The sequence below is a fragment of the Triticum aestivum genome, chromosome 6A, assembly GCF_018294505.1.
Source record: "Triticum aestivum cultivar Chinese Spring chromosome 6A, IWGSC CS RefSeq v2.1, whole genome shotgun sequence".
NCBI classification, from domain to species: Eukaryota; Viridiplantae; Streptophyta; class Magnoliopsida; order Poales; family Poaceae; genus Triticum; species Triticum aestivum.
In genome coordinates, this window is record NC_057809.1 from 168,076,484 (window position 1) to 168,364,841 (window position 288,358).

Here is a 288,358-nt window from a genome sequence, read left to right on the forward strand (position 1 = left end):
TATATTTCGGATCAATATTAAGAGTGTGCTCAGCGAGTCCTCTCGGTACACCCGGCATGTCAGAAGGCTTCCATGTAAAGATGTCCCAGTTCTCACGGATGAACTCGATGAGCGCGCTTTCCTATTTAGGATCCAAGTTGGCACTGATGCTGAATTGCTTAGACGAATCGCCCGGAGTAAGCTTAGTCTCTGCAGCCGATTTAAACTTCATGGCCGGGTCATGCTCCGTAGTTGGCTTTTTGAGGGAGGTCATATCCGCCAGGTCAATGTTATCTTGATGAAATTTAAGCTCCTTTGCTGCACAGACATACTCGGCATAAGCCGCATCGCCTTCTTCGCATTCCAGGGCCACCTTTCGGCTTCCATGCACAGTGATGGTACCCTTGTAACCCGGCATCTTGAGCTGTAAATAAACATAACACGGCCACGCCATGAACTTGGCATAAGCCGGTCGTCCGAACAAAGTGTGATATGGACTTTTGATTTTTACCACTTCAAAAGTTAACTTTTCTGCCCTAGAATCATGCTCGTCTCCAAAGGCCACCTCTAGCTCAATCTTACCCACAGGATACGCCGACTTATCGGGCACCACTCCATGGAAGACGGTGTTGGAAGTCTTTAAATTCTTGTTAGTTAAGCCCATGCGCCGAAAGGTCTCGTAATAGAGGATGTTGATGCTGCTACCTCCATCCATGAGTACCTTAGTAAATCTATAACCACCAACCTGCGGTGCTAGTACTAGGGCCAGTTGACCTGGATTATCAACCCGGGGAGGGTGATCCTCCCTGCTCCAGACAATAGGCTGTTCCGACCACCTCAAGTAACGAGGGACTGCCGGCTCAACAGAATTCACCGCCCTCCTATGAACTTTCTGATCACGTTTACACAAACTTGTGGTGAACACGTGATACTGCCCACTGTTTAGCTGTTTCGGATGGCTCTGATAACCCGACTGCTGCTACTGCTGACCTCCTTGACCAGACTACTGTTGATTATAACCACCCTGGCTTCCCTGAAAACCGGATCCTGAACCGCCGCCCGGGCAATGAAAGCCGCCGGCTCCTGAGCCGCCGTCTGGGCCTTGATTGCCATCAAACATATTAGAATTCTTGAAAGCCTTCATGATTGCGCAATCCTTCCATAAATGAGTCGCTGGTCGTTCCCGGGTGTCGTGTTTCGGGCAGGGCTCATTGAGTAGTTGCTCAAGAGACGGACCTGACCCGCCAAACTGAGGGGGTGGCTTTCCTTTGCGCTTCTGATTGTTACCCTGTGCATGGCCCACAAATTCCGGGTTACCGTCCGCCTTACGCTTATTACCTCCTTGACTCGCCGGGTTATGCTGCTGACCCTTTCCATTACCATTCTTCTTTCCCTTCCCTGTCTTTTCCTCATCAGTCGCGGGATCCTTGGTACTATCAGAATCGACATACTTGACTAAAGCCACCATCAGCGTCCCCATATCATTGCAATCATGCTTAAGGCGCCCCAGTTTCTGTCTCAGAGGCTCAAAGCGGCAATTCTTCTCCATCATGAGAACTGCTAAGCCGGCATCCATCTTGTCAGACGAATGTATTATATCTTTGACCCGGTGCACCCAATGAGTCGTAGATTCACCTTCCTCCTGCTTACAATTTGTCAGGTCCACAATCGACATAGACTTCTTGCAAGTGTCCTTGAAGTTCTGGATGAAACGGGCCTTTACCTCCGCCCATGAACTAATGGAATTGGGTGGCAAACCCTTCAACCAACAACGGGCCGTTCCGTCCAACATCATGGTGAAGTATTTAGCCATCGCTTCATCACTAACCTCCAGCAGCTCCATGGCCATCTCATAACTTTCAATCACGCCCCAGGTTGTAAATCGGCCGTATAATTCGGCACCTTTCGAGGTCCCTTGAAATACTTGGGCAGACGCACATTACGTAGAGCCGGTACTAGACAAGGAACTCCTCCGATTCTAGTAGCAACACCCGCCTCAGCGAAAGCCGTTGGGTAAGCCAGTGAGTCCTGTTGGGCTGCTAGCCGAGCCGCTAGCTGAGCCATTCGCTCGTCCTCCTGACGTATCCGATCCTGAACCGGGTTATACCTGCCGGGCTGGTTCCGGCGCTGAGCGCTACTTGACAAGGCTTCTGACTCCATGTGTCTACTGTAACTCGGGCTCTGGTTTTGATGAGGTGGAGCTAACCAGGGCGGAGGAGTTGAGTGAATCTTGTCCCAGCTGTAGGAGTAGGTATCTTGCTGAGCCAGGGCTGTTTGGACAAGTTCCCTGATCCTCCGGGTTTCCACCGCTGTCGGATCATCACCATCTACTGGGAGAGCCGCCAAACGTGCTGATGCTGCGATTAAGTTCTCCATGGGGTTGGAGAAGTGACCCTGTGGTATTGGTACGTAATGGGGCGGTGCCATATTACCGTGAAGAGGCGCCGTCACCGGAGGCTGGACTGGGCCTCCCGCTCCGGATGTCATAAACTGATTTTCACCTGGCGGGTTACTTGGGCCGGCCCCGGGTGTAGCAAAGAGATTTTGAGGATCATAAAGCTGAGGTAAACGGGACTGAGTTTTCTGATGTCTCCTCCTCATTACCTCATTAGATGCGTTCAAGCTCAACGTGAGCTGAAAGGCCTCTGCCTGAAGTTGCTACGCCCGTACGTCCAAAGTCGCCCGCTCTTTGGCTAATCTAGTATCTTCAGCTGCTAAGGTTTCCTTGGCCCGGGCGATCTCATCACGAACCTGTGCCACCTCTGCCTCATGCTCAGATTGGTTCACAGGGACGACTGTAACAGTTAACAAGGCCGTGAGTTTATCCATGAGATCCATCAACACCTGAGCCGGTGAGCGCACAGGGCCTTCTGCCCCGGGTGCTCCTAACCCGGACTTCATCGCTGCTGAGGCCGTAGAATTTTGGCCGGGTTGAGTACCAGCCATGAAGACTCCTGCCCAGTTTGGCGACTCTGAGGGGTCCGGAATAGTGCTGCCATCGGAATAGCCCCCAAGCACACCATCTTGAACTTGATACAGTGAATCTGTTGAGCCGGCAGACGAATCACCGTCAGAGAGGACGGCCGGCTCACCATCACCTTCAGATCCTTCAGAAAGTTCACCTCCGTGGATGCAACCCACAAAGGCAAGCTTCACAACGGGTTGAGCTCGGGCGGGTTTCGCATGCTGAGCCGTTTCGACGAGGTCGGTACAGCTGTCCGGCTCAGGGCCCGGCTCACCAATCTGGCCGATGAAGACGTGAGTTCCGCCAAAGGGGACCCAGTACCCATACTCAATTGAGCCGGCGTCGGGGCCCCAGCCTTCATCGTCGATGTAGATCTTGCCGCGACGACTCTTGGTCATCCGGCCAACCGCGTATCCCTTGAGCCCTTCGAAGCTGCCCTTCAAGAACTCAAATCCACCGTGCGTTGGCCCCACGGTGGGCGCCAACTGTCATGGAATTGTCACGGCAGATGTCCTCTTGCAAGGACTTAGTCATGGAGCCATCGTAACTAGGAAGCTTAAAGGGGTTAATCGGGACAAGGACACGCGAGGTTTATACTAGTTCATCCCCTTACGGTGAAGGAAGGCCTACGTCTAGTTGGGTTGGAATTGCTTGAGGTTTCGATGATCAGGGAGCAAGATACGCTATGCCTGGCTCTCGATCAGTTGTTTCTTGCCCTAAGCCGCCAGCGGGTCGTCCTCTTATATACACGGGTCGACGCCCTACGGCTTACAGAGTCCTGGCCGACTCATAAACAGTGTCCGGCTCGGTGACTAGTTACTTCTACCTTACAATACAAGTCACGTTCTCATGGCGATTTATCACCATGGGCCATAAATCACCTGTGGGCCTTTAGACCTTTTACTGAACCGCCATCTTCATGTCTTGGTCTTGGGATTCAGATGGGCTTCTCTTTGTGTAACCCGGCCCCTCCTGGGCGGCTTACATAAATAGTTATATCCCCAACAGGAAGCTTATGCGCAGCACACTTGACAGATGATCAGCTATGATGTTTTCTGCACGGGTTGCATGCTCTGTTTGCAATCCATCAAAGCGCTCCTCCAATCTTCTCACTTCCTCAATGTATGCCTCCATCAATGTACTTTGGTAATCCTTGTTGACTTGTCTCACCACAAGCTGTGGATCTCCTCGAATGATTAGCTTCTTGATTCCCAATTTGGCAGCAATCCTGAGCCCGCGAAGGAGCCCTCATACTCTGTGGTATTGTTGGTCGCCTCTTCCTGGGCAAAGTGCATCTGGACGAAGTACTTCAAGTGCTCCCTGGAGGGGGCAATGAGAAGCACGCCAACCCCTACACCTTGTAGGGAAAAGGCTCCATCGAAATATATGATCCATTCCTGGGGCGCTTCCTTGCTGGGGATAACTATTTCCAGCACTTCCTCATCAGGGGTTGGCGTACATTCTGCAATAAACTCTGCTAATGCCCTGCTCTGAATTGTTGATGTGCTCTCAAACTTTGGGCCAAGGCTAGATAACTCCAAAGCCCACTCCACTATTCTGCCGGAAGCCTCGGGATTTCGAAGTATCCTCTGCAACGGGAAGCGAGTGACAACCGTAATCTCATGGGCTTGGAAGTAGTGGCTCAGTTTCCTTGAGGCCATGATGAGACCAAAGATCAACTTCTGCACGCTAGAGTACCTCAACCTAGCTCCCTGTAGTAGGGAACTAACGAAGTACACTGGGCGCTGCACCACTTTCTTCTCTGTCATGACCTTGGGGTCGCCCTCGTCAGCGTGCCCAGTTCTTCCCTGATCCATGCCTGGCTCTCCTGGTCCTTGCTCACTTTCTGCTTCTTCCACTTCCCACTATGCCACCAAGGCCGCACTAACCACTTGATTGGTTGGCACCAAGTATAGCACCAATGGCTCTTGCGGTTTGGGGGAAACCAAGGTGGGCACAGAGGATAAGTAGGCCTTCAACTCTTGCAAAGCTGCATCTGCTTCTGGGGTCTACTTCATGGGTCCTGCCTTCTTCAGGATTTTGAAGGATGGTAGGGCGAACTGAGCAGACTTGGAGATGAATCTGCTTAGCACGACAATGCACCCTGTCAAACGCCTCACATCCTTGACTGTCATGGGCGCTTGAATCTGCTCTATAGCTTTGATCTTGTCTGGGATGGCCTTGATCCCCCGATGGGACACAAAGACCCCAAGTAGCTTGCCAGAGGGAACGCTAAACACACACTTCTCCGGGTTGAGCTTCATGTTGATCTTATGCAGGGTGCATTGTCGGATGAACTGCTGCCTCTCCATGGGGATTTGCTAACCATGTCGGATACAACACTCCTCTGAATTGCTAACCATGTCAGGTTGAGCCACTGGATTTGCTTACCATGTCGGATGCAACACTCCTCTTGCCAGAGGGAATGCTAAACACACACTTCTCTGGTTTGGTAAGAGGAGTTCATTGCAGCAGTTCATTGCCTCAAGCTTCTTGATTTCCTCTACAATGAACTACTGCCTCTCCAAGGCGTGCTTCCGAACTTTCTGCTTGACAGTTCGGGCGTGTGGGCAGACAGCCAGTAGGTGGTCTCAATTACCTCCCTGGGAACACATGGGATATTAGATGGTTGCCAGGCAAACACATTGACATTTGCCCGCAGGAAGGTAACGAGCGCGCTTTCCTATTTGTCATCAAGGGTGGCGTTGATAGTGGAAGTACCATCAATGCCAGCCAGCCCTGCCGGGATCTTCTTCACTTCTGTGGTAGCAACCTTGGATCTCTTGCTGTTGGAACTCTCCGGCAAGTCATCAATAGGCGCATCATGCTCCGAAGAGGTACGCTTCCCGGATTCCTTGTCAGCATCCCTGCTATCCTTTTTCCTTCCTCTGTTCTCCTTGGCTGGAACTGTTGTTGCCGCTGCCTCTGTTGTGGCGGCGTCCTGGTACATCTTATCCACACAAATAATTTCATCCTTCTCATCTGACGGGATAGAAATGACTCCTATTGGCGCGGGCATCTTCAAGGTGTTGTAGGCATAGTGGGATGCCGTCATGAATTTAGCCAAGGATAGGCGTCCAAGGATCCCATTGTACAGCAGGGGGAGGTCCACCACATCAAACACAATCTTCTCAGTCCGATAGTTCATTTCTCCCCCAAATGCCATTGGCAATGTGATCTTTCCCTTAGGATGACTCCTGCCAGGGTTAACTCCTTGAAACGTGCCCGTGACCTTTAGCTCTTCCTTTGCTATCTGAAGTTTGCTGATGACCTTTGGGGAAATTAGATTTAACCTGGCCCCACCGTCAACCAACATCTTTATGGCCTTGAGGTTGCGAATTGTTGGAGGGAACAACAATGGTAAACATCCTACCGCAGTGGTACAGTCAGGATGATCCTCTTCGTCAAAGATGATGGGCGTGCATGACCATTTGAGTGGTTTCCGAGCCTCTGGTGCTGGTTCCACATCATTAACCTCACGCGCCCACCGTTTGAGTTGCCGGTGAGAGGGGTGCAGAGATGCACCCCCGTCAATGCACAAGGCGTCAGTGGGCTTCTGGAACTCCTGCTCGCTGGTTTCCTCTTCATCCCCTCCATCACTCTCATCATTGCAAGTTTCCTTCTCTCGACCCCTGGCGGGGTTTCCTTGATTTCAAAAGGGTTTGCCGGGGCAATTTGCTTCACCGCCCCGGCCCTTACAGCCAGCAGCATCCTGACATTTTTCCTTATCACGCTTCTCATACTCTACTCTCTACCTATTGACGAGCTGCTCGACCTGATAACACTCTTGAAGGTCATGGCCCTTGGTCCGATGAATCCTGCAATACGGCCCATCGCCTTCCCCAGCCTTCTCGACAGCAGTGGCCTCCCGGTAGTGAGTGCACATGGCAACCTCCTTGTCGGGAGCTTTGGCTTGAGCCTTCTTGCCGTTACAAGGTGAGCCTGATCCTTCGATAAATCATCACTGTCTTATCCTTGCACCTCTTGTTGCGCTTCTTGCTCTTCTTATGACTAGCGGATTCGTCGTCGTCCTTTGACTCGACGTTGGCGCAATCCTATTCTCCTGGGAGTTTCCTTCCCTCCTCTATCCGAGCATGCTTGTCCACCAAAGTGTAAAGCTCCTTCATAGTTTTGGGCAACCACACGTTCATCTTGGAACGAATCATGTGGTTGCGCACATTGGACTGGGAGGCAGCTATCACAACTGTTGGATGGATATTTGGGATGTTCCTGTGGACTCTATTGAATCTCTGCAAGTACTTCCGGAGAGTCTCTCCTTCTTATTGCTGAAGCAGTTGCAAGTCGCTAGGGCACCTTGGTTCTTGATGGCCGCCAGTGAAGGCGCCAATGAACTCATGGTATAGATCAACCCATGATGAAATGGAGTTCTCCGGCAGGTGCATCAGCCAAGACCTCACATTGGACTTGAGTGCCAAAGGGAAGTAGTTGGCGAATACCTTCTCATCTCTTCCCCCGACATCTTGAACAACGATGGTGTAGATGCTCAGAAACTCTGCCAGGTTTAGCCTTCCATCATACTTCTCGGGTATCTCTGGCTTGAACATGCGGACGGACGGCCAACAAACTTGCCGTAGCTCACGAGTGAAGGCAGGGCACCCAACCTTGAAAGGTAGGCACCTGCCAACCTCAAGCGCAGGCACGTCAACGTCGGGTCCGTCGCACCCATGGGCCCAACGGGGGTCATCGCGGCGCTGCTGAATGATGAAGCGTGCGTCTTCCCTCCGCCTGTCCTCCGGGGCTTGCCATTGGCCTAGACGTGCTTGAGGGTCAGAGCAGGCCATCGAGACATCGTCAGGCTCTTGATTCTGCCTTGTTTGCGCTAGTTGTCATGGTGGGGACTGCACCATGAGGGTGGCCCCTTCCGTACGGCCAGCAGCACGAGCCGTCATCGTCGCTTGGGGAGTCCATGGTGGGCCAGCTCGCTGTGAGCCCCAGCCTCGGCGAAACTGAGCAGACTCTAGATAGTGTCATGCCACTCGTCCATCTACTCGGCCGCTGGCAGCAACCTCAGTAGTAGCTGGGCCCATGCCATGGTCTCAGTAGCAGTGCTTGGCATGGGTGGTGATGATGTGGGCCGCACCATCGCTCGGCTCCTGATGGTGCCAGCGGCGACAGCGCCACGTCCTTTCTATTGCGAAACGGCCTTCTGGATGGCATGGTGACATGGTGAAGGCGTTTGAGGGCCAGTGGCTCCGTTGGGTGCAACGACCTGGTTGACTCGCATCGGGGGAGGCGCACGCACCGCGGTCGCTCCCGTGAAGGGGGTGGCCGGAGGGCGGCGATCCACCCCAGACCAAGCGCCACCACTAGGGAAGGGGTGCAGATGGAACAACCCCTTCACCCGTACCTTGCGGAGCATGGCCATCGGCATGCTACTGATGCTGCTCTCCTCCGGTGCCTCCTGCTCCCGCTCCGACCATGGGGGAGGTGGTGACGGTGCCGCCTGCTCCGACCACATCCCCTGCAGCGTCCATGTCCTCGCGTGCCTCTGTATCCCCCATAGCATTGGAGGCTGTGGGCGGCGGAGCCTTCGAGGAGGACGGGTGAGCCGAAGCACCGGATTTCTTCTTGGGCGCCATACTCGATGGCGCCATCGAAGAAGAAGATGGCGATGAAGATGACGCGTTGCTCACACTTTCAGGTTCGCGCAAATACTCCACCTACCTGGCGTGCCAAAGATGTCACGGGAAACCACAGCTACCTATGGGACCAAGGGTCCCTTGCTAGTTCGGCAGGGGGGATGTCACGTTGCACAAAGAGCAGAAGAGCGCGGGGCAGCACGACAGAGATCACACGAGCAATTTTACCCAAGTTTGGGCCACCGTGAGGCGTAAAACCCTACTCCTGCTTTGGTGGATTATGGTGGAAAAATGTGGTGGTCGTAGTGCATTTTCCTAGTAGGGTTGCCTCGGGGCGAAACAGCTACGAGCTTATGAAATGTGAGGGCATGGATTCACTAATCCAGTGTCCAACCCCCTCTAAGGTTGCCTCGGGCCTCCTTTTATAGGTTAAGGGGTCACCACAGTGGCATATCAGTCATTATGCATTGATAAGATAGCAACCAGTGCTATCATACCTAACTCTACAAGCTGACAGAGCGCATTAAATGTGTCGCCCGACATCACATCGTCGTCTGCCCTGCAAGCCTTGCCGGGCAGTTTTGCCAGCTTCGTGCCTGCTCGCTTGACACGTCACGAGATGGGTGTCATCTATGGATATTCCCTATATAAAGAGGCCACCATGTGGCAGATGGCTACCACTTAGTCACTTTGTGGCTTGACACCGCACTGATAGGCGACGTGCGTCGTGGTGAAGTGATTTGGTGAGGTGGGTGCGTCTCCGTGAGCCCGGCAGGCCTTTCCGAGGCGTCTCTTCTTCCGGGGGTAACCCCGTCCTTGCCGGGCTCACCTGCCCGGCAAGGGAGGATTTTCTGCTGGTGGTTTCTTGCTTCTCTGGCTTGGTCTTGGTCCTCTTGATCTACATGTTGGCCTTCCAACAATCTTGATTTCTTATACATCGGCCTGTCCTTGGTGTTGTATACTTGCTCCCGTGCCTGTGCACAGTCAGGGCAACGGACCCAGGGTTTGTTGCACAGACAGCCCTGAACCTGGGTATATCTTGTGTCCCCACTCTCTCATGCCTGATCTCGCCTTTGGAACCCACCGACGTCCATCGGCCCTGACCACTCTAGATTATCCCTCCCATGGCATCTGCCATGAGAACACCACGACAGTTGACGCCCACCATGGAGCCATACAAGGCATTGGCCAGAGTCTGTTTCGGACGAGACCCTTCACTCCCTCCGGATAGCACATCGCACACTGCCTCGTATGCATGCCTAGTGCGTCCGACTGCATTGGCAACTACGCAGCGGTTGGCATGGATGTTGCCTACCCTGCAGCCGGCTCCGCCGCCCCCTTCGGCGAGCTGCGTGTGTTCGTCATGCTCATCCCCGGAGAGTACCCTGGCAAGGTGCTCACCTTCTCCGACCCGCTACCATCCGACAGCGTTGACTGATACATCCATTTTGCATCATGTTTTCCTATTGTTATATAATTTTTTATGCATAATAATGCTTTTTGGAGTATTTCTAGTGCCTTTTCTCTCATAATGTACAAGGTTTACACAAAGAGGGAGGATGCCGGCAGCTGGAATTTTGGACCTGGAAGAGTTATGTCAGAGTTACATATTCTGCACATCTCCAAATGAGCTGGAAAGTTACGGAGAATTATTTTGCAATATATAAAAAGTACTGGAGCAAATAACTGCCGGAGGAGTGATACGTCTCCAACGTATCAATAATTTTTGATTGTTCCATGCTATTATATTATCTATTTTGGATGTTTTATATGCATTAATATGCTATTTTATATTATTTTGGGACTAAATTATTAACCTAGATCCTAGTGTCAGTTTCTGTTTTTTTCCTTGTTTTTGAGTTTTACAGAAAAGGAATATCAAATGGAGTCCAAACGGAATAAAACTTTATGATGATTTTTCTTGGACCAGAAGACACCCAGCAAATTTGGAGAGGGGGCCAGAAGAGTCCCTAGGGCTCCACAAGCCCTCAGGCGCGCCCTTGGGGGGGCTGGCTTGTGGGCCCCATGGGACTCCTCCAACCCTAATCTTTGGCCTATAAATTCCCAAATATTCCCAAAAGACCAGAAGCGTCCACCAAAACACTTTTCCGCCGATGGAACCTTCTGTTCCCATGAGATCCCATCTTGGGGTATTTTTCGGCACCCTGCCTGTGGCACCCTAGCTCAGAGAAACCGGAACGCCCCGTATTTCAGCCCAGAGATCGAGGTGAAGTCTTCTAGAATACGACACTACTTAGAATAGAACAAACCAGCTCTCTGTTACAACACGAATATGAATACAAGGTCTCTAATATTACAATGAATAACATCGACACGGCGACGCTACGCCAACCACAATTGCTCTATGCAAGCAGCATAACAACTCGAGGCAGCAAAACCTCTACTGGCAGTGGAACAACGAGCGACGATGATGGACTCTAATCCACAGGGACTCTGGCTGGAACGTTTATCCTAGCTCACGAACACAGGAACCACAACAAACAAGCAAGCAATCCAGGAACGACTTGCAAACTCGCATGACATGCCAGGTCAGTACATTGAATGTACTTGCAATCTCACAATAAACCAAAAGTGTAGTCAAGACAGACAACAACATGGTATTAGCAGGTTAAAGCAATCATGAGCATGACACTAATAGAACAACGTGGCCTGCACAAACTGAACATGATACAACTAGAACAAGCATAGCATGAACATATGAACATGATGATACTACATGCAACAGGTTAACATGATCATGCACCAGGTTACTATTATTCGGTGGTTACCTCGTAACCATCTCATGCATCAACTTACCAACTTCGGTATCCATGATACCACTGTGATCATCTCGCGATCACATAAAAATTAACCAACTACGGTATCCACGATACCTCCGTGATCCTCTCTTGATCACAACCAATCTCTTACTCATCATCGAACTGGGGTTGTATTAAGCAAGTTATTATTATTGTTGGCTCATAGTGTCACCGACTACGAACTGTGCCCATATCCGCAAGCGCGGCTATCGATAGATTTAACACACTCTCTGCAGAGGTAGCGCACTTTACCCACACGACGGAACCCATGGCCTCGCACTCCCATACGTGTGGACCAACGGCGTTCCGACAAAACTGATCTACCGCCATGACAATCTCCTGGCCACTCCGACCAACTCCCCTCTGGGATAAGTCATGTGTGGCCCTGTACCTACCAAAGCCATCAACGGCCACTGTCGTGGCAAAACTTAAACGGTCCCAACCGGGGACATGGTACCATAACAGCAACAACGGGCACACAAGGCTTATGTCCTCCGACCTGATCAGGGTAGCGCGCGCCCATAACCTTCCCACGTTAGAGGCACCAGCGAGAGACATGACAATAGACCCAGTTAGGTCCTTCCCATAAAAGGCAAATGTGGTTGCATTGGTCGGCTCAATTTCAGTGGCACCATAACTCAGCCAATAGTTGTTCAAGTTCATTATTATCCGCTTAAACTTAAATGCAAGAAGCTGAGCCATATAAAAATAACATGAGGCAACAATAGTACATGAGCATGATATAATCATAATCATGGAGGTGCAACATAATCATCGAGCATAACCACAATGAAGCATTAAACCAAATGAGCATGGCATACTAACGAGCATAATCATATCACTACAAATGGGAATAGCATTACTACTAGCATCATGAATAAATATCATGCAAGAACTGTCACAGCCCTAGAATTTGTTTGTCATTAGTTGCATTAAGGCATTCATGCATCATGTTTAAAGTTCATGAAACTTGAACTGGGGATGACAAACCCTAGCACTAAATAAAATGCAATTAGGATCAAAATAAAAATATTTTCAATAAACCCAGAATGCCCTTTAGGAAAGTTCATTATTTTTGTTAAAGGTGAAAACCCCTGCCAACAATGATGCACATATTTCTAGGCCATTCTGGATTTTTGAATTAAATCCTATTGTATTTGACCTTGGGCATTTAAATACTATAAATAATTTAAATGTTCAAATAAATGTTGGAAATTGTTAAGGGTCACTGAAATAATTCAGAAAGCACCCATAATTGTTTCCAGGATTTTATAAAATGATTTGATATTTTTAAATCAAATCAAAACAAACTACAGAAAATAGAAAAACAGAATTAAATAGAAATAAGAGAGAGAGAGAGCAGAAGATCTACCTGGCGCCTACCTGTGCGGCCTGCTGCAGAAGCCGGCCCAGCCCACCAGGGGCTCCCCTCCTGTCGTCTTCCCCATGCCAGTAGGCAGCGCGCGTGGCCGACGGGCGCCGATGCTGCCTCGGCCACCTCCTGCTTGCCGCTCTCCTTCCTCGACGCTCTGGACGCCTTCCCCGAGCGCCACGCACCTCCCTGCCTCTCTCCCTCACTCTCCCGCGCTCTCACCCCCTTCCCTGGATCTCTCCCTCTCTCACCCGAGAGTCGCCGCCGATGTCGCTCGCAACCACCGCGGCCACAGCCACTTCCTCGCTCCCTCTCTGCGTACCCGAGCTCAGCCCGGACCCCAAGCCCCTCTACGTCGACCCACCGAAGCCCGGATGCCCCAAGATGATGCTGCGGCGCTTCTTCCCGACCACGGCCGCCGGATGCCGCCGTCCGATTCATCCTCTCCGCCATCTCCCCGAGCACGCCGACCTGCTCTTCGAACTCACTGTGAGCTCCTACGCCTCCCCTCTCTCTTCCCCGCCACGATTGCGCCCTGTAGCCTCAATCCCACCGGAGCCGGAGCTTGCTTGCCGCCGGCCATGTCGCCGCCGTAGCCACCGTTAGCTAGAGCTGCAACCGAGCACGCGGTCGTGCTCAGTGCAACCCCAGGAGGTCGTAACACCCCTCTTTGCCTCCTGTCGTGCTCCTTAACCCCGAAACCCGGTTCACCCGAACGCCAGCGCCGCCGCGAGCTCCATTCTGGCGAACCCCGGCCACCCCCGCACCTCCCGTTGGTCCCCCTAGATGCGCACGGGCACGGGCTACCTCCTGGTGCCCTTGGCGCGTCGATCCGTCGCCTCTGGCGTAACTCCGGCGAGCCACCGCCGCTCTGGGTCGTCGCCGTCGTCCAACCGCCGGCGAATCCGACGTGGCCGGTCATTAGGGCCTAACCACCCCGCTAACCCAGGCCTAGGGCCACTGACAGGTGGGCCCTACCGTTTAATTAACCTGGCTAACAATTTAGTTAAGTTAATTAAACTCTGTTAAATCACTGTGCAGCTGACATGTGGGTCCCACAGGTCAGATTTGACCTGGACAACGCCGTTGACTTGCTGACGTCACTGTGAAGTCATGCTGACGCAGTAATAGGTTTTCTGGATTTATTTTTATTCAGGAATTTCAGAAAATAGCTAAAACTTCAATAAATCATAGAAAATTAACCGTAACTCCCAATTAAATAATTTATATATGAAAAATTATCAGAAAAATTCAAGGAATCCATCTGTACCATTTTCATGCATGTTTGAACAATGTTTGTCCTCTGTTTTGGACAAAACAATTAAAGGGCATTTAAATAATCATATATGGAGTTGGAATTTGAATCTTGGATTCAAACCAACTTCATTTAACCTGTTGCTAGTTGCATTAGCTCAAACACATTCATATTGCCATGTCATGAGCATGCATCATATTGTGCATTGCATTGATTGTATTTCTTCTTTGTTGCCGGTATCTGTTCCCTCCCGGTAGACGATGTTCCGACGTTGTGATCGTTGACACTGATGAAGACTCAATGTTATCTTCAGAAGTGCCAGGCAAGCAAAACCCCCTTGTTCATTCCGATAAATTCCCACTCTCTCGCTCCTGCTCTCTTTTACTGCATTAGGACAACACCGATTCATCTGTTACTTGTTGCGGTAGCTGAACCCCTTTATCCTTTGCATGACCTGTCATTCACAGTAAATAGATGAAACCCACTAGCATGAGTAGGAGTTGTTTGAGCCCTGTTGTGCCTACTCAATCATGTTTGTTTGTCATGCCTGCTATTGCTTAGAGTTGTGTCAGGTCTGATTCATCCGGGATGAATCAGAGGTGTATGAACATGTCCTACTGTGTGTGAGCTAAGTGTGTGAATACGATTTGGTAAAGGTAGCGGTGAGAGGCCATGTAGGAGTACATGGTGGGTTGTCTCATTGCAGCCATCCTCATGAACTGAGTTCTGTGTTTGTGATCCATGATTCAGCTACTACCACGCATTGGGCCCGAAACCAATGGACCCTCTCGACTTCTTAATCACCCTTGTCCTCTGTCCAGGAGTTGCAAGTAGTTTCTGGTGTTTGTAGTATGCTGGAGGCCGTGTGCAGCGCTGACCGTAGGGGTGGGCTGTGATGCGGTAGGCACGTGGCACGGTGTACCGGGCGCCCGTTTGGTGTCTCGGGAACCCTGTTCACATCGTTTGGGGCTGTGAGCGAAACTCCGGCCGGATCTCCTCATGGATGGAACCCGAATAGGCGATAAACCTGGACTAAAGACTTGAGTGTTTAGGTAGGCCGTGGACGACACCCACGTTGGGCTTCCGCTTGAAGGTTGCCGAGTACATGTCGTGTAAACGGCGGTAAGTGGTGAGAGCGTGTGTGAAGAAGTACACCCCTGCAGGGTTAACATCATCTATTCGAATAGCCGTGTCCGCGGAAAAGGACTTCTGGGTTGCTTATATCAGTTCATAGACAAGTGAAAGTGGATACTCTAAAATACGCAAGATAAGCGTGAGTGCTATGGATGGCGTTCTCGTAGGGAGACGGGAGCGGATCCATAGTGGTGTATTGATATGGTGAATATGTGGGCTCGTGTGCGCCACCTCATAAGAGTTACATTGCAGTCATAGTTCAGGATAGCCACCGAGTCAAAGCTGGCTTGCTGCAGTTAAACCCCACCATCCCCTTTGTTGATAATGATGCATATGTAGATAGTTCTGATGTAAGTCTTGCTGGGTACATTTGTACTCACGTTTGCCTATTTTATGTTTTTGCAGAGAGACTTCGGTCTCGCTAGTAGTTCCGCATGGACTTCGACGTTTAGCTTGTTACCTCAGCTACGATCTTGTGCCCTCGGCAGGATCTGGTAGATAGTCAGGCTTTCAAGCCTTTTTCATTTATAGATGTCTGTACTCAGACATGATAGCTTCCGCTTGTGCTTTGACTTGTATGCTCTGAATGTTGGGTCATGAGACTCGTGTTTGTAATATCTCGCTCCTCGGAGCCTATTGAGTAAATACTTGAGTCGTAGAGTCATGTTGTGATGCCATGTTGTGTTTGCACATATCGAGCATATTGTGTGTATGTTATTGAAATGCTTGGTATGTGTGGGATCTGACTATCTAGTTGTTTATCTTTAGTAGCCTCTCTTACCGGGAAATGTCTCCTAGTGCTTCCACCAAGCCATGGTAGCTTGCTACTGCTCCGGAACACTTAGGCTGGCCGGCATGTGTCCTTCTTCGTTCCTGTGTCTGTCCCTCGGGGAAATGTCACGCGATGAATACCGGAGTCCTATTAGCCCGCTACAGCCCGGTTCACCGGAGTCCTGCTAGCCCAGTGCTACAGCCTGGATTCACTCGCTGATGACCGACACGTTCGATGCTGGGTCATGGATGCCTGTCCCTGTAAGTTTGTGCCACTTTGGGTTTACGACTAGCCATGTCAGCTCGGGCTCCTTATCATATGGATGCTAGCGACACTGTCATATACGTGTGCCAAAAGGCGCAAACGGTCCCGGGCAAAGGTAAGGCGACACCCGTGGGAATACCGTGCATGAGGCCGCAAAGTGATATGAGGTGTTACATGCTAGATCGATGTGGCATTGAGTCGGGGTCCTGACAGCGTTGGTATCAGAGCTTGACTGCTTGTAGGATTACCAAGCCAAACTGGTCGAAGTTGAGTCTAGAAATTCTTTAGTTATATAAGGGAATTGATTATGGGATGGAACGTAAGGCTCTTTTTACTCCTTATACCTTATGCCTTCTGATCTGAGTCATCTTATCTTTTCTACGGGGTTAAGGAACTAGGCTTTCTCCTCTTTCTATCAGGATCACGTGTTACTAATCCGTAGACTTATAGAATTGTTGGACTTAAGCCTCGTTTCAGTTCCTACTACTTCTGTATGTTAACTGATGATCTCGAAACCTTGATGTTGTGCTTCTGAGTGGTTATGCCACCATTTTTGTGATTGTCTCAAATCTTTTTTGAGCATTTATAGCCGTTATGTTGTCCGAGTCATCCCAGGTTTCTAAATAGTCTGATGCATTTGCAAAATCCTTTCCCTCTGGTTTTGATGTTCCTTTATGCCAGCTCAATCACACTAATTGTTGAGTTGAGGTATTTTATTGCCTTGACATTTATGTTGGAGTTACTATTATGACCCTAGGTGTTTAGGGAGTCACCTAGTAATCTAGCAATGTTTAGTGTTCTCAGTGTGAAGATTCTGGCCTTTATTATCGAAAGCATCCTGTGATGCCATTTAGCTAGTAGGCATTCTATTCCTGGGTTTTGAACCCGAGATTCACTCTACTTACCTCATCTTGATAGTGTTTGCTAGTTCCTTTAGGATATTAGTAACCTTTGCGATAGTTCTCGAGGTTCGTGGTACATCCTTCTTCCAATTACCATGAACCATTCTTGGCAGGAGTTCTTCTGAACCAAAAGATGACAACAAGAGTGCTCTCGATGAGTTCTCCATGCTATATTGTGACTCTGCCAGCTCAACCTTTCTGCATGGGTTATCCGGAAGAATTATGTTGAACCTGGTTCGACAAACTAATCTATGCATCCACAACTCAGAAAGTTATATGTTCCTTTGAGTTGTCCCTCTTTAGTTATCTACTGACCTTCATCTATCAATTGATAGTCAAGAGTATGCATGCGTTCGTTTATCGATGCCTATTACTCTTGTGGTCCGTCAAGCCATTCTATCGCGGAATGACTAGGAGAAACAAACTCCGGTACCTCTTCCCTATCCAGGATTGGGTCAAAGAAGTTGTCCTCCGCAGATCAAATTGCTAATCCTGCTTTTGCTCTGTTCTACCCTGAAGTATTACCGTCTTTATGCCAGGATTTTCATGAGAATTGCACCGGCTCTTGTGAATTCTTGATGTAGTGATACTTCTCGCCATCATTATTCATCCCTCGGTTCAGTGTTGTCGCAACCGGAATGCCGACAAGTGAATCGTGAGAGGTGAATTCAATACTCCTAGCAACCTTGTTGCTCGGTAGTTAATGGACAATAATTTCATTCTTAGCGTGTTGGTTTTTGAATCATCCTTCTAAGACTGATCGTGCTACCTAGTCCTTATTTGCTGGTGCACTCTTTGATCAATGAGTTAGGATTTTGGCAATCCCTGGCTCTTTTGATCATATCGTCTTGCCCTGAAAAGCAAGATTGTTCTCGAGCTTAGTAACATACCGGTGGTTCGTGACTTTCCAAATGTCTTCTTGGAAGTGTTACCGGGTTGTTTCTGACTGTTATGTTGAGCTCGTGATCAAGTTGGTTTCTTGTGAACCACCCTTTCTCCAAGAATCTGTGTTGGATATCCCCGAGCTAGTTGGTTAAGCTAGACAACAACTTGGAGAATTGGAAGATAAAAGCTTGCCTAACTTAGTTCGTTCCAAAGGGACATTCTTGTGTAGTGTGTGTTGAAGAAAGATGATATCTTCATCGATTGGTCCCTGTGATCAGTTGCTGGACCTATTGTCTTATCAATCCTTTGATTTGAGTGTGGGCTATCGTCAAATCAAATCAGTACCAACGATGCTCGTAATGTTGTCTTATTCGTGGTTGATCCCTCGAGCATACACCATTACATCTTTGGTCTGACCAATGCTATCACCGTGTTCACTTAACTATGGAATTCCTTTTAAAAGGAAACCTAGAGGAATTGTTGTTGAGCCCATTGACAACATCCTTATCTCCTCCATGATTTTGTTGAACATTAAGCTAGTGTTGGAAACTTTTGAAAGCATTTGTTCATGCTAGCTCATGAAGCATATGTTTGGATGAAGGTAGTGACTTCCTTTAATTCATGTGCATCTGATGCAAGTTGCCGCCGTGGATTCGAGAAAGTCAATGTTGCTTTCTTTGGAATCATTCCAAATCAGTCATGCACACGTGCGAAGAATTCTGTGGTATGGAGGCTTGCAACCTTCATTCCATATGTGTCCCGAGCACACCAAGCCACTGATTGATTTGTTCAAGGAGAAGGAGTTCCTTCATAAGAGCTAATCCGGACTTATGTAAGGACTTCGATATCCTCGATGATGGTTCCCAACCTGAACTCGGTAGTGTTGTATTGTAAGACTACCACGTGGTCATGCTTGTCTAGGACATCATGTTCACACGTGTGTAGCAGAACCAGCTCATGTTTTGGAGTTTGCTATCGTAGTTCATTTCCCGAGAATCTCGCAACGTTATCCCGTCGAATTGTGTTGCAAACTTTCATTTTTCTTCCTAGACTCGATGAGTCTGGAATATCCTGACACCAACCAGATCTGAATCTCAGGCAGATATGATGGTTGGAACATTTTCCAAGAACTATAATATTGGTCCCTCGATAACCGGTAAGGTGGATGTCGTGGCCAACACACCCAGCCGGAAGACCCATTATTATAGTATCTTGATTGAGGAAGTTGGCCACCTCCCCATAGGGATTTCGTAGGATTTACTCCCTAGCTGCCCCTATGGATTTCTGAGATCCCGAAGTCCGACCTTTTTACTTGATGTTCTAGATATCAAACCATATCTATGAATGGGTTACACTAGCACATCAAGGAGAACATTAGAAGCGGAGTGCTAAATGTCTCTCGGTCGATCATCCAGATTTTATTTCCTTGGCCTCGCCAAGGGTGAAATCTGAGAAAGTGTTATCCCCCCCTTGCATCTGCATCGTCCGTCAGTATTCATCGTGGTAGTACGTTGTGTTGTCAGCACCCTTGACACAGATGTTGATAAAACCTTGATGATTGCGGAAATGCTCAAGTTCTTGAGAGCACGTACAAGCGCTACGTGTTACCATCGGCTCTAACTGGGATTCCTCTCAGTTTCCTCGGCAATGCTATGACCTTTTCAAACAGTGAATTCACTCTCTATTGTTGGGTTCTTCCCCCAGTTACCAGAATCATTCCCAGCATTTGCATTCTGTTCCCAGCTTGCACCGCCAATGTGCCATTCTACCATGGGTCTCTTCCATTTCCGGTGGTAAGCAAATTCATCCATTGCGTTGTCTTCAACAAGGTAATCCACATCATCCAAGTCCGAGTATGCCATTCTACCGACCCCCTCCAAACGATCGCTCGAGAATTGCCTTAGGCTGGTTTAAAGAGTTTCAATGATCTCTGAATCAAAGGTAATTCTTTTTGCCACTTAAGGGGATATATCTTCGAGTCACCTTCCCTAAGGTGCATCATTATGGTGTCATGTCAACTTAACTCCTCGCTACATTGACAACCGTTCACCACCCTCTTAGGTGAGGAATTGTTGTCTACCTAGTGAACCCTCGTCATCTGTTCCACTCCATTCCGCTAGAGGTGTGCTTTGTCTCTCAGCTCGAGAGATGTTGCTATGTCTCATTCCGAGAGTTAATCCTGAGTTGTTCGACCTTCGAGAAGAACAATTCTTTTAGGGTCTTTCCTTTCCCCTCATTGTCATGATAGTTGGAGTTCTCAAGGCAAGACTTCGAGACAATGATGGTGAACGAATCAACGTTCAATTGAAGTGCAACCTGGATCCTGAAGATCGTGCTAGTTTGCGTTTCCCCTTCACCTTACCCTACACTTGAATCTCGGGACGAGATTTTTGTTTAGTGGGGGTGAGTTGTCACAGCCCTAGAATTTGTTTGTCATTAGTTGCATTAAGGCATTCATGCATCATGTTTAAAGTTCATGAAACTTGAACTGGGGATGACAAACCCTAGCACTAAATAAAATGCAATTAGGATCAAAATAAAAATATTTTCAATAAACCCAGAATGCCCTTTAGGAAAGTTCATTATTTTTGTTAAAGGTGGAAACCCCTGCCAACAATGATGCACATATTTCTAGGCCATTCTGGATTTTTGAATTAAATCCTATTGTATTTGACCTTGGGCATTTAAATACTATAAATAATTTAAATGTTCAAATAAATGTTGGAAATTGTTAAGGGTCACTGAAATAATTTAGAAAGCACCCATAATTGTTTCCAGGATTTTATAAAATGATTTGATATTTTTAAATCAAATCAAAACAAACTACAGAAAATAGAAAAACAGAATTAAATAGAAATAAGAGAGAGAGAGCAGAAGATCTACCTGGCGCCTACCTGTGCGGCCTGCTGCAGAAGCCGGCCCAGCCCACCAGGGGCTCCCCTCCTGTCGTCTTCCCCGCGCCAGTAGGCAGCGCGCGTGGCCGACGGGCGCCAACGCTGCCTCGGCCACCTCCTGCTTGCCGCTCTCCTTCCTCGACGCTCTGGACGCCTTCCCCGAGCGCCACGCACCTCCCTGCCTCTCTCCCTCACTCTCCCGCGTTCTCACCCCCTTCCCTGGATCTCTCCCTCTCTCACCCGAGAGTCGCCGCCGACGTCGCTCGCAACCACCGCGGCCACAGCCACTTCCTCGCTCCCTCTCTGCGTACCCGAGCTCAGCCCGGACCCCAAGCCCCTCTACGTCGACCCACCGAAGCCCGGATGCCCCAAGACGATGCCGCGGCGCTTCTTCCCGACCACGGCCGCCGGATGCCGCGGTCCGATTCATCCTCTCCGCCATCTCCCCGAGCACGCCGACCTGCTCTTCGAACTCACTGTGAGCTCCTACGCCTCCCCTCTCTCTTCCCCGCCTCGATTGCGCCCTGTAGCCTCGATCCCACCGGAGCCGGAGCTTGCTTGCCGCCGGCCATGTCGCCGCAGTAGCCACCGTTAGCTAGAGCTGCAACCGAGCACGCGGTCGTGCTCAGTGCAACCCCAGGAGGTCGTAACACCCCTCTTTGCCTCCTGTCGTGCTCCCTAACCCCGAAACCCAGTTCACCCGAACGCCGGCGCCGCCGCGAGCTCCATTCCGGCGAACCCCGGCCACCCCCGCACCTCCCCTTGGTCCCCCTAGATGCGCACGGGCACGGGCTACCTCCTGGTGCCCTTGGCGCGTCGATCCGTCGCCTCTGGCGTAACTCCGGCGAGCTACCGCCGCTCTGGGTCGTCGCCGTCGTCCAACCGCCGGCGAATCCGACGTGGCCGGTCATTAGGGCCTAACCACCCCGCTAACCCAGGCCTAGGGCCACTGACAGGTGGGCCCTACCGTTTAATTAACCCGGCTAACAATTTAGTTAAGTTAATTAAACTCTGTTAAATCACTGTGCAGCTGACATGTGGGTCCCACAGGTCAGATTTGACCTGGACAACACCGTTGACTTGCTGACATCACTGTGAAGTCATGCTGACGCAGTAATAGGTTTTCTGGATTTATTTTTATTCAGGAATTTCAGAAAATAGCTAAAACTTCAATAAATCATAGAAAATTAACCGTAACTCCAAATTAAATAATTTATATATGAAAAATTATCAGAAAAATTCAAGGAATCCATCTGTACCATTTTCATGCATGTTCGAACAATGTTTGTCCTCTGTTTTGGACAAAACAATTAAAGGGCATTTAAATAATCATATATGGAGTTGGAATTTGAATCTTGGATTCAAACCAACTTCATTTAACCTGTTGCTAGTTGCATTAGCTCAAACACATTCATATTGCCATGTCATGAGCATGCATCATATTGTGCATTGCATTGATTGTATTTCTTCTTTGTTGCCGGTATCTGTTCCCTCCCGGTAGACGATGTTCCGACGTTGTGATCGTTGACACTGATGAAGACTCAATGTTATCTTCAGAAGTGTCAGGCAAGCAAAACCCCCTTGTTCATTCCGATAAAATCCCACTCTCTCACTCCTGCTCTCTTTTACTGCATTAGGACAACACCGATTCATCTGTTACTTGCTGCGGTAGCTGAACCCCTTTATCCTTTGCATGACCTGTCATTCACAGTAAATAGATGAAACCCACTAGCATGAGTAGGAGTTGTTTGAGCCCTGTTGTGCCTACTCAATCATGTTTGTTTGTCATGCCTGCTATTGCTTAGAGTTGTGTCAGGTCTGATTCATCCGGGATGAATCAGAGGTGTATGAACATGTCCTACTGTGTGTGAGCTAAGTGTGTGAATACGATTTGGTAAAGGTAGCGGTGAGAGGCCATGTAGGAGTACATGGTGGGTTGTCTCATTGCATCCGTCCTCAGGAACTGAGTTCTGTGTTTGTGATCCATGATTCAGCTACTACCACGCATTGGGCCCGAAACCAATGGACCCTCTCGACTTCTTAATCACCCTTGTCCTCTGTCCAGGAGTTGCAAGTAGTTTCTGGTGTTTGTAGTATGCTGGAGGCCGTGCGCAGCGCTGACCATAGGGGTGGGCTGTGATGCGGTAGGCACGTGGCACAGTGTACCGGGCGCCCGTTTGGTGTCTCGGGAACCCTGTTCACATCGTTTGGGGCTGTGAGCGAAACTCCGGCCGGATCTCCTCATGGATGGAACCCGAATAGGCGATAAACCTGGACTAGAGACTTGAGTGTTTAGGCAGGCCGTGGCCGACACCCACGTTGGGCTTCCGCTTGAAGGTTGCCGAGTACATGTCGTGTAAACGGCGGTAAGTGGTGAGAGCGTGTGTGAAGAAGTACACCCCTGCAGGGTTAACATCATCTATTCGAATAGCCGTGTCCGCGGAAAAGGACTTCTGGGTTGCTTATATCAGTTCATAGACAAGTGAAAGTGGATACTCTAAAATACGCAAGATAAGCGTGAGTGCTATGGATGGCGTTCTCGTAGGGAGACGGGAGCGGATCCATAGTGGTGTATTGATATGGTGAATATGTGGGCTCGTGTGCGCCACCTCATAAGAGTTACATTGCAGTCATAGTTCAGGATAGCCACCGAGTCAAAGCTGGCTTGCTGCAGTTAAACCCCACCATCCCCTTTGTTGATAATGATGCATATGTGGATAGTTCTGATGTAAGTCTTGCTGGGTACATTTGTACTCACGTTTGCCTATTTTATGTTTTTGCAGAGAGACTTCGGTCTCGCTAGTAGTTCCGCGTGGACTTCGACGTTTAGCTTGTTACCTCAGCTACGATCTTGTGCCCTCGACAGGATCTGGTAGATAGTCAGGCTTTCAAGCCTTTTTCATTTATAGATGTCTGTACTCAGACATGATAGCTTCTGCTTGTGCTTTGACTTGTATGCTCTGAATGTTGGGTCATGAGACTCGTGTTTGTAATATCTCGCTCCTCGGAGCCTATTGAGTAAATACTTGAGTCGTAGAGTCATGTTGAGATGCCATGTTGTGTTTGCACATATCGAGCATATTGTGTGTATGTTATTGAAATGCTTGGTATGTGTGGGATCTGACTATCTAGTTGTTTATCTTTAGTAGCCTCTCTTACCGGGAAATGTCTCCTAGTGCTTCCACCGAGCCATGGTAGCTTGCTACTGCTCCGAAACACTTAGGCTGGCCGGCATGTGTCCTTCTTCGTTCCCGTGTCTGTCCCCTCGGGGAAATGTCACGCGATGAATACCGGAGTCCTGTTAGCCCGCTACAGCCCGGTTCACCGGAGTCCTGCTAGCCCAGTGCTACAGCCTGGATTCACTCGCTGATGACCGACACGTTCGATGCTGGGTCATGGATGCCTGTCCCTGTAAGTTTGTGCCACTTTGGGTTTACGACTAGCCATGTCAGCCCGGGCTCCTTATCATATGGATGCTAGCGACACTGTCAGATACGTGTGCCAAAAGGCGCAAACGGTCTCGGGCAAAGGTAAGGCGACACCCGTGGGAATACCATGCGTGAGGCCGCAAAGTGATATGAGGTGTTACATGCTAGATCGATGTGGCATTGAGTCGGGGTCCTGACAAGAACATAGCAAGAACACTACAAAGTAAGCATGTAACCAACTAGATGCAAAGTAACATGCATAGCAACGGTACTTGATAAGAGACAGTAAACATGCATCAGGCAAAACATCACTACTACCAACATGTACTGCTACTACCAAGCATAACATGTGAACATGATACTAGCAAGTAGTACAAGATAACAGGATGCATCGGGACATAGCATGAAGGTGAATATGAAACCACGAGCATAACCGAAACAACGACAACAGTAGCAAACAAGCAAACAGATAACTGACAAACTTTTATTAAATATTCAAGTAGAAACCATAGCTACTGCATGACTATCATGCAAGTGGCTATTGTGGCTTGCCTCGGGGTGACGAAGACTCCAGGAAGAAATGCAGTGAAGCCGCGGAACGAAACACCGGACGGTCCTCTCTTGAAGGGGCCTGATTAGGATCAAGGGAAAAATGGTCATTTTCACTGTGGACCACCTAGTGAAAATGGCACCAACAGAAAGATCTTGACGAGATGAAGAAATGAGCGTTGGTGTTACGGTCGCGAAGTTATGAGGTGTAGAAGTTCATAGACTAATCTGTGATAAAATCCTCACACACAGGTCCCTAGCGGCTGGAACAGATAGCGCCTTCGGGCAGATTACATTTTCTGAAAAGGGAAACATATCTCTAGCCGCAAAAGATGAGAATACGCTTTCCTAGAGGGAAAACGCATATTCGTAAAAGAGGAAGGAAATACGCTTTCATATACCAAAAACGTATTTCAGGAAAACGTTTCACTTATCCGAGTGGATAAGGTGGTGGCTCACATATGGGTGGGGTCCGTTGGAGAGGGGGGTCCGCTGGCAAGGCGTCGTCTTCCTCCTCCCCACACTCTTGTTCGTTCCCGAGTGGAACAAAATGGAAGCAGAGGAGGGAAACGGCCAAGGGGCCGGCTAGCTCCGGTGATCCCTGGCCCGGCCGAGGGCACCGGTGGGACCGTGGGGCTACGCCGCACCCGTTCAGAGGAATGGCGGCCGCCGAGGAGGAGTGTAGGGTGCGGAGATGGGAGGCAACCGAGAGCTTCAGGCGGCGGCGCTGGCCTTGGGGATGCGTGACCTAGGGTGCTTCGGCGAGGGGTGAGGGGTTGGGGTGCCTTAGTGGGACGAGGGGGATCTAGTGGAGGCCTTGGGAGGAGGAGGGGGCTCGGGATGGCCGGAATCCAGCCGAGGCGACCATGGCGAACAAAGGCGAGCTTCTGCGAGATGTGGTGACCCTGGTGATCAAATGATGTGAGGGAGGAGTGGGTGAGCTGCGGAACACCTCGGAGCACTCTTAAATAGGCACGGGGAGGACTCTAGAGCATCACGGGCGAGCTCATGATAAGCTCTAATGGAGGACAGTGGCTGGGCACAGCATGGGCATGGAGTTAGCGACGCATTTATGGCGAAATAGGAGGGTTCCTGAGAACGGGGTGACTGAGTCGATCACAGGGAAGCAACAGGACATGGTTGGAGGTCGAGACGACGGGAACAACGCCGAGGTCTTGCGAGAGCGCGAGTTTGGCTGGTCATGACCCATGGTCACCGCGTGCACTGGTGCAAGCGGCATGCTCTGGCCGGGAAGATCATGTCTAGTAGATAGCCCGTAGTGTCCTTAGTCAAAGCAAAGAAACAAATCAGTCTAGGGGCAAATATGAGATTTGGAGGAGGAGCCAAAACATTTTGGCAGCAAGGTGTTTGTGCTACGGGGAGACAATCACAGAATGAGATATACTCGGGGCTTTGGCATGGTGTGATCACACACTAAGATTATCACCTCTACAAATTTTTAGCTCATTAGGAGGAAGGTACATGGTACTTGCTGTTGCAGGTCCCAAAATGTCCAGATTAGGGAATGATGAAGGGGCACTCATATACATGATTGGATTGAGATGAAAATGCTCATGGCCCGATGATTTGATGATATGAAGATGCCCAAAAAGTTTCATGCCATTTGGACATGCCAAAATAGCACTTGCTTCACAAAGCTTCTCTTTGGACAGAATTTTGGAAAAATCGCATGGGGAAAATAGAGTAATGGATTGATCTAAACCTTGGTGGAGGGTGTTTATACGGATGTGAGAATGTCCTCTAAAAGTTTCACCTTAAATGAAGCAAGATAAAATATAGTTGTTTCGCCAACTGAAAATCTGACCATAAACTAAGATTTGGAGCTGGGCTCACATAGATTAGTTACATGAGCTCATATTTTTTGAGAGTCATTATTTGATCATATGGAGGAACTTGCGAAATTTCAATGCATTTGGATATTCCTAGCTTGCACTTCCTTCACAAAGGCTTCCCTTAGACAGGAACTTTGAAAATTTGCTCACGAATATTTACTATGCAAATTGAGTTGAATTTTGGCATGGGAAATCATATGGACAGGAAAAGATGTCCAAAAAGTTTGGAGTCCATTGAGCAAAGATAAATAGCACTTCCTTCACAAATTGTCATTTAGGGAAGAATAGGAAAAGAATTATTGGAGGATGATTATTGAACATGGCAATGAAAAGTTTTTCCATATTTGAGCGAGATAGGACCCAAAAAAATTATGAGAATTATTTGGGAATTTTGGGAGTAACAGAAATATAGGTTGCTTCACAACCTAGGGCAAAAATGAGTATTCATTTAATAGAAAAGGAATATTCCCTATAAAAAGAATACTGGATTAGGTCAAGGATGAAAATTACATGAGCTTGGGATTATGAGGAGGATGAAAAGCCACAATAAAACCTAGGAAGGCATGATCTTCCCAAGTTTCAGAACCACATTGCCACGGAAAAACAAATCAAATCAATAAATCTAAGAAAGTCATCAGAAAAAGAAAAGGGCAAAATCCATAGTGTTACCAACCTTCCGCCCTTAAAGAAATCTCGTCCTCGAGATTTGGTTTCTGAGGGATAAATAATTATTCCGACTTGAAGAAACCGTTTCCAACTTGGGTTTCTCCTATTTTCCCTCATATAATGTTCCCACTGAATTGGATCTGACTGACTGCCTTGATCTGGGGTGGTTTGCTTCACTGTATCTGACATTCTATCGGGACTTACCTCATATGTGCATGTTCATACTAATTGAGATTTTTCCTTCATGTCTGCTGGCTGAGCTGGGGTCCGAAAGATTATCATTGCTGACATATGTGTCCTTCTCGATATTAATATCCTTGCTAGAGATGTTATTCTTGTATCGAGTACCGAGAATATTCCACGGTGTGAGGAACACATCTTCCCATGGAACAAAGAATCTTTTCTATCCAGGCATCAGGTTCCTCGAATGCATGCATTCTGGGTTGAAAGCACTGACGTGAATCATACCTGTTCTTCTAAAGATTCTGACATCTTGCAGGAGTATCTGACTTATCTTGACTGGCTTCACAGCCTTGAGTATCCAATTTGTACCAAAGTTTTGACTATTGCTTGACGTGATTGATAGAAAAATGCACCATCTCCTGATGATACCATTTGCAGACTTGACTGGCGGTGATCTCGGCAAAGAATCTCGCTCACGGCAGGCTATTCTTTAATTGATTCCCATATGCGAGTGGTAGCAATCCTCAAAGTATGTTATCTCACACTGATTCTTCGTTTTGCCGGTATTCTCATGTGGATAGTAGGTTGTGCGATACTCAATGTTGGGGATATCGCTTATCGGGAACTTATCTGTTGACCCATGATAAAGGGTAAATCAGCTAGTTTATCGGCATATCAGCCGATTTATCGCCATATCGGCCGATTTATCTTATCAGTCTAACAGCGGTAAGCGATAAATCGGCCGATTTATCGGCATATCGGAAGATATCTTGAACAGTGGCGGTACTTTAGCACGGTTACTGAGGTCAATATGTTGACCTATCCCTTGGGTCGGACTTGACAGACTCGGGTAGTCAATGCTGATAGTTCTGAGCATACTGTGGCTGAGCTAGTTGCCTTGCTATGAGGTCCTTACAACAATGGAGTAGACCCCTTAGGCGTATCTTCACTTGGTAATTGATATGAAATATCAGACTGTCTTGGGCATACATATCACATTTTTCACAAAATAACCGACATACATGTAATCTCGGTCTTGCTCCTTCATTATTATTTTCTTCATCTGGATCTTTAACTGAAAGAGCTAGGCCTTATGTATCCTTGATTATTTTGCGACCCTGAGTTTTGTCATGGGAAATACCTTGCAATCATACTTTGTTCTTATTCATGTCTCTAGTCTCGGTATATTTATCCGGCTCACATGTGCTTATACAGATCTCATTATTGTTGCTGACTATGTCGGCCAGTGATAGAATTAGTAACATAACCTTGTCGGTTGTGCTGGGCTGATCTCGATAATTACTGCCAAGATGGTGTGTCAATGTTGTTTTTCTTGAACACTTGTTGATTCTTGCATTACCCACTGGTTTTCCTGTCACAACCGGTTTTCCGGGTATAAATTTCCAGAAAATGGCCGTTGTGCTCACCAGCCCCAGGATTACTATTAGTTGATGAGGCACCAACTTGATACAAAAAATTCCAAGCAAAAAAATAAATAATATGTAGTACAAGACCATTCGAGCCTGTGAGTACAACAATTGGTTTCTAGTGGTCGATGGCAGAAGCGGTTTGTGAATCATCAGTGTCTATGGGACTCCATTTCCCACAGGAACAGCTGACCAGGATAACTCCTATCTTCGCGAGGCTGCTATCACCGTTGCTTAGGTTCTGGGGCTGTCATCACAACGCTCCTCTCCAAGCAAGCAATCTGGCCAAGACAATAGCCAGGGACAAGCCAGTGAGTACTTTTGAATGTACTCGCAAACATTATGAACACGGGTATAATATAGCAAATGATAATCATGCTCTAAAAATATTCTATAATCATAACGTCTGTCATGAAAATAAAATCCCGATGCATGCAAGCAGGTTATTTATATGCAACAGGAATATGTAATGACAGAATAGTAAATAAAATGCACCGATCGGATGTCTGAAGCGACGTCTCGAAAGGATAGTAAAAGTGAGCATGCCTCAATCGGGCGTCTTAGCGACACCACATAAAGGGCTTATAAGGTAAATAAATAACAAGCATGCCACAGTCGGGAGTCTCATCGACACCACATAAAGGGCTTATGAAGTAAATAATATAACAAGCATGCCACAGTCGGGCGTCTGAGCGACACCACATAAAGGGCTTGTAAGTAAATGAAATAACGAACCTGCCACAGTCGGGCGTCTGAGCGACGCCACATAAAGGGCTTATACAAAAATGAAATAACAAACATGCCACAGTCGGGCGTCTGAGCGACGCCACCTAAAGGGCTTATATATAAACATAATCATAGTGAATATCCAGGAGGTGGTACCGTCCCAGCGATATTCATTATTTCAAACAATGCAAACGATTAGTCCACAATGATAATAATCATAACCATCATATATCACAAGTCATAATCAATATTCGGGTTTAGTAGTTTCTCCTCCGAAGATCGACACTAAGACCGACACTTGACCCATCCCAGACTGTAGTCCTTAACCATGGACACGGCTATTCGAATAGGTTTAATCTCTGCAGAGGGTGTACTCTTTACCCACGAGTAACGGATTCCTGTAGTCCATCGGAACTAATTCCGTCTACGGCCTTTTAGTTGACAACACGCCTGACTTGCACACACCAGCTTAACTTTACTTGTGTCAGGAATCACCCGCGACACTTGTTAAGCAAAACTCTAAGTGGGGAGGCTACAACCTCGCGTAGCATGGGATCAAACTTATATCGCGCGCTCTAAGGGGTGCCCCCCTCTCGGTCCCAACCGGAAACACCCATGCCCCCGGACCAGGTGGCATGCCTACCGGCTACAACCGGTATCTTCCACCATGGCCTCTCTGTACGGTGTGTGCCAAGACAAGGGTTAACAACTTACTGAACCGTACCCTACCTGCGGCAGGGACAAGTGGTAGTACAAACACCTATGGGGGTTACCGGAACAAGACTCGATCTACGGTCGACTCAGGAGGTTTATGAATTCCCTGCATGACATGTATAACAAATATATTTCAACCAACAAAATCACCACCCATTATACCTTACTATGCCATACCGGACATAACCGTCCCGATGGAGACCGGCGACAAGCTCACGCCTACCCAAGGCAGAGGCTTTCCCGTGTTCCTTTCCGTCATGCATGCATCGCACATGAGGATGATTACCATCACATGTATATTCATTTCCAACAGCATGGAAATCACTAATATGCATTCATGCAAATGATCGTATCACCACATAAAATAACGAGTTCTCCGAAATGAGGTGGTGCTATAATCGTGTCAACTAACACACCAGAAATATTATGCCAGGGTTCAGAATGCTTGCCTTCAAGGTGTGGAGAGGTGGGGGTGCTCTCCAAAACTTTTGAAAGTTTTCTTCCTCTCTCCAAAATCCTATTTTAAATAAATTTGAATTAACACACATTTTCAAAACAGCACAAAAAAAGTTGGCTGAATTTTTTTTAAAAAAATCTTAAAATAAACTAGACAGAATTTGAGAGATGTAGGAAAAAGAATCAATTCATTTGGAGTTATATTTAAAAAGTTATAGCCAGTCAAAGTTGTGGTCAAAATCTATTTAAAAAAAAATAAACAGAAAAAGAAAAACGTTTCGATTACTGACCACGTCAAAGGCGTATTCTGGAAACGTGCCTCCACTTGTCCAGCGTGGACCGTGCGTGGGTCACTGACAATGGGCCCGCCTGGCCCACTGGTCAGGTTTGACCACTCTCTCCTCCCTCCTCTTCCTTTGTCCGAGCCGATGCGGGGCTCCGGCGATGCTCGCCGGCGAACGGCGGCACCGTTCAAGAAACCGAGGCCATCTGCGGGCTCAGGGGGTCGAGGTGCTCACTCCGGTGGTCGCTTTGGTCTCTGGGGTGGACGGAGCTGCCGGCGGTGAGCTCCGCAGCGGACGGTGGCCGTCGGGGAGAGTGAGTTTGGGGCAACGGTGGCTTTCCGTCGCAGCTGGGGGTCTAAGCGGCTCCGCAAGATGGAGTGGAGTTGTTTGGTGGCGTTGGGAGGGCCGGGGAGGCTCTGGTTGTGCCGAACGGAGCCGGGAGGTGGCGGTGGCTGAACTGGTCGGAGTCGGGGAAGATGGCCCCTTCCTCTTCAATTGGCGGCAACGGGGGCACTAGGAGGACGGTGTGAGGCTGCCCGAGTGCTTGGAGGAGCTCGGGGCTCTTTTTATAGGCGATCCGAGGCGGTGGCCGTGAACGGAGTTCTCCGGCGAAGGTTACGGCGGCGCAGAGCTTGGTCGGGGAGGTTTAGGGAGTTGGACATCAACGTGGAGTTCCACCGGTTCCGTTTTGGCGCTAAACGAGCTTGCATTTGGAGCCCTGGGTGGATTCGACGGAACGGGGCGGCGCGGGCCCGTCGGCGGCAGAGGGCGCGCCCTGTGCCTGCCAGGCCACGGCGACGGTGCTGCGGGGTGCGCTGGCGTGCATGAGGCCACGCCGAGCGCAGGGGAGCGTTGGGCGGCGCCGAACGGCGTTGCGAGCTGGCGCTGTCTCCTGTTGGCTGCCACAGGTGGCTTTGCCACCGCAGAAGCTGCCAACTCCGGCGATGCTCGCCGCCACCGACATCTGTGCCCATCCAAGGAGGCGTGCGGTGCTCTGGCCAGGGAGGAGAGGCCGTGCGCAACGCGCCAGGGCGCACAGTTGATCGATGACAAGTCTCTGACGAAGAAACGACACTGTAAAACTCTGAAACACTGAATTTTTCTGAAAGTCTACAGAAACAGTGCCGGCCAAGTGTTCAACAAAATGATTTTGGCATGTGGAGAACTTTCCTTGAGCTGAATTTTGGTGGGGTGGCCTCTCATTGCACCTGGAGGCTACCTGAATTTTGGTAGAATTTTTGGAGAAGAGAAGATATGAATTTCACCACATTTGACAAATCTGGTCCAAACTTGCAGAGGCGGAAACTTGAAAATTTTGAAAAGAAGAAGAGTGGATCTTGATGGTTCTAGGTTGTGGGTGCTAAGGACTATCCAGAGGAGTTGGTTTGAGATCAAAACTCAAAGGAAATTAGGTACTTGTTTTGCAAATCACCTAGGCTTAAAATAATTGACAGAATTGTTTTGGGGAATAGAATAAATGAAAAAAAAAAAAAAAATGGGTTGGACTTGTTGGAACAGAATGAAAATGAGGTTGATTCACTCAAAAACTTCAAATAACATCATTGGGTTTTTGCATAAAGTTGAATCATAAGCTACTACCAACATCCCATAATTTTGGTGGAGGCTAGAAAGAAATATTTAAATGGGTTGTAGTGCAAAATTGCACTCTGGACCAGAGAAGAAAAATTGATGCAGAGCTCAAAATATTACATGAATAAAAGATATTTTTGCAAAAAGTGATTTAAAAACATCACATGACATCTCCAAATTTTGGTTGGAACTTTAAGTGAATTTATCAAATGGTTGTAGTTCAAATATGGCCATGTAACCTTGGAAAACCATTTTCAAGAAAATAAAGATCAGGCAAATTAATTATGTAATTAGTTCTACTAATAAAAGAAGAGTTTTTCTTGAGAGATTAAACAAGTCCAATAACATATTTTGCAAAGTTTTTTCATTTTGGGGGAAAAACTCCATAATAACAAGGGAGAAAAAGGTTCAAAAATAAAAAGGGAGCCCAGAAAATAAAAGTTTTAATTTCATGGCAAAATTTTAATTTATTAAAACAAGGTCAAAATTTTGGGGTGTCACAACACTACCCCCCTTAAGAAAAATCTCGTCCTCGAGATTTGCTAAGGATTGTTTTTGAAAAACAAATACTCCACGCTTACGTGTTTTTGCAAGCAGGGTATGTGTTCGAGCGGTTATGAGTCTGCTGTCGTGGTGCTGTGTGAAATCAAATAATCCACGTCGTGAGAAGGTGTACGATGCAGCAACTCAGGGAAAAGAAATCTCACTCCAGGATTTTTCGCGAGGGAAATCGGTTAACTTAAAGGAGCATAAACCACAACAAAAACTAGACACATTAGTAGAAGCCAAATAATTGACTCGTCGCACAAGCTCAGGGTATCACGCATAACTTACAACACATAAATAAATGTTGCAATAATGAACACAACAGCAACATCTAAAATGGAAACGGTAACTGGACGGGGTCCCGAGAAAACGTCTCTGGTACTGGGACACACTCCTCTTCTATCGGGGATAGCGAATTGATCAACCGATGAACGCGTCTCTCCTGGTCGGGCCTTAGTGATCTGCCGATGGCGATCTGAGGATTTAAATCTGCGAGGCTCTGGAGATAACCCATCACACGTTGGGTTGAACGTTCTTGAGCGATGGCGTACTGGACAAGGTTGGCCAGGACTGGGTCTCTCTCAATTCGTCCACCGGGAAAAGATGTTACTTCTCCGGGTGCTGCACGGCTCGGAAAGTAATAATACCCTCGTTCGCTGGCATAGGGTACCGTGAATCGAAGGCGAGCAAGCGCTTCCTATGCAGCAGCTTCTATGGCCATATGCGGGGTCGGCATAGATTTCCCTACGAAGGAGACCTCCATTGGGTCTTGGTTTGAGTTTACGGGAGGGATGTGCACTGCTGCCCAATATCTCAAGGTGGAAGGGGTGATCCTTGATTTGAACAGCTCGTACTAGGGTGGCTGGGTAGCGCCCATGGTACTGCAGGTAAAATCCCACAATATCTTGACAAAACTACCCGGGGTTGCATCTGGAGTTCTCAGATAAATACTAGGGCTCGGCATGGCAAGAAATGGTTGTGAGGATGGTGCACAAGATGAGGGGTGCTTGGCAAGGTCACGCGGTGGCCTTTTTATAGCACCGGAGCTGGGTCGTCTTACCGTGGTGAAAGGTAATGAAATTTCCAGCTCTGCTCCAAGGGTCGGGGTCGAAGCCACAGATACACACATTTCACTAAAGTGACGTGTTACTGTGGGGGTTGTCGGGGTGGTTTTGGTAGCTGTGCCAGGAAAATATGCAACTGTGTGCTGACATACCCATGCAAGGTTACTATTTAAAACAGAGGCATGACGGCAGGCTGCGTTTATATACATGGTCACACGATTACAAAGCGAGGATACACTGGGACTCGACACTACTCGAGTGACTTAGTATACCTCGTTCATATCCAAGCGGGTGTGCCTTACGGATGTCGAGGCTTCTCCATCGGCTTCGTCGTCGGGGTTAGCTAGAGGGTGTGGAGGAACTGCAGGGTCGGGGTAGCGATGATGACCATCGCGGGGATTGTTGGCCACAATCCCGTTGGAGTGTGCTCCCAAGAGGCGACGAAGCACTTCTGGGTCATCAAAGCACCTTGGCCGACGGCTGGGGCAGATCTCAGGGACTCGATCGGGTGTCCAAACAGCACGACTGGGTTGTCGACGTTGGGCTCGTTCTCTTCTCTTGCCGGGGCTCGACGAACCAGCTCTCCACGAGCTGCGGTTAGATCAATGGTGATTTGATCGAACAGTTCCTCTAGTGCACCTACATAGCGCACTAGATGCAACAATGCAGGACCTGTCTCGTGATCTCCGTTGGCAACTTGGGGTGGCCTACCATACCCTTCACGTCTTTGGTAGTAGTGGAACGAGAGACAGTTAACTCTGGGCGACAAGTGCCGAAAATGAACTATAGCCTCTCGAGCAGCTAGTTGGATGGCTTGTGGCTCAAAGGAAGTTGTCCTTCCGGTGAACCTGTAGGGGCGCTCGGGTGCTAGACCCCTACTGTAGATGTGTACAGTGGCCCAGATTGTCGGCTCTCACCGCTCATGGGTCCTTGGTACACAACATATTCCGGGGGCTCTTCTAACGCATAGGCACGACAGGTGAGGTTTGCGAGTATGGTCACAAAGCCTCCAAGGTTGGTTGTTGTGGTCTCATTGTGCACGACGGGGCCAGGCATTAAGGCTCGGTTTTGGGTAGCGGCTGTGCTGTGCTGAGTTGGGGCTAGCGTGCCCTTTTTATAGGAAAAAGGGGACGGAGTCTTCCTTCACACGCTTGCGGATGAGACGCCTTGGGTGCTGGTCACTGGTGCGTGATCGACAGGCTAGGTTGATAGGTTCGGCACCGACTGCAAAAAGTGTCGGGGTCACTGTGTGGCTATCTTGCATGAGAAGCTTGGCTGGGGTTTGGTTATGGCCTGGTGGGCTGGTTTACCTAGGTTTTTCGACCCGGCTAGATAGGATTAGCCAATGGTCAGCCTGGCTCTGATACCAAGTCTGTCACGACCGGTTTTCTGGGTATAAATTTCCAGAAAATGGCCGTTGTGCTCACCAGCCCTAGGATTACTGTTAGCTGATGAGGCACCAACTTGATACAAAAAATTCCAAGCAAAAAATACATAATATGTAGTACAAGACCATTCGGGCCTGTGAGTACAACAATTGGTTTCTAGTGGTCGATGGTGGAAGCGGTTTGTGAATCATCAGTGTCTATGGGACTCCATTTCCCACAGGAACAGCTAACCAGGATAACTCCTATCTTCGTGAGGCTGCTATCACCGTTGGTTAGGTTCCGGGGCTGTCATCGCAACGCTCCTCTCCAAGCAAGAAATATGGCCAAGACAATAGCCAGGGACAAGCCAGTGAGTACTTTTGAATGTACTCGCAAACATTATGAACACGGGTATAATATAGCAAACGATAATCATGCTCTGAAAATATTCTATAATCATAACGTCCGTCATGAAAATAAAATCCCGATGCATGCAAGCAGGTTATTTATATGCAACAGGAATATGTAATGACAAAATAGTAATTAAAATGCACCGATCGGATGTCTGAAGCGACGTCTCGAAAGGATAGTAAAAGTGAGCATGCCTCAATCGGGCGTCTTAGCGACACCACATAAAGGGCTTATAAGGTAAATAAATAACAAGCATGCCACAGTCGGGCGTCTCAGCGACACCACATAAAGGGCTTATGAAGTAAATGAAATAACAAGCATGCCACAATCGGGCGTCTGAGCGACACCACATAAAGGGCCTGTAAGTAAATGAAATAACGAACCTGCCACAGTCGGGCGTCTGAGCGACGCCACATAAAGGGCTTATACAAAAATGAAATAACAAACATGCCACAGTCGGGCGTCTGAGCGACGCCACCTAAAGGGCTTATATATAAACATAATCATAGTGAATATCCAGGAGGTGGTACCGTCCCAGGGATATTCATTATTTGAAACAATGCAAACGGTTAGTCCATAATGATAATAATCATAACCATCATAAATCACAAGTCATAATCAATATTCAGGTTTAGTAGTTTCTCCTCTGAAGACTGACACTTGACCCATCCCAGACTGTAGTCCTTAACCATGGACACGGCTATTCGAATAGGTTTAATATCTCTTCAGAGGGTGTACTCTTTACCCATGAGTAACGGTTTTCTTTAGTTCATCGAAACTAATTCCGTCTACGGTCTTTTAGTTGAAAACACGCCTGACTTGCACACACCAGCTTAACTTTACTCGTGTCTGGAATCACCCATGACACCTGTTAAGCAAAACTCTAAGTGGGGAGGCTACAACCTCGCGTAGCATGGGATCAAATTTATATCGCGCGCTCTAAGGGGTGCCCCCCTCTCGGTCCCGACCAGAAACACCCATGCCCCCGGACCAGGTGGCATGCCTACCGGCTACAACCGGTATCTTCCACCATGGCCTCTCTGCATGGTGTGTGCTTGAAAGGGGTTGACAACTTACTGAACTGTACCCTACCTGCGACAGGGACAAGTGGTAGTACAAAACAAGCATGGGGCTTACTGGAACAAGACTCGATCTACGGTCGACTCAGGAGGTTTATGAATTCCCTGCATGACATGTATAACAAATATATTTCAACCAACAAAATCACCACCCATTATACCTTACTATGCCATACCGGACATAACCGTCCCGACGGAGACCGGCGACAAGCTCACGCCTACCCAAGGCAGAGGCTTTCCCGGGTTCCTTTCCGGCATGCATGCAAGGCACATGAGGATGATTACCATCACATGTATATTCATTTCCAACAGCAAGGAAATCACTAATATGCATTCATGCAAATGATCGTATCACCACATAAAATAACGAGTTCTCCGAAATGAGGTGGTGCTATAATCGTATCAACTAACACACCAGAAATATTACGCCAGGGTTCAGAATGCTTGCCTTCAAGGTGTGGAGAGGTGGGGGTGCTCTCCAAAACTTTTGAAAGTTTTCTTCCTCTCTCCAAAATCCTATTTTAAATAAATTTGAATTAACACACATTTTCAAAACAACACAAAAAAAGTTGTCTGAATTTTTTTTTTAAATCTTAAAATAAACTAGACAGAATTTGAGAGATGTGGGAAAAAGAATCAATTCATTTGGAGTTATATTTAAAAAGTTATAGCCAATCAAAGTTGTGGTCAAAATCTGTTTAAAAAAATAAACAAAAAAAGAAAAACATTTCGATTGCTGACCGCGTTGAAGGCGTATTCTGGAAACGCGCCTCCACTTGTCCAGCGTGGACCGTGTGTGGGTCACTGACAGTGGGCCCGCTTGGCCCACTGGTCAGGTTTGACCAGTCTCTCCTCCCTCCTCTTCCTTTGTCCGAGCCGATGCGGGGCTCCGGCGATGCTCGCCGGCGAACGGAGGCACCGTTCAAGAAACCGAGGCCATTTTCGGGCTCAGGGGGTCGAGGTGGTCACTCCGGTGGTTGCTTGGGTCTCTGGGGTGGACGGAGCTGCCGGCGACGAGCTCCGCGGCAGACGGTGGCCGTCGGGAAGAGTGAGTTTGGGGCAACGGTGGCTTTCCGTCGCAGCTGGGGGTCTAAGTGGCTCCGCAAGATGGAGTGGAGTCGTTTGGTGGCGTTGGGAGGGCCGGGGAGGCTCTGGTTGTGCCGAACATAGCCGGGAGGCGGCGGTGGCCGAACTGGTCGGATTTGGGGAAGATGGCCCCTTCCTCTTCAATTGGCGGCAACGGGGGCACTAGGAGGACGGTGTGAGGCTGCCCGAGTGCTTGGAGGAGCTCGGGGCTCTTTTTATAGGCAATCTGAGGCGGTGGCCGTGAACGGAGTTCTCCGGCGAAGGTTACGGTGGCGCATAGCTTGGTCAGGGAGGTTTAGGGAGTTGGACGTCAATGTGGAGTTCCACCGGTTCCGTTTTGGCGCTAAACGAGCTTGGATTTGGAGCCCTGGGTGGATTCGACGGAACGGGGCGGCACGGGCCCATCGGCGGCAGAGGGCGCGCCCTGTGCCTGCCGGGCCACGTCGACGGTGCTGCGGGGTGTGCTGGCGTGCATGAGGCCACGCGGAGGGCACGGGAGTGTTGGGCGGCGCCGAACGGCATTGCGAGCTGGCGATGTCTCCTGTTGGCCGCCACGGGTGGCTTTGCCACCGCAGAAGCTGCCAACTCCGGTGATGCTCGCCGCCACCGACACCTGTGCCCGTCCAAGGAGGTGTGCGGTGCTCTGGCCAGGGAGGAGAGGCCGTGCGCAACACGCCAGGGCGCACAGTTGATCGATGACAAGTCTTTGACGAAGAAACGACACTGTAAAACTCTGAAACACTAAATTTTTCTGAAAGTCTACAGAAACAGTGCCGGCCAAGTGGAGAACTTTCCTTGAGCTGAATTTTGGTGGGGTGGCCTCTCATTGCACCTGGAGGCTGCCTGAATTTTGGTAGAATTTTTGGAGAAGAGAAGATATGAATTTCACCAAATTTGACAAATCTGGACCAAACTTGCAGAGGCGAAAACTTGAAAATTTTGAAAAGAAGAAGAGTGGATCTTGATGGTTCTAGGTTGTGGGTGCTAAGGACTATCCAGAGGAGTTGGTTTGAGATCAAAACTCAAAGGAAATTAGGTACTTGCTTTGCAAATCACCTAGGCTTAAAATAATTGACAGAATTGTTTTGGGGAATAGAATAAATGAAATAAAATCCAAAAATGGGTTGGACTTGTTGGAACAGAATGAAAATGAGGTTGATTCACTCAAAAACTTCAAATAACATCATTGGGTTTTTGCATAAAGTTGAATCATAAGCTACTACCAACATCCCATAATTTTGGTGGAGGCTAGAAAGAAATATTAAAATGGGTTGTAGTGCAAAATTGCACTCTAGACCAGAGAAGAACAATTGATGCAGAGCTCAAAATATTACATGAATAAAAGATATTTTTGCATAAAAGTGATTTAAAAACATCACATGACATTCCAAATTTTGGTTGGAACTTTAAGTGAATTTATCAAATTGTTGTAGTTCAAATATGGCCATGTAACCTTGGAAAACCATTTTTCAAGAAAATAAAGATCAAGCAAATTAATTATGTAATTAGTTCTACTAATAAAAGAAGAGTTTTTCTTGAGAGGTTAAACAAGTCCAATAACATATTTTGCAAAGTTTTTTCATTTTGGGGGAAAAACTCCGTAATAACAAGGGAGAAAAAGGTTCAAAAATAAAAAGGGAGCCCAGAAAATAAAAGTTTTAATTTCCTCGCAAAATTTTAATTTATTAAAACAAGGTCAAAATTTTGGTGTGTCACATTTCCTCCACTTGCATATCAAGTGTGGTTATCAGATGCATACCATGAATTCTCCCTTGTGCGAGGAACTTGCATGAACTTGGCAGCATACTCATTGTATGAACAAATATCTGATTCCAAAGGCATCCTTGGTTCTGACTGATTCTTGTTTCTGACCCAACTATTTCAGATCTGACACTTGGAAAACATTACCATACGCTGACAATTCATTGTTTAGTACCTTGTACCAGTGTCGTACTGAAAAAGATTGGGCAGATTGCGTTGGAAGCCACCGGGATATCGTGCTCCGAAGGACTGGATGGCTTGTGCCCGAAGCTTTTAGCGGATATCTTGCTAAGGACGGCTGGGTAGCGTACCTCATAAGCTCTCCCTAAAAGGCTTTCTAGGGAAGACTCGGAACCTTATGCCAGAAGCTTGTGCAGTATCTTACTGAAGAAGACTGAATATCTTGCATGGGAAATCATTCATACCTTACTGATGCAGACTGGGAATCTTGTCTTGTACACTGCTGACAGATTTTGGAGAAAGACTCGACTGATTTTCTTTCTGAACTAAATAATATATATATTCTTGTCATTCCGGCTACTGATCACTTGTCTGAGAAGAATTGTCTGACCATCCTTCTTACTGAATTCATTGCATATCCAGACTCACTTTGGGGTGTCGCATGAGTTAAATCTGACTCATGGGAGAATTAATCATCATGTACGGACCAAACCTCTGACTTGAAATGCAGGTTGGACTTGGATCAAATTTTGTTCTTCTGCTTGTTTAATCATTGCTGCCATAAAGATGTATCTCTGATGGGTACTTGTTACTGAATGTCTGAGCAGAATATACTTTATTTGGTTCGGAGTCTGCAATATAATGCTACCAGCTGAAAATCTCATTGGTTATAACTGAGTTCCTTGGTGTATAGCTGTATCTGTCACATCTTCTTTTGATCCAGTGTCGGTTGATGCGCAACTTTCCATAAGGGGGTAACACAGAAGATTCAAAACAAAGAAGCACGAGAAAATGATCAATTGCAACAAAGCACACAACAAACAAGCTACAAAACTACTCCAGACAGGCACACACACAAGCAGGATACTACAACAAATGCACATGCAGTACATGAAGGACGACACCCCTATGCTTGAGAAAACGCTCGGTAATTGACGAAGAAGCTAATGGAGTAGCAAGCAGAACTGTTGACTCCGAAACTCTGGATGGACAAGGCAGAGGGGTTGGAGAAGCTGGCGGAGATTGAGGTAGGGAAGCACCAAGCAATCTCCTGGCTCGAATGGCGTCTCGGACTAATTCAGAAATAAGAAGACACTCGGCCGTCAAGTAACAGGACATGGCGAGGATAGTGGGGTCTTCTTGGGGGTTGACAGATGGAAACTTGATCCGCTTAGGATTATTGACGATGGTGGGATAGTACTGATAAGCATGGTTCTCTTGCACCATGCTCTCTTGATGGAGAAGGCCGGTGATTCCTGCCATTGCGGAAAGCTGAACGACACACTCAGGAGTAGCGCCGTAACCACCGTGGAAACTATAGGTGCGCTTACCAACAGGAATTGGGGCTGACAGATGGACATGAGCGTCATATTCCAGAATTCTTCCTCCGGCAGAAAACTGGAATACTTGGTAATGGGGTGGATCTCCACGGGGATAAATGCTATGCTACATGTCACCAAGGAGGGTGGCAAAGCTGAGAGATATGCAGGAGTGGGATTGAACGCAATAGGAACAACACCGAGAGCTCTGGGGAGGGCATTGAACTCGTGGAAGCTGACCGCCATCTACGCACGAAACAAGGGTTAGGGGTAACCGAAATACGACTATATGCAGCAAACAAATGCAACAACCAAATGCAGCAAGCAAGGGCAATAACCAGACCCTATACTACCATGTTCTAACGTTCTAGTTGACTAGGATGCTCTATAGCTAGACCTGCTCTGATACCAAGCATGTGGCACCCCAGCTCAGAGAAACCGGAACACCCCGTATTCCATCCCAGAGATCGAGGTGAAGTCTTCTAGAATATGGCACTGCTTAGAATAGAACAAACCAGCTCTCCATTACAACACGAATATGATTACAAGGTCTCCGGTATTACAATGAATAACATCGGCACGGTGACGCTACGCCAACCACAGTTGCTCTATGCAAGCAGCATAACAACTCGAGGCAGCGAAACGTCTACTGGTAGTGAAACAACGAGCGATGATGATGGACTCAAATTCGCAGGGACAATGGCTGGAACGTTTATCCTAGCTAGCAAACACAGGAACCACACCAAACAAGCAAGCAATCCAGGAACGACCTGCAAACTGGATGACATGCCAGGTCAGTACATTGAATATACTTGCAAGCTCACAATAATCCAAAAGCAGTCAAGACAGATGACAACAACATGGCATTAGTAGGTTAAAGCAATCATGAGCATGACACTAACAGAACAACGTGTGCACGAACTGAACATGATACAACTAGAACAAGCATAGCATGAACATATGAACATGATGATACTACATGCAATAGGTTAACATGATCATGCACCAACTTACTCTTATTCGGCGGTTACCTCGTAACCATCTCATGCATCAACTTACCAACTTCGGTATCCATGATACCACTATGATCATCTCGCAATCACATAAAGATTAACCAACTTCGGTATCCACGATACCTCGGTGATCCTCTCTTGATCACAACCAATCTCTTACTAATCATCGAACCGTGGTTGCTATTAAGCAAGTTATTCTTATTGTTGGCTCATAATGTGGCCGACTACGAAGTGGGCCCATATTAGCGGGCACGACTATCGATAGATTTAACACACACTCTGTAGAGGTAGGGCACTTTACCCACACCACAGAACCCATGGCCTCGCACTCCCATACGTGTGGACCAACGGCGTTCCGAAAAAACTGATCTACTGCCATGACACTCTCCCGGCCACTCCGACCAACTCCCCTCTGGGATAAGTCATGGGTGGCCCCGTGCCTACCAAAGGCATCAATGGCCGCCGTCGTGGAAAAACTTAAACGGTCACAAATGGGGACATGGTACCATAACAACAACAACGGGCACACAAGGCTTATGTCCGCCTACCTGATCAGGGTAGCGCGCGCCCATAACCTTCCCTCGTTGGAGGCACCGGTGAGAGACATGACAATAGACCTAGTTAGGTCCTTCCCATAAAAGGCAAATGTGGTTGCACTGGTCATCTCAATTTCAGTGGCACCATGACTCAGCAAACAATTGTTCAAGTTCATTATTATCCGCTTAAACTTGAATGCAAGAAGCTGAGCCATATAAAAATAACACGAGGCAACTATAGTACATGAGAAGGATATCATCATAAGCATGGAGGTGCAACATAATCAGCGAGCATAACCAAAATGAAGCATTAAACCAAATGAGCATGGCATACTGACGAGCATAATCATATCACTACACATGAGCATAGCATGTCTACTAGCATCATGAATAAATACCATGCAAGAACATAGCAAGAACACTACCAAGTAAGCATGTAACCAACTGGATTCAAAGTAACATGCATAGCAACGGTACTTGATAACAGATGGTAAACATGCATCAAGCAGAACATCACTACTGCCAGGATGTACTGCTATTACCAAGGATAACATGTGAACATGATACTAGCAAGTAGTACAAGATAACAGGATGCATCAAAACATAGCATGAAGGTGAACATGAAACCACGAGCGTAACCGAAACAATGACAACAATAGCAAACAAGCAGATAGATAACTGGCAAACTTTTATTAAGTATTCAAGTAGAAACCATGGCTACTTCATGATGATGTCTACTACACAACCTTCTTCTTGTAGACGTTGTTGGGCCTCCAAGTGTAGAGGTTTGTAGGACAGTAGCAAATTTCCCTCAAGTGGATGACCTAAGGTTTATCAATCCATGGGAGGCATAGGATGAAGATGGTCTCTCTCAAACAACCCTGCAACCGAATAACAAAGAGTCTCTTGTGTTCCCAACACACCCAATACAATGGTAAATTGTATAGGTGCACTAGTTCGGCGAAGAGATGGTGATACAAGTGCAATATGGATGGTAGATAAAGGTTTTTGTAATATGAAAATATAAAAACACCAAGGTAATTAATGATAAAAGTGAGCATAAATGGTATTGCAATGCGTTGAAACAAGGCCTAGGGTTCATAATTTCACTAGTGCAAGTTCTCTCAACAATAATAACATAAATGGAAACATGCAATAAAGAGTCACTCCAAAGTCACTAATAGCAGAGAACAAACGAAGAGATTATTCTAGGGTACGAAACCACCTCAAAGTTATTCTTTCTGATCGATCTATTTACGAGTCTGTAGTAAAATAACACGAAGCTATTATTTCCGTTCGATCTATCCTATAGTTCGTACTAGAATAACACCTTAAGCAAAAAATCAACCAAAACCCTAATTTCACCTAGATACTCCGATGTCACCTCAAGTATCCGTGGGTACGATTATACGATATGCATCACACAATCTCAAATTCATCTATTCAACCAACACAAAGAACTTCAAAGAGTGCCCCAAAGTTTCTACCGTAGAGTCAAGACAAAAATGTGTGCCAAGCCCTATGCGTAAGTTCACAAGGTCACGGAACTCACAAGTTGATCACCAAGACATACATCAAGTGGATCACGTGAATATCCCATTGTCACCACAGATAAGCACATGCAAGACATACATCAAGTGTTCTCAAATCCTTAAAGACTCAATCCGATAAGATAACTTCAAAGGGAAAACTCAATCCATTACAAGAGAGTAGAGGGGGAGAAACATCATAAGATCCAACTATAATAGCAAAGCTCGCGATACATCAAGATCGTGCCGAATCAAGAACACGAGAGAGAGAGAGAGAGAGAGAGAGAGATCAAACACATAGCTACTGGTACATACCCTCATCCCTGAGGGTGAACTACTCCCTCCTTGTCATGGAGAGCGTCAGGATGATGAAGATGGCCACCGATGATGGATCCCCCCTCCGGTAGGGTGCCGGAACGGGGTCCCGATTGGTTTTTGGTGGCTACAAAGGCTTGCGGCGGAGAAACTCCTGATCTAGGTTATTTTCTGGAAGTTTGGGGATATATAAGAGGTGTTTGTGTCGGGAACAAGTTAGGGGGGTCCACGAGGCAGGGGGCGCGCCCAGGGGGTAGGGCACGCCCCCACCCTCGTCGTGGCCTCGGAACTCTTCTGGTCCATCTCCGATGCTCCGTGGGCTTCATCTGGTCCAAAAATGATCTCCGTAAATTTTCAGGTCAATTAGACTCCGTTTGATATTCCTTTTCTACGATACTCAAAAACAAGGAAAAAACAGAAACTGGCACTGGGCTCTAGGTTAATAGGTTAGTCCCAAAAATCATATAAAATAGCATATAAATTCATATAAAACATCCTAGATGGATAATATAATAGCATGGAACAATCAAAAATTATAGATACATTGGAGACATATCAAGCATCCCCAAGCTTAATTCCTGCTCGTCCTCGAGTAGGTAAATGATAAAAACAGAATTTTTTTATGTGGAATGCTACCTAACATAATTTCAATGTGATTTTCTTTATTATGGCATGAATTTTCAGATCCGAAAGATTCAAGACAAAAGTTTAATATTGACATAAGAATAATAATACTTCAAGCATACTAACCAAGCAATTATGTCTTCTCAAAATAACATAGCCAAAGAAAGCTCATCCCTGCAAAACCATATAGTTTGGCCATGCTTCATTTCCATCACACAAAATGCTCCCATCATGCACAGCCCCGATGACAAGCCAAGCAATTGTTTCATACTTAGCCTTTTCAAACTTTTTCAACTTTCATGCAATATATGAGCGCGAGCCATGGACATAGCACTATAGGTGAAATAGAATGGTGGTTGTGGAGAGGACAAAAAGGAGGAAGATAGTCTCACATCAACTAGGCGTATCAATGGGCTATGGAGATTACCATCGATAGATATCAATGTGAGTGAGTAGGGATTGCCATGCAACGGATGCACTAGAGCTATAATTGTATGAAAGCTCAACAAAAGTAACTAAGTGGGTGTGCATCCAACTTCCTTGCTCGCGAGGACCTAGGGCAATTTGAGGAAGCCCATCATTGGAATATACAAGCCAAGTTCAATAATGAAAAATTCCCACTAGTATATGAAAGTGACAACATAAGAAACTCCCTATCATGAAGATCATGGTGCTACTTTGAAGAACAAGTGTGGTAAAAGGATAGTAACATTTCACCTTCTCTCTTTTTCTCTCATTTATTTATTTACTTATTCATTTCAGCCTTCTCTTATTTATGGCCTATTTTTTCGTCCGGAGTCTCATCCCGACTTGTGGTGGAATCATAGTCTCCATCATACTTTCCTCAAATGGGACAATGTTCTAATAATCAAGATCATCACACTTTTATTTACTTACAACTCAAGAATTAGAACTCGATACCTAGAATAAAATATGACTCTATGTGAATGCCTTCGACGGTGTATCAGGATGTGCAATGAATCAAGAGTGTCATGTATGAAAAATTATGAATGGTGGCCATGCCATGAATACGATGTCAACTACATGATCATGCAAATCAATTTGACTATGATGAAGCGTGTCATAATAAACGGAATGATGGAAATGCCATAATAGGTAGGTATGGTGGCTATTTTGAGGAAGGTAAATGATGGGTTTATGGAACTGGCGAAAGTTGCGCGGCACAAGAGAGGCTAGTAAAGGTGGAAGTTTGAGAGTGCGTATAATCCATGGACTCAACATTACTCATAAAGAACTCAAATACTTATTGCAAAAATCTACAAGTCATCAAAACCAAGAACTACGTGCATGCTCCTAGGGGGATAGATTGGTAGGAAAAGATCATCGCTCGTCCTTGACCACCACTCATAAGGAAGGCAATCAAAGAACACCTCATGCTTCAAATTTGTCACACAATGGTTACCATAAGTGCATGCTACGGGACTTGCAAACCTCAACACAAGTATTTATCAATTTCACAATTACTCAACTAGCATGACTCTAATATTACCATCTTTATATCTCAAAACAATTATCAAGTATTAAACTATTCAATGCACTCTATATGAAAGTTTTTATTATACCCATCTTGAATACCCATCATATTAGGACTAATTTTATAACCAAAGAAAATTACCATGCTTTTCTAAAAGACTCTTAAAATAATATAAGTGAAGCATGAGAGATCAATAATTTCTATAAAATAAAACCACCACCATGCTCTAAAAGATATAAGTGAAGCACTAGAGCAAACGACAAACTACTCCAAAAGATATAAGTGAAGATCAATGAGTAGTTGAATAATTATGCAAGACTCTCTAACATTTAAGAATTTCAGATCTTGGTATTTTATTCAAACAACAAGCAAAACAAAAGAAAATAAAATGACGCTCCAAGAAAAACACATATCATGTTGTGAATAAAAATATAGCCTCCAGTAATGTTACCGATGGACGAAGACGAAAGAGGGGATGCCATCCGGGTCATCCCCAAGCTTAGGCTCTTGGTTTGTAACATCCCAAATTTTCAATCTGGAATGTTATACATTAGACCATCATTTCATATCATATTTTATTGCATTTTTGGCTTGATCCTAGCAATTCTATGCAACTCAAGGACCCACAGAGAGAGTTGGGAATTTCGTTATTTTCATATTTGAGTTTTTCTTAAATTTTGAAAAGAGGATCGTTTGATTTTAATTATTTTCTCTTCGAATATTTCTTTTATAAAAATAAAATAGAGAGGATAAAATGACTTCCTCAAAATAAAGAAATGTTGTAGATTTAATATTAAAATCAAATAAGAATTTTATTTGGAGTTTTATCGCTATAATATTTGAATTTGGAAAATATGCAGTTTTCAAAATTGCATTAGAGTCCCAAATAAATGTTCACCTTGTCCGGTAGATTTTTAGAGGACGGGGAAAATTTATTTCAGGATTTTTGGAGTTCGTTTAGTATTTCTTTTCTTCGTTTTTCTGCGCTGATTTTTTTTTAAAAGTGAACCGACTTAGCCGGGCCGTACCCGACCCGGACTCGTCCGGCCGGCCTCTTATAAGGCCCGCCCGGGACCCCCCAGCCCAGCCGAACCCTAGCCCTGCCGCCCGAGCCACCGCTGTAGCCCGAGCCGCCGCCGCTGCCGCCCGCCGCTGCCACGTGCCACCGCCGCCCGCTAGCCCCGCGCTGCCGCCGTGTGCCGCCGCCGGAACCCGTCGCCGCCACCCCGCCCGACGCCCGCCGGAGTTCCCGCCGCCCTCGCCGGATCTCGTCGAGGTAGCCGTCGCCGGTTTTCTCAAAAAAACCGACCGGTTTTTAAAAAAACCCTAGATCTATTTTTTCAGATCTGGTTTGGTTTTTATTTCGGTTTAGTTATTTAGCGGACATTCTTTCATACATTCGTTTTAACGAACATTTTTCACTGTTTAGCCGCAGACAACGAACGTTCGTTCGCTAGCCTGTTCGTCAGTTTTTCTTTTTCCAAGGTTTTCCGTGATTATTTTCGATCGCGATTTCTGATCCGATTTTCGTTTTAGTTTATCTTTTCGCTCGTTTATCAGAATCAGGTGATTCAAGCGCCTAGAGTTTCATCTCGAATCCCTCTTTCTGTTTATCAACTTAAACAAGTTTTTTCTACTGTAAAATTTGACTTGAGTCCAGATTAGTAATCGAAGCCTGTTTCTTTCGTAGTTTGAGTTTCGTTGCTTCGTTTGAGTGGATTCGTTTTGCAAACCGGAGTTCTTAAGTTAAACTTTCTGGTTAGATCTTCTTATTTGAGATTTACCCGTGCATCTTTGCTTGATTTCTTATTGTATGCTTGTTTGATTGTGATAGAGTACCTGGAGTGCGAAGCGTGCTACTACGAGTCTCTAGGTTTCACGGATCATCAGCAAGGCAAGTAACACTTTGATTATACCTCTTTACTACCCAGTTTTATTGCATTAGATCAATCCTCAAATAATTGCATGATTAGGATCTGATTAAATTGTCGGTTTGGGAAGTAGATGAGGTAGTACCTATTCACCTGTTTATTATCAAACCTATGGGAGTTACTTCTACGTTGCTTATATTGCTATGCTATGCTCGTAGACGTGGTTTGGGTTTGAGTGTATTCATGACAGATGTGAGTATTGTTAATTAATGGTTAACTTAAGGTGGCAAATTTAATACACATCTGGGTGGATTGAGGCACCTGGGGAACCCAGTATTTCCCGTATCTTTGGAAATCCCGGGGTACCGTGTGATTCTCCTATGGACTGCCACCCAGGCTCAAAGGGATCATAAGATTATTCATGCTAGAAACTTCCATGTGCAGCCACATGCCATTATGGGCTCTGGCATAGTTGAACAAGTTGTGGGAAATCTTTCCATGATGGGCTAGCAGATGTAGGGGATTGTAGGTGTACCGGCCTATCTATCGGTTAAGGGGACCTCTTCGGAGAGACTGTGTCTCGGCCATCCGTTTCTCAAACATCATGTAGTGCGAGAAATCCAACAGAGGAGATCGAGTCTTGTGGGGAAAAGTGCGCAAACCTATGCAGAGTGTACAAACTAATCATGGTTAGCCGTGTCCTCGGTTATGGACATCTTGACTATCTAGTTATTGGATTATCATGTGGATCTCATCACTCTTAATATAATTTGATTGGGTTTTAATGATGATGCTTAATTGGGACTGAGTTGGGTGAACCTTCTCAATGTTTAACAACCACAATGATAGTTAAATAAAATTTAATCCTTTGTTGTAGGGAAAAATTGGCTTTCTGCGAAACATATTAACCATACAACCTCCACCAGCCAAATATGCATGTAGTGATAGCCTTATTCCGTTCATTACTTCCTTGTGTTACATTGCTAGCATATTCCATGTGCTGACCCGTTTTCGGGCTGCAACGTTCATGTTGTAGACTTTTCAGACAACGAGTAAGGTGCCCTAGGTCATGGTCTTTCACTCAGTGATGCCGTTGGAGTTGATGGACTCACTTTATCTTCCAAGTCTTCCGCTGTTATCGTATTAGATGGCCTTAACCATATTTATTGTAATAAGTTCTCTTTCGAGACATTTGATGTAATAAGTGTGTGGTTGCTACTCTGTTATAAATCCTCAAATACTATGCGTGTCAGTATTACCGATCCAGGGATGACACTGATGCACAGAGATCAGACTATTTGAGGTCTAGTCGCTACAAGATGGTATCAGAGCACACGCTGACTGTAGGACACGACAATTAATCTAAAGCCCTAGATCACTACTCTCTTCTCATTTCTAACTCCTCTCCATTTTCTACTCTTTAGGATGGCGGAAACAAGGAACAAGTTTGCACAACCGGATGAAGACACACCTTTTGGACGCCACTTGAAGGAAGTCACTAGGTACCTGAATATCGGAATACCAAGCTTCACCAGGACTTACAACGCCACTTTACCAGAAGAGGAGCGCTGGATGATTCAAGTTAAAGTTCTAGCAAGGACATTTACGCCAGTCACTGAGCCCATAGAGTTTTCCTTTGATGCACCAACCTGGAGTCTAAGAAAGAGTATGGCAGCCCACATCACCATGGGACGCATTGGAGAAGTTTACCACAAGGATCTCAAGGATACTACCTACCAGATTTGTGGGCGCCGAGATGAGCAATGGGAGATGATCAGCACTAGGAAGGATAGATCCAGTGTAGCTTTCATCTAGGAGTTAGACCAGCACATTCGTCGCCAGGAGAACGAGATATGCGCAGGCATGATAGATCTGAAGAAGGCGATGACCAGGATCACGGAGCTTTAAGAAGAACTCAAGTCTACACACGATGGATACGAGGAGGAAATGACGATACTAGTGGAGATGAATGATGATCTGACAAGGAAGCTAGGAGTATTCATGGGAGACCCTGCACCAGGAGGAGAAGATGATGATTCTACTTGCCCGTAGAACTACATCATCATCGACGACACTGATTTGGACCCCGACGATAGCAATGATGACTATGTTTGTGAAGCTGGAGGGGATATTATGGAGTCTTCCACCGATCAATTTTTCTAGTCGACCACTATATCAGTAGTAGTATTCCCCCATGTATATAGATTAGTCCGAGCACTTTGTAACGATAGTTAGACCGATTGTATGCCCTTGTTTGAATTGATTGAAGTGATATGATTGTGTTTGTCTCATGTGCATATGGGTAGTGTTTTCTCACTAGACCTCATTCTATTCTATTCTCTTCCCTCTAAACCCTCAAATGCCTCCGAGACATGACCCCGGATTTACCTTTCCACCGGAGCTCCCTCAGTTGATCCAGCAGCAGAATGCCCTGATGCAGTTGTTAGTTCAGAACCAAGGCAACAGCAACAATAACAACAACAACCCACCACCACCCCCAGTTGACAACTTAACCCGTTTCCTGAGGTTGCAGCCACCGGTGTTTTCCAACAGCACCGAGCCGATAGTTGTAGATGATTGGCTCCGCAGGATTGGAAGGGAGTTAACCACTGCAGGATATACAGATGCTGAGAACGTGCGTTTTGCCGCGCACCAATTGGATGGACCAGCAGCCTCATGGTGGGAGAATTACACAGTCACTTTTCCTATAGCCAATGTTACATGGGACCAGTTCCAGCACGCCTTTCGCACTGCCCATGTATCAGCAGGAGCTATGGCCATGAAGAAGCGTGAGTTTCGCAACTTATGCCAAGGAGGACGCACCGTTGGCCTGTATGTGGATGACTTTAGTAAGCTAGCATGTGATGCCCCAACTGACGTCGCTATAGATGCAACAAAGCAGGAGAAGTTTCTGGAAGGACTGAATGATGAGCTGGGCATGCAGTTGATGGTGGCAAATTTCAATAACTACCAGGAGTTGGTAGATAGAGCTCTCATGATTGAAGGGAAGCAACAGCAGATTGACAACCGCAAGAGGAAGTATGGACAAGGGAAGTATAATTCTGGAGCTCAGCAGAGACCCCATTTTACCCCAAACTCGGGAGGACTTGTCCATAACCATGGAGGCCACACTCACAATGGAGGAAGTTCACAGAACCGTAGTAGGTCCAAGAATGGGAATGGTAATGGAGGAAGCAACGGACAGAACCGTTCCAACCCAGCAACACCCGCCAAGAAAGATCTAAGCCATGTTACTTTCTACAAGTGTCAGAAGACTGGACATTACGCCAATGAATGTCCTGAAGCTAAGAATGGAAACGGCAATGGAAGTTCTGGAAATAAGCCCAACCCTTTCAACAGGGGCCAAGTGAACCACGTTAACGTGGAGGAGGTTGAAGCCCAGCCACATGCAGTAATAGGTAAGTTTTTGGTTAAGTCATTTACTGTAGTCGTTCTTTTTATACTGGTGCATCGCATTCATACATATCAAGGGGATTTGTGGATGAGTATAAACTGCCCACCAAATTTCTTAGTACACCTATTTTAGTGAGCTCGCCAGGAGCAGAGTATATGGCAAGCCAAGGATGTTTTTAGATGCCATTGACCATAGGTAGGCATGTTTTCCCCTCAGACTTGATAATTTTGGAGTCGCAAGGTTTGGATGTGATTCTGGGTATGGATTGGCTATCGATGTATGGAGGAAACATCGATTGCGCCAGTAAGACGATTTTGCTCACCACACCAGAAGGAAGAAGGATCAAGTATGTATCCCGGCATGTGCCGAATAGGACGCAAGTAAATTCCTTATCAGGAGTTGTACAGGAGGAAGTACCAGTGGTGAAGGATTTCCCGGATGTATTTCCAGAAGAGTTGCCAGGCATGCCACCGGATAGAGACATGGAGTTTTTGATTGAGCTTTTGCCAGGCACATGGCCTATATCTAAGAGACCGTACATGATGCCCGCACAGGATTTAGAGGAAATTAAGAAGCAGATTAAGGACTTACTGGATAAATGTTATATTCGCCCAAGTACGTCACCTTGGGGATCCTTAGTGCTTCTAGTGGAGAAGAAGGATGGATCGTTGAGGATGGTTGTTGATTATCGTGGATTGAATGAACTAACGATCAAGAACAAGTACCCACTGCCGATGATCAATGATTTATTTGATCAGCTGCAAGGAGCTAAGGTGTTTTCCAAGATCGATCTGCGATCAGGGTACCACCAGCTGAAGATTCAAGATCAAGATATACCTAAGACAGCTTTTACCATGATGTATGGGCTATATGAGTATGCCGTTATGCCATTTGGCCTGACTAATGCACCTGCCTATTTCATGAACATGATGAACTAGGTGTTTATGGAGTTTTTGGATAAGTTCGTTGTGGTTTTCATTGGTGATATTTTGGTCTACTCGAAGAATGAAGAGGAGCACAAGGAGCATTTGCATTTAGTACTTGGGAAGCTCAGAGAACATCAGCTATAGGCCAAGTTCAGCAAGTGTGAGTTTTGGTTGAAGGAAGTTGGATTCCTTGGACATGGTATATCCCGAGAAGGAATAGCAGTAGACCCTACCAAAGTGGTCACTGTGACAAATTGGGAGGCACCAACATCAGTTGGAGAGATTCGGAGTTTTCTTGGACTCATAGGATACTACCGGAGGTTCATTGAGAATTTCTCGAAGATTGCAAATCCTATGATGGAGTTGTTAAAGAAGGACATCAAGTATAAATGGACTGTGGAATGTGAGACCAGTTTTCAGGAGTTGAAGAAACGCTTGGTTACATCACTATTGTTGATTCTGCCAGATCAACACAAGGATTATGAAGTGTATTGCGACACTTCTTGTCAAGGGCTTGGAGCCATGCTTGTGCAGGAAGGAAGAGTTGTTTCATATGCCTCACGACAGCTTAAACCCCATGAGTTAAATTATGCTACGCATGATTTGGAGTTAGTAGCCGTAGTGCATGCGTCGAAGACTTGGAGAAATTTTCTCATCGGAAACCATTGTGAGGTATACGCGAATCACAAGAGTTTGAAGTATATCTTCACGCAGAAGGAGTTGAATCTCAGGTAGAGGAGATGGTTGGAACTCATTAAGGATTATGATATGAAGTTGCACTATCATCCTGGAAAGGCTAACGCAGTAGCCGATGCGTTGAGCCACAAGAGTCATGTCAATACACTCATGACCGGAGAGTTACCCAAGGAGTTAGCAGAGGATCTTCGCGAGCTATGTTTGGAGATAGTTCCAAGAGGCTATGTAGCAGCATTGGAGATTCAGTCTACTTTGATGGATAAGATCAGAGAAGCTCAGAAGATGGACAAGGAGATTGCCGAGATAAAGGAAAGGATGAGCAAAGGAAAGGCTAAAGGATTTCGTGAGGATGAGCATGATACCTTATGGTTTGAGGACCGCGTTTATGTGCCAAATGATCAGGAGATCAGGATGCTGATTTTGCATGAGGCCCATGATTCGCCATATTCGATTCACCCAGGAAATACTAAAATGTACCTGGATTTGAAGGATAGTTTCTGGTGGACCAGAATGAAGAAGGATATTGCGGAGTATGTAGCAGTTTGTGATGTTTGTCAGAGAGTGAAGGCAGAGCATTAGAAGCCAGCAGGATTGCTACAATCATTGCTGATACCCGAATGGAAGTGGGACAAGTTAGGTATGAATTTTATCACAGGATTGCCCAGGACTCATTCAGGCTATGACTCGATATGGGTTGAAGTCGATCCTTTGACGAAAGTAGCTCATTCCATCCCAGTGAAGACCACTTACACCAGTGCTAAGTTGGCAAAGATATACATGACCAGAATCATATGTTTGCATGGAGTTCTGAGGACCATTGTATCAGACAGAGGAACCCAGTTTACCACAAAATTTTGGAATCAGTTGCATGAAACTTTGGGAACCAGGCTAGAGTTCAGTACAGCTTTTCACCTGCAGATAGATGGACAGACTGAGAGAGTCAATCAGATTTTAGAGGACATGTTGAGAGCTTGTGCACTAGACGCAGATTTCTCTTACAACAACAGCTATCAAGCTAGTTTGAAGATGACCCCTTTCGAAGCATTGTATGGAAGGAGGTGCAGGACACCGTTGTTGTGGGAGGAAGTTGGAGACCGACAGTTGTTTGGACTAGATTTGATTAAAGAGTCTAAAGAGAAGGTTAAGCTGATTCGTGATAGACTCAAGGTAGCCCAGTCCAGGCAGAAGAGTTATGTGGATTCTAAACACAAGGAGACAATTTACGAAGTCGAAGACAGAGTGTATATTCGTGTATCACCACTCCGAGGAGTGAAGCGTTTTGGAGTTAAGGGAAAGTTAGCACCATGTTTTGTGGGACCATAAAAAGTTTTGGAATGTATGGGAGAAGTTGCTTACAAGTTTAAATTGCCTGAAGGATTGTCAGGAGTTCATGATGTGTTCCACGTTTCTCAGTTGAAGAAGTGCCACGCAGAGATGGCTGATATCCCTCTGAGAGATACAGTGCCGCTGAAAGCGATTCAGTTAGATAGCGATTTGACCTACGAGGAGAAGCCAGTCAAGATTCTCGAGTTTGCCAGCCGAGTTACACGCAGCAAAGTTATCATGTTTTGCAAGGTTCAGTGGAGTCACCATACCGAAGATGAAGCCACCTGGGAACGAGAGGAAGACCTACGAAAGGATTACCCTCACCTATTTTCTAGCCAACCCGAATTTCGAGGGCGAGATTCATCTTAAGGGGGGTAGGTTTGTAACATCCCAAATTTTCAATTTGGAATGTTATACATTAGATCATCATTGCATATCATATTTTATTGCATTTTTGGCTTGATCCTAGAAATTCTATGCAACTCAAGGACCCATAGAGAGAGTTGGGAATTTCGTTATTTTCATATTTGCGTTTTTCTCAAATTGTGAAAAGAGGATCGTTTGATTTTAATTATTTTCTCTTCGAATATTTCTTTTATAAAAATAAAAGAGAGAGGATAAAATTACATCCTCAAAATAAAGAAATATTAAAGATTTAATATTAAAATCAAATAAGGATTTTATTCAGAGTTTTATCGCTATTTTATTTGAATTAGGAAAAATATGCGTTTTTCAAAATTGCATTAGAGTCCCAAATAAATGTTCACCTTGTCCGGTAGATTTTTAGAGGACGGAGAAAATTTATTTCAGGATTTTTGGAGTCCGTTTATTATTTCTTTTCTTTGTTTTTCTGCGTGGAATTGTTTTAAAAAAAGTGAACCGACTTAGCCGGGCCGTACCCGACCCGGACTCGTCCAGCCAGCCTCTTATATGGCCCACCCGGGACCCCCCAGCCTAGCCGAGCCCTAGCCCCGCCGCCCGAGCCGCCACCGCTGCCCGAGCCGCCGCCCGCTAGCCCCGCGCCGCCGCCCCGCCCGACGCCCGCTGGAGCGCGCCACTGCCGCCGGAGTTGCCGCCGCCCTTGCCGAGTCTTGTCGAGGTAGTCGCCGCCAGTTTTCTCGAAAAAAACCGATCGGTTTTTTTAGAAAAAACCATAGATCTGTTTTTTTCAGATCCCGTTCGGTTTTTTCCAGTTTAGTTATTTAGAGGACGTTGTTCCATACGTTCATTTTAACGAACTTTTTTCATCGTTTAGCCGCAGATAGAGAACGTTCGTTCGTTAGCCTGTTCGTCAGTTTTTCTTTTTCCAGTGTTTTCCGCGATTATTTTCGATCGCAATTTCTGATCCAATTTTCATTTTAGTTTACATTTTCGTCTTGAAGCCCTCTTTCTGTTTAATCAACTTAAACAATTTTTTGCTACTGTAAAATTTGACTTCAGTCCAGATTAGTAATCGAAGCCTGTTTCTTTCGCAGTTTGAGTTCCGTTGCTTCGTTTGATTTGATTCTTTTTGCAAACCGGAGTTCTTAAGTTGAACTTTCTGGTTAGATCTTCTTATTTGAGTTTTACCCGTGCATCTGTGCTTGATTTCTTATTGTATGCCTTTTTGATTGCGATATAGTACCCGGAGTGCGAAGCGTGCTACTACGAGTCTCTAGGTTTCACGTATCATCAGCAAGGCAAGTAACACTTTGATCATACCTCTTTACTACCCAATTTTATTGCATTAGATCAATACTCAAACAATTGCATGATTAGGATCTGATTAAATTGAGGGTTTGGGAAGTAGATGAGGTAGTACCTATTCACCTGTTCATTATCAAACCTATGGGAGTTACTTCTATGTTGCTTATATTGCTATGCTATGCTCGTAGACGTGGTTTGGGTTTGAGTGTATTCATGATAGATGTGAGTATTGTTAATTAATGGTTAACTTAAGGTGGCAACTTTAATACACATCTGGGTGGATTGAGGCACCTGGGGAACCCAGTGTTGCCTGTATTTTTGGAAATCCCGGGGTACCGTGTGATTCTCCTATGGAGTGCCACACAGGCTCAAAGGGATCATATGATTATTCATGCTAGAAACTTTCGTGTGCAGCCACATGCCATTATGGGCTCTGGCATAGTTGAGTAAGTTGTGGGAAACCTTTCCATGATGGGCTAGCAGATGTAGGGGATTGTAGGTGTACCGGCCTATCTATCGGTTAAGGGGACCTCTTCGGAAAAACTGTGTCTCGGTCATCCGTTTCTCAAACATCATGTAGTGCGAGAAATCCAACGAAGGAGATCGAGTCTTGTGGGGAAAAGTGCGCAAACCTATGCAGAGTGTACAAACTAATCATGGTTAGCCGTGTCCTTGGTTATGGACATCTTGAGTATCTAGTTCTTGGATTATGATGTGGATCTCATCACTCTTAATATAATTTGATTGGGTTTTAATGATGATGCTTAATTGGTATTGAGTTGGGTGAACCTTCTCAATGTTTAACAACCACCATGATAGTTAAATAAAATTTAATCCTTTGTTGTAGGGAAAATTGGCTTTCCGCAAAACATATTAACCATACAGCCTCCACCAGCCAAATATTCGTGTAGTGATAGCATTATTCTGTTCATTACTCTCTTGTGTTACATTGTCAGCATATTCCATGTGCTGACCCGTTTTCGGGCTGCAACGTTCATGTTGCAGACTTTTTAGACGACGAGTAAGGTGCCTTAGTTCATGGTCTTTCACTCAGTGATGTCGTTGGAGTTGATGGACTCACTTTATCTTCCAAGCCTTCCGTTGTTATCGTATTAGATGGCCTTAAGCCATATTTATTATAATAAGTTCTCTTTTGAGACATTCGATGTAATAAGTGTGTGATTGCTACTCTGTTATAAATCCTCAAGTACAGTGCGTGTCAGCATTACCGATCCAGGGATGACACTGATGCACAGAGATCAGACTATTTGAGGTCTGGTCATTACATGGTTGTCCTTGAATATTTATTTGGGGTGCCTCAGGCATCCCCAAGCTTAGGCTCTTGTCATTCCTTATTCCATAGTTCATCGAATCTTCACCTGAAACTTGAAAACTTCACAACACAAAACTTAAAAGAAAACTCGTAAGCTCCGTTAGTATAAGAAGATAAATCACCACCAAGGTACTGTTATGAACTCATTCTAAATTCATATTGCTGTAATATCTAATGTATTCCAACTTATCTATGGTTCATACCCTCTGATACTACTTATAGATTCATCAAAATAAGTAAACAACACATAGAAAACAGAATCTGTCAAAAACAGAACAGTTTGTAGCAATCTGGAGGTTTTGAATACTTTTGTAACTCCAAAATTTCTGAAAAAATAGTACGACCAGGATAAAAGTATATTGATCTACTGTAGGTGGAATTGATATTTTATCGCTCTTTGGTAAAAAATGATAATTATTTTCGTGAGCGCATACTTTATGTTTTTATCATCAAGATCAAACAACAATCACCCAAGAAGATCCTAAAGGCTCTACTTGGCACTTTATTAAAACAAAAGCTATAAAACATGATTACTACAGTATCTTAATCATGTGAACACACAAAACAGTAGGTAAATGTGTTGGGTTGTCTCCCAACAAGCGCTTTTCTTTAATTCCTTTCTAGCTAGGCATGATAATTTCAATGATGCTCACATAAAAGATAAGAATTGAAACATAACGGGAGCATCATGAAGTGTATGAAAATCACATTTCAGTCTAACCCACTTGCTATACATAGGGATTTTGTGAGCAAACAACTTGTGGGAACAAGAATCAACTTGCATAGGAAGGTAAAACAAGGATAACTTCAAGATTTTCAACACATACAGAGGAAACTTGATATTATTACAATTCCTACAAGCACATATTCCTCTCTCATAATAATTTTCAGTAGCATCATGAATGAATTCAATAATATGAGTATCACATAAAGCATTATTTTCATGATCTACAAGCATAGAATTTCTATTACTCTCCACATAAGCAAATTTCTTCTCATGAATAGTAGTGGGAGCAAACTCAACAAAATAACTATCATGTGAGGCATAATCCAATTGAAAATTAAAATCAAGATGACAAGTTTCTTGTTATCATTATTCTTTATAGCATACATGTCATCACAATAATCATCATAGATAGCAACTTTGTTCTCATAATCAATTGGAACCTCTTCTGAAATAGTGGATTCATCACTAAATAAAGTCATGACCTCTCCGAAACCACTTTCATCAACATAATCATCATAAAAAGGAGGCATGCTATCATCATAATAAATTTGCTCATCAAAACTCGGGGGACTAAAAATATCATCTTCATCAAACATATCATCCCAAGCTTGTGGCTTTGCATATCATTAGCATCATGGATATTCAAAGAATTCATACTAACAACATTGCAATCATGCTCATCATCCAAAGATTTAGTGCCAAACATTTTAATACATTCTTCTTCTAACACTTTGGCACAATTATTGGAATCCTTATTTTCATGAAAGACATTAAAAAGGTGAAGCATACGAGGCAACCTTAATTCCATTTTTTTGTAGATTTCTTTTATAGACTAAACTAGTGATAAAACAAGTAACAGATTCGATTGCAAGATCTAAAGATATACCTTCAAGCGCTAACCTCCCCGGCAATGACGCCAGAAAAGAGCTTGATGTCTACTACACAACCTTCTTCTTGTAGACGTTGTTGGGCCTCCAAGTGCAGAGGTTTGTAGGACAGTAGCAAATTTCCCTCAAGTGGATGACCTAAGGTTTATCAATCCGTGGGAGGCATAGGATGAAGATGGTCCCTCTCAAACAACCCTGCAACCAAATAACAAAGAGTCTCTTGTGTCCCCAATACACCCAATACAATGGTAAATTGTATAGGTGCACTAGTTCGGCGAAGAGATGGTGGTACAAGTGCAATATGGATGGTAGATAAAGGTTTTTGTAATCTAAAAATATAAAAATGGCAAGGTAACTAAAGATAAAAGTGAGCATAAGCTGTATGCAATGCATTGAAACAAGGCCTAGGGTTCATACTTTCACTAGTGCAAGTTCTCTCAACATTAATAACATAATTGGATCATATAACAATCCCTGAACATGCAAAAAAGAGTCACTCCAAAGTCACTAGTAGCGGAGAACGAAATAAGAGATTATTGTAGGGTACGAAACCACCTCAAAGTTATTCTTTCGGATGAATCTATTATAGAGTCCGTAGTAAAATAATATGAAGCTATTCTTTTCGTTCGATCTATCCTGGAGTTCGTTCTAGAATAACACCTTAAGACACAACTCAACTAAAACCCTAATGCGTGGGTATGATTATACGATATGCATCACACAATCTAAGATCCATCTATTCAACCAACACAAAGAACTTCAAAGAGTTCCCCAAAGTTTCTACCGGAGAGTCCAGACGAAAACGTGTGCGGACCCCTATGCATAAGTTCACGAGGTCACGGAACACGCAAGTTGATCACCAAAACATATATCATGTGGATCACGTGAATATCCCATTGTCACCACAGATACGCACATGCAAGACATACATCAAGTGTTCTCAAATCCTTAAAGACTCAATCTGATAAGATAACTTCAAAGGGAAAACTCAATCCATTACAAGAGAGTAGAGGGGGAGAGACATCATAAGATCCAACTATAATAGCAAAGCTCGCGATACATCAAGATCGTGTCGAATCAAGAACACGAGAGAGAGAGAGGGATCAAACACGTAGCTACTGGTACATACCCTCAGTCCGGAGGGTGAACTACTCCCTCCTCGTCATGGAGAGCGTCGGGATGATGAAGATGGCCACCGATGATGGATCCCCCCTCCGGTAGGGTGCCGGAATGGGGTCTCGATTGGTTTTGGGTGGCTACAGAGGCTTGCGACGATAGAACTCCCGATTAAGGTTATTTTCTGGAAGTTTGGGGATATATAAGAGGCGTTGGCGTTGGGAACATGTCAGGGGGGTCCACGAGGCGGCCATGGTGCAGGGGGTGCGCCCAGGGGGGTAGGGCGCTCCCCCCACCCTCGTGGTGGCCCCGGGACTCTTCTGGTCAATCATTGATGCTCCATGGGCTTCTTCTGGTCCAAAAATGATTTTCGTAAATTTTCAGCTCAATTGGACTCTGTTTAATATTCCTTTTCCGCGATACTAAAAAACAAGGAAAAAACATAAACTGGCACTGGGCTCTATGTTAATAGGTTAGTCCCAAAAATCATATAAAATAGCATATAAATGCATAAAGACATCCTAGATACATTGGAGACGTATCAAGCATCCCCAAGCTTAATTCCTGCTGGTCCTCGAGTAGGTAAATGATAAAAATGGAATTTTGGATGTGGAATGCTACCTAACATAATTTTAATGTAATTTTCTTTATTGTGGCATGAATGTTCAGATCAGAAAGATTCAAGACAAAAGTTTAATCTTGACATAAGAATAATAATACTTCAAGCATACTAACCAAGCAATTATGTCTTCCCAAAATAACATACCCAAAGAAAGCTCATCCCTACAAAACAATATAGTCTGGCCATGCTTCATTTCCTTTACACAAAATGCTCCCATCATGCACAGACCCAATGACAAGCCAGGAAATTGTTTCATACTTATCCTTTTCAAACTTTTTCAACTTTCACGCAATATATGAGCGCGAGCCATGGATATAGCACTATAGGTGGAATATAATGGTGGCTGTGGAGAAGACTAAAAGGAGGAAGATAGTCTGACATCAACTAGGCATATCAATGGGCTATGGAGATGGCCATCAATAGATATCAATGTGAGTGAGTAGGGATTTCCATGCAACGGATTGATACGTCTCCAGCGTATCTATAATTTTTGATTGCTCCATGCTATATTATCTACTGTTTTGGACTATATTGGGCTTTATTTTCCACTTTTATATTATTTTTGGGACTAACCTATTAACCGGAGGCCCAGCCCAGAATTGCTGTTTTTTTGCCTATTTCAGTGTTTCGAAGAAACGGAATATCAAACGGAGTCCAAACGGAATGAAACCTTCCGGAATGTGATTTTCTCACCGAACGTGATCCAGGAGACTTGGACCCTACGCCAAGGCATCAGAGAGGCAGTCACGAGGGTGGGGGGCACCCCCCTAGGGCGCTCCCCCTGCCTTGTGCGCCCCTCAAAGCTCCACCGACGTACTTCTTCCTCCTATATATACGTACGTACCCCCAAACGATCAGAACAGGAGCCAAAAACCTAATTCCACCGCCGCAACTTTCTATATCCACGAGATCCCATCTTGGGGCATGTTCCGGAGCTCCGCCGGAAGAGGGCCGTCATCATGGAGGGCTTTGACATCATCATAGCCTCTCCGATGAAGTGTGAGTAGTTTACCTCAGACCTTCGGGTCCATAGTTAGTAGCTAGATGGCTTCTTATCTCTTTTTGGATCTCAATACAAAGTTCTCCCCCTCTCTCGTGTAGATCTATTCGATGTAATCTTCTTTTTGCGGTGTGTTTGTTGAGATCGATGAATTGTGGGTTTATGATCAAGTCTATCTATGAATAATATTTGAATCTTCTCTAAATTATTTTATGTATGATTGGTTATCTTTGCAAGTCTTTGAATTATCCGTTTGGTTTGGCCGACTAGATTGGTAGTTCTTGCCATGGGAGAAGTGCTTAGCTTTGGGTTCGATCTTGCGGTGTCCTTTCCCAGTGACAGAAGGGGAAGTAAGGCACGTATTGCATCGTTTCCATCGAGGATAACAAGATGGGGTTTATTTCATATTGCATGAATTTATCTCTCTACATCATTTCATCTTGCTTAAAGCGTTACTCTATTTTTAACTTAATACTCTAGATGCATGCTGGATAGCGGTCGATGAGTGGAGTAATAGTAGTAGATGCAGAATCATTTCGGTCTACTTGTCACGGACGTGATGCCTATATACATGATCATGCCTAGATATTCTCATAACTATCCTCAATTCTGTCAATTGCAAAACAGTAAGTTGTTCACCCACCGTAGAATACTTATCCTCTTGAGAGAAGCCACTAGTGAAACCTATGGCCCCCGGGTCTATTCTCATCATATCAATCTCCATCACTTTAATCTTTCTGTGCTTTTTACTTTGCCTTTACTTTTCACTTTGCATCTTTATACCAAAAATACCAAAAATATTATATCTATCAGATCTCACTCTCATAAGTGACCGTGAAGGGATAGACAACCCTAATCGTGTTGGTTGTGAGTAGCTATCGTTTTGTGCAGGTATGAGGGACTTGAGCGTGGCCTCCTACTGGATTGATACCTTGGTTCTCAAAAACCGAGGGAAATTCTTACGCTACTCTGCTGCATCATCCCACTAGTAGAAAACAGACCATTAGCACCGGTTCGTAAGGGCCTTTAGTGCCAGTTATGGAACCGGCACTAAAGTTTCGGCACTAAAGCCCCCCCCCCCTTTTGTACCGGTTCAGCACGAACCGGTGCTAAAGGGGATCCACGTGGCATGAGCTAGCTCCGGGGGCCGGGAGCCCTTTAGTACCGGTTGGTAACACCAACCGGTACTAAATGGTTGTGGGGTTTTTGGTTTTATGATTTCTTTTTCATTTAATTTTGTGTTTTCCATTTTAATTCTTTTTCGTTTGCTAGTATTTTACGGTACTACACACTGTACATGTTATGCATATATATATATATATATATATAGAATTTCTAGTAGAACCAATCATATATATATATCATCAATGTCTCACAAACCACCATATTAATTTACACATACACACATGTATAGCTATATACAATTTCTCCTACATATGCATGTTGACTTCGGAGCCAGTGGCATTAGCCAAAGTGGTGCCTTCAGAGCATGATGACAATTGGAAGTGGTTCATGGGGGCGGTAGCGGGTAATAGTATTCTCCCTTCGGATTTATGACCTGGTCGAGCAAAGATCCCGCTATTTCCTCTTGAAGTGCTTCTACGCGCTCCGTTGGTAGGAGCTTGTCCCGCACCTCTTTGAACTGTTAAGAAGGAGATCAATATGCATGTGTATTAGTTGTGTGACTAGATATCGATAATGGTGTAAAAATTGTGAATAGTGTTCTGACAAGCGTACCCATTCCTGTCTTTGAGATCTGCTCCTTTCTGACGCCATCATGCGAATGTTCTCGCAAACGCAGAATGCACACAGATCAGTCCCCTGCGCCTGCTTCAGGGCCTTTATTACGAGAATGGAATTTAATTTGATCAGATAATAATTAATCAAGCATGATAATTAAAGAGATGGCAGCTAGCTAGCTAGCTAGTACTACTTAATTACTTACCTTGGATCGAAACCATTTCAGCTTTGGTTTCCATTCGCCTTCCGTGACGCTGATGAACCTTGCCCAAGCCCTGCCCGCCGACAAAGAAAATGAATAAAGGGGTTATTAAATAGTTCATATCATGAAATTAATGACGAACTAAATAGGCCGAGATATATAGTTAATAATGATTGAAATTACCTGTTGACTATCCCAAACAAGATGTTATAGTCACTATTTGCTTTGAGTAGCGAGTCCAGTATTTCAACTGTTCCGGCGTCAACTTTAATGATACACAAGATCCAGTGAAATCTGCATGCACACACGTTTGCATGTCTTAATTAAGCGGGCATATGTAAGCAAAAACATGTAGCTAGCTAGTAGGCAAAAACAGAGAATTTGTAGTACAAGAAAGTGTGACTCACTGGAAGTTGTAAGGAAGTAGTATATCTTCATTGTATTTGAGGCGCTTCAAGAACTCTAGCATGCTGTCCTCTACCTCTTTTTCTTGATGCTTGTTCATTTTCCATGTGTATTCATTAACGGTGTTTGGGTCAATGAACCCAATGCCATAGCGTCCACCTTTTCTCATTTCATACATCTTCATCCTGCATAATACCACAGAAAAGAATATAGTGAGGATAATTACAGGTAATGATTGATCAAAAGGATCACTACAGCTAGCTTGAGACTTAAATTACAGAAAGAAATCACTTACAGACAATAGCAACTGACGATAGATTTGTCGAGTGCGTCTTGATTGTATAACTGAAACAGTTCAGGATACTCAACGGCCACAGCTTTCTCATGGTAGTAATCATCCTTCTTGACATTCACCATGAGGGACTCTCGATTGGATCTCTTGGTAATGTCCATGTACCATTGATGCAATTCATACATTCTCGTTGGGAGCTTGTTGACATCTTCTGGCTCGACCAAAGGTTGGCCCCGGACATATTTCCGTTTTATTTCCTCCTCTGTAATCCCAGGCATGTCCTCGATCTCGAGGAGTTGTCCAACAGTGATCTTGAGTTCTTCAGCCTGCATTATATGCTCCTGGGTTATTACCACATCACCCACCTCGGGAACGTAAACTGTTTGGCCACAATAATATTGGGCGCGCGTACTGTCACGTGTTGTTGGCGGCACAACAAGCGGGGGGGATCGATTGCGCCGCCTGTTTTCCCAGCTGGGCAACGGTTTTCCCGCATTTTTTGACAGCTGCTTGTTGTTTGCTCGAGCTCGAGCTCGCCTCCTTCTGTAGACGTCGTCGATGTAACTTCCTGATGTGGCGCTCATAGTCTGAGTCAACAGGCTTAGGATCTGGTGGTTGAGCCATACGAATGAAGTGGTCAACTACTTCCACAGGCACTTTCTCCCTTGGCGGCGGTGGCGGTTTCGGTCCAAAATGGGCGTCGACTTCTGACTGCACTATGGCATTGGTTTGCTCCTCGGTCCTGTCGTAAGCCCTCACAGGAAGAGGAGTAGTGAGGTTTGGACCATATTTATATCGCTTGCCTCCGCCTGTACTTCCTGTACTATGACCTCGACTCGTACCGCTACGCACCATAGCTGCGGGGTATCTCTTCTGCGACTGCTGAGGCGGCGGAGACGGCTGACGGGGCTGAGTTGGACGAGGAGGAGTGGCCTGAAGCTGTGCCAGACTTGCAGTGGCCTGAGGTTGTGCCGGACTTGGAGGAGTGGACGTCTGACGCTGTGTCGGACTTGGAGGAGGAGTGGCCTGACACTTTGCCGGACTTGGAGGAGGAGGAGTGGCCTCACGCGTTGGTGGACTTGGAGGAGCGGGAGTCTGCTGACTCGGTGGCGGACTTCGACGAGGAGTCGGGTGACGCGGTGTCGATGGCCTTCGAAAGATGATGCAATCCTTTCTCCATAGGATGACACGATGTATGGCCTCTCCCATTGTGTGCTCGTCGTCACCTCCAGGAATGTCAAGCTGTAGCTCCGAATATGGGTCTACCACCTCATCAACCAAGACACGAGCATAGCCCGCTGGAATCGGGTTGCAATGGAAGGTTGCCTCGGGGGAATTTGAAAAAGCAACGGCGTCCGCCACCTTCATGGATATGTTCTTCATTTTGAAGTGTAGCTCGCAGTTAGTGTTCTCCGTGATGTCATCCACGGGGTATCTATCCAGCACTACTGCGTCGCCCGGGGTGGAACCCACGCTGCTTCTCGGCATGGATGGGGCGGTGGTATCCAATGCTGGATCATCCGCTAGCTGCTGCAGATGCTGAGACCCCCTTTGCTGGCTAAGTGAGTCGATCTGCTCCTGCTGCCGCTGGAATTTAGCTGCCAATTCCGCTTGACTTGCTTCTAGGCCTTGAAGGCGTTCATAGTCCCGCTTCCTCTGCTCCTCCTCCATCTTCCTCTTCTTCTCCTCCGCAATCTTCTTTCTCGCACGGGTTCTGTAGTCGGCGTTCCAGTCCGAAAACCCCTCATACCACGGAAGAGCGCCCTTGCCTCGTGTTCTTCCCGGGTGTTCAGGATTTCCCAAGGCACGCGTAAGCTCGTCGTTCTCTCTGTTGGGCTGGAACACCCCCGATCGAGCCTCTTCTATTGCAACAAGTAGCGCATCGCCGGCTCCGTTCAGACATGCCTTCGTCGAAACATTGCCTGTCTTCGGGTCCAACTCCCCCCCATGCGCATAGAACCAAGTCCTGCACCTGGGGGGCCAGCTCTTAGTAACCGGAGTGACACCTGCATCCTCCATCTCTTTCTCAGACTTATCCCACTTAGGCATTGCCACCGCGTAGCCACCTGGCCCCAGCTTATGGAACTTATCCTTTTTTCGGCATTCTTCTTGTTTATTCTCGACCGTTCCTTAGCTAATTCTGAATCCTTGAATTTCACGAAATCGTCCCAATGAGCACTTTGATTCTCTAGTATCCCCTCGAATACTGGAGTCTTCCTTCCTCCCTTGACGTACTTCTCCCACGTCATTCTCTTGTGGTTCTTGAATGCAACCGCCATCTTCCTAAAAGCAGCGTCCTTGACTTTCCGCACATCTGCTTGTGTGAAATTATCTGGTAGGGTGAAATGTTCCATGAGAGTATCCCAAAGCAGATTTTTTTGATTCTCGTCGACAAAAGTAACATCTGGACGTGGATTTGCTGGCTTTCTCCATTCTTGAAGGGAGATCGGGAGTTGGTCCTTCACAAGAACTCCGCACTGACGAACGAACTTGTCTGCAATCTTCTTAGGCGCTAATGGTTCGCCATTAGGTTTGAATGCCTCGATATTGTACTTTTTGTTCGGGCCTCGTTTTGTCCTTTTGCCTGAAGATTTGCTCGATCCAGATGGCTGAAAGAAGAAAGATCGATTCGTTAATATATCTTCAACTCATTTAAAACATGCGATGATCACCAGATTCCTGCTTATATAAATATATATACCTCGCCGGTGTTTGTTGTTTCAGGATCAACATGTTCTTCGTCGTAGTTCATGACTTCATCTTCTCGGTCGTCGCGATCGAATATCATATCACCCTCTCCGGTGTTGTTTAGAAATTCGGAGCCGTCAAAATCTTCTTCATTCTGATCATCATCTGGCCCGCGTATGATATCGAACATGGTCTGTTCTCTCTCTCTGTTGGTATTGTCCGCCATAGCTTTTATTTAACTATGCCAAAAGAAATATAAAACAATTTAGTATAATCTCGAATAATAGATATAATCTCGAATACATCGTCTCGAATAATAGATATAATATTGAATACATCACTAGCTAGCTAGCTAGCAAGCTAATAAAGATCGAATACTACAGAGTAATCTAGGCCACTCGCGGTTCCTGAGGTGCGGGCGGTGGACACCCAAAGAGAAGGAACCATCACTGGATCATAGCTCGGGTGATCTCCCCAAAGAACCTGCCAGGTATTGGAGAACCTGACGTCCATAGCAGCCATGTAGCGATGGACGTGCTCGTCCTCCTCCCTGACACGGCGACGTACCACCTCCGGCGGGGCCGGCTCCCTCCGCACCGAAAGTGGCCCACGCGAATGCCACCAAAGGAGATGAGGGTCGACGACGGGACCCGGGGCCGGGTTCCTCATCAAGCGTCGCGCCCCTGAAGGTAGCACCTCCCAGTGCCAGCCCGGCGGAGCCCAGTCCCGGACATGGGTCCTCTGAAGCAGGACGTCGTCGCGGACGTGTCGACGGCGAGGATGCGGGCCGGGCATCGTCGACAACAAAATACTATATGCCGCAAAAGTAAAGTAACATTTTTTAAATGATGGATTGTGATGATTTCATATATGCAAATTCTAAATTTTATAACTAAAAATATAAGAAACTAAAAAAACATCGATCATCGTCTAACAATTTGAAATTAATCTAATTCATCTAGCTAGCTAAAACTAACATTTCCAAAATTTCTAACATTTCTATATAACTAACATTTCTATAACATTTGACATTATATATATTATAACTAACATTTCTACATACTATTTGACATTAATCTAATCTAATTAATTAATTCATCTAAAACTTTGTATGAAAAACAGAAAAACAGAAAAAACTAAAAGCTAAAAACAGAAAAATTGTGTGTGTGTGCGCGTCTAGTGTGTGTGTAGTGTGTGTGTGTGTGTGTGTGTGTGTGTGCATGTAGTGTGTGTGTGCGCGCGCGCGTGTGTGTGCGCTACGGTCGGCGCCGGCGCCGGCGCCGGTGTGCGCTACGATCGATAGGAGGGAGGAGAGGGGCCGGGGGAGGGGCTCACAGCGCGCGCGGGCAAGGTCGAGGCGACGGCGACGGCGAGGCGAGGTCGATCCAAAGGCGACGGCGACGGCGAAGCGAGGGGATCGGCGACCGGGACGGCGACGGGGTGCCGCGGAGTCGACGGGGACGACGCGACGAGGACGGGGGCGTCGCGGAGTCGAGTTGACGGCGCGATGGGGGCAGCGACGGTGCGGGACGGGGCGGCGGCAGAGAGAAGTGGGAGATGAGAAACTAAAAATTTTCGAAGTGTTTCTTATATAGGGGACACCTTTAGTACCGGTTGGAGCCACCAACCGGTACTAAAGGCCTGTTTTGGCCAGGCCAAGCGGGGGGAAGCACCCCCCTTTAGTACCGGTTCCTGGCTCCAACCGGTACTAAAGGCCCCCCCTTTAGTACCGGTTGGTTCCACGACCCGGTACTAAAGGGGGTGCGCTGCCAGGCGAGGGGCGCAGAAGTTTAGTCCCACCTCGCTAGCCGAAGGGCGCTCACACCTGCTTATAAGCCCCGCCACCGCTGCTGTCTCGAGCTCCTCTCTAAAGCAGGCCTTCTGGGCCTACCTCTGCTACTCTGCCCCGTGGGGCCTATTGGGCTTGCGGGCCTGCATCCTGGCCCAACAACAGGTTGGGTTTCTAGTCGTATGCAGGCCGCTGTTGCCCGGTAGGTGGGCTTTTTTCATTTAGTTTTTTCTTTTCTGCTTTATTTATTTTGTTTTATTTATTTTTAGTTGTTTTTTGCTGTATTTAGAGTTTCTTTGTGAATATTTTTGATAGTTTTTAGAAACTTTCAGTTAGTGCCGGTAGTTTTTAAATTTGAATAGTTTAAATTTTGAATTATTTGAAATTTGTGTGAATCACTAGTTTGTGAATAACTTAACTTTAAAAATACATTTTCCAGTGATTCTTTTTTCTTATGTTTAATATTAGTGTGTTTTATCATTATATTCAATTTGGTAATGCTTAAGTTATTTAAAAATGAAATGCCTTTGTAACGGATGAGTTTTCGTCCGAAACCCTGATACTTCGAAACAGATTGTCCATTTTGTACACGAAGTGCATCCAGTTTTTGCGGTAACTCTCTCTACTTTTTTGCACATGCTATGTGGGTGAAATTATGATACCATGCCAACTTTCATCCTTTTCTGAGTTCATTTGAAATGCTTTTCAATTTCAGGGTCATTTAGCTGAAAAAATCAATAAATGCATGAAAGAATTTGCTTGCACATAAAATTTCTTCGCGTTTCAAATGCCAAAACACATAACTAGCTACCCTAACTATTACATAGATTCCCTCCTGGGTGTGAAACACAGAAGAAAGTGATGATAGTTAAGCCAATCACATCCCAGATCTTTGGGTGTGAAACTTTTTCTTCGTGTGTGTCCCTTTGCGTCGTAGCCATGGAAAATCTTCATCATTTAACGGGATGCTCGGGTCAATATTCACTGTGAATGGAGCAATTTCATCAAACTTTTCATAATCTTCTGACTTGTCTGTCTTGTCATCCACTCCCACGATGTTTCTCTTCCCAGAAAGAACTATGTGCCGCTTTGACTCATCGTACGATGCATTCGCTTCCTTATCTTTTTTTTCTTGGCTTGGTAGACATGTCCTTCACATAGAAAACCTTTGCCACATCATTGGCTAGGACGAATGGTTCGTCTGCATACGCAAGATTGTTGAGATCCACTGTTGTCATTCCGTACTGTGGGTCTTCCGTTACCCCGCCTCGTGTCATATTGACCCATTTGCACCGAAACAAAGGGACCTTCAAACCACGTCGATAGTCAAGTTCCCATATGTCCTGTATATAACCATAATATGTTTCCTTTCCCGTCTTGGTTTCTGCATCAAAGCGGACACCACTGTTTTGGTTGGTGCTCTTCTTATCTTGGGCGATCGTGTAAAATGTATTACCATTTATCTCGTACCCTTTGAATGTCATTATATTCGAAGATGGTAACTGGGACAGCAAGTACAGGTCATCTTCAATAGAGGTGTCATGCATGGTACGTGCTTGCAACCAGCTGGCGAAACTCCTGGTTTGTTCACGTGTAATCCAGTCATCAGACCGCTCCGGGTGTTTGGAGCGTAGCAAATTCTTGTGTTCATCCATATACGGAGCCACCAAGGCGGAATTCTGTAGAACTGTGTAGTGTGCTTCAGTGAGAGAATGTCCGTCCATACATATTATTTGTTCCCCTCCTAGCGTGCCTTTTCCATCCAGTCTGCCCTTATGCCGCGATTCAGGAACACCAATCGGCTTAAGGTCAGGAATAAAGTCAATACAAAACTCAATGACCTCCTCATTTTGACGGCCCTTGGAGATGCTTCCTTCTGGCCTAGCACGGTTATGAACATATTTCTTTAAGACTCCCATGAACCTCTCAAAGGGGAACATATTGTGTAGAAATACAGGACCCAAAACGTTAATCTCTTCGCATAGGTGAACTAGGACGTGCGTCATGATGTTGAAGAAGGATGGTGGGAACACCAACTCGAAACTGACAAGACATTGCACCAAATCATTCTGTAACCTTGGTATGATTTCTGGATCGATTACCTTCTGAGAGATTGCATTGAGAAATGCACATAGCTTCACAATGGCTAATCGAACGTTTTCCGGTAGAAGCCCCCTCAATGCAACCGGAAGCAGTTGCGTCATAATCACGTGGCAGTCATGAGACTTTAGGTTCTGGAACTTTTTCTCTGCCATGTTTATTATTCCCTTTATATTCGACGAGAAGCCAGACGGTACCTTAATACTGAGCAGGCATTCAAAGAAGATTTCCTTCTCTTCTTTGGTAAGAGCGTAGCTTGCATGACCCTGATGTATGCCGTCTTTTCCGTGCATACGTTGCTGGTCCTCCCGTGCCTCAGGTGTATCTTTTGTCTTCCCATACACGCCCAAGAAGCCAAGCAGGGTCACACAAAGATTCTTCGTCACGTGCATCACGTCGATTGCGGAGCGGACCTCGAGGTCTTTCCAATAGGGCAGGTCCCAAAATATAGATTTCTTCTTCCACATGGGTGCGCGTCCGTCAGCGTCATTCGGAACAGGTTGTCCACCAGGACCCTTTCCAAAGACCACCTTCAAATCCTTGACCATATCATGTACATCAGCACCAGTACGGTGGCGAGGCTTCGTCCGGTGATCCGCCTCACCTTTGAAATGCTTGCCTTTCTTTCTTACGGGATGCCTGCTCGGAAGAAATCGACGATGTCCCAGGTACACATTCTTATTAGCCAAATATATACTGTCAGTACCGTCCAAACAGTGCGTGCATGCGCGGTATCCCTTGTTTGTCTGTCCTGAAAGGTTACTGAGAGCAGGCCAATCATTGATGGTCACGAACAGCAACGCCTTTAGGTCAAATTCTTCCCCCATGTGCTCATCCCACGCACGTACACCTGTTCCATTCCACAGTTGTAAGAGTTCTTCAACTAATGGCCTTAGGTACACATCAATGTCGTTGCCGGGTTGCTTAGGGCCTTGGATGAGCACTGGCATCATAATGAACTTCCGCTTCATGCACAACCAAGGAGGAAGGTTATACAAACATAGAGTCACAGGCCAGGTGCTATGGTTGCTGCTCTGCTCCCCAAAAGGATTAATGCCATCTGCGCTTAGACCAAACCATACGCTCCTTGCGTCATCTGCAAACTCCTTCCCGTACTTTCTTTCGATTTTTCTCCACTGCGACCCGTCAGCGGGTACTCTCAACTTTCCGTCTTTCTTACGGTCTTCTCTGTGCCATCGCATCGCCTTGGCATGCTCTTTGTTTTGGAACAAACGTTTCAACCGTGGTATTATAGGAGCATACCACATCACCTTGGCAGGAATCTTCTTCCTGGGGCGCCGGCCCTCGACATCACCAGGGTCATCGCGGCAGATCTTATAGCGCAATGCACCACATACCGGGCAAGCGTTCAAATCCTCGTACTCACCGCGGTAGAGGATGCAATCATTAGGGCATGCATGTATCTTCTGCACCTCTAACCCTAGAGGGCAGACAACCTTCTTTGCTTCGTACGTACTCTCGGGCAATTCGTTGTCCTTTGGAAGCATATCCTTTATCATTACCAGCAACTTTCCAAATCCCTTGTCAGATACACCATTCTCTGCCTTCCATTGCAGCAATTCCAGTGTGGTGCCCAGCTTTTTCTTGTCACCTACGCAATTCGGGTACAACAATTTTTTGTGATCCTCTAACATGCGCTGCAACTTCTTCTTCTCCAAATCACTTGCGCAGTTTCTCTTTGCATCGGCAATGGCCCGACCTAGATCATCAACGGGCTCATCTGATGCCTCTTCTTCAGCTTCTTCCCGCATTGCCGGCTCAGCTTCTTCCCGCATTACCGGCTCAGCTTCTTCCCCCATTGTTGTATCATCGTATTCAGGGAACCCATGGCCAGGATAGCTGTCGTCGTCCTCTTCTTCTTCATTGTCTTCCATCATAACCCCTCTTTCTCCGTGCTTGGTCCAAACATTATAATGGGGCATGAAACCGGTCTTAAACAGGTGGACGTGAATGGTTCTTGACGTAGAGTAATTGTGACCATTCTTACAGCGAGCACATGGACAAGGCATAAAACCATCCGCCCGCTTGTTTGCCTCAGCCGCAAGCAGAAAAGTACGCACACCCTCAACGAACTGGGGAGAGCATCGGTCATCGTACATCCATTGCCGGCTCATCTTCATTACACAACACCGAATAGACCAAATTAATACAAGTTCATACATAAAGTTCATACAACACTTAAATGCAACAAACAAATAACTCTCTAGCTAAAGCATTTAAATGCAACAACAAATACGATCAAGATCGCAACTAAGGTAACAATGGATCCAACAGCATAATGATACCAAGCCTCACTATCGATGGCATATTTTCTAATCTTTCTAATCTTCAAGCGCATTTTCTCCATCTTGATCTTGTGATCATCGACGACATCGGCAACATGCAACTCCAATTCCATCTTCTCCCCCTCAATTCTTTTCAATTTTTCTTTCAAGTACTCGTTTTCTCTTTCAACTAAATTTAACCTCTCGGCAATAGGGTCGGTTGGAATTTCCGGTTCAGATACCTCCTAGAAAAAATTTCTATGTCAACTTGATGGGCATAATTTGTCATAAACACGAAATGCAACTAGTTTTAAAAGAGAATATACATACCACATCCGAATCATAACAAGGACTAGGGCCGACGGGGACGGATATCAAAACCATGGCACTATATGTATAACAAACAACGTACGGGTAAGATAATTATACGAGTAACTATATATCCAAATCACACAAACATCAATTTTTATATAAAATTTCATGAACAAGAGGCTCACCACAAGGTGGTGCCGGCGACGGGACGGTGCGGGCGATCGACGGTGGCTACGATGGAGATTTAGAAGGCACTAAGTAAACCACACCTACATATGCAAACTAAGTGTTATTTTTGACCTCAAATTGCATATAAATCAAATACTAGCACATATATATATATATATATATCCTCCCAAATTACTAAACTCACAAATTAATCACTATATAAACCAATGCAAGAGCTAATCTAGCAATGAGAGATGAAAGGACAAAGTTGCTAACCTTTGTGATCATTTGAATGGATGAGGGCCTTCAAATCTTGACAAATTTTGGGCAAATTTTGTGATGAACTCGAGAGGAAGAAGGGAAGAACAGAGGAGAGGGCCGGAGAGGGGAAAGGGGGAAGAACAGAGTGCTGGTGGACGAAGGGTTTATATAGGACGACCTTTAGTACCGGTTCGTGGCACGAACCGGTACTAAAGGTGCTGGAGGGGCCCCACTCTGGCAACATCCTGCCACCACTCTCATTAGTACCGGTTCGTGGCACGAACCGGTGCTAAAGGTTCGCCACGAACCGGTACTAATGAAAGCAGCCCGGCTATCCGTTGGAACCGGCACTAATGTGTACATTAGTGCCGGCTCAAATACAAACCGGCACTAATGTGCTTCACGTTTGACCATTTTTCTACTAGTGTCCCTTCCTCTTCGGGGAAATCCAACGCAAGCTCAAGAGGTAGCACGGATGCACTAGAGCTATACGTGTATGAAAGATCAACAAAAGTAACTAAGTGAGTGTGCATCCAAATTGCTTGATCACGAAGAGCTAGGGCAATTTCAGGAAGCCCATCATTGGAATATACAAGCCAAGTTCTGTAATGAAAAATTCCCACTACTATATGAAAGTGACAACATAAGAAACTCTCTATCATGAAGATCATGGTGCTACTTTGAAGCACAAGTGTGGAAAAAGGATAGTAACATTGCCCCTTCTCTCTTTTTCTCTTATTTATTTATTTATTTTGTTTGGACCTTCTCTTTGGGCAGAATTTTGGAAAAGTTGCACAGGGCAAACGGAGTAATGTATTGAGCCAAACCTTGGTGGAGGGTGTTGATACGGACGTGAGAATGTCGTCGAAATTTTTTAGCTTAAATGAAGCAAGATAAAATATAGTTTCTTCACAAACTGAAAATCTGACCAGAAACTAAGATTTGGAGCTGGGCTCACATAGATTAGTTACATGAGCTCATATTTTGTGGAGAGTCATTATTTGATCATATGGAGGAACTTGCAAAATTTCAACGAATTTGGATATTCCTAGCTTGCACTTCCTTCACAAAGGCCTCCCTCAGACAGGAACTTTGAAAATTTGCTCAGGAATATTTACTATGCAAATTGAGTTGAATTTTGGCATGGGGAAATGATATGGACAGGAAAATATGTCCAAAAAGTTTGGAGTCAATCGAGCAAAGATAAATAGCACTTCCTTCACAAAGTTCAATTTAGGGTAGAATAGGAAAATAATTATTGGAGGATGATTTTTAAATATGGCAATGAAAAGTTTTGCCATATTTGAGCGAGATAGGACCCAAAAAATTTATGAGAATTATCTGGGAATTTTGGGAGTGACAGAAATATAGGTTGCTTCACAACCTAGGGCGCAAAGGATTATTCCTTTAATAGAAAAGGAATATTCCCTAGAAAAAGAATATTGGATTAGGTCAAGGATGAAAATGACATGAGCTTGGGATGACGAGGAGGATTACAAACCACTATAAAACCTAGGAAGGCATGATCTTCCCAAGTTTCAGAACCACATAGCCACAGAAAAACAAATCAAATCAATAAATCCAAGAAAATCATCAGAAAAAGAAAAGGGCAAAATAATGAGTGTTACACTGCTGGAGGGGGATTCGACCATGGAGGACTTCTACATCAACTCTATTGCCCATCTGATGAAGTGTTAGTAGTTTAGCACAGACCTACGGGTCCATAGCTAGTAGCTAGATGGCTCCTTCTCTCTCAATACCATGTTCTCCTCGATGTTCTTGGAGATCTATCCGATGTAATATTTTTTGCGGTGTGTGTCAAGATCTGATGAATTGTGGATTTATGATCAGTTTATCCATGAATATTATTTGAATCTTCTCTGAATTCTTATATGCATGATTTGATATCTTTGTATTTCTCTTCGAATTATCGGTTTGGTTTGTCCAACTAGATTGGTTCTTCTTGCAATGAGACAGGTGCTTAGTTTTGGGTTCAATCTTGCAGTGTCCTCACCTAGTGAAAAAGTAGGGGTAGCGAGGCATGTATTGTATTGTTGCCACCAATGGTAAAAAGATGGGGTTTTCTTCATATTGGTTGAGTTTATCATCTACATCATGTCATCTTACTTAAGGCGTTACTCCATTCTTATGAACTTAATACTCTAGATGCATGCTGGATAGCGGTCGATGTGTGGACTAATAGTAGTAGATGCAGGTAGGAGTCGATCTACTTGACACGGGCATGATGCCTATATTCATAATCATTGCCTTGGATATCGTCATTACTTTGCGATTTTCTATCAACGACAGTAATTTGTTCACCCACCATATTATTTCCCTTCAAGAGAGAAGCATTTAGTGAAACCTATGGCCCCTAGGTCTATTTTTCATTATATATTTTCATATCTATAAACCAAAAAACCCAAAAATACCTCGCTGCAATTTATTTGTTTTCACTTTGTTTTACGTTTAATAGTCTTTTCTATCTATCTCTATCATATCTCATCCTTGCAAGTGACCATGAAGGGATTGATGACCCCTTTATCGCGTTGGGTGCAAGTGTTTAATTGTTTGTGCAGGTGCATAGATTGGAGACTTGCGTGTATCTCCTACTGGATTGATACCACTACAATAGAAGACACATCCATGACATTTTGGGCCGAATGATTTTTTTCTGTCATGCTTATGAACTTCTGTGACGATAATTGTGACAAAACCCGGTATCATCATAGATGTGGTGGGATCCTACTTCTATGACAAAAAATCATGACAAAAAATGGGCTTTTCGCCCTGGGCAAGCCGGAGACGCAGCTGCATGACATTCTTTTGGCCGTCAATGATGTAAAAACTCGTGGTAGAAGCGAGGGCGAGGAAAATATCGGGGAGTTCCCGGTTACAGTGGGTGGTCGAGGGCCGAGCGATGCCTTTTTCTCTCGTACACGTATGCGTGTGGGTGCGAGGCGTTGGGCTCTAACTTATCCCGAGCGATTGCACTGCAGGCTACGCGTTACTGAACCAGAGCGATCGATCGATCCCTTGCTGTTAACTGAAGCCGAGTGATTCCTTCGCTACTGCTGCTAACTGAAGCTGATCGAACATTGCTGAACAGTGAGCGTTGTTGGGGGGTTTGGATGAACAATTCCCGATGGGGGGTTGGATGAACAGGACCCCGTGGTATTAGAGGTCGTTGCCACTGGATGAACAGTAGCCTGTGGAGGGTTGGATGAACAGGACGACCCTGTGGAGGGTTGGTTGAACAGTAGCCAGTGGAGGGTTGGATGAACAGTATACGGTGGAGGGGTGGTTGAACAGGACCCCGTGGAGAGGCTAGTTGAATGGTAGCCTGTGGAGGAGTGCGCGGTGGAGGCTGGATGAACAGGAGCATGTGGATGAACAGTCGCAGGTGGAGGCTGGAGGAGGTCGACGGTGGATGAACAGTAGCCCGTGGAGGCAGTCGACGGTGGAGATGAACAGTAGCCCGTGGAGTCCCGTTTTGCAGTACGCCACACCCCTCCCGATGAACAGGACCACCATTTTGACCGTAGCGCTCCAACACAAGTGTGTTTCCTCCGTTTTGCGGTACACCACACCCCTCCCAATCAACAGGACCCCGTTTCCACCATAGGAGGTCCGTTTCCTCCCTTTTGCGGTACGCTAGACCCCTCCCGATGAACAGGATCCTGTTTCGACCATGGCTGGTCGAACACAAGGCCGTTTCCTCCGTTCTGTGGTACGCCCGACCACGTTTCCATTGGCTGTTTCGTCCAAGCCGGTTGGCGCCCAATGAACAACACGTGTTCCGTTGCCTCCCGATGAACACGGCGCATTCTGTTGCCTCCCCATGAACACGACGACGGCGCAACTTCTCCGTTCTGAACCAGCCATGTACACGAGCCCTGGCCGTATGTATGCGCGAGTAGGCGTTCGAGACCCTAGCCGTATGTACATACGTGATCATATTTTCTTTATTGCACCCTGGCCGCTATACGTACGTGTACATGCTACGTGCGTGCCTCTACTACGACACGTGCGCGCCTCTACATCGACCAGTATGTACATACACAATCGCGACCAGAATGACAACGCTACGTACGCATTGACCAGGTGGGTCCCGACTGTCAGGCACTTCCTTGCGTACGAAGATGTAGCTGGTGGGTCCCAGCAGTCAGGGGGTGAATCATTATTTTTTTGCCCGTAATATGGATGCACTTCCTTGCATGCGAAGATGTAGCTGGTGGGTCCCAACAGTCAGGGGGAAACGTTTTTTTCACGAAATACAGTGGCCCGTCTGGTTGGTCCGTGCTGTCAGGTGCAGGAATCTTTATTTTGCGCGTAATAAGGAGGAATTTCCTTGTGTGCAGCCGTGGACCCAGCTATCAGCCTATTCACGTACAGTCCACATCCGATGGATGTTGTTCGTTGACCACGTTGACCACGGCATGCCGAGAGCACCAGGAAGGGAATGACATGAAGCCGGGGAAGACTCAGTGGTGGTTGCCCATGCGATGGGGAGTACGAGGGTTTACTGGTCCGGCTGCCATCCCCGGAAAATAATAGGAGGTGTGGGTGAGTAGAGGAATGGCCTTGCCAGCAATGGAGTAGAACGGGGCTGTGGCGGCCTGTGCGGCAGCACAGCCGGCCACGGGAGGCGGGAGCAGGCAGTCCCACCAATGCTGGTTTGGGCGGCTGAAGCAAGACCAGAGGTTGAAGAAGCACTACGACTGTTGGATGGGCATCATACGGTCTCTGCAGCTAGAATCATTTATATTGACTAAGTTCACAAAGCCCTTGGTACGCGTCAACTAAGTAGGCCCACAGGTCAGCCTCCAAAATGATGCGCCCCAGATGTCAGGGGGAGGAATCATTTTTTGGGCGGTTGAAGCTAGAATATCCGAGATTGAAAAAGAAGCACGACATCCGTTGGATGGACATCCAATGGCCACTGCTGCTAGAACCGTGTGTTGACTATAAGTTGACAAAGCCTTGCATACGCGTCAACTTACTTTTTTTAGGGGACGCGTCAACTTAGTAGGCCCACAAGTGTGTGGCAGAGAACTTATAGCCCATTTGCGATTTGCAAGAATGTACTACCCATTTTTGAATTCTAATGGAATTTACTACAGCCCATTTACAGTTTTTTAAAAGTACAACCCATTTTCTAGCTAGGACAACGATTAATAATTTCAACCAACCGTTCAAAATAGAATTCAATAAAATTTCCCACATTTTGATGGGATCCGAAATATTTTTATCCTGAAATTTCTAGTTAGATTAAATACAATTTCAATATAAATTTGTATTACATAAAAATTCCAACGAAACAATGCGCACGCAACAATTAATGAAATTAAAATTTTCAAAATCCAAAAAAACTATAAACTAATTACGTGTTTGGTGCATTTTTTATAGTTACTTCCAGTTTTTATAATGCCATCCCATTTATTATTTCTTAAATCCCATTTCCTTGTTAAGCCTAATGCATCCCCCTTGGAAAGATTTGCAGCCCAGCGGGGCGGAGAATAACAAATTGACCTTGCCTGGGTATTCCTAAAAGAAAAGTATAACTGGGCTAGCCATTTTCAGCTTGAAAAAAATTAATATCTGGGCTAGCTATCTGGCCTGGGCTAGACGAGCCATAGCCCGCCCAGTTAATCCCCTACTCTCCTCTGAACAACAACGAAAACATTGCTCAAGAAAATCTCTGTAGTGCTCACACCTCAAAAACACAAAATACTGCTCGAGCTACTTGGTCCCAGCTGTCGGCCGCTCCTTGTGCCATTATCTCGTTTATTGACTACATAGGTTGACAATGGTGTGGGACCATGATGTCAGAAAACTAGGAGGAAGCAAAAAGAATATTATAGTTGTATATAATAAGGAGGCACTTGCGTATGTGTGGCTATGGCCCTGATGGGTCCCCACTGTCATCCTCTCCAAGTAAAGTCATCTCCTCATTCGTCATGTCCATTGACCATGTTGACAACGCGAGACGGCGGCGCCACGGCGAGCGCAAAAGCTCGAAGGACAACGGAGAGGGCCTCGCGGGCCCTATGGATGGTCTGATAGAGTGCCCGCTGCTCATTCGGGAAGCCAGGATCATAGGGCATTATCGTTCGCTTGTTCACCGATGGTCGTTGAGGAGACGGAGGTTGCAGCACATGTCCTCCTGCGTTGTAGCTCTTCTGCAATTAGGGCGCCGAAGTGCGGCCGTGCCTGCTCTATGGTGAACACGGCATGAACTGGCTTGGACAGTGGCGCCGACTCCTGGTCAGAAGCTACGTCCATCGTCTGATTGTTGACGCTCAGCTCTGCGAGCTCGCTGGCAAGCCAGCATGTCCGGCTGCTGGACGGACCCGTTGCCAAGCACGAGTCTGACTGTCGTGGCCCACACATACCGCCTCCCTCGCCCGCCCCACTTCCCGGTGTAGGCGATTGCTCCGCCTTCAAATGACACGAGTGTCATCCGTTCATCCATCTGCCGCCCACATTAATGATACGCAGTTGCCGACGCGGCTACTCTGGCACCACACGTCCGGCCCTCCGCCGCCCACCATTGCTATATAAACTGTTGTGTCGGCCATAGCCACAGTAATCCGCCTTCGTTCTCTTTCTCCTGTCCACACCACTACTGCCCACCATGGCTTCCTCGCGCTCCAGCGCTCTTCAGGATGGGCGGACGATGGACCACAAGGAGATGGCAGCCATTCCTGCCGACTAGCTGGCTGGCAAGCAGCCGGAGGACGACGACGTCCCATTGGATAACACGGTAGTCGACGATCCGGCGCCAGCCCCCTCCTCCATGCCATCCTTGCCGGTGCATTGCACCATTACCATCGGCGAGGCCCGTGCCCAATACATGGACACGGTGAGGCAGAAGCATGAGGAGCAGTTCCGGGAGGCGCATGCCAATGCCGCCTACAACCATCATCTCCTCCAGGAGCACCTACAGGCGAAGGAGCAGATCACCGCGGAGCGGGCAGAGCAGGAGGCGCTGCTCGACTCATACCGCTCCGCCTGTGAGGGCCGCTTCGAGTGCTGGCAATACCGCATGCGGGTGGAGGAGGCTATAGCCGCCTACAAAGAGGGCAATGAAGCGGGCGAGGCGCTGTTTGGCGAGACCGAGGACGAGGCATAGGACAATACCGGCTCGGACGAGTCCTCGCTCTGCTAGCGTCGACGAGGCCCTACTCCGCCGAGGCCCCGCAGCGCCAACAACGAGGAAGAAGACACCGCAGGCTCCGCCGAGGCCCCACCCCGCCGGCACCAAGGTGGAGGACCTCGTCGACTTCGGTGAGGCCCTACTCCGCCGAGGCCCCGCCCCGCCAACAACGAGGCAGAGGACACCGCCGGTTCACCCGAGGCCCCACCCTATCGGCAACGAGGGGGAGGATTTCCCCCGCTCCGCCGAGGTGCTGCCCCGCCAGGAACGAGATAGAGGACATAGTCGGCCTCGTCAAGGCCCCGCCCCGCTGCCAACGAGGCCGCGCCACACAGAATACGACGAAAAGTAGAACACGGTAGGTCGCCACCGCTCGGGTCCAAGTAAGGTCGTCGTTGCTACCCTCCGATTGAAGCCAAGTGCTACCTCTTGAGCATGCGTTGGTTTTCCCTTGCAGAGGAAAGGGTGATGCAGCAAAGTAGTGTAAGTATTTCCCTCAGTTTTTGAGAACCAAGGTATCAATCCAGTAGTAGACAACACACAAGTCACCTAGTACCTACACAAACAATCAAGAACCTCGCAACCAACGCGATAAAGGGGTTGTCAATCCCTTCACGGTCACTTGCGAAAGTGAGACCTGATAGAGATAATAAGATAAATAATTTTGGTATTTTTTGTATAGATTGGAAAATAAAGATTGCAAAATAGTAGACAAGATACGATAATAAAAGAGATGCAATATAATAAGAAAGAGATACGGGGGCCATAGGTTTTACTAGTGGCTTCTCTCATGATAGCATGTATTACGGTGGGTGAACAAATTACTGCCGAGCAATTGATAGAAAAGTGCATAGTTATGAAGATATCTAAGGCAATGATCATGAATATAGGCATCATGTTCGTGTCAAGTAGATTGGAACGATTCTACATCTACTACTATTACTCCACACATCGACCGCTATCCAGCATGCATCTATAGTATTAAGTTCATAAGAACAGAGTAACACATTAAGCAAGCTGACATGATGTAGAGGGATAAACTCACGCAATACTATGGACCCGAAGGTCTGTGCTAAACTACTCACGCTTCATCGGAGGGGCTATGGTGTTTATGTAGAAGCCCTCCGTGATCTATTCCCCCTCCGGTAGATCGCCGAAAAAGGCCCCAAGATGGGATCTCACGGGCATAGAAGGTTGCGGCGGTGGAAAAGTGGTTGCGTGGCTCCCCTGATGTTTCTAGGGTATAAGGGTATATATAAGTGAAACAAGTACATCGGTGGAGCTCTATGGGGCCCACGAGGATGGGGGGCACGCCTACCCCCTGGGCGTGCCCTCCTATCTCGTGGCCGCCTCACGGAGTTCCAGACTTCCACTCCAAGTCTCCTGGTTTGCTTTCGGTCCTAGAAAGAACATCGCAAAGGTTTCATTCCGTTTGGTATTCCTTTTCTGCGAAACACCGAAATAGGCAAAAAAAGAAAAACTGGCATTGGGCCTCCGGTTAATAGGTTAGTCCCAAAAATAATATAAAAGAGCATATTAAAGCCCATTAAACATCCAAAATAGATAATATAATAGCATGGAACAATCAAAAAATATAGATACCTTGGAGACGTATCAAGCATCCCCAAGCTTAATTCCTACTCCTCCTCGAGTAGGTAAATGATAAAAACCGAATTTTTGATGTGGAATGCTACCTAACATATTTATCAATGTAATTTTATTTATTGTGTCATGAATGTTCTGATCCAAAAGATTCAAGAGAAAAGTTTATTGACATAAAAATAATAATACTTTAGGCATATTAACAAAGTAATTATGCCCTCTCAAAATAACATGGCCCAAGAAAGCTCGTCCCTACAAAATCATATTGTTTGTTCATGCTCCATCTTCATCACACAAAATACTCAAATCATGCACAATCCCGATGACAAGCCAAGCAATTGTTTCATACTCCAGTAATCTCAAACCTTTTCAACTTTCACGCAATACATGAGCGCGAGCCATGGACATAGCACTATAGGTGGAACAGAGTGGTGATTGTGGGGAGGACAAAAGGAGGAAGATGGTTTCACATCAACTAGGCATATCGATGGGCTATGGAGATTCCCTTCAATAGACGTCAATCTGAGTGAGTAGGGATTGCCATGCAACGGATGCACTAGAGCTATAAACGTATGAAAGCTCAACAAAAGAAACTAAGTGGGTGTGCATCCAACTTGCTTGCTCATGAAGACCTAGGGCATTTGAGGAAGCCCATCATCGGAATATACAAGCCAAGTTCTATAATGAAAATTTCCCACTTGTATATGAAAGTGACAAAGTAAGAGACTCTCTATCATGAAGATCATGGTGCTACTTTGAAGCACAAGTGTGGAAAAACGATAGTAGCATTGTCCCTTCTCTCTTTTTCTCTTTTTTTTCGTTTCTCCTTTTTTGGGCCTTCTTTTTTTATTTGGCCTTTCTCTTGTTTTTATTTCCTCACATGGGACAATGCTCTAATAATGATGATCATGATACTTCTATTTATTTACAACTCAAAGATTACAACTCGATACTTAGAACAAAAATATGACTCTATATGCGTGCCTCCGGTAGTGTATCGGGATGTGCAATGAATCAAGAGTGACATGTATGAAAAATTATGAATGGTGGCTTTGTCACAAATGCGATGTCAACTACATGATGATGCAAGGCAATATGACAATGATGGAGCGTGTCATAATAAATGGAACGGTGGAAAGTTGCATGGCAATATATCTCGGAATGGCTATGGAAATGCCATAATAGGTAGGTATGGTGGTTGTTTTGAGGAAGGTAAATGGTGGGTTTATGGTACAGGCGAAAGTTGCGTTGTACTAGAGCGGCTAGCAATGGTCGAAGGGTGAGAGTGCGTATAAAGGGTGAGAGTGCGTATAATCCATGGACTCAACATTAGTCATAAAGAACTCACATACTTATTACAAAAATCTACAAGTCATCAAAAACCAAGCACTACGCACATGCTCCTAGGGGGACAGATTGGTAGGAAAAGACCATCACTCGTCCCCAACTGCCACTCATAAGGAAGACAATCAAAGAAATACCTCATGCTTCAAATTTGTTACACAAGGGTTACCATACGTGCATGCTACGGGACTTGCAAACCTCAACACATGTATTTATGAAATTCACAACTACTCAACTAGCATGACTCTAATATCACCATCCTCATGTCTCAAAACAATAATCAAATATCAAACTTCTCCTACTATTCAACACACTTTATATGAAAGTTTTTATTATACCCATCTTGGATGCCCATCTCATATTAGGACTAATTTTATAACCAAAGCAAATTACCATGATGTTCTAAAAGACTCTCAAAATAATATATGTGAAGCTTGAGAGATCAATAATTTCTATAAAATAAAACCACCACCGTGCTCTAAAAATATATAAGTGAAGCACTAGAGCAAAATTGTATAGCTCAAAAGATATAAGTGAAGCACATAGAGTATTCTAATAAATTCCGATTCATGTGTGTCTCTCGCAAAAGGTGTGTACATCAAGGATGATGGTGGTAAATTAAAAATCAAAGACTCAAATCATACAAGACGCTCCAAGCAAAAAACATATGATGTGGTGAATAAAAATATACCCTCAAGTAAAGTTACCGATAGATGAAGACGAAAGAGGGGATGCCTTCCGGGGCATCCCCAAGCTTAGGCTTTTGGTTGTCCTTGAATTTTACCCTGGGGTGCCTTGGGGATCCCCAAGCTTAGGCTCTTGCCACTCCTTGTTCCAAAATCCATCAAATCTTTACCCAAAAACTTGAAAACTTCACAACACAAAACTCAACAGAAAATCTCATGAGCTCCGTTAGTATAAGAAAATAAACCACCACTTTAAGGTACTGTAATTAACTCATTCTTTATTTATATTGATGTTAAACCTACCGTTTTCCAACTTCTCTATGGTTCATACCCCCCGATACCAGCCATAGATGCATCAAAATAAGCAAAAAACACGCGAAAAACAGAATCTGTCAAAAACAGAACAGTCTGTAGCAATCTGTAGGTTTCGAATACTTCTGTAACTCCAAAATTTCTGAAAAACTAGTATGACCAGTAAAATTTGTATATTGATCTACTGAATTTGGAATTGGTATTTTATCGCTCTCTAGTAAAAAATGAAAATTATTTTCGTGAGCGCATACTTTCTGTTTTTATCAGCAAGAGCAAACAACAATCACCCAAGAAGATTCTAAAGGCTTTACTAGGCACAAACACTAATTAAAACATAAAAAACTCAATCATAACATAGACTAGATGAATTATTTATTACTAAACAGGAATAAAAAGCAAAGAACAAAAATAAAATTGGGTTGCCTCCCAACAAGCGCTATCGTTTAACGCCCCTAGCTAGGCATCTATAATTTTAATGATGCTCACATGAAAGGTAGAAATTGAAACACAAAGGGAGCATCATGAAGCATATGAAAATCACATCTAAGTTTAACATACTTCCTATGCATATGCATTATATAAGCAAACAAATTATCAAGACAAGCAAAAACTAGCATATGCAAGGAAGGAGAAAGAAACAATAACAATCTCAACATAACGAGAGGTAATTTAGTGACACGAAAATTTCTACAACCATATTTTCCTCTCTCAAAATAATTACATGTAGTATCATAATCAAATTAAACAATATATCTATCACATCAAATTTCTCTTCATGATCGACATGCATGCAAAGTTGACACTCTTACAAAATAGTGGGATTATAATAAAATAAAGTCATGACCTCTCCATACCCACTTTTATCAAAAACTTCATAACATTGAACGTTATCCAAATATGTGGGATCTAAAGTTGACAATCTTCCAAACCCACTTTCAATATTATTGCAAACCTTATTATCAATCTCATATTCATCATGGGGCTTAAATAAATTTTCAAGATCATAAGAAGAATCACCCGAATCATGATCATTGCAACAAATAGTAGTCATAGCAAAACTAGCATCCCCAAGCTTGAGGTTTTGCATATCATTAACACAATTTACATTAAGAGAATTTATAATAACATCATTGCAATCATGCTTTTCATTCAAGGAACTATCGTGAATCACTTTATAATTTTTGTCTTTCAACACTTCATCACAATTTTCAGATTCACGAATTTCAAGAAAAACCTCATAAATATAATCTAGTGCACTCAAATCACTAGCAATTGGTTCATCATAATTGGATCTTCTAAAAAGATTAGCAGGAGGATGAGGATCCATAACAATAGATATTTAGCAAGCGAAGATGCAAGCTAATAGAAGGCGCATGGTAACACGAGCAAACAGAAGGACGAACGGAAGAAGGGCGAAGGAAAGGCAATGGTTTTCGAAAATCATTTTAGAAGTGGGGGAGGAAAACGAGAGGCGAATGACAAATAATGTAGTGCGAGGGAGAAGATTTTATGATGGGTACTTGGTGTGTCTTGACTTGGCGTAGATCTCCCCGACAACGGCGCTAGAAATCCTTCTTGCTACCTCTTGAGCATGTGTTGGTTTTCCCTTGAAGAGGAAAGGGTGATGCAGCAAAGTAGCGTAAGTATTTCCCTCAGTTTTCGAGAACCAAGGTATCAATCCAGTAGGAGACAACACACAAGTCACCTAGTACATGCACAAACAATCAAGAACCTCGCAACCAACACGATAAAGGGGTTGTCAATCCCTTCACGGTCACTTGTGAAAGTGAGATCTGATAGAGATAATAAGATAAATATTTTTGGTATTTTTTTGTATAGATTGGTAAATAAAGATTGCAAAATAGTAAATGAGCTGCGATAATAAAAGAGATGCAATATAATAAGCGGGGGCCATAGGTTTCACTAGTGGCTTCTCTCATGATAGCATGTATTACGGTGGGTGAATAAATTACTGGCGAGCAATTGATAGAAAAGTGCATAGTTATGAAGATATCTAAGGCAATGATCATGAACATAGGCATCATGTCTGTGTCAAGTAGATCGAAACGATTCTGTATCTACAAATATTACTCCACACATCCACCGCTATCCAGCGTGCATCTAGAGTATTAAGTTCATAAGAACAGAGTAACGCATTAAGGAAGATGACATGATGTAGAGGGATAAACTCAAGAAATATGATATAAACTCCTTATTTTTATCCTCGATGGCAACAATACAATACGTGCCTTGCTGCCCCTACTGTCACTGGGAAAGGACACCACAAGATTGAACCCAAAGCTAAGCACTTCTCCCATTGCACGAAAGATCAATCTAGTAGGCCAAACTAAACCGATAATTCGAAGAGACTTGAAAAGATATCAAATCATGCATATAAGAATTAAGAGAAGAACCAAATAATATACATAGATAATCAAGTTCATAAACCCACAATTCATCGGATCTCGGCAAACACACCGCAAAAGAGTATTACATCAAATAGATCTCCAAGAACATCGAGGAGAACTTCATATTGAAGATCAAAGAGAGAGAAGAAGCCATCTAGCTAATAACTATGGACCTGAAGGTCTGTGGTAAACTACTCATGCTTCATCAAAGAGGCTATGGTGTTGATGTAGAATCCCTCCATGATCGATTCCCCCTCTGGCAGATCACCGGAAAAGGCCCCAAGATGGGATCTCATGGGTACAGAAGATTGCGGCAGTGGAAAAGTGGTTTCGTGGCTCCCCTGATGTTTCTTGGGTATAAGGGTATATATAGGTGAAAGAAGTATGTCGGTGGAGCTCCGTGGGGCCCACGAGGGTGGGGGGAGCGCCCTCCTATCTCGTGGTCGCCTCACGGAGTTCTAGACTTCCACTCCAAGTCTCCTGGTTTTCTTTCGGTCCAAGAAAGATCATCGCAAAGGTTTCATTCAGTTTGGGTTCCATTTGTATTCCTTTTCTGTGAAACACTAAAATAGGCAAAAGAATAGAAATTGGCACTGGGCCTCCGGTTAATAGGTTTGTCCCAAAAATAATATAAAGAGCATATTAAAGCCCATTAAACATCCAAAATAGATAATATAATAGCATGGAACAATCAAAAATTATAGATACGTTGGAGACGTATCACCAAGCTAGGCGGGTTGACCATTGATGGCCGATTAGCTTCTTGGCGGTGATGTGGAGTCAGAGAGCTATGTTGCAGAAGGACACTACTTCAGTTACTTAACTGCTGGTGCAGTTGGGTCACTGACACGTGGACCCAACAGGCATCTGGGCCACATGTCAGTTACACAACTACACCTGCAGTTAAGTCACTAAAGCTCAGTCCACTGGAGAATAAGCTTCTATTCGGCTCAGCCGGACACAGGTTGGTAGATTTGGTTAATTAATTATACCTCCAGTGCACCCCTTTTTAGTTGAAGAATGTATGAAATGTAATGAAATCCGGCATGTTTATATGAAATCCAACCATGTATGAATGAATTTAGTTCGATTAGTTTGAATTCTTGTATCACTGGTATTGGATGAACATGCAAAACAATACGTACTAGGATTATTCCCAGGGTGATCACCTCATTTGCAACAGTTTCACATGTACTCTGTCCGGTCCTTTTTAGTCTGTATACAAGTTTTGTCTGCAGTCAAAGTATCTCTACTTTGACCACTCTTTTAGCAAAAAGTATGAACATTCACAATGTCAATCAACTGACTTGAAATAAATCTAATATGGGAAGTAAAAAGGAACAAAGGGAGTACAAAGAGTTTGAGCTGCTTTTTAGCATTCCTGTACATTGCAATCAAACACATAGGCCTAGCAGTTCATAGAGGACATTCAAAACAATCGATGATTATGCATCTCAGCGATTCACAGTTCTGAGCCAATATTTACTTCACAACTAAACAATAAAGAAAAATTGATCGATGCTGCTGATAGCAAAGGGCGTCCCATTCGAAAATATCAAACACATCTCTTCTTGCTAACATCAATGAGCAAAATTGGGCAAGGTTGTCCCATTCCAAAATGCCAAATGCGTGTTGTTTTGCGTACATCACTGAGCAAACTTTGACAAGGTTTTACCATTCCAAAATATCAAATGCCTACGATTGTGGAATGGGTAGGGTTTTCCATCAGTTCGGACATTGACATGGCACCTCGTACTAAATAAACTAGCTATTCTTTTTGTGTAGTTCCACCAAAATCAACCAAATTCGCGTGTATCTTGTATGATTTCGCCTTTATATGTTGCAACGCCTTGAACATATCGGCACCTCCTTTCTTGTGGTGGAAATGAATGATTCAATGTATTCATGAACATTTTGTGCAGTTCCTATTTAAATCAAGCTGAGCACCCCTGTTTGCACAAATACAAAATAAGTGATTAGTATAAAGCAAACTGTACTATGAATTGACAGTTTAAACAGGCACCAACATGGTCCATGTAGAGCACACGTTAAAAAAATGGAACTCATCAGAAAGAATCCTAGAACAACATTGTACTTGCACATCACAGCAAAAAAGATGGAGATCTGTCAGTCCTTCTGAGTTGAAGTTAGTTTGGTCTTGTGGGGAGTAACGTAACCGTCCTTCAACTGCTCCTTCTGATGAAAATATAGACAGGGCTTCTTCATCCTGGCATAATCGGAACTAGTCACTTCACGTACTCCATATTCTTCTTCCGAGGAGGATGATCCTGTTGTGCAAAGACAAGAGGACAACTAAATGCCAGTATCCGTGTTTGCTCAAAAAAAAGGAAAGGAACTATTTAAAACAGCACAGATGAAGCACTTCTCAAGGACAATACCACTTTCTCATGACATTATCTAAACAGTAGCACAACACCAATAGAGATGACAAAGCTCAATCATATGGATGAAATCCGTGGGGAGTAACAACCTTTGTTAGGAGGCTTATTGTGTAGAGCATATAGATCAAGCACTTCTCCGGAACCATCTGTTGTTATCTACTGTGGTTGCCATGCTTACTATATACTCCTCAATTAGTTTGATGTTTCCAACATCTTCTTGTGCAGTTCCACTAAAATATATGGTATCTTCAAAGAAGATCCTTATTTGCACAACTAGAGATAATTACATATTACATTAAGAGTGGCATCAAATCAGTGGAAAAACAATTGCTCGTTCTAGCCATAGCAATAAATTAAGATGCAAAACTATATCATTACTTGTGTCATCATAGTTTCAGTGCTTCATTACAGCACCGGGAGTTGATTTTTGTTTTTCTTCTGCTAGTTCTTCCCCTTCATCACTTAGTTCAATAACAGACAAGCTCCACCTTCAATGTAAGATTTGGCATGTCAATTAGGGAGCACAATTATTGGACTAAATAACGACATTAATTTTCTGTTGAAAGTGACAAAATACAGGTCAAAAGTTGTGCAATATCCTTATCTTACCTCAATGGGATATTACGATGCACATATAGATTGGAAGTCGTGTCTCCATTTGTGAAGTTCACTAAAATCAAGCAATGTTACTGTACAAGTAGCACAATATATGAAAGCACACTGCACAATCATGTGAAAGAAGGCTAGTACTGACCTCTCATGACGCGGAATTCAAATAACTCAGAAGAAGAAGATTTGAACCATATTTGCCAACAGAGATAGGAAGTAAGATCTCCTCTTGTGCAGTTCCACTAAGATCAAGCAATCAGGCAACGATGTCGGTGTGACATTTTGGTTAAACTGCACAAAACACTCTTAAAACAAAAGTGTTTTGTGTAGTGCAACAAAAGATCACAATAACAACAAGGTGAAGTAGATAACCCTGTTTACACAGAGTTACAAAGGAAACAACAAGTGGTCAATAATGGTGGATGATACAGAAGCCAACAAAAAGAAACATCTAACTTATCTAATTGGGAAAGAAAGCAAGACAATAGCATCTCTCAAACGGTGGCATCGATTCATATTAACAGAGAGATTATATTAACAATAAAATTTGTTAAACATGTAATTTGCTTTTAACTATGGCATTGCATCAATTTTCCAGCGGCATTATTAGAGGGTGTTTGTTTACAGGGACTTTTTGGTGTAGGGACTAAAAAAGTCAATTTCAGTCCCATCTAAACCAAACATGAGGAACTTTTAAGGACTAAAAGTGGGCATTTGGGACTAAAGAAAGAAGACCCCGAGGGAGAGTCTTTTTGGGACTTTTTCCAACAGTTGCCCCTGCCCCGCATCGCACCTTATCTCTATTAGTTCATTACTAGGGGTAACATGGTCTTTTAGAATGTCATTTAATGATCTCTAGTCCATGTATAGTCCTTGGAACCAAGCAGGTAGAGACTAGGGACTTTTTAGTCGGAACTAAAAAAGTACTAGGACTTTTTAACCAAACAGGGCCTTAGATTAACAACAGCTAAAGAGTTGCATGTGACAATGGACTCACCATCACCATGTGCATCTACCGATGTATGAAGGGGTGATGCACAATCTGTTGCAACAAAGAACAAACAACCAATGAGCTTATTTGTGTTGGTCCCAGTTTTGTTATCTTTAGACACCTTTCCCTATGTGAGTGCAACAAATCTAGTCCTACTGAAACTCTACAGCCTTTTCCCCCAAAACAAAAAGATCAGTTCTTTACAGATGTGCGTACTACGTTTGTCATTGTTTTGCCTTTTCGACCAACATAGGTGCTGGATAGCCAGTATGTACTAGTACTTTTCCCCCTTCCTTTCCTCTTTGAACCACGTCCTAGATTCATGCTATACAACTTTCCCCACAACTTTCCCCCTTCCTTTCCTCTTTGAACCACGTCCTAGATTCATGCTATACAACTTTCCCCACTACTTTCCACCCTTCCTTTCCTTTTTGAACCACATCCTGGATTCATGTGATACAACTTTCGCCACTAATTCCCCCCATTCCTTTCCTCTTTGAACCACATCCTAGATTCATGCTATACAACTTTCCCCACTACTTTCCTGTTTGATCCAACACCAAGGTTCGAGTGCAGAAGCGGAAAAAGCCCACATGCAGCTAGAGCAGTGCATGTGGAATTAAGTAAATTATACCTTAAGGTTCTTGGGGTGTGGTTCGGTGGGCGACCAGAGGCCATTCTGTCCACACTATGTATGGTAGTGAGGAAGAAGGGGTCGGAGGCCCTCCCGCGCCGCCACTGGGTGAAAGAGAACAGCTGCGCCGGTAGTGGATTCCCTCCCTTGCCGACAGCGATAGTGTTAAGCCTCCTTCCCTTCCCGACAGACGGATCCTGTCGGCTCTTTGACCAGCAGTGAGGGGGAGAGAGAGAGGCCAATGAAGTCTTGTTTAGATCTGGAGAGGGTGAGAGAGTGTGAAGAGAGCAACTACAAGCGTTAAGGCTCCAGCGTGTATATATATAGTGGAGAGAGAGTGTTAAGAGTGCAAACCCTACAAAACAAGAAAGAAATCGAACAAAAACAAAATTATGCTGAAGTGTGGTTATTGAACCCGAGACCTCTAGTTTGATGAGCGAACAGGCTAACCAGCTACACCACCCTCACGTTATGTTTAACGAGAGGAAAGTAACCTTTTATATATTCCTGCATTCGTGTGACAAGCATGTCGTGTTTTTTTTTGCGTGGGAGTCATCAGGATTTAAATCATAATCATGTCATGTGGCTTTGGTGGTAAGGTCTTTTGGGATTTAAAGAAGTGTTGGTCGTACAGAAATAATGCAGCCTTAGTCACCTTACCTCTCTCCACGTAGTACGTTGGGTCCCACAAGTCATAGGGTGAAACAAACAAATTAATAAGAAAAATATTAGTACGCAAAATACAAATTAATATAATTTTTTACATGCATGAACATTTTGTTAGTTCATTCTATGGTCAAAATTTGACACGAAATACAATGGGGACCAATAAACCAGGACGGAGGTAGGGGTTGTTTGGATTGTGACAATATTTGCCATACATTGCCATATGATTTTTGCCACACTTGCCTTAGTTGAGTTGCTCAAATTGTTAGCCACACTTTGGCTTGCCTAAGGGAATCTTGCCACACTTTTTGTGTTTATGACATGTGGGGTTCACTGCTCATAAAAAATATTATTTTCTTAGGTGTGGCCAGAACCAAACACCTACCTAACTTGGTCAAATTTGCCTAAGGTGAGGTGTGGCAAAATGTGGCAAGGTGTGGCTAGGAACCAAACAGCCCCATAGTACGCGAAGTTTGCCATCGGAAGCGAGCCGATCTGGCTCTCCTGAGCTAGCAAAGTTTTTCTAGCCCACCCAAGCTAGCTGGCCCACAAAAGCTAACATATTTTAACAGTTCCAAATGCCTAACCTTGCCCGTCTAGGCTATAAACTGTTCTTGCTAAGGATCCAAACGCTCCCTAAGTAACTCGCACGATATTCCTATTCTATGAACCTGTGTGTGCGTGTGCGTGTGCGTTTAACATCATGTGTGTGTTAGAGAGAGCGACACATTGACCTACCCCTAAAGAGAGATGGTGTGTAGTGTACGATTTAGCTGTGAGAGTCGGTGCACCCTCTTGTTTCCGGGCGCCCGGTTGGGACAAGCGGACAACTGCCATGCCCGCTCCTGACCAACCTGGCCCACCCAAAGCCCCTCCATCGCCCGCACGCGCTTCCCTCCCGAAACGGTCAATGCCGCTCCAAAGAATAGGTGTCGCATTCATGCCCGGGCAGAGCAGATGCGACCTCTCATTGGCGCCTGTGTTGAAGAGAGAAGTGGATTCAAGAGTGATGGTTGCTTCGTCCGTCCAACTTACTGCAAGGTCTATGTGATTTGACGGCTCATTGGTCATTATTACTGAGGTGGTAGGACTACCGGATGTCCCACGCTTTCGGCGAAAGGAGGTACTACTAGATTTCAATTTTCTCCATTCTTACAGCGGAGTGATGACCCACAAGTATAGGGGATCTATTGTAGTCCTTTTGATAAGTAAGAGTGTCGAACCCAACGAGGAACATAAGAAAATGATAAGTAGTTTTCAGTAAAGTATTCTCTGCAAGCACTGAAATTATCGGTAACAGATAGTTTTGTGATAAGGTAATTTGTAACGGGCAACAAGTAATAAAAGTAAGTAAGGTGCAGCAAGATGTCCCAATCCTTTTTGTATCAAAGGACAAGCCTGGACAAACTCTTATATAAAGGAAAACGCCTCCGAGGACACATGGGAATTATCATCAAGTTAGTTTTCATCATGCTCATATGATTCACGTTCGTTACTTTGATAATTTGATATGTGGGTGGACTGGTACTTGGGTACTGCCCTTACTTGGACAAGCATCCCACTTATTATTAACCCCTCTTGAAAGCATCTGCAACTTCAAAAGAAGTATTAAGGTAAACCTAACATAGGATGAAACATGTGGATCCGAATCAGCCCCTCACGAAGCAACGCATAAACTAGGGTTTAAGCTTCTGTCACTCTAGCAACCCATCATCTACTTATTACTTCCCAATGCCTTCCCCTAGGCCCAAAAAATGGTTAAGTGTCATGTAGTCGACGTTCACATAACACCACTAGAGGAGAGACAACATACATCTCATCAAAATATCGAACGAATACCAAATTCACATGACTACTAATAGCAAGACTTCTGCCATGTCCTCAGGAACAAACGTAACTACTCACAAAGCATATTCATGTTCATAATCAGAGGGGTATTAATATGCATATAGGATCTGAATGTCACACCCTAGCTAGTTCATAATCAGAGGGGTATTAATATGCATATGGTGCTGGTGAAGATGTTGATGGAGATTGACCCCCTCACGATGAGAGGATCGATGGTGATGACGATGGTGATGATTTCCCCCTCCCAGAGGGATGCTTCCCCGGCAGAACAGCTCCGCCGGAGCCCTGGATTGGTTCCACCAAGGTTCCGCCTCATGGCGGTGGCGTTTCATCCCGAAAGCTTGCTTATGATTTTTTCCAGGGAGAAAGACTTCATATAGAAAAATATAGGCACCGGAGGCCTGCCAGGGGGCCCATGAGACAAGGGGCATGCCCAGGGGGGTAGGGCGCGCCCCCACCCTCGTGGATGGTCGGTGGCCCCCCTCTGGTGCTTTCTTTGTCCAATATTTTATATGTATTCCAAAAATGACTTCTGTGGAGTTTCAGGACTTTTGGAGTTGTGCAGAATAGGTCTCTAATATTTGCTCCTTGTCCAGCCCAGAATTCCAACTACCGACATTCTCCCTCTTTGTGCGGACCTTATAAAATAAGAGAGAAAAGTCATAAGTATTGTGACATAATGTGCAATAACAGCCCATAATGCAATAAATATCGATATAAAAGCATGATGCAAAATGGACGTATCAACTCCCCCAAGCTTAGACCTCACTTGTCCTCAAGCGGAAGCCGATATTGAAAAATATGTCCACATGTTTAGAGATAGAGGTGTCGATAAAATAAAATACGGACATGAGGGCATCATGATCATTCTTATAACAACAACATATATATTGTCATATGATTTCTTATGCTAAAGTAACTATTTATTCACGATGTCAAGTATGAATCGAAAACTTCATTTAAAACTAACAAACTATAATCTCAGTCTTAGAAGTAATTGCAATTTATCATAACATCGGAAAGAGTCAATATAAGAGCTTTTGAGCAAGTCCGCATACTCAACTATCGTTTAGTCTTTCACAATTGCTAACACTCACACAATACTTATGGGTATGAAGCTTTAATTGTACACAGAGAAAGATAGGGGCTTATAGTTTTGCCTCCCAACCTTTTACCTCAAGGGTAATGTCAACAATAATAGTTTATGAAAACCCACATCCAATTAGCTATATATATTAGGATCTTTCCAACACGCAGTGCTTGCCAAAGGATAAAATTTAAAAAGGAAAGGTGAAAATCACCATGACTCTTGTATAAAGTATAGGACAAAAATAAAATATAGGCCCTTCGTAGAGGGAAGCAGAGGTTGTCATGTGTTTTATGGTTGGATGCACGAAATCTTAATGCAAAAGAACATAATTTTATATTGCCACTTGTGATATGGACCTTTATTATGCAGTCTGTCGCTTTTATTTCTTCCACATCACAAGATTGTATAAAGCTTATTTTCTCCACACTAATAGATCATACATATTTAGAGAGCATTTTTTATTGCTTGCAACAATGACAACTTACTTTAAGGATCTTACTCAATCCATAGGTAGATATTGTGTACTCTCATGGCAAAACTGGGTTTAAGGATATTTGGAAGCACAAGTAGTATCTCCACTTGGTGCAAAGAATTTGGCTAGCATATGGGGGAAAGGCAAGCTCAACATGTTGGATGATCCATGACAATATAATTTATTTCAGATATAAGAAAACATAACCCATTACGTTGTCTTCCTTGTCCAACATCAACTTTTTAGCATGTCATATTTTAATGAGTTCTCACAATCATAAAATATGTCCAAGATAGTATATTTATATGTGAAAACCTCTCTTTATTTATTACTTCCTATTAATTGCAACAATGACCAAAACTATGTTTGACAACTCTCAACAACTTTTATTCATCATACTCTTTATATGTAAAGTCATTACTCTCCATAAGATCAATATGATCTCTTTATTTCTTCTTATTCCTACTTTTATTCCCTCAAGATCATAGCAAGATAGCAAAGCCCTCGACTCGAAACTAATCTTTATTATATAGCTCATAGACTCGATTACATAGAAGGATCATAAAGCAAAACTCCAAACTAGATCATACTAAAACTTTATTATACTACATCAAGATATTACCAAAAGGATCGGACTAAGAAAACGGTAAAGATAAAAGTGTGATGCTGATACGATACCGGGGAACTCCCCCAAGCTTGGAAGTTGCCAAGGGGAGTGCCCATACCCGATACTCAATTCTCCTTTGGTGGTAGTGATGATGGAGTTGTTGATGATGTAGGCTTGCCCTCCATATTCCAAGGCATAGGCTCACCATCATAGAAGGATGATCGCGTCTCCGGGATCCTCAAATCTGCAGCAAAACTCATCCTCTTGAATCTATATTCATACTCACAATTTTGGTTTTGCAGGCCATAGATCTGGGCTTGGAGGTGCTCGATTTTCTCGTGAAGCTTGAGGATGGTCTCCCCAATGTTCCTGGCGTCTAGCTTGTGGTTGTTGGTGAACTCAGCGATCATCATGTGGTTGGCGTCGGGTCCGCCTTTCTCCATCCCCTGGCACTTGAAAACTTGTTGCTCCATTGGTTCGAGTCTTGTATCCATGCTTCCGGTCCTCCTTGGTCCCTCAACATCACGGATGTGCAGCACCCCCTTACGCAACTCAATGGTTTGAGGGTGTTGCAGCACCTCCGCGAGGTAGGGGTTGATGACCCTCTCAACTGGTCCTTAGGGGCGCTTGAAGACGTCATGGTGATCTAGATCTGTCAGCAAAACAACTCGAAACAAAACAGGAGATATTTGCGTGGTACGGTGGTCCAAACCTTTGGGAGATTATATAATTAATTTTTACCAACTAAAAGAAGTATCATGCACGAAAACGGAGTCCGGAGGATACATGACGTGCCGATGAGGCAGGGGGCGTGCCCAGGGGGTAGGGCGCGCCCTCCACCCTCGTGGACGCCTCTTGTCCTTTCCGGATTGCTTCTTATTTTACTATTTTCTTAAACATTCCAAAATGGAGAAAAATTGCTATTAGAACTGTTTTGGAGTCGGTTTACTTACCATACCACATACCTCTTCCTTTTCGGAGGCTGAAATATTCTGGAAGGTGTCCCTTATATACTCCTCCGGGTTTACAGTTTCAATAACATTAGTTTCAAGATTTATAGGATTACCTAAGATATAATGTTTGATTCTTTTACCATTCACCACCCTCGGATTTGTGCCTTCAAAGTTGTTGATTTTTATGGCACCGGAACGATAGACCTCCTCGATAACGTTAGGACCTTCCCATTTAGAGAGGAGTTTTCCTGCAAAAAATCTTAAACGAGAGTTGTATAACAATACATAATCACCTACATTAAACTCCCGTTTTTGTATCCTTTTGTCATGCCATGTTTTAAATTTTTCTTTAAACAGTTTGGCATTTTCATAGGCCTGGGTTCTCCACTCATCAAGTGAGCTAATGTCAAATAGTCTCCTCTCACCAGCAAGTTTGAAGTCATAGTTGAGGTCTTTAATGGCCCAATATGCCTTATGTTCTAGTTCAAGAGGTAAGTGACATGCTTTTCCATAAACCATTTTATATGAAGACATACCCATAGAATTTTTATATGCAGTTCTATAGGCCCATAATGCATCGTCAAGTTTCTTGGACCAATTCTTTCTAGATCTATTAACAGTTTGTTGCAAAATTAATTTAAGCTCTCTATTACTTAGTTCTACGTGACCACTAGACTGTGGATGATATGGAGATGCAATTATGTGAATAACATCATACTTAGAAAGCATCTTACGAAATGCACCATGAATAAAATGTGAACCACCATCAGTCATTAAGTATCTAGGGACTCTAAACCTCAGAAAAATAAATTCTTTAAGCATCTTAATAGAGGTGTTATGATCAGCACTACTAGTTGGAATAGCTTCTAGCCACTTAGTAACGTAATCAATAGCAACTAAATTATGTGTATACCCATTAGAGGAAGGAAACGGTCCCATATAATCAAAGCCCCAAACATCAAATGGTTCAATAACAAGTGAATAATTCATATGCATTTCTTGACGTCTACTAATGTTATCAATTCTTTGACATTCATCACAAGACAAGACAAACTTACGGGCATCCTTGAAGAGAGTAGCCCAATAAAACCCGGTTTGCAATACCTTATGTGCAGTTCTATCTCCCGCATGGTGTCCTCCGTAAGCCTCAGAGTGACACTTGCGTAAGATCTGTTCCTGTTCATGCTCAGGCACACAACGTCTAATAATACGATCTACTCCTTCTTTATAAAGGTGTGGGTCATCCTACAAGTAATGTCTTAAATCATAGGAAAACCTTTTCTTTTGCTGGTATGTGAAACTAGTTGGTATAAATTTAGCAACAATGTAATTGGCATAATCAGCATACCATGGAGCAGTATGGGAAGCATTTATGACCGCTAATTGTTCATCAGGAAAGCTATCATCTATAGGTAGTGGGTCATCAAGAACATTCTCTAACCTAGACAAGTTGTCTGCAACGGGGTTCTCAGCTCCTTTTCTATCAATAATATGCAAATCAAATTCTTATAGTAGGAGAACCCATCTGATAAGTCTAGGTTTAGCATCTTTATTTTCCATAAGGTATTTAATCGTAGCATGATCAGTGTGAAAAGTAGCTTTAGAATCAACAATATAAGGTCTGAACTTATCACAAGCAAATACAACTGCTATAAATTCTTTTTCAGTAGTAGCATAATTTCTCTGGGCATTGTCTAGAGTTTTACTAGAATATTGGATAACATTTAATTTCTTATCAACTCTTTGTCCTAAAACAGCACCTACAGCATAATCACTAGCGTCACACATAATTTCAAAGGGTAAATTCCAATCAGGTGGCTGAACAATGGGTGCGGAAATCAAAGCTTTCTTAAGTATTTCAAATGCTTCTACACAATCATCATGAAAGACAAAAGGAACATCTTTTTGTAAGAGATTAGTCAAAGGCCTGGAAATTTTTGAGCAGTCTTCAATGAAGCTCCTATAAAATCAGCATGACCAATGGAACTTCTTATACCTTTAATGTCCTTAGGACACGTCATCTTTTCAATAGCATCAACTTTAGCTTTATCAACTTCAATACCTCTTTCAGAAATTTTATGCCCCAAGACAATGCCTTCATTAACCATGAAGTGGAACTTCTCCCAATTCAAGACAAGATTAGTTTTTTCACATATCTGCAAAACTCGATCAAGGTTGCTTAAGCAATCATCAAAAGAAGTTTCATATATAGAAAAATCATCCATGAATACCTCAACAATCTTTTCACAAAAGCCATAGAATATAGCAGTCATACATCTTTGAAAGGTAGCAGGTGCATTACATAAACCAAAAGTCATACGTCTATAAGCAAAGGTACCGAAAGGCCAAGCAAAAGTGGTATTTTCCTGATCCTCTTTCAACACAGGTATTTGAGAGAAACCAGAATAACCATCTAGAAAGCAAAAATGTGTATGTTTGGATAATCTTTCTAGCATTTGATCAATAAAAGGTAAAGGGTAACGATCCTTTTTAGTAGCTTTATTTAGTTTGCAGAAATCAATTACCATTCTATAACCAGTAACAATTCTTTGTGGGATCAATTCATCTTTATCATTAGGAACAACAGTAATGCCTCCCTTCTTTGGGACACAATAGACATGACTTACCCACTGACTATCAGCAACGTGATAAATTATACCTGCCTCCACAAGCTTTAGTATTTCTTTTCTTACCACTTCTTTCATCTTAGGATTTAACCGTCGTTGGTGACCAACAACTGGTTTAGCATCTTTCTCTAATTTTATTTTGTGCTGGCATAGAGTGGGACTAATGCTCTTAAGATCATCAAGAGTATATCCAATAGCAGCACTGTGCTTCTTTAGAGTTTTAAATAATTTCTCTTCTTCCTGCTCTGAACGGTTAGCACTAGTAATAACAGGATATATCTTCTTTTCATCGAGATAAGCATATTTAAGAGTATCAAGCAATGGTTTAAGCTCAAACACGAGATCACCCTTGGGTGGAGGAGGATCCCCTAGAATTTCAACAGGCAAGTTGTGTTTCAAATTAGGTCCCTGTTTAAAGAATACTTCATCTATTTCCCTTCTTTCATTCATAAACAGATCATTTTCATGGTCTAGAAAATATTGTTCTAAAGGATCATTAGGAGGCATGGCAATAGAAGCAAGACGAATAATTTCATCTTTAATAGGAAATTCTTTATCATGGGGTTGTCTACGAAATTTAGCAAAATTAAAATTGTGAGACATATCCCCTAAACCAACAGAAATAATATCCTTTTTTCAGTCTATCTTAGCATTAACAATATTCAAGAAGGGTCTACCAAATATAATGGGACAAAAGTCATCTTGTGGGGAACCAAGAACAAGAAAATCAGCAGGATATTTAACTTTCCCACACAAGACTTCATCATCTCTAACAATCCCAACCAGTGAAATAGTATCTCTATTGGCAAACTTAATTGTAACATCAATATCTTCTAACTCAGTAGGTGGAATATCATGCATAATTTATTCATATAAAGAATGAGGTATTGCACTCGCACTAGCACCCATATCACATAAGCCATGATAGCAATGATCTCCTATTTTAACAGAAATAACAGGCATGCCTACAACAGGTCTATGTTTATACCGGGTCTAGCAATTCTAGCAGCTTCATCACAAAAGTAAATAACATGCCCATCAATATTATCGGACAAGAGATCTGTAACCATAGAAATACTAGGTCCAACTTTAATTTGCTCAGGGGGTGTAGGTGTTATAGTATTACTCTTACGAACCACAATTGAAACTTTAGCATGATCCTTTATTCTAACAGGGAAAGGTGATTTCCCAATATAAGCGGTAGGAACAATAGGATCAACATTAGAAGTGATAGTCTTTTCTTCAACTTTAGTAGGTTAAACTACTTTTACTTCAATGGCAGGATGATATTTAAGTCACTTCTCCTTAGGGAGATCAACATGAGTAGCAAATGATTCACAGAAAGAAGCTACTATCTCAGAGTCAAGTCCATATTTAGTGCTAAATTCACGAAAAGCATCGGTATCCATAAAAGATTTAACACAATCAAACTTAGGTGTTATACCTGGCTCCTTACCTTCTTCGAGTTCCCAATCTTCAAAGTTGCATTTAGTTCTTTCCAATAAATCCCATTTGAATCCAATAGTCTTCATCATAAAAGATCCAGTACAAGAAGTATTGAGCATACAGCGATTATTGAGAGAAAGCCGAGCATAATTTTTTTGAATAATAACTTCTCTTGAGAGCACATGATTGGGGCATGAATATAACATTGACTTAAGCCTCCCCCAAGCTTGAGCGATGATTGCTCCTTCACGAGGCCAATAATTATATATATAATTATGATCACGATGAACCACATACATGGGATAAAACTTCTGATGAAATTCCAATTTCAATCGGTTGCAGTTCCATGATCCAATATCATCACATAGCCTAAACCATGTCAATGACTTTCCCTTCAAAGATAAAGGGAAGACCTTCTTCATGATAACATCCTCGGGCATACCTGCAAGCTTAAATAATCCACAAACTTCAGTGATACATCTCCGTCGTATCTATAATTTTTTATTGTTCCATGCCAATATTCTACAACTTTCATATACTTTTGGCAACTTCTTATACTGTTTTTGGGACTAACATATTGATCCAGTGCCCAGTGCCAGTTCATGTTTATTGCATGTTTTTTGTTTCACAAAATATCCATATCAAACGGAATCCAAACGGGATAAAAACTGACGGAGATTTTTTATGAATATATATGATTTTTGGGAATAAAAATCCACGCGAGATGGTGCCCGAGGGAGGCACGAGGTAGGGGGGCGCCCCCTGACCCTCGTGGCCACCCCGTAAGGTGGTTGATGCCCTTCTTTCGCCGCAAGAAAGCTAATGTCCGGATAGAGATCGTGTTAAAATTTCAGCCCAATCGGAGTTACGGATCTCCAGGAATATAAGAAACGGTGAAAGGGTAGAATCTGGGAACGCAGAAACAGAGGGAGACAGAGAGACAGATCCAATCTCGGATGGGCTCTCACCCCTCCCATGCCACGGAAACCAAGGACCAGAGGGGAAACCCTTCTCCCATCAAGGGAGGAGGTCAAGGAAGAAGAAGAAGGAGGGGGGCTCTTTCCCCCTCGCTTCCGGTGGCACTGGAGTGCCACCGGGGGCCATCATCATCACCGCAATCTTCACCACCATCATCAACAACTCTTCCCCCCTCTATGCAGCGGTGTAACTGTGACACCCTCGATTTGACCGTACACTAATCATACACGCAAATGTGTACGATCAAGGTCAAGGACTCACGGGAAGATATCACAACACAACTCTAGACACAAATTAAAATAATACAAGCTTTATATTACAAGCCAGGGGCCTCGAGGGATAGAATACATAAGCTCGAATACACAAGAGTCAGTGGAAGCAACAATATCTGAGTACAGACATGAGTTAAACAAGTTTGCCTTAAGAAGGCTAGCACAAAAGCAACATCGATCGAAAAGGAAAGGCCTCCTGCCTGGGAGCCTCCTAAATACTCCAAGTCGTCAGCGGTCGTCACATAGTAGTAGGCACCCTCGGGGTAGTAGTAGTCATCAGTGGCGTCGTCTGGCTCCTGGGATCCATCATCTGGTCGCAACAATCGGGTATGGGGGAAAAGAAGTAGCAAAGCAACCATGAGTACTCATCCAAAGTACTCGCAAGACTTACATCAGATCTAAACTAAGTATGCAACTGTATCAAAGGAATGGGTTCTATGTGTGGACTGGGCTGCAGAAATGCCAGAATAGAGAGAAGGCCTAGTCCTATCGAAGACTAGCATCTTCTGGAAACCACCATCTTGCAGCAACAGGAGGGAGTAGAGTAGCATAAAGTAAAGTAGTAGTAGTGTTATCAACCTCGGCCAGAGATCCTTTCTCGACTCCCTGCGAGAAAGCAATCCCAGAGCCATACTATCCAAGTGTCATCACAATCCAATTCTCATCACCATCCATTTCTAGTTGTATCGATCGGGATACAACTCCAAGTGTCCGTTACCGTAGGACTGGTTATCGATAGATGTTTTCTTCCCTGCAGGGGTGCACCAACTTACCCACCACGCTCGATTAACTCTGGCTGGACACACTTTCCTGGGTCATGCCCGGCCTCGGCCAAACAATACGCCACAACCCGACCTAGGCTTAATAGAGAGGCCAGCACGCCGGACTAAACCTATGCCCCCAGGGGTCATGGGCCATCTCCCCGGGAACTCCTACACGTTGCGAGGGCGGACGGAAGCAGAACTAGCCCCCTTAATACAAGAGCAGGCTTACGTTCCAATCCGGCATGCCCCGCTCAGTCGCTGACGTCTATTAAGCTTCGACTGATGTATACGACGCAGAACGCCCATACTATGCCCACGTGATGGTTAGTGCTATCAGGCCAGAGGCCCCTCGGATCAAATATCCAAATCGTAGTGGATTAGGAACACGCGGTAACGAGCAGACACTCGCGATCGATGTGACCCCGTCGCCCCGTCTCGAGTACTTGCGGCAAGGGCTAGGAATGCCCGGCCACGCCTCGTAAGTATCTCGCAGGCACCTTCCAGGTCAAGCCGACTCCACATCACTCACAATTATGCTCGCACGGGTACCCCTCAGGGTCGACCCGTCTTTAGTAACAGTGGTAAAGTCCAAGTATCCGTGTGTCCAAACATCAAGGGGAAAACCCAAGGAATCACCCTCGGTGAATTCCACTCGATGTAATCATCAAGGTGAATGTAAGAGGAATCACCCCCGAGGTTCACACTTGAGGGGTTGCACGACAGAGTCGTATCGGAAGTGGTTAAGGCGGAATCAGCCTCGATGAGCACGACCGAATAACTACTCTACAGAGATCTCATCAGGAGTGATGTATGAGGTTCCACCCTCGGCACTCGATGGTAACTCTGCAGAGTCGAGCAACAAAGGGGCGTGATGTGACATGAGGTGTCGAGGCCTGGTCTTCGATCCGGTTGATCGGGTCTTCTAATAATCGAGCGGGGTAGTCGGGTCAAGTGGGGGGTCACTGATGGGTCTCTAACCAACCTATACTAAGCAGTTTAGGATAAGCAGGTAGGTAACAATAGCAGGTTACAATAAACAGCCTATGCAGCAGAATAGGAGCAAACAATAACAGTAGCAAAATCTAATGCAAGCATGAGAGAATGGAATGGGCGATATCGGGATGATCAAAGGGGGGGCTTGCCTGGTTGCTCTGGCAAGGAGGGGTCGTCGTCGACGTAGCCGATCACAGGGGCATCAGCAGCGGTCTCGGGGTCTACCGGAGAGAAAAGGGGAAGAAACAGTAAATACACGCAAACATATGCATAACAAGACAATAAGCGGTGCTACAGGTGTTCTAACGTGGCACTAGGCGATACTGACGAAGGGGGAAACATCCGGGAAAGTTTTACCGGTTCCGGATGTCTGTGAGACAGATGAACCGGAGGGGAAAATTTCAACGTTCGTTATGCTAGGGACATGTGATAAACGAACGGAGGGCGTATTCGGATTCGCCTCGTCGTTCTAAGCAACTTTCATGTACAAAGTTTTTCCATCCGAGCTATTGTTTATTTTATATTAATTTTAAAATATTTAAATCATTTTTAGAATTTATTTAATTATTTAAAATGAACATTATCCAGAACAGTGCATGCTGACATCAGCATGACATCCCCATGACGCCAACAGTCAACGTTGACCGTTGACCTGGTCAACCTGACGTGTGGGCCCCGTGGGACCCACCTGTCATTCTCTATTTAGGTTAATTAGGGTTAGGTTAATTAATTACTATTTAAATAAACTAACAGGTTAATTAGATAAATTAAATAGGATTAATTAACTTAATTAATTCATTAGTTAATTCATTAGTTAATTAATTAATTATTTTAAATATTATTTATTTATTTTCAAATTTTACTTTAAAAAACGTTCCAGGGGCTGGGCCCCACATGTCATAGGGCCTAGGGGCCAATCGGGCGCGGCTTGCGGGCGTGGGTGTGGGTGCCCGCCCGAACACATGGGCAAGGCCGTGGCCGGCGATGGCCACCAGGGCGCGACGGGGCACCGGCAGCCAGCGAGGTCGGGGGGGGGGGGGGGGCAGCACCGGCGAGCGGTGGGGCCGGGCCGTCCATAGGGAAGGGGCCCGGGCGCGGCCATGGCCAGGCAAGCGCGGCGGGAAGGTGGCGAACAGGCGTGGCCTGGGCGTCGCGGGTGGAGCAGTGGGGGGGCGGCGACGGCAGTGGGGGGCTACAGGTGCGGGCGCCCGTGGAGGGGCGAACCCGGGCGCAGGGGAGGCCATGGCCTCGACAAGGCAGCAGGGGCATCGGCGCGGCGTGGCCTAGGGCCTGGCACGCGCGGCCAGCCGCGGGAGCTGCGGCAGGTGAGTGGGGCGCGTGGGCGTGCACAGCGACGGGCATAGCGAAGGCAGGGCGACAAGCACGGCGGGGTGGCCGCGGACATGTGTGTGCACGAGCAGGGCCCCGGCAGGGCACGAACGGCGCGGCCAGGGTGCGAGCGTGGCGGCGGACAGGTGTGGACCGGCGCGGGCTTGTTGGGCGACGGGGAAAAGGCGGGCGCTCACGAGGGGAACGTAGGGCACAGGGCCGTGGGCTCGGGGAAGTTCGGGGTGGCCGGCGATGGAGAGACGGGGAGGCGAGGTGACTCGGAGCGGATCCGGCGAGTGGCGTCCGACGACGAGGTCGGGGCGGGGAGGCCCTTCCGGATCCAGGAATAGGGAGGAGGATGGGGCTGCGAGAAGGACGACAATGACGGGGCAGCGCCAGGCGGCGTCGGCGAGGTAGCGCCGGCGTGGTGGCACCAGGAAGGGCAGCGGCGGGGTCACGGGATCGGGCGATCTCCTCGATCCCAATCGGGAGGAACAGAGGAGGGGTGGGGAGTGGGGGATCAAGGGGAGTGGGGAGGGAGTTGCCCAGATATTTTAGGGCGTGGGAGGATAAGGGAGAGGGAGAGGTGGGCCTGGTGGGCCGACCAGCTGGGTGGGCCGGTAGGCTGAGGCCCAGGTGGGCAAAGGGGGAGGGGTTGTGGCCCCTCTTCTTTTGCTTTTGCAATTTCTTTTATTCTTTTCAGTTTTTTTACTATTAATTATTTATTATGGGCTAACAAATGAACTTTGTTAAATGTGCCACTTATCAAATAAATACTAGACAGTATTATAAGGCAGCACACGAAGTTTTATTTTATTTTGAAAAGGTTATATATTTATTTAAATCCAAATGGTCGATTTAATTATTGCTAACCAAAAATCAATTACAGGGGCTTTTTGGGAATTCATAAGAGGTTGGCTCCAACATGACAAATATCCAGGGATTATTTGCCACTCCTTGAACATTTTTATTTGCATGTTTGACAAATTTGAAATTGGGCTTAAATTTGAATTTGAATTTGTGTTATGCCTCGGATCATATGAGGATTAGTAACAGTAAGAGTGATGACCTGGCATCATTAGCATGAGATTACTATAGCTTAATTATCCAGGCGTCACAACTCTCCTCCACTACAATAAATCTCGTCCCGAGATTTAAGGGGTGTAGTAGGGGGAAAGACTCCAAAAGGACGGGGCTCAACACAAGATAGGTACCTAGGGGCTATCTCGCGACATGGCATAGAGGCATCTCTTGAGTTGTAATTCAAGAAAGTCATTGAGAGCAAGGTAAGGAGGTGCAATAAGAAGCTTCACCCGGGTAGACAACCGTTCGATGTCTGAAACAGAGTGCGAAAGGGCTTAGAGCATCGTGAATAGATCATATCTCGGAAGGTGGCTCGTGACATTATATGAAGCCAAGTGTAAAGAATATTTCGGCATCAAGGTTGTACAGGAGAGTCAGGTTTCGATCCTATGGAACTGTGGTTTCTGGGCCCACCATGAGGGTTAAAGGAAGGAAAGGTGCTATTCATTTTGAACGGTCATGATAGCAAGGCATGTCAGAGGGTAGCCTGCCAGTTATGTCGGCAACAATCGTTGGTACCAAGGGCGAGGGACGAAGAGAACCATTCTCCTGCTCGTTGAACGAGGCGGACCAATAGGCAAAGTTCTCGTCCATCGGTGGCTACTAGAAAGTCGTCCACAATAGTAACAGGGTCTTACTGACAGTTTGTACACCGAGGTGTTTACATAAGCAGGGAAATATTTCTGCTTATATCATATAGATCACCAGAAAGGTCAAACAAACCAATGGAAAGGAAAATGTGATCATCAGGTTAAGTAGAACAATGGAAAGGAAAAATGTGTTTAAACACATATTTCAGGGGTATATCCTTCCCAAGGACAAGCAGAGCATGATATCCATGACAGGATAGAAGTATAGAACCATTTAGGTAAGGGGAAGAAAATTCCTGACATTACCCATACAACGGTGTTTGGATAATTGATAAAGAAAATTTAGTATCGTGCTTCAAATGTTCTCATTGGAGATCGGATCACCACAGACATGCTTCGAGATAGCATTGACATGGTTTCAAGCAAAGGTCAGACTTTGGATACACCAAGGATCCATCGGAAACAACTTAGAAAATAAGTCATACAATTTTAGTAGGGAAAAGATAAGAGTGTGGCCGACGGGCTCAACCACAATCCATCGACATGCCAAAAAGGATGTATTTCCAAAATTATATGAACAAGTTTGTGTTGGGGAAGGCAAGAATGTTGTCGATGATAACATAAATCATCGAGGGGAAGGATTGTATTTCTCCTCATTAATTTGATTGATATCCTAGAAAAGCTCAAAATGTTGATGATGATCACGACACATTTGTCGAGAGATTTCATGAAGATGTAATCGATCGGCGATGACATCCAGTCAAAGGAATGATGAAGCGAAAGGTTATTGGAACCATGGGTAGACACAAGCTCGAAATCAAGCTTGTTGTTTGAGGTGAAATGATAAGATGAGGAAGATCGACGTAAGCTTAGCTCATCGTCGAAAGTTGTGCTGTGGGAAGAAGGACCGGATAGCACAGTTAAAATTAGCTTGATAATGATATAGCCGATCAGGCTAGGAATGATGTGATGGAGTATCATTCCAATGAGAATTCACAAGAGGTAGTGCAATGACACAATATCCTCGAGATAACAGGGGGCAATACTCGAGGTAGATCAAAATAGAGGTTGGACAGATGAAATGATATGCATAAGACAAGTATTTTAACTTGTCCGGGAAATGGGATCAAGGAGAAAATATGGTCGGAACCACGATTGCAAAGATTCAATTTACAGATGCAAGAAGAGCTTATACCAAGGTAACATTTGATTATAAGAGAAGCTTCTATGTTAAGATCTACATCGTGTTTATGGGCATGAACACAAAGTTCAAGGTCGACTCCCACTTCTTCAATGCATAACCACTCATTTACTTCTCGCTTTTGACGAAGTTGTATTGTAGAAATTTTTTATCCGGCGTAACACCAGTAGAGTATGACCCATAGAAATTTTCGAGTTCACACAAATTAGGGAAAGCATTAGTTCAACCCATTGGGGCATCTTAGGAACATTTGCAAAAACTTCAGAGGTAATTAACTCAAGCTCGGAAACAGAGGATGGTAGTAAAAGTAGGGGATACAATTTACCAAAGGCATTATGTATCATGGAAGAATTCACAAGGTGATTAGTATGAAGGACACTGTCGGATGGTAGTCCAACAAAGGATCTGATGACCCATAACAGAGCTGATGTGGGTATCGGTACCTAATCAGACGAAGAAAGAATGCAAGGAGATGAGATTATAGAAACAACCGACTAATTCAAAGTTTAATTAACAAAGGAATTAGGATTTCCAAAATGAAGGATCAGAAGAAGACGCTTTGATCAAATTATGGGTAAGTTGAATAGAATTAGAACGACAATCAATTAAGGTTTGGTTTGCCAAGAACCAGCTCATGTCCGGAGTGATGTCTGAGCCGGAAAGATCGTCTAAAAGGATCAACTGATGATTGCACGCATTCGCTCACCTGTTGAAACAATAGGAGCAAAATGACGGTGTCAAAGGATACTAATGAATATTGCTAGACATAGGAGAAGCATCCAAAATGTAAGCAGGCAAGTAATTGTCGAGCAATAGTTTGAAGAGAATTCTCGGAAGATTGAATAGTATTTCCGAGAATCTTATGAATCATACAAACAACTAGGGATGAACGGATACTCGATAAGTGTGAGGAATTATCCGTAGGGGTATTCATGTGGTAAATAACTGCAAGGAAGTAAGCTCAAAGGATTCTCGGGGCAACGGAGAGTATTTTAGGGCATCTTGTAACAACAAGAGCAACAAGGAATAATTGTATGAAAGACAATGTAGGTAATTACCCATAAGGATTTAATGGAGGTAGGGATCGTAACGGCAGAGGGCACAATGGTCTCGGGAAAACATCAAAGAGTATTTCAGAGTCTTCTGGTGCACCCAGTAATCATCTGGGGTGAGGGGCTCCCCGGGAGAACGTATTTACGAGAACCTAGAGTTAGAGTTAACAAAATCATTTAACCCGAATAGAAGAGAGGTTAGAGTCCCAGAGTATAGACAAGGAATAAAAGATCCTAATACCACCCAATGTCGACGTGGGACGTAAGACACGCAGCCATGTTAGTAAAAGTTTTTCAGTGACTAGACTCAACTTCGGCCAAAGAGTTGGAAAGGGGGCTACCTACAGGCAGTTGGCTCTGATACCAACTTGTGACGCCCTCGATTCAATCGTACACTAATCATGCACGCAAATGTGTACGATCAAGGTCAAGGACTCACGAGAAGATATCACAACACAACTCTAGACACAAATTAAAATAATACAAGCTTTATATTACAATCCAGGGGCCTCAAGGGATAGAATAGATAAGCTCGAATACACAAGAGTCAGCGGAAGAAACAATATCTGAGTATAGACATGAGTTAAACAAGTTTGCCTTAAGAAGGCTAGCACAAAAGCAACATCGATCGAAAAGGCAAGGCCTCCTTCCTGGGAGCCTCCTAACTACTCCAAGTTGTCAGCGGTCGTCACATAGTAGTAGGCACCCTCGGGGTAGCAGTAGTCATTAGTGGCGTCGTCTGGCTCCTGGGATCCATCATCTGGTCGCAACAATCGGTTATGGGGGAAAAGAAGTAGCAAAGCAACTGTGAGTACTCATCCAAAGTACTCGCAAGACTTACATCAGATCTAAACTAAGCATGCTACTGTATCAAAGGAATGGGTTGTATGTGTGGACTGGGCTGCAGAAATGCCAGAATAGAGAGAAGGCCTAGTCCCATCGAAGACTAGCATCTTCTGGAAACCACCATCTTGCAGCAACAGGAGGGAGTAGAGTAGCATAAAGTAAAGTAGTAGTAGTGTTATCAACCTCGGCCAGAGATCCTTTCTCGACTCCCTGCGAGAAAGCAATCCCAGAGCCATACTATCCAAGTGTCATCACAATCCAATTCTCATCACCATCCAGTTCTAGTTGTATCGATCGGGATACAACTCCAAGTGTCTGTTACCGTAGGACTGGCTATCGATAGATGTTTTCTTCCCTGCAGGGGTGCACCAACTTACCCACCACGCTCGATTAACTCCGGCCGGACACACTTTCCTGGGTCATGCCCGGCCTCGGCCAAACAATACGCCGCAACCCGACCTAGGCTTAATAGAGAGGCCAGCACGCCGGACTAAACCTATGCCCCCAGGGGTCATGGGCCATCTCCCCGGGAACTCCTTCACGTTGCGAGGGCGGCCGGAAGCATAACTAGCCCCCTTAATACAAGAGCAGGCTTACGTTCCAATCCGGCGTGCGCCGCTCAGTCGCTGACGTCTATTAAGCTTCGGTTGATGTATACGACGCAGAACGCCCATACTACGCCCACGTGATGGTTAGTGCTATCAGGCCAGAGGCCCCTCGGATCAAATATCCAAATCATAGTGGATTAGGAACGTGCGGTAACGAGCAGAGACTCACGATCGATGTGACCCCGTTGCCCCATCTCGAGTACTTGCGGCAAGGGCTAAGAATGCCCGGCCACGCCTCGTAAGTATCTCGCGGGCACCTTCTAGGTCAACCCAACTCCACATCACTCGCAATTATGCTCGCGCGGGTACACCTCAGGGTCGACCCGTCTTTAGTAACAGCGGTAAAGTCCAAGTATTCGTGTGTCCAAACATCAAGGGGAAAACCCAAGGAATGACCCTCGATGAATTCCACTCGATGTAATCATCAAGGTGAACGTAAGAGGAATCACCCCCAAGGTTCACACTTGAGGGGTTGCACGAAAGAGTCATATTGGAAGTGGTTAAGGTGGAATCACCCTCGATGACCACGACCGAATAACTACTCTACAGAGATCTCATCAGGAGTGATGTATGAGGTTCCACCCTCGGCACTCGATGGTAACTCTGCAGAGTCGAGCAACAAAGGGGCATGATGTGACGTGAGGTGTCGAGGCCTGGTCTTCGATCCCGTTGATCGGTCTTCTGATAATACAGCGGGGCATTTGGGTCAAGTGGGGGGTCACTGATGGGTCTCTAACCAACCTATACTAAGCAGTTTAGGATAAGCAGGTAGGTAACAATAGGGTTACAATAAACAGGCTATGCAGCAGAATAGGAGCAAACAATAACAGTAGCAAAATCTAATGCAAGCATGAGAGAATGGAATGGGCGATATCGGGATGATCAAAGGGGGGCTTGCCTGGTTGCTCTGGCAAGGAGGGGTCATCGCTGACGTAGCCGATCACAGGGGCATCAGCAGCGGTCTCGGGGTCTACCAGAGAGAAAAGGGGGAAGAAACAGTAAATACACGCAAACATATGCATAACAAGACAATAAGTGGTGCTACAGGTGTTCTAACGCGGCACTAGGCGATACTGACGAAGGGGGAAACATCCGGGAAAGTTTTCCCGGTTCCGGACGTCTATGAGACAGATGAACCAGAGGGGAAAAGTTCAACGTTTGTTATGCTAGGGACGTGTGATAGACGAACGGAGGGCGTATTCGGATTCGCCTCGTCGTTCTCACCAACTTTCATGTACAAAGTTTTTCCTTCCGAGCTACGATTTATTTTATATTAATTTTAAAAGATTTAAATCATTTTTAGAATTTATTTAATTATTTAAAATCAACATTATCCAGAACAGTGTGTGCCCCGTGGGACCCACCTGTCATTCTCTGTTTAGGTTAATTAGGGTTAGGTTAATTAATTACTATTTAAACAAACTAACAGGTTAATTAGATTAATTAAATAGGATTAATTAACTTAATCAATTCATTAGTTAATTAATTAATTATTTTAAATATTATTTGTTTATTTTTAAATTTTACTTTAAAAAATGTTCCTGCGGCTGGGCCCCACATGTCATAGGGCCTAGGGGCCAATCGGGCGCGGCTCGCGGGCGTGGGCGTGGGCGCCCGCCCGAACTCACGGGCGAGGCCGTGGCCGGTGATGGCCACCAGTGCGCGATGGGGCGCCGACAGCTGGCCAGCACCGGCGAGCGGTGGGGCCGGGCCGGCCACAGGGAAGGGGCCCGGACACGGCCATCGCCAGGCAAGCGCGGCGGGAAGGGAGCGAACAGGCGTGGCCTGGGCGTCGCGGGCGGAGCAGTGGGGGGCGGCGACGGCAGTGGGGGGCTACGGGTGCAGGGGAGGCCATGGCCTCGACGAGGCAGCAGGGGCACCGGCGCGGCACGGCCTAGGGCCTGGCGCGCGCGGCCAGCCGCGGGAGCTGCGGCAGGTGAGCGGGGCGCATGGGCGCGCACAGCGACGGGCATAGCGAAGGCAGGGCGGCAAGCACGGTGGGGTGGCCGCGGGCATGTGCGTGCGCGAGCAAGGCCCCAACAGGGCACGAACGGCGCAGCCAGGGTGCGAGCGCGGCGGCGGACAGGTGTGGACCGGCGCGGGCTTGTTGGGCGATGGGGAAAAGGGGGCGCTCACGAGGGGAACGTAGGGCACATGGCCGTGGGCTCGGGGAAGTTCGGGGTGGCCGGCGATGGAGATACGGGGAGGCGAGGCGACGCGGAGCGGCTCCGGCGAGCGGCATCCGACAACGAGGTCGGAGCGGGGAGGCCCTTCAGGATCTAGGAATGGGGAGGAGGATGGGGCCACGAGAAGGACGACAGCGATGGGGCAGCACCAGGCGGCGTCGGCCAGGTAGCGCCGGCGTGGTGGCGCCGGGAAGGGCAGCGGCGGGGTCGCGGGATCGGGCGATCTCCTCGATCCCGATCGGGAGGAACAGAGGAGGGGTGGGGAGTGGGGGATCGAGGTGAGTGGGGAGGGAGTTGCCTAGATATTTTAGGGCGTGGGAGTATAAGGGAGAGGGAGAGGTGGGCCTGGTGGGCCGACCAGCTGGGTGGGCCGGTAGGCTGAGGCCCAGGTGGGCAAAGGGGGGAGGGGTTGTGGTCCCTCTTCTTTTGCTTTTGCAATTTCTTTTATTCTTTTCAGTTTTTTTACTGTTAATTATTTATTTGGGCTAACAAATGAGCTTTGTTAAATGTGCCACTTATCAAATAAATACTAGACAGTATTATAAGGCAGCACACGGAGTTTTAGTTTATTTTGAAAAGGTTAGATATTTATTTAAATCGAAACGGTCGATTTAATTGTTGCTAACCAAAAATCAATTCCAGGGGCATTTTGGGAATTCAGAAGAGGTTGGCTCCAACATGACAAATATCCAGGGATTATTTGCCACACCTTGAACATTTTTATTTGCATGTTTGACAAATTTCAAAATTGGGCTTAAATTTGAATTTGAATTTGACCTATGCCTCGGATCATATGAGGATTAGTAACAGTAAGAGTGATGACCTGGCATCATTCGCATGAGATTACTGTAGCTTAATTATCCGGGCGTCACAGTAACCCCTCTTTTACCCGCTGTAATCTCTACTTAAACATGGTGCTCAACGCTATATATTATTTCCCAATGATGTATGGCTATCCTATGATGTTTGAGTAGATCCGTTTTGTCCTATGGGCTAATTGATGATCGTGATTGGTTTGAGTTGCATGTTTTATTATTGGTGTTGTCCTATGGTGCTTTCCGTGTCGCGCAAGCGTGAGGGATTCCCGCTGTAGGGTTTGCAATATGTTCATGATTTGCTTATGGTGGGTGGCGTGAGTGACAGAAGCACATACCCGAGTAAGTAGGTTGTTTGCGTATGGGATAAAGAGGACTTGATACTTTAATGCTATGGTTGGGTTTTACCTTAATGATCTTTAGTAGTTGCGGATGCTTGCTAGAGTTCTAACCATAAGTGCATATGATCCAAGTAGAGAAAGTATGTTAGCTTACGCCTCTCCCTCATATAAAATTGCAATAATGATTACCGGTCTAGTTATCGATTGCCTAGGGACAAATAACTTTATCGTAAAAAAAGCTCTTTACTAAAACTATCTTAGTTGTGTCTTTATCTAAACAGCCCCTACCTTTTATTTATGTACTCTTTATTATCTTGCAAACTATCCAAAAACACCTACAAAGTACTTTTAGTTTCATACTTGTTCTAGGTAAAGCGAACATCAAGCGTGCGTAAAGTTGTATCGGTGGTCGATGGAACTTGAGGGAATATTTGTTCTGCCTTTAGCTCCTCGTTGGGTTCGACACTCTTACTTATCGAAAACTATTGCGATCCCCTATACTTGTGGGTTATCAAGACCTTTTTTTGGCGCCATTGCCAGGGAGCAATAGCGTGGGGTGAATATTCTCGTGTGTGCTTGTTTGCTTTATCACTAAGTAATTTTTATTTGTTGTTCTTAGTTGTTCTTTATCTTTAGTTATAGATATGGAACACGAAATACCAAAAAAATTACGTGTACTTTCTGCTCATGGAGATGGGGAACCTCCTAAAACCCTCGATGCTAGTTATGTGAAAGATATTATGTACTACTTTAATAATCCGGAGAAAACCCCATTCAATTATGTAATGGGAGTAACGTTGGATCAACGTGAATACTTTAGGGATTACCGCTTGACACAAAAAGGGAAACTATTATGGGATCAAATTCATATATTAAACTGGTATGCTGGGCAACTATGCTTGAGATATGATTATACTTGTTGATCTAGGATGAAGGCTCCACACCTTCCCTTTTTATGTGAATTTAATGATAATAAAACCTTAGCTTCTTATGCTAATGGTATATATGATTACTATGATGTGGAACAAATAGAATTTGTTGCTTTTAAGGGTGCTTATGAAATTGAATCTTTGTTTGAAAAGTATGAAGCTTTCGATGATGATGTTTATAGGCCTAAAAATTTGGCTATATTGAAATATTGCTATGATAATTATGAATATAATTCCTATATTAATGCGCTTATTGAGAAAGTCTTCGCTGTCCAAGAAGATACTAATATTTTGCAGGAGTCTATGGAAGAAGAAATTGATGAAACTGTGAGCTCATTGGATGAAAAAGATGAGGAGGAGAGTGAAGAACCAAAGGAGGAAGAGCGGATTGATCACCCGTGCCCACCTTCTAATGGGAGTAACTCTTCAACTCATACATTGTTTAATTTTCCTTCATGCTTACCGAAGGATGAATGCTATGATTCTTTTGAACTATCCCTTTTTGATGATGCTTGCTACACTTGTGGCCAAGATGCCAATATGAATTATGCGTTCCTTATGTTAAACATGAAATTGTTGCTATTGCACCCACACATGATAGTCCTATTATCTTTTTAAATTCTCCCAACTACACTATATCGGAGAAGTTTACCCTTATTAAGGATTATATATATTGATGGGTTGCGTTTTACTATTACACATGATGATTTTGATAGATATAATATGCATGTGCTTGCTGCTCCTACTTGCAATTATTATGAGAGAGGAACTACATATCCACCTCTCTATGTTTCCAACACGATAAAATTGCAAGAAATAGTTTATACTATGCATTGGCCTTTACTATGTGTGCATGAATTGTTCTTTTATGACATGCCGATGCATAGGAAGAGAGTTAGACTTCGCTGTTGCATGATATATGTTACTTTGTGCTCACTACTAAATTAAAAAACATTGTTAATTAAAATTGGCTTTGATATACCTTGGGATCCGGGTGGATTCATTACTTGAGCACTATATGCCTAGCTTAATGGCTTTAAAGAAAGCGCTGCCAGGGAGACAACCTAGAAGTTTTAGAGAGTCATTTACTTCTGTTGAGTGCTTTTATATAGTTTAAAAACAACAAAAATAAAGAGGGGAACCCGAAACTTTTCAAAAAGAGAAGCGAATGTGAGAAAGACAAGCAATGTTGAAGTGTGAGCTAGCCTTGAACTTTGTTCATGCACATGAAAACTTTGTGAATCTTGATTACAGAAACTTTTCAACAAAAATAATTACCCCCTTGTAAAATTCCATTGTATTATAAAAATAATGTGCCAAGGTTTGCCTTTAGGATGTTCACATTTGCTTGATGGTTTGTACGGTGCAGGACAGAAACTTTGGCTGTAGTGTGCGATTTTACATTTTTTACTGGAGCGTCAAACAGTTCGGATTCCTTTGAAATGTCTTTCTATGCAAATTGTTTATTTTTCCTAATTTTGGCAGCATTTTTCAAGTATCAGAAGCATGGTGAATGTTGAGATTATTATAGACTGTTCTATTTTAGATAGATTCTGTTTTTGATGCATAGTTTGCTTATTTTGATGAAACTATCGGTTCATATCAGTGGATTAAGCCATGAAAAAGTTATACTAGAATAGACACAATGCAAAAACAAAATATGAATTGGTTTGCAACAGTACTTAGAGTAGTGATTTGCTTTATTATACTAACGAATCTTACCGAGTTTTCTGTTGATGTTTTGTGTGGATAAAGTGTTCGATGATCGAGAAGGTCTAGATGTGAGAAGAAGGAAGAGAGGCAAGAGCTCAAGCTTGGGGATGCCCGAGGCACCCCAAGTAAATATTCAAGGAGACTCAAGCGTCTAAGCTTGGGGATGCCCCGGAAGGCATCCCTTCTTTCTTCAACAAGTATCGGTATGTTTTCGGATTCGTTTCGTTCATGCGATATGTGCAATCTTGGAGTGTCTTTTGCATTTAGTTTTCACTTTTCTTTTATACACCATGCTGGTATGAGGTAGTCCTTGGTTGATTTAGATAATGCTCATTGCACTTCACTTATATCTTTTGAGTATGGCTTTATAGAATGCGTCATGTACTTCACTTATACCATTTGAACTTTGGATTGCCTGTTTCTCTTTACATAGAAAACCGCCATTTGTAGAATGCTCTTTTGCTTCACTTATATTTGTTAGAGCGTGGGCATATCTTTTGAAGAAAGAATTAAACTCTCTTGCTTCACTTATATCTATTTAGAGAGATGACAGGAACTGGTCATTCACATGGTTAGTCATAAAATCCTACATAAAACTTGTAGATCACTGAATATGATATGTTTGATTCCTTGCAATAGTTTTGCGATATAAATATGGTGATATTAGAGTCATGCTAGTGGGTAGTTGTGGATTGTAGAAATACTTGTGTTGAAGTTTATGATTCCCGTAGCATGCATGTATGGTGAACCGTTATGTAACGAAGTCAGAGCATGAGGTATTTATTGATTGTCTTCCTTATGTGTGGTGGTCGGGGACGAGCGATGGTCTTTTCCTACCAATCTATCCCCCTAGGGGCATGCGTAGTAGTACTTTGCTTCGAGGGCTAATAAACTTTTGCAATAAGTATGTGAGTTCTTTATGACTAATGTTGAGTCCATGGATTATACGCACACTCACCCTTCCACCATTGCTAGCCTCTCTACTACGGCGCAACTTTCGCCGGTACCTTAAACCCACCATATACCTTCCTCAAAACAGCCACCATACCTACCTATCATGGCATTTCCATAGCCATTCCAAGATATATTGCCATGCAACTTCCATCATCATCATCATATACATGACTTGAGCATTCATTGTCATATTGCTTTGCATGATCCTTAGATAGCTAGCATGATGTTTTCATGGCTTGTCTGTTTTTTGATGTCATTGCTACGCTAGATCATTGCACATCCCTGGTACACCGCCGGAGGCATTCATATAGAGTCATATCTTTGTTCAAGATATCGAGTTGTAATATTGAATTGTAAGTAAATAAAAGTGTGATGATCATCATTATTAGAACATTGCCCCAGTGAGGAAAGGATGATGGAGACTATGATTCCCCCACAAGTCGGGATGAGACACCGGATGAAAAAAAGAAAAAAAGAGAAAGGCAAAAAAAAAGAAGGCCCAAAAAATGAGAGAAAAATAGAGAAGGGGCAATGTTACTATCCTTTTACCGCACTTCTTCTTCAAAGTAGCACGATGTTCTTCATATAGAGAGTCTCTTGAGTTATCACTTTCATATACTAGTGGGAATTTTTATTATAGAACTTGGCTTGTATATTCCGATGATGGGCTTCCTCAAATGCCCGAGGTCTTCACGAGCAAGCAAGTTGGATGCACACCCACTTAGTTTTCTGTCTGAGCTTTCATACACTTATAGCTCTTAGTGCATCCGTTGCATGGCAATCCCTACTCACTCACATTGATATCTATTGATGGGCATCTCCATAGCCCGTTGATACGCCTAGTTGATGTGAGATTATCTTCTCCTTTTTGTCTTCTCCACAACCACCATTCTATTCCACCTATAGTGCTATATCCATGGCTCACGCTCATGTATTGCATGAGGGTTGAAAATGCTGAAGCGCGTTAAAAAGTATGAACCAATTGATCGGCTTGTCATCAGGGTTGTGCATGATGTGAATATTTTGTGTGGTGAAGATGGAGCATAGCCAGACTATATGATTTTGTAGGGATAACTTTCTTTGGCCTTGTTATTTTCAAAAGACATGATTGCTTTATTAGTGGGCTTTAAGTATTATTGTTTTTATGTCAAATGATAGACTATTGCTTTGAATCACTCGTATCTTAATATTCATGCCATAATTAGATATGTGATCAAGATTATGCTAGGTAGCATTCCACATAAAAAATTATCTTTTTTATCATTTACCTACTCAAGGACGAGCAGGAATTAAGCTTGGGTATGCTGATGCGTCTCCATCATATCTATAATTTTTTATTGTTCCATGTCAATATTCTACAACTTTCATATACTTTTGGCAACTTTTTATACTGTTTTTGGGACAAACATATCGATCCAGTGCCCAGTGCTAGTTCATGTTTGTTGCATGTTTTTTGTTTCACAGAATATCCATATCAAAAGGAGTCCAAATGGGATAAAAACCGACGAAGATTTTTTTGGAATATATATGATTTTTGGGAATAAAAATCCACGCGAGACGGTGCCCGAGGGAGGCACGAGGCAGAGGGGCGCGCCCCTGACCCTCGTGGCCACCCCGTAAGGCGGTTCATTCCCTTCTTTCGCCGCAAGAAAGCTAATATCCGGATAGAGATCGCGTTAAAATTTCAGCCCAATCAGAGTTACGGATCTTCAGGAATATAAGAAACGGTGAAAGGGTAGAATCTGGGAACGCAGAAACAGAGAGAGACAGAGAGACAGATCCAATCTCGGAGGGGCTCTCGCCCCTCCCATGCCATGGAGACCACGTACCAAAGGAGAAACCCTTCTCCCATCTAGGGAGGAGATCAAGGAAGAAGAAGAAGGAGGGGGCTCTCTCCCCCTCGCTTTCGGTGGCACCAGAGTGCCACCGGGGGCCATCATCATCACCGCAATCTTCACTACCATCATCGCCAACTCTTCCCCCCTCTATGCAGCGGTATAACCCCTCTTTTACCCACTGTAATATATAATTAAACATGGTGCTCAACGCTATATATTATTTCCCAATGATGTATGGCTATCCTATGATGTTTGAGTAGATCTGTTTTGTCCTATGGGTTAATTGATGATCGTGATTGGTTTGAGTTGCATGTTTTATTATTGGTGTTGTCCTATGGTGCTATCCGTGTCGCGCAAGCGTGAGGGATTCCATCTGTAGGGTTTGCAATATGTTCATGATTTGCTTATGGTGGGTGGCGTGAGTGACGGAAGCACATACCCGAGTAAATAGGTTGTTTGCGTATGGGATAAAGAGGACTTGATACTTTAATGCTATGGTTGGGTTTTACCTTAATGATCTTTAGTAGTTGCGGATGCTTGCTAGAGTTCCAATCATAAGTGCATATGATCCAAGTAGAGAAAGTATGTTAGCTTATGCCTCTCCCTCATATAAAATTGCAATAATGATTATCGGTCTAGTTATCGATTGCCTAGGGACAAATAACTTTCTCGTAACAAAAAGCTCTTTACTAAAACTAACTTAGTTGTTTCTTTATCTAACCTGCCCCTACCTTTTATTTACGTACTATTTATTATCTTTCAAACCTATCCAAAAACACCTACAAAGTACTTTTAGTTTCATACTTGTTCTAGGTAAAGCGAACATCAAGCATGCGTAAAGTTGTATCGGTGGTCGATATAACTTGAGGGAATATTTGTTCTCCCTTTAGCTCCTCGTTGGGTTCGACACTCTTACTTATCGAAAACTGTTGCGATCCCCTATAGTTGTGGGTTATCATTCATCCACATAGATTAGGTGCAAGTCGGGATGCAATGTTCCATCTCCTGTAAAAGGATTAGCTAGCAGTTTCTCTATCATACCCGAAGGATCAAAGTAAACATTTTCAGTAGGTTTAGTAGGTTGACGAGAAACTCTTTGCTCTAATGGTCGGGGTGAAGATACCCCGAACAAGCCCCTCAAAGGATTACTTTCCATAGTAACAAGCGCTTGTAAATTTCAGCACACTATATAATTTTTTCCTTACCAAATTCCACCTACCAAAGGCACTTCACACCCCGGCAACGGCGCCACAAAAGAGTCTTGATGACCCACAAGTATAGGGGATCTATCGTAGTCCTTTTGATAAGTAAGAGTGTCGAACCCAACGAGGAGCAGAAGGAAATGATAAGCTGTTTTCAGTAAAGTATTCTCTACAAGCACTGAAATTATCGGTAACAGATAGTTTTGTGATAAGGTAATTTGTAACGGGCAACAAGTAATAAAATTAAGTAAGGTTCAGCAAGATGGCCCAATCCTTTTTGTATCAAAGGACAAGCCTGGGCAAACTCTTATATAAAGGAAAACGCTCCCGAGAACACATGGGAATTATCGTCAAGCTAGTTTTCATCACGCTCATATAATTCGCGTTCGGTACTTTGATAATTTGATATGTGGGTGGACCAATGCTTGGGTACTGCCCTTACTTGGACAAGCATCCCACTTATGATTAACCCCTCTTGCAAGCATCCACAACTACAAAAGAAGTATTAAGGTAAACCTAACCATAACACGAAACATGTGGATCAAAATCAGCCCCTTACAAAGCAATGCATAAACTAAGGTTTAAGCTTCTGTCACTCTAGCAACCCATCATCTACTTATTACTTCCCAATACCTTCCCCTAGGCCCAAACAATGGTGAAGTGTCAGGTAGTCGACATTCACATGACACCACTAGAGGAGAGACAACATACATCTCATCAAAATATCGAACGAATACCAAATTCACATGACTACATATAGCAAGACTTCTCCCATGTCCTCGGGAACAAATGTAACTACTCACAAATCATATTCATGTTCATAATCAGAGGGGTATTAATATGCATAAAGGATCTGAACATATGATCTTCCACCAAATAAACCAACTAGCATCAACTACAAGGAGTAATCAACACTACTAGCAACCCACATGTACCAATCTGAGGTTTTGAGACAAAGATTGGATACAAGAGAAGAACTAGCGTTTGAGATGAGATGGTGCCGCTGAAGATGTTGATGGAGATTGACCCCCTCCCGATGAGAGGATCGATGGTGATGACGATGGTGATGATTTCCCCCTCCTAGAGGGATGCTTCCCCGGCAGAATAGCTCCGCTGGAGCCCTAGATTGGTTCCGCCATCGTTCTGCTTCGTGGTGGCGGTGTTTCGTCCATGATTTTTCCAGGGCGAAAGACTTCATATAGCAAAAGATGGGAACCGGAGGCCTACCAGGGGGCCCACGAGACAGGGGGCACTCCCAGGGGGGTAGGGCGCGCCCCCACCCTTGTGGATGGTGGGTGGCCCCCCTTTGGTGCTTTGTTCACCCAATATTTTTTATATATTCCATGGAGTTTCAGTACTTTTGGAGTTGTGCAGAATAGGTCTCTAATATTTGTTCCTTCTCTATCCCAGAATTCCAGTTGCCGGCATCCTCCCTCTTCGTGTGAACCTTATAAAATAAGATAGAAAAGGCATAAGTATTGTGACATAATGTGTAATAACAGCCCATAATGCAATAAATATCGATATAAAAGCATGATGCAAAATGGACGTAGCATGGTGGAGTGCGAGAGCAGTGAAAACACGCAGGCTCAGTGATTACATGGCCCACCTCACATTATCACCATATTTTCTGGACACCGTGCGACACCTAACTCTTTACATAGTACTCCCTTCGTTCCTAAATACTATAAGTCTTTTTAGACATTTCAAATGGAATATAACATACATATGTATGTAGGCATATTTTAGAGTGTAGATTCACTCATTTTACTCCGCATGTAGTCACTTGGTGGTACCTCTATAAAGACTTATATTTGAGAACGGAGGGAGTACTAGTATAGTACGTACTATAATTTATCAGCGAGATAAATTTGTACAATGCTATGAAGCTTCTAACTTCCACCATTCTCTATGTTTGACCGAGGAAGCAGCCTCATTTCACTCCTCATTGAATATCCATCCACTACTACCTCCGCGAATAAATAAAAATCCGCTTCTACCTCGATAGCATGGTTAATAATATAGCCATGTCAATCACGACGTAGAAATATCATTCACTGATACAATAGGGCTGGATCTAAGGTTGGTGATTTTTTTTACTTTGTCTCTTTCTCTTTTTGTCTCAGTTACTCATTTTACATAGGAGGACGTGTAGAGGATGGTTATTCCTTTCGATGGGACTTCTTCATGGGGTTTAAGACTAAGGCTGGTCATAGTGGGGAGTAACTTAGACTAGTAACATGCTTTTGTTACTAGTCCATGTTACTACCTTCATAATGGGTAGTAACATATAGATGGTAACATACAAACCTTCATTAATTGAGACATAGACTCATTTTACCTCGGGGTGTGTTATGTTGCAGTAACATATTATGTTACCACAAGCATCTCTTCCCTCATTCACTCCATGCCACATAAGCAAATTTTTCTCGGGATGTGTCGTGTTACTACATAAGTTACTCCCACTACGACTAGCCTAAGTAGCTCTGAATTATGCCTGCTGCCCACCACTTTGAATCGTGCCATCTATCATAGGGAGTAGTCCCATTGCAACAATGAGGTCCACTAGGTCTAGCACGTCCTAAAAGGATCGAGAAGAGGTATCTAGAGGGGGGTGAATAGACTCTTAACAAGAAAAAGTTGCAGTTTTTATTTTCTTCAACTTAAGGTAGAGTTTTAGCACAAGTTTAAACATTCACAATACATATCAAGCAATCATAACAAGAGCATATGAGCAGCAGAAAGTAAAGCATGCAATTTGCAAGAACATAAAGGGATGGGATTGGAGTGTGCAAACGCAGTTGGAGACACGGAGATTTTTGGCGTGGTTCCAATAGGTGGTGCTATCGTACATCCACGTTGATGGAAACTTCAACCCACGAAGGGTAATGGTTGCGCGAGTCCACGGAGGGCTCCACCCACGAAGGGTCCAGAAAGAAGCGACCTTGTTTATCCCACCATGGCCATCGCCCATGAAGGACTTGCCTCACTAGGGTATATCTTCACGAAGTAGGCGATCTCCTTGCCCGTACAAACTTCTTGGTTCAACTCCACAATCTTGACGGAGGCTCCCAAGTGACACCTAACCAATCTAGGAGACACGACTCTCCATAAGGTAATAGACGGTGTGTTGATGATGAACTCCTTTCTTTTGTGCTTCAAATGATAGTCTCCCCTACACTCAACTCTCTCTCACTGATTTGGATTTGGTGGAAAGATGATTTGAGTGGAAAGCAACTTGGAGATGGCTAGAGACCAAGGTTTATGTGGTTGGAGTGGAATATCTTGATCTCAACACAAGTGTAGGTGGTTCTCTCTCAGAAAAGGTATGATGGAAGTGTAGGCATGTTCTAATGGCTCTCTCTACGAATGAAGAGTGGGTGGCGGGGTATATATAGCCTCCACAGAAAAACTAACTGTTACACACGAATCACCAAACTCGGTCGGACCAAATCAGAAAACTCGGTCAGACCGATTTAGTTCATAATGTGACCGTTAGGCTTTTCGGTGGGACCGACATGATCAACTCGGTGGGACCGATGTGCTAGGGTTAGGGTAAAACCTCATCTCGGTTTGACTGATTACACAAACTCGGTGGGACCGATTTGGGTAATAAGCGAAACAGAGAGTTGGTCAAGCAAACTCGGTGCGACCGATTGCATATCTCGGTGTGACCAAGATTATTGCATTAGGCAACAAAGAGTTTGCAAGCCCATCTAGGTGAGACCGATATCCCATCGGTGTGACCGAATTGATTAGGGTTTGTGGCAATGGCTCTGTCAAGAGAACTTAGTGGCGTCGGATGGAAAATTTCGGTGGGGCCGAGTTTGACTTTTCGTTTGGGACATATGTGGATATGAGAAAGTGGTTGAGGGATTTGGAGCATATCACTAAGCACTTTGAGCAAGCAAGCCATTAAGCAACACCTCATCCCCTTTTAACAGTATTGGCTTTCCTATGGAGTCAATCTGATCTTGGATCATTAAAAGAAAAATGTAGAGTCTTGAGCTTTAGAGCTTGAGCCAATCTTTTGGCCTTAGCATTTTGAAGGGGTTCCACATCTTCTTGTCCATGCCACTCCATCTGTTGAACTTATTTGAAATATAGTAGATGAAAACATTAGTCCAACAAGAGATATGTTGACATTAATTACCAAAACCACCCAGGGAGCACTTGTGCTTTCAATCTCCCCCTTTTTGGTAATTGACGACAACATACATCAAAGCTTTAGATAAAGATATAGAGAATAACAAGTAAAGCTTTGGAAAGACATATAACATGCATGGACTCCCCGTACATGTATGCAATCATGTCAATATGGAAAGTAAGAGCATGTGAATGCATAAGCATGACAGAGCAAGCAATGTGTTACATGTATCTTAGCTATATGCATTAGAGCAAATGATGTGAATATATGAAGTTGTAACTTCATGCTCATGATTCCTTCTTGCAAACAATATGTACATCAGCAAGAAATCTTCATGCACATGAGTGTGATGCATATACTTACCTTGTGGTCTCGAGTTGGCTTAGGAAGAGATGAACCTGAGTAAACAAGGTTAGATAACACAGAAACATCTACTGGACAGAGCAAACGAAAGAACCATAAGAGTACCAAGACCGGGATGACATGTAGAGAGTGAGTACTAGGTACTCTATAGGTAGACATGTCCCCAAAGGATAAAGATATGCAATGAATTTCAAGGATTTCCTTCCCTAGTAGTCTTTCTCCCTCTAAATCTTGTATTGGATAATGGGAGAATATAGGGAAACATAATCAGAGTAAAACAGATCATAAACATAAACATAACATAGACATGTATTTCCCCTCTTAAAGACATGTGACTTCTCTCCTCTTGAACACCAAGCATTTGGGGCCTTTGATGTGATTACCTCTCTCTCCCTTTTTTTCTCTCCCCCTTTTGAAGAGAATAAGCTTTGATGTGATCTCTCTCCCCCTTTGACATCAATTTCCAAGAAGGGATCTTCCGGAGTGTGAGTAAAAATAGGTTTGGTCCTTGAGTCACAGAGCAAAGCAGCATATAGATTGTGGTGCTGGTAGATGAAAAGAATCATCGAGTGGAGCTGGAAAAAAAGTGCAGGAACAAGTGGCAAATTGTTTTCTCTATGGTGAAATGAGTGACACCGAGTTATATTTTTCGGTTGCACCGAAATGGTTTGGCGCGACCGAAAGAAACGAATCGGTATGACTGAGTTCCAGACAGAGAGAACATTTGTCACCTCAGCTCACTAGGCAAATAAGATCTGACAAAGATCTGCAAGGAATTAACTGAAGGATTTGCAATGAATTAGATGTTGGGAATGTAGAACAAAAACAAAGAAGAAGAAAAGAAATCTAGATGAAGGGAAATAAATATGCAAGAAAACATAGAAACACTAGGGAACTTCATCTAGAATTGGTCGGCGATAGAGTCACCTATGTTAGAGTATATTGACTGAGGAATCAAGTGAGAACACTTGATCGTAGGTCATACTCATAATTTAAGCTCAAAATGGGGTTACCATTTATCGTTTAATCTTTTGATGTATTCACATCTTGTTGAGTTGCTTTGACCCATGACTCGGGGTAAAGCTTCTCTAACATACCTTGGGTGGTGGTGTTGAACGTGATCATGTAGTTGAACTTGTGTGGGTTGCTAAAGGTTGATGTAGCTCATCAAGAGATGGGAGCACCACTTGTAATTGGAGTTCATCTACCTACATGAGTTAGTCTTGCAAGGAAGAGCACTTGTGTATCCAAAATGACAATCATGAAATTTGATATAGAATTTGTCAAAGGATATGCTGAAGGATTTCATGCTCCCTTTTCTTCAACGCCCATGGAGTAGAGACTTGGTGATGTAGAGATTCCTCAAGATGTGAGTGAGTTGCAATCTCATGGATTTAGATTCATCCAAGTACCTACAAGGGTTAGATAGCATGCAAGGGTGCAAATATATCCAAGACATGTGATTATCATCATGAGAGAAATGTCAAGGATTAGTCATAGGCTCATGCCTTGCATGCATCCAAATGGAGTTCCTACTCCATGTTTGAAGCATCAGTTCACCTCTCAACCGGTAAAAAACTTTCTCATCAAGTGGTTTGCTGAAGATATCCGCCAATTTCTTATCGGTACGAACATGCTTAAGATCAATGTCTCCTTTAGCAACATGATCTCGAATGAAATGATGACGAACTTCAATATGCTTAGTTCCAGAATGTTGCACGGGGTTGTGAGAAATCTTAATGGAACTTTCATTGTCACAGAGCAAAGGAACATGTTTCACATATATCCCATAATCTTTAAGAGTTTGGGTCATCCAAAGTAATTGAGCACAACATGAACCAGCGACAATGTATTCCGCTTCGGCGGTGGATAAGGATACCGAGTTATGTTTCTTGGAAGACCAAGACACAAGAGATCTACCAAGAAATTGACAAGTACCCGAAGTGGACTTTCTATCAACCTTGTCTCCGACATAGTCCGAATCGGAGTAGCCAACAAGATCAAAAGAAGACCTCTTAGGATACCAAATGCCAAAATTTGGTGTATGTATTAAGTATCTCACAATCATTTTCACAGCCTTAAGATGACATTCTTTGGGGGGCACTTGATATCGTGCACACATGCACACACTTAGCATGATATCAGGATGGGAGGCACATAGATATAACAGTGAACCAATCATAGAGCGATAAACCTTTTGGTCAACTGGTTTGCCATCCTTGGTCAAGTCAAGATGTCCAGTAGTAGGAATGGGAGTTTTCATACCTTTGCTTTCTTGCATGTTGAACTTCTTGAATAAGTCCTTCGTGTACTTTGTTTGAGAAACAAATGTACCTTCCTTAGTTTGTTTGATTTGCAAACCAAGAAAGAATTTGAGTTCACTCATCATTGATATCTCAAACTTCTCCGAAATAAGCTTTCCAAACTTCTCACTAAAATGAGGGTTAGTTGAACCAAATATTATATCATCAACATAAATTTGGCACACAAATAATTCACCATTAACCCTTTTAGTAAAAAGAGTAGAATCTATTTTTCCAATTTCAAAGCCTTTTTCAATAAGGAACTTGGTCAACCATTTATACCAAGCTCTAGGAGCTTGTTTAAGACCATAAAGAGCTTTGTGAAGTTTGTAAACATGATTAGGTTTCTTAGGATTGACAAAGCCGGGAGGTTGCTTAACATAAACTTCCTCCTCAATTTCACCATTTAAGAAAGCACTTTTAATATCCATTTGGTACAAGGTGATATCATGGTGATTAGCATAGGCAAGTAAGATGCGGATGGACTCAAGTCTAGCAACGGGGGCATATGTCTCACCATAGTCCATACCTTCGACTTGAGTGTAGCCTTGGGAGACGAGACGTGCTTTGTTGCGAACCACTTGTCCATCTTCATCTTGCTTGTTGCGAAACACCCATTTGGTACCGATGATGTTGTGGTTGTTGTCGGGCTTCTCGACCAATGTACACACATGGTTTCTCTCAAATTTTTGTACTCCTTCATGCATGGCATTTATCTAATCCGGATCTTCCAATTCTACTTCAACCTTCATAGGTTCAATGCTAGAGATGAATGAATAATGTTCACAAAAATTAGCTAAACGAGATTTAGAGCGAGTGATTCTCCCGGTTTGGATATCATTGTAGATTTGCTCGACGGGATGGTCTCTAGCGACTCTCGCTCGAACTCGTGAGTGCTTTTGTTTTGTTTGGGATGAAACATCTTCTTTGTCATCTTGTCCTTCTTCTTATACTTCTTCATTGTTGACGTTGTCATTTCCTTGTCATGGTGGAGAAGGAGGTTGACGAGGTTCATCTTGGTGTACTTCCTCGTTTTCTTCGTCTTGGTGTGTCCCACTTGTGGATGCTTCTGTATCAACTCTTGGTTCACCTTGTCGTGAGGTAGATGCTTCCACTTGGATGGACGAGGTACTCTCCTTCATCTCCGTTGGATGAATCTTGCGAATAGACAAGTCTTAGATTGCTTCCGAAGGATCTTTATCTCCTACATCAATTGGAAATTGCTCTACTTGCGAGCCGTTAGATTCATCAAACTTCACATCTACCGTCTCTTCAACCTTTCGGGTGAAATTGTTGTAGACACGGTAAGTGTGAGAGTTTGATCCATAACCAAGTAGGAAACCTTCATGAGATTTAGGGGCAAATTTACAACAACGATGCTTATCAAGAATGTAGCACTTTGAGCCGAATACTCGAAAGTATCCAACTTGGGGTTTGGTACCGGTGAGGAGCTCGTATGCCGTCTTGCCGAGTAGATTGTGAATATATAAGCGATTTGTTGCATGACAAGCTATCTCAACCACTTCCGCCCTAAAGTGTTTTGGAGTCTTGTACTCATCAAGCATCGTTCTTGCCATCTCAATAAGAGTTCGGTTCTTCCTCTCAACAACCCCATTTTGTTGAGGCGTGTACGTAGCCGAGAACTCATGTGAAATCCCTTCTTCGTCAAGAAAGGTATCCACATTTGCGTTCTTGAACTCTGTTCCGTTGTCGCTCCAAACCTTCTTAATCTTCACTTAAAATTGATTTTGGGCCTTCCTAGCGAAGTTTTTAAAGATCTTTTGGACCTACTTTTTATCAGCAAGAAAGAACACCCACATAAATCTTGAAAAATCATCGACTATGACTAGACCAAATGAGTCACCACCAAGACTCTTGTAGGCATTGGGACCAAAGAGATCCATGTGAAGTAGCTCGAGCGGTCTTCTCATGGTCATGATGTTCTTCACGGGGTGGCTTCCTCCAACTTGTTTTCCTGCTTGACAAGCACTACAAAGTCTATCCTTGTCAAATATGACATCGTTTACTCCAATGATATGCTCACCTTTAATAAGCTTATCAAGATTTCGCATGCCCACATGATCTAACCTTCTATGCCACAGCCAACCTTTCAAGGATTTAGCAATTAGGCAAGTTCTAGGTTGAGCCTTTCTAGTGAAATCAATAATATATAGATCACCTCTACGTGTACCTGTAAAGACCATTTTATGATTATCTCTATGAAACACTTGGCAATCTACTTCAGTAAATAGGACATTGAAACCAAAGTCAGCAAGTCTAGATATGGAAAGTAAATTTAGCCAAGAGATTCAACGAGCATAACATTTGGTATAGAGCTATCATGTGAGATGTCCACCTTACCAAGGCTAACCACCTTACCCTTTGAGTTATCACCAAAAGTGACATACTTTCGAGGGTCGTTGTTTTCAGCAAGCTCATGAAACATATCCTTGTCTCCGGTCATATGATCGGTACATCCACTATCAAGGACCCATTCCTTTCCTCCAGCCATGTAGCTGCGAAGATTAGCCATAAGACCAAAGTGTCTCATAGACTCATCGAGATCAAGGTCACTATCATCATCCTCATCATAGTATCCATGTTCATCATCATCTTGTGATGGATCAATTCCTCGAGAGGGTAATTCATTAGATAAATGGTCATCACAAAAGTCATCTTTATGAATCCTAATGGCTTCGAAGATGATATTGCTAATGATTTCAACATCTCCTTTGGCACTCGTAAGATTAGTAAGCTCAAATAGACAATCACCAAATTTGGGATCATTGGAACTCATCTTACTCAAGGCAATAGACTTATGAAGGATCTCATCTAAGTTTTTCAAGGAATAGTTTGGAAATCGTTCCTCAAGGAATCTCCATATGGTGTAGGCACAATCAAGAGCAGGCAAGCTAGCAAGCAAGTTTCTAGGCAAAACCACTAGTGATTAAATCGACAGTTCTAAGATTATGGATCATGTCAATAGACTCATCAAGGGTAGGATGCAAAGGATCAACATGAGGTGCACAAGGGCTAGTAATGTACTTGTTCAAATGATATCATTGAAAATCTCAAGCATCTCAATTTTCCACTCATGGAAGTACTCTCCATCAAGAATAGGCACTCTACGTCTAAGACTCCCCAATGTAGACTCATCCATCTTCCTCCAATGGTGTTTAAACCAAAGCAATGAAGACCAACGCTCTAATACCAATTGAAAGAATCGTGAAGAGGTGTCTAGAGGGGGGTGAATAGACTCTTAACAAAAAAGTTGCAGTTTTTATTTTCTTCAAGTTAAGGTAGAGTTTTAGCACAAGTTTAAACATTCACAATACATATCAAGCAAGCATGACAAGAGTATATGAGCAGCGGAAAGTAAAGCGTGCAATTTGAAAGAATGTAAAGATTTGGGATTGGAGTGTGCAAACGCAGTTGGAGACACAGAGATTTTTGGCATGGGTCCGATAGGTGGTGCTATCGTACATCCATGTTGATGGAGACTTCAACCCATGAATGGTAACGGTTGCGTGAGTCCATGGAGGGATCCACCCACGAAGGGTCCACGAAGAAGCAACCTTGTCTATCCCACCATGGCCATCACCCATGAAGGACTTGCCTCACTATTGTAGATCTTCACGAAGTAGGCGATATCCTTGCCCGTACAAACTTCTTGGTTCAACTCCACAATCTTGATGGAGGCTCCCAAGTGACACGTAACCAATCTAGGAGACACCACTCTCCAAAAGGTAATAGATGGTGTGTTGATGATCAACTCCTTGCTTTTGTGCTTCAAATGATAGTCTCCCCAACACTCAACTCTCTCCCACTGATTTGGATTTGGTGGAAAGATGATTTGAGTGGAAAGCAACTTGGAGATGGCTAGAGATCAAGATTTATGTGGTTGGAGTGGAATATCTTGATCTCAACACAAGTGTAGGTGGTTCTCTCTCAGAAAATGTATGATGGAAGTGTAGGCATGTTCTGATGGCTCTCCCTACGAATGAAGAGTGGGTGGAGGGGTATATATATAGCCTCCACACAAAAACTAATCATTACACACAAATCACCAAACTCGGTGGGACCGAATCAGAAAACTCGGTTAGACCGATTCAGTTCATAATATGACCGTTAGGCTTTTCCGTGGGACTGACATGATCAACTCGGTGGGACCCACATGATAGGGTTAGGGTAAAACCTCATCTCGGTTTGACCGATTACACAAACTCGGTGGGACTGATTTGGGTAATAAGAGAAACAGGGATTTGGTCAAGCAAACTCGGTGGGACCGATTGCATATCTCGGTGAGACCGAGATTATTGCAATAGGCAATAGAGAGTTTGCAAGCCCATCTCGGGGAGACCAAGATCCCACCAGTGTGACCGAATTGATTAGGGTTTGTGTCAATGGCTATGTCAAGAGAACTCAGTGGCGCCGGATGGAAAATTTCGGTGGGGCTAAGTTTGACTTTTGGTTTGCGACATATGCGGATATGAGAAAGTGGTTGAGGGCTTTGGAGCATATCACTAAGCACTTTGAGCAAGCAAGCCTTTAAGAAAGACCTCATCCCCTTTTAATAATATTGGCTTTCCTATGGACTCAATGTGATCTTGGATCACCAAAAGCAAAATGTAGAGTCTTGAGCTTTAGAGCTTGAGCCAACCTTTTGTCCTTAGCATTTTCAAGGGGTTCCACATCTTCTTTTCCACGCTACTCCATCTGTTGAACTTGTCTGAAATATACTAGATACAAACATTAGGCCAACAAGAGATATGTTGACATTAATTACCAAAACCACCCAGGGAGCACTTGTGCTTTCACGTCCTGTAAGAAGAGACTGTCACGCAAAACATACATCTTGTTGCCTTCATCCTTGTACAGTACGTACCACTGGTACGTACTACTGGTACTACTACTACTCGTTCTCCTATAAACCTTGCACTTGGCATCTCCAAAATATTAACCTTGCGATTGGCTCTTCGCCTCTTCGGGAAGACGAGCAATAATGGTACTGCAGTATATATCATTCTGGCTATATGAGACCGAATGAATTGATGCATGTCCACCATGTGCGAGGGAGAGTGCATACTATTAAGTCTGTTTCAATATTGACTACATATGGAGCACATTGAGTGAATCTACACACTAAAATACGTCTATATACATCAGTGTTTGGAGTATGTCCTAGTAGTTCATATTTAAATCTACTAAAGGACATATATTCCAAACAATATGATAATCTCTCTAACGAAGGTAGGGACGAGGAGTAAACGGAGGTAGTAGTAAAATTTTCTCATCGTCCTGCGAGCTACCGCGCGCGTGGGCGGGGAAGCGGGTCTAAGGCGTAGTAAGCAAGCTTCACCTCGTCCTGCGAGCCACCGCGCCCATCGGCGGGGGAGACGCCATACTAAGCAAGCTTCTCCTCGTTCCACAAGTTGACGGGACACATCAAAAGTAATACGAACAGAGCATCCCGAGTGTATAGAGCATTGCCTCTAAGGTAGGCCCCACATGGTTTGCCTCTTTTTTAACATAACGCGTCAAGTCGCAATTTGTTGGTTCACCCGTGGTAGACGATCCTCCATCAAGTGGACAACCAGTACACATGTCAAATTACCACGTGGGCTGCCTTTTCGTACAGAAATGAGCTCCACCGTGTACCCGCGCGGGTGTGGTTGGGAAAAAGACGGGAGTACGTGCACCGTGTGTGCACCTCTTCTCTTCGTGCATGTCCCCCACCTACGTGGGTGTGTGTGAGAGAGATACAAACCTAGACAGATGGCGTGTGCATTCGTGAGTGTTTTTTGTTTGGGGGTGATTTCGTGAATGTATTTGTGGGAATATGTGTCGATGACATCTCAAACAAAAAATTGGCTCATGCAATGTGTGTGAAATAGAAGCCTATCGATATCATATATAGAGGGCGCGATCCACGAGAAGAGAGGGAGGGGTCATAAATATCGATAGAGTCGAAGAGAGGATCAAGTGGGTGGGTGCGAGATCGATGAAGAGAGCCATCAAAATTGTGTGTGTGCAAGTCAAAGATATAGGGGGACTAACCTACCGGAACATCGGAGGGCATAGGGAAAGTTTGTGTGTGGCAGGGAGACATTACTAGAGTGCTCGATGTATTGGTGTGTGGGGGGAGGATGGAGGAGGCAGAGGCCTAAACTAGAGAGGTAGAACGACTCGTATATGTGTTGAGAAGGAGAGACCCAACTATGTCTTGAGGGAGATCATTCGACATCCATACATGACTGAAGGACGGGAAATAGGTTGGACAGAGAGAGAGACAGGAGAGAGAGAGGGGGGGAGAGGGGTCACTACAAAAAAAGACACATCCGTGACATTTTGGGCCGAACGAATTTTTTTCTGTCATACTTATGACACTTCTATGACGATAATTGTGACAAAACCCGGTATCATCATAGATGTGGTGGGGTCCTACTTCTATGACAAAAAATCATCACAGAAAATGGGCTTTTCGTCTTGGGCGGGCCGGAGAAGCAGCTGCATGACATTCTATGGGCCGTCCATGACGGAAAAAACCGTGGTAGAAGCCAGGGCACGGAAAACTGCGAGGAGTCCCCAGTTACGGTGGGTGGTCGGGGGCCAAGCGATGTGCGTTTCTCTCGTACGTACGCGCGTGTGTGCGAGGCATTGGGCTCTAGGTGAACCCGAGGGAGGTCTTGGGCTCTAACTAAACCCGAGCGATTGCACTACAGGCTACACGTTACTCAACCCGCCCGATCGATCGATGGCTGTTAACTGAACCCGATCGAGCGATTCCTTCGCTACTACTGCTAACTGAAGCCGATCGATGCTGCCTCTGGATGAACAGTGAGCGTTGCTGGGGGGGGTTGGATGAACAGTTCCCGGTGGGGGTGGATGAACAGGACCCCGTGGTGTTGCCTCTGGATGAACAGGACCCCGATCGATCGAGCCGGTTGGGGCTGGATGAACAGGACCCCGTGGAGGGCAGGATGAACAGGACCACCCCGTGGAGGGCAGGATGAACAGTAGACGGTGGAGGCCTGGATGAACAGTAGCCCGTGGAGGGGTGGTTGAACAGGAGCCCGTGGAGAGGGCTGGTTGAACAGTAGCCGGTGGAGTAGCGCGCGGTGGAGGCTGGATGAACAGGAGCCCGTGGATGAACAGTCGCAGGTGGAGGCTGGAGGAGGTCGACGGTGGATGAACAGTAGCCCGTGGAGGCTGGAGGGGGTCGACGGTGGAGATGAACAGTATCCCGTGGAGTCCCGTTTTGCGGTACGCCACACCCCTCCCGATGAACAGGACCCCCGTTTCGACCGTAGCGCTCCAACACAAGTCCGTTTCCTCCGTTTTGCGGTACGCCACACCCCTCCCGATCAACAGGACCCCCGTTTCGACCGTAGGAGGTCCGTTTCCTCCGTTTTGCGGTACGCCAGACCCCTCCCGATGAACAGGATCCCGTTTCGAACGTGGCCGGTCGAACACAAGGCCGTTTCCTCCGTTCTGCGGTACGCCAGGCCTCGTTTCCATCGGCTGTTCCGTCCAAGCCCTCCCAATGAACACGACGACGCATTCCGTTCCGACCCAGCCGGTTGGCTCCCCGTGAACACGACGACGACGCTGTTTTCCGTTCCGACCAAGCCATGTACACAAGCCCTGGCCGTACGTACGCGCGAGTAGGCGTTCGAGACCCCGCCCGTATGTACGTACGTGGCCGTATTTTCTTTCTTGCACACTGGCCGCTGTACGTACGTGTACATGCTACGTGCGCGCCTCTACTACGACACGTGCGCGCCTCTACATCGACCAGTATGTACGTACACGTTCGCGACCAGAATGACAATGCTACGTACGCTTCGACCAGGTGGGTCCCGACTGTCAGGCACTTCCTTGCGTGCGAAGATGTAGCTGGTGGGTCCCAGCAGTCAGGGGGCGAATCATTTTTTTTGCCCGGACGCACTTCCTTGCGTGCGAAGATGTAGCTGGTGGGTCCCAGCAGTCAGGGGGAAACGTTTTTTTCGTGAAATACGGTGGCCCGTCCGGTGGGTCCCCGCTGTCAGGTGGAGGAATAATTATTTTGCGCGTAATAAGGAGGCACTTCCTTGCTGCGGCCGTGGACCCAGCTGTCAGCCTCTCCACGTACAGTCCACGTCCGATGGAAGCCGTTCCTTGACCATGTTGACCACGCCGCGCCGAGAGCACCAGGGCGGTGGACGACGGCGAGGCCTAGGAAGGGGACGACGCGGAGCCGGGGAAGACGCGGCAGTGGAAGCCAGCGCGGAGAGGAGTGCGAGGGTTCACTGGTTCGGCTGCGGTGTGAGGCTGCCATCGCCGCAGGGCCTGGCCAGCGGTGGGAATAGTAGGGGGCGGTGAGGCCTCCGCGGCAGCACAGCCGGCCACGGGAGGCAGGAGCATGCGGCACGACCGGCGCTGCTTTGGGCGGCTGGAGCAAGAAGACCAGAGGTTGAAGAAGCACTACGGCCGTTGGATGGACATCGTACGGTCACTGGAGCTAGAATCGTTCATATTGACTAAGTTGACAAAGCAATCCGTCCCCGTCAACTTAGTAGGCCCACAAGTCAGCCTCTCACCAAGGTGGGTCCCAACTAGCGGGGGGAGTATTCATTTTTTTGTGCGTAATAAGGAGGCACCTCCGGTGGGTCCGAGCTGACAGCGGGGGGAACGTTTTTTCGCGAAATACGTTGGCCCATCCGGTGGGTCCCAGCAGTCAGGGGGGAACATTTTTTTCGCCAAATACGGTGGCCCGTCCGGTGGGTCCCTGCTGTCAGGTGGAGGAATAATTATTTTCCGCGTAATAAGGAGGCACTTCCTTGCGGCTGCCGTGGACCCAGCTGTCAGCCTCTCCACGTACAGTACTCTTCCGATGGAAGTCGTTCCTTGACCACGTTGACCACGCCGCGCCGAGAGCACCAGGGCGGTGGACGACGGCGAGGCCTAGGAAGGGGATGACGCGGAGCCGAGGAAGACGCGGCAGTGGATGCCCACGCGGAGAGGAGTACGAGGGTTCACTGGTTCGCTGCGGTGTGAGGCTGCCGTCGCCGCAGAATAACAGGGGGTGTGGGTGAGTAGAGGGATGGCCTGGCCAGCGGTGGGAGTAGTAGGGGGCGGTGAGGCCTCCGCCGCATCGCAGCCGGCCACGGGAGGCAGGAGCACGAGGCACGACCGGCGCTGGTTTGGGCGGCTGGAGCAAGAAGACCAGAGGTTGAAGAAGCACTACGGCCGTTGGATGGACATCGTACGGTCATTGGAGCTAGAATCATGCATATTGACTAAGTTGACAAAGCCCTCCGTCCCCGTCAACTTAGTAGGCCCACAAGTCAGCCTGCACTATACTGGGTCCCAGCTAGCAGGGGGAGTATTCATTTTTTGTGCGTAATAAGGAGGCACTTCCTTGCGTGCGAAGATATAGCTGGTGGGTCCAAGCTGTCAGCGGCGGTAACTTTTTTTCGCGAAATACAGAGGCCCTTTCGGTGGGTCCCAGATGTCAGGTGGAGGAATCATTATTTTGCGCGTAATAAGGAGGCATTTCCTTGCGTGCGGCCGTGGACCCAGCTGTCAGCCTCTCCACGTACAGTCCACTTCAGATGCATGTCGGTCGTTGACCACGTTGACCAGGCCGCGCCGAGAGCACCAGGGCGGTGGACGACGGCGAGGCCTAGGAAGGGAACGACACGGAGGCAGGGAAGACTCGGCAGTTGTTTCCCACGCGGAGGGGAGTACGACTGTACGAGGGTTTACTGGTTCGTCTGCCGTCGCCGGAGAATAACAGCAGGTGTGGGTGAGTAGAGGGATGGCTAGGCCAGCGATGGGAGTACGGTGGGGGGGTGAGGCCTGCGCGGCAGCACAGCCGGCCGCGGGAGGAGAGAGCAGGCAGTCCCGCCGGCGCTTGTTTGAGCGGCTGGAGCAGGAAGAGCAGAGATTGAAGAAGCACGACGGCCGTTGGATGGACATCCAACAGTCACTGCTTGTGCGTCAACCTTTTTTTAGGAAAGCCTCAAATCTGTGGAAAACATCATACAACCCATCTGCCATTATTTCTAATAATTTACAGCCCATTTGCTAATTCTTAAGGTTTTTTTGGAGCCCATATTCTTTTTGTTAGCATTACAGCCCATATTGTGGCCACGGTTAAAAAATTATACGAAATTTTGCATATTTCGGTGCGGTCCGAACTGTTTTTAATCCCGAAATTTCGAGTCACATTCAAACTGATTTTAAAAATAAATGTATATCAATATAAAATCCAACAAATTGTCCACGCATAAAAATCAATGCAATTTAAAATCTCGAAATGAAAAAAAGAAATTTGAAACTAATTGCCGGTTTGATGTGTTTTAAAAATGTACAGCCCATTTCTCATTACTGATAGGCCATTTTCTCGGCCAGCCGAATGAAGCTCTCCTCGTCTTGAAAGATTTGCAGCCCAACAGGCCTGACAAAGCGACTTACTTGGCAAATCACAAAAAAACTGGCTGTGGCCGTGGACCCAGCTGCGGCCGTGGACCCAGCTGTCAGCCTCTCCACGTACAGTACTCTTCCGATGGAAGTCGGTCGTTGACCACATTGACCACGCCGCGCCGAGAGCACCAAGGCGGTGGACGACGGCGAGGCCTAGGAAGGGGACGACGCGGAGCCGGGGAAGACGCGGCAGTGGATGCCCACGCGGAGAGGAGTACGAGGGTTCACTGGTTCGGCTGCGGTGTGAGGCTGCCGTCGCCGCAGAATAACAGGGGGTGTGGGTGAGTAGAGGGATGGCCTGGCCAGCGGTGGGAGTAGTAGGGGGCGGTGAGGCCTCCGCGGCATCACAGCCGGCCACGGGAGGCAGGAGCACGCGGCACGACCGGCGCTGGTTTGGGCGGCTGGAGCAAGAAGACCAGAGGTTGAAGAAGCACTACTGCCGTTGGATGAACATCGTACGGTAACTGGAGCTAGAATCGTTCATATTGACTAAGTTGACAAAGCCCTCCGTCCCCGTCAACTTGGTAGGCCCACAAGTCAGCCTCCCACGATGCTGGGTTCCAGCTGGCAGGGGGAGTATTCATTTTTTTGTGCGTAATAAGGAGGCACTTCCTTGCGTGCGAAGATAGCTGGTGGGTCCGACCTGTCAGCGGGGGGCACGTTTTTTTCGCGAAATACAGAGGCCCTTCCGGTGGGTCCCAGATGTCAGGTGGAGGAATCAAAGACTTGAGAAGGCGTACAGAACAAGCTAGTGTACCAGTAAAGAGACGTTGCTGAGTTTTAGAAAAAAGAGAGACGTGCTCCTGTAGCTGGTTCGAATCCAAACCTAGACTATGACTATATATGGTGCTATGCTACTCTGCAAGTAATGAAACTGACATATCCAACGTTCGCTTCTCCTCTTCTCTACTTACTCTGCCTAGCATCAGAAGCTCTGGCCGCAGCAACCATGTCCGCTGGCTGCTCGTCCACCTGCTCTTCAGCAGGCAACAACCAAATATGCGCCAAGTCGCCACCCGTACCATCGCCTGTGGGTCTCATCACACCCCCGCCGGCACGCGCACCGCAGCCGGTTGCTCATCGCAACCCGCTGCCGTTGGTGTGGTGCCACTGCTGCAAATCACGCAGAGTCATCCGTCGCGTCTCAACCACAATCCTCAACCCTGGCCGAGTCTTCTACAAATGCCCGAATCATGGGGTAATAATATGTTTAAGTGTTGTTCTGCTGCTTTCAGTTGCTGATTTTTTTAATAGTTTGGTTGATGATCTTCCAATTTGATTCGTGCAGAAAAGGGAAGATTCGTGTGATTTGTATTTCTGGGAAGTTGCTGATGTGGGGGAGTGCAACTACGCTGATTATTTGGTTAGCCGAGGAATCCCAATACCAGCAGGTTGGGGTGTTGGACAAGTAACTGAAGGAACGGCAGAAGAGGAAGATGCAGAGCAGAAGGTTAAAGATGCAGTTCCTCTGATCATGGCCAAGCAACAGCTGCTGAACGGCCTTGACAGCAATGAGGAGATGAAAGAGCTTGTGAAGATAATGGGCAAAATCGATGTGCTCTGTAGGATGATTGTCTCTTTATTTGCAGTGTATGTAGCACTCGTGATGTATTCAGTGGCTATGACATGAGCACTTTGCTGAAACTAGTAATGAATGAAACCTGTGTAGCAGGCTGGGCGTAGTGTTGTGAACATCTAATGATTTCTATTAACGGAAATCAGGGGGTATCCCCTTTTGCTCATAAATAAATAAATAGCAGAGGCCCTTTTGGTAATAAATAAATAAATTAGCAGAGGACCTGTCGGGTCAGCTTTGTTCTCATTCGAAGACGTCGAGCAAATTGCAGTCCAACAGCAAACTATGTCATCAAATTCAAGTTTCACAGCCAAATATGAGTACAACTAAACAACAATGTCATCATGTTTTAGTCGTCATACAATCACCAAACACAAATCAGCATACATAACAAGTGATGTTCTCACAGGAAAATACTAAACAACATGTTCATCAGGTTTCAGTTGTCATAGCAAACACAATTTCACATAGTAGATAAAAAACGTCTTCTGACAGGCAAATACGACAAAAGCAATGTAATCATCATCCGCAGCAGCAGCGTCAACATCTTCGCCATGTGTATCAGTCTGAATCGTAATTCCCCACGGTGTCATCTTCTTCTTCGTCCTCAACGTCCTCGAACGTTGGCTTCTTCTTGATCAACTCTTGTATGTCCACAGCACGACAGGCAATCTTTTCGCCGGCGTCATTGACGTGATGGTTCTCAAAGATATTAGGAACATCTGTGTTATCTTGTACATCAGGAGCAGTGTAAGCATCATCTTGTTGTGCAACTTCATTAAACGAATTCCTCTGCTCAAACCTTTGCACTACTCTCCAGTCATCGCTACGTGCAAATGTGTCTTCCAAGAAAAATATCTGTGTTGCTTGATTTGCCAAAATAAAAGGCTCGTTGGTCTGGTACGCCGCCTTGACATTGATGGATTTGAAATAATCATCAGCTCTGGGTTTTGCGATCCTGGAAAACAGGTTATACCAACGACAGCACAACAGAACCACACACCGATGATCCTCGAAACTGGAGATATACTGCAACTGAACAATGTCTGTTATGTTAGCATACATTTCAGTTGTCTCTTTGTCATACGTATCCGTGCTCATGATGGCACTGTTTTGTGTCTTCCTGCCTTCGTCTCGTGCAAGGGTGTTGTAGCGCACATCTCCAACAACGCAAGATTCATAATGTCTTACCCGAGTATCAGGACCCATTGCTAGTGAGTAAAGGGCATCATCAACTGCCTGCCCATCCTCCCGCATCTTCTTAACCTATGGTTAGAAAATAGACAAGCTGATCATCTTATGTACTCAATATATTAAAAAAACTGACAGTGCAATTCAAAAGCTTACATGGCTCTTGAACCATTTCGCAAATCCTGCCATAACCAGTTTGTCAATGTTTCTTGGATTTTGCGGCAGTAACTCCTTTTTGTAGATGCTGCACAACATAGTGATCGCGTCAAACATCTAAATATATAAGAATGTGCTGCAAGTTTAGTAGATTACGATGTATAAGCTGCAGTACTTAGCACTTACTTGATATAAGGTAGTATCTCAGGACAGTTATTCAACACATACCAAACCATTTTGTCCAAATCTTTAGGTTTGTCCTCTTGTCGACTCTTCCCTGTAACTCGAACAGAATAATCGAAAACATTGAGCCCGGGATTGTCTTCATCCACGTCTTTGCTAAGCTGATCAGCTGTTTCAATGTATTTTGAGCAGAATGTCAACGCTTCTGTAGCAATGTAGGCCTCTGCAATGGAACCCTCGGGTCTAGCTCTGTTCCTAACATAGCCCTTGAAAGTGCCTAGCCGCCTTTCAATAGGGTACATCCAGCCATACTGTACTGGACCTCTAAGTAGTGCCTCATCAGGTAGATGAACAGCCAAATGCACCATCACATCAAAGAAGGCTGGAGGATATATCTTCTCAAGGTCGCATAGGATAGTTGGTATCTTGTCTCTAAGACGCTCCAAAGCATCTATCCTGATATTTCTACTGCAGAGTTCCCTGAAGAATTGTCCCAACTCTGCAACTGCTCTGTATAAGTCAGGGCGGCCCAATCCTCTAAGGATAACAGGTAAAACCCTTTGAAGTAGGACGTGGCAGTCATGAGTTTTCAACCCTTGTACCTTGTCTCCATCTGCACTGACTCTCCTTTCAGGGTTGGAAGCAAATCCATGTGGGAATCTCACACGTGACAGGACCTTGCAGAATTCTTTTCTTTTTACCTTGTCCAAGACGTACACAGCTGGTGCCATATCCCGTGGTTTACCTTCATCTTGCACCTGCAAATCCTGTCTGATACCCAGGTGTGTCAAATCAATCCTAGATTTTAAGGTATCTTTCGTCTTGCCTTCAATATTAAGAAGTGTGCCGATAATGCTGTCACATATATTTTTCTCGATGTGCATCACATCAAGATTATGCCGCAGATCCAAATCTTTCCAATACTCCAAGTCCCACAAAGTGGACCTGCGGGTAAACAATAATCTCTCTTCTGCCCTGCCACGCTTCCTTTTCCCGCTACCATTATCAGGATGGTTTCCTGGTGTAATATGCCTGACCTTCTCTAATTCCACTTGCAACTCATCGGCGGTGAGCCTCTTTGGCGCATCACGGTTTTCATGCTTTGCATTGAACACATGTCTTCGGTATTTTCTAGGATGCGGCTTGTCCTTGGCAAGGAAACGGCGGTGTCCAATGTAACAGATCTTGCTAAGTATTGCGTATGACAGCGGATTCCTGTCACAGCGAACACATGCATTGTAACCATGTGTCGTTCGCCCTGACATAGTGCCCAAAGCCGGATAATCATGGATGCACCAAATTATAACAGCACGCAGAAAGAAATCAGCTGGTGGGCTGCTATATAGGTCTCGAGTGAGAACACCCCTCCATAGCTGTTGAAGTTCCTCCACAAGAGGCTCCATGAACAAATCAAAATCCTTTCCAGGACTTTTTGGACCTGGGATGAGCAAGGCCATCATGTAGTTTGATTCTTTGGTGCAGACATTTGGAGGCATGTTGTAAGGGATAACAAGCACTGGCCACATGCTATATGTGGCGCTCTGGTGGCCAAATGGGTTAAATCCATCTGAAGCTAAGCCAAGTCTAATGTTTCTCGGGTCAGCAGCAAACTTTTCGTGCTTCTGATTGAAGCTTTTCCACTCACTACCATGTGATGGATGGCTCATTACATTCTGATCTCTGTACTCCTGGTTCCTAGAATGCCACAGTACATCCTCTCTTGTTTCAGCATCATGAAACAACCTCTGCAATCTTGGTGTAATTGGAAAATGTCTCAGAACATTATGAGGAATCCTCTTCACAACATCACCATCTTTCCATCTTGATGATTTGCATTTCGGGCATTCACTTAAGTTGGCATAATCCTTCCGGAACAGAACACAATTATTCTTACAAACATGGATCATATCATATCCAATTCCAACTGCACGAAGGAAATTCTTCATTTTACTGTAGGTGTGTGGCAGCTCAGACGCATCTGGGAAAGCTTTGCGGAAAGCAGCCAACATCGCATCGAATGATTTGTTGGTCATCCGCTCAGATGTCTTCACCTGAAGAAAGGTGACCATAGCTGAGAATACTGACAGCTTATTTCCTGGGGTGACAGCCACGTTGCATTGTTCCAACATGCGGGCCCACTGTTTTTCTTCTGCAGGTGAAAGTTCACGGAATGCACGAGCATTTCGTAGCATTGTTTCAATGTTGGTCAAACTCACTGGCTCCGCCACCACCACCTCCTCCTCCTCCTCTTCCACCTGAGCATCAGGCAGATCAAGATGGTGATCTGCTGCTTCCACGTAGTCAATAACATTGACGTTCACAGCTTCACCATGATGAACCCACCTAGTATATGTGACCGACATCCCATACAAGTGTAGATGATTTTGCACAGTTGACTGGGGTCTTGTAACTGAATTCATACAACTGCTACACGGGCAGAGCACATCTGATTTCGGACCACCGTACTCAGCTCTGATAAAGTTCATGAAGTTTTCAACCCCCTCGACATATGCAGCGGAGAATCTTCGAGCATAAGTTATCCAAGTCATGTCCATATGTTAGAAATACAAATTAGTTCTACTAGATATTACAGGAAAAACATATATGCTTTTTTATGAAGTCCATAAGAAAATACCTAGGTCGATGTCTAAAGCTATGGCAAGATATTTGGATGAGCAGATCTAAGTAACGAAATATATGTAAAGCTAATTCAGCAAACAGATTTGAGTGCTAAATTATGGCAGGCTGTTTCAGCAGTTAATGAGGCCGAACACACAGCCATCGAACTATCGAAGGCCATCGTAGCAACAAAGATCGAGTATAAAACGGTGTAGAGCTATTTCACCTAACAGATTGGCTACTAGACCATGGCAATCTACATCACAATAAATATATGGCAGTATATTTTAGCAACTAATCGGCCTTGGCATGCCATCTTAGCTAAGCAGATTGAGTGCAGAACAGGGCAAGGAAGCTTCTTAAGAAGAGCATATTGACTGTAAACTACTTCGGCAAACAGTGAGATTAACAGCATCTATCAGCTAACATTCAGTGCTACACTGACATGCACGGGGACTTAGTCTAGAATGCGCGTACCGTGAGACAAGCTGACCGCCGTGCGTCTCCACATGAACGTCGCCAGCGGTGGCAGCGCTGACCGCCGTGCGCTTCCACAAGAATGTCGCCAGCGGTCGCGGCGCAGCTAGAGGACGGCAGTCAACGAGAGCGTATTGTGGGAGCGAGAGGATCCCCGTGCGTCCCCTCGATGAACCGTGGCGCCGACGTATCGGCATGGCGGGGAGGGTAGATTTGGCAGAGCGAATGGAGTGGAGGGGGATGTGGGGAGGGGGGTTTGGGGAATATTATTGGCTAGTTGGCCGAAGGGCGGTTGAATCTAGGATTTGGGGTGGATTTTTGTGTGGGGGAGGATTTTCGCACGGTGGGCGGGGGGTGTTTGGCACATGGTCGGTTTCTCCAAGTGCAGTCCCACATGTCAGTGAAGAGGCAAGCTGAAGCGCGTTCTGTTTGCGTGAGCCGTGTGCAGGACCGAACGTGTGTGGGGTGCAATGCGACCGAGACAGGGGTGCTCTGAGTGTACCACCTTTTTTCCTTTTAAACTAGGTGCTTCACCCCCTCAAAAAAAATTGTTGCTTCACGCGATCCATCGATACTACTACCAGTAATTCGGTAATCCCGACTAAAACGGCGAGGCCGAGTCTTTTCCCGCGCGATATGCTGGGAGGTTGGCTTAGTTGAGTAATGCTACACCTACGTAGTCCCAGTTACGTAATTAACATAATGTGAAACATGTGAGCTGTTGATTTTATATTGGGGGGAGGGAGGGGCCCACCACCATGAAAATCAGGGGAGGATAGAGAGAGGCAATTTACGTTAACCCTTTCGTAGGTTCCCGTAGATGTAGAAAAATGTGAAATGCGTGAATGTGCATTTGCAGATAAGGCCTTCCCTCGTTCATCCTTTTCTCCCACAAGATCTTGATCTTCCGTGCAACGCATGGACATTTTGCTAGTACTCCTACAATATACTATATTATTGTGAAAGTTCACATACATCAGCCGAGATTAATGCAAACACGGCAGATTTTCATTACATTTCAAACTTTTATAGGACAGAAAAATAAAAGAAACCCGACCTTAAACCTATTCTACGGCGGCGACCGATGTCCTCCATCTGCGATCTCCATGTATGGGGGCAGGGTTCAAGACCCATGAAGTGAAGGTGCGGTCTCCAGGGAGGAAAAGTAGAACACGGGTGACGGACCGGCCAGTTGGCACACCATGCCCTGCCGCCTCCCATGCCCTACTCATGCTCGGAGGAGTCCCCGACCTCGGGGGTGCCGGACGTTGGACGGCGGCAAGTAGGATGCATGGTTGACGGTGCTCCCGTCGGCCGCTAGTGTGGCAACCGCTTGTGCGGCTACTTAAGCGAGGGCGGCGACCTCGAGCTCCATCCCCGAAGACAAGCTCTCCCGTAGAGCGTTCGCGCTTGCGGTCATGGCAGATGTGGTGCCAAGTAGGAGGATGATGCGCTATGGTGTGGAGGTTAGCGGGGCATTGCTGCTTTAAGTAGCACATTCCGGTGAGGCCAAGCATCCTGGTGCGTCATTAAGTCACCGGTGTTGGTTCCTCGGGCACCGATCCTCTTAACAACGGCATACGGATGGACGACATGAATGCCGGCAGCTGGCGCCGGCTGGGAACACACCGCGTGACGGTGCGAGGGACGAGGGTTTTTGGTGTGCAAGGTAGTCAGCTGCGGTCGTCGCAACATTGGTGATGCCCTTTGCTCACATGCGATCGACGCATGTCATTGAAAAAGCAAGACGACCCGGCATGGTCTCAGGTCCTGAGGATGCAGTTGGTCACGCTACACCACTCTGCGGACGCGTCTCGGCGCCCCGTGCATCCTCGAAGAGCCGGGTGTTGGGGTGTGTTTGGATTGTGGCCAAAGTGCACCTTACCAAAATTTTGGTCATGACCCAAAGATTGGTCTTTGTTTGGATGGTCACCATTTTTTTGGAGGTTTTGGTCATTACCCAAATATGGATGGTTGCCATTTTTTTGGCATGCCAATGAACTCTGGCCAACTCTAGTTCATTTTTCTTGCCGATGTCGGCCATATCATGGGCAACTAGAACCTCAACCAAAATTTTGGCTACCCAATGATTTGATGGGGCAACCATGGGCACAAACCAAACATACTGTTGGTCGTGCCACAACACTAACGCCACCCTCGGCACACTGAAACCGACCGTGTCTAGCGACGATGAGCATGTCGCTCACCGCGGTCGCCGTGTCCAGAGGCGATGCTGGAGCTGTGCCACGTTGTTGGCCCCCACGACCCACATGAATGGTTGCCGGTGGTGACGAGGTCATGGGCCAGCTCCTCCATTGGACTAGTTTGCACTATGTCGTCCCGACAGATGTGCCCCACATGTCGGTTTCCCTGTTTTCCTGGCCATATTCGAGCGTCAGTGCTCCGTGTTGTGCATTAGGCCTTTTACTATGTAGGCCAAGTGAGACAACTTATTGTTTATTTGAGCCTTTCAAGTATAATCATGTGGCATTTGCTTATTTCTCATTCCTCTCCAACCCTCTTCTCCATCGATCATGTCGCCCTCCAGTCGAGTCCATCCTCCCGCATTCCTCATTTGAATGTTCTGCCGAGTATCATTCGCATGTGGGCCTAGACCATGCTTGAATTTCCAATGTTTATTTGTAATTTGTCTGACATGCATACAAACAAACGGTTCATTTGAAGTTTCACTTTGCCTCCACTACGTGTCGCTTCACATCTTAGTTTTGACATCCCATTTGGTTCATGCCCCAACACATGTTGACGAGATCGATTGATGTTCAGAGATCAATTGCGTGTCGTGCAAGGAGATAAAGGTTTGGTCTGTTTCTATGATAGAAATGACCCGCGGGGGGGGGGGGTCTGTGGGGATCAGAGGGAGTATATTGTACGTTCATAAGCGAAACGAACGTATTGTACCACCCTAGTCCTCTTTCAATCGATCTCCGGACCATGAGATGAAATCAAGAGAGAACGAGTGGGGGCATGTGTGATACCTAAGGCGGATTCAAAATTTTGAACCGGTGATCATAGCATCCGCAAATCATATATAAAGGGTATTCAATGTTCGTTTCGTTTTTGAACGTACAATATACTCCCTCCTATCCTTTCTAGTTTACATATAAGTTTTATGTGTAGTCAAAGTATCTCTACTTTGATAAAAAAAAGTATCAACATTCAACAACGCCCAATCAATATTGTTAGATTCGTACGTACTCCTAGATTTGTACTCGAGATGGTTTCCAATTTGTTTTCAACCACGTGAATGTGCTTGTTCTCGCGCATGCTCTTCCTACTAGGATTTCGCCACGTATAGCCAGTCCAATAGTAACTTTTTTTAAGCTCCCTGTCCAATAGTACTAGTGGAGTACTGACAACATCTGTACTAGAGTATGCAGTGCTGATAGTTGTACTCCCTCCTTGCATTTATATAGGGCCTATGTGGAGGAGAGAGATGTGAAAAAGTAAGGGGAGTGAGCTCTCATGCAAGAGCCTAGCTATATACGCATTCCTAGTTAAATACGTACAATAAATATGAAGAAAGAGATGGAGAGGATATGGAAAAAAGTACTAATACAATAGCCAACCTTATAATTTTTTTGCAGGAAATAGCCATCCTTATAGCCCACACTATTGTATGAGTGCATATAATAGATGATGGCTATAGATGACATGGCAGTTCCTTATAGCCATCGACTGGCTATATTATTAACCATGCTCTAATGCGTTTTTCAAAACCGCATTTGACTATTGACAAGATTAATAGTACATCAGATGTATAATGTGAAAATTATGTCATTGGAAGCTCCTTTCACATGCGTATCCCTGCCTTACCCTCCCTTTCGGTCACTTAATAGTGGACCCCATGCTTTCTAGGCCCCGCATGTCAGTTACTCAATGGGTTCGGCCATGTCAGGGGATCCTCATCCATAGTATACTCCCTCTGTTTTTATTTCCTCCGAATAAAATGACGCGGGCAGGGAAGGGGGAGGGATGTCGGTTTTCTCTCAACTGTGGTCCCACAAGCGAGCGAAAACGCAAGACAAAGCGCATTCCATTCGGTGAGCGACATGGACGGTCCAGCATGCTGGGCTGCAACGCGAACGCGACAAGAGCGATGTAAAGTCAAAACCGATTGACCGGTCGTCACCGGAACCACTATTCACACCAGAACCTTCGCTGCTCGGCCTACGCCAGCCACTGGCCTAAAACCACACCTAATCTCCAGCCCCTTCCCCAACCTTTCGATCCCCTAGCCCGCATCAAGCATCCCCTAGTTCACCGGAAAGCCATGGTGCGCCGCAAAGATCACGTACTACAAGATGCTGGCGCTGGAGCGCCACGCAGAAATCATGGCGGCGGTCGGCGCCAGAGACCTCTGTTCCCAAGCTCGCTTTGCGGTGGACCAATCCCCGAGTTCTCTAGAGACAAGCTACAAGGAGGAGGAAGCCGATCCAATGTTCATGGCGGAGGTCGCGGCGCAGAAGGCCCCCGATGGGTATGAGACAATGGACATCGACTTCGTGCCAGCGTCCGAGTCCCCCATGGTGCAGGCGGACCAGCGGTTCAACCTGGCAATACTAAAGAGGACCGGGAGGCAGAGGCTCAACTCGACGAGGAGCACGCGCATGCCGCTACCATCGAGGCTCTCCTGCAGGCGGAACCAGATGTCATGGATGTGAACCAGGCGGCGGAGGCTCAACTTGAGGCGGAGCGTGCAGATGCCGCTACCGTCGAGGCCCTCCTGCAGGTGGAACCGGATGTCCTGGACTTGAACCGGGCTGCGGAGGCTCGACTCGACGTGGAGCGCATGGATGCCGCTGCCATCGAGGCCCTCCCGCAGGAGGAACCGGACGTCCTCGAATTGAACCAGGCGGTGCTCTCGTCCTCGCAGAGCGCCCGCACGCTCCGCGTGAATGAGTAGCTAGAGGCCAAGGACAACCACGGTGCGGAGACACACGTCGACAGCTATGGCTGATTCGCGCCGGCAGCCAAAGACGACGAGGCTGTCTCGTTCCGCGAGTAGTGATAGTTTTTCTTTATGTTGTTGTTTTTATGGATCTTTTGCTGTGTAGTAAAAACATATATTGTTATGCAAGTCGCCGGGCTTGGGTCAGTCTACCATTTCAAGCGGTTGGATGAATATCCTACGTCTCCTAAGCCTTCTTCCTCACCTCTTCTTCTTCCCCAACAGACCACCGCACGGGCCGTATGGATACTCCCCAACATGTGGTTGGATAAACATACTCTATGAATGAAAATTATGTGTCAACGGTAAGATGGCTGAGTTTGGTTTGTTCACATGCGACAGCATGTGTCAGTGAGGGTGTGTTCCCTTGGTTGGGTTTGCGGCGTGCAGGAGCGACTGTGCATGTGAGGGTGCGGTGCGACCACGGCGTGCAGGAGCGACCGTGTGAGGTTGCGGTGGGACCGCGACAGTCGTGCACAAGTGTCCCTCCTTTTCATTTTGAAAACTTTAGGCAAGCTTGGCAAAAATGTGTGGCGAAGTATGGCAATGCAAGTCCTAGACCCAAATAGGATAAGTACATAGTACTACGTACTAGGAGTACTAGTGTTAAAAAAGAAAGGTGGGGTTTTCCTTCGCGGGATTAATCGATACAAATCCTTGTTTCACGTGTCAATTAGTGTGTGTTTTTTTCTCCAAAGCCCAAAGAGCTAACCATCTCACTCCTCACCGTCCAGATTAGTGCGGTGAGATGGTTTCTCGAAGAAGACGTTGGAGAAGCAGAGTCAGCCAAGAGTGAAATGATGGTTGCTTCGTCCGTGCTTTGTGATTTGACGCCTCACTTCTTTGTGATTTGTGATAGAAGGGACAAGGGAGTAGACTCTATCCTCTATACTATACATGCGTCCAAGCACGGGAGAAAGAGGAGAGACGTTGCATTTTTCTATTCCTTCAATCAATCAATCAATCAGGGAGCTTCGGTTCCATCCTTTTGGCTTTGGCAACACCGTCCACAATGGTTCCCACGATGCCAAAAGCTATTTTCACATTTGGCTACACATTATGGATGCCCTTAACTGTACCACTTGGTTTTGCTCCTGTGTGCTATCTATACAAATCTCAACTATATTGATCTAAAAAAATATAGAATCAAGATTAGTAAAAAGGAGGTGATATTGCCGCGCGGATGGCGGGGGAGGTTTCTTATTTTTAGGGGATGTTGTCCTGGCGGTTTGGTAACATGAGGTCCCACGTGTCAGTGCTTTACCAAGCCGATCCGCTTCCCACATGAGGCATAACAACGGCAGAAGCAACACGTGGTTAACTTGAAGAAGATGAGGGAGAAGCGGATTCAGCTACGAGTGAAATGATGGTTGCTTCGTCCCTCCAACTTCTTTTTTTAGCATTATTACTTTGTCCCTCCAACTTAACTTCGGGAAAGGTGCAACTTTGTGATTTGATGCCTCATTGCTCATTACTACGCCGGCGCCATGACTGGGTGCTTCACCCCGGCTGCTCTGCACTGTATTCGATATGGCACGTGGAACCGGTAGCTTAATGCCCCACATGTCGGCGAAAGGGGCTAGAAGATTTATGAAAGCGAGTGCTCCACTCTTACTATGGAGGAGTACACGACACGACGACCCAGTGAACTGTCGCTTGTACTGTAAATAGTACTATAGTTTTTCTGTTTCGCACAATCCATCGATACAAACCCGATTAAACAGGAAAGGGCGGGATTTTTTCCGTGCGGTATATGATACTGGCCATACATTTCAAAGGCAATTTTAATGTATGCAAACTGAATAATTAAGTAACAATATGATATCTAGTAAAACTAAAAACACATAAGATTTATTGTGTTAGAGTGTAGTAGTAGTAGTGCTGTATTGCATATTTGTTAGATGTAACATGCAAGAACATGTAGAGATGTAGTTTTGGAGGGCCTACAGAGAGAAAAGCTTAATACGTTCACCGAACATCAGAATAAGCTGATTATCGTCACTATATATGTTTTGCGGTGATTATACGGTCACCTGCTCATGGTTTAGCATCGGATTACACTCTATTGACCAGCCAAATAGTCTGCGTGGACCATGTTGACTAGTTAAATTGACCATGTTCCTTGTGGGTCCCACTTGTCAGTTCGCATAGGGAAAGGTCAGATAAACACAAATTTACGCAGGCGTGACAAGACTCCACCCCGTGCGCGGGAATCACCTAGTTGTGTATGTGTCTGTCAGGGCCTGATGTGTGCGCATGCACGTGTAGGTTGAGCACTTGAGCGTGATAGTGTGTGTTGGTCATGTGGTGTACTGGTGTGTGCATGCATGCATGCGTGTGTGCGTGTGAGTGTGAGTGTTGCGTGTGTGGCTGCGTGTCTACGTGTGAGTGTTGCATGCGTGCGTGGGTGCATGTGTTTGTGTGAGTGTTGCATGCATGCAATTCATGTGCATGCGTGCGTGTGTGTATAATCACCACACTAGCTCCTGTGTGTTAAAACAGACGGATCAACATACCAATACAAGGCCTCCTTGTCCGTTGTGCCCGTGCTCATGACTTCGAACCACCGTCCAATATTTTTTTGTCGTTTGTTTTCATTCTTACTAGCAAGATCCCGTGCGTTTCACATAACATCAAGATGCATTTGTATGACTAGTTTATCTTGTGAGAGAAAAGGATGAACGAGGGAACGCCTTATTTGCAAATGTGGAGAGGTGTGTGGGTACCTTTTTGCAAAATTGTCATAGTTTCTTTCCTATCCGTCAGATATAAATCAGACGGCCTATATTGCAGGATGGCAGGCACACCATCATCACCAACTCTGTTTTTTATAAGAGTGTATTTTATCCCTACTCTTATAAAAAGCATAGTCGGTGATGATCGTCTGCCTGCCATCCTGCAATATAGGCCGTCCGATCTATATCTGACGGATAGGAATGAAACTATGGCAATTTTGCAAAAAGATACCCACACCCCTCTCCACACTTGCAAATAAGGCCTTCCCTTGTTCATCCTTTTCTCCCACAATATAAACTACGCATACAAATGCATCTTGATGTTCCGTGCAACGCATGGGTATCTTGCTAGTATTTTATAAGAGTGTAGATGTAGAGTAGATACAAGCCGACAGGTGGGCCCGATGGTAGTGAGATAATGTGATGCAACACTAGAGGTGCCACGTGGAGCATTTAACTGGTCAACTAGTCATGTCTTGAGCAAATACGGAGTTGTACGGTGAGCCCATGACTGTATAATAACCACAAAACATAAATGGTGACCGTAATGAGTGGATTTTGAAGTACAATGTACGTATCATGCTTTTGCTTCAAATACAATGATCGTCACTATATATATCATGATAGAAAGATGAAACATGCGTGACTGTGCTGGGGGCTTACTTTTAGAGGACCTGGAGATAGTTTGTGTGAGTACGTGAAATGGGCTGAGAGGGGGGTATGCGATGGAGAGAGAGATGCTCTTCGTTTCTCTTTATTATGACTAACTTTATATATAGCATAAAAATATATAAAATTCATAGTGTGGAATAAATATCATTGTGGGCACCATGCAATGCAAGCGTTCATACTCCTCCATATAACTTTGTAATGTTGTATATATGTAGAAATTCTAAAACATTTTTTGGCCACACTTATTCAAAAGGAATGTTGTATGCGAAATAAACTTGAAGAGAGGGCTTTTTAGATCAATGGGGTACATGATGTAACATGTGTGAATGTGTAGTTGATGCATTTGGCAGGGCCTAGAGAGGTATGTGTGTGTATTACGTATTTGAGAGAGGCATGGATAGAGGGGCCGGCAGGGGGGCGTGGGAGAGATAGCACGAGAAATGAGAGTGGTCTCGAGAGAGAGAGATGGATATGACGTCACGGCGAGAGATTCCCTTGAGTGTGTATATGCAAGGGGGGAGTGGATAGAGTGTAACACCCCATATGTGAAACTTCCAAATTTGGCAATGTATCCAACCTTGTCATGTCCATACCATGTGGTTTTCCTCTTTGTGGGTTTCATTTTGGGTTTGCTTTGTTTCCCATTGCTTTGTCTTGTCATTACTTGTCATCCTTCTCTATGCCATCTTACGTTGCATCTTGGTCATATCAAGTATAGCTTTGTGCTTGCCATGCTGCGTTTGGTCATTCATGTTGTTGCCATGAGCATCATGTGCATTACCTTTGTCACCCTCTCAAACCATTGCACCATCACTTCTCCTTCCTTCCCCTTTTCTTCCATTCTTTGCAAGTGCCACTTTGCCTCCACCATAAATGTTCATCTTTTCGCCAATATTCTAACACGATATACCTAGCCTCTCTGTCAAATTTCATCTCAATTGAATTTGTTTTGGTTAGGGTTTAAAATGGTTCAAGTTTGAATTTAATTCAAAATTGAATTATTTTACTTCCTTTAAAAATCTCCAAACCACTTTTATTAAATAGAGTACATTTTCAGGATCATGAGAATATTTTTATATTTCTCTAGCTCCTCTCCTTTTTTTCCCGCTCTTTCTTTTTGTATTTCTGTCTGAAGAAATGGAAAAGAAAGCAGCAGCAGCAGTGCAACCCAGCAGGAGCCGCCTACCTGGGCCTCGGCCTCCCAGGCCGGCCCAGCCAACCCCCGCGCGCCAGCAGGCCGCGCGCACCCGCCAGTCCGCTCAGCCACCCGCACCTTTCCCTCGCTTGAGCCTACCCACGCTAGCCCCTCGCCACGTGGTCGCTTCGGCCCCACCTGCTAGTGCCCCCCTGTGGCACCGCACCCACCTTTCCCTTTCCTCTCGCCGTCGCCATGGGGACCACGAGCACGAAAGCACCGTCGCACCGCCTCGTCGCCCTAGCCCCTTTTATGCCAGCGCCTCGTACCCTAGGTTTCCCATCTTTCCCTCTTCCACCCTTGCCGCCGCCAGCCTCTTCCTTCCCCTGCTTCTTCTTCTTCTTCTTCACCAAGCAGGAGCTCGGCTTCGTCGCCGGCAGGCCTCCAGGGAGTTGCAGCTGCCTCCGTTGGGTGAATCATTTTCCCCGACGTCGTATTCGTTGACTCCGACCACTATGGCGCCGCAGGACATCAAGATGTTGTCGCCTGCACCCTCGTCTTCCTCCCCTGATTCCTCTGCTTCGCGGATCCGAGGACACCGTCCCGATCGGCGCGTCCCCATGCCCTCTCCTCTGCTTCCCGGACAAGTCCGTCATCACCAGCAAATCCACGGTGATGCTCTGCTCCCCTCACGCCCTCCTCCTTGTCGTATGCTTCCGCTAGGTGTCGATCTCCACAAGCACAACACCGACCACCATGGCTACGCACGCGAGCTGTGGATGCTGCACTCCCGCAGCTCCTTCTCTTGCATGCACAACGTCTTGCGCAGCACCCACAACCACTTGCCCCTCGCCTCGTCGCTCGGGCATTTACCTGTCTCGTTTGCATCTTCTCGGCATTGATCTGCTCATGCGAAGCCCGGGGCCACCATGCTCTGTCGTAGAAGTGGTCGCGACACCCCCTCTGTGTCTCTCTATGCACCGTTGCATGCGCGCCCTTTGCACACACGCGCCTGTAGCCCCGCATGCACTTGCACCCGCGCGCGCACGCTGCCTGCCTTGCCCCGCGCGCGCACGCTGCCTGCCTTGCCCCGCGCGCGCACGCTGCCTGCCTTGCCCCGCGCTCGCACACTTCGCCATTGTAGCTGCAGCCTCGCCGTGCGGCCGAGACATGCTCGTGCTCAAGCTCGTTCTCGAGCCCATGCTGCACCCACGCACACACGCACCTTCACTCCAGCAGCTGCTCCGCTTGCACCCGGTGCACCTGCACCCAAAACCGCACCCCCGCTCGTGTTTTGCTGCACCTACAGCCGCCACTTTGCTTGTCGTCGTTCCTGGAAAGTTGCTGGGCATTCATGGAGTTTCCAAAACCGGGTGTTTGCCTGTTCAAAATGGTCTATGGCCCTCTAGTAATCACGAACACTCAGTTAGGCCAGCTTCAGCGCTCTCCTCCTCTATGATGTAGCTCGTGGGATCAAGTCCCAGCCGGCCCCATTTTTTGCTTTGTGTTTATGTTATTTTTGCACTCATCCACCGGCCCAAATCTCCTCCTGGGCCGCTGCACTGTGTTTCAATCCGGCCCACGCATGTTTTTTTTACTTCTATGGTTTTAGTATTTTTCAAGTGCATTGCATATTTACAGAAATGCCACTCTTTTGTTTTGTTCATAACTGATTATGCATGCACTCAAATTGTACAAACTTTATATGTAAAGTGCTTAGAATTTTGTGTAGATTAATTATATCCAACTTTCATGCATGTTAAAAATGTATAAAAGGTTGTTTGTGTAATTTTGCCCATATGCCATGATAAAATGCTTTATTTCATAACTAAATAACCGTAACTCAGTTTTTATTAAACTTTATATGTAAATGGGGTAGAAAAATGTCTAGTTTAACTTGGTGGCATCACTTTGCATGTTTAACAACCCTAAAATTGTGTTTAGGGCAGAACAGTACCAAACCTAAAATATGCACATGGGGTTTTACCAGAATTGTTGTTTTGTTGTTCCGGCCTCAATTAAACTTGCCTAGATAGATAGTTTCATTATGCTTCACCTCTTGCCATGCTAACAACATTTAATATTGTTGGGTACATAAACAAGATCCAACTAAATAAGTCACGTGGTGTTTCGTCAATATGCAACGGAGTTGCATATTGTGCTCCACTTAGTTTGTAGGATTGTTTGTGCACTTTGTCATGCCATGCCCCATTAAACCGGACATGCATCATACTTGATTGTGCATCATGTCATGCTTATGTGATGGTTGTTTACCATGTTTGTTTGCTTCTTTCCGGTGTTGCTTCTTCGGGTTGGTTCTGATAACGTCGTGTTGTGAGGATTCGTTCGACTATGTCCATTTGTCTTCTTCATGGACTCGTTCTTCTTTCTTGCGGGATCTCAGGCAAGATGACCATACCCTCGAAATCACTTCTACCTTTGCTTGCTAGTTGCTCGCTCTTTTGCTATGCCTATGCTGCGATACCTACCACTTGCTTATCATGCCTCCCATATTGTTGAACCAAGCCTCTAACCCACCTTGTCCTAGCAAACCGTTGTTTGGCTATGTTACCGCTTTGCTCAGCCGCTCTTATAGCGTTGTTAGTTGCAGGTGAAGATGAAGTTTGTTCCTTGTTGGAACATGGAGATGTTGTTCCTTGTTGGAACATGATATTTGTTGGGATATCATCATATATCTTATTTAATTAATGCATCTATATACTTGGTAAAGGGTGGAAGGCTCGGCCTTTTGCCTAGTGTTTTGTTCCACTCTTGCCGCCCTAGTTTCCATCATATCGGTGTTATGTTCCCGGATTTTGCGTTCCTTACGCGGTTGGGTTATAATGGGAACCCCTTGACAGTTCGCCTTGAATAAAACTCCTCCAGCAATGCCCAACCTTGGTTTTACCATTTGCCACCTAGCCTCTTTTTCTCTTGGGTTTCCGGAGCCCAAGGGTCATCTTATTTAAACCCCCCCTGGGCCAGTGCTCCTTTGAGTGTTGGTCCGAACTAGGCAGCCTGCGGGGCCACCTCGGGGAAACTCGAGGGTTGGTTTTACTCGTAGCTTGACCTATCTGAGTGTGCCTTGAGAACGAGATATGTGCAGCTCCTATCGGGATTTGTCGGCACATTCGGGCGGTGTTGCTGGACTTGTTTTACCATTGTCAAAATGTCTTGTAACCGGGATTCTGAGCCTGATCGGAATATCTTGGGAGAAGGAATATCCTTCGTTGACCATGAGAGCTTGTGATGGGCTAAGTTGGGACACCCCTGCAGGGATTTGAACTTTCGAAAGCCGTGCCCGCGGTTATGGGCAGATAGGAATTAGTTAATGTCTGGTTGTAGAAAACCTGAAGTTGACCTTAATTAAAATGCATCAACCACGTGTGTAACCGTGATGGTCTCTTCTCGGCGGAGTTCGGGAAGTGAACACGGTGTTGGAGTTATGCTTGACGTAGGTTGTTCTAGGATCACTTCTTTATCATAGTTTCTCGACCGTGCTTTTGCCTTCTCTTCTCGCTCTCTTTTGCGTATGTTAGCCACCAAATATGCTAGTCACTTGCTGCAGCTCCACATCATACCTTGCCTTACCTATAAGCTTAAATAGTCTTGATCGCGAGGATGTGAGATTGCTGAGTTCTCGTGGATCACAGATACTTCCAAAACCAGTTTCAGGTACCGACGATTATTGTGCAGGTGTCGCAACCAAGCTCAAGGAGGAGCTTGTTGCAGATCGTGTTCGTAGTCTTGTTTCGTTTCTAGTTGATCAGTAGTTGAGCCCAGTTGGGGTCGATCGGGGACCTTGTCGCATTTGGGGTTGTTCTTTATTTTGGTTCCGTAGTCGGACCTTGATTGTATTTGGATGTTGTAATGCTTTAATCATTGTATTGTGTGACGTGGCGATTGTAAGCCAACTATGTATCTCTTTTCCTTATGTATTACATGGGTTGTGTGAAGATTACCTCACTTGCGACATTGCTTTCAATGCGGTTATGCCTCTAAGTCATGCTTCGACACGTGGAAGATATAGCCGCATCGAGGGCGTTACAAGTTGGTAATCAGAGCCTTCCCCGACCTTAGGAGCCCCCCTGCTTGATCGAATCATTGGCGTTGTTGAGTCTGGAAAAATGTTTTAAGTCTTTTAGGAATTATATATCGGAGAGTTAGGAATTCTTGTTACTCCCCAGTCCCTTCGTCGCTCTGGTGAGGCATCCTGATGTAGAGTTTTGACTCTTCTCTTTTCAAATTTCACTAATTCTTTTTAGGATCAGGCGGGTATTTCCGGCTTATTCTGCGAGCCAATCCTTGTTTGTTTTGAGTTGTCGTATTCGAGTTTCTTCAATGTCAAGTGTTGATTCCATACCCTTTCTAAGCGGTGTTCTCATATTTCTTTGAGAATACTAATCGAGATTGTCTTGTCAATCCTTTTCAACCGGCGTGTTTCTCTTCAAGTGGATCCGATCTTTTTCAACATCCGCAAGATCAATAATTAGTTCTTCACGGTGTTCTTTTCTTCCATCCTAGGTTGCCTTTGTTTTCCCGCCCTCCCACCCTTATTTCTTCAAGGACGCAGGTTTCTTATTCAAGTATTCTTTTATTGATGAGAAGTCTCGTCATTCTTTTCCATCAACATTCTTACCCGGTGGTTCTCTTGAAGATGCTCTACTAGTTCATTATTCTTCATTCTCTTTTCTTCTCCAGTGGTCTTAATTCAAGCCTTGTCGATCATATCCTTTTCCTCGCTTCAAATACCTTCTCATGCCGGTTCTCCTCTTTTCCATCCATTTCTCGCTATTCAATTATTCCGAAGTGCTCAAGATATCTTGAAGATTTGCGTTTCCACTTTGCATTCGTTCAAGCACTTTCGAGGATGTTATCTCATTCAAGCCTTTTATCCAACCGGTGCTATCTCTGTTTCGAGTTATCGTTCTATGGTGTTTCTTTTGAGTGGGCCCTAACCCACAGGTCTTTTTCCAGGATCTTACCTGACTCTTCTATTTTTCCCGGAGCTATCCTCAAATTTCATTTCGAAGTTTGACGTAAGAATGAATTGTCATCAGTCAAATGTCTTCTCCAAGATCTGTTAAATCCTTTTCATCTTTGGCTCAACCTTTCTAATTTTCATCCCGGAGTATCTCAACAATTCATGGTGGTGTTTCTCGTCGTCTTTCTCAGACTTTGAAGACTGAAGAAGATTTCCTCTTAAATCCTTATCCTTTCTATTGAAGATTCGTGATTCTAGCTTGCCGCCATCCTCTCATAATTGTTTTTCATTTGTGAGAGTTCTTTTCGCCTATTTGGAGCAATTCAAGAGTCTTCTCAGTTTGATTATCCGGAGTCCATCAATTCAGGTTTATTCATTCTCAACCATCAGCTATCTTTCTCTAAATCTTACCGGTGCACCATTCAAGTTTTTCTCTAATCAGCTCCTGATCTCTTCGTTCTCATGGATCTAAATTCACTCAAGTATCTTCGTCTCATCTTCTAATTCTTTCTGGTGAATTGTGCTTGCTACCTCCATTTCAAATTCTTACGGTGGTTCGTTCAAGATTCTTTTCCATGGTTGTCATATTAATTCATTCGTTCTTTCCAATCCTACCGGTTGTTCATTGAAGACCTTCTCAAGTTTACGCTATATCTCTCTTAATCCTTTCTACGAGAATAAGTAATACGTCAAATCCGTTGATTGTCATCAATTTAATTGGTGAAGGTTAAGCATAATGTAATTCTTATTCTTGTTTCATCCTTATGTTAATCTTTTCTTCCGGAGTTTGTTCACGATGATTAAATTCTTGGTTTCAAGTGCTCGTCTTTCTTTCTCGGAGTTCCAAGCTCTAATTATCACGGAGATCCATCTAAATCATTACAAGGTTTCACCTTGTGTTTCCAACTTCTCTTTATTTTCGTTATTCTTTTTGTTTACTGGAGTTCTTCATGAAGGTTCTACATGATGGTTCATCAAGGATTTATATTCCTTCTCGAAGTGTTCATCGAGATTCTTTTCTAAGGAGCTCAAGCATTCTTCATCTTGCATCCAGAGTGCAATTCTTTCTACCTTATCATTGGAGGTGGTATTATGTCATTCTTGATAATTTGAGTTCATGTTTCATGATTCACATGTTGTTAAGAGTGAGGTGTCTTAAATCCATCAATCTCGTCATTGGAGTTATCTTGGGTTATATTTCACCTAAAGCTTTCCCTAGGGATTGTTGCTAGTTATGGTGCGTATAAATGACCCAAGTTCTTCATTTATCCTCCCGGTGAAATAAGTTCCTCGTCTCCTTGTTCATATCAATCCAGGCTTTTTCCATGAGTGGCAGAATTTCACCTCAGCTTTGAGATGTTCTCCATAAGCCCACTACAACCTTTTTCTTTTCGTTGCTGGTTTTTTTCCATCAACTCCGTTCGACCTTTCTCTTCAAGATGCTTTCAAGCTCATTCGAGGTAGAAGATATTGTTTTCTCGTCCATTCATTCCATTCCATCCTCTCAGTTCTTTCGGAGGCATTGTGATGTTGCTCTCTTCAACCCATCTTCTTGTTCTGTCAGATCATGTTCTTTCCTTTGCTTAGCCATTTAACCAGAGTGTTGTGCTCTTTTTGCTCAAGTTCTTTTCATTTTATCAAGTTTTTGCCTTCTGTTTCAACTGGAGTGCTACCCAAATTATATCATCTTTATTTCTTCTCTATCTTGGTCTAACCGGAGTGCTATCCGAATTTATTCTTCTTCGGTCCTCTTTCCTAACGGAGTGTCTCACCTTGTTCATCTTATTTGTATTCTTTTCTCGAAGAGGCTTAACCTTTTCAAGGTTCATTGGTTTCACTCGTTTGTACACGAAGCAATTTAGTTTTACCTCTTCTCTTCCTCCTCCGTTTTTCTCCGGTGCCAGCCTTAGATCTCGGGATGAGATCATCTTGTAGTGGTGGAGAGTTGTAACACCCCATATGTAAAACTTCCAAATTTGGCAATGTATCCAACCTTGTCATGTCCATACCATGTGGTTTTCCTCTTTGTGTGTTTCATTTTGGGTTTGCTTTGTTTCCCATTGCTTTGTGTTGTCATTACTTGTCATCCTTCCCTATGCCATCTTATGTTGCATCTTGGTCATATCAAGTATAGCTTTGTGCTTGCCATGTTGCATTTGGTCATTCATGTTGTTGGCATGAGCATCATGTGCATTACCCTTGTCACCCTCTCAAACCATTGCACCATCACTTCTCCTTCCTTCCCCTTTTCTTCCATTCTTTGCAAGTGCCACTTTGCCTCCACCATAAATGTTCATCTTTTCACCAATATTCCAACACCATATACCTAGCCTCTCTGTCAAATTTCATCTCAATTGAATTTGTTTTGGTTAGGGTTTAAAATGGTTCAAGTTTGAATTTAATTCAAACTAGCATTATTTTACTTCCTTTAAAAATCTCCAAACCACTTTTATTAAAATAGAGTACATTTTCAGGATCATGAGAATATTTTTATATTTCTCTATATCCTCTCCTTTTTCCCCCGCTCTTTCTTTTTGTATTTCTGTCTGAAGAAATGGAAAAGAAAGCAGCAGCAGCAGTGCAACCCAGCAGCAACCGCCTACCTAGGCCTCGCCCTCCCAGGCCGGCCCAGCCAACCCCCGCGTGCCAGCAGGCCGCGCGCACCCGCCAGCCCGCTCAGCCACCCGCACCTTTCCCTCTCGTGCTATTCTCACCCGTGCCTGAGCCTACCCCCGCTAGCCACTCGCCACGTGGTCGCTTCGGCCCCACCTGTCAGCGCCCCCCTGTGGAACCGCACCAACCTTTCCATTTCCTCTCGCCGTCGCCATGGGGACCGCGAGCACGAGAGCACCGTCGCGCCGTCCCGTCGCCCTAACCCCTTTTAAGCCAGCGCCTCGTACCCTAGGTTTCCCTTCTTTCCCTCTTCGACCCTTGCCACCGCCCGCCTCTTCCTTCCCCATCTTCTTCTTCTTCTTCTTCTTCTTCACCAAGCAGGAGCTCGGCTTCGTCACCGGCAGGCCTCCAGGGAGTTGCAGCCGCCTCCGTCGGGTGAATCGTCTTCCTTGACGTCGTCTTCATCGACTCCGACCACTACGGCGCCGCGGGACGTCAAGATGTTGTCGCCTGCACCCTCGTCTTCCTCCCCTGCTTCCTCTGGTTCGCGGATCCGAGGACACCGTCCCGATCGGCGCGTCCCCATGCCATCTCCTCTGCTTCCCGGACAAGTCCGTCATCATCAGCAAACCCACGGTGATGCTCTGCTCCCCTCACGCCCTCCTGCTTGTCGTACGCTTCCGCTAGGTGCCGATCTCCACAAGCACAGCTTCGACCACCATGGCTACACACGCGAGCTGTGGATGCTGCACTCCCGCAGCTCCTTCTCTTGCATGCACAACGTCTTGCGCAGCACCCACAACCACTCGCCCCTCGCCACGTCGCTCGGGCCTTTACCTGTCTCGTTCGCATCTTCTCAGCATTGATCTGCTCACGCGAAGCCCACGGCCACCATGCTCTGTCGTAGAAGTGGTCGCGGCACCCCCTCTGTGTCTCTCTATGCACCATTGCATGCGCGCCCTTTGCACGCACGCGCCCGTAGCCCCGCATGCACTTGCACCCGCGCGCGCATGCTGCCTGCCTTGCCCCGCGCTCGCGCGCTTCGCCATTGTAGCTGCAGCCTCGCCGTGCGGCCGAGACATGCTTGTGCTCAAGCTCATTCTCGAGCCCATGCTGCACCCACGCACACACGCACCTTCACTCCAGCAGCTGCTCCGCTTGCACCCGCCGCACCTGCACCCAAAACCGCACCCCCGCTCGTGTTCTGCTGCACCTATAGCCGCCACTTTGCTTGTCGTCGTCGCCGGCAAGTTGCTGGGCATTCATGGAGTTTCCAAAATCGGGGGTTTGCCTGTTCAAAATGGTCTATGGCCCTCTAGTAATCATGAACACTCAGTTAGGCCAGCTGGTCAGCGCTCTCCTCCTCTATGATGTAGCTCGTGGGATCAAGTCCCAGCCGGCCCCATTTTTTGCTTTGTGTTTATGTTATTTTTGCACTCATCCGCCGGCCCAAATCTCCTCCTGGGCCGCTGCACTGTGTTTCAATCCGGCCCACGCATGTTTTTTTTACTTCTCTGGTTTTAGTATTTTTCAAGTGCATTGCATATTTACATAAATGCCACTCTTTTGTTTTGTTCATAACTAATTATGCATGCACTCAAATTATACAAACTTTATATGTAAAGTGCTTAGAATTTTGTGTAGATTAATTATATCCAACTTTCATGCATGTCAAAAATGTTTAAAAGGTTATTTGTGTAATTTTGCCCACATGCCATGATAAAATGCTTTATTTCATAACTAAATAACCGTAACTCCGTTTTTTTAAACTTTATATGTAAATGGGGTAGGAAATGTCTAGTTTAACATGGTGGCATCACTTTGCATGTTTAACAATCCTAAAATTGTGTTTAGGGCAGAACAGTACCAAACCTAAAATATGCATATGGGGTTTTACTGGAATTGTTGTTTTGTTGTTCCCGCCTCATTTAAACTTGCCTAGATAGATAGTTTCATTATGCTTCACCTCTTGCCATGCTAGCAACATTTAATATTGTTGGGTACATAAACAAGATCGAACTAAATGAGTCACGTGGTGTTTCATCAATATGCAACGGAATTGCATATTGTGCTCCACTTAATTTGTAGGATTGTTTGTGCACTTTGCCATGCCATGCCTCATTAAACCGGACATGCATCATACTTGATTGTGCATCATGGCATGCTTATGTGATGGTTGTTTACCATGTTTGTTTGCTTCTTTCCGGTGTTGCTTCTTCGGGTTGGTTCTGATAACGTCGTGTTGTGAGGATTCGTTCGACTACGTCCGTTTGTCTTCTTCATGGACTCATTCTTCTTTCTTGCGGGATCTCAGGCAAGATGACCATACCCTCAAAATCACTTCTATCTTTGCTTGCTAGTTGCTCGCTCTTTTGCTATGCCTATGCTGCGATACCTACCACTTGCTTATCATGCCTCCCATATTGTTGAACAAAGCCTCTAACCCACCTTGTCCTAGCAAACCGCTGTTTGGCTATGCTACCGCTTTGCTCAGCCCCTCTGATAGCGTTGTTAGTTGCAAGTGAAGATGAAGTTTGTTCCTTGTTGGAAAATGGAGATGTTGTTCCTTGTTGGAACATGTTTACTTGTTGGGATATCACAATATCTCTTATTTAATTAATGCATCTATATACTTGTTAAAGGGTGGAAGGCTTGGCCTTATGCTTGGTGTTTTATTCCACTCTTGCCGCCCTTGTTTCCGTCATATCGGTGTTATGTTCCCGGATTTTGCGTTCCTTACGTGGTTGGGTTATAATGGGAACCCCTTGACAGTTCGCCTTGAATAAAACTCCTCCAGCATGGCACAACATTGGTTTTACCATTCGCCACCTAGCCTTTTCTTTCCCTTGGGTTCTGCAGACTCAAGGGTCATCTTTATTAAACCCCCGGGCCAGTGCTCCTCTGAGTGTTGGTCCAACCTGTCAGCTGCCGGTGGCCACCAGGGGCAACTCTGGGCTGGCCTACCAGAACCTTGGAAAATCCAGTGTGCCCTGAGAACAAGATATGTGTAGCTCCTATCGGGATTTGTCGGCACATTCGGGTCGCTTTGCTGGAATTGTTTTACCATTGTCGAGATGTCTTGTAACCGGGATGCCGAGTCTGATCGGAATGTCTTGGGAGAAGGAATATCCTTCATTGACCGTGAGAGCTTGTGAGGGGCTAAGTTGGGACACCCCTGCAGGGATTTGAACTTTCGAAAGCCGTGCCCGCGGTTATGGCAGATGGGAATTTGTTAATGTCCAGTTATAGAAAACCTGAAGTTGACCTTAATTAAAATGCATCAACCGTGTGTGTAACCATGATGGTCTCTTCTCGGCGGAGTCCGGGAAGTGAACACGGTGTTGGAGTTATGCTTGACGTAGGTTGTTCTAGGATCACTTCTTGATCATAGTTTCTCAACCATGCTTTTGCCTTCTCTTCTCGCTCTCTTTTGCATATGTTAGACAACAAATATGCTAGTCACTTGCTGCAGCTCCACATCATACCTTGCCTTACCTATAAGCTTAAATAGTCTTGATTGTGAGGGTGTGAGATTGCTGATTTCCCGTGGCTCACAGATACTTCCAAAACCAGTTTCAGGTGCCGACGATTATCGTGCAGGTGTCGCAACCGAGCTCAAGGAGGAGCTTGTTGAAGATCGTGTTCATAGTCTTGTTTCGTTTCCAGTTGATCAGTAGCGGAGCCCAGTTGGGGTCGATCGGGGACCTTGTTGCATTTGGAGTTGTTCTTTATTTTGGTTGCGTAGTCGGACCTTGATTGTATTTGGATGTTGTAATGCTTTAATCATTGTATTATGTGACGTGGCGATTGTAAGCCAACTATGTATCTCTTTTCATTATGTATTACATGGGTTGTGTGAAGATTACCTCACTTGCGACATTGCTTTCAATGCGGTTATGCCTCTTAGTCGTGCTTCGACACGTGGGAGATATAGCCGCATCGAGGGTGTTACATAGAGGCACCAGGAGAATATATTTTTTGTGTGTGGTGTCTGTGTTGGTATGTGTGGGTGTGAGAAGATAAAGAGACGTGGGGGCAGAGGGTGTGTCACTGCGTGAGGTCCGGTATATCGAGGTGAGGCCCTTCGTTTGGTTCTGTCCTGCGCCACATTGGTTGGCCCGTGACACATTTAGGGAGACCCATGGATGACTAGTCGTACAAGACAAAGATATCATAATTGTGAAGGACTCTATGTCCACTAACAAAGCCGGCTAGGATTTGTAACCCTAGGTTCTCGGACTAAGGTAACCCCTTTATCTCTGATATTACTATTCATCCAACCTAACTTTAAGGGGCATCCTACAGAATGCTCTGCTAGAATCATAATCGTCGATTAGGAAGAGAGGTGTGAGACAATGCGTGAGAGACATGCCTAAAGATAATGTGCGTACAAGAGACACGTAGGCAGGTCTATGTATATAGAAAGGGTCGATGGGGATTGTGCGTGTGTATGCTTGCGAGAGGAAGAGTGCTTGTGATAAAGGTTAGTCAAAATAGTCGTAAATGGTTACGAGAGGGAGGAGGGTTATATCGAGAGCATTTGTGCGAGAAAGACACCTCAGGACGGAGTGTGTGAGCATGTGTGAGAGACCACCGATGGAGAGTGAAACTACACGTACAAGACTGTTGTACACATCGATTAAAGATATAAATTGTATCCAAATATTAGGATGGGATCATGATACTTGCAATTCGCGTAAGGAATGGTCATTGATCCATCAGACATTTAGATTCTATCGAATTTGAGCATGTCTATGTTATTATTTGACACAATTGATCCACATAGTTAGTTTTTTGAACTCCAGACAATGCATCGCGTTAGCAATCGAATATAAACGTGAGTATAGTTCATGTTGTGTGTGTAAAGCACATTATACATACGGAAGTTACAGAGTGAACATTTTAAATAGCTACCTATGAACTAGCATACATTTGAATTCAACTTAAGGTGGTTTTAAAAAATCGAATTCAACATGAAGTCCATTCAATTATTTAAATTTGATATCATGGCATTTGTAAATCATACCTAAATTCTGGGGGCACCAATATTTGCTCTAATTTTGTACATAATAGCATATGTAGTCGTGTACAAAATAGATTCTAATTTAGCTCCTCCATTCCAAAATAATCGTAGTTATAGGATTTTCAAGTGTCAAAATTTCAAAAAGAAACGGATAATTTAATGTGGTTTTCAAACATACAAGGTCAAATTTAACGTTGTCTATTTAGGTCAATCCTCAAAGTTCAAGAGTACTCTAAACGTGAATGCTTGTGTTTCAAAATTTCAAAAACGAAGCACCAAAAGAGCCTCTACTTGCCCGAAACCGCGTGAGACCAATGTTTGGTAGTACAAGGAAATTACTTTTCTAATAACTCTGACCCGTGAAACCTACCGGCCCAACATCCAATGGTCTAAACCGGGGTAGGTTTGTAGCTTCATATAGATGCCACACAACCGCCTCCAAAAAACATTCATACACAATGGCCGCCTAAGCACACATGCGCGCGGCCGAAATCGCTCCCGCCCACTATTTGGGACACCTGGGATTACCATCCTACCCTCGACCCGCAGTAGGTCCGAAATTTAAGAGGGGGGCAAAGTTTGTTCTTTCCCCAAATTTCAAACAAGCGCGTCCCATCTTCTGTTCAAAAAAGCCAAAAACAAGCGTGTCCCAGACCGAAACATGGTTCTCCCCCTCCCCCCGCCCACCTGTCCGATTCCCCATTCGTACTCCATGGGCGCAAATACTACCTCTCCACCAGCCGCGAAACCCGGGCGTCCTCTGTCTGCCACCCCATTCCACCCATCAACTACCGTCCTCCTCCATCACGCCAGAGTCGATACCCCGACGTCGTCGTCCACCGCAACCTCAACTGCAACACCCTCCACGACTAGTAGTTTAAGCCGAGGTCGAGCCGTCCGTACCCGAGCCAGTTCAACCATGCCATCTTGCGCCTCACCGCTGCTGCTCCAACTTCGCCACCCTCCACCGCATTGGAGTGTTCCTGCTACGCCGTCCTTCGCCGCCTCGGATCTGCTTCCCCTCCGCCGACATACGGCCACGGCAACACAGTCAACAATTTGGCCATGGGTTCGTCCAAGCCTGCACCCTCCAGAACATCGGTTTCCCCGGCAAAAAGATGAAGATCGGGGTGACATGTGGAGGCGACCACACCGGCAACCGAAAATGGTACTCCTATTCCCTTATTCGTGCAAATCTTACGTGTCTGCTTGCACGGCATTCATTCCACAAAAGACACTAGTTGACCGCTTCTTCTTGGTACTAGATGTTCCTAGTAACTCGCGATGCACAAGGTTTCTCCTCATATACTATTTCACCTTAGCTAGAGGTCCGTCGCCCCCTGAATTTCAATTCCTGGTCAGTTGATTCCCAATTAACGGAAGCATTCCCCGGCGTAACAGGCGCTAGTCCGCCTATTATGCCTGGGAAGCAGCGCCTCGGTGTTTATCTTAGGTCCGTGTGGGGCCTAGAGCTACTAGCGCCTGATCTGGAGGTCGGCCAAGATTAAAGGGATGGCCTGGGGGCGCTACCAAGCACAGCGGTGGTGTGAGGTCGAGGGGAGGGCGGGGCGGCGAAAGGAGGGGTCTGGGCCAGTGGTCGCTGGCGGTTTGAGAAAGATCGTCAACTATGACTGGCGGGAGGTGGACGAAGGCCATCTGCCCGTTCCTTATAGATCAGACGGTTCATTAAAAAATCGACTGACCTATTTATTTTCAGTCGACTGTTATCTTGATATGACCACATGTGGTGCTGTGCTGGAGGAGTACCTGCATTTCCTGTGCTCATATATTACAAAATCATATGGAGTAGAGTCTAATTTTGTTTTCCATGCAATGTTGTAGAGCTATCATATGTCTCCTGTCATTTATTTTTTAGCCACCTGGTATCTGCTACTTTTACAGTGCACTAGTTCTTCACACACTTCACCCATACTCTCACTATTGTGTTTTTATGCAAGGGTATTTCAGAGTCTGCCTCGAGAGAAGCAGAAAAGAAAAGAGAGGAGTTTTTTCAGCTTTCTACGCGGGTAAGAACGGCACGTTACAACGGTATAAAGGGTGCAGTGTCAGCAGATAGAGACAGTAATCATAGCTCTGGAGTTGATGACCTCGCTCGCAATGAACCACCATCCCAGGTGCTTGCTTTAACTTCGCGGTGTCATATGTGGTTGCATGTTCCATATGGTGTCTAGCTTGTATTCGAAAGGCCGAAGTCGGTCTTTATTAAGATAAGGAAGATATTTTTTACATGAACCACCATCCCGTGAGCACCAGAAGACAAATAGCTAGTCAGGGCACTAGCCAAGCCAGCGACAAGCCCAGCAAAGAGAGGCATCACCTGGAAGCCAACTAAAAAGCCGCGATGGTGGCGAAGCAGCCCACCTCCCACCAGGCTCTCAGGTCCTAGATGATCATTCTCACCACTCCAACCGGATGTCTAGCTTGTATTGCTTCCAATTTGGTTAAATTGCATCTGCTTAGCTTACACATTATACCTTTGAATATGACATGCCTTTCTGTTTTTGGTACATACTAGTACATCTGTGTATTAACCATGTTCTTACATCAAACTAATGTTCTTGTGTATCCCTCATCAATCACTTATGATGAGGCAGTCAGGCAAGTGGATTACTCCTCATTTAAAGAATGCAGCGTCAGCCTCCCGACATGATTCTCAAGAAACAGCAAGGCTAGATGAAGATAGTGAACGTAGCTCTGTAGTTGATTACCGCATTTCCCCTACACTAGCATCGCAGGTGCTTGCTCTAACTTGGCAGCGTGATATGTGGTTGCATGTTGCATATGGTGTCTAGATTGTAATTCTTCCAATCTGGTTAAACTGCATGTGCTATTCTGCTTAGCTTATACATTATACCTATTAATGTGACATGCCTTCCTGTATTTAGTACATAGTACATCTGTCTATTAAGCATGTCCTCACATAAAACTATTGTTTTTTGTATCCCACATAAATCAATATGACGAGACACCTTCAGTATATGCAGTGTGATATTAGTTGCATCTTTGATATGATTTATAGCATGCGCTGCTTCTAATTTGTTGAAATGCCATTTATGATGGGACACTTTTAACTTGGCAGAGTCATATTGGTTGCATCTTTCACGTGGTGTCTAGCTTGCATTGCTTCTTATTTGGTGAAATGGTTTCTGCTTAGTTTACACAAACAGTTGTGAATATGCCATGCCGTCCTGTTTTTCGTATTATTCCATCCTGGAATCATGTGTTTGCCTTACATCAAAGTAGTGATTGTCAGTATCATGCACGAATGAGTTCTGAAGAGTGAATTTTATTGCTTTTTCTTGTCGGTTTTACTTGACAATTCAAAATCAATAAAGCGGAAGGAAGTTAGCAAGGCAGCGGATGAAGGTGCTCCTTCCAAATGGAGGGCCTCTACAGATTCTACTCCTCCATCCCCCCAAGATGATTTCCAAGACAACACATGCATAGACACTCAACGTAGCTGTGTTGGTGATGAGCACGTCTGCCCTAGTGCACCATCACAGGTGCTCCCTCTAACTTGGCACTGTTATATGTAGTTGCATGTTATGTATGATGTCTAGCTTGTATTGCTTATAATTTTGTTGAATTTCATCTACTTACTTTACAAAACTTGTGACTAAGACACGTGTTCCTGTTTCTAGAACATATAATATATGTCTATCACACCATGTTCTTACATCGAAGTACATTTGTTCTGAAGAACTAAATTGTTATTCATTTTTCTTGTCGGCTTGACTTAACATGGCACAGAGAAAGAGGAAGCAAGATAGAAGGACAGGGAAAGGGAAGCGGAACAATCCTGCAGATTCTGCTGGTACTGATGGTGCAATAGAAGGTCAAAGTCCAGCGGAAAATTGTACCGATAGGGTATCCCATGCTACATGAGCTGCATAACAAGCCAAACAGAAACAAATAGCTACCACCAAACAAGAAGAGACAACTCTAGTTGTTGCAACACCTTCCATAGTACCACCAGCTGCACGATTACTCATTCGTCAACTCAGCTAGCAGCACTTTCCCAAGCTCCCTTGCCACCTGACACTAGTTCTGAAGCACTCTTGACACAAGATGAGTTGTCAAGATCACATGAACTTTGTGAGCTTCAACAGCAAGAGGGTAGTTGCTGGAGTCAAGTTACAGTTGCATGCTTCTTCATATGTAGTCTCACAGTTTGATGTACACTAACACTTCCTATGTTTGTTGTTGGACTAGCACCTAGGCGCAAGAGGAAACAAACATCAGGGATAATGCTCGATAGGTTAGCTAAATCTGGAGGAGGAAGAATGTAGATCCGTTTTGAGGCAGGTTTAAAAAGGCCACGTGATGCTATAGAGTCAGCCAAGTTAGTATCAGAGGCAGCGGTTGCTGTTAGGTGTCATGTACGTATCCTCCCAACATGGATTCAGTATAGGAATGACAAAGATGAAACCTAGTTCAACACATTCCTCGACCATTTATCTGTAAGTATGGTTATGTATGGAAACTAGTAATATCATATTGCTCTGTCCAATACTTTCTAGGTTGCTGATAATGAGACTCCCATAATTTTCAACAGATGAGGTTCAAGTTGGATAGCCAAGATGATGCAACCAGACAAGCTTGCACCCATGTTTTCAAGTCTATTCCACGACACGGTACAACTTGAGGAAAACTCATTTTGAAGGCAAGGCTAACAGTGAACTTTCCCAAACATCTCCAGTGGAAAATATATCTGATGAAGACTGGAGAGGCCTCGTTAAACACCGGTCCGATCCGAATTATTAGGTACATTATATATATGTGATCAGATCACATGTTGAAGTCCTATTTACGCATGTGCCACACAAATCTATCTTCTTGTAGGTGAACTCTTCAAAGAACAAGGCCAACCATACGAAAGTGAAATTCCGACAGACGACAGGATCTCATAGCTATATTGCACACCGCGAGGCTCTTGTAATTAGCTGTTGTTTCACTATTTTTGATGTACCATATTATCAGATCTATATTAACTTGTTCCAAATGCAGAGGAAAGCCCGCAAGGACCAAAAAGTACCTGAACCAAATGATGTCGAAATCTTCAAGGACTATCACACGAGCAAGAAGAAGGGCATGACTACACCAGTCAAAGCCGCTGTTGTAAGTCCTTAATCCTCATGCCTTTTAACCACTACTTACTCTAACTTGTGCCTTGAACTGCATGGTTTGCAGCCAATGTCTATTACTCTTTTCAAATTTATACACAATTGTCTTAGCGTATCGTGGCACCTTACAAGGTTTAAAAGAGAGGAGTGGTGTTCCTTTGAACTTGACCTGTAATCTAGTTCCATGCTGGACTTGCCCACACAACGTTACAATTGCCTGTTTGTCTCTTCTCAGTTGTTTTGTGATATGAATGATGTCATGCTATGATTACCATATTATAAACTTTGTCTCTTTATCCTTAGCCCTCAATACAATGTGAAGAAATAGACAATACATTAGCAATGGTACATGGACATATGTTTGGAACCTAGTTTTATTATGTACTATGCAATAAAATACAACTATTATTTTACATGGGTTCTCCAGAATAAGTTCTGTATATAGACCAAAGCTATTTTGTTTGGTTTTGCGGCCTCCTTAATATCTTCTGTTCTGGTTCTACTAATGTAAAACCACAACTTTCTAGCAAGCTATGGAAAAAATGGTGGAACCGCCACCTTCTGAAGGTGGCGAGGCAACTATAACCGCAATGTCAGCTCTTGCTGCAGTGTGTCAGTACATGTCCACTAACAGTGCCAAAAGCACGTTCCTGCATAATATTGGCTTGGTTGTTAAGGCAATCTCGTCCAAACTGCCTCATGATCAAGATATGCAAGCTCAAAGCAATGTTGTATCTGCGCTCCAGACACAAGTCCATTCCCTAACAGAGACCATTTGTGAAACAAGGAGAGACATTGTTCGATGTTGTCAAGATATGCATGGTTTCGAAACCAGACTATTAGACATTTGCTATGTTGTTCAGGGGCCTAGGAGAATTGAAGGTGAAGGTTATGGTGCTCCATTGGACAATATAGCATGAAAAGGTAATATTCATGTCAAATGAACTGAGCTTCTGAACTTGTGGTGGTGCATTTATCTGCTAGAATGTTAACTTTTATGCCAAACTTCCTTTTGTTTTATAGTTGTCATTTGTTTTGGTACGATACAAAATTTGTTCTTAACGTGCAGCCACCGGCTGAAGAAAACAGCAAGCCATTTTTGTATAGTGTAGGGTGTTCCCTATATTTTCACTGGTGGCGAACTTTGATGCCCACCGGCTGTAGTTAACATGGGCCTCCTATGGGCCGTAGAAACAATGGGCCTTCTAAGGGCCGTAGAAACAATGGGCCTTCTATGTGGCATAGAAACAATGGGCCTTATATGGTCCGTAGACACAATGGGAGTTCTATGGGCCGTATCATCAATGGGCCTTCTACGGGCTTATGATCGGTTGGCCAAACATGGCCGTAAATGGGCCGACCATAACGGGTCGTCGTTAATCGGCTGTATTCTGATGACACTATGAAAATGCCCAACGTATTAATGGGCCACAAATGGGATGACTGTAACCATGGGCTGAATTTGGCCCACAAGCAGAAAATGACAGTAACGGGCCGTAAGTAAACGAATGTGGAAATGAGCCCAAGAATAAATGGGCCCCGAGAAGGCCGAAAGATAACATGGGCTGGAAACGGCCCAACGGAATAATGGGCCGTTAACGGGTATAAAGTGATACACTGTTCATTACGGGCCAGTTTCACCATGTGCCGTTAATGGGTATAAAGTGATACACTGTTCATTACGGGCCAGTTTTACCACGGGCCGTTAATGGGTCGAGAGTAATAAGGGCCTCATACGGGCCAAAAGACATCATGGGCCATACATGGGCCGGAAGTTAAAACGGGCTTGAATTATAGTGGACAACCTAGATGACGCTACTGGGCCTAATTCGGATAGGCCATAAACGGGCCCTGGGTTAGCGGATTGTAAATGGGCTATATGCGAACAGGCCTTTAACAGGCTTGCCGTGGGCCGGCCCGCCACCTTTTGACCAAGTCAAATGGGCCGGCCTTTTCACAGGAATGGGCCTCTATTGGATCGTGCCACATGTCGATGTATCATAGGCGCTTTGGGTCCAATGACTGGATGACATATGTCCCAACGGTGAGCCGACACGTGTTTCCTCCAGCCAATGATGATTTTACACGTGGAAAATCCCCATTGGTCGGGGCTGTTAACGGGTTATCGGATCCAAAACCGGACCCGATAGCTTAACGGCGTTCCGTTACGGTGGATGCCACGTGTCGGTCACCCTTGACGAAAGCACTTCTGTGATGCGCGATTTATCGTCATGGAAGTGGACACTTCCGTGATGATAATTTTGGTAATGTCATGGAACACTTCTATGACAACACATGTATGACTATCTAGATTTTGTCATAAATTTTCCATGGATGTACATGCATGACAGAAAACATGACCTACTATGACAAACACGTATCATCACAGAAGTGTATTTTTTTTGTAGTGGGTAGAGTGTTGGATGGGTGATGGAGTTGCTTCTCGAAGATGGTGGGAGAAGTCTACTAGACAAACTAAGGGTAGAACTGCAATATTATCAATAAGAGCGGAGATGTATTTCTATGTGTGCCTGTGCGTGATAGATGTGTCGGGATGCATGCATGGATGATGAAGGGGAACCATGTGTTTGGTAAGCAAACCTAACTAGATCGGTAGATTAATTGTTTTTTGTCGGAGGAAGGGAGAGACATAACTAATGAGGTAGATCGATCGACGCGTGGGGCAAACCGAGTTATAAGGACCTAGATAGCTATATGTATAGCGGGAGATCAGTCGGTGTACATCCATTTGTTAGAGGCAAAGAAGGCCCGGCGAGATGGATAGACAGAGAGAATGGAGCCAGGAGGTGGTGCGAGATGCCGAGCTACTATCTAGATAGGGGGAGGAGTGTGCGATTGTGAGATTGATGAAAAGAGGGGTGAGAGTTTACACGTGTGTGGGACTGTATGAGAGACACGATGCATGGACACAGAAAGGAGGAGATGGAAGGTGCGTGTGTATGTTGTAGGCAGACATCGTTGGAGAGGTTTATCGATCTGTGTGTATCAGAAAGGAGTTGTGGATACTGTGGGGCAACGACCTAAAAGAAGAATGTGCGCGATGGATAGAATGCTGAGGGATGGGGAGGGCGAGGAGGGCGTGTGCATGCATGAGTGAAAGTTAGTGCTAGCTACAAAGGTTAGAGGATTGTGTGGGTGAAAGAGACTAACAAAGATGATAATTTGATATGAAAGTGGATTCATATATTTGAATAGGATATCATAGTGTTATAAACATATGTATGCATGAATATAGCGGTGATACGCGTGCTATGGTTTTGCACATGTTATACCATAACGTGATAATGCGTGCCGTTTCCAACTCACAGCTAAATGTCGAACAATCTAAACCATACTATACATCGAAGAATCTCACATTTTATTTGAATTTGTGATAATGTGTGGCGTTTGCAGCTTACAACTAAATATCGAACAATCTAAACAATACTATATATCAAACAATCACACATTTTATTTGAATTTGTGGTAATGTGTGGCATTTGCAACTCACATATAAATACTTGTAGGAGTAGGGGCGGGGCACCATACATTATGTGATAAACACATTATACATATGAGACATGGTTTAGATTATGAAGATCTAGATAGAGCTTGAAATGGACTGTGATTTGAAATCAACAGAAAGTGGATTCAAAAAATAGAGTTCGAGTTCATATAGTACACATAGTTCATATCTAACTCGACAGTAATCATGTGGTGTGCTGTGAACATCATACACATACGATGGTTTAACTTGACAATAATGATGATTGTAAATCTTATTAAAATAGAGAAATGAATTCAAATGGTTTGACGCCACAACAATCATTATTGCAGATCTTATTCAAATAGAGAAATGAATTCAAATTTAGTTCATATTAAAGCGGTAGTATATACATTTGGAATGCACTAAAACGTTCACTTGAGTAGCAGGTTGCATGCATTATACACGTAGCGAAATATTTTAACTCAACATAACATGATTCAAAGATTTGAATGGCATTTGTAGTGCGAATTGATTTGGTACATTACACGGGACTAGACTCTCTTGTGTGGTGCGAATTGGTTTCTTTTTTTTCGTCGACGGAAGTGCGAATTGATTTGGTACAGTACACATTAGGCTTGTCTGAAAATTTCAACCCGCGCCTTGTTACCCCGACATATTTAAGATACTTCTTTGTCTCGTTGTGCTCCGAAAACTCCCTCCATCTCAACCTGCGCCTTGTTAACCCAATATTACAACACGCGCGAAAACTCCCACCTCCTACGAAATCCCGACACGCGAAATGCCCGTGATACCCCTGAACCGAAAGAACCTCCTAGCACAAATCGGTGGGGGTACTTCCGTAACTTACTCCACATTTTGGACAAGCGGGTCCCTAAGCCATGGTTCCGCACTCCCATCCCATCAGCCATCGCACACCGAGGCCGCAAAAATCCATGAAGCCCCACACCCTCCTCCATCTGCCACTCATCCGGAGCCTCTTCCCTGATGACGTCGTCCACAACAACACCTCGACGTCCCTCATCCACGGTACCAGATGAGGATCCATCGTCGATATCGTTGTCCCACCGGTTCAGCCACCCCGTCCTCCACCTCCAAGGAGCTGCCCCGACATTCCCTCGTATTTCACGCCACCTCCATTCCCACACTCCCGTCTTCACCTGCACCATCGAAAGAGCAACATCATCATCGTTTCCTTGGATAAAGCTGAGGCCTAATCGGCGCCAGCAAAGAGGTTGTACACTAATCGCCGCATTTTCTTCTAGATTCGATCTCACGGTGTTGCCGACGCTCGGTCCCGAGCTGACATGGCGCAGCTCCATCCACAACAGTGTCGCCGGCCACTTCCTCCACGACGTCGCTCCCTCGGCTGCGACGTCCACATCAGTAGGAGTTGCTGCTGCTTTAGCTCTTGCTCACTCTGCTACTCTGCTCTTGCTCTCGGTCCCCTGCCTGGTCTGCTCTTGCTATTTCTCTTGCTCTTGCTCTTGCTCACGCTGCTGCTCTTGCTCTTGCTCGTGATGCTGCTCTGATTTGGCTAAACTTCAGTCGACTGAATCGACTTTTGGGTCAGTCGATTTTCAGGGGGTAGGGGGGCTCACTGGAGTTAATGAAGAACCAGCCGCAGCTGGGAGGGGGGCTCGCTGAAGTTTAGGGTGGGGGCGGTGGTCGCCGGCGGTGGTGGGGCGGTGGCGTGGGGATTGCCGGAGAAAAAGCTCGGCACAGGGGAGCATAGAGGGATGGCCGGGGCGGCAGCGGACCGACGGTGGCGAGTGATTTCAGGGCGGGCGGGGCGGCACACCGCCTGCCGCGGGCTGTGGGGGGCGGCGGTTTGGCCGGTGGTGTCAGTCGACTTATGCTGCTACACGACCAGCTGCCCCGGCTCTCGCACGCGCTGCTGCTACTGCTTTTCTACTAATAGTGCGTTCAGTTTCGACAGTAAAATTCAGTTTCGATAGTTAAGTTAAGTTTCGACAGTTAAATTCAGTTTCGACAGTTAAGTTTAGAGATGAGCGGCTGATGTACTTTACATCTAGCACTTTGTGGTTATGTATTTTACGTCATCTATTGGAGATGCTATTAGAATTCCACTCAGGTTAACGTTGTCTCTCTTGTCCTGCTTCAGCCTCGGCGTCGTACAACTCACCATAGCTGCTCCAACGACAAAACCCTCCATCACAGCGGAGCAGTACCCCGGGCTCCATCTCCAGACTCGTAAGATCTTCTTCCCCTCCTCCGACAGCCAAGTTAGCCGGAGCATCCTGACCGACCAACCCAATCACGCTAAGATCGACATGGTTTCGCCAAAGAAGTTGTACACTTGTTGCATCTCTTTTTTACTCTACATTTTATATATATTGTCCACTGAGCACACGTAGTAACATGAAATATGATTATTTTCTCCTACTATATGACAAGCGGTGAGGTACCAGGCAACTTAGCTATCTGTGATGGACTATCTTGAACGCCATAATTATTTATCTCTACGCGTTCGAGCTGTGCATTTGTCGATGGGCCTGGGAGTTGAGCTAGTAGAGTAGTGGCCTGGGTCCAAAGTAGTAGAAGTAGCACAAAAGCATTTTTTGAGTGTAGGCTTTGCCTTGCTCAACCCTGCCTACTAGAATTGCCAGTGCTTGAAAGGAGAAGTGAAGGAAAAACATAGGAATTGGAAAGTTTCCTATGGTACTACTATTCATGCATTTGGTTCAAAGGAATGGAGCAAAGGAAAAGTGTAGGATTTGTTCCTTTGGTGTCTATTTGAAAGAAAAACCATAGGAATTTTAATATCCACTTGTCCTCCTTTTCAAATTCCTATTCATGAAGCACAAGACTAAGAGATAGTAGCATAATAGCATTATAACCGTACATTTTCTTGTGAGTTGACTTAATCTCACCATGCTTCTTTGCATCATGTGATCTTCCAATTCTTGTGAACTAAACAACCAAATTGGCAGAAATCCTGTGTTTTTAAATTATCTGTTTTGCATGTGCATTCCTATCCTATTACTGTGTATTTACTATCCATGTGTTGTTAGAATCCTCCTATTCAAACGAGCCCTTACATAATTACTTCTCTTATAGATAGTTTTCAGAGAAAACCTTGTGTGGTTTGTCCCACTCCTGCTGCGTCGTCGTCCACCCCAGCTCAGCTGCTCCAATGATAGAAGGGTCCAGCACAACAGGGATCCGGCCTCCAGACTGTCTTTCGCCGCCTCAGATCTTCTTCCTCGCCGCGGATAGCCATGACAACTGCATTACCATCATCAACCGAGTACATGACCTCGAGGACTACATGGGTCCGCAAGAGAGGTCGCACTCTTTCATGTCTGCTTATGTTATGCATCCCTTAATATTACATGCTACTTTATCGTCCTATTCACCGATTAGACTCTCAGTCAGCTCCAAACTAATGGTCAAAATTGAGTTTTTAAATGGTTGTGGGGTACATATCGAGGCCACAATCAATAGTATCTATCTACTATCTGGTTAATCTCCGGTGTCTACTATGAGTTTCATGTTGGGTGGGAAACAAATAGTAAAGAAGCCATTATCTTTATTTTTTAACTAAAGACATTATCTGCCTGCTATAATTGGTTTTGGGTCTATCCACAGGTTGCTACCATCACTCTAGATTTCTGCATGCACTCCTTACATAACCTCACTATGTTTTATTCCTATGCATGTCAGTTATTGTACAAAATGGAACTGAACATGTAGAGAAAAAGAGACGAGCCTTGCGTGGGAATAAAATTTCGTGCAGACGTCGCTCCATGGTAGGTGCAAAGGCAGCCCCCCACCACCCATTTCGGATTGTAATCGAGAGGAAGATATCTGTTCTGTGGGGGATTCAGAAGGAGAAGACCACTCCTATTTACCCCTTGAGGTCTTCACTCTAACTTGGCATGCTGATGTTGGTTATATCATGCATATGGTGCCTTGCATTGCTTACTTTATACATCAAATATGTCATCTGCTTAGTTTAGACATGCTTTATGTGAATGCCATCTATTTACTTTATTCATCATTTATGTGAATTATGCAATTCCATCTTGTTTAGCCAGGAATCATATATGTGAATTTTGCAATGCCATCCTGCTTAGCCAGTCATCTTATATGTGAATTATATCAGGCCATCCTTTTTTTCGTTACGTATTACATTTGTCAACAGTGTTAGTACATTCAACTACTCTTCATGTGCATCAGCCATTTGACACGGTGATGGAAAATTCTGGAGTGAAAACAAGGCCTTCGGAGCAGACTATGCTATCTGATGAAGTGCATATCTCGCTAGTTACGGATAGCTCCTCAGAGGAGGACTCAGAAACAGATGACTAGTCCTATCCCCCCCCGAGGTGTATGCTCTAACTTGGCAGGGTTATGTTGCTCATATCGTGCGTATAGTGTCTTGCATTGCTATGTCATTTGATTAGTTTAGACATGCTTTGTGTGAATGCCACCTGTTTAGTGTCTAATTACCATATATGTGAATTCTGCATTGCCATCTTGTTGCAACACATTATATATGTGAATTATGCAATGATATCTTGTTGCAAAGGCATTATATTTGTGAATTATGCAATGCCATGCTATTTGGCCAATCATCATGTATGTGAATTATATCATGCTATCAATTTTTTGTCGACAACGTTTGTATATTCAGCTACTCTTCTTGTGCATCAGGCATTTAAAGCGGTGATGGAAGTATCTGGAGTTAAAACAAGGTATTCAGAGCAGACAATGCTACCTGCTGAAGCAGACATCTTGATGGTTACAGAGTGTTCCTCAGAGGAGGATTCAGAGACTGATGACCACTCCTATTTCCCCTTGAGGTCTATAGTCAAACTTTGCAGGGTTATATTACCCATGGCATCCATGTTGTCTTGCATTGCTTAGTTTTTACATCATATATGGATTGCCATCTGCTTACTTGAGTACTATATAAATCATATATTTGAATTATATCATGCCATCATGTTTACATACACATCATCTATCTGAATTATGGCATGGCAAACCATTTAATAAAGACATCATATAGTTATATCATCTCATCATGTTTAGTGTTTACAGTCATCATATTCTGAATTATGTCATTCTATCCGTGAATTATATCATGCTATCATGTTTCCATAGGTGACATGTATGTGAATTATGGCATGCCAACCTATTTAATAAAAACATTAGATAGTTATATCATGTCATCCTGTTTACATAGTCATCATATTTTGAACTGTGTCTTTCCATCTTTTTTAGTTAGCCATCATAATGTGAAATTGTGTCATGCTATCCTATTTAGTTAGCCATCATATATGTGAAATCGTGTCATGCTATCCCGTTTGGTTAGACATCATAAATGTGAATTATTTCATGCCCTATTTTATTCCCCACTATCCATTGCACCTTTCTATCATACAATGTCTATACATTCAATTACTTTTCTTGTTTGCCAGCCATTTGAATTGGAGAGGGCGATGGCAGTATCTAAGGGAGTAACAACACAGTCTTCAGAAAAGATAGTGCTACTAGTTGATGCAGATAGAACCATGGTTTTACTTTCCCAAGAACCAGCCCCAACACACATAACCCATACTCCCGCAGATTGTACCCCTACCCAGTTGGACAGAGAACCAGCAACACCCCTTCTAACCCCAACCCCAGCAGATAGTAACCCAGTTGCAGTTGACACAACACCGTCTCCAGCATAGATCACCCAAACACGAGAAGTTAGTAAGGGAACTACAGTGCCCAAAGCACGAGACCACCACTCCGAATCCCAACTCAACGCTTAAAGGAGAAGAGGAATTATTCTCAGGTCAGGTTCTGTAGCTATGGTTCACACTCCTTTGCTCTTGCATCACTGTATTTACTCATACCAACTATTTTCAAATTTGAAGGATGGAATTGAAACTCCAATGGCGCAATAGGTATGTTTTAAACCTATTTCTTTAACTGGTTTGTTATTGTAACTTGCTCTATGTTGATTTCAGTTTCAATTGAATAAACAGTTATGTTCTCATGTCATGCACATTATAAGTGTTGTCATTGCTCTATAGTTTCCCACACTAATATTCTGTCTATTATGCTTTGTCTTGAACAAATATTATTTGAACTGTGTCTCTATCTTGATTTGGCAACAAAAACTAGAATGATATAGACCATAAAGTGACCATCGTACATAGATATATATTTGTTTCATGCTGTTATCCTGTCCACTTTACTACTGAACTGATTTACCAAAATGAGTTTCATCTACAACATGGTAAACCTATGATGTGTTTCTCTTTTATAATGCGGACAAAATATTGGAGAACAGTACCCCATTATGCAATGGTAAAGTAAGTAATGCAGATAAGTTTCAAGATAGTAAGACATCCATGCCGGTCTCCAAGAAAGCTGATAAAAATTATCTTGACGATAGTGAGAGAACCCAAAAGTCATGTCTTGATGTAGTCCTTGAGTTATTGGCCACTAATGCTGGCACAAGCTCTTTGAACTCGCTGCCTGAATCAGTTCGTCTTCTTGAGTCTCAACTTCAAGTTGAAAGACATCGATTAGATGTGCTGCAACAGGAAGCTGATGGACTGAGGAAGTCCCTGCAGAATTCAGATGCATAATTTTTGGTGCAACAACAAGTGCTGGAGAATTTAAGTGCCAAACAAGAGAAAGTTAATAAGCCTGCTAAGCATCTTGCCAGCATTATTAGTACCCTGTATATTGTTTCTTGAGCTCTTCTGAAGTGGTTTCAGTTCTGGACTTGTTTTGCTGCGGCGTTTATTTGCACTGGTCGCCATCTTTGACAACCAGTGTATATGATATGCTGCTTTGTTCCCTATATTTGCACTGGTGGCGAACTTTGATGCCTGGTGGATGTAATATGTGTAATAGCTGTGATAGCCTAGCGTAAGTTGCTTGCTTATTTATTTCCTTGTTGTCTTGTTTATTTGTTTGCTTGTAGCCAGTGTAGTTCTTTTTCCGCGGTTTGCTAGTGGCCGCAATAACCTATTTTTTAAAAACTAGGCCACAATAACCATGGGCTACATATTTACTGTAGTTACTAGGGGCCTCCTACGGGCCGTAGAAACAATGGGCCTTCACGGGCCGTAGCCTCGATGGGCCTTCTATGGGCCGTATGATCGATAGGCCAAACATGGGCCAATAACAAACCGTGTTATGGGCTATATACGGGCTAGATTTGGACGTCCGTTCATGGGCTGACAATAATGGGTCGTCATTAATCGGCCATTTTTTATGATGCTATGAAAACGGCTTAATGGATTAACGGGCCGCAAATGGGCCGACTGTAACCACAGGTTGAATTTGGCCCACAAGCGGAAAAGGCCAGTAACGGGCCATAAGTAACTGAATGCTGGAAATGAGCCCAAGAATAAATGGGCCCTGAGAAGGCCGAAAGATAACACAGGTTGGAAATGGCCCAATGGAATGATGGGTCGTTGATCGGTATAAAGCGGTACACTTTTCATTGCGGGCCAGATTCACCACGGGCCATTAATGGGCCAAGAGTTACAAATGGCCTCGCATGGGCCAAAAGACATCATGGGCCATACATGGGTCGGAAGTTACAACGGGCTGGAATCATATTGGACGGCCCAGATGAAGCTACTAGGCTTAATTCCGATAGGACGTAACGGGCCGTGAGTTAGCAGGCCGTAAATGGTCTATATATGAACAAGCCGTTAACAGGCTTACCGTGGGCCGGCCCGTTACCTTCCGACCAAGTCAAATGGGCCGGTCTTTTCACCAGAATGGCCTCTATTGGGCCGTGCCACATGTTGACATATCATAGGCACCTCCTGTCCAATTAACGAATGACATCTACCCAACAGTGAGCCAACACGTGTTTCCTCTGGCCAATGAGAATTTTACATGTGGAAAATCCTCATTGGTCCAGTCTGTTAGCGGGTTATTGGATGCAAAACCGGACCCAACGACCCATTACGGTGGATTCCATGTGTCGGTCACCCTTGACGAAAGCACTTCCATGACACATGATTTATCATCATGGAAGTGGACACTTCCATGATGATAATTTTGGTAATCTCATGGAACACTTCTACGACAGCACAGGTATGACTGTCTTGATTCTGTCATGAAATTGTCATGGATGTACATGCTTGACAGAAAACGTGACCTACTGGGACTGTTGGGGAACGTAGTAATTTCAAAAAATTTCCTACGCACACGCAAGATCATGGTGATGCATAGCAACGAGAAAGGAGAGTGTTGTCCACGTACCCTCGTAGACCGAAAGCGGAAGCATTAGCACAACGCGGTTGATGTAGTCGTACGTCTTCACGGCCCGACCGATCAAGCACCGAAACTACGACACCTCCGAGTTCTAGCACACGTTCAGCTCGATGACGATCCCCGGACTCCGATCTAGCAAAGTGTTGGGGAAGAGTTCCGTGAGCACAACGGCGTGGTGACGATCTTGATGTTCTACCGTCGCAGGGCTTCGCCTAAGCACCGCTACAATATTATCGAGGATTATGGTGGAAGGGGGCACCGCACACGGCTAAGAGATCCAAGGGATCAATTGTTGTATCTATTGGGTGCCCCCTTGCCCCCGTATATAAAGGAGCAAGGGGGGAGGCGGCCAGCCTAGGAGGAGGGCGCGCCAAGGGGGGAGTCCTACTCCCACCGGGAGTATGACTCCTCCTTCCCTTGTTGGAGTTGGAGAGAAGGAAAGAGGGGGAGAGGAACAAGGAAAAGGGGGCTGCACCCCTTGTCCAATTCGGACCAGAGGGGGGGCGCGCGCCTCCTTCCTTTTGGCCTCTCTCCTCTATTCCCGTATGGCCCAATAAGGCCCATATATTCCCCGGCGAATTCCCGTAACTCTCCGGTACTCCAGAAAATATCCGAATCACTCGGAACCTTTCCGATGTCCGAATATAGTCGTCCAATATATCGATCTTTACGTCTCGACCATTTCGAGACTCCTCGTCATGTGCCCGATCTCATCCGGGACTCCGAACTCCTTTGGTACATCAAAACTCATAAACTCATAATATAATTGTCATCGAAACCTTAAGCGTGCGGACCCTACGGGTTCGAGAACAATGTAGACATGACCGAGACACATCTCCGGTCAATAACCAATAGTGGAACCTGGATGCTTATATTGGCTCCCACATATTCTACGAAGATGTTTATCGGTCAGACCGCATAACAACATATGTTGTTCCCTTTGTCATCGGTATGTTACTTGCCCGAGATTCGATCGTCGGTATCTCAATACCTAGTTCAATCTCGTTACCGGCAAGTCTCTTTACTCGTTCTGTAATACATCATCCCGCAACTAACTCATTAGTTGCAATGCTTGAAAGGCTTAAGTGATGTGCATTACCGAGAGGGCCCAGAGATACCTCTACGACAATCGGAGTGACAAATCCTAATCTCGAAATATGCCAACCCAACATGTACCTTCGGAGACACCTGTAGAGCTCATTTATAATCACCCAGTTACGTTGTGACATTTGGTAGCAGACAAAGTGTTCCTCCGGTAAAGGGAGTCGCATAATCTCATAGTCATAGGAACATGTATAAGTCATGAAGAAAGCAATAGCAACAAACTAAATGATCAAGTGCTAAGCTAATGGAATGGGTCAAGTCAATCACATCATTCTCTAATGATGTGATCCCATTAATCAAATGACTACTCATGTCTATGGCTAGGAAACTTAACCATCTTTGATTCAACGAGCTAGTCAAGTAGAGGCATACTAGTGACACTCTGTTTGTCTATGTATTCACACATGTATTATGTTCCCGGTTAATACAATTCTAGCACGAATAATAAACATTTATCATGAAATAAGGAAATAAATAATAACTTTATTATTGCCTCTAGGGTATATTTCCTTCAGGGACATACACGTATCATCACGAAAGTGTCTTTTTTTTGTAGTGTACCTTGGTTCTCAAAACTGAGGGAAATACTTATCTCTACTTTGCCGCATCGCCCTTTCCCATTCCATGGAAAAACCAACACAATCTCAAGAAGTAGCAGGAAGAATTTCTGGCGCCGTTGCCGGGGAGGTTCTACATCAAGCCTACCAAGTACCTATCATAAACTCTCATCCCTTGCATTACATTATTTGCCGTTTTCCTCTCGTCCCCCCACTTCTAAAACGTTTTCAGAAAATACAAAAAGATTTGCCTTTCTCTATTTGCCCTTATGTCCTACTTGGCTCGTTTGCTTGTTTGCTTGGTATAATTGTGTGTTTATTGAAAGTCAGAAACAAAAAGGTTTATGGATCCAATTAAAGTTTTGTACTTGGATCATCTTCGATCCATATGTGCCCGTGCTGAAACCCCAACTAGTTTAGTTGAGGGAAAATCTTTAGATGAGCATGCTCATTTTGTGCATCACTGTTTGTCTAAAAAAGGGAGACTCTTATGGCATCAAATAAATCGTTTGCTATGTTATGCTTGGAATCTTTCTGAACTTTGTGTTTTTACTTGTTGCTCTAAGAACCCTAAAAAACACCTTCCCTACCTATGTGAGTTTAATGATAATGAAATCTTATCTTCTTATGAAAAGGGTGTTCATAGTTACTATGATATCAAACAAATTGAAGAATTTGTTGCTTTTAAGAGTGCTTATGAAGTTTCTTCTTTTATTGAAAAGTATGATATTACTCTCTACAAATATGACAATTGTGTACTAAAATATTGCTATGTAAACTATGCTCCTAATGCATATTAAGGAATTTATTGAGAGAATGACCGTTGCTTTAGAAGAAAATAATGATGTGCATGATCTATAGATAATTATGATTGTATTGATTTGATTGAAATATCCCTTGATGGACATGATGCTTGCTATTTTTATGGCCATGATGCCAATATTAATGTTTAGGGAGATGAATTTGCTATAGTTCCTTATGTTAAACATGAGATTATTGCTATTGCACCCATACTTGCTAGTTCCTGGAATCAAAAGCATGATTGCAATGATATTATTATAAATTCTAGTAATGTCGATTGTGCTAATAATATGCAAAACCCCAAGCTTGTGGATGCTAGTTTTGCTATGCCCGCTAGTTATTGCAATGATCATGATTGGGGTGATGATGATTCTTATGATCATGAAAATTTATTTAAGCCTCATGATGAATATGTTTGCTATAATATTGAAAATGAGTTTGGAAGAGTGTCAACTTTAGGAAGTAATGATCCCACTACTTTGGAGATTGATAAATCTTATGAATTTTTTGATAAAAGTGGGTTCGGAGAGGTCATGACTTTATTTGATGATAATCCCACTATTTTGGAAGAGTGTCAACTTTTCCTGCATGTGGATCATGTTGAGAACACTTTATGTTATATCTATATTGTTGAATTTTATTATGATCCTACATGTAATTATTATGAGAGAGGGAAATATGGTGGTAGAAATTTTTATGTTACTAAATTACCTGTCTTCATGTTGAGATTGCTATTGTTTCTTTCTTCTTCCTTGCATATGCTAGTTTTTCTTGTCTTGAATTTGTTTGCTTATAAAATGTGTATGCATATTAATTATGTTAGACTTAAACTTGTTTTTCACATGCTACATGATGCTCTCTTCGTGTTTCATTGCTATCTTTCATGCGAGCATTATTAAATTTATCAATGCCTAGCTAAAAGGCTTTAAAGAAAAGCGCTTGTTGGGAGATAACCCAATATTTTTATTTTCTGATTTTATGAAATTACTTATTACCACCTCTGTAGTAATTGTGTTTTTGTGTTTTAATTGGTGTTTGAGCCAAGTAAGACCTTTGGGATGGCTTACGGTGATAGTTGATTTGATATTGTTGAAAAATAGAAACTTTTGCACCTAGTAAAATAATTTTCAAAAATCACAGAGCCATGATTTTGATCTGAATTTTTTTACACAAGATTGATATACAAAATTTTCTGGTTGTCCTAATTTTTCAGAATATTTGGAGTTACATAAGTATCTGAAGTTTCCATATTGCCACAGACTATTCTATTTTTGATAGATTCTGTTTTCTATGTGTTGTTTGCTTATTTTAATGAATCTATGGGTAGTATTGGGGGGTATCATGGATAAGTTCGAATGCAATAGATATAAAACCAATATAAATAAATAATTACTTCACAACAGTTCCAAAAAGTGGTGATTTATTTTCTTATACTAATGGATCTCATGAGTTTTCTGTTGAGTCTTGTGTTGTGAAGTTTTCAAGTTTTGGGTAAAGATTTGATGGACTATGGAATAAGGAGTGGCAAGAGCCTAAGCTTGGGGATGCCCATGGCACCCCATGGTAATATTCAAGGACAACCAAGCATCTAAGCTTGGGGACGCCCTGGATGGCATCCCCTCTTTCGTTTTCATGTATCGGTAAATTTACTTGAGGCTATATTTTTATTCACCACATGATATTAGTTTTGCTTGGAGCGTCTTGTATGATATGAGTATTTGATTTTTAGTTTTCCACAATCATCCTTGTTGTACACAGCGTTTGAGAGGGACACACATGAATCATGAATTTATTAGAATACTCTATGTGCTTCACTTATATCTTTTGAGCTAGGCAATTTGCTCTAGTGCTTCACTTATATCTTTTTAGAACACGGTGGTGGCTTTATTTTATAGAAATTGTTGAACTCGCATGCTTCACTTATATTATTTTGAGAGTCTCTCTAAACAGTATGGTAATTAGTTTAGGTTATGAATTTAGTCCTAATATGATGGGCATCCAAGATGGGTATAATAAAAACTTTCATATAAAGAGCATTAAATACTATGAGAAGTTTGATTCCATATGATTGTTTTGATATATAAAGATGGTGATATTAGATTCATGCTAATGAGTAATTGTGGATTTGTAGAAATACTTGTGTTCAAGTTTCTGATTCCCGTAGCATGCACGTATGGTGAACCATTATGTGATGATGTCCGAGCATGATTTATTTATTGATTATCTTCCTTATGAGTGGCGTTTGCGGATGAGCGATGGTCTTTTCCTACCAATCTATCCCCCTAGGAGCATGCATGCAGTACATTGTTTCGATAGCTAATAAATTTTTGCAATAAGTATGTGAGTTCTTTATGACTAATGTTGAGTCCATGGATTATATGCACTCTCACCGTTCTACCATTGCTAACCTCTCTAGTACCATGCAACTTTCACCGGTGCATTAAACCCACCATATACCATTTCTCAAAACAGCCACCATACCTACCTATTATGGCATTTCCATAGCCATTCCGAGATATATTGCCATGCAACTTCCACCGTTCCGTTTATTATGACACGCTTCATCACTGTCATATTGCTTTGCATGATCATGTACTTGGCATAGTATTTGTGGCAAGGCCACCGTTAATTTTTTTATACATGTCACTCTTGATCATTGCACATCTCGGTACACCGCCGGAGGCATTCATTCAAAGTCATATCCCTGTTCTAGTATCGAGTTGTAATTCTTGAGTTGTAAGTAAATAAAAGTGTGACGATCATCATTATTAGAGCATTGTCCCATGTGAGGAAAGGATGATGGAAGCTATGATTCCCTCACAAGTTTGGATGAGTCTTAGGACTTTACAAAAAATAAAAGAGGCCAGAAGAAGCCCACCAAAAAAATAAAAAAATGAGGGAAAAGAGAGAAAGGGCAATGCTACTATCCCTTTTCCACACTTGTGCTTCAAAGTAGCACCATGATCTTCGTGATAGAGAGTCTCCTATGTTGTCACTTTCATATACTAGTGGGATTTTTTCATTATAGAACTTGGCTTGTATATTCCAATGATGGGCTTCCTCAAATTTCCCTAGGTCTTCGTGAGAAAGCGAATTGGATGCACACCCACTTAGTTTGTTTTGAGCTTTCATAAACTTATATCTCTAGTGCGTCCTTTGCATAGCAATCCCTACTCACTTACATTGATATCTACTGATGGGCATCTCCACAGCCCATTAATACACCTAGTTGATGTGAGACTATCTCCTTCTTTTGGTCTTCTCCATAACCACCATATTCTATTCCACCTATAGTGCTATATCCATGGCTCACGCTCATGTATTGCGTGAAAGTTGAAAACGTTTAAGAACATCAAAAGTATGAAACAATAGTTTGGCTTGTCATTGGGGTTGTGCATGATTTAATACTTTGTGTGATGACGATGGAGCATAGCCAGACTATATGATTTTGTAGGGATAACTTTCTTTGGCTATGTTATTTTGAGAAGACACAATTGGTTTATTAGTATGCTTGAAGTATTATTGTTTTTATGTCAATATTAAAATTTTGCGTTGAATCTTACGGATCTGAATATTCATGTGCCACAATAAACAAAATTACATGGATAAATATGTTAGGTAGCATTCCACATCAAAAATTCAGTTTTTATCATTTACCAACTCGAGGACGAGTAGGAATTAAGCTTGGGGATGCTTGATACGTCTCCAACGTATCTATAATTTTTGATTGTTCGATGCTTTTATATTATCTACTTTGGATGTTTTATATACATTATTATTCTATTTTATATTATTTTTGGCACTAACTTATTAACCTATAGCACAATGCCAGTTTCTGTTTTTTCCTTGTTATTGAGTTTTACACAAAAGGAATATCAAACGGAGTCCAAACAGAATAAACCTTTAGTATGATTTTTCTTGGACCCGAAGACACCCAGCAAACTTGGAGAGGGGGCCAGAAGAGCCCCAAGGGCTCCATAAGCCCTCAGGGTGCGCCCTAGGGGGCGCTCCTGGCTTGTGGGCCCCATAGAACTCCTCCAACCCTAACCTTTCGCCTATAAATTCCCAAATATTCCCAAACGACCAAAAGCATCCACCAAAATACTTTTTGTAATGCCCCGAGACCGATGTGCCAACTGTCGCCCAGTTATGCGCTGTTGTTGCCTTGTCATTGCTTGCGTGTGTAACATCCCAAAATTCTAAATTTTGGAATGTTATATTAAATAGATAGATTGGATTGTTTGTTTGATTGTTGTGTGATTGATTGACTGAAAGTGAGTGAAATTCGAACTTTTTGAAAGTTAAATGAGAGGGAATAAAAGGACTTTCCCAAACTTTCATCTTTGCTGTCTGATCCCCATGAATTCAAATTCTTTTCACCACAAAAACCCTGGAGAGAAGATGACATGACTTCTTCCATTTATTTAAATGACAATGGGTGTTGAAAATATTTGAATTTCATTTGAAAGTATTTCCAATTCTGAAACTTTATGCAACTCAATGATTTTCATGAGAGATGATAAAATGACTTCTTCAAAAATATGAAATATGAGTTGGGAGTTTCAAAGAACTCAAATTTAAAATCCAGTTGAAATTATTTTTCAATTTGGGTTATTTGAGTTTCATTCAAATTATTTTTCTCCAAAAGTAAAATATATGGAAAATAGGGTAACATGATTCCCTACATTAGAAAATTGGAGAGAAATAAATTTGAATTAATTTTGGTATTTTTTAAAATGATTTTTATTGGAATTTAATAGGGTTCTAGCACTCTTTGAATTATTTGAATTTGTGTGGATTTTATTTAACTCTAGAAAAATGTTCATCTTGAAGAAAAAAAAATTCTGAAAATTCTGATATATTATATGCCTGGGTTATTTTATTTTTATTCGGATTTATTTCATTTTGAAGTGTCTGTAAAAAAACTTTCCCCGTGCCAGGCCGAGCCAACTGGGCCGAAGCCCAGCCAACCGGCCCAGCCCAGCGCCACGCCCCACTTGTCCCCGAGCTCGGGCGGACTCCCACCGCCGCACGCCACCGACTCCGCCTCAGCTATGCCGCCGCCTTACCCCGCCCCCTTGTCCACGCCTCGCCTCCCCCTTAAATATCGGAGCCCCGGGCCCCATTTCCCTTCTCCTCCCCATCTCGCACACGCCGCCATCATCGCCGTGTCACGACCGGTTTTCCAATAAAAATGTTTATTGAGAAACCAATCTTTTGAGTCCAGTATAAGGAAAATCCTCCTTACCGGTAGACAAATTCTTGATACAATAAGCCAGTAGCATAAAATATATTACAGGGTCGAGCTACGGTTGCTCAACCAAATTATTACAAGCACGCCAATAATTATACATAATGGCGGACATGACACAGTGGTGTGGAGGCATACTACTGACTCGAGGATAGGGTGGTGGTGGAAAAACACAGCGGGGAGTGAGATACATGACTCTAAAACTGGCATCTCATCGAGCGTCGAGGTGAGGCTCGATGAATTTATTTGGTAGTGGAAGCGGATATAATACAGTGACCAAATCCAGGGTCGCACGAGACTGACTGGGATTCCTCTAGGCGTCGGACTCGCTATCAAATTTTTCATCCATGAGATCGCCTTCGTCAGCATCTGGCCAAATCAACAAGCCAAGTGAGTACTTTGAAAGTACTCGCAAGACAGTTCGGACCTAAGATATAACAAATTCATGCATGGATGAGTCATAATTAATTTTTAATAGTGGCACATTAATTCATAAAAACAAGACAGGTAAAAAGGGGGTCGGCGGTAGTCCGCTCGAAAACCCAACAAAATAACTGTAAACCCAATCGGGTGTCTGAAGCGACACCTCGATAGGAGGATGAATAAATAAAGCACGCCGCAGTCGGGCGTCTAGGCGACACCACATAAAGGGCTTTAAAAGAAATGCCACAGTCGGGCGTCTAAGCGACGCCACATTAAGGGCTTTAAAAGAAATGCCACAGTCGGACATCTCAGCGACATCACAGAAAGGGCTTTTATTGAAAGTAAATAATAACAATGCCTCAGTCGGACGTTTGAGCGACATCCCAGAAAGGGCTTTTATTGAAAGTAAATAATAACAATGCCACAGTCGGACGTCTGAGCAACATCACAGAAAGGGCTTTTATTCACAAGTAAATAATACTCATAATAAATATTCAATTCATGAGAATAAACGGGTTAGTCCATCCACATGAATAAACATTTAACCAGACTTAGCACTCATGTGATTCACCGGAGTCTCTGTCATCAAAACTGACATTTGGTCAGGATAAGATAATACCGAACTTGGACATGGAATAGATGATTCAAAGGAATATATGACTCTGCAGAGTTTGTACAAAATTTTTCCCACAGCCAACGGATTTCCGTAGTCACGAAGGACTAGTTCCGTTTACGGTATTTCGGAAGAAAACACAGCTAACCAGTACACACCCATCCTACCTCTCGATGCTAGGAATCACCCTAGACATCGTCCAAGAAAAACTTTTGAGATGGGGAGATCACAATCTTGAATAGCATGGGATCAAATTTATATACGCGCGCTCTAAGGGGTGCCCCCCTCTCGGTCCCAACCGGAAACACCCATGCCCCCTGACTGGATGACTGGCTTTAATCCAGGGCCATGGAACCATCATCACGGCCTCTCCTTTTTGGTGTGTACCAGGAAAGCGGTTTACAACTTACTAAGCCATATTCCTTGCGGAAAACATGTGGTAGTACAGGGAAGGAAGAATGGAAGGAACTGGAATGATACGGGTTGACACTGAAGTCATATAGCCTGGCATAAGACTGGCATGCTACAACACTGCCATCTTACCCATCCTCATGCCAACACATGGCCATGCATACTCACATCCATCCACTCATGGATTTTCGAAACTCACTTTCCTCATCATTGCTTGTAACATGACATTCCTCGGTATGTTCATCAACATGCCATAAACTACTTAATGCAAACATGCCAAAACAATCATCATATCAAAAGTTCAAACATGCTTGCCTGGTTCAGAGTAGTCGGAGCCTAGCTCGGTGAAGTTCGCGGTCCCGTCACCTCCTTCGGTATCTATGGTATAAAGAAAATATACGCGCTATCGTGAATACCGTGAGGTGCACAAAAATTATTCCAATATTTTTCGAATAAATATGATAAAAACTAGACAAAATTTTGAAGAGGATAGAAAAAGAATCATTCAAAAATTCCTTTCTGTTAAAAAGTTATAAGGGTTTTAGTCCAGGGACTCATCTGTAATGAAACAGAAAGTTCCCAGGGCTAGCTTACAAAAACAAAAAAACGACTCGAATAAGAATGTGCCGGCCCAGCGGGAAAGCGCATTTGGCAAAAAACGTTTTCAGAAAACGTTTCGCTTAGAAGGGATAGAGAGGCTGACAGGGGGGTCCCGCCCGTCAGGTTTGAATATTGAAACGGGCGGCAGAGTTCGACGGTGCTCGAGAGCCGCGGTGGTCGTCGGTGGCGATCCACGGTGAGGCAGGGAGATCAGAGAGTACCTCCATGTTCAGGGTGCCATTCCGCGTCGGTTGGTGGTGGTGGTGGTCGCCGGCGAGTACCACGTCGACGGCGAGCCTTGCTCCGGCGGACGGCGGTTCGGGTGGTCGAGGGCCTCGTTGGAGAGAGTTGCGAAGGCCAAATTGACGCTGGGGTTAGCTTACTGGGTGCTAGAGGAGGCTATAGACGAGGTTTGGGCGCCGGGGACGGCCTCACCGGAGCGAATCGAGCTGGTGGCCGAAGCGGATCGGGGCGGCTGGAGTTGGGGGAGGAGACCTCCTCGAGGTCCTCCTAGTGGCCTGGCGGGGCTTTGGTGAGGTGTAGTGGTGGTGCGTGCTCGAGGGTGAGCTCGGGAGCCCTTTTTATAGGCGGTCCGAGGCGGTGGCCGAGAACGGGGTTCTCCGGCGAAGTTTACGGCGGCGCAGGGTATTGGTCGGGGAGGTTTAGGGGTTGAGCGCCATCGTGGGGGTTCACTGGGTCCGTTTAGGTGCTAAACGATCCAGGATTGGGTGCTTTGGGCGAGCTCGACGGAACGGGGCGGCGCGGGCCCGTCGGTGGCAGGGAGCACGTTCCGTGCTTGCCGGGCCACGGCGACGGTGCCACGGGCGTGCGCTAGAATGCATGAGCCACGCGTAGAGCTAGGGAGCAAAGGGCGGCGCGGAACGGCGTTATGCCGCCGTTTTGCTACTTGTCGGCCTCTACGGTGGTTCGGCCGCTGCAAGACACGCCGGCGCGGGCGGCTCAGGGCGCCACCGACGCCAAGAAGACGCCAAGCGCTCGTGCGGGGTGCTGGCCAGGGAGAAGGGGCCGCGTGCAACGCGCCAAGCGCACTGTGGACAGGTGACCGATCACTGACGAAGAAACAACGCTGCATCTCTAAATTTTCTGAATTTTTCTGAAAGTCTACGGAAACAGTGCCGGCCAAGTGTTCGACGAAATGATTTTGGCATGAGGGAGGCTCTTCTTGAGCTTATTTTTGGTGGAGTGGCCTCTCATTGCACCAGGAGGATGCCTGAATTTTTGTGGAATTTTTGGAGAAGTGTAGATATGAATTTCACCAATTTTGGCAAATCTAGTTCAAACTTGCAGTGAGTGAAATTTGAAATTTTTGAAAAGAAGAAGAGTGGATCAAGCTGGTTCTAGGTTGTGGGTACTAAAGACAATCCAGGGAAGTTGGTTTGTGATAACAACTCAATGGCAATGTGGTACTTGCTTTGAAAATCACTTAAGCTCAAAATAATTGGCAGAAATGATTTGAGAGATAAAATAATTGAAATAAAATCCAAAACTTGTTTGGACTTGTTGAGACAGAGAATTTAGATTGTTCAAAGGTGGAGGGATGGATTTTGAGAAGATTTACTATAGGAGACATGGTAAAACCATGGGTGGTTTCAAGATAAGAAAAACCTAAAAATTCATAGAGTTCTTTTTATAAGAAAAAGAATAATTTCCAAAAATATATTTTGAGAAGGGAACCATCAGAGAAAGAGTTTTAAATGATCAAACACCATAGTTTGAAGAGGATACAAAAATAAAATTCCTTGCCAAAGAAGTTTTTAAGAGAAAGGTTTCCTGAAAGAAATTTTAAATGGCCTCTTTTCAAAAACCAACAAAGTTTTTGCTGAAAAACCAAATAAAAAATCTTGGAGTGTCACACGCCGCCTACGCCACCGCACTCCACCAGCGCCGTCGCCGACGCTCGCACCTCGCTGTAGCCCCGCGCCACCGCTGCCGTTGTCGCGCCACGCCGGAGATCCGCCGCAACCACCGCCTCATCCCGCTCGCCGGAGAGTGCCGCCGCCGCCGCCGGTTTCCCTCACCTGAATCGGTAAAACATGATGTCGGTGTAAAAACCGGCGGATCTTGGGTAGGGGGTCCCGAACTGTGCGTCTAGGCCGGATGGTAACAGGAGACAAGGGACACGATGTTTTTTACCCAGGTTCGGGCCCTCTCGATGGAGGTAATACCCTACTCCTGCTTGATTAATATTGATGATATGGGTAGTACAAGAGTAGATCTACCACGAGATCAAGGAGGCTAAACCCTAGAAGCTAGCCTATGGTATGATTGTTGTGTGTGGAGTTGATTGCCTACGGACTACAACCCTCCGGTTTATATAGGCACCGGATAGGGTTAGGGTTACATAGAGTGGTTTACAATGGTAGGAGATCTTGAATATCCGCATTGCCAAGCTTGCCTTCCACGCCAAGGAAAGTCCCATCCAAACACGGGACGAAGTCTTCAATCTTGTATCTTCATAGTCCAGGAGTCCGGCTGAAGGTATAGTCCGGCTACCCGAACACCCCCTAATCCAGGACTCCCTCAGTAGCCCCTGAACCAGGCTTCAATGACGACGAGTCCGGCGCACAAATTGTCTTCGGCATTGCAAGGCGGGTTCCTCCTCCAAGTCCTTCATAGAAGATTATAAACACCAAGAGTAGTGTCCAGTTCTCCAAAATAAGTTTCCACATATTGCCATAGAGAGAATAATATTAACACAAATCAAATCTGCTGACGTATTCCGCAGTGTGTCATCACACTACGGCCAAGTTCTTTACTCGAATCGTTTTTACTCTTCCACCTCAGCATGTTTTGCGAGGCGGCTTCCTTGGCACGTCTTTTCAAAGAAGAGATCGTGTGCCCTTTTTACGGGATTCTCATCAATACAAACGTGGGTAACCCTAACCGCGCCATTTACCACGGCGCTTGGGAGGCAAGCGAGTTTTATTAGGCAGGTGGGGACGCATAACCGCATCCGCCCATACAAGGGGATAAGGATCCACCCTTTTTACCTACGCCTTCTTCCTCCCCTGCCTATCCATCTCCTGCGCACCCGAGCTCCAGCGCCCAAGCCCGCACTTCCCACCTCGACCTTCTCCAGCGATGTCCGGAGCGGGAGGCAAGTGGAAGGTCTCCTCCGTTATGGAGGGCGACGTCAAAAAGCTTAGGAAGGCCGGCTATTTGTCCGAAGACATCGCGCACCGGCTTCCCGAGAAGGGGCAGCACCTCCCCACCCCAAGGCCCCACGAGAGGGTAGTATCCCTTCCCCACTTCCTCCGTGGACTGGGTTTTCCACTTCACCCATTCGTCCGGGGGCTCATGTTCTACTACAGCCTGGATTTCCACGATCTGGCTCCGAACTTCATCCTCAACATCTTGGCGTTTATCGTCGTGTGCGAGGCTTTCCTCCGCATCCGCCCCCATTTCGGCCTCTGGCTCAAGACCTTCAACGTCAAGCCCAAGGTGGTGTGCGGCAGCCAGGCGGAGTGCGGAGGAGCCATGGCGGGCAAGATTGCCAACGTCCTGTGGTTCGAGGGCTCCTTTGTAGAGACCCTAAAGGGGTGGCAAGCCGGGTGGTTTTACATCACCGAGCCACATGATTCGAAATGGATCGGAGCCCCAGAGTTCCGATCCGGACCCCCCACGCGGCTCATGTCCTGGAAAGAGACAGGCCTATCGTGGGGTAACGAGGAAGAGGTGACTGGACTGAAGACATGCATCCAGTCCCTGGTAAACAAGCCAATCAGGCTTGTAAATGTAGTCCAGGTCATGCTCGTTCGCCGAATCCTCCCGTGTTAACAACGGGACTTTACTCTGTGGGAGTTCGACCCGGCACAACACCGAACCCTTAACAGGCTCTTTGACACGACGTATGAAGACGTCTGGAAGGCGCTAATCAAAGGTGCCAGGGCTCCCGCATCCGCTCCCGAGGACCGCGGATACAGCTCGCAGCGTCATGCTAGCGAGGTAAGCTATCTTCACCTTTTACAGGATATTCAGCTTTTTTTATAGTTTAACTCTATGCGGGATCTAAACTCCCTTACCTTTGACAGGCTTGGCGGGCGATATCCGGACCGATTAACTGTCCGGCTCCTCTGCCCGAAGACCCATCCCCGGCTCTACTAGTGAAGCTGCTGGCTCCGGCGCCTTATGTGGTGCCGGAAAAGAAGGCCAAGAAGAAGAAGACCACAGGGACTCGAAAGAGTGCCCGTAACATGGTGGGGTCGGACTCGTCATCCGACGAGTCCAAGACGCACTCCTCCCGTGGAGACGAGGAGGAGGAAGAAGAAACCTCTCCCCCTCCAGCTAGGGGAGGAAAGAAGAGGAAGGCCGCCCCAGTAGAGGGGGCCGAAGGGTCCAAGAAGAGGAAAACCCCTCCGCCAGACTACGCCCTTGACGCGGACGAGGACAAAGAGGAGTGGCCGGACAGTGCCAGGCGTCCAGCGAAATCGTAAGTATTCGGATACCAAAGTAACTCATGATATTCCTTTTGTTGCACAGCTTTCCCTAATGTCAAATATAATCATGCAGCCCGCCCCGGGTCGAACTCAATGAGTCATCGAGCGGCTCCCTGGATTCATCGGACGTGAACTCAGTTCCGCCCACTGTCTCCCCCCGCGCTGCGGATGACGCCGAAGCGGCGTCGCAACGAGCTCTAGGGCAGGAGGAGGTGGTCCTGGAGGAGCCGTAAGGCGACCTCCCGGACTCCAGGAGTAAAGGGGACAAGACCCCCCACGGCTCCAAGTCCGGCTTTATGCCGGACACCGCGCTGGAATCTTCAACAGTTCCGGACTGTGGTAGGCAAACACCTTCCAGGAGGAGCAAGTCTTCTGAGCCGGCGGCCTCTGTCCAACCGGAGGTGTCGGACAATCTGCTGGAGGTGCTTGACGGCGCCTCCATCGACGAGGAGCACCGTACTATTATGAGTACGGTGATCCAGAAGGTTCAGTCCGCCAAGGGCGGACTGACTGAAGCATGCGCTAGCCTTCTAACAGGCTTCGAGGTAAGTAAAAATATATAAAAATAGTACCGCATAGACAGTAGCCCCTGATGCTCTATTTGGCGTTCGGAAAGAAAAGCCGAATAGAGGATCTAGTAAATTTCGCAGAAGTCTAACAATAAATAGTCAATATGCATGTGCAGGCTTCGCTGCTATCCACCGCCGCACCGACTGCGGAGGTGGGTGTCCTGAAACAGGACCTCGAGCGGACCGAGCAAGAGCTCGGCCTTGCCAAGCGGCAGCTCAAGGAAAAAGAAGGTAGGAAATACCTTACAGAAAAAGTGCCTATAGAGAGGCTTGATTGCAAAAAATAACAGAATTGCACTGCTTATTTATAGGGGCCACGACTGAGGTGGCAACCCTCAAACAGGCGCTGTCTGAGGCCGAAAAGAAAACGGCCGCGGAGCGCACCGAGCGAGAGAAACTTGGGGCTCAGGTCGGCGAGGTACAGCAAGAGCTTCGGGCTCTCATGAAAAAATATGAGAGTTTGGAGCTTGAGTCAAAGACCCAAGGGTCCGAGCTCGCGGCGGCCCTTGAGACTGCCAAGTCTGCCAAGGCCGAAGCCCAAAAGGCCCTCCAAGAGTTGGAGGAGATGAAGAAGATAGCAGCGGGTAAGGCATTCTTTATGCAAAGCAGAAATATAAAAGTAAACTACTTGTTACTTACGCGAATCCGGTGTTCTCCAGGGGCATTCGCAGATCTTCCCCGCAGCGTATCCGATGCCGCCGCATTCTATCGAGCTGAAGAGGGCAGCTCGACGGAGAAGGTGTTCTGGTCTCAGTATGCTGAGGCCGGACACCCTGTGCCCTTGAGCGACCAGCTGAAACAGCTGGTCGAGCTCCACAAGGCGGCCGAATAGGCCATGAAGGGCTTCATAGTTTGGCTGTGGCCCGGAGAAGCCCTGCCTGGGAGCTACTTCGGGCTGGTGCAGCAGCTGGTGGAGGCCTGTCCAAGGCTCGAGGTCATCAAGCGCTCCGTCTCCATCGAAGGTGCCCGTCGGGCCCTTGCCCGTGCAAAGGTGCACTGGGGTAAGCTGGACGGTGAGAAGCTTGTGAAGGACGGGCCGCCGCCGGGGAAGGAGCATCGCAAGCCCGAGAACTACTATAAGGATGTTCTTCCGGGTGCCCGCCTTGTGGCGGATGAATGTACCAAGGATGTAATTTTTGAATGAACTCGCTCGTGTTTATCCTGTGCGCTGAAAACTTGTTCATATGCGCTAAGCAATGCTTATTGAATTTAAAATATTATTTTCTATGCGGCCGTTTATCAAAAATTTAGAGATGGCCAGTCGTCGGCTTCTGCCCCCATGCCACTAGTGCTGGGGTGTTCGGGATATACCTGAGCGCTCTTTTTCCCATGGTTGGGTCCTTCGAGGGAGGCGCTCAGCACAACGAACCAGGCAATCGGACTATAATGCTTGAACACTCTCACTTAGCCATAGAACTTTATAATTTTAAATTTCAGCGAAGCCCCTAGTTCGTAAGACCGAGTTCGGGGCGCTATCCACGCCTTGGCCGGGGTTATCCAGCTCCTCGCTTGAAGCGGCATAAGCCTTTAGGGACTCGAAAAGCCTCTCGAACAACGACCGGTCTCTCTCTTCATCATGACAGTCAGTTTTAGCTTTCTCCATTGAGGTGCTTAACCCAGCTCAACCGGGGCGCAGTGGTTCTCCTAGTGCTACCTTAGCCGATAGAGCGAAACGTAAGGCACCAAAACATAGGAGCCAGGCAAACCCAACTATTGACCCAAATCATGATTCGGAGCCGATGCATATAGTGCTATAAGTTCGGGGTGCCGCACTTGTGAAAGTGTACGGACTTCTCACACCATATTAAAGGGTACTGAAGCCCCTGGCGTACTTGCCGTACCATAGTGTACGGGTGCAACATGTCATTAATGAACATATATAAAAGAGAGTAATGCAAAAAATAGACAAAAAGCTATGCATTGTTTATAGAGAGGCTATTTATCAAAGCCGAACGATACAAATAGTGCGGTAAGCAAAAGATATTTGACTATTCAGTATGTCCTGACCAGGGGCAGGCCGCGGAATTCTATTTAAAACAGGTATACTGCTCGTAATAGAGACCACCTGGGAGTTCCATAATGCGGCATGGCTTGTCTACCTCCCTGGATCTTGCATCGTTTGTGCGGCAGTCGAATTGCCGAACAGGTCGTCCGAAGTATGGAGTCCTGAAAGTAAGACAAAATTAAAAAAAGAATCCGACAGCCCCTAGTACGTTTTAAGCCGTATTTTGGGCATGCCGTTATTGTGCCCCTTCCCATGTGCCCAAGGTATTTCAAGGGCGTAGTTATGTACGCGAGGTACTAGTTTCGCTATGTCGCGAAAGATGGGGTTGGGGCCGCATTGCTACGCTTGCTCAGAGTGTGCTAGGCGGTCCTGCCGTGGGTTACTCCGGGCGCGCTTGGCAGTGTCTAGTTTTTTAATGGCCGGACTGGAGAATTGCCTGAGAAGGCTACTTTGTACCTCCGTTGCATGAGCCGCTGTATGCTCCTCCATACGGAGGGAGCGTTTGGTGTTTCCGTTGACCGTAATTACTCCTCGAGGGCCTGGCATCTTGAGCTTGAGATATGCGTAGTGCGGCACTGCATTGAATTTTGCGAATGCGGTTCGTCCGAGCAGGGCGTGGTAGCCACTGGGAAACATGACTATATTTAATATTAACTCTTCGCTTCGGAAATTGTCCGGGGATCTGAAGACCACGTCAACTGTTAATGAGCCTGTACAGTTGGCTTCTACACCTAGTATAATGCCTTTAAAGGTCGTTCTTGTGGGCTTAATCCTTGAGGGATCTATGCCCATTTTTCGCACTGTATCCTGATAAAGCAGGTTCAGGCTACTGCCGCCGTCCATGAGGACTCTTGTGAGATGAAATCCGTCGACGATTGGGTCGAGAACCAATGCGGCGAAGCTGCCATGATGGATGCTAGTGGGATGGTCCCTTCGATCAAAAGTGATCGGGCAGGAGGACCATAGGTTGAATTTTGGGGCGACTGGCTCTATCGCGTATACGTCCCGTTGCGCACGCTTCCGCTCCCGCTTGGGAATGTGGGTTCCGTATATCATATTCACCGTCTGCACTTGTGGGGGAAAGCCCTTCTGTCCATTGTTGTTTGGCGGCTTGGGCTCCTCGTCGTCGTTGTGCAGCCCCTTGTCTCTGTTTTCGGCCCTTAACTTGCCTGCCTGCTTGAACACCCAACAATCCCTGTTAGTGTGATTGGCTGGCCTTTCGGGGGTGCCATGTATCTGGCACAAGCGATCGAGTATTCGGTCCAAACTGGACGGGACCTGAGTATTCTTTTTGAATGGCTTTTTCCGCTGACCGGATTTATAGCCTTTGAATCCGGCATTGACTGTTGTGTCTTCATTGTTGTCGCTGTTAACGCGGCGTTTTTGCTTATTCCGACGTGTCCTGCCACTTTTGTCCTTGGTATCCGAATTACCAGGGTTCTTTGATAAGTTGTTACTGCGAACTAGCCAGCTGTCTTCTCCCGCGCAAAAGCGGGTCAAGAGTGTCGTGAGGGCTGCCATGGATTTCAGCTTTTCCTGTCCCAGGTGCCGGGCAAGCCACTCGTCGCGGATGTTATGCTTGAAGGCTGCTAGGGCCTCTGTGCCCGGACAGTCGACTATCTGGTTTTTCTTTGTTAGGAACCATGTCCAGAATTGTCTAGCCGATTCTTCTGGCTGCTGAATTATGTGGCTTAAGTCGTCGGCATCCGGCGGTCGCACGTAAGTGCCCTGGAAGTTGTCGAGGAATGCGGCTTCCAGGTCCTCCCAAGAACCGATTGAGTCTGCTGACAAGCTGTTAAGCCAATGACGGGCCGGTCCTTTAAGTTTGAGCGGGAGGTATTTGATGGCGTGTAGATCATCGCCGCGTGCCATGTGGATGTGAAGGAGATAATCCTCGATCCATACCGCCGGATCTGTTGTGCCATCATATGATTCGATGTTTACGGGTTTGAAACCCTCTGGGATTTTATGATCCATTACTTCATTCTTGAAGCATAGCGGGTGTGCAGCGCCTCTGTACTGGGCTATATCACGACGCAACTCGGAAGAGCTATGTCTGTTGTGTTCGGCCCGGCCGGATTTGTTGTATCCGGAGTGAAGATCATTGTCACATGCCGTAGGGCGTCTACACGATCCGTAGATCGATCTTGTTTGTCTTGTCTTATCCTCCAGTATGTCTTGCAGGTCGAGCGCATTTTCCCGTGCCTTAGTTGAGCAGCGTCGGGGCATGGCTTGGGTGGAGGGCCGAGAGGCCTCTCTATCACGGCCGCGAGGTGGCCAGTCTGCCATGTCATGCGCTGGTGATGTAGGTGCTTCCTCCTCTGATCAGGGTAGCGGCCTGCGCTTCGGGTAACTCTTGGAGGGGCGTTCGAGTTCCTACTCTTTGGCCGCAAGGACTTCAGTCCATCTGTCAGCTAGCAAATCTTGGGCAGATCTAAGCTGTTGCTGCTTTTTCTTGAGGCTGCTTGCCGTGGCTAAAAGCCTGTGTTTAAAACACTATTGTTCGGCGGGGTCTGATGGTATGACGAATTCGTCGTCATCGAGGCTTGCCTCGTCTTCGGAGGGAGGCGTATAGTTATCATCCTCGACCTCTCGGTCTGCCGCTCTCTCATGAGGGCTGGCTTCTCCATCTTCCTGTGCCGAATCTTGCTGAGGTGGGTGTTCTTCGGCGCTATCCGGGGTAGTATTATCTCCCATGCCAGAATCACCATTTTTGTTTTGGCGGGATTTAGAGCGGCGCCGCTGACACCGGCGCTTTGGCTGTTTCTTGGGGGCGTCATCCCCCACTGTTCCATCGCCATCTCCATCTTTTGGAGTATCCACCATATATATGTCATATGACGAGGTGGCCTTCCAGCGCCCTACAGGTGCTGGTTCCTGTTCGTCTCCTACATCGTCGTCCATGCCGTCGATGTCTTCGGAGCTGAAGTCAAGCATGTCGGTTAGATCGTCGACAATGGCTACAAAGTGGGTGCTGGGTGGGTTTTGAATTTCCACATCGTCCGTATTCCACCCTCGCTGACCGTAGTTCGGCCAGGACTCTCCTGATAAAGAGAGAGACTTTAGAGAATTTAGGATGTCGCCGAAGGGCAAGTGCTGAAAGATGTCCGCGGCGGTGAACTCCATTATCGGCGCCCAATCGGATTCGATCGGCAGGGGCGCGGGGGGCTCAGAGTTCGGAGAGGAATCCGGCTCCTCGGAGTCACGGGCCATGCGGAGTGCGGGGCTGGAGTTCGGCTCGATCACCACTGAGATCACAGCCCCTAAGGCAGCGTCCAACCGCAGATCCTCGGTCGGCGTAGTAGGCTCCGAATCAATGGTCGAAACCGATGCATGCGCGGCCTCCAAGGCGCTGTTCGGCGGCAGAGCTATATCATGCCCATCGAGACAGTGCGGCGCGCTTGGCTATGGCTCGAATCCGTCGAAGATCAAGTCTCCGCGGATGTCAGCCGTGTAGTTTAAGCTTCCAAACCTGACTTGATGGCCAGGGCGTAGCTTTCGATCTGCTCCGGGTGGCCGAGCGAATTGGCCCACAGAGCGAAGCCGCCGAAGACGAAGATCTGTCCGGGGAGAAAAGTCTCACCCCGAACCATATCGTTGTTGATGATCAAAGGAGCCATCGGGCCTAAAGGCGACGACACAGAGGAACTCTCAATGAAAGCACCAATGTCAGTGTCAAAACCGGTGGATCTCGGGTAGGGGGTCCCGAACTGTGCGTCTAGGCCGGATGGTAACAGGAGACAAGGACACGATGTTTTTTACCCAGGTTCGGGCCCTCTCGATGGAGGTAATACCCTACTCCTGCTTGATTAATATTGATGATATGGGTAGTACAAGAGTAGATCTACCACGAGATCAAGGAGGCTAAACCCTGGAAGCTAGCCTATGGTATGATTGTTGTGTATGGAGTTGATTGCCTACGGACTACAACCCTCCGGTTTATATAGGCACCGGATAGGGTTAGGGTTACATAGAGTCGGTTACAATGGTAGGAGATCTTGAATATCCGCATCGCCAAGCTTGCCTTCCACGCCAAGGAAAGTCCCATCCGGACACGGGACGAAGTCTTCAATCTTGTATCTTCATAGTCCAGGAGTCCGGTTGAAGGTATAGTCCGGCTACCCGAACAGCCCCTAATCCAGGACTCCCTCACACGAGAAAAAAACCGCCCGGTTTTTATTTATTTAAAGTTCGGTTTCTGTTTCATTAGATCTGTTTATTTATTTTTGGTTTTATTAAATAGCGAACATTCGTTTGTTTAGATCGGTAGGGAACGATTTTCGTTCTTTAGGGTATGTTAGCGAGCGTTCGCTCGATACATTTTTTCTTTTTCTTTTTAATTTCGGCCAGGGACCCATCTATGAATATTTTCTTTACAGATCAGCCCCTGGTTTTCAAATGACTATTACTTTTTGCTCATTAGTCGGAATTAGATAAAACCAACGCCCACTTCTTTTTTTAGATCTCCTCTATCCAGATAAACAACTTAAACCTGTTTTTGAAAAGTTTAAAATTTGAATTAGATCAGATTTGTATTCGAACTTCGTTTGATCATAACTTGAGTTTCGTAGCTCCGTTTGAGGTGATTCTTTTTGCAAATCGAAGCTCTTGACCTAAACTTTCTGATAAGGCCAAATTCACATAATTTTGGTACTGTTAGAAAAAGTTTTATGTTGCAAGAATTATTAGCTTGGTTTTTGAAGTTTTTCGAATTGTCTTCTTCGATCTTTCTGATATTTTGAGTGATTGCTTACGTGTGGTTACTATTGCTTCCTTACGATAGATTGACCGGAGTGTGACGAGTAGATTTATCAAGAGTTTTTGAGTGCGAATCATCTTCATCAACATTGGAGGCAAGTTCACACTTTCATCATATCCCCTTTCATACCCAGTTTTATTGCATTAGATCAATCCTCAAACATTGCATTATTAGGATCTAATTAAATTGTGGGATGGGAAGTAGATGAGGTAGTACCTATTACCTGATTATTATCAAACCCTTGGGAGTTACTATTACGTTGTGCTTACATTGCCATGCTATGCTCGTAGACGTGGATTGGGTTTTGAGAGTATTCATGACAAATGTGAGATTGTCAATTAATGGTTTACTTAAGGTGGCAACTTAAACACACATCTGGGTGGATTGAGGTACCTAGGTATTCCAGGATTGCCTGTCTAGGAACCTGGGTACACCAGGATTGCCTGTTTTTTTTGGACCGCCACCCAGGCTCAAAGGGATCATGAGATTATTCATACTAGAAACTTCCATGTGCAGCCACAAGCTACTATGGGATCTAGCATAGTTGACTAAGTCATGCGAACTCTTACAGTGGTAGACTAGCAGATGTAGGGGAAAGTAGGTGTAACGGTCTACCCATCGTAAGGTGCTAGCGCTTCTGAAAGACTATGTCTCGGTCATCCGTTTCTCAAAACACCATGTAGTGCGTGAAATCCAATGGAGGAGATCGAGTCTTGTGGGGAAAAGTGCGCAAACCTCTGCAGAGTGTATAAACTAATCATGGTTAGCCATGTCCCCAGTTATGGACATCTTGATTATCTAGTACCTGGATTATCATGTGAATCTCATCATGTTACTTTAAATTAAGTTTGTTGGGTTTTAATAATGATGCTTAATTGGGATTGAGAATGCTGTCAACCATTCTCAATGTTTAACAACCACCATGATAGTTAAATAAAATTTATTCCTTTGTAGTAGGGAGAAATTGGCTTTTCCCAAAAACCTTATAACCATAGAGCTTTTCCACCAGCCATATATGCATATAGTGATAGCCATTGTTAATCATTCTCTATGGTGTGAATTTGCCAGTACATTCAATGTACTGACCCTTTGTGGCTGCAACGTCTCATGTTGCAGGATTATCTTACGACGAGTAAGTGATACATTAGGGTTATGATTTCTACACTCAACTTTGCCATTGGTGTTGATGGGAATCCACAACCTTGTTACTTCCGCTATTTGGATTGAGGTAATAGTAATTACGTTACTTTTACATGTGATTTACCTCTGTTATAAATCCTCGAGTACTGTGTGTGTCAGCATACCGATCCAGGGATGACACTTAAGCACAGAGACTTGATCCATTCGGGTCGGGTCGCTACAAGATGGTATCAGAGCACATGTTGACTGTAGGACGTGACCCTAGAAACTGGCGAGCCCATAGCAAAGATTTTTCTCTACAACTTTCCCTTTCAAAAAGATCTTTTATCTCTCTTCTCTTCTGAGCTTATTCAAATATTCCCTTTTAGTGAGACTATACCCCTTTCCCCTTCTGACCACTTGAAGATTCGATTGATGAGACCACTCCAAGAAGTACAAGATATCGGACAACTAAGACCATTCAGAATGAAGACGATTTTACCGTATATCTGAATAATGGTAACTACAATGGTTGAAGACCGAAGACAAGTAGAATTTAAAGGCTCTGAAGAATTTCCAGATTTGTATGACCTAGGAAGGCTACCCTTATGGAACTTGGCAGACTATGGAAGTTGTCAATACTCGAGATCAAGGTGTATCGGAGAAAGACACAGCATGGAGAGTTAAAAACTCAAAGTTCTATCAAGGAAAACCCTAAGGCAAGAGATATCAACTATGGAATGATAGCTCATGGGAATGACAAGAGCAGAAACACGGTTATCCGTGATGTCATCACCCGCTGATGCTATTGTCACCGTGCTGAGTTATGGATGCATTTCTTCAGAATGGATTTGATGGAAGAAGGCTGATGGAGCAGCTATTAGTAAGATGAAGTTTTAACCTTAGCCGGTGTATCAACAGAATCTGGAGTAGTACGTCAAGAAGTTAGGATGGAGCTACAAGAAGCCATATTTTGACAAGGAGCATTTCGTGAAGAACTCAGGAACCAAAAGCTGAAAGTAGCCAAGCTGGAGGAGCTACAACCTCGAGATACTGGAGATTTGTCAGGAACTGAAGGACAGTATGACCCTGGCTTATGCCAAGAGTGTTGAAACCCCGAAGTTTGGAATGCAACTCCAGAATATTAAAGGACGTCACGAGAGACTTCGCGTCAACAGAGTTTATCTGGCAAAAGAACTGGAGAAAGACAAGCATGATCGGAAGAAGCCATTGGAGGCATGAACAAGGCTTGAAGAGTTTGGAGACGTTGAAGATTTATTGACCTTTAGAGGACCAAACCCCTGTTATATACCTACGTTAGATGCGATGTTTGTGAGCTGCCATTTGTTTGATGTTTTTCCTGACGGCCACAAATAAAATTTGTCTTTTCAAAACTTTTGTTTGTATTGTTTGTATCCCTCTCTATCTCTCTTATCTCACCCCAAATGCATGGACCCAATAGAGGATGAATGAAGATGAGCTTATATTTCCCTGGACCGATAAGTCAATTGGAGACGGACCAATGGATTCAGAACATGGAGGATCACATGGAGAATAACCCTATAGTTGGACATGATATGACCCATCATGCTCTTCAGTGCTTTGAAAGAGGTGCTGCTACTTGGTGGAGAATGTACCAAACCATCAATGGATGGTAAGGAGTAACCACTTGGAGAGAATTAAGTTGACTCTGCCAAAGTCTCGGCTTGTGTCCCAGAAGTTGAAGCCTTATGGAAAGATATGAAGAAACCTTGTGCATGCAAGATTTTTGGAGAAATCGGACACACCCATAAAGAACACAAGGATGAATGCCTGATTGTGAAGGAAGTCACCTAGTTGAAGAATGCCCAACCAGGCAGATTACTTGTTTCTTGTGTGAAGGGATTACCCACTATCCTTCTCAGTGTCACATTTACCCCATGGTACAATGAACCATCCAACAGAAGAAAGAAGTAATGAAAGGAGCCCTCATGGAAATTTTAGAAGAACCCGTGATGAAAGAAGATGTGGAGGACACACCTAAAGAAGACCCGAGTAAACCCTGCACTAAGTCTTGCTATTCATGTGGAGAAGAAGGACACATCTCCCAGAATTGTTTGAATGGGGATCTAGTAGAATTCCTGACGGAGGAAGTAGAATATGACCGACAAGAAACAGAATCCATGATTGACATGAAAAGGTCCAGGAAGAGAAGCAGATTGGATTCCAGGAAGTACCTGAGTCATATCACCTGTTACAGGTGCAAGGAGTCAGGGCACTACCTCAACAGTTGCCCAAAAAGAAAACCTCGAGACTTGTCAGAAGTAATATGTTTTAGTTGTAATGGAGCAGGGCACTTTGCTAGAGAATGCCCCAAGGAGAAGGAAACTTGTGCTAGATAGTTGAGTTTGCAACAATAAAAATGGAGTAGTAGAAGTGAGAACATTTTCCTTTATATTGAGGTGTTGAGTTGAGGCATGTAATGGAAAAATAGGAGATTGTAAAAATTGAGAATCAATGAAGTTAGCAGTGTTGGTACTGATTTGGATTTTATGAGTTACTCTATGAGGAAAGATGTTGACCATTTTCGAGGATATGAGAAATATGGTCTATGGAATATTGGAGCATTTTAAGGGTGGTAGTACCCTGTAAGAACCCTTAACCCCTGGAAAAGGTAAGGATATTCCACTGAGTGGATTTCGGACAAAATGAATACGAGTTTTGTCTCGATAAGGGTGATACCCCAAGAGTGTGTGGGATGAAGTTGGAGACCGCCAGTTGCTGGACCAAATGTGATCAAGGAGTCAGAAGAGAATGTTAAGTTGATTCGAGATAGACTGAAGGTAGCTCAGTCCAGGCAGAAGAGTTATGCAGACTAAAAAAACGCAAAGAGGTAGTCTATGAAATTGGAGACAGAGCATGTCTTCACGTGTTCCTCTGCGAGTAGTTAAACAATTTGGAGTTAAGGGAAAGTTAGCCCCAATATTTGTAGGACCATACCGACTCTTGGAGCGTATGGGAGAAGTGGCCAACAAGTTGGAGTTACCCGAAGGACTGTCAGGAGTTAATGATCTGTTTTATGTTTCCTGGTTGAAGAAGTGCCATGCAGAGATGGCCAATATTCCCCTGTAAGGACGCTTGACCCTGGAAATGATAATGATGTTCCATGAAGTGGAATATGGACTTCATAAGTATAAGCTTTATCTCGGTATGAGGGATATCCCACGAGGATGAAGAGATGGATTACTATTGGATATAAAGGAGGTATGATGTTGGAAATATGGACCAATGGAAACTCCATGATGAGTCTGAGTAATCATGTATGAGTTTGGTATGAATAGAAGGAAGGAAGACAGTATAATTGGATGGATTTAAGAATACTAGGAAGTTGAAATTTGGAATAATGATCAATTGCCCGATGATAAGTTCAAGGACTACAAGTGATGAGATGGGCCATAACCCACAGGCCCCAAGACCTGCCAAGAAGCAAGAACATCCTTGCTGAAGGAAAAACCTTGGAAGAGGATATACCTTTGTCGACAGACGATTTTATAGGGGTTTACGCAAAACCTAAGAGTTGTGAAGGAACGATAGATGTTTGTTTGGTTTGCAGAATCAATGGATTTATCTGAACCTTCGTTCGTCGACAAGAGAAATTCCGCAATACTTGTGAGGATGACCGAGTGTTAGAATGCGAGATTCACTAAAGCATATACATGGTAATGATTTGGGTGCGGGATGGATTGACCACCATACCGACTTACTCTTATTATTCGCCTTGCTATATGGGATGGTAAATCTGAGTGACTTACCTATAGTAGAGAGACGACGATCACAACCCTGTTCAAACCTTAGAATGGTATAGCAAGTTTCCCTTGTACATGGCAGCTTTTGCCAACCATAGGTTATACGGTGAGAATCAACCCAGACCCATTTCCTGCAGGAGAAACCATAAATTTTTTAACCACCATGAGATATCGATTAGTTGTTTAGTACTGGTGCCAGACCCGTCAGGTAAGAAGACCCAGTCTCGGAGTAACCTTACCAGGAGGAAAGGACAGAAGAATTGAGGAAAAGGTTATGCCACTACCGGAAGAGCTCACAGAAGGAATTATCTCGAGAATCTGAGAAGACCGACACTATTAACAAAATGGATGAAGTATATGAGTTCTGATGGAACCGTAACGATGCTTTTAAGGGTGGTAGCACCCCAGACCCCAGAGACGATTGATGAAATTTTGAAGAGACCCCAAACACTAACCTTTTCTTTCTAGCCTATCCGAATCTCGAGGACAAGATTCCTTTTAAGGGTGGTAGGTTTGTAATATCCCAACATTCTAAATTTTGGAATGTTATATTAAATAGATAGATTGGATTGTTTGTTTCATTGTTGTGTGATTGATTGACTGAAAGTGAGTGAAATTCGAACTTTTTGAAAGTTAAATGAGAGGGAATAAAAGGACTTTCCCAAACTTTAATCTTTGCTTTCTGATCCCCATTAATTCAAATTCTTTTCACCACAAAAACCCTAGAGAGAAGATGACATGACTTCTTCCATTTATTTAAATGACAAGGGGTGTTGAAAATATTTGAATTTCATTTGAAAGTATTTCCAATTCTGAAACTTTATGCAACTCAATGATTTTCACGAGAGAAGATAAAATGACTTCTTCAAACATATGAAATATGAGTTGGGAGTTTCAAAGAACTCAAATTTAAAATCCATTTGAAATTATTTTTCAATTTGGGTTATTTGAGTTTTATTCAAATTATTTTTCTCCAAAAATAAAATATATGGAAAATAGGGTAATATGATTCCCTACATCAGAAAATTGGAGAGAAATAAATTTGAATTAATTTTGGTATTTTTTAAAATGATTTTTATTGGAATTTAATAGGGTTTTAGCACTCTTTGAATTATTTGAATTTGTGTTGATTTTATTTGACTCTAGAAAAATGTTTATCGTGAAGAAATTTTTTTTTCTGAAAATTCTGATATATTATATGCCTGGGTTATTTTATTTTTATTCGGATTTATTTCATTTTGAAGTGTCTATCAAAAAAAAACTTTCCCCGTGCCAGGCCGAGCCAACTGGGCCGAAGCCCAGCCAGCCAGCCCAGCCCAGCGCCGCGCCCCGCTCGTCCCCGAGCTCGGGCGGACTCCCGCCGCCGCACGCCACCAACTCCGCCTCGGCTACGCCGCCGCCGCCACCTTACCCCGCCCCCTTCTCCACGCATCGCCTCCCCCTTAAATACCGGAGCCCCGGGCCCCATTTCCCTTCTCCTCCCCATCTCGCACACGCCGCCGTCATCGCTGCCCGCGCTGCCGCACTCCGCCAGCGCCGCCGCCTCGCGCCGCCGCCGACGCTCGCACCTCGCCGTACCCCCGCGCCACCGCTGCCGTTGTCGCGCCATGTCGGAGATCCGCCGCAACCGCCGCCTCGCCCCGCTCGCCAGAGAATGCCGCCGCCGCCGGTTTCCCTCACCCGAACCGGTAAAACCCGAGAAAAAAAACCGCCCGGTTTTTATTTACTTAAAGTTCGGTTTCTGTTTCTTTAGATCTGTTTATTTATTTTTGGTTTTATTGAATAGCGAACATCCGTTCGTTTAGATCGGTAGCGAACTATTTTCGTTCTTTAGGTTCTATTAGCGAGCGTTCGCTCGATAGATTTTTTTGTTTTTCTTTTTAATTTCGTCCAGGGACCCATCTGTGAATATTTTCTTTACAAATCAGCCACTGGTTTTCAAACGACTATAACTTTTTGCTCGTTAGTCGGAATTAGATAAAACCAACGCCCACTTCTTTGTTTTGATCTCCTCTATCCAGATAAACAACTTAAACCTGTTTTTGAAAAGTTTAAAATTTGAATTAGATCAGATTTGTGTTCAAACTTCATTTGATCATAACTTGAGTTTCGTAGCTCCGTTTGAGTTGATTCTTTTTGCAAATCGAAGCTCTTGACCTAAACTTTTTGATAAGGCCAAATTCACATAATTTTGGTACTGTTAGAAAAAGTTTTATGTTGCAAGAATTATTTGCTTGGTTTTTGATGTTTTTCGAATTGTCTTCTTCGATCTTTCTGATATTTTGAGTGATTGCTTATGTGTGGTTACTATTGCTTGCTTACGATAGATTGACCGGAGTGTGACTAGTAGATCTATCAAGAATTTTTGAGTGCGAATCATCTTCATCAACATTGCATGCAAGTTCACACTTTGATCATATCCCCTTTCATACCCAGTTTTATTGCATTAGATCAATCCTCAAACTTTGCATGATTAGGATCTAATTAAATTGTGGGATGGGAAGTAGATGAGGTAGTACCTATTACCTGTTTATTATCAAACCCTTGGGATTTACTATTACGTTATGCTTACATTGCCATGCTATGCTCGTAGATGTGGATTGGGTTTTGAGAGTATTCATGACAGATGTGAGATTGTAAATTGATGGTTTACTTAAGGTGGCAACTTAAACACACATCTGGGTGGATTGAGGTACCTGGGTATTCCAGGATTGCCTGTCTAGGCACCTGGGTAGACCAGGATTGCCTGTTTTTCTAGACCGCCACCCAGGCTCAGAGGGATCATGAGATTATTCATACTAGAAACTTCCGTGTGCAGCCATAAGCTACTATGGGCTCTAGCATAGTTGACTAAGTCGTGCGAACTCTTACAGTGGTAGACTAGCAGATGTAGGGGAAAGTAGCTGTAACGGTCTACCCATCGTAAGGTGCTAGCGCTTCTGAAAGACTATGTCTCAGTCATCCGTTTCTCAACACACCATGTAGTGCGAGAAATCCAACGGAGGAGATCGAGTCTTGTGGGGAAAAGTGCGCAAACCTCTGCAGAGTGTATAAACTAATCATGGTTAGCTGTGTCCCCGATTATGGACATCTTGAGTATCTAGTACCTGGATTATCAGGTGAATCTCATCATGTTACTTTAAATTATGTTTGTTGGGTTTTAATGATGATGCTTAATTGGGATTGAGAATGCTGTCAACCATTCTCAATGTTTAACAACCACCATGATAGTTAAATAAAATTTATTCCTTTGTAGTAGGGATAAATTGGCTTTTCGCAAAAACCTTATAACCATAGAGCTTTTCCACCAGCCATTGTTCATCATTCTCTATGGTGTGAATTTGCCAGTACATTCAATGTACTGACCCTTTGTGGCTGCAACGTCTCATGTTGCAGGATTATCTTACGATGAGTAAGTGATACGTTAGGGTTACGATTTCTACACTCAACTTTGCCGTTGGTGTTGATGGGAATCCACAACCTTGTTACTTCCGCTATTTGGATTGAGGTAATAGTAATTACGTTACTTTTACATGTGATTGACCTCTCTTCTAAATCCTCGAGTATTGTGTGTGTCAGCATACCGATCCAGGGATGACACTTAAGCACAGAGACTTGATCCATTCGGGTTGGGTCGCTACAGCGTGTCATGCATCTCATATCATGTCATCATGTGCATTCCATTTGCATATGTGTTCGTCTCATGCATTCGAGCTCTTTGCCCGTTGTCCGTTTGGCATTCCGGCGCTCCTATGTCCTCTGGTGGTCCTTTCTACCTCCTTTCATGTGCGGACGTTAAACGTTTTCGGATTGGACCGAGACTTGTCATGCGGCCTTGGTTTACTACCGGTAGATCGCCTGTCAAGTTTCGTGCCATTTGGGCTTCGTTTGATACTCCAACGGTTAACCGAGGAACCGAGAAGGCCTTGTTTGTGTTGCAGCCCAGCACCCTTCCAATTTGGCCCAAAACCCACCTAAACCCCTTCTATCATCTAGAGCGTTCGATCACGATCGCGTCGCCGAAAACAGCACCTCATTTGGACTCTCCTAGCTCCCTCTACCTATAAATATGTGGCCTTCCCCGAAATTGTCGCGGATGAACCCTAGCCTCCCGCTTCCGGGCACCGCCGGACGCGTTTGGATCAGACTGGACAACGTCCACCGCCACCGCCACCCAATCACACCTTGCCACCTGTCCCGTGGGGACCGCTTCGCCGCCGCCCACCGACGCGGGCCCGCAGGCCCAGCGCCGGCCCTTTCCCGCGCCCGACCGGGCCAGAGGAGCCCCCGCGCCGCCCGTTAGCCCCGCCGCCGTCTTCCCGAAGGCCGGTGCCCGGCGCCACCGCCGACCTCGCTCAACGCGCCGCGCGCCGCCCGCGAGTTCGCCGGCGCCCTGCGCGCCGCCCCGCGCCGTGGTCGCCGCCCCCGCCGTCTACTTCCTCCGTTCGGCCGACCCCAGCTCCAGCGACCGCCGCCCCACCTCGTCCTCCTCCGGCCGGTGCCCTCCTCTCCGGCGAGCCTCGACGCCGCCGGCCGCCGCGTCCATTTACTTCGGCGACTCCCTCCTGCTACAGTAGATCGGGCCGGATCCAGATCTGGTCAAATCCCCTCGGTTGACTTCTTCCCCGAACCCTATTTTTTTACAAACTTTGGCATGCTATAACTCTGCATCCGTAGCTCCAATTCGCGCGTGTAGCATATCAAAATGTTCATCTCGACGAGTACATCATTTCATCTGATTGCATAATTTTCATTTGAGCTCATCTTGTTGCCCGAAATGTTGTTGGAAGAGGGCTATGTGAGGAAAGTTGCAGATCTGTTTCAGCAAATGGCCTTTTGTCATTTTTGCCATGATTAATGTGTGCATGCTATGATCCTGAGCTCTACATGTGTTTTGTTATATGCCATGCCATATTTACAGGGGTGTATGCCCTGTATTTTTGTGATCTTTGTGGTGACTAGCACAAGCATGCAAAGTAGCGTAATCGGTAATGCTGATTTCAGGGACTTAGAATTTCACCAAGTCCTTGTCCTGTTTTTGTCTTTATGCCATATGTTCATGTTGTTTACTAGTGATCTGTGCCTCTTTTGAGGATGATTAGTAAGGATGTTTTGTTAATACTGTTGTGATCTATCTATCCATGTCTTTGTTTGCATTTATGGAGCACCCTAGCTTGAGTCAATCGAGCTCTACTTTTGCTATAAAGTGAATCCTGGCAGATTGTTGGCATGTTTAGCGATTTTGCCGAGGATGTTGCTATTGATCCGTGCATGCTATGTTGTTGTTCTTGCCATGTCTAGCTTCTATGCCATGTCTTCTTCATGGGGGTATGCTTAGTTTGTCATGCCATGCTTTGTAGTGAGTGCATCGAGCTCGTAAACATGCCTACTTGTTAATCTGTTTTGCATGCTCCAGTTTTTCACTAAGTCTGAATCTGTTTATGTTTTTGCTATGTTCACATGCTTGCAATTGTATTTTCTGATCCCTTTTGGCTTATGGTCACTAAGGGACTTTTGTTATATGCTTTGAGTAGCTTCATGCCGCGCCTTTATTTGCCATGATATGTTCCTGTAGTTTCTAGTTTTCATGCTCTAAAGTATGCTTCCTGATGTTAAATTCCAGATTTGAGTTAATTCCACAAAGTCTGAAACCTGTTATCATTTGCACTTTTTCCATGCTTGTTTGAACCTGTTATTGAGTGAATTAGTTGTAGCTCAGTGTTCATCCTTTGTCAAGCATCTTGAGTGGATCCAAGCCATGTATTTTATTGCCATGTTTGAGTGCATTAGCTTATTTATCTTGATGCATTTAGATGGTCACTTGCTGATTATCGCAGACCGGTGCCATATTTGTTTTGCTTGCCATTGCCAAACCGTGCATCCGATTCCGGTGATCTTTATATCGGTTTCGACCGAAATCAACTCATCTTTCCAGTGGTACTCTTGGTTTTCCAAGTTGACGCCAGGTTCAATCATTCTTTTCCAAATCATGCATATGCATTGCATACTGCATCCCACATATCATACCATGTTTGTGTGTGGTTTGTTTACTATGTTGTGTCCTTCTTTCCGGTGTTGCTTCTTGGGGTTGGTTCAGAGAACGTCGCATTTGTGAGGAACCATTCGACTACGCCCGTTTGTCTTCTTCATGGACTTGTTCTTCTTCCTTGCGGGATATCGGGCAAGATGACCATACCCTCGAAATCACTTCTATCTTTGCTTGCTAGATGCTTGCTTTTTTGCTATGCCTATGCTGCGATACCTACCACTTGCTTATCATGCCTCCCATATTGTTGAACCAAGCCTCTAACCCACCTTGTCCTAGCAAACCATTGTTTGGCTATGTTACCGCTTTGCTCAGCCCCTCTTATAGCGTTGTTAGTTGCAGATGAAGATGAAGTTTGTTCCTTGTTGGAACATGGAGATGTTGTTCCTTGTTGGAACGTGATATTTGTTGGGATATCATAATATATCTTATTTAATTTATGCATCTATATCTTTGGTAAAGGGTGGAAGGCTCGGCCTTTTGCCTAGTGTTTTGTTCCACTCTTGCCGCCCTAGTTTCCGTCATATTGGTGTTATGTTCCCGGATTTTGCGTTCCTTATGCGGTTGGGTTATAATGGCAACCCCTTGACAGTTCGCCTTGAATAAAACTCCTCCAATAATTCCCAACCTTGGTTTTACCATTTGCCACCTAACCTCTTTTTCCCTTGGGTTTTCGGAGCCCAAGGGCCAATGCTCCTCTCAGTGTTGGTCCGAACTGGGCAGCCTGCGGGGCCACCTCGGGGAAACTCAATGGTTGGTTTTACTCGTAGCTTGACCTATCTGAGTGTTCCCTGAGAACGAGATATGTGCATCTCCTATCGGGATTTGTCGGCACATTCGGGCGGTGTTGCTGGACTTGTTTTACCATTGTTGAAATGTCTTGTAACCGGGATTCCGAGCCTGATCGGGTCTTCCCGCTAGAAGGAATATCCTTCGTTGATCGTGAGAGCTTGTGATGGGCTAAGTTGGGACACCCCTGCAGGGTTTTGAACTTTTGAAAGTCGTGCCCGCAGTTATGGGCAGATGGGAATTTCTTAATGTCTGGTTGTAGAAAACCTGAAGTTGATCTTAATTAAAATACATCAACCGCGTGTGTAACCGTGATGGTCTCTTTTCGGCAGGGTCCGGGAAGTGAACACGGTGTTGGAGTTATGCTTGACGTAGGTTGTTCTAGGATCACTTCTTCATCATAGATTCTCGACCGTGCTTTTGCCTTCTCTTCTCGCTCTCATTTGCGTATGTTAGCCACCATATATGCTAGTCGCTTGCTGCAGCTCCATATCATACCTTTTACCCTACCTATAAGCTTAAATAGTCTTGATCGCGCGGGTGTGAGATTGCTGAGTCCCCGTGGCTCACAGATACTTCCAAAACCAGCTTGCAGGTGCCGTTGAACCGTGCAGATGACGCAACCAAGCTCAAGGAGGAGCCCGATGAAGATCTTTTCCTTTGTGTTGTTTCGTTCTAGTTGATCAGTAGTGGAGCCTAGTTGGGGTCGATCGGGGATCTGTGTAGCATTTGGGGTAGTCTTCTTTTATTTTGGTTCCGTAGTCGGACCTTGATTGTATTTGGATGTTGTAATGCTATATTCATGTATTGTGTGAAGTGGCGATTGTAAGCCAGCTATGTATCCCGTTCCCTTATGTATTACATGGGTTGTGTGAAGATTACCTCACTTGCGACATTGCTTTCAATGCGATTATGGCTCAAAGTCGTGCTTCGACACGTGGGAGATATAGCTACATCGAGGGCGTTACAAGTTGGTAATCAGAGACTTCCCCGACCTTAGGAGCCCCCTGCTTGATCCAATCGTTGGCGTTGTTGAGTCTAGAAAAATGTTTTCAGTCATTTAGGATTATATATATCAGAGAGTTAGGAATTCTTTTACTCCTCAGTCCCTTCGTCGCTCTGGTGAGGCATCTTGACGTAGAATTTTGACTCTTCTCTCCTCAAATTTCACGAAAATTATTTTAGGATCACGCGGTTATTTCTGGCTTATTCTGCGAGCCAATCCTTTGTTTGTTTTGAGTTGTGGTATTCGAGTTGCTTCGAAGTCAAGTGTTGATTCCATAACTTTTCTAAGCGGTGTTCTCATATTTCTTCGAGAATACTAATCCTTCATGATCATCGAGATTGTCATGTCAATCCTTTTTTCAACCGGCGTGTTCTCTTCAAGTGGATCCGATCATTTGAACATCAGCAAGATCAATTATCATTTCTTCTCAACGGTGTTCATTTCTTCCATTCCAAGTTGTCTTTGTTTTTCCCACCCACCCACCCTTTTTCTTCAAGGATTCAGATTTCTTAATCACTATCCATTTTATTGATGGAAGTCTCTCCATTCTTTTTCCTTCATGTTCTTACCCGGTGTTTCTCATGAAGATGCTCTACATGTTCTTCATTCTCCATTCATTTCTTCTCCGGTGGTTTCAATTCAAGCTTTGTTGATCACATCCTTTTCCTTGTTTCAAATGCTTTCTCATGCCGGTGTACCTCTTAATCTTTCACTTCTCGATATGCTTTTGTTTTGGAGGGCTGAAGATATCTCGAAGATTCGTGTTTCCACTTTGCATCCGTTCAAACTATTTCGAGGTCTTATCTTATTCAAGCCATTTAATTCAACCGGTGTAATCTCCCTTTCAAGTAATCGTTCTACGGTGTATCTTTTTAGTGGGCCCTAACCCATAGGTCTCTTCCCAGGATCTTACCCGACTCTTCTAATTCTTCCTGGAGTTACTCCCAAATTCTTTTCAAAGTTTGACGTAAGTATGATTTGTCATCAGGCAAATGTGTTTTCTCCAAGATCTCTCAAATATTTTCATCGTTGGTTCAACATTTCTAATTTTCCATTTTGGAGTATCTAAATAATTCATGGTGGTGTTTCTCGTCGTAATTCTCATATTTGGAAGACCGAAGAAGAGTTTCTCTTTAATCTTGCTCCATTCTCTTCAAGATTCGTGATTCTAGCTTGTTGCCATCCTCTCATAATTATTTTCGATTGTGGGAATTCTTTTCACCTATCCAGAGTAATTCAAGATTCTGTTCAGTTTGAGTATCCGGAGCCCATCATCTAAGATTTATTCATTCCAGCTTTCATCTCTCATACTATAAATCATACCGGTGCTTAAATCAAGGATTCGCTAATCAGCTCGTAATCTCTTCGTTCTCATGTTTCTAAATTCCTTCAAGTATCGTCATTCGTTTTCTAATTCTACCCGGTGTTTCTTTATCTTGTCTTCATTCATTTTCAATTCTTACGGTGGTTCGTTCAAGAGTTCTCGGCATTCGTTATCATATCAATTTATTCGTTGTTTCAATCCTTCCGGTGGTTCGTTGAAGACCTTCCCAAGTTGTGCAATATCTATCTTAATCCTTTTCAATGAGTATAAGTAGTGTGCCAAATCCGTTTTTTGTCATCAATTTAAATTGGTGAAGGATAAGCATAATGTAATTCTTATTCTTGTTTCATTGACAAAATTCAATTCCTTATTACGGAGGTTCATCAAAATTCTCAGGTTTCTATTGTTTCATCTTTTCTTTTTCCCGAAGTTCCAACCTTTTTAAATTATTTCTCCATGGAGATTCATCTATATCAGTACAAGGATTCACCTTGTGTTTTCAACTTCTCTTTCCTTCCGTGTGATCATTCTTTTGTTTAACGGAGTTCTTCATGGAGGTTCTACATGATGGTTCAGCAAGGATTTAATTTCTTTTCGAAGTGTTCATTGAGATTCTTTTCAGAGGAGCTCAAGCATTCTTAATCTTGTAATCCGGAGTGCAATTCTTTCAACCGTATCATTGGAGGTGGTATTATGTCATTCTTGATAATTTGAGTTCATGTTTCATGATTCACAAGTTGTTAAGAATGGGGTATTTTAAATCCACCAACCTCTTCGTTGGAGTTATCTTGGGTTATATTTCACCTAAAGCCTTCCCTAAGGATCGTTGCTATTGATGGTGCTCATATATGATCCATGTTCTTCATCTATCCTTCCGGTGAATAGCTTCTCGTCTCCTTGTTCTTACCAATCCAATTCTTTTTCCCGTGAGTGGCAGGTTGTCACCTAATAATTTGAGATGTATTCCATAAGACCATATAAAGTTTATTCTTTTCATTGTTGGTGTTCCAACAATTCCATTCGACCTTTCTCCTAAGGATACCTTTTCAAGCTCTTTTGCAGCAGAAGTTGGCATTTTCTTCTCCATTCTTTTATTTCAATTATCTATCTTCTATTCTTTTGTTCCGGAGCCTTTGTGATGTTGCTCTTTTCAACCCATCATCTCGTTTCGTCAAAGATCATGTTCTTTTCATGCCTATCCATTTAACCAGAGTGTTGTGCCCTTTTGCTCAAGTTCTTTTCATCTTATCAAGTCTTGTATCACTTTTCTATCGGAGTGCTGCCCGAATTAATTCTTCTTTGTTCCTCTTTTCTGGCGGAGTGCTTTCAACTTCGTTTATCTCCGTTGTATTCTTTTCATGAAGTTGTTAAACCTCTCAAGGTTCTTTGGTTTCACTCATTTGTCAAAGAAGCAATGTAGTTTTATCTCTTCTCTTTCACTTCCTTTTCCCTCCGGTGTCATTCTAGATCTCGGGACGAGATCCTCTCGTAGTGGTGGAGTGTTGTAACGCCCCGAGACCGATGTGCCAGGTGTCGCCCAGTTATTCACTGTTGTTGCCTTGTCATTGCTTGCGTGTCTTGCATCTCATATCATGTCATCATGTGCATTTCATTTGCATACGTGTTCGTCTCATGCATCCGAGCTTTTTCCCCGTTGTCCATTTTGCATTCCGGTGCTCCTATGTCCTCCGGTGGTCCTTTCTACCTCCTTTCGTGTGCGGATGTTAAACGTTTTCGGATTGGACCAAGACTTGTCATGCGGCCTTGGTTTCCTACCGGTAGATCGCCTGTCAACTTTCGTGCCATTTGGACTTCATTTGATACTCCAACGGTTAACCGAGGAACCGAGAAGGCCTCGTTTGTGTTGCAGCCCAACACCCTTCCAATTTGGCCCAAAACCCATCTAAACCACTTCTATCATCTAGAGCGTTCGATAACGATCGCGTGGCCGAAAACCGCACCTCATTTGGACTCTCCTAGCTCCCTCTACCTATAAATATGAGGCCTTCCCCGAAATTTTCACGGATGAACCCTAGCCTCCCGCTTCCTCGCGCCGCCGGACGCGTCCGGATCGGACCGGACAACGTCCGCCGCCACCGCCACCCAATCACACCTCGCCACCTGTCCCGGGGGGACCGCTTCGCCGCCTCCCACCGACGCGGGCCCGCAGGCCCAGCACCGGCCCTTCCCCGCGCCCGACCGGGCCAAAGGAGCCCCCGCACCGCCCGTTAGCCCCGCCGCTGTCTTCCCGAAGGCCGGTGCCCGGCGCCGCGCCGACCTCGCTCAATGCACCGTGCGCCACCCGCGAGTTCGCCGGCGCCCTGCGCGCCGCCCCGCGCCGTGGTCGCCGCCCCCGCCATCTACTTCCTCCGTCCGGCCGACCCCAGCTCCGGCGACCGCCGCCCCTCCTCGTCCTCCTCCGGCCGGTGCCCTCCTCTCCGGCAAGCCTCGACGATGCCGGACGCCGCGTCCATTTACTCCGGCGACTCCCTCCTGCTAAAGTAGATCGGGCCAGATCCAGATCTGGTCAAATCCCCTCGGTTGACTTCTTCCCCGAACCCTAATTTTTTTGCAAACTTTGGCATGCTATAACTCTGCATCCGTAGCTCCGATTCGTGCGTGTAGCATATCAAAATTTTCTTCTCGACGAGTACATCATTTCATCTCATTGCATCATTTTCATTTGAGCTCATATTGTTGCCCGAAATGTTGTTGGAAGAGGGCTATGTGAGGAAAGTTGCAGATCTGTTTCAGCAAATGGCCTTTTGTCATTTTTGCCATGATTAATGTGTGCATGCTATGATCCTGAGCTCTACATGTGTTTTGTTATATGCCATGTCATATTTACAGGGGTGTATGCCATGTATTTTTGTGATCTTTGTGGTGACTAGCACAAGCATGCAAAGTAGCGTAATCGGTAATGTTGATTTCAGGGACTTAGAATTTCACCAAGTCCTTGTCCTATTTTTGTCTTTATGCCATATGTTCATGTTGTTTCCTTATTATCCGTGCCTCTTTTGAGGATAATCAGTAAGGATGTTTTGTTAATAATGTTGTGATCTATCTATCCATGTCTTTGTTTGCATTTATAGAGCATCCTAGATTGAGTCAATCGAGCTCTACTTTTTCTATAAAGTGAATCCTAACAGATTGTTGGCATATTTAGCGATTTTGCCGAGGATGTTGCTATTGATCCGTGCATGCTATGTTGTTGTTCTTGGCATGTCTAGCTTCTATGCCATGTCTTCTTCATGGGGGTATGCTTAGTTTGTCATGCCATGCTTTGTAGTGAGTGCATCGAGCTCATAAACATGCATACTTGTTAATCTGTTTTGCATGCTCCAGTTTTTCACTAAGTCTGAATATGTTTATGTTTTTGCTATGTTCACATGCTTGCAATTGTATTTTCTGATCCCTTTTGGCTTATGGTCACTAAGGGACTTTTGTTATATGCTTTGAGTAGCTTCATGGAGTGCCTTTCTTTGCCATGATATTTTCCTGTAGTATGTAGTTTTCATGCTCTAAAGTATGCTTCCTGATGTTAAATCCCAGATTTGAGTTAATTCCACTAAGTCTGAAACCGGTTATCATTTGCACTTTTTCCATGCTTGTTTGAACCTGTTATTGAGTGAATTAGCCGTAGCTCAGTGTTCATCGTTTGTCAAGCATCTTAAGTGGATCCCTGCCATGTATTTTATTGCCATGTTTGAGTGCAGTAGCTTATTTATCTTGATGCATTTAGATGGTCACTTGCTGATTATCGCAGACCGGTGCCATATTTGTTTTGCTTGCCATTTGCAAACCGTGCATCCGATTCCGGTGATCTTTATATCGATTTCGGCCAAAATCAACTCATCTTTCCAGCGGCACTCTTGGTTTTACAATTTGGGGCCAGGTTCAATCATTCTTTTCCAAATCATGCATATGCATCGCATACCGCATCCCGCATATCATACCATGTTCGTGTCTGGTTTGTTTACTATGTTGTGTCCTTCTTTCCGGTTTTGCTTCTTGGGGTTGGTTCCGAGAACGTCGCATTTGTGAGGACACATTCGACTACGCAATTTTGTCTTCTTCATGGACTTGTTCTTCGTCCTTGCGGGATTTCAGGCAAGATGACCATACCCTCGAAATCACTTCTATCTTTGCTTGCTAGATGCTCGCTCTTTTTCTATGCCTATGCTGCGATACCTACCACTTGCTTATCATGCCTCTCATATTGTTGAACCAAGCCTCTAACCCACCTTGTCCTAGCAAACCGTTGTTTGGCTATGTTACCACTTTGCTCAGCCCCTCTTATAGCATTGTTAGTTGCAGGTGAAGATGAAGTTTGTTCCTTGTTGGAACATGGAGATGTTGTTCCTTGTTGGAACATGATATTTGTTGGGATATCACAATATATCTTATTTAATTAATGCATCTACATACTTGGTAAAGGGTGGAAGGCTCGGCCTTTTGCCTAGTGTTTTGTTCCACTCTTGCCGCCCTAGTTTCCGTCATATCGGTGTTATGTTCCCGGATTTTGCGTTCCTTACGCGGTTGGGTTATAATGGGAACCCCTTGACAGTTCGCCTTGAATAAAACTCCTCCAGCAATGTCCAACCTTGGTTTTACCATTTGCTACCTAGCCTCTTTTTCCCTTGGGTTTCCGGAGCCCAAGGGTCATCTTATTTAAACCCCCCTGGGTCAGTGCTCCTCTGAGTGTTGGTCCAAACTAGGCAGCCTGTGGGGCCACCTCGGGGAAACTCGAGGTTTGGTTTTACTTGTAGCTTGACCTATCTGAGTGTGCCCTGAGAACGAGATATGTGCAGCTCCTACTGGGATTTTCGGCACATTCGGGCGGTGTTGCTGGACTTGTTTTACCATTGTCGAAATGTCTTGTAACCGGGATTCCGAGCCTGATCGGGTCTTCCCGCTAGAAGGAATATCCTTCGTTGACCTTGAGAGCTTGTCTTGGGCTAAGCTGGGACACCCCTGCAGGGTTTTGAACTTTCGAAAGTCGTGCCCGCGGTTATGGGCAGATGGGAATTTGTTAATGTCTGGTTGTAGAAAACCTGAAGTTGATCTTAATTAAAATACATCAACTGCGTGTGTAACCGTGATGGTCTCTTCTCGGCGGGGTCCGGGAAGAGAACACGGTGTTGGAGTTATGCTTGACGTAGGTTGTTCTAGGATCACTTCTTGATCATAGATTCTCAACCGTGCTTTTGCCTTCTCTTCTCGCTCTCATTTGCGTATGTTAGCCACCATATATGCTAGTCGCTTGCTGCAGCTCCACATCATACCTTTTACCCTACCTATAACCTTAAATAGTCTTGATCGCGCGGGTGTGAGATTTCTGAGTCCCCGTGGCTCACAGATACTTCCAAAACCAGCTTGCAGGTGCCGTTGAACCGTGCAGATGACGCAACCAAGCTCAAGGAGGAGCCCGATGAAGATCTTTTCCTTTGTGTTGTTTCGTTCTAGTTGATCAGTAGTGGAGCCCAGTTGGGGTCGATCGGGGATCTGTGTAGCATTTGGGGCAGTCTTCTTTTATTTTGGTTCCGTAGTCGGACCTTGATTGTGTGAAGAGGCGATTGTAAGCTAGCTATGTATCCCGTTCCCTTATGTATTACATGGGTTGTGTGAAGATTACCTCACTTGCGACATTGCTTTCAATGCGGTTATGCCTCTAAGTCGTGCTTCGACACGTGGGAGATATATCCGCATCGAGGGCGTTACACTTCTCCACCGCTGTAACCTTCTGTTCCTGTGATATCCTATCTTGGGGCCTTTTCCATGGAGGGCTTCTACATCAACTCTATTGCCCTGCCGATGAAGCGTGAGTAGGTTACCACAAACCTACGTGTCCAGAGCTAGTAGCTAGATGTCTTCTTCTCTCTCTTTGATCCTCAATACCATGTTCTCCTCGATGTTCTGGGAGATCTATCCGATGTAATATTCTTTTGCGTTGCGTGTGTCGAGATCCGATGAATTTTGGATTTATGAGAAGTTTATCTATGAATATTATTTGAATCTTCTCTGAATTCTTATATGCATGATTTGATATCTTTGTATTTCTCTTTCAATTATCTATTTGGTTTGGCCAACTAAATTGTTCTTCTTGCAATGGGAGATGTGCTTAGTTTTGGGATCAATCTTGCGGTGTCCTCACCCGCTGACAAAGTAGGGGTAGCGAGACACGTATTGTATTGTTGGCATCAAGGGTAAAAGGATGGGGTTTCCATCATATTGCTTGAATTTATCCCTCTACATCATGTCATCTTACTGTTCAATGAGATTTTGCACTACAAATAATAGATTTTGCACTACAAATAATATGAAAGTAAGGAGGGAGGATAATTATTTTTTGAAGAAAAAGTTATCTAAATGGTGACTTTTACCAATAATGTTTAGGTCACATGGAGCAAGATGTGCCTATGTGTACCCGCCTATATTGCATGTGCATGGCGCCTATATTGGATGTGCGTGGGCTTATGAACTGCACTTCGCCCAAAGTGGTCGTTAATGGGATAATGGCTGGCTAGTTAAAATTAGCCCAACATGATAAATAAATACATCCATGCACGTACGTCAAGTGTGTACAAATACGTGTCCAAATACAAGTATACCGGCCGGCACACCAGTGCACATATATGAACAGTACCTGCCGCGCTTGTTATGGATTGGGGCGCGCGTGTCTTTGATGCATATGCCGGCAGCGGGTGTAATAATACCGTCTTTGATGCATATGCTGGCATCGGGTGTAACATACCTTTGAGCTATCCTAAAAAATACCTTTGAGCTTGTACGAGGCTGGTTATGCATGGAATCTAATAGAGTATTTGGAAAGTAAAGTTTGGATGCCCCCAATAGGCAAGCGAACATCTTGCATGGCGCGGCACGAGAGAAAAAGGAAAGTAAATCTCCCAGACATGTATAGCGCTCCGGCTGGGCAACCTTAATCTCTCCACGCCAATAAATAAAGGCATAAGTGCTCGACCAGGCAGAAAGGAATCAAACCCATGCAGGGCACAAAGTGAAGACGCGCCCGTCGTGGCGGCGAACAGAGGAGAGAAGGGACGCGGCGGCGGCCACGACGCGCCGGATTGAAGAACCTCACACACCTCTGGGGAAGGAGTGGACTATGTCATGGAGACGACCACACCGATAAGATGATGGCGGTGCACTCGAGGACGTCGCCGAGGAAGTCAGCAGCAGTGCATGCACAAGCAACAGCAAGCATGCGCGCGTGCAATAGTAGCACGACCTTTTTTTCATTGTCTTTCTCTTACCAGGTTTCATTGGGAAGGAGACGTGTAAGCGGTTGTGGTGTTGGACTCATGTACGCAGAGAAGAGAAGGCGACACACCTATGGCAACGACGTTGAGAAGAACCTGAAGGCCAGAAGGAGGGGGAACTCACGCACGCAGAAACAGAGATCGCACATAGAGGAAACGCGTCTGTGGCGGCGGCGTCAACGACAAGACGCGTCTGTGGCGGCAGTGTCGAGGGCGAGACGTGTTCAAGGCGGTGGCGCGTGTGCCAACAGGTGCAGAAACAACACCTTCACACCATGCGCAAGGAAGCACAGCGGTGACGCGGCAGCTGCAACATGCTGACGACGAAGGGCAGCAGACACACGATGGTTGTGGCCGCTGGGCGCTCTCTTTCTATTCTTGTCTCTTACAGGTTGCTCAACGATCGGCTACAGTGCTCTACCATGGTGGACTACGTGTGGTTGGCGAACAAGTCTCTCTGACGCAAAGGACTACGACGAACAGGTCCACGGTGAATAGGTTCATGGCGAACGGGACACTGGCATACAAGTCTCGCACCATACTTTCCGGAGGAGACGCTGTGGCGAAATTGGAGCTCACGACGGTGTAGCCCGAGTCAAGTCCAAGGTGAATAGGTCGCTCCGGTGCAAAGGTGCATGGTGTGCTGATCACGGTGCATAGGTCGGGTATCTTGCTTCTCGGAGAAGACGACATAGCGGAACAGGAGCTCGCAACGATGTAGCCCAAGTCAAGTCCATGGCGAACAAGTCTCTCCGATGCATAGGTCCATGTCGTTCCAATCACGGTGCACAGGTCGGATGTCTTGCTTCCCGGATTAGACGACATGGCGGAACCGGTGCTCACGACGATGCATCCCGAGACCGGTCCCACCTTTGAAGGTGCACCCACCATGGCGGACAGGTCCTTGCGTACATGTCTTGGTATGGTACCTGGCTCGGCAAACCACTGAATACGGCGTTTAGCTGAGATGAGGCACCGACCATGGCAGATAGGTCCTCGACGAACTGGTCTCTCTGATGTACAGGTCCATGGCGTCCCCGGCGTATAGGTCACCCTTTGGTGTAGCACCTGCCAAGGCGATGCGACCTCTATGACGCCATCGTTCATCGACCCCGTGAGCCGGTGCCCTTGTCCTAGCAGAACAATCAAGACGGCGTCTGGCTAATACAAGGCGACACAACCACTATGATCATCTATATCCACAAGTTCGCCAGGTGGTGCCCCCTGATAAAGCAAACTGCCATAGACTTGGCGTCCAATCAAGTGAGGCGCACCCATCTTGGCGGATAGGAAATTGGCGCACATGTCCATGGTGTCGTTGGCGTACAGGACACCGTTTGGCGTAGCACCAACCAAGGCGACGCAGTCTCCAAGACACCACCTTTCCATGACCCTGTGAGGTGCTGCCCTTTGTCTTGACGGCCTGCTGAATACTCGGCGTCTAGCCGAGATGAGGCACCAACCACACTGGTCATGCCGATGTCAGCGTGCGACGGTTTTACACCGACGCCGGTCTCCTAAGCAACTAACTCCTGCGAGGCATACCCCTTGCATACGCCGACGAGTCCGCTAGGTCGTCTAGAAGTCCGAGCCGAGTAGGACCCATGCAACTTTAACCCCAAATACATCATCGCCGCCAAGACCGACGAGGCGTGACGGCGAGGGCGGACGTGGCTAGCACAAAGCCATGTTCTGAGCTGCGCGTGTACCGACGAGGACACGGGCTCTACCGCTGCCCACACACCACCATCATCATGCATGGAGAATGCAAGGTGCAGACGATGAAGATGACCGCACGGCTTAATCGGAGGTGTCTCGCGGAGTAACCCGTGAGTTTAATTAACCTGGAGCCTTCCGAGGCCCCGGGAACCAAGAAACCACAATCGCTACAGTCAGGCTGGCCGCGCTAGTAGGCCACAAAGCGCATATGTAGAGGGATCTTGTATTTTTGTTTCTCCGATGAGAGATTAATAAAGTGCATGTTTCCCTATATTTATTTGTGTACTTAGTACACTGGCACGCCCGCAACATTTATTTTCCCCTGGAGCGTAGAGAGATAATAATACAATAACCCACATTATTTTTTATTATTTCTCGTGTCAAACAAATTGGCACGCCCGATGGGACATGGTTCTCCTCCCATCTGTGCTTATTGTGGTCGTCTAAATCGTCTTCGCCAATCTCCCAATGTGCAAACATGCTGCAAGGATCTTCACTTGTAAGAATCCTTTCATGCAGGTGGATTCTCCCACGACGGCAACTGATACCTAGTGATGGTACATTGCAAATCATTGCCGCCCATGGTCATCGTCGAGCGCGAGAAGGTCTACGTGCACCAAGCACATGATCCTGTGCAGTTTCAAAATGTGCGGTCGAAGAAGGCGTGAAGGAGGGAGGCCACCAATGCGACGAAGGAGCATCACAAGCTATTGTTTGAGGAGCACGCCCTATTGAAGGAGTTAACAAGGGCATACATGAAAGGAGATGTGGAGGCAGCTCAACCTCTCCGGACTAGGGCCGCCAACAAGCGGGCAAGTGCGACATCCCTCCACACCTCTGCCGGACTAGACACTCGGGGCACCAACACCAACACCATGGCACAACAAGGGTGAAGTATCGCAAGGCCCTACAGTCTTCCTCAACCTCAACAATACTTGAAGAAGTGCATGGCGCCATGTCTCCACAACTCGGCGGTTGATGGCGATCACTCTCCAACGGCAATACGTTCACTGTTCCGTGCTGTGAGGCATGAAACCAGGTGGCGAGGATTCAAGGTGTGGATCTTCGCCAACTCCAGGAACATATGAACCATATCCAAAGGCGGCTCCATGATCAAGGAGCGTCGAATACTTCATTAATGCAGGGTGAGGTAGGATGAGGCGCCAATCTCGAAGTTATAATCCTCAACATGAGAGCATCAGCGACAGTCTTCACCAACTCGCCACTTAGAGCAGGGGGCATCCTAACATGCCCCCACATTTTAAATGATGGTAACACATGAAGACGATCGGAGGAATCCTAAACACCCAAACAGTGGCGATCATAGGACCCTCTATGGCAAACACTTCCACCATGACATGTGCCCTTTCCTTGGTGGGGAGCTCGTCCACAACTCAAGGAGATGGTGTATAGGGCTGCATCGTCCACTTAACACCATCCGCCACCCCGTCCTCTCCAGGTGAAGGGCCGTCAATGCAGCCACCAACTGGAGCTCACCTGAGGTGATACATCACTCATCCAAGGCGGGTACCATCCACACCATCACCGACTTTGAGTGGCCCCAAGATAGGGTGCCGACTATACCTTCATTAACATGGAGTGCCACAAGCCAGGGCGCTTCAACACCGCCATCAACATGGAGCGCCCCCAAGGCAGGGCGCCATATACCTCTGTAGTCACGGAGCTTGGATAGGGGAGATTTTTTTTCACCTCCTTCGACACAGGTATTGCAAAAGGCAGAGCACCATCTACACCGCCGATATGGAGCTAGCCCGAGGTGGGGAGCCGTCCACACTACTACCAACGCGGAGCAAGCTCGAAGGCGGCGCACCTTCTACACCACCACCAACAGGGAGCTCGCATAAACTTGGGTGCCGTCTACATGTCCTCCGATCCTACGCAAGGATGGCGTACTTTTTGCATCTTGGTCGGCACGGAGCTCGCCTAACGACGAGCATCTTCTACACCATCTAGAAGCTCATCCGAGGTGGGGCGTTGTCTACCAACCACAACATGGAGCACACCCAAGGTTGGACTCCTACACCGCCATCGACAAGCAGCCCATCGATGTTGAGGCGCCATGTACACCACCATCGACGTGGAGCTTGCCTAAAGCGGGGCTTGGCCGACACTACCGTCCAGATGGAGCTTGGCCCGGGCAGGGATGGGTCTACACTATCGTCGATGCGGAGCACGCCCAAGGTGTCGTGCAATACACGTTGTTGAACATGCTAAGTTGGGGACACTACCTACATCGTCATCGGCCAAGCTCACCCCAGGTGCGGTGCCATTTACACCGCCGCAGAGGCGGAGCACCGGCCATACCGTTGCTGATACAGAGCACGTCCCAGGAATGGCGCCATCTACGCCATAGGAAAAGGAGCTTTCCTGAGGCGGGAGCAACATTGACCCTGTCGCCGACATAGAGCTCGCCTAAAGGCTTGCAACATCTACACCAACACAGAGCTCACCCAAGGCGGGCGCACCTCCTACACCGCCACTGAGGCGGAGCTCAATCTCTACACCTTTGCTGACACGAAGCCCGTCCAAGGCCACCTTGCATGGTTTCATGCTAACCTTGTCTTGCTGCTCGTTGAGGTGGCAACATCGTCAACATCTACCCCAACATCCACACGACACACGTCCACAACATTGCCCAAGCACCAGCGAGGCGAAGCCGTACACCACCGACATGTCTTTTCCCGATGAAGAAATCCATATCTTGCCAGGCACCGACGAGGTAAAGGCAAGTCATCTAGTCCGACAGCGACAAGGCGGACACCACCAGGACTGGCACCGACGAGGTGAAGGCCACCCACTTCATCATCAGGCAGCAACAGGACAGAGGGATATGGCTAAGGAAAGTCAGAGCGATGGACATACTGCTCTCCCTTTCACTTCATCACTACATCCCCACCATCTACACCAAGCCAATGGCGCAATCGAAGCCTTCAACAAGACACCCAACAAGATACTCAAGAAGACGGTGACAAGGAACATGAAAGACTGGCATGACCGTCTCTTCGAGTCCTTGTGGGCGTACCGCGTTACAATCCATACCCCAACACAGGCAACCCCATTTTCTCTCGTTTACAGGAGTGAGGCGGTCCTTCCATTGGAGGTCCAGCTACCCTCTTTGCGTGTGGCTATCAAGATGAGATCACCAAAGACGAACAAGTACAACTGCGGTTCCAGGAGCTCGATGCCCTTGAAGAGGGGCGACTTCATGCCCTACAGAGCCTAGAGCTTTACCGCCAGAATATGGTGACAGCTTACGACAAGCTCGTCAAGCAACACATTTTTCAAAAAGGAGAGTTGGTCCTCGTGCTTAGGCGGCCCATCATCGTGACACACAAGACAAAGGGCAAATTTGAGCCAAAGTGGGAAGGACCATACATCATCGAGCAAGTCTATGATGGGGGAGCATACCAGCTCATCGATTCCCATGGAGTCCGACCTATGCCCCCAATCAACGTAAGGTTCCTAAAAGAAATTCTTAAATTTTTGCCTCTTTTGTTGCCTTTCGGTTTTTAATTGGCGAAACTTTTTTTGTGGGCTATCGGATCCATGGTGCATTCTCCTTTGCATTTCATGGATATATCTAGTTTTCCCCAATTTTTTTTACGAATTAGGTCCAACAAAAAATGGCTTTCCCCTATCGATCTACGCTATTGATTGAAGTTTCGGCTACCCTAGGACCTGTTGGAGGGCGGCACAATGTGTCGATTTGCAGGTGGAGCGGTTCCTACACCCACAATGCACGACACGTACCAGGTGTATGCTTCCGGAGGTAGCGGAGATGATTACTTGGGCACTTCTGAGTATTGAGACCCCACGCTCTTCTTGTTTCCCGGCATGCCTTGTGTTCACAGAAACTAGCACTCCAGGGAAGACTATAGGAAAAGATCATGGAAGGCTGTCTGACTCAACACAAGTTGGTTTGGTGCGTAGTCACATGGCAACCCTGGGGTGTGCCACCAGAAGCCCCAGATAAAGTACTAGAGGGTTTTTCCTAGTCCACAGAGGTGAACAGTTCCCTACCAAGTTCCCAAGGTGGGTCCCGAAGAATCCTGGAAGAAGAGTCCCCAAGAAGTTTGAGCCGAATGTCAAAACAAGTCTGTGAAGTCCACGACCACTCAATCATCCACGCGAGCAATAAGATGTAATTCCAAAATTTCAAGAAGCAAATTCAAGAAAGAAAATCCCAACAGTCCAAGAAGCAATCAAGCAGTCCTAAGTAGTAAGGAACCCACTGGAAGGAAGGCGGGAGGTAGCTATTCACCACCCCTCAATATGCATGAAGAAAAATCGTTAAGCCGTTGTCCCAAAACCATTTACCCTGAACTTATCACACCCAAGTCTCTGGGTTCATGGGGCGTGGGCAGGGGGCATGTTGAGTTGTGGGGGTCCTCAGTATGATGATGGGCTAGAGTATGAATTTCCGTTGCCTCTCGGAAGCATCCGAAAACACGACGTCTTCATACTCGTACATCGAAGCTTATTTAAGTTGTTGAGTTGCAATCGTCAAGGTCTTTCGACGGTTCCCAATGACAAGTCCTTCAGTAGCCTTCTCGGATATCACGCCTATAGCTGGTGTATAATGGGAAAGCCAACATTTTAAAACCCACAAACATTTTTCCCCCTCTCTTTTTCGCCTGTTTTCGTTTGGTGTTCCTAGTCGTGCTCCTCCAACATCTTTTGCAGCCATGGAGAGACACTTCCTGTCATCGTCGACGACATTCAGACAACAACCACTACATTGAACTACGTCGTGGGTGTTTGGGTGCAGCAATACCCATGCGTCCCTCACAACACCGATGATAGCCCGACAACCAATGGTCTACACTGACACGCATGATGGGTGCCAGAAGGCAACGCATGCATTCACGATGGATCTGATTCGTCCCCGCAACCCCATCTCCAACAACAATGAAGCATGTGGGCAACGTCAACCCCTCAATTATTCATAAGGCCGATGGCGTCCCGGCGCACCACCAGAATTGTCACACCATGGATGGTGTGACGGTTCGCTCAATGAAGGGGAGCTATCGATGGTGTACCGATGCCTCGCCTACATCAACACAAAGAGATCATGGGAGCAGTGCAACGCGCCAGTGCGGCCAGTGTGAATCTGTGAAACCCTCCAATCAAGTCGGTTGGCACTGCAGCAGCTCGGCGGTCGCGACGAGATTGGTAATTTTTGTGTATTCTTGTTTTCACGACAAGGCATGTTTTTTCGCCATGGAATGAAGATGAAATAGGGTTGCTTCATTGATTGACATCGTGCCCGTTCTACGATCCAACAAGCTCCCTAAAGAACACACATGTGAATGGACAATACCTACACTAAGAAACATTGGTACTAATCAATCATCTTCTGAATGGCACACACGTCGTTATGGACATGTCAACTATGAAGCGGTGCTTTAGGCTGCACATGAATCATGCGCCAAGAGCAAAATAAATATTCGTCGAGTCAAGCTCGATTTGCTTCGCACTCAAGCTCAACTCGATGAGGGGGCATTTGTTCGATGAGATTTTGCACTAAAAATAATAGATTTTGCACTACAAATAATATGAAAGTAAGGAGGGAGGATACTTGAAGAAAAAGTTATCTAAATGGTGACTTGTACCAATAATGTTTAGGTCACATGAGCAAGATGTGCCTATGTGTACCCACCTATATTGCATGTGCATGGCGCATATATTGCATGTGTGTGGGCTTATGAACTGCACTTCGCCCAAAGTGAACGTTAATGGGCTAATGGCCGGCTAGTTAAAATTAGCCCAACACGATAAATAAATACATCCATGCACGTACGTCAAGTGTGTACAAATACGTGTCCAAATACAAGTATACCGGCCGGCACGCCCGTGCACATACATGAACAGTACCCGCCGCGCTTGTTATGGATTGGGGCACGCGTGTCTTTGATGCATATGCCGACATCGGGTGTAACAATACCGTCTTTGATGCATATGCTGGCATCGGGTGTATCATACTTTTGAGCTATCCTAAAAAATACCTTTGAGCTTGTACGAGGCTGGTTATGCATGGAATCGAATAGAGTATTTGGAAAGTAAAGGTTTGGATGCCCCCAATAGGCAAGCGAACATCTTGCATGACACGTCACGAGAGAAAAAGGAAAGTAAATCTCCCAGACGTGTATAGAGCTTCGGCTGGGGAATCTTAATCTCTCCACGCCTATAAATAAAGGCAGAAGTGCTCGACCGGGCAGGAAGGAAACAACCCCAAGCAGGGCACGAAGTGGAGACGCGCCCGTCGCGGCGGCGAACAGAGGGGAGAAGGGACGCGGCGGCGGCCACGACGCGCCGGATTGAAGACTCACGCACCTCTAGGGAAGGAGTGGAGTGCATCATGGAGACGATCACACCGATAAGATGATGGCGGTGCACTCGAGGACGTCGCCCAGGAAGTCAGCAGCAGTGCATGCACAAGCAACAGCAAGCATGCGCTCGTGCAATAGTAGCACGGTCTTTTTTTCATTATCTTTCTCTTACCAGGTTTCATTGGGAAGGAGACGTGTACACGGTGGTGGCGTTGGACTCATGTACGCAGAGAAGAGAAGGCGACACACCTATGGCAACGGCGTTGAGAAGAACCCGAAGGCCAGAAGGAGGGGGAACTCACACACGCAGAAACAGAGATCGCACACAGAGGAAACGCGTCCGTGGCGGCGGCGTCAACGACGAGACGCACCCGTGGAGGCAGTGTTGAGGGCGAGATGTGTTCAAGGCGGTGGCGCGTGTGCCAACAGGTGCAGCAACAACACCTTCACACCATGCGCAAGGAAACACGGCGGTGACGCGGCAGCCGCAACACGCTGACGACGAAGGGCAGGAGACACACGATGGTTGTGGCCGCTGGGCGCTCTCTTTCTATTCTTGTCTCTTACAGGTTGCTCAGCGATCGGCTACGGTGCTCAACCATGGTGGACTACGTGTGGTTGGCGAACAGGTCTCTCTGACGCAAAGGACTACAACGAACAGGTCCACGGTGAACATGTTCATGGCGAACGGGAACCGGCGTACAAGTCTCGCACCATACTTTCCGGAGGAGACTCCGTGGCAAAATTGGAGCTCACGACGGTGTAGCCCGAGTCAAGTCCAAGGCGAATAGGTCTCTCCGGTGCAAAGGTGCATGATGTGCCGATCACGGTGCATAGGTCGGGTATCTTGCTTCCCAGAGGAGACGACATAGCGAAACAGGAGCTCGCGATGATGTAGCCCAAGTCAAGTCCATGGCGAACAGGTCTCTCCGATGCACAGGTCCATGCCGTTCCGATCACGGTGCACAGGTCGGATGTCTTGCTTCTCGGAAGAGAGACGTGGCAGAACCGGTGCTCACAACGATGCATCCCGAGACCGGTCCCACCTTTGAAGGTGCACCCACCATGGAGGACAGGTCCTGGCATACAGGTCTTGGTGTGATACTTGTCTCGGCAAACCACTGAATACGGCGTTTAGCTGAGATGAGGCACCGACCATGGCGGACAGGTCCTCGACGAACATGTCTCTCCGATGTACATGTCCATGGCATCCCCGGCGTATAGCTCACCCTTTGGTGTAGCACCTGCCAAGGCGACGCGACCTCTATGACGCCACCGTTCATCGACCCCATGAGCCAGCGCCTTTGTCCTAGCAGAACAATCAAGACGACGTCTGGCTAATACGAGGCGGCACAACCACTATGATCATCTATATCCACAAGTTCGCCAGGCGGTGCCCCCTAATAAAGCGAACTGCCATAGACTTGGCGTCCAATCAAGTCAAGCGCACCCATCTCGGCGGGTAGGCCATTGGCGCACATGTCCATGGTGTCGTCGGCGTACAGGTCACCGTTTGGCGTAGCACCAACCAAGGCGACGCAGTCTCCAACACACCACCTTTCGACGACCCATTGAGGCGGTGCCCTTTGTCTTGATGGACGGCCGAATACTCGGCGTCTAGCCGAGATGAGGCACCAACCACACCGGCCATGCCGATGTCAGCGTGCGACGGTTTTACACCGACGCCGGTCTCCTAAGCAACTTACTCCCGCGAGGCATACCCCTTGCATACCCCGACGAGTCCACTAGGTCGTCTAGAAGTTCGAGCTGAGCAGGACCCATGCAACTTTAACCCTAAATACATCATCGCCGCCAAGACCGACGAGGCGTGACGGCGAGGGAGGACGTGGCTAGCACAAAGCCATGTTCTGAGCTGCGTGTGTACCGACGAAGACACGGGCTCTACCGCTGCCCACACACCACCATCATCATGCATGTAGAATGCAAGGTGCAGATGACGAAGATGACTGCATGGCTTAATCGGAGGTGTCTCGCAGAGTAACACGTGAGAGTAATTAACCAGGAGCCTTCCGAGGCCCCGAGAACCAAGAGACCGCAATCGCTACAGTCAGGCTGGCCGCGCTAGTAGGCCACACAGCGCATATGTAAAGGGTCTTGTATTTTTGTTTCTTCGATGAGAGATTAATAAAGTGCATGTTTCCCTATATTTATTTGTGTATTAGTACACTGGCAAGCCCGCAACGTTTATTTTCCCTTGGAGCATAGAGAGATAATAATACAATAACCCGCGTTATTTTTTATTATTTCTCGTGTCAAACACTTACTTAAGGCATTACTCCATTCTTATGAACTTAATACTCTAGATACATGTTGGATAGCGGTCGATGTGTGGACTAATAGTAGTAGATGCAGGCAAAAGTCGGTCTACTTGACATAGACATGATACCTGTATTCATAATCATTGCCTTGGATATCGTCATAACCAGTAATTTGTTCACCCACCATATTATTTCCCTCCAGGAGATAAGCCTCTAGTGAAACCCATGGCCCCCGAGTCTATTTTCCATTACATATTTTCATATCTATAAACCAAAAAACCCCAAAATACCTCGCTGCAATATATTTATTTTCACTTTGTTTTACATTTTAGTTATCTTTTGTATCTATCTCTATCAGATCTCATACTTGCAAGTGACCATGAAGGGATTGACAACCCCTTTATCGTGTTGGGTGCAGGTTTTTGATTGTTTGTGTAGGTGCATAGATTGGAGACTTGTGTGTATCTCCTACTGGATTGATACCTTGTTTCTCAAAATTAAGGTAAATATGTAGCGATGTGACCTCGAACAGTCAAATCTCTATGCATAAGTGTCATCCCTGGATCGGTAATGCTGACACACATGTAGTACTTTGAAGGATTTATAACAGAGTAGAAATCACACACTTATTACAATGATAGTCTCAAAAGAGAACTTAATACAATAATATGGCTTAAGGCCATCTAAATAAGATAACAACGGAAGGCTTGGAAGATAAAGTGAGTCCATCAACTCCAACAGCATAGCTGAGTGCACGACAACGACCTAGTGCACCTTACTCCTCATCTGAAAAGTCTGCAACATGATATGTTGCAGCCCGAAATGGGTCAGCACATGGAATATGCTGTCAATATAACACAGTTGACCAATCACTACTAGGAAAAGGCATGCTAGTGGCGCACGGAATTTGCCTTCTAATGGCGCACTAACGGTGCGCCACTGGCATCACGCCATTAGAATTAAATTCTAATGGCGCACCACCGGTGCGCCATTAGTATCTGGTGTTATAATGGCGCACCAGGTAGTGCGCCATTAGTATAGCCTACAGTGCGCCATTAGAATGCCTCCCAGGGGGCCATATGTACCCATGTGCTTTGGCATTCTAATGGCACACCAGCAGTTAATGCGCCATTAGTGTGATGATCACAGTGCGCCATTAGTGTCTTGTGTGGTGCGCCATTAGTATGAATATTAGGTTTTTTTTTATTTTCTGATTTTGCACAAGTTACAAAATATATTATTGGATAGAATATAGACAGCAACACACAGTAACATCAGATTCATCGAATACAAATAGAAGATTAGTCTCTGAATACAATTCATCATATTAGTCTCCGAATTCAAAAGACCGAACAAAGATAAAACACTACAAGTCTCAAGACCGCGAGTATCGAGTTTGCCTTCACATTACAAGTCGATATCGATCATCTAAACTACCATCACATAGAAGAGAGCTGTGGTCATCACGATGAGCATCATCGCGATCAAACTGGTCTTCATCCGGTTCCTCCAACGCTCCCTCCTCTCTCCCTCTAGATAGCGGGCGTATCTACATTCGGCCTCCGCCCTAGTGGTGTACCCTTTGTAACTGTTACCGCTGAAACGGTGAACCTGTCTCCGACACTCCTCCCAGTCGTCGTAGACTCCGGGAACCTTACCCTTGTACACGACATACGACGGCATCTCTATGCACAAGCCAAACAACAGACAATACATAAGCAATATGTAAGTATGCAACAAAAGGATCGGAAGAGAAAAGCAAGACATTAATAGCACGATTCATGGTCCTACTAATAAATAGCATCGATTACATCTAAGTTGAACGACTGTCCAAACCAAAGAGACATACGAATTCATTAAAGTATAATTACAACATGAGCCAATCAATGTTTCAGAACTACACATCACTACTTTCGACTCGACTCATCGGACAGGAACGTGGATGAAGCCGCCGTCTGTCGTGATGGTCATGAAATCGCGGTCGTTGTCACCCTGCATTTGTAGCATTTCATCTATCTCACTGTTGGACGGTTGATATCTGAGGAAGAACTGCCCCGAGGTATGAAGGACATCTTGATGGATGATGTCCGCAAACTCCGACTGGATGCGAAAGAATTCTTGTCTGAGGTCCGCGTCCTGGACTGCCGACAAGCTCGCGGCCCAATCTTTGAGATTATCTGGTAGCAGAAGTTGATGATGGTCCCTTACGATCGCCCGCATGTGATGGAGGGCGTAGTAGGCATCCTTCTGACCGCCAGGCGGCTGCTTGACGCAGCAGAACTTCGTATTGTGTGAGAACATGTGCTTGCCGTACTTACGAACTGCCCTGGTGAAGGTGCCTCCAGATTTGGCGTAGGCGGGGAGAACATCATCAAGAACTTTCTTGACATTTGTGTAGTCTATCTTGGAGTTACGGTTCGGGTCTAAATACGTGGCCATGGAATATTTCGGGCTTAAGAGGATGAGTGTGCAATGTGTGTCACTGCACAGAACACGGAATGTTAGAAAAAAAAGAACGATCGAAATCTAAGAAATCATATGTTACGGGGCGGTTAAGGGATGACTTACTCGGGAAAGTAAGCCACAAGGAAGTTATCCTTATCTGGGTTTGCCAGAATGACGCCTTCGAGGTGTGAACTCGCAACTTGGCGGTCCCCAGCGCTGCTCAAGTGCTTGGCACGCATGTAGAAGGGGTCGACTATCACGATGTCCGGGGTCTTGTCTCTAATGATCCGCATCTCCATACTCAGCGAAAACAGCCGAACGAAGGTGTAGTGCAGCGGATGAAGGTTAAACATAGCAAAGATGTCATCAAACCGCAGGACGATCGTACCCCCGATGTCGCCATCCACAAAGCCCTTGCCCTCTGGCACCTTGGCCACGAAAACCGGGTATGCCACATCCTTCTCTCTAAGACGCCGCTTCTCCAAAGAAAGAACACTGTCGTGCAGACTCTGCATAGCACCGGTTGCAGCATTCAGCATATTTGGCGGTAGCATCGCCCTACCCGCCACATGTACCCTCCTCGAGATATCCTTAGGTGAAGGTGGCCCGTCCTGAGCACGGATCGAACTCGGTGCCGGCTGGCTCGCACCGGCGCCCTTGTTAGTCTTTCGTTTCCGTCCCTTCTTCTTGATCTCCTGTAATTGGACCGAGTTCTGCTCACAGACCGCCTTCTTGAGCGTGTTGGGGTTGATTATATTTTGCACCTCAGCTATTTGAGGCTCGGTGAAGGCGGGAGCTGGAGGCGTGTCCTGAGAACTGAACGCCAGACGACGGCTGTTGCAATTGGATTTCTCTGCCGTACCAGCTAGATCGTGGTCGTCTTGGTTGGGTTCTTGAGAAAGAGGCCCGCAGAACTCGTCAGCGTACCCATGTTCGGCAAAGTATTTATCAACTTTGGTAAATGTACCATAGTCGTTGTCGTTGCCGTCCGGATCCTGTGCCATAGGGATGTCCGGCAGGTCCGGTAGCGTTGCGGCGTTCTTGTCATCGCTTGGCGCCGGCACAACTGGCGGTCTTGTCTGTGGGGTGGTGTACCCCGCCCCCAAACGAATCTGGCTCTTCGGATAAAGCAGGGGCCAGTTTACGCAGGTCCTGAGGGTCATCTCATCTTCTTCATTGGCCCCAGCGGGTCGAATCGGAGGTAACAACTCATCGCAGCCTGGCAGCACCCGAACCACTTCAACCCTATACATTGTGGGAGGCATCAGATTACCGTGGAACATGGGGTTGCCCGGTTGAACGATTCTGCCCTTGGCGACATCGACCAACTCGGCGCCCACGAAGTGCAGAAGAGTGCAAGGAACGTCGGCGGTGCCCTGTGAAAACATGTACAGGGCATCAGGGATGCCCAGTCAAAGGCAAGGAGATGAAGTCATCGGCCGAGAGGCTTAGTTACCGTGATGCCGTCGAGCTCGGCTAATGTCGAGTCAACGCCAACGGTGGGAGTGCAACTGATGGAGGGGGCGCTTGCTGGCGAGGTGCCGGCCGGCGTACACCCGGGTGCATTAAGCTCCAATGCCCGTGCCGGCGCCGGAGACACGAATACCGCCTCCGCCGGAGACACCAATGGCGCCGCCGCCGGAGACACCAATGGCGCCGCCGGAGACACCAATGGAGCCGCCTGCGCGCTGTGCGAGTTGCTGGCCATGAAGCTGGGAACCGGGGGAGGCCCCTGTTGGCCGCCCGCAATCCACGTCATCAACCCATGAATCAACGTAGGCACCATGGCGTTGAGCGTCGTTCCAAGTTGTTGTTGCACTTGCTCTTGGACAAGCTCCGGAATCTGCACCACTTGTGCCTTGAGTTCTTCAACCTCGCGCGTCTGGCTTTCCGAGCTGGTCTTTTTCTCCTTCCGCACACCAGCGGTATAGTATGACCCCCATTTTGTGGACAAGCCTTTGCCGGCCACACGACCAGCTGACGTCGGCTTAGTGAGCTTATCCTTGTTTTTCATTACGTTCAACGCCCTATTTAAAGGGGTGTCGAAAGGGGAGCTCTTAGACGACCCCGCGCTACTGCTTTCAGTGTCCTGCGAAAGGAACGTGAACCATTTAGAAATATTGGGGATTAATTAGAGTGCAACCATATGGAGCTAATTACGCGGGGGTGTATTCCTTACCAGAAGAAGCTCAAGCGCCCTGGTCTTCGGATCCGTGGTAAGCTCCTTTGTTATCGGGTCCTCCTTGTACCGGGCCCTGACATAGTTCCTGGTCTGCTTGTCACCGCTGTATTTCTCGAAGCGGGGCGGTAGGCCTTGCTTGGCACGCTCCGCGTCCTCCTTGTCCCATATAGGCTCCGCCACTCTGTAACCGCTGGGACCGAGTTTGTGTTCCCCTAAGTTCAACTCCCGCATTTCTTTCCCCCACTGACTTGATTCGGAGGTTGCACTGCTCTCGCACTTGATCTTGAACTCCTTGTACTCATCTTCGCTCATCAAAGGATATTTCGCCTTGATCTTCTCATAACTATCACCTTTATCAATCATTCTCTTCACCGCGCTTTTCCAAGTAGACAGGGCCGTGCTCATCTTCGTGAGGGCGGCACTGTTCACTTTATTCCCTGAGAGGCGTGTGTTTTCAAATTCGGTGGGGAACTTGTATCGTTCGTGCAGCTTCGTGAAGAGGAGGTTGCGCAAATTCCCTCGGTCCTTATGCCTAAGGTTCTCGGTGTTGATCGAGACGGTGCTCCGGAGAATGCACCCGAGCTGAACCGAGTACCCCTTGACTATATGTTTGGGCTCCATTGGATTCCCGTCGGAGTCCACTTGAGTGAATTCCTCCTTGACGGTGCGGAGCGCATTCGGGCGCCGGTCCTTCCTTTGCTTCTTCGGTTGGCTGCCATCTGTGTGTGCGCCGCCATCATCAGTGGTGGCATCCTCGGCGGCACCATCAGTGGTGTCATCCCCGACGCCACTAGGGGTTGTGTAATCAGGATCGGTGTCTTCCGCGGCGTCCTCATAGCGGTGAGGTTGTTCCTCCATCTCCTGGGACAGCTCCCAGAATTGCTTGCCGCCCGAACCACCGGCCTCATCGTTGTGGGCCATGTTTCGCTCTAAATAGGAAAAAAGTTTGGTCAAAAGTTGGTTATTGTCAAGGAACAAGATCATGGTCTCATCATTTAGGGTTTGTCGACACCGAGGCACCCTAAAAGCCTAAGCTTTCATCATTTAGGGTTTGTCGACGCCGAGGCACCCTAAAAGCCTAAGCGTACATCATTTAGGTTCTCATCGACACCGAGGCATCCGGGGCAGCCAAGTTAAGTTTTCACCATTTAGGGTTTATCGATGCCGAGGCACCCTAGGTTGGGCCTAATCACTTGGCACTAATCACTTGGCTCTATTGCCACCTATGGTTTAATACAGCAAGAATAAAGGGGCAGTTGATCCTACTTAATTAAGTACTAAGATACCCCGGCCCATGCATTAGTAGCAAGTACCTCATATGTCCGATTTTTAGCAAAGTCATGCTAAAATTCACAGAAAATTTCAGCATGACCTTTGCTAAAAATAGGACATATGGAGTACCCGAATTTGCCGGAATAGAAGTTAATCGACATTCCGGCAAACTCAAGGGCCTCTCGGGGTACCTGCAAAATCATCACGACACGAAGGGCCTCTCAAGGGCCTCAAGCAGCAGCGGCGTCTCCCAGGACCCCATTTTTTGCTAAATTTCTTTGAGCAACAATCAGAGCAGAAAATTCAGCATATTTCTATACAATAGCACTGTAAAGATGAAGAACAGTTCTACAGCAGCCCATTTATATACAATAGCATCTTTGGTCATACCAATTTCTGAAACAATTCAAATCTAAACTGTATCTTTGGTCATACAAATCTCTGAAACTATACAAATCTAAAATATATATTTGGTCATACAAATTTATGGAAGTAATCAAATCTGAACTGTATCTTTGGTCATACATATCTCTGAAAATTTTCTAAATCTGTGGTCATACAAATTTATGGAACTAATCAAATTCTGGATTCAGAAGTTGGACTTCAAAAATCTTTCATGCAAATTACTTGAAGTACTGAAGTTAAATTGTTTTCAATCTGTCCAGATATTTTCAGTGACAATTAGGGTCATTCAGAAAGATGCTGAAGAGAAGAAATTAACTATGTATAGTTTATTCTTTTTGTACCAGGAACTATTTTAGTTTATTATTTATTGTACCAGGGAGGAATATAACAATCTTTTTTGGTATATATCAGGTTTTGGCTGCATTTTCGAATGCATTCCATGTACTGCAACCCTCGAGTCATCTGATGTTCCTGAATCATTGTAGTTTAGGCACCATACAAGATTGTTAGTTCAATGTGCTTTATATCCTAGTTATACTACTGCAGGAAAGGAGGATCATCATACACACATATATATATATATATGTATAGCAATTGACAGGAGCTTCATCATTTTTAGTAACAACAATACATATATAGCAATTGGAAGCAAACAGATGTACACATAAGATAGAAATGTAGTGCTGAAAGTTTAATGCTTACAAAAGACTTGCTGAAATAGTGAAAAATATGGAGTCACCAAGCTGGCTAAGAAACTCCCAAAGTCCACTAGCAAATCCAAGATCTAATCCTGTTACACACATCATAACAATTTAAGATAATTAGGATAAGGATAGTAGGAAATGAAAAAGAAAGAGCTCAAAAAACAATCACAACAGAAAAATAATAAAAACCTAGTCCTAGAAGAAAATAAATCCTAAAAGAAAAGAAATCCTAAAATCTGGAGCAAGTCCTAGCAGTAGTAGTCCAAATAAAAGGTAACAATGATATTGCAGGAATAGACCTTCCTAAAATAGGAATGATAATCTACTGTCAATAACCATTGAATAAAACAGATTTACCAACAAAATCTAAAAGGACACCTGCCTATCAGATTCAAACAGTTTATCATTTTCTAAAGCCATAAGCACAACAATCATGATCAGAACTAACACTACTTCAATTAAGCGCCAAAAAAAAGCAAATAAACACTAATCAGCAGGCACTCTCCTACTACAGCTAACCAAATAATCAGTACTAATACAGCTAACAATGGCGTAGCATGGTTAATAAGGCCACCGATTTACCTACCAGCATCCTTTGAAGCAAGGATAAGGACCCAAATAATCAGTACTAATACATAGGATAGTAGTTCGACAATTCAATCAAGCATCATAACAGAGCACTAATTCCTTAGTCATCCTCCAGGAACACTACTGAACAATTTATAAGGACCAAAAACAATATGCAGGAGCACCAATTTGTATGACCAAATGGTAGCTACATGTATGGAAATCTTAACAACATGTGATTTGCACGCATCTATCTATAATGGCCATTACTTATATCTCTATCTGAGAAACCTTAGGAACCCTATGGTTAATTGAAGATAAGCATGGCAGGAATTGAAGGTATGGCAGCAAATTGACAACAAGAAGCAGCAGCCGCATGACGGCGGCGGCAACACACGAGCATGTGGGGCCCGGCGTCCGCACACGAGCGCGCGGGAAAGGCAGCCGCAAGAAGCTGCAGTAGCGGCACGACGAGGCGGCGGTGGCGAGCTCCTGCTCCTAACCCTAGGTCGCCACCCCGTGGTGGCATGGGGATGAGTGGGGGAGAGAGGGAGGGAGGGACAGAGACTAACCGTCGTCGATGAGCAGCAGCCGCGCGGGGAGGCTCGCGCCACTGTCGAGGAGCGCGTCCGTCGAGCAGATACCTCCACAGACGGTGAGGCCGCGGTGGCCGGAGGTGGAAGAAGGCGCAGACGGCAAGGAGGAGTCCGGAGAGGGTCGGGGCGGCGAGGGTGGGGGCGGGGGGGGGGGGGGCGGGGGCGGCGGGGGTGGAGTCCGGTGAGGGTCGGGGCGGCGGCGTCGTGGGTCGGGGCAGCGTGCGGGTGGATCTGGTGGCGAGGGAGAGAGGGTCGTAGGGGATCTGGCGAGGGAGAGGGAGGATAGCTAGGGGGACGGTTCTAATGGCGCACCACCCAGCCGTGCGCCATAAGTATGACTATTCTAATGGCGCACCTCCCCTCGGTGCGCCATTAGAATTTTGTTTTAATCTAGCCCACTAACCATATCTACAGCCTAACCCTATCTAGAACAGAACCCACCCACTAGCCCGACTGGTCAGCACGCAACACACACACCAGGAGGTCCTAGGTTCGATTCCTAGGCTCCCCAATATTTTTTTATGCATTTTAAATGCTGTTTTTGATATTTATTTGTGTTTAAATATGTTCAAACTTGTTTAAATCATAACAGTAATATTTTTTTATAAAAACAGTAATAATTTTTTAAAAAATATGTTCAAATTTGTTACTTGAAAATATCATCAGCGGCGGCGGTAGAGCGGGGGAGGGTGCGGGGGGTGCCCGTTGGGGGCGGTGGAGCGGGGGAGGGTGCGGGGGGGCGGGTGCTCATCGGCGGCGGTGGAGCAGGGGAGGGTTACGGTGGGTCATCGGCGGCAGTGGAGCTAGCGGGGGAGGGTGCGGGTGGGATTGAGATGGAGGGGGATCGAGATCGAGATGGAGGGGGAATCGAGATCTAGATGGAGGGGGATCGAGATCAAGTGTCCTCATGAATTCAAAAAGTGCCCATGAAATTTAAAAATATTCATGATATCAAAAAAGTGCCCATGAAATACAATCGAGAAATGAAGACTACGATTTAAATACAATCGATTAGCTAGCTATCTGTTCACAATCTTCTTGCCCTTCTTTTTCGCAAATGGAGTTCTTCTGTGGAACGGACGTCCTTTAGGTAGGGTGGTCCTGCTTCTTCTTGTGGTGTGTGCTGCTACTTCATCGTCGTCGTCATGTTTGATCTTCGGGTCACCATACTTGTCGAAGTCTTGCTCATTGGCTACTCCATCCATTCCGATGATCTTCCTTTTGCCTCTCCTCACGACAACACGACTGGGCTTTGACGGGTCGGTAATGAAGAAGCATTGGTCCACTTGGGAAGCCAGTACCCATGGCTCATTTTTCGTGGTGACGTTTGCGCCCGCGGTCTTGGATTTGGCTTCGGGTATAACCATGGTGGTGAAATACCGGTCTTCTTTTAGGACGCTCTTGGCCCATCTGACACGGAACATCGGGACCTTCTCTCCAGCGTAGCTCAGCTCCCAGATCTCCTCGATCCTTCCGTAGTATCTGTCCTTGTCGTTACCGGTGTAGGATTCCATTGTTACCCCGGAGTTCCGATAACCATCGCTCTTCATGTCCTTGTCCTCGGTGTAGAATGTGTACCATTGATATTGTACGCCTCACAGGTCATCAGGTTGTGCTCGGCGCCCTGTGACAAGGCGAATATGAGTTGTTCTTCCGCGGAAGAATCTTCATGTAAAGGGTACGACAGAAGCTTCTGCTTGAACCAACGCGTGAAACATGAGTTGTGCTCTTTGAGTATATCTCCGTCCGTCCTCAGTTGGCCTCGGTCATTGTACGAAATATCTTGTTGTGGAGAAGATGGCCGAAACCTTGGAGAAGGAGGTGGAGGGAATGAAGTGGGGAAAGTGAGTGGGTAGGTGTGGGGCTGTCCAAAATATCTTGTTGGGGTCCCAGGTTACTAATGGCGCACCACCAGCAAATGCGCCATTAGTAACCCTGGTCACTAATGGCTCACCCGCAGGTGGTGCGCCATTAGTAGTTTTGCAAAAAAGTAAAATATATATATATATATATATATATATATATATATATATATACTAATGGCACACCGGGTAATAGTGCGCCATTACTAGTTTAAACTAGTAATGGCGCACTGTGAAACGACGCGCCATTAGTAGTTTTGCAAAAAAAAGAATAATTTTTTTATAGTAATGGCGCACTGTCTGCTTGGTGCGCCATTACTACTTAGAACTAGTAATGGCGCACTTCGACCTGATGCGCCATTAGTATGTATGGAAAAATGGAAAAAAATAATTTAATACTAGTGGCGCACCCTGTTTCTGGTGCGCCATTAGTGTCTTCCACACTAATGGCGCATCACCAACCGGTGCGCCATTAGTATATAGTAGTGGCGCACTGCTTCCATGGTGCACCATTAGTATCAATCCTATCTATAGCCCTTTTCCTAGTAGTGAATGAACAGGTAAATGCTATCACTACATGCATATATGGCTGGTGGAGGCTCTATGGTTATGATATTTTTGCCAAAAGCCAATTTTTCCCTACATCAAAGGAATATATTTTGTTTAACTATCATGGTAGTTGATAAAACATTGAGAATGGTAACCCCATCTCAATCCCAATTAAACAGTAATTAATAACCCAACAAATTAATTTCCAGTGATGAGATCAACATGATAATCCAAGAGCCAAATACTCAAGATGTCCATAACCGGGGACGCGGCTAACCATGTTTAGTTTGTACACTCGGCAGAGGTTTGCGCACTTTTCCCCATAAGACTCGATCTCCTTCGTTGGATTTCTCGCACTACATGGTGTTTGAGAAACGGATGACCGAGACACAGTCTTTCAGAAACATTAACTCTTTACTCTGGGTAGACAGTACCAACCTACATCCCCTACATTTTCTAGTCTACCACTGAAAGAGTTCCTACAACATACTCAACTATGCTAGAGCCCATAATAGCTTGTGGCTGCACACGGAAGTTTCTAGCAAGAATAATCTTATGATCCCTTTGACCCTGGGTGGCGAACCAAAGGACAACACTGGTATATCCCCAGGTGCCCGCAACCAATCCACCCAGATGTGTATTTAAGTAGCCACCTTAAGTTTACCATTAATTAACAATCTCACATCTGTCATGGATCACTCAAACCAAACCATGTCTACGAGCATAGCAACGCAATCTAAGCATGACGTAGATGTAACTCCCAAGGTTTGATAACAAAAGGGCAATAGGTTCTACCTCATCATCTACTTCCCAATACCCACATGTTAATCACATCCTAATAATGCATTGTTTGAGGATTGAAACTAATGCATAAAAACTGGGTAATAAAGGGGGTATGATCAATCGTAGAGACTTATAGTAGCACGCTTCGCACTCGGGAATTCTATCGCAAACAAACAATAGCATACATAAGCACTCAAGCAAAGATGCAAGGGTAAAACTCAAATAAGAAGATCCAATCTGAAATTTTAACTGAAGAGCTTCGATTTGCAAAAATAATCAATCAAATCAGAGCTACGGAACTAAAACTACGGTCAAAAGAACTTCGAATGCAAATCTGCTTGCAACCAAATTTTAAATTTCAAGTTGATTATATGGAAAGAGAACTTCGAGACGAAGATTTTGGCGTTGGTTTCACTGGACTTGGATGAACGGTTTAAAAGTTGCGAGGGTTTGAAGATCAGGGGCTAATCAGCGATAAAAATAGTCACGGATAGGTCCCTGGCGAAAATAAAACAGAAAAAGAAAAATCTATCGGACGAATGTCCGCTAACAGAGGAAAACGAACAAATTCTTTCGTTATTATGTCTAAACGAACGAACGATTGTGGATTGGAACTAAACCAAGAAAAACCGAGAAAAACCCTAATCCTAAAAAAACCGACCTAGATCTAAAACCGAAAAAACGGAAGAACCGGCGAACCGGGCGGTTCCGTATCGGTCAACAGCGACGGCGGCTTCGGTCGGGGCGGCAGCTCCAGCGAGCTGCGGCAGTGGGGTGACGCGACGGCGGTGGAGCGGCGCGGTAGAGCGGCAGCAGTGGTGGTGAGAGGCGGCAGGGGTGGCGCGGGTTATAAAGTCCTCGGGGGCGGCGGCGTCTTGCTGGGAAGGGGCACAGATGCCGAGACCGACCCGCACTTCGGGGGGAGTCCGGCGCTCGCACGGCTGCGGGAGGCAGTGGCGTCGGTGGGCTTGGCCCGGCGCGGATGGGGCGGAGCGGCGCGGCAGAGCGGCGGCGATGGCGGGCTGTGGCAGCAGCGGCGGCGGCTGCTACTGCTTGCTGCGGCGGTGGTGGTGAGAGGCGGCGGGGGTGGCGGCGTCTTGCGGGAGGGGGCACGGACGCCGAGGCCGACCCGAACTCCGGTGGGAGTTCGGCGCTCACACGGCTGCGGGAGGCGGCGACGCTGGTGGGTTTGGCCCGGCTCGGCTGGGTCATTGGCCCAGTCGGGCGCGTGGCTTTTTTTAAATAGAAAAACTAAATTCCGCTGAAAAGTAAAAATCCTAAATAATTTTTTTTCTAAAAATGCCAAAAATAATTTTCACCGTCTAAATAAAATATTTAGAACAAAGTGAACATTTTCTTGGCCTAAAAATGCAATTTTGAAAAATGCATATTTTTTCTAATTCAAATAAAATAACAAATAAAATCCAAATAAAATTATTTATTTGATTTTAACATTTTTCATCCAATATTTCATTTATTTTGGAGAAGTCATTTTACCTCCTCTCTTTTATTTTTAATATTGGAAATATTTTGGAGAGAAAAATAATTAAAACCAAAATGATCCTCTTTTCAATATTTGAGAAAAACTCAAATATGAAAATAAACAAAATGCCCAACTCTCTCCGTGGGTCCTTGAGTCGCTTAGAATTTCTAGGATCAAAACCCAAATTGCAAATAAAATATGATATGCATATGATGACCTATGTATAACATTCCAGATTGAAAATTTGGGATGTTACAAACCTACCCTCCTTAAGATGAACACGCCCTCGAGATTCGGGTTGGTTAGAAAATAGGTGTGGGTGGTCTATCCATAGGTTTTCCTCTCGCTCCCAGGTGGCTTCATCCTCGGTATGATGGCTCCACTGAACTTTGCAAAATTTGATAAGCTTGCTGCATGTGACTCGTGTGGCAAACTCGTGAATCTTGACTGGTTTCTCCTCGTAGGTCAGATCACTATCCAACTGAATTGCTTCTAGGGGCACTGTATCTCTCAGAGGAATATCGGCCATCTCAGCATGGCACTTCTTCAACTGAGAAACGTGAAACACATCATGAACTCCTGACAGTCCTTCGGGTAACTCCAACTTGTAGGCCACTTCTCCCATACGTTCCAAAACTCGGTATGGTCCTACAAATCTCGGGGCTAACTTTCCCTTAACTCCAAAGCGTTTAACTCCTCGCAGAGGTGACACACGAAGATATGCTCTATCTACGATTTCATAGACTACCTCCTTGCGTTTTGAGTCTGCATAACTCTTTTGTTTGGACTGAGCTACCTTCAGTCTATCTCGAATCAACTTAACCTTCTCTTCAGACTCTGATCAAATCTGGTCCAAACAACTGACGGTCTCCAACTTCATCCCACATTAACGGTGTGCTGTACCTCCTTCCATACAAAGCTTTGAAAGGTGCCATCTTCAAACTAGCCTGGTAGCTGTTGTTGTATGAGAACTCCGCGTAGGGCAAATTATCATCCCAGCTAGATCCATAATCCAGCGCACAAGCTCTCAACATGTCCTCCAGAATCTGATTGACTTTCTCGGTCTGTCCATCTGTCTGTGGATGAAAGGCTGTACTGAACTCTAGCCTGGTACCCAAGGTCTGGTACAGCTCATTCCAAAACGTCGAAGTAAACTGGGTCCCTCAATCTGATACAATGGTCCTCGGAACTCCATGCAGACACACGATCCTAGTCATATATATCTTGGCCAACTTCGCACTCGTCTAGGTAGTTTTCACTGGGATAAAGTGATCCACTTTGGTCAAATGATCCACTACTACCCAGACAGTATCATATCCCGATCGGGTCCTAGGTAATCCGGTGATGAAATCCATGCCAAGCTTATCCCACTTCCATTCGGGTATCAGCATAGCATGCAGTAATCCAGCTGGCTTCTGATGTTCTTCCTTCACTCTTTGACATACATCACATACGGCTACATACTCGGCAATATCCTTCTTCATCCCTGTCCACCAGAAATGCTCCTTCAAACCCAAATACATCTTGGTGTTTCCAGGGTGTATCGAGTATGGCGAGTCATGACCTTCCTGAAGTATTAACTTCCTGATCTCTGCATTATTGGGTACATAAACATGGTCCTCCAACCATAAGGTGTCGTGCTCATCCTCACGAAAACCCTTGGCTTTTCCTTGCGCATCTTCTTCTTTATCTCCGCAATTTCCTTATCATCCTTCTGAGCTTCTTGAATATTTCCCAATAATGTTGACTGAACTTCCATTGCTATGACAAAACCTGTGGGACTATCTCCAAACGTAGCTCCCTGAGATCTTCGGCTAACTCCTTTGGTAATCCCCCGCTTATGAGGGTATTGGCATAACTCTTCTGGCTCAAAGCGTCTGCTACGACATTGGACTTGCCTAGATGATAATGCAACTTCATGTCACAATCCTTTATAAGATCCGACCATCTCCTTTGCCTGAGATTCAGCTCCTTCTATGTGAAAATGTACTTCAAACTCTTGTGATCCGTGTACACATCACAACGGTTTCCAATAAGAAAATGTCTCCAGGTCTTGAGTGCATGCACTACAGCTGCTAACTCCAAATCATGTGTGACATAATTCAACTCCTGCGGTCGAAGCTAACATCAGGCATATGAAACAACTCTTCCGTCTTGCATGAGTACACCTCCAATTCCTAAGCGAGAAGCGTCGCAATACACTTGGAAATCCTTGCGTATATCCGACAGAATCAGCACTGGGGTTGTAACCAAACATTTCTTCAGCTCATGAAAACTTGCCTCACATTCTTCTGTCCACTTAAACTTAGTGTCTTTCTTCAGCAACTCCATCATGGGCTTCACAATCTTAGAAAAATTCTCAATGAATCTCCGATAATATCCCGTGAGTCCAAGAAAACTGCGGATCTCTCCAACTAAGGTGGGTGCCAACCACTCAGTGACAGACTGAACCTTGGTAGGATCCACTGCTATACCTTCTCCTGATATAACATGGCCAAGAAATCCAACTTCCTTTAACCAAAACTCACACTTGTTGAACATGGCATACAACTGATGTTCCATGAGCTTCTCGATAACTAAATGCAAATGCTCTGTGTGCTCCTCTTCATTCTTCGAGTATACCAAGATTATGTCAATGAACACCACAACAAACTTATCCAAGAACTCCATGAACACCTTATTCATCATACTCATGAAATAGGCAGGGGCGTTAGTCAATCCAAATGACATAACCATGTACCCATATAGCCCGTACCTTGTGGTGAAGGCTGTCTTGGGTATATCCTGTTCTCAGATCTTCAACTGGTGGTATCCTGATCGTAGATCAATCTTGGAGAATACTTTAGCTCCTTGCAGTTGGTCAAACAAATCATTGATCATCGGTAGTGGGTACTTGTTCTTGATCGTCACTTCATTCAATGCATGATAATCAACAACCATTCTCAAAGATCCATCCTTCTTCTCAACCAAAAGCACTGGTGCTCCCCATGGTGACGAACTTCATCGAATGTAACCTTTCTCCAATAACTCCTTAATCTGCTTCTTAATCTCCTCCAGATCATTTGCAGGCATCCGGTATGGTCTCTTCGATATCGGTCTGGTGCCTAGCAACAACTCTATCAAAAACTCAATGTCTCGATCCGGCGGCATGCTTGGTAGCTCCTCTAGAAATACATCCAGATAATCCTTCACTATAGGCACTTCCTCCTGAACAACTCCTGAGAGGGAATTTACTTGGGTTCTCCTTGGCGCATGCCTGGATACATGTCACATCCCTAGCTTTACCCTGGCCTTGGACTAGCTTGGTTGCTGCATCATGTTTAAATTCAAATGAAATTTGAACTGAGGAATTCAGAAGCCTCAAAACCCTAATTAAAAGAAGGGCAAGCACCCTTTAAATTGCATTCTGTGAATCCAAAAATGCCCTAAAAATAGTTTTGTGAATTTTGGCAAGAGTTATATATCAAACCAAAATTCTGGAATATTTTTAAGGAATTATTTGGTCTCTGAATTTAAATCAATAATCTATTTGAATTTGGGGATATATTCATAATATATAATGAATATATTTTCAAATGCTTTGAAATGTTTTATGTACTTTTGGAATAGTCCAGAGAGGTAACATAAAATATTTCAGAATGTTTTGGCACTGTATGAAATTATTTTGAATTTGAAAACAATGGCAAAAGATATTAAATAAAACAAACAGAACAAAAAAAAATAAAAAGAGCAAGCTACCTGGCCTCACCCGTGCAGCCACCAGAGCCGGCCCCAGCTCCCCCCCCCACGCCGGCCCAGCCCACCTCCTCCCCCTTGTCTTCTTCCTCCCCTCGCACCGAAGCAGCTCGGTGGCGAGCGCCGATGCCGCCTCGGCCACCTCCTGCTTCCACCGAGGCGTTCCCGAGCCTCCCCTCACGCCTCGTGTCCCCTCGCCCCTCTTCCTCCCTCGCTGCTCCCTCTCTCTTCCCCGAACGCTCTTCCCCCCTCCTCTGTTTCCTCCCCGAACGGAGCCGCCGCCACCGACGAGAGCCACCGTGGCTACCGGCCACCCCACGGCTCCCCGACGCCTCCCAGAGCTCCGCGGGTCCTCCCTCTACCTCCTCAACGAGCCACGAGGCCCCGGACGTGCCGCATCGCTGCCATCGCCGTCGTCTTCTACCTCGGAACCGCCGGCCATCTTCGTCAAATTCGTCGGCTCCGGTGCCTCCCCGAGCTCGCCGAGGCCACCACTGCACCCGCTGTGAGCTCCTGTGCTGTTTCCCCCTCTCCGTTCTCTCGTTTGCACACCGCAGCTGCCACTTTGCCGACGACCGGAGCTCGCTGCCGCCGGCCATGTTGCCGTCGCGGCCATGGCTTGTTTCGGTCGCGTCCGAGCACGGCTTTGAGCTCGTGGGGCTCACAGGAAGCCCGTGCGCAGCTCAGCTTGTCCAAAACCCCACCAGGTCCTCGCGCCCGTTACCACCCGAACCCCGGCGCCGCCGCGAGCTCCGTTCCGACGAGCTCCAGCGCCCCCGCCACCACCCTCCTGCTCCTTTGGATACGGGAGAGCACGGGCTACGCCCCGGTGGTCTCCGCGCGCTTTTCCGCCGCCTGTAGCCCATTCCGGCGAAGCACCGCCGCGCGGTTTGGTCGTCGCCGGCCGAACCCCGGCGAGGCTGACGTGGCGGCTTATTTAGCGCTAATCCCCACCATTAGCCACCCCACCAGCCGCTGACAGTGGGCCCCAGAGCCAAGTCAACCCTGGTCAGTGCGGGTTTGACCCAGGGTTAACCCCAGTGTCACTGACGTGTGGCCCCCACACGTCAGGTTTGACCTGGTCAGCCCGTTGACCTGCTGACGTCTGATGACGTCACGCTGACGCATAATTGTTTTTCTGGATTTTTAATTTAATATTCAGGAAATTCCAGAAAATGCCTAAAACTTCAATAAATCATAGAAAATTAACCGTAACTCCAAATTAAATAATTATATATGAAAAATTATCAGAAAAATTCAAGGAATCCATCTGTACCATTTTCATGCATGTTAGAACAACTTATCACTACTGTTTAGGGCAAATGAAGTGAATGGCATTTGAATAATCACATATGGAGTTTGAATTTGAATCTTGTATTCAAACCAACTTCATTTAATCTGTTGCTAGTTGCATTAGCCCAAAACACATTCATTTTGCCATGTCATGATCATGCATCATATTGTGCATTGCATTGATTGTGTTCCTTCTGTGTTGCCGGTATTTGTCCCCTCTCGATAGACGTGATACCGATGATGTGATCGTTGACACTGATGAAGACTCAATGTTATCTTCAGAAGTGCCAGGCAAGCAAAACCCCCTTGTTCATTCCGATACAATCCTACTCTCTCGCTCCTGCTCTCTTTTAATGCATTAGGACAACACCGATTCATCTGTTACTTGCTGCGGTAGCTGAACCCCTTTATCCTCTGCATGACCTGTCATTGCCACAGTAAATAGATGAAACCCACTAGCATGAGTAGGAGTTGTTTGAGCCCTGTTGTGCCTACTCATTCATGTTTGTTTGTCATGCCTGCTACTGCTTAGAGTTGAGTCAGGTCTGATTCATCGGGGATGAATCAGAGGCGTGTGAACATGTCCTACTGTGTGTGAGCTAAGTGTGTGAACACGATTTGGTAAAGGTAGCGGTGAGAGGCCATGTAGGAGTACATGGTGGGTTGTCTCATTGCAGCCGTCCTCAGGAACTGAGTTCTGTGTTTGTGATCCATGATTCAGCTACTACCATACATTGGGCCCTGAAATATGACCCCGCTCGACTTCTTATTCACCCTTGTCCTCTGTCCAGGAGTTGCAAGTAGTTTCTGGTGTTTGTAGTATGCTGGAGGCCGTGGACAGCGCTGACCGTAGGGGTGGGCTGTGATGCGGTAGGCACGTGGCCGGGTAAACCGGGCGCCCGTTTGGTGTCACGGAACCCTGTTCACATCGTTTGGGGCTGTGAGCGAAACTCCGGCCGGATCTCCTCATGGATGGAACCCGAATAGGCGATAAACCTGGACTAGAGACTTGAGTGTTTAGGTAGGTCGTGGTCTACACCCACGTCGGCTTTCGCTTGAAGTCTGCCGAGCACATGTCGTGTGCAGACGCTAAGTGGTGGAAACATGTATGAAGAAGTACACCCCTGCAGGGTTAACATCATCTATTCGAATAGCCGTGTCCACGGAAAAGGACTTCTGGGTTGCTTATATCAGTTCATAGACAAGTGAAAGTGGATACTCTAAAATACGCAAGATAAGCGTGAGTGCTATGGATGGCGTTCTCGTAGGGAGACGGGAGCGGATCCATAGTGGTGTATTGATATGGTGAATATGTGGACTCGTGTGCGCCACCTCAAAAGAGTTACTTGCAGTCGTAGTTCAGGATAGCCACCGAGTCAAAGCTGGCTTGCTGCAGTTAAACCCCACCATCCCCTTTGTTGATAATGATGCATATGTAGATAGTTCTGATGTAAGTCTTGCTGGGTACATTTGTACTCACGTTTGCCTATTTTATGTTTTTGCAGAGAGACTTCAGTCTCACTAGTAGTTCCGCGTGGACTTCGACGTTTAGCTTGTTACCTCAGCTACGATCTTGTGCCCTCGGCAGGATCTGATAGATAGTCAGGCTTCTCAGCCTTTTTCATTTATAGATGTCTGTACTCAGACATGATAGCTTCCGCTTGTGCTTTGACTTGTATGCTCTGATTGTTGGGTCATGAGACCCATGTTTGTAATATCTCGCTCCTCGGAGCCTATTGAATAAATACTTGAGTCGTAGAGTCATGTTGTGATGCCATGTTGTATTTGCACATATCGAGCATATTGTGTGTATGTTATTGAAATGCTTGGTATGTGTGGGATCTGACTATCTAGTTGTTTATCTTTAGTAGCCTCTCTTACCGGGAAATGTCTCCTAGTGTTTCCACCGAGCCATGGTAGCTTGCTACTGCTCCGGAACACTTAGGCTGGCCGGCATGTGTCCTTCTTCGTTCCTGTGTCTGTCCCTTCGGGGAAATGTCACGCGATGAATACCGGAGTCCTGTTAGCCCGCTACAGCCCGGTTCACCGGAGTCCTGCTAGCCCAGTGCTACAGCCTGGATTCACTTGCTGATGACCGACACGTTCGATGCTGGGTCATGGATGCCTGTCCCTGTAAGTCTGTGCCACTTTGGGTTTACGACTAGTCATGTCAGCCCGGGCTCTTTATCATATGGATGCTAGCGACACTATCATATACGTGAGCCAAAAGGCGCAAACGGTCCCGGGCAAAGGTAAGGCGACACCCGTGGGATACCGTGCGTGAGGCCGCAAAGTGATATGAGGTGTTACCGGCTAGATCGATGTGACATCGAGTCGGGGTCCTGACAGCGTTGGTATCAGAGCTTGACTGCCTGTAGGATTACCAAGCCAAACTGGTCGAAGTTGAGTCTAGAAATTCTTTAGTTATATAAGGGAATTGATTGTGGGATGGAACGTAAGGCTCTTTTACTCCTTATACCTCATGGCCTTCTGATCTGAGTCATCTTATCTTTCCTACGGGGATTAAGAACTAGGCTATCTCTTCTTTCTATTAGATCACGTGTTACTAATCAGTAGACTTATAAGATTGTTGGTTTTAAGCCTTGAGTTCAGTTCCTACTACTTCTGTATGTTATCTGTTGATCTCGAAACCTTGATATTGTGATGTTGAGTGGTTATGCCATCATTTTTGTGAATGTCTCAAATCTTTTCTAAGCATTTACAGCCGTTATGCTGTCCGAGTCATCCCAGGTTTCTAAGTAGTCTGATGCATTTGCAAATCCTTTCTTCCCGTTTCAATGTTCCCATGGGCCAGATTAACCACACTAATCAGTAAGTTGAGGTACTCCGTTACCTTGACATATATGTTGGAGATATTATTATGACCCTAGGTGTCTTAGGGGATCATCTAGTAATTTAGCCATGATTTGTGTTCCCAGTGTGATGATTCTGGCCTTTATTCTCGAAAGCATCCCGTGATGCTACTTAGTAGTAGGTATTCTATTCCTGGGTTTTGAACCCGAGATTCACTCTACTTACTTCATGTTGATAGTGTTTGCTAGTTCCTTCAGGATATTAGTAACCTTTGCGATAGTCCTCGAGGTCCGTGGTATTTCCTTCTTCCAAATACTATGAACCGCTTATGGCAGATGTTTATTGGATCAAAAAGATCACAATTAGAGTACTCTTGAGGAGTTCTCCATTCATAAATCGTGACTCTGCCAGTTCTACCTTTCTGCATGGGTTATCCGGAAGAAATATGTTGAACTTGGTTCGACATACTAATCTATGCATCCACAACTCAGAAAATTATATGTTCCTTTGAGTTGTTCTCTTTAGTTGCATTCTGACCCTCGCCTATCAATTGATAGTCAAGAGTATGCGTGCGTTCGTTTATCGATGCCTATTACCCTTGTGGTCCGTCAAGCCATTCTATCGTAGAATGACCAGGAGAAACAAACTCCAGTACCTCTTCCATATCCAGGATTGGGTCAAAGAAGTTGTGCTCCGCAGATCAAAATGCCAATCCAGCTTTTGCTCTGTTCTACCTTGGAGTATTACCATCTTTATATCGAGATTGTTATAGGAATTGCACACCATCCTATGAACTCTTGGTGCAGTGATACTTCTCTCCATCATTAGTCATTCCTCGGCCCTCGTGTTGATGCAATCGGAATACCGACAAATGAATTGTGATGTGTGAAATCAATACTCCCAGCAACCTCGTTGCTTGGTAGTTAAAGGATAATAATTTCATTCTTAGCATGTTGGTTTTTGAATCATCATTCTAAGGTTGATCATGCTACCTAATCCATTCTCCTGGTTCACTCCTCGATCGATGAGTTAGGATTATTTCAAATCCTTGCTCTATTGATCATATCGTCTTGCCCTGAAAAGCAAGATTGTTCTCGAGCTTAGTAACATACCGGTGGTTCGTGATTTTCTGAATATCTTCTCAGAAGTATTACCAGGTTGTCACCTGACCGCTATATTGAGTTCGTGATCAAGTTGGTTTATTCCTGTAAACCACCCCTTCTCCCAGAATCCGTGTTGGATACCCTGAGCTAGTTGGATAAGCTAAACAACAACTTGGAGAGTTGGAAGATAAAAGCTTGTCCGACTTAGTTCATGTTAAGGGATATCTTTTGTGTGTGTGTGTGTGTTGAAAAAAGATGATATCTTCATCAATTGGTCCTTGTGAACAATTGTTGGATCTATTATCTTACCCAAACCTTTGATTGAGTATGGGCTATCATCCAATCAGACCAGAACCAACGATATTCGTAATGTTGTCTTACTCGTGGTTGATCCCTCGAGCATACACCATTATATCTTTTGGGTCTGACCAATGCTATCACTTGTTCACTTAACTATGGAATTCCTTTTAAAAGGGAACCCAGATGAATTGTTGTTGTGCCCATTGACAACATCCTTGTCTTCTCCATAATTTTGTTGAACATCAAGCTAGTGTTGGAAACTTGTGTAAGCATTTGCTCATGCTAGCTCATGAAGCATATGTTCGGATGTAAGAAGTGACTTCCTCTAGTTCATGTGCATTTGATGCAAGTTGCCGCCGTGGACTCGAGAAAGTCAATGTTGCTTCCTCTGGAATCATTGCAAGTCAGTCATGCACATGTGCGAAGAATTCTGTGGTTTGAAGACTTGCAACCTTCAATCTATATGTATCCCTAGCACACCAAGCCACTGATTGATTTGTTCAAGGAGAAGGAGTTCCTTCATAAGAGCTAATCCGGACTTATGTAAGGACTTCGATACCCTCGTTGATGGTTTCCCCTCCTGAACTCGGTAGTGTTTTATTATAAGATTACTTTGTGGTCATGCTTGTCTTGGACAACGTGTTCACATGTTTGTAGCAGAACCAGCTCATGTTTTGGAGCTTGCTATCGTAGTTCATCTTCCGAGAATCTCGCAACGTCATCTCGTCGATTGGTGTTGCGAACTTTCGTTTTTCTTCCTAGACTCGATGAGTCTGGAATATCCTGACACCAACCAGATCTGAATCTCAGGCAGATATGATGGTTGGAACATTTCCCCAAGAACTATAATATTGGTTCCTCGATAACTTGTAAAGTAGATGTCGTGGCCAGCATCACCCAGCCGAAAGACCTATTATTGTAGTATCTTGATTGAAGAAGTTGGCCACCTCCCCATAAGGATTTCGTAGGATTTACCTCCGTAACTGTTCCTTATGGATTCTATTGCTCCCGAAGTCCGACCTTTACTTGATGTTCTAGTTATCAAACCATATCTATGAATGGGTTACACTAGCATGTCAAGGAGAACATTAGAGGCGGAGTGCTAAATGTCTCTCGGTCGATCATCCAGATTTTCTTTCCTTGGCATTGCTAGGGTGAAATCTGAGAAGGTGTTATCTTCCTTTGCATCTGCATCATCCATCATTAGCCATCATGGTAGTAAGTTGTGTTGCCAGGATCCTTGACACGGATATTGGTAGAATCTTGATGATTGTGGAAATGCTCAAGTTCTTGAGAGCACGCATAAGCGCTACGTGTTATCATCGCAACCAACTCGGATTCCTTTCAGTTTTCCTCGACAATGCTATGACCCTTTCAAACAGTGAATTCACTCTCTATTATGGGTTCTTCCCCAGTTACCAGAATCATTCCCAGCATTTGCATTCTGTTCCCAGCTTGCACCGCCATTGTGCCATTCTACCATGGGTCTCTTCCATTTCCGGTGATAAGCAAATTCATCCATTACGTTGTCTTCAACAAGGTAATCCACATCATCCAAGTTTGAGTATGCCATTCTACCGACCCCCTCCAAACGATCGCTCGAGAATTGTCTTAGGCTAGTTTAAAGAGTTTCAATGATCTCTATATCAAAAGTAATTCTTTTTGCCACTTAAGATAATAATCTACGAATCACCCCCCCTCCAGGATGTTTTCGTCGTGGTATCATGGCAATTCAACTCCTCGCTATGTTGACAACCGTTTACCACCTTCTTAAGTGTGGAATTGTTGTCCACCTAGTGAACCTTCGTCATCCGTTTCTTTCCACCCCTCTTGATGTGTATCTCGTGTCTCAACCCGAGTGATGGTCCTATGTCTCGTTCCGTGAGTTGTTCGATCTTCGAGAAGACCGATCCTTCTAGAGTTTTCCTTTCCTCTTCTTGTCATGATTAGCTGGAGTTCTCAGAGCAAGACGACAAGACAAAGATGGTGTTCAAATCAACATTCCTATGAAGTGCAACCTAGATCGTGAAGATTGTACTAGTTGCGTTCCCCCTTCACCTTACCCTACGCTTGAATCTCGAGACGAGATTCTTGTTTAGTGGGGGTGAGTTGTCACATCCCTAGCTTTACCCTGGCCTTGGACTAGCTTGGTTGCTGCATCATGTTTAAATTCAAATGAAATTTGAACTGAGGAATTCAGAAGCCTCAAAACCCTAATTAAAAGAAGGGCAAGCACCCTTTAAATTGCATTCTGTGAATCCAAAAATGCCCTAAAAATAGTTTTGTGAATTTTGGCAAGAGTTATATATCAAACCAAAATTCTGGAATATTTTTAAGGAATTATTTGGTCTCTGAATTTAAATCAATAATCTATTTGAATTTGGGGATATATTCATAATATATAATGAATATATTTTCAAATGCTTTGAAATGTTTTATGTACTTTTGGAATAGTCCAGAGAGGTAACATAAAATATTTCAGAATGTTTTGGCACTATATGAAATTATTTTGAATTTGAAAACAGTGGCAAAAATAAAATAAAAAGGGAAACAGAACAAAAAAAAAAGAGAGAAGAAACTACCTGGCGCTCACCTGTGCTGGCCCAGCCCCCCCCTGTGGAGCCCCCCAGCCGGCCCAGCCCACCTCCTCCCCCTTGTCTCCTTCCTCCCCTCGCACCGAAGCAGCTCGGTGGCGAGCGCCGATGCCGCCTTGGCCACCTCCTGCTTCCACCGAGGCGTTCCCGAGCCTTCCCCTCACGCCTCGTGTCCCCTCGCCCCCCTTCCTCCCTCGCTGCTCCCTCTCTCTTCCCCGAACGCTCTTCCCCCCTCCTCTGTTTCCCTCCCCGAACGGAGCCGCCGCCACCGACGAGAGCCACCGTGGCTACCGGCCACCCCACGGCTCCCCGACGCCTCCCAGAGCTCCGCGGGTCCTCCCTCTACCTCCTCAACGAGCCACGAGGCCCTGGACGTGCCGCATCGCTGCCATCGCCGTCGTCTTCTACCTCGGTACCGCCGGCCATCTTCGTCAAATTCGTCGGCTCCGGTGCCTCCCCGAGCTCGCCGAGGCCACCTCTGCACCCGCTGTGAGCTCCTGTGCTGTTTCCCCCTCTCCGTTCTCTCGTTTGCACACCGCAGCTGCCACTTTGCCGACGACCGGAGCTCGCTGCCGCCGGCCATGTTGCCGTTGCGGCCATGGCTTGTTTCGGTCGCGTCCGAGCACGGCTTTGAGCTCGTGGGGCTCACAGGAAGCCCGTGCGCAGCTCAGCTTGTCCAAAACCCCACCAGGTCCTCGCGCCCGTTACCAACCGAACCCCGGCGCCGCCGCGAGCTCCGTTCCGACGAGCTCCAGCGCCCCCGCCACCACCCTCCTGCTCCTTTGGATACAGGAGAGCACGGGCTACGCCCCGGTGGTCTCCGCGCGTTTTTCCGCCGCCTGTAGCCCATTCCGGCGAAGCACCGCCGCGCGGTTTGGTCGTCGCCGGCCGAACCCCGGCGAGGCTGACATGGTGGCTTATTTAGCGTTAATCCCCACCATTAGCCACCCCACCAGCCGCTGACAGTGGGCCCCAGAGCCAAGTCAACCCTGGTCAGTGTGGGTTTGACCCAGGGTTAACCCCAGTGTCACTGACGTGTGGCCCCCACACGTCAGGTTTGACCTGGACCGCCCGTTGACCTGCTGAGGTCAGCATGAGGTCATGCTGACGCCATAATTCATTTTCTGGAATTATTTTAATTCTAAATATTCAGGAAATTCTAGAAAATGCCTAAAACTTCTAAAATTCATAGAAATTCAACCGTAACTCCAAATTAAATAAATCATATATGAAAAATTATCAGAAAAATTCAAGGAATCCATCTGTACCATTTTCATGCATGTTAGAACAACTTATCACTACTGTTTAGGGCAAATGAAGTGAATGGCATTTGAATAATCACATATGGAGTTTGAATTTGAATTTTATATTCAAACCAACTTCATTTAATCTGTTGCTAGTTGCATTAGCTCAAAACACATTCATTTTGCCATGTCATGATCATGCATCATATTGTGCATTGCATTGATTGTGTTCCTTTCTGTGTTGCCGGTATTTGTCCCCTCTCGATAGACGTGATACCGATGATGTGATCGTTGACACTGATGAAGACTCAATGTTATCTTCAGAAGTGCCAGGCAAGCAAAACCCCCTTGTTCATTCCGATACAATCCTACTCTCTCGCTCCTGCTCTCTTTTAATGCATTAGGACAACACCGATTCATCTGTTACTTGCTGCGGTAGCTGAACCCCTTTATCCTCTGCATGACCTGTCATTGCCACAGTAAATAGATGAAACCCACTAGCATGAGTAGGAGTTGTTTGAGCCCTGTTGTGCCTACTCATTCATGTTTGTTTGTCATGCCTGCTACTGCTTAGAGTTGAGTCAGGTCTGATTCATCGGGGATGAATCAGAGGCGTGTGAACATGTCCTACTGTGTGTGAGCTAAGTGTGTGAACACGATTTGGTAAAGGTAGCGGTGAGAGGCCATGTAGGAGTGCATGGTGGGTTGTCTCATTGCAGCCGTCCTCAGGAACTGAGTTCTGTGTTTGTGATCCATGATTCAGCTACTACCATACATTGGGCCCTGAAATATGACCCCGCTCGACTTCTTATTCACCCTTGTCCTCTGTCCAGGAGTTGCAAGTAGTTTCTGGTGTTTGTAGTATGCTGGAGGCCGTGGACAGCGCTGACCGTAGGGGTGGGCTGTGATGCGGTAGGCACGTGGCCGGGTAAACCGGGCGCCCGTTTGGTGTCACGGAACCCTGTTCACATCGTTTGGGGCTGTGAGCGAAACTCCGGCCGGATCTCCTCATGGATGGAACCCGAATAGGCGATAAACCTGGACTAGAGACTTGAGTGTTTAGGTAGGTCGTGGTCTACACCCACGTCGGCTTTCGCTTGAAGTCTGCCGAGCACATGTCGTGTGCAGACGCTAAGTGGTGGAAACGTGTATGAAGAAGTACACCCCTGCAGGGTTAACATCATCTATTCGAATAGCCGTGTCCACGGAAAAGGACTTCTGGGTTGCTTATATCAGTTCATAGACAAGTGAAAGTGGATACTCTAAAATACGCAAGATAAGCGTGAGTGCTATGGATGGCGTTCTCGTAGGGAGACGGGAGCGATTCCATAGTGGTGTATTGATATGGTGAATATGTGGACTCGTGTGCGCCACCTCAAAAGAGTTACTTGCAGTCGTAGTTCAGGATAGCCACCGAGTCAAAGCTGGCTTGCTGCAGTCAAACTCCACCATCCCCTTTGTTGATAATGATGCATGTGTAGATAGATCTGATGTAAGTCTTGCTGGGTACATTTGTACTCACGTTTGCCTATTTTATGTTTTGCAGAGAGACTTCAGTCTCACTAGTAGTTCCGCTTGGACTTCGACGTTTAGCTTGATACCTCAGCTACGATCTTGTGCCCTCGGCAGGATCTGATAGATAGTCAGGCTTTTCAGCCTTTTTCATTTATAGACGTCTGTACTCAGACATGATAGCTTCCGCTTGTGCTTTGACTTGTATGCTCTGAGTGTTGGGTCATGAGACCCATGTTTGTAATATCTCGCTCCTCGGAGCCTAATGAATAAAGTACTTGTGTCGTAGAGTCATGTTGTGATGCTTCGTTGTATTGCACATATCGAGCATATTGTGTGTATGATTGAAATGCTTGGTATGTGTGGGATCTGACTATCTAGTTGTTTATCTTTAGTAGCCTCTCTTACCGGGAAATGTCTCCTAGTGTTACCGCTGAGCCATGGTAGCTTGCTACTGCTCTGGAACACTTAGGCTGGCCGGCATGTGTCCTTCTTCGTTCCTGTGTCTGTCCCTTCGGGGAAATGTCACGCTTTGAGTACCGGAGTCCTGTTAGCCCGCTACAGCCCGGTTTACCGGAGTCCTGCTAGCCCAGTGCTACAGCCTGGACCCATTTGCTGATGACCAACACGTTCGAAGCTGGGTCATGGATGCCTGTCCCTGTAAGTCTGTGCCACTTTGGGTTTACGACTAGTCATGTCAGCCTGGGCTCTTTATCATATGGATGCTAGCGACACTATCATATACGTGAGCCAAAAGGCGCAAACGGTCCCGGGCAAAGGTAAGGCGACACCCGTGGGGATACCGTGCGTGAGGCCGCAAAGTGATATGAGGTGTTACCGGCTAGATCGGTGTGACATCGAGTCGGGGTCCTGACAATACATCCTTAATCCTTTTTCCCTGCGGGGTGGTGAGCAGAATTGACCTACTAGCATAGTCAATGTTTCCTCCATACTTCAATAGCCAATCCATGCCTTGTATCACATCTAATCCTTGTGACTCCAGAATTATTAGGTCAGAGGGGAAAACATGGCTACCAATGGTTAAGGGTAACCGATCGCACCATCAGCTGGCCATATACTCTGCACCTGGTGAGCTTACTAACATGGGTGTCCTAAGGGATAAGGTGGGTAGCTTAAACTTGTCCACAAATCCCCTTGATATGTATGAATGCGATGCACCAGTATCAAAAAGAACGAGAGCGGTAAATGACTTAACCAAAAACTTACCAATAACTACGTCTGGATGCTCTTCAACCTCCTCCACGTTAACGTGGTTCACTTGTCCCCTGTTGAAAGGGTTGGGCTTCTTCCCAGAGCTTCCATTGCCATTACCATTCTTTGCTTCAGGGCACTCATTGGCATAGTGTCCAGTCTTCCCGCACTTGAAACAAGTAATGTGACTTTGGTCTTTCTTGGCGGGTGTGGCTGGGTTAGAGCGGTTCTGGTTGCTGCCGGCTCCATTCCCATTTCCATTCTTGGGGCCACAGTGGTTATGCAAACTTACTCCATTGTGCGTATGTCCTCCATGGTTACGGGTACATCCTCCCGAGTTCGGGGTAAAACGAGGCTTCTGCTGAGCTCCTGAATTGTACTTCCCTTGTCCATACTTCCTCTTGTGGCTCTCTATCTGTTGCTGCTTCCCTTCAATCATAAGAGCCTTTTCTACCAACTCATGGTAGTTAGCGAATGTCGCTACCATCAACTGCATACTTATCTCATCATTCAACCCTTCCATAAACTTATCCTGCTTCGTGGCATCGGTGGCCACATCATCCGGGGCATAGCGAGCTAACTTACTGAACTCATCCACGTATTGCCCCACAGTACAATTTCCCTGGTGTAAGTTGCGAAACTCATGCTTCTTCATGCTCATAGCTCCAGTTGAGACATGTGTTGTGTGGGATGCTTGCTGAAACTGATCCCCAGTGACATTGGCTATAGGGAAAGTGGCTATGCAATTCTCCCACCATGAGGCTGCGGGTCCATTCAATTGATGTGCGGCAAAACGCACCTTCTCAGCATCTGTGCAACCTGCGATGGTCAACTCCCTTACAATCTTGCATAGCCAGTCATCAGCAACTATCGGCTCGATGCTACTGGAAAACACCGGTAGCTGCAACCGCACAAAACGGGCTAAATTGTCAACTGGAGGTGGTGGTGGTGGGTTGTTGTTGTTGCCTTGGTTCTGGACTAGTAGTTGAAGGAAATATGCCCTAGAGGCAATAATAAAGTTGTTATTTATATTTCCTAATATCATGATAAATGTTTATTATTCATGCTAGAATTGTATTAACAGAAACTTAGCACATGTGTGAATACATAAACAAACAGAGTGTCACTAGTTTGCCTCTACTTAACTAGCTTGTTGAATCAACGATCGTTATGTTTCCTAGCCATAGACATGACTTGTCATTTGATTAACGGGATCACATCATTAGAGAATGATGTGATTGACTTGACCCATCCGTTAGCTTAGCACGATGATTGTTTAGTTTGTTGTTATTGCTTTCTTCATGACCAATACATGTTCCTATGACTATGAGATTATGAAACTCACGAATACCGGAGGAACACTTTCTGTGCTACCAAACGTCACAACAAAACTGGGTGATTATAATGGTGATCTACAGGTGTCTCCGATGGTACTTTTTGAGTTGGCATAGATCAAGATTAGGATTTGTCACTCCGATTGTCGGAGAGGTATCTCTGGGCCCTCTCGGTAATGCACATCACTCTAAGCCTTGCAAGCATTGTGACTAATGAGTTAGTTGTGGGATTATGCATTACGGAATGAGTAAAGAGACTTGCCGGTAACAAGACTGAACTAGGTATGAGGATACCGACGATCGAATCTCGGGCAAGTAACACACCGATGACAAAGGGGAACAACGTATATCGTTATGCGGTTCGACCGATAAATATCTTCGTAGAATATGTGGGAGCCAATATGAACATCCAGGTTCAACTATTGGTTATTGACCGAAGACGTGTCTCAGACATGTCTACTTAGTTCTCGAACCCGTAGGGTCCGCACGCTTAACGTTCGGTGACAATCGGTATTATGAGTTTATGTGTTTTTGATGTACCAAAGTTTGTTCGATGTCCCAGATGAGATCAGGGACATGACGAGGAGTCTCGAAATGGTCGAGACATAAAGATTGATATATTGGAAGGCTATATTCGAACATTGGAAAGGTTCCGAGTGATTCAGGTATTTTTCGGAGTACCGAGAGTTACGAGAATTCGCCAGGATGGTCAATGGGCCTTCATGGGGTGGAAATATAGGCTAGCAAGGAAATGTGGGGTGTTCCCCCCTAGGCCCACACCGAATTGGTTTAGGGCTTTGGGGGCCGGCCCCTCTTTCCTTCTCCCCTCCTCCTCTTTCCTTCCCCTCCTAGTTGGACTAGGAAAGGGGGAACCTACTCCTAGTAGGAGTAGGATTCCCCCCTTGGGGCGCACCCTATGAGGCCACTGACCTCCTCCCCTTGCTCCTTTATATACGTGGCCAGGGGGCACCCCATAGACACACAAGTTGATCATTGATCTTTTAGCCATGTGCGGTGCCCCCCTCCACCATAATCCACCTCGGTTATATCGTAGCGTTGCTTAGGCGAAGCCCTGTTCCGGTAGCATCATCATCACCATCATCACGCCGTCGTGCTGACGAAACCCTCCCTCGAAGCTCTATTGGATCGTGAGTTCACGGGACATCACCAAGCTGAACGTGTGCAGATCGCGGAGGTGTCGTACCATCGGTGCTAGATCGGTCGATCATGAAGACGTATGACTACATCAACCGCGTTTTCATAATGCTTCCTCTTACAGTCTACGAGGGTACGTAGACGATACTCTCCCCTCTCGTTGCTATGCATCAGCATGATCTTGCATGTGCGTAGGAAAATTTTGAAATTACTACGTTCCCCAACAGTGGCATCCGAACCAGGTTTATGCGTAGATGTTATATGCACAAGTAGAACACAAAGGAGTTGTGGGCGTGGGTATATACATATTGCTTGTCGTCACTAGTTGATTCTTGATTCGGTGGTATTGTTGGTTGAAGCGGCCCAGACCGACATTACGCGTACGCTTATGCGAGACTGGTTCTGCCGACGTGCTTCGTACACAGGTGGCTAGTGGGTGTCAGTTTCTCCAACTTTAGTTGAATCGGAGTCAATGAAAAAGGTTCTTTCTGAAGATCAAAAAGCAATCACTATACCACGTTGTGGTTTTTTGATGCGTAGGTAAGAACGGTTCTTGCTCAGCCCGTAGCAGCCACGTAAAACTTCCAACAACAAAGTAGAGGACATCTAACTTGTTTTTGCAGGGCATGTTGTGATGTGATATGGTCAAGACGTGATGAGATATAAATTGTTGTATGAGATGATCATGTTTTGTTAAAGTTATCGGCAACTAGCACAAGCCTTATGGTTGTCTCTTTATTGCATAAGATGCAAGCGCCATATAATTGCTTTACATCCCTATGTGATAGCAATAGTTTGAAAAGTAATAGTTGGTGACACGACCATGTGATGACACGTTGATAGAGATCAAGATGATGGAGATCATGGTGTCATGCCGGTGACGATAGAGATCATGACGGTGTTTCGGAGATGGAGATCAAAGGCACAAGATGATGATGGCCATATCATGTCACATATTTTGATTGCATGTGATGTTTATCCTTTATGCATCTCATTTTGCTTAGTTCAGCGGTAGCATTTTAAGATGATCACTCACTAAATTTCAAGCTATTAGTGTTCTCCCTGAGTATGCACCGTTGCGACAGTTCATCGTGCCGAGACACCACGTGATGATCGGGTGTGATAAGCTCTACGTTCACATACAACGGGTGCAAGCCAGTTTTGCACACGCGGAATACTCGGGTTAAACTTGGCGAGCCTAGCATATGCAGATATGGCCTCGGAACACTGGAGACCGAAAGGTCGAGCGTGAATCATATAGTAGATATGATCAACATAGTGGTGTTCACCATTGAAAACTACTCCATCTCACGTGATGATCGGACATGGTTTAGTTGATTTGGATCACGTGATCACTTAGATGATTAGAGGGATGTCCATCTAAGTGGGAGTTCTTAAGTAATATGATTAATTGAACTTTAATTTATCATGAACTTAGTCCTGATAGTATTTGCATATCTATGTTGTAGATCAATAGCTTGCGATGTAGCTCCCCGTTTATTTTTGATATGTTCCTAGAGAAAAAATTAGTTGAAAGATGTTAGTAGCAATGATGCAGACTAGCTCCTTGGTCTGAGGGTTGTCCTCATTGTTGCACAAAAGTATTATTGTAACACCCACGATGCAGCTATATCTCCCACGTGTCGGAGCACGACTTAGAGGCATAACCACATTGTAGGCATGTCGCAAGAGGGGTAATATTTACACATCCAATGTACTGAATAAGATAGAGATAAAGAGTTGGATTACAATCGCCACTTCACACAATACATAAATATAGCATTAAAATCATCCAGATACAATCAAGACAACCCCAAATGCATAAGATCCTTGATCGACCCCAACTGGGCTCCACTACTGATCAACTGGAAAGGAAACAAGACTACGTACACGATCTTCATCAAGATCCTCCTCGAGCTCGGTTGAGTCACCTGCACGGTATCAACGGCACCTGCAAACTGGTTTTGGAAGTATCTGTGAGTCACGGGGACTCAGCAATCTCACACCCTCGCGATCAAGACTATTTAAGCTTATGGGTAGGAAAAAGGTAGTGAGGTGGAGCTGCAGCAAGCACTAGCATATATGGTGGCTAACATACACAAATGAGAGCGAGAAGAGAAGGCAAAGCACGATCGAGAACTAATAAAGATCAAGAAGTCATCCTGAAACTACTTACGCGCAAGCATAACTCCAACACCGTTTTCACTTCCCGGACACCGCTGAAAAGAGACCATCACGGCTACACATGCGGTTGATGTATTTTAATTAAGTCAAGTGTCAAGTTCTCTACAACCGGACATTAACAAATTCCCATATGCCCATAACCGCGGGCATGACTTTCAAAAGTTCAAATCCCTGCAGGGGTGTCCCAACTTAGCCCATCACAAGCTCTCACGGTCAACGAAGGATATTCCTTCTAGCGAGAAGACCCAATCATACTCGGAATCCCGGTTACAAGACATTTCGATAAGGTAAAACAAGACCAACAAAGCCACCCGATGTGCCGACAAATCCCGATAGGAGTCGCATGTATCTTGTTCTCAGGGCAACACCGGATGAGACTAGCTACGAGTAAAACCAACCCTCAAGTTTCCCTGAGGTGGCCCCGTAGGCAGCTCAGTTCGGACCAACACTCGAAGGAGGACTGGCCCGGGGGGGGGGGTTAAAATAAAGATGACCCTCGGGCTCGCGAAAACCCAAGGGAAGGTTATAGGTTGTTAGGAAAATGTAAAACCAAGGTTGGGCCTTGCTGGAGGAGTTTTATTCAAGGCAAACTATCAAGGGGTTCCCATTATCACCCAACCGCGTAAGGAACGCAAACTCAAGGAACATAACACCGGTATGATGGAAACTAGGGTGCCAAGAGTGGAACAAAACACCAGGCATAAGGCCAAGCCTTCCACCCTTTACCAAGTATATAGGTGCATTAATATAAATAAGAGATATTGTGATATCCCAACAATAATCGTATTCCAACAAGGAACAAACTCCAATCTTCACCTGCAACTAGCAACGCTATAAGAGGGGCTGAGCAAAGTGGTAACATAGCCAAACAACGGTTTGCTAGGACAAGGTGGGTTAGAGGTTTGACATGGCAATATGGGAGGCATGATAAAGCAAGCGGTAGGTATCGCGGCATAGGCATAGCAATAGAGCAAGCAACAAGCAAGCAAAGATAGAAGTGATTTCGAGGGTATGGTCATCTTGCCTGCAAAGTTCTCTGAGTTGACATAAGCTTGGTCCTTGAAAGCATACTCAACGGGTTCCTTGTTCACGTACTCGTCTCCCGGCTCTACCCAAGCAAGAACACAAGCAAAAGGGAGACACAATCAACCATGGTGCAATGCGCAAGCAACATGATGCAAAACATGGCATGATATGCGGGAAGTGATATGCAATGCATATGCATGTTTCGGAAGGGAAATATTGAACCAGGCCTCAACTTCGCAAACCAAGAGTGCTGCTGGAAATATTAGTTGATTTTGGTCGAAATCGATATAAAGATCACCAGAATCGGATGCACGGTTTGCAAATGGCAAGCGAAACAATAATGGCACCGATCTGCGATTAACAGCACGAGGTCATCTAAAAGCATCAAGAACAACAAGCTACTGCACTCTAACATAACAACAAAACACATGGCAGTGATCCACTCAAGATTCTTGACAAAAGATGAACATTGAGCTACGGCTAAATCACACAATAGCAGGTTCAAACAAGGATGGCAAAAGTGCAAATGATATCAGGTTCACAGACTTGGTGAAAATAACATATCAGGAATTTTACATCAGGAAGCAATGTTTAGAGCAAGATAACAACATGCTACAGGAACATATCATGGCAAAGCAAGGCATGGCATGAAACTACACAAAGCATATAACAGAAGTCCCTTATTGACCATAAGCCAAAAAGGATCAGAAAATACAATGACAACCATGTGAACATAGCAACTTTCGTTAACAGTGGTTAGGCGCGGGGGAGACCGGGGGAGGGCGGATCCGGCCCTTCCCCGACCGGATCTGGCGGCGGGCGGCGGCTCCGGCCCCTCGGGCGGATCTGGAGGTGCGGGGGTCGCGGGGGCTGGCCGACGAGTGGGGAGCGGGGCGGCAGAGACGGCGCCCTGGCGGCGGAGGCGGCGATCGGGGCGCGAGGAGGCGGGCGGCCTGGGCGGTGGCGGCTTCGGGCCGGGAGGGCCCCGCTTGGGCCCCGGTGGGCCGGTGCAGCGAAGTGGGCATGCGGGAGACGGTGAATCGAGCAACGACACGTGGCGATGGCGGGCGGACCGGACACGTCCGTCCGGCGACGCGAGGGGATGGAGAGGTTAGGGTTCATCTTGAAATTTCGGGGAGGAGTGCCTTTTCATAGGTAGAGGGAGCTAGGAGGCTCCAAATTGAGCACGGTTTGCGGCCACGCGATCGTGATCGAATGACCGAGATGATGGACGGGGTTTAGGTGGGTATTTGGACACTTTGGAGAGGTGTTGGGCTGCAACACACATGAGGCCTTGTCGGTTCCTCGGTTAACCATTGGAGCAAACGAAGTCCAAATGGTATGAAACTTGATAGGCGGTCTACCGGTAGTAAACCAAGGCCGCTTGGCAAGTCTCGGTCCAATCCTAGAACATTTAATACTCGCACACGAAAAGAGGCAAAAGGGGACACCTGATGACATAGGAGCGCCGGATTGCAAAACGAACAACGGGAAAAGTGCTCGAATGCATGAGACGAACACGTATGCAAATGCGATGCACATGATGACATGATATGAAATGCATGACACGCAAGCAAATGAAAAGGAAACAACAGCGAATAACTGGAACACACGCGGCGCAACGGTCTCGGGCGTTACAATTATGTACTTGATGCACCGCTAGGTGACAGACCTATTGCAGGAGCAAATACAGACGTTATGAACGTTTGACAAAGCTCGGTATGATGACTACTTGATAGTTTAGTGCACCATGCTTTACGGCTTAGAACCGGGACATAAAAAACGTTTTGAATGCCACGGAGCATATAAGATGTTCCAAGAGCTGAAATTGGTATTTCAGACTCATGCCCGAGTCGAGAGGTATGAGACCTATGACAAGTACTTTGCCTACAAGATGGAGGAGAATAGCTCAACCAAGTGAGCATGTGCTCAGATTGTCTGAGTACTATGATGACCCTAAAGTATAGGGGATCTATCATAGTCCTTTCGATAAGTAAGAGTGTCGAACCCAACGAGGAGCAGAAGGAAATGATAAGCGGTTTCCAGCAAGGTATTCTCTGCAAGTACTAAAATAAGTGGTAACATATAGTTTTGTGATAGGATAATTTATAACGAGCAACAAGTAACAACAGTAAATAAAGTGCAGCAAGGTGGCCCAATCCTTTTTGTAGGAAAGGACATGCCTAGACAAACTCTTATATAGAGAAAAGCGCTCCCGAGGACACATGTGAATATCATCAAGCTAGTTTTCATCACGTTCATATGATTCACGTTCGGCACTTCGATAATTTGGTATGTGGGTGGACCGGTGCTTGGGTACTGTCCTTACTTGGACAAGCATCCCACTTATGATTAACCTCTATTGCAAGCATCCGCAACAACAACAAAAGTATTAAGGTAAACCTAACCATAGCATGAAACATATGGATCCAAATCAGCCCCTTACGAAGCAACGCATAAACTAGGGTTTAAGCTTCTGTCACTCTAGCAACCCATCATCTACTTATTACTTCCCAATGCCTTCCTCTAGGCCCAACTAATGGTCAAGTGTTATGTAGTCGACGTTCACATAACACCACTAGAGGAGAGACAACATACATCTCATCAAAATATCGAACGAATACCAAATTCACATGACTACTAATAGCAAGACTTCTGCCATGTCCTCAGGAACAAACGTAACTCACAAAGCATATTCATGTTCATAATCAGAGGGGTATTAATATGCATATAGGATCTGAATGTCACACCCTAGCTAGTTCAAGCATTAGAGTGTGCATCATGTTTAAATTCCCAGAAAACTGAAATGGGGATGACAGAACCCCCAGCACCCCCCTGGAACAACTAGGGTTTACTAAAAACTTTTTCAATGAACCTGAAATGCCCTTCTAAAAAGCCCACCCATTTTGTTTTGGGTTAAAACCTTTGACAAAAATGGTGCACATTTTTCTAGGACATCTTAAGGTCATTGGATTAATTCCTATAGTATTTGCATTTGGGCATTTAAATGCTATAAAATATTTTAAATGCTCAAATAATCGTAAACTAAAATGTTTGCTGTTGGATATATTCTAAGGAGTAGCCATGATTAATTTTATGATTTTTGGAAATGCCCTGGCATTTTTAATAAAGCCCTGAAGTTACAAAAATAATAGAATAAACAAAAAAACACAAAAGGAGAGAGAGAACAAAACACACCTGGTGCAGCCCACCTAGCCCACCGGCTCGGCCCAGTCCACTGGCTCTTGCTAGTCGTCCTCCTCCTCCCGCCAGGAGGACGAGAAGCGCGTGGCCGGCGCCCGTGGCCACACGCCGGCCACCTCCTGCTTCCGCCAATGCCCTGGATGCGCCTATGAGTGCCACGCACTCCCCCACGTCCCCCTCTCTTTCTCCCCATTCTCCCCGTGGCCTCTCCCCCTCTCTGGCTCTCTCCCCCTTTCCTGCCGAGTGCAGCCGTCGCCGCCGACAAGCACCACCGGAACCACCGCTGTCCACTCGCTGCCTTGCCGTGCCAAGAAGCTCCGCCGTCGTCCGTTGCTTCGCCTCAACCAACCCCGAGTGCTTGCTCACCCCGGAGACACTGCATCGAGCTCGTCATCAACCTCGGTCGCCGGAGATCCCCCTCTCCACCCCGCTCGCTCCAGCTCTTCCCCGAGCTTGCCGTTCACTCCCCTGCAACCGTTGTGAGCTCCTCCACCGTTTCCCCCTCTCCCCATGGTCATCCGCGTCCTCTAACCACCACGACCATCGGAGCCGAAGCTCGCCGCCGCCACCGCACGTCGCCGTCGTGGCCACAGCCATGTTAGGTCGCAACCGAGCACGCCTTCGTCTTCAACGCACTCACAGGAGCCTGTAGCACCCCCGCGCGCCCCTCGCCGTGCCTGCTAGCGACTAGTTCAACCTCGCCCGAACTCCGGCCGCCGCGGACGTGCTCGCAGCCGTCGTCTCTAGCCACCCCAGCTCCACCTACTACCACCACTCGACGTGGCTCACTCCCCGCAACACATAGATGGTATCCGTCGTCCTTTTGGTCACCGGAGTGCAAAACCCGAGCCCTCCGCCGCGTCTGGCCTCGCCGGCGGCTAAACGCCGACGAGTTTGACTCTGTTTGACCTCGTGTGGGCCCAGGTTGACTTCCCCCCTGAATCTATGACAGGTGGGGCCGGCCTGCTAATTAGTTTAGGATTAGTTTTAACTAATTTTAATTAGTTTAGTCACTGACATGTGGGCCCAGGCCCCATTGACAGTTAATTAGCACTAATATAATTCTGTTAATTAGCTGAGACACTGACAGACAGGGCCCACCAGTCAAGTTTGACCTGGCCGACCCAGTTGACCTGCTGATGTCACACCTATGTCATGCTGACGCATTAATTCAATTACTGGAATTATTCTTATATAGGAAATTCCAAAAATAGCCAAAACTTCTAAAAATCATAGAAAATCAACCATAGCTCCAAATCAAACAATTTATATATGAAAAATGATCAGAAAAATTCAATCTATCCATCTGTAATGGTTTCATGCATGACAAAACAAGTTAACCTTGCTGTTTAAGAAGAATATGATAATGCACTAATAAGGCCATGTTAAATGAGCTAACATTTGAATCTTTGATTCAAATGAGTTCATTCATTTATGTTTTAGCTTGCATTAGGCCAAGACACTTTCATTTTGCCATGTCATAGCATGCATCATATTGCTGCATATTGTCATGCGTTGATTATTTCGGTGTGTCTTTCGTGGTAGGTTCTGCCTCCGAGGATAACCCCGAGTATCCGTCTGAAAGGAAGTACCCTACTACCAGTACATCAGGCAAGCAACCCATTGATCATTCCGATACAAACCCATGTTCTCGCTTCTGCTCTTGTTTACTGCATTAAGACAACACAATTCAAACTGCTGTGTGCTATGGTAGTTGAACCCTTATCCTCTGCATGACCTGTCATTGCCACAGTAACTAGATGAAACCCACTAGCATGTGTAGGAGTTGATTGAGCCATGTATGTGTTTCCTACCTTGCTATGCCTGCTATGCTTAGAGTTGTGTCAGGTCTGGTTCATCTGGGTGATGGGCTAGAGTGAAATGATTATGTCGGTAATGTGAGGGATGTGTTGAACATGATTTGGTAAAGGTATTTATGAGAGGCCATGTAGGAGTACATGGTGGGTTGTTTCATTGAGGCCGTCCCTAAGAACTGAGATCTGTATGTGTGATTTAAGATTCAATTACTACCATACATTGGGCCCGAAACCAATGGACCCTCTCGGCTTCTTAATCACCCTAGTACTCTGTCCAGGAGTTGCAATTAGTTTCTGGTGTTTGTAGGTTATGTGTTGGCGGCCATGCATAGCGCTGGCCCTAGGGGTGGGCTATGTTGCGGTAGATACACCGTGGCACGGTGTACCGAGTCACCCGTTTGGCGTCTCGGGAACCCTGTTCACATCGTTCGGGGCCGTATGTGGAAACCTCGGCCAGACTCCCTACGGATGGAACATGAATAGGCGATAAACCTAGACTAGAGGCTTGAGAGTTAGGTAGGCGGTGGCCGACACCCTCGTTGGGCTTCCGCTTGAAGGTTGCCGAGTACATGTCGTGTAAACGGCGGTAAGTGGTGAAAGCGTGTATGAAGAAGTACACCCCTGCAGGGTATAAAACTTAGGTGTCATACCTGACTCCTTACCTTTGTCAAGGTCCCAATCTTTAGAGTTGCGTTTAATTCGTTCCAATAAATCCGATTTAAATTCAATAGGCTTCGTCATAAAAGAGCCAGCACAAGAAGTATCAAGCATGGTGCGATTGTTATAAGAAAGCCGAGCATATAAATTTTGAATAATCATCTCTCTTGAGAGCTCATGATTGGGGCATGAATATAACATTGATTTAAGCCTCCCCCAAGCTTGAGCGATGCTTTCTCCTTCGCGAGGCCAAAAATTATATATATAATTGCGATCACGATGAACAAGATCACTACAAAAAAATACACTTTCGTGATGATACGTGTTTGTCACAGTAGGTCACGTTTTCTGTGATGCATGTACATCCATGACAAATTTATGACAGAATCAAGATAGTCATACCTGTGCTGTCGTAGAAGTGTTCCATGACATTGCCAAAATTATCATCATGGAAGTGTCCACTTCCATGATGATAAATCACGTGTCATAGAAGTGCTTTCGTCAAGGGTGACCGACATGTGGCATCCACCGTAACGGAACGCCGTTAAGCTATGGGGTTGGATTTTGGATCCGATAACCCATTCACAGCCACGACCAATGCCGATTTTCCACGTGTAAAATTCTCATTGGCTGACGGATCCACACGTCAGCTCCGCATTGGCACGGATGTCACTTATCCAACGGTCGAGATGGGCCTATGATATGTTAACACGTGGACCGGCCCAAAAGTGGCCCACAAAGTTTAAATGGGCCGGCCCAACTGAAGGCCCATAAGATTTAGCGGACCATAATGGGCCGGCCCAGCTAAAGGCCCACAAAATTTAGTGGACCATAATGGGCCGGCCCAGCTAAAGGCCCACACTATTTTGCAGACCATAATGGGCCGGCCGAGCTAAAGGCCCACAAGATTTTGCGGACCACAATGGGCTGGCCCAGCTGAAGGCCCACAAGATTCTGCAAACGATAATGGGCCAGCCCAGCTAAAGGCCCAACATTCTCTGTCAAATCGGCCCATCAATGGCCTGTCCTAAACTTGTCATCAACGCGGCCCATGGTCACTTCTAGCTCGTTAACAGTCCGCTAAGTAATTGGGCCGAATTACGGCCCGGTGTATTTCCGGCCTGTTAAAGGTCCGGCTTCATTTGGGCCCATTCACTTTCGGTCTATTAAAGGCCCATGTTTTTCATGGGCTCGAGATATTTACACCTGTAAACGGCCTATTTTTACTGAGGGCCCAAATTACGTTTAGGCCTGTTAAAGGCCCACTATGGGCACAGGCCTACCAGAAAAATATGAAAGCTTATGCTGATTTAGGCCCATATATTTTTAGTGGGCTATATGCCAATTTCTGCCCGTAATCATTTTTAGCCCAATTGGAATGGGCCTGACGAATGTTGGCATGTTGGGCTCCTACGAAGCTTTCGGCCGAATACATTACTAAGATAAACCTACACTATACAAAAATAGCATCGTAATTACTGCAGCCTGAGGCAGCATCATAAATGTTGTATGACAACAAAATAAATTCCAACCATACAACAAAAGGCCTGTTGGCATAAAGTTTATAGTCCTTCTAGATAAAAGCACCATCATATGTATAGAAGCACAAATCATTTGACCTGAGTGCTAATGTTTCAAGCTGTAGAATCTGATGGAGCAGCACAATCTCCACCTTTTTTCCACCATTGCTCTTGAACAACGAAGCGAATGTCTGATAGTCTGGTTTCAAAACCATTCATATCTTGAGGACATTTCTCAACCACTATTCTTGTTTCCGAAACAACGTCCATTAGGGATTGGACTCGTGTCTAGAGCATAGATATATCACTCTGTCTAGGAGGAAGATTTTGTTCAGTAGGCGATTTGGACGAGGTTACCTTGACAACCAACCCAGAATTACGCGGGAAGGTGCTTTTTGCACTGTTAGTGGAGAGATACTGACGCACTGCAACAAGAGGTGACATTGTGCCTGTAGTAGCCTCATCACCTTCTGGTGGTTGTAGCTGTTCAATCATTTGTTCCATAGCTTCCTGAAAGATTGAACTTGTAGATTAGTGTACCAGATAAGTTACTAATGAGACAAAAACAAACAAAGTAGGTTAAACGTTTATACATAACTTATTTTGGTGAGCTACTGTAATACATTAGCATGTATTGTAGTGCCAACTACATAATAAAATCACTTTTGGAACATATGTCCATGTAGCATGCCTACTATATTGTATATTTCCTCACATTCGTTGACATCTAAGGATAAAGAGACATGGTTTAAAGTAGGATGAACATAGTATGACATCATTCATATCATGGGCAAACAGATATAAAAAAACAGGCTATTTTATCATTGTGTGTGGACGTGAACATAACAACTAGATGACAGATCAAGACCAAAAGAATATCCTTCATCTCTTTTAAACCATGTAAGGTGAAATGATACGTTAAGAAAACTGTGAATAAAAGTGAACAGAGTAACTGACATTGGCTGCAAACCAAGTAGTTAAATGAACACATCACAGTACCAATCAGTTCAAGGTGGGAGGAGTAAAAGGACTTACAACAGCGGCTTGAACTGGTGTGCTCATGCCCTTCATTTTGCTCGTGTGGCAATCCTTGAAGATTTGCGCTGCATTCGGTTTAGGTTCTTTTTGGTCCGCATGGGCTTTCCTCTGTATTTGGAACAAGTCAATATAGATACAATAATGTGGCACACAAAAAAGAAGGAAGTAGCAGCTATTTACAAGAGCCTCGCAGTGTGCAATATAGCTACGAGATCCTGTTGTCTGTTGGAATTTCACTTTAGAACGGTTGGTTTTGTTCTTCAAACAGTTAGCCTAGAAGAAGATACACTTGTAAGGCACATACATAAATACAAGTTCAATATGTGGTCTGATCAAATACATATACCCTACCTGATACTTTGGATTAGACCAGTGTTCAACAAGGGTTGTCCAGTCTTCATCTGTAATATATTCCAACGGAGATGTTTGGGCGATTTCATTATTAGCCTTGCCTTCAAAGTGAGATTTTCTAAGGTGGTACTGATACTGTTGTAGAGCAGATTGAAAAACATGAGCGCATGCTTATTTAGTTGCATCATCTTTCGGATCCAACTTGAACCTCATCTGTTGAAAAAAGAATGTGAGTCTTATTAGGAGGAAGCTAGAAAGTATGTGACAAAGCAAGACAATATTACTAATTGCAATGAATAACATTACTTACGGATAAATGGTCAAGGAAGGTGTTAAACTGGGTATTGTCTTTCTCATTCCTATACTGGATCCACGTTGGGAGGATACGTGCATGACACCTAATGGCAACGGCTGCCTCTGATACTAACTTGGCTGACTCTGTAGCATCACGTGGGCTTTTTAAACCTGCCTCAAAATGGATCTCCATTCTTCCTCCTTTAGATTTTGTTAATCTGTCAAGCATTATCCCTGATGTCTGTTTCCGCTTGCGCCATGGTGCTAGTTCAACAACAAATATGGAAAGTGTTAGTGTACATCAAACTGTGAGAGTACATATAAAGGAGCATGCAACTACAACTTGACTCGGTCAGGTACCGTCTTGGTGTTGATGCTCATGAGGTTCATCTGATCTTGCCAAGTCCTGTTGTGTCAGCAGTGCTTCGGAAGTAGTGTTAGGTGTGAAGGCAGCTTGGGAACTAGCCACTTCCACAGCGAACGAACGAGTAACTGGTTGAGATGCTGGTACAATATAAGCGGATGCTGTAGCTGGTGGAGCAGGTGATACTGTGTTTGTAGATTTAGCCGATGGACTTGGACCTTCTACTGCACTATAAGTACCAGCAGAATCTCGACGACAGAACCTTTTCCGTTTCACCCGACGAGTAACAGCGCTCCCTACTATATTATTTTCCTTGCTCTTTTTTGACTTTGTCATGTCAAGCTGTACCGACAACACAAAAGAATAAAATCACTCTTCAGAACTCGTTAATGCATGATATAGACAAGCAATACTTTGATGTAAGACAACCGTATGAGGATGGAATATGTAAGAAAAACAGGATGGCATGACATATTCACAGTTGCGATGTGCAAACTAAGCAGAAGGATTTTCAAGAAAATAGAAGTAATGCAAGCTAGACACCATATGAAAGATGCAACCAATATTACTCTGCCAAATTAAAAGTGTCTTGTCATAAGTGGCAATTCGAAAAATTAGAAGCAGTACAATATAGAAATCAATGCAAGATGCAACCACTATCAAACTGCCATGTTAAAAGCGTCCAATCATGAGTGACTGATGCGGGATACACAACAACAATACTTTGATGTAAGAACATGGTATGATAGATAGATGCAGTGTATTCTAGACACAGAAAGCCATGTCATATGCACATGTATAATGTATAAACTCAGCAGGTGCAATTTAATCAAAATATAAGAAATACAGGCTAGACAACATATGCAACATGAAACCAATTATCACACTGTCAACTTAGAGCAAGCACCTGCGATGGTGGAGTATGGGAGATGAACACATCATGTACAAGATGGAATATATACAAAAAAGACCGTGTTTCATATTCACACGTACGATAGGAGGATGGAATATGTATGAAAAAAACAGTAAGTGGAAGGAATTTCAACAAAATTAGAAGAAATGAAAGCTAGGCACCATATGAACATGCAACCAATATCACTCTATCAGGTAAAAAGTGTCTCGTCGTAAGTGCCATTTCAAGAAATTAGAAGCAGTACAAGCTAGAAGACATGCAAGATGCAACCTACATCACAGTCCCAAGTTAAATGTGTCTTATGGGTAAGTGATCGTTGCAGGTATAAGTTGTAAGCTACATAGATGCAATTCAACATAATCAGAAGCAATACAAACTAGACATCATACGAAAAACACAACCACGTATAACAGTTCCAAGTAAGAGCAAGCACCTATGATGGTGGAGTAGGGGAGATGTGCTCATCATGTACACGTATGTTCTAGAAATAGAAACACGTGCCATATTCACAGGCATTATGTGTAAAGTAAGCAGATGCAATTCAAGTTAGAAGCAATACAAGCTAGACATCATACACAACATGCAACCACATATAATAGTGTCAAGTTAGAGAAAGCACCTGTGATGGTGGAGTAGGGGAGATGTGCTCATCATCTACACAACTACGTTGACTGTCCAGCCTTGTGTTGTCTTGCGAATCTTGTCGGGAGGATGGCAGAGTAGAATCTGTAGAGACCCCCTATTTGAGTTGCTCCGAAGGACCACCATCATCCAATGTTAGACTAATTTCCTTCAGATGTAATGATTTTGCATTGTGAAGTCAAACCAATAAGAAAAAGGAATAAAATTCACTCTTTAGAATTCATTCATGCATGATACTGACGAACACTACTTGGATGAAAGGCAAACACATGATGCGAGGATGGAATATGTATGAAAAATAGGATGGTGTGACATATTCACACCTATGATGTGGTAACTAAGTAGAAGGCATTTCAACAAATTAGAAGCACTGCAAGCTAGACACCATATGAAAGATGCAACCAATATCACTCTGCCAAGTTCAAACTGTATGGCATTTCAACAAATTAGAAGCAGTACATGCTAGAAATCATATGCAAAACACAACCAATATCACAGTGTCGACTTAAAGGTGCCTTATCATAAGTGACTGATGCGGGATATGCAAGAATAGTAGTCTGATGTAGAAAAACGAAAACATGTCATATTCACAGGCATTATGTGTAAAGTAAGCTGATGCAATTCAACAAAGTTAGAAGCAATACAAGCTAGACATCATACGCAACATGAAACCACATATAATAGTGCCAAGTTAGAGAAAGCACCTGTGATGGTGGAGTAGGGGAGATGTGCTCATCATCTACACAGCTACATTGACTGTCTAGCCTTGCATTGTCTTGCGAATCTTGTTGGGAGGATAGCGGAGTAGAATCTATAGAGAACCTCCATTTTAGTTGCTCGGAAGGACCACCATCATCCAATTCCTTGACAATTTCCTTCAACTTTATTGATTTTGCATTGTGAGGTCATACCGACAAGAAAAAGGAATATCATTCGCTCTTCAGAACTCATTCATGCATGATACTAACGAACGCTACTCTGATGAAAGGCAAAGTCATGATATGAGGATGGAACATGTATGAAAAAATGGACGGCTTGACATATTCACACCTATGATGTGGTAACTAAGCAAAAGGCACTTCATCAAATTAGAAACACTGCAAGACACCATATGGAAGGTGCAATCAATATCACTCTACCAGGTTAAAATTGTCTCATCATAGGTGGTGTTCATCAAACTAGAAGCAACATATGCTAGAAATCATATTCAAGACGCAAACCAATATCACACTGCCAACTTAAAGGTGTCCCATCATAAGTGACTGATGCAGGATACACAAGAAGAGTAGTTTCATGTAAGATAATGGTGTGATAGACAGATATAGTATGTACCAAAAACAGGAAAGCGTGTCATATTCACATGTATCATGTGTAAGCTAAGAAGATGAAGTTTACACTAATTAGGAGCAATACGAGCTAGACACCATATGCACCATGCAACCAGATATCACACTGCCAAGTTAGAGCAAGCACCTTGGATGGTGGAGTAGGGGACCGGAGACTTGGACCTTGTAATGCACTATCAGTACAAGGATAATCGGTACAGATGCTCCGTTTACGTTGCTGCAGAGGACCACCATTTTCGCCTTCCATACTCTTTTCCTTCCTCTTTCTTGATTTTGCCTTGTCAAGTGAAACCCACAAGAAAAAGGAATAAAATTTTCTCTTTAGAACTCATTGATGCATGATACTGACGAACACTACTTTCATGTAAGGTAGCCGCATGATAGGAGGATGGAATATGTATGAAAAACAGGACGGTGTGACATATTGACATGTATGATGTATAAAGTGTAAACTAAGCACAAGGTGCTTGAACTTGTTAGAATCGATGCAAGCTAGAAACCATATGAAAGATGAAATCAATATCACTCTGCCAAATTAAAAGGGTGCCCTAACAAATGTATTTGACCAAATTAGAAGCAATACATGGCAACAGGCTACAAATAATATGCAATATGCAACGAATAAAGGTGACTCATCGTAAGTGATTGATGCAGGATACAGAAGAGAGGTAGTTTCATGTAAGAACAAGGTTAACACATAGATGTAGTGTGTACCAAAAATAGGAAGGCATGTCATATTCACAGTTATAGTGTGTAAACTAAGCAGATGCAATTTACCCTAATTAGAAGCATTACAAGCTAGACACCGTATGCAACATGCAACCACATATCACACTGCGAAGTTAGAGCAAGCACCTGTGATGGTGGTGTAGGGGAAGTGCGGTCTTCAGGTACAGAGCTACGTTCAATATCTTCATTTAGGATTGTTGTTTCTTGAGAATCATGTGGAGAGGATGAAATTGCATTCTTTATAAGAGTATTGCATCTCATATTAACCCACACGCGTGACGGTCTCATCATAAGCGATAGACGCAGGATACACAAGAACAGTAGTTTGATGTAAGAACATGGTGTGATAGGCAGATGTAGTATGTACGAAAAACAAGAAGGCGTGTCATATTCACATGTATAATGTGTAAGCTAGGGAGATGCAATTTAACAAATTAGGAGCATTGACGAGGGATACACAAGAAAAGTAGTTTGATGTAAGAACATGGTTAATAGAAAGACGTAGTATGTACCAAAAACAGGAAGGCATGTCATATTCATAGGTATAATGTGTTAACTAAGCAGATGCAATTTACCCTAATTGGAAGCATTACAAGGTAGACACCATATGCAACATGCAACCACATATCACACTGGCAAGAGCAAGCACCTGCGATGGTGGTGTGGGGCAATTGATGTGATCAACTAGAGAGCTACATTAACTATCTTCATTTAGCCTTGCTGTTTCTTGAGAATCATGTGGGGAGGATGACACTGCACTCTTTAAACGAGTATGGCGTCTCACAGTAACCCACTCGGGTGACTGTCTCATCATAAGTGATTGACGAGGGATACAAAAGAGCATTAGTTTGATGTACGAACATGGTTAATAAACATATGTAGTATGTACTAAAACAGGAAGGCATGTCATTATCAAAGGTATAATGTGTAAAGTAAGCAGATACAATTTAACCAAATTAGAAGCAATACAAGCTAGACACCATATGCAACATGCAACCACATTTGACAACGCGAAGTTAAAGCAAGCACCTGGGATGGTTGTGTGTGGAAATTGAGATCATCAACTGCAAAGCTGCGCTTACTGTCTCCAACTGCTGACACTGCACCCATTAGAGCGCTGAAACACTTAGTGCTTATCTTCGAATTACACTAGAGCGACTTCTGTCTTTTCTTTTCTGCATTCACACTGCATCAGAGTCTGAAATACCCATGCGTAAAAAACAATAGTGTTGAGTATGGTTGAAGTGTGTGCACAATTAGTACAGTGTAAAGGTAGCAGATAGCAGGTCGGTGAGAAATAAATGACGGGAGACATATGATAGCTCTACAACATGCATGGCACACTAAATTACTACAACATTCTATGAAAATAACAGTCGACTGAAAGCAAATAGGTCAGTCCATTTTTTCTGCACCGACCGAAGTACAAAGAACGGGCAGATCGCCTTCATCTACTTCCAGCCAGTCAGTGTTGACGATCTTCCTCGAAACACCAGCGACCATCGGCCCAGTATTCCTCCCCTGCCCGCGCCCTCCCCTCGACCTCACCGCACCACCGTGCTTGGCACCGCCCCCCGGCCATCCATTCAAGCCCCGCCGACCTCCAAATCGGGCGCAAGCAGCTCCTGCGCCCCACACCCCTATGATAGACACCGATGCACTCCTTCCCCGGGGAACAGGCGGACTAGATGCTCCGCGCGCCTAAGCGGGTGCTACTTCTTTTAATTGCGGTTCGACTGACCCTGAATTGAAATCCAGGCGGGCTACCGACCTCTAGCAAAGGTGAAATAGTAAAAGGGTGGAAACCTTGTGCATTTAGTATCACGAAGAAGATGTACTAATAAGCACTCAACTAGTTTCTTTCATGGGATGAATACAGTGTGAGCGGAGATGTAAGATTTGCGCGAATAAGGGAAGAGGAGTACCTCTTTCTGTTGGCAGTGTTGTGTCCTCCTTCTATTTTTCCGACGATCTTCTTGTTGTTCGCCGGAAACCAGAAGTTGTAGAGGACGGTGCAGCCTTGGATGAACCCATGGCCAAGTTGTTGAGTGTGGTGCGGTGGCCGTCTATCGGCAGCGGGGAAGCAGATCCGAGGCGGCGAACGATGGCGTAGTGGGAACAGCTCTGGTGCGGTGGACGGTTGCGATAGTGGAGCCGCAGCAGTGAGGCACAGGACGGCGTGGTCAGAGTGGTTCTGGTACGGCACACGTTGGCGTCGATGTCGTGGAGGCAGCTCTGTCTCGGCTTCAGCTGCTAAGTCCTTGAGGGCGTTGCGGTTGCGGTTGCGTTGGACGACGACGTCGGGGTACCGGCTCCGGTGTGATGGAGGAGGGCGGTGGTGGATTGGCCTCTATGGGGTGGAGGACGGAGGAGGCTGGGGTTTCGCGGCTGGTGGAGAGGGCGTTTTCGCGCCCACGTAGTATGAATGGGGAAACGGAGGGAGGCGGGGAACTAAGGGGGAACAATGTTTCGGTTTGAGACGCGCTTGTTTGAAATTTGGGGAATGTTACAAACTTTGCCCCCATCTAAAATTTCGGACATATTGCGGTTTGGGGGTAGGACAGTCATGGCAAGTGTCCCAAATGTGGGCGGGATAGATTTCGGCCGAGCGCATGGGTAGGCACCCACGGCGTATGAATGCTTCTCGGAGGCGGTTGAGACTGGCGTCTTGGTGAAGTTACAAACCAACCCCGGTTTAGACCTTTGTACATCGGTTACATGGGCCAGACTCAGGACAGTAATTTCCTACCACCAAAACATTAGTCTCGCGTGGTTTCAGGTGACCAGAGGCCTATTTGGCGCTTCGTTCAATATTTGGGAGCAGAAGCATTAAAGTTTTCGGTTCTCTTGAATTGAACTTTCAGGATTTGTCAAACCTCACAAATCTTTACTCTTGAAAATCCTAAAGCTACGATT